General features: G+C 31.0%; 27 protein-coding genes, 1 long non-coding RNA gene, 1 other non-coding gene and 3 pseudogenes across 49 annotated transcripts in view; 19 read left to right on the top strand and 13 right to left on the bottom strand.

The window, feature by feature from the left end:
* Window positions 1-5433: 5433 nt before the first annotated feature.
* LOC114418248 (soluble inorganic pyrophosphatase 1) lies at window positions 5434-8909 on the bottom strand. The gene is made up of 9 exons (XM_028383496.1): window positions 8756-8909; window positions 8292-8415; window positions 8092-8120; window positions 7467-7532; window positions 6787-6894; window positions 6345-6410; window positions 6134-6254; window positions 5937-6018; window positions 5434-5686 (listed from the first exon to the last, which is right to left on the bottom strand). Exons 2-9 carry the CDS (start codon window positions 8413-8415, stop codon window positions 5644-5646), a joined length of 639 nt encoding a protein of 212 aa, XP_028239297.1. The 5' UTR covers window positions 8756-8909; the 3' UTR covers window positions 5434-5643.
* Window positions 8910-14731: 5822 nt separating this feature from the next.
* On the top strand, window positions 14732-20641 carry LOC114418249 (serine/threonine-protein kinase ATG1a-like). Of its 2 annotated transcripts, none has more exons than XM_028383497.1 (13): window positions 14732-15340; window positions 15720-15837; window positions 16173-16231; window positions 16791-16855; window positions 17239-17332; window positions 17424-17504; window positions 17652-17763; window positions 17940-17994; window positions 18098-18381; window positions 18463-18827; window positions 19494-19788; window positions 19876-19946; window positions 20103-20641. In XM_028383497.1, the coding sequence occupies exons 1-13, from the start codon at window positions 15092-15094 to the stop codon at window positions 20331-20333; spliced, it is 2079 nt and encodes a 692-aa protein (XP_028239298.1). In that variant the 5' UTR covers window positions 14732-15091; the 3' UTR covers window positions 20334-20641. The 2 variants fall into 2 exon arrangements, with proteins under 2 accessions (XP_028239298.1, XP_028239300.1); XM_028383499.1 differs by having other exon boundaries at window positions 14733-15340; window positions 18098-18297.
* Window positions 20642-21493: 852 nt separating this feature from the next.
* On the bottom strand, window positions 21494-32677 carry LOC114418250 (protein LHY-like). 8 transcript variants are annotated; one of them, XM_028383503.1, is made up of 9 exons: window positions 32412-32676; window positions 32169-32293; window positions 32033-32058; window positions 31597-31777; window positions 31384-31495; window positions 31144-31205; window positions 23761-23982; window positions 22241-23671; window positions 21494-22158 (listed from the first exon to the last, which is right to left on the bottom strand). In XM_028383503.1, exons 4-9 carry the CDS (start codon window positions 31633-31635, stop codon window positions 21772-21774), a joined length of 2253 nt encoding a protein of 750 aa, XP_028239304.1. In that variant the 5' UTR covers window positions 31636-31777; window positions 32033-32058; window positions 32169-32293; window positions 32412-32676; the 3' UTR covers window positions 21494-21771. The 8 variants fall into 8 exon arrangements, with proteins under 8 accessions (XP_028239304.1, XP_028239302.1, XP_028239306.1 ...); XM_028383501.1 differs by having other exon boundaries at window positions 31597-31803; XM_028383505.1 differs by lacking the exon at window positions 32169-32293.
* A 9694-nt stretch (window positions 32678-42371) lies between these two features.
* On the top strand, window positions 42372-46004 carry LOC114418251 (protein DMR6-LIKE OXYGENASE 2-like). The gene is made up of 4 exons (XM_028383508.1): window positions 42372-42622; window positions 42781-43028; window positions 43396-43717; window positions 45528-46004. The coding sequence occupies exons 1-4, from the start codon at window positions 42404-42406 to the stop codon at window positions 45774-45776; spliced, it is 1038 nt and encodes a 345-aa protein (XP_028239309.1). The 5' UTR covers window positions 42372-42403; the 3' UTR covers window positions 45777-46004.
* Window positions 46005-49641: 3637 nt separating this feature from the next.
* LOC114419332 (caffeic acid 3-O-methyltransferase-like) lies at window positions 49642-51762 on the top strand. Its single transcript, XM_028384989.1, has 2 exons — window positions 49642-49851; window positions 51517-51762. Exons 1-2 carry the CDS (start codon window positions 49642-49644, stop codon window positions 51760-51762), a joined length of 456 nt encoding a protein of 151 aa, XP_028240790.1.
* Window positions 51763-52910: 1148 nt separating this feature from the next.
* LOC114418254 lies at window positions 52911-55357 on the top strand (annotated as a pseudogene).
* A 2134-nt stretch (window positions 55358-57491) lies between these two features.
* On the top strand, window positions 57492-59801 carry LOC114418253 (caffeic acid 3-O-methyltransferase-like). Its single transcript, XM_028383509.1, has 4 exons — window positions 57492-57976; window positions 58497-58807; window positions 59170-59234; window positions 59372-59801. The coding sequence occupies exons 1-4, from the start codon at window positions 57585-57587 to the stop codon at window positions 59666-59668; spliced, it is 1065 nt and encodes a 354-aa protein (XP_028239310.1). The 5' UTR covers window positions 57492-57584; the 3' UTR covers window positions 59669-59801.
* A 3031-nt stretch (window positions 59802-62832) lies between these two features.
* On the top strand, window positions 62833-66825 carry LOC114418255 (anthranilate N-methyltransferase-like). The gene is made up of 4 exons (XM_028383510.1): window positions 62833-63393; window positions 64530-64840; window positions 64979-65043; window positions 66356-66825. The coding sequence occupies exons 1-4, from the start codon at window positions 62948-62950 to the stop codon at window positions 66650-66652; spliced, it is 1119 nt and encodes a 372-aa protein (XP_028239311.1). The 5' UTR covers window positions 62833-62947; the 3' UTR covers window positions 66653-66825.
* A 2038-nt stretch (window positions 66826-68863) lies between these two features.
* LOC114418256 (protein CURVATURE THYLAKOID 1B, chloroplastic-like) lies at window positions 68864-71138 on the bottom strand. Its single transcript, XM_028383512.1, has 6 exons — window positions 70701-71138; window positions 70401-70504; window positions 70217-70303; window positions 70028-70090; window positions 69410-69447; window positions 68864-69276 (listed from the first exon to the last, which is right to left on the bottom strand). The coding sequence occupies exons 1-6, from the start codon at window positions 70855-70857 to the stop codon at window positions 69219-69221; spliced, it is 507 nt and encodes a 168-aa protein (XP_028239313.1). The 5' UTR covers window positions 70858-71138; the 3' UTR covers window positions 68864-69218.
* Window positions 71139-82692: 11554 nt separating this feature from the next.
* On the bottom strand, window positions 82693-86086 carry LOC114418257 (transcription factor bHLH57-like). Its single transcript, XM_028383513.1, has 4 exons — window positions 85439-86086; window positions 84374-84982; window positions 83610-84041; window positions 82693-83275 (listed from the first exon to the last, which is right to left on the bottom strand). The coding sequence occupies exons 1-4, from the start codon at window positions 85469-85471 to the stop codon at window positions 83192-83194; spliced, it is 1158 nt and encodes a 385-aa protein (XP_028239314.1). The 5' UTR covers window positions 85472-86086; the 3' UTR covers window positions 82693-83191.
* A 7973-nt stretch (window positions 86087-94059) lies between these two features.
* On the bottom strand, window positions 94060-98698 carry LOC114418258 (metal tolerance protein 1-like). Of its 4 annotated transcripts, none has more exons than XM_028383514.1 (3): window positions 98546-98698; window positions 98403-98458; window positions 94060-95492 (listed from the first exon to the last, which is right to left on the bottom strand). In XM_028383514.1, exon 3 carries the CDS (start codon window positions 95490-95492, stop codon window positions 94266-94268), a length of 1227 nt encoding a protein of 408 aa, XP_028239315.1. In that variant the 5' UTR covers window positions 98403-98458; window positions 98546-98698; the 3' UTR covers window positions 94060-94265. The 4 variants fall into 4 exon arrangements, with proteins under 4 accessions (XP_028239315.1, XP_028239316.1, XP_028239317.1 ...); XM_028383515.1 differs by having other exon boundaries at window positions 98549-98679; XM_028383516.1 differs by having other exon boundaries at window positions 98586-98677.
* A 3917-nt stretch (window positions 98699-102615) lies between these two features.
* LOC114419181 (NDR1/HIN1-like protein 12) lies at window positions 102616-103825 on the bottom strand. The gene has a single exon (XM_028384827.1). It carries the CDS (start codon window positions 103713-103715, stop codon window positions 102951-102953), a length of 765 nt encoding a protein of 254 aa, XP_028240628.1. The 5' UTR covers window positions 103716-103825; the 3' UTR covers window positions 102616-102950.
* A 3706-nt stretch (window positions 103826-107531) lies between these two features.
* LOC114418259 (two-component response regulator-like PRR95) lies at window positions 107532-112207 on the bottom strand. Of its 5 annotated transcripts, none has more exons than XM_028383522.1 (9): window positions 112066-112207; window positions 111753-111966; window positions 111181-111342; window positions 110962-111092; window positions 110683-110829; window positions 110096-110309; window positions 109582-109999; window positions 108109-108877; window positions 107532-107967 (listed from the first exon to the last, which is right to left on the bottom strand). In XM_028383522.1, the coding sequence occupies exons 2-9, from the start codon at window positions 111913-111915 to the stop codon at window positions 107860-107862; spliced, it is 2112 nt and encodes a 703-aa protein (XP_028239323.1). In that variant the 5' UTR covers window positions 111916-111966; window positions 112066-112207; the 3' UTR covers window positions 107532-107859. The 5 variants fall into 5 exon arrangements, with proteins under 5 accessions (XP_028239323.1, XP_028239322.1, XP_028239319.1 ...); XM_028383521.1 differs by having other exon boundaries at window positions 109582-109975; window positions 110096-110366; XM_028383518.1 differs by having other exon boundaries at window positions 110096-110366.
* Window positions 112208-114184: 1977 nt separating this feature from the next.
* LOC114418261 (33 kDa ribonucleoprotein, chloroplastic-like) lies at window positions 114185-116813 on the bottom strand. Its single transcript, XM_028383523.1, has 4 exons — window positions 116356-116813; window positions 115084-115185; window positions 114687-114992; window positions 114185-114607 (listed from the first exon to the last, which is right to left on the bottom strand). The coding sequence occupies exons 1-4, from the start codon at window positions 116722-116724 to the stop codon at window positions 114551-114553; spliced, it is 834 nt and encodes a 277-aa protein (XP_028239324.1). The 5' UTR covers window positions 116725-116813; the 3' UTR covers window positions 114185-114550.
* Window positions 116814-117921: 1108 nt separating this feature from the next.
* On the bottom strand, window positions 117922-121517 carry LOC114418262 (pyruvate dehydrogenase E1 component subunit alpha-3, chloroplastic-like). Its single transcript, XM_028383525.1, has 3 exons — window positions 121073-121517; window positions 119529-120309; window positions 117922-118439 (listed from the first exon to the last, which is right to left on the bottom strand). The coding sequence occupies exons 1-3, from the start codon at window positions 121310-121312 to the stop codon at window positions 118162-118164; spliced, it is 1299 nt and encodes a 432-aa protein (XP_028239326.1). The 5' UTR covers window positions 121313-121517; the 3' UTR covers window positions 117922-118161.
* A 3760-nt stretch (window positions 121518-125277) lies between these two features.
* On the top strand, window positions 125278-125349 carry TRNAC-GCA. Its single transcript has one exon. It is a non-coding gene; the product is annotated as a tRNA-Cys (tRNA).
* Window positions 125350-126139: 790 nt separating this feature from the next.
* Window positions 126140-138003, bottom strand: LOC114418263 (vacuolar protein sorting-associated protein 8 homolog). The gene is made up of 19 exons (XM_028383526.1): window positions 136621-138003; window positions 134973-135284; window positions 134604-134843; window positions 134370-134487; window positions 134148-134305; window positions 133364-133997; window positions 132236-132300; window positions 131991-132092; window positions 131758-131900; window positions 131019-131074; window positions 130097-130761; window positions 129797-129987; window positions 129361-129667; window positions 128716-129003; window positions 128480-128589; window positions 127926-128256; window positions 126976-127392; window positions 126631-126871; window positions 126140-126553 (listed from the first exon to the last, which is right to left on the bottom strand). Exons 1-19 carry the CDS (start codon window positions 137950-137952, stop codon window positions 126528-126530), a joined length of 5736 nt encoding a protein of 1911 aa, XP_028239327.1. The 5' UTR covers window positions 137953-138003; the 3' UTR covers window positions 126140-126527.
* A 5165-nt stretch (window positions 138004-143168) lies between these two features.
* Window positions 143169-145535, top strand: LOC114419333 (annotated as a pseudogene).
* Window positions 145536-148314: 2779 nt separating this feature from the next.
* On the top strand, window positions 148315-152832 carry LOC114418264 (granule-bound starch synthase 1, chloroplastic/amyloplastic-like). 2 transcript variants are annotated; one of them, XM_028383527.1, is made up of 14 exons: window positions 148315-148443; window positions 148750-149118; window positions 149200-149280; window positions 149401-149499; window positions 149579-149668; window positions 150115-150178; window positions 150262-150362; window positions 150494-150603; window positions 150727-150982; window positions 151077-151253; window positions 151362-151553; window positions 151666-151752; window positions 151851-151979; window positions 152461-152832. In XM_028383527.1, the coding sequence occupies exons 2-14, from the start codon at window positions 148762-148764 to the stop codon at window positions 152575-152577; spliced, it is 1860 nt and encodes a 619-aa protein (XP_028239328.1). In that variant the 5' UTR covers window positions 148315-148443; window positions 148750-148761; the 3' UTR covers window positions 152578-152832. The 2 variants fall into 2 exon arrangements, with proteins under 2 accessions (XP_028239328.1, XP_028239329.1); XM_028383528.1 differs by having other exon boundaries at window positions 148319-148443; window positions 148753-149118.
* Window positions 152833-154876: 2044 nt separating this feature from the next.
* Window positions 154877-157078, bottom strand: LOC114417668 (RNA-binding protein 24-like). 2 transcript variants are annotated; one of them, XM_028382767.1, is made up of 6 exons: window positions 156682-157078; window positions 156426-156564; window positions 156010-156121; window positions 155872-155908; window positions 155329-155575; window positions 154877-155245 (listed from the first exon to the last, which is right to left on the bottom strand). In XM_028382767.1, the coding sequence occupies exons 1-6, from the start codon at window positions 156868-156870 to the stop codon at window positions 155109-155111; spliced, it is 861 nt and encodes a 286-aa protein (XP_028238568.1). In that variant the 5' UTR covers window positions 156871-157078; the 3' UTR covers window positions 154877-155108. The 2 variants fall into 2 exon arrangements, with proteins under 2 accessions (XP_028238568.1, XP_028238569.1); XM_028382768.1 differs by having other exon boundaries at window positions 154877-155242; window positions 156682-157075.
* Window positions 157079-158689: 1611 nt separating this feature from the next.
* LOC114417683 lies at window positions 158690-159555 on the top strand. Its single transcript, XR_003667878.1, has 2 exons — window positions 158690-158980; window positions 159064-159555. It is a non-coding gene; the product is annotated as an uncharacterized LOC114417683 (long non-coding RNA).
* A 9663-nt stretch (window positions 159556-169218) lies between these two features.
* LOC114418265 lies at window positions 169219-170413 on the top strand. The gene has a single exon (XM_028383529.1). The coding sequence runs from the start codon at window positions 169582-169584 to the stop codon at window positions 170173-170175; it is 594 nt and encodes a 197-aa protein (XP_028239330.1). The 5' UTR covers window positions 169219-169581; the 3' UTR covers window positions 170176-170413.
* A 6724-nt stretch (window positions 170414-177137) lies between these two features.
* Window positions 177138-179516, top strand: LOC114419475 (subtilisin-like protease SBT1.9). Its single transcript, XM_028385148.1, has one exon. It carries the CDS (start codon window positions 177142-177144, stop codon window positions 179401-179403), a length of 2262 nt encoding a protein of 753 aa, XP_028240949.1. The 5' UTR covers window positions 177138-177141; the 3' UTR covers window positions 179404-179516.
* Window positions 179517-188567: 9051 nt separating this feature from the next.
* LOC114418266 (endonuclease 2-like) lies at window positions 188568-192874 on the top strand. The gene is made up of 9 exons (XM_028383530.1): window positions 188568-188732; window positions 188979-189153; window positions 190926-191033; window positions 191146-191201; window positions 191311-191394; window positions 191696-191788; window positions 191883-191950; window positions 192333-192406; window positions 192483-192874. The coding sequence occupies exons 1-9, from the start codon at window positions 188613-188615 to the stop codon at window positions 192596-192598; spliced, it is 894 nt and encodes a 297-aa protein (XP_028239331.1). The 5' UTR covers window positions 188568-188612; the 3' UTR covers window positions 192599-192874.
* Window positions 192875-195216: 2342 nt separating this feature from the next.
* LOC114419351 (subtilisin-like protease SBT1.5) lies at window positions 195217-195780 on the top strand. Its single transcript, XM_028385009.1, has one exon. It carries the CDS (start codon window positions 195277-195279, stop codon window positions 195778-195780), a length of 504 nt encoding a protein of 167 aa, XP_028240810.1. The 5' UTR covers window positions 195217-195276.
* A 2454-nt stretch (window positions 195781-198234) lies between these two features.
* Window positions 198235-200587, bottom strand: LOC114418101 (subtilisin-like protease SBT1.9). The gene has a single exon (XM_028383269.1). The coding sequence runs from the start codon at window positions 200585-200587 to the stop codon at window positions 198302-198304; it is 2286 nt and encodes a 761-aa protein (XP_028239070.1). The 3' UTR covers window positions 198235-198301.
* A 26276-nt stretch (window positions 200588-226863) lies between these two features.
* Window positions 226864-229515, top strand: LOC114418267 (NAC domain-containing protein 43-like). Its single transcript, XM_028383531.1, has 3 exons — window positions 226864-227271; window positions 227791-228065; window positions 228365-229515. The coding sequence occupies exons 1-3, from the start codon at window positions 227088-227090 to the stop codon at window positions 229247-229249; spliced, it is 1344 nt and encodes a 447-aa protein (XP_028239332.1). The 5' UTR covers window positions 226864-227087; the 3' UTR covers window positions 229250-229515.
* An 11520-nt stretch (window positions 229516-241035) lies between these two features.
* Window positions 241036-242031, top strand: LOC114420325 (annotated as a pseudogene).
* A 21763-nt stretch (window positions 242032-263794) lies between these two features.
* LOC114418269 (RNA-binding protein 24-B-like) lies at window positions 263795-266937 on the top strand. The gene is made up of 6 exons (XM_028383532.1): window positions 263795-264751; window positions 264898-265030; window positions 265258-265378; window positions 265481-265517; window positions 265628-265877; window positions 265992-266937. The coding sequence occupies exons 1-6, from the start codon at window positions 264545-264547 to the stop codon at window positions 266132-266134; spliced, it is 891 nt and encodes a 296-aa protein (XP_028239333.1). The 5' UTR covers window positions 263795-264544; the 3' UTR covers window positions 266135-266937.
* A 4424-nt stretch (window positions 266938-271361) lies between these two features.
* Window positions 271362-274647, top strand: LOC114418270 (protein IQ-DOMAIN 14-like). The gene is made up of 5 exons (XM_028383533.1): window positions 271362-271914; window positions 272035-272325; window positions 272449-272694; window positions 272940-273080; window positions 273374-274647. The coding sequence occupies exons 1-5, from the start codon at window positions 271783-271785 to the stop codon at window positions 274202-274204; spliced, it is 1641 nt and encodes a 546-aa protein (XP_028239334.1). The 5' UTR covers window positions 271362-271782; the 3' UTR covers window positions 274205-274647.
* An 8182-nt stretch (window positions 274648-282829) lies between these two features.
* LOC114418271 (probable L-gulonolactone oxidase 4) lies at window positions 282830-286747 on the top strand. Of its 3 annotated transcripts, none has more exons than XM_028383535.1 (4): window positions 282830-283679; window positions 285262-285451; window positions 285677-285778; window positions 285864-286747. In XM_028383535.1, exons 1-4 carry the CDS (start codon window positions 282987-282989, stop codon window positions 286571-286573), a joined length of 1695 nt encoding a protein of 564 aa, XP_028239336.1. In that variant the 5' UTR covers window positions 282830-282986; the 3' UTR covers window positions 286574-286747. The 3 variants fall into 3 exon arrangements, with proteins under 3 accessions (XP_028239336.1, XP_028239335.1, XP_028239338.1); XM_028383534.1 differs by having other exon boundaries at window positions 282832-283679; window positions 285262-285517; window positions 285864-286743; XM_028383537.1 differs by lacking the exon at window positions 282830-283679 and adding an exon at window positions 284753-284987 and having other exon boundaries at window positions 285262-285517; window positions 285864-286746.
* Window positions 286748-288109: 1362 nt separating this feature from the next.
* LOC114418272 (CBL-interacting serine/threonine-protein kinase 9) overlaps window positions 288110-288358 on the bottom strand; it is a 7511-nt gene continuing 7262 nt past the window's right edge. For both annotated transcript variants that reach the window (XM_028383539.1, XM_028383538.1), the window contains exon 15: window positions 288110-288358. This exon is cut by the window's right edge and continues 16 nt beyond it. The gene's annotated coding sequence lies outside the window, so the exon portion shown is untranslated.

Genomic DNA, 288358 nt, shown 5'->3' on the forward strand with positions numbered 1-288358 from the left:
ATTATTAGCATTTTAATTAATTAAGTAATTAATTCTCCTTGTTATTTTGTTCTGTTTATTTTCTTTATTTAAAAATATTTTTTTGCTCCATGCAAAAGAAATTATTTCTAAATAAAGAAAATAAATAGAGTAAACTACAGGAGAATTAATAACTACTCAATAAATTTTGAGATGAAATTTATATGACAAATGAAGATCAAATATCAAAACCAAAAATTATATACTGTACATAACTTAGATTAATTTTTATGAAGTCTACCCCATTAAACTTTAAAGCCACCTAGGGAATGAATAAACCAAAGGAGATAGCGAAGAAGAGGAGGAACACGAGAAGAAAGAAATGGGATCCCTTGGTTCTGTTTTTATTGGATGTCATTGGGGATCTGAATCCAAATCCAAATGGAACGAAAGAGTGTATGAAGTACGTGTGAATGAATGTGTATGCTTTCCTTTTCTCTCTTCTGTTATGAATTTGGGATGTTATTTTTGTTTGGGGTTGAGGTGTGAGTTTGGGTTTCTGGGGTCATCTTGGTGGGTGGCCATGACTTCTGTTCTTTTCTTTTTTCTTTTTCTTTTTGGTTTTGTTAGTTTCAGTATAAAAAAGAAAAAGAAAAACATTTACTGTTGGTTTTAAATTGTCAGAAAGTTTAAAACAAGGGTTTGAAACTATAATAGTATTAACTTCAATTTAGATAACAATGATTTAATTGAAGCACATTTAAAAATTATAAGACCTAATTGAAACATTTAATAATTAGAAGGTCAAGTTAAACTTCAAAAATAAATTAAAGGATAAAACATTAATTTAACTTTAAATTTTACCTTCAAATCAAACCAATCTAACCTAAAAATAACTTTATAACATGAATTTCTAGATATTTAATTGTTCAATCAACTAACTAACTTGAGAGAGAGGAAAAAAAGAATAATATATGTCATTCTTTTCATTCATCGATCTAAACCTAGGATCAAATAGTATAGTTGTATCCAATTAATAATTTCATAACTCACTCGGCAATTCTTCTATAATTTATCGCAATATATTTATTTAATGTTATGTAATAAATTTCTGTCCTATCTTTTCTATTCATAAATTTCTGTCCTATGCATTCAAAAAATAAATTTCTGTCCTATCATAAACGCATTTTACTACTTAGATATCACTTGGAGGACAAAATTAAAATGTAATATACTCTTTTACATTATTTTTCAATTAAAATTAAATTTTCACATTGATGATGTATATACAACCAACCGTCTTAAAGCTTTGATAGGTGAGAGTGAGACCTAGATTGTAGAACAACTTTATCAAGACTGAAATAGTTCGGCATATTTTAAACATGGAAAAGTCTACAGCAGCCAACCATACAAAAGGGGAAAAATATTTAGAAAATCGAAAGAAATTAAGGATAATTTTTTTTATTTTTGGATTTAATATTTTTTGTTTAGTTCTTAAACAAAATTTTGGGTTTAATATTTTTTGTTTAGCTCTTCTTAAACAGTTTTAATCATTTTATCTGGTAACAACATTAATTAATAAGTAATGACATAACAATCCATGTTTATAATCTAATGACTAGTTATGTTATCAAGGAGTTTAATAAAATAGTTATATGTAATTTTTATAATATGAGTCGGTAATCTCTATCTAACCTGATGTCATCAATTAGTCTGAACAAATGAAATATTAAAAATATAATTTAATAAAAAATAAATTATATTTGACAATTGACTGAATTGTTAACAGAACAGCTGATACAATATTTACCGCATGTAAGGTATACGTAAAGACATTTTATTTTCTTGGTTAATATGTAAACTATCAAAGTAACAATACAGGGAATATGTGCTTAATCAAGGTTAATTATGTTTATGGAAACACGAATAAGGCCTCTGCCTTAATTAGGTCGTCCTAATTGAAATTTTCAATTTTTAATTATTTTTAGAAAAAAACCAATTTAAACTAGCAAAGTAAAAATATATATAAAAATATATGTTTAATTACCCATGAGTCACACACTATGCTACTTCACCATTGTCAAATTCATAAAATATTATAAAAAAAATTTATGTAAAAATAATATAGGATGATACATCTTATCCTCTTGGAATAAATACCACCTAAAGTCTCAATCAAGCATATTGACCCAGCTAGCATAATCTCAGGGTGTAGTTACACATGAATTTTACATGAAAACATTTGTTGGTAAGACTTTTTGATTGCATGTAGGAAGTATTGCTCAGATGCATGAGGTGTGTTGCTCAGATCTGATCTCAGATTCCAACACATACACATCCATCCACATCAATGACTAATTGACCATGCGCACAGTTTGTGGGGGAGATAATTGTGAAAAGTTGCCTGTTGTACAACGTGTGACCAAAATGAAAGGATAAGAAATTTGACTTTGCAAAAAAATTTACTTCTGGAACAAAAGGGGGTTATGTAAAGTATATTTTCATAGGAAACAATAAGTGGTGTTGGGTGATGAAACCTGAAAAATTGGGAGGGGATGTTAGGGGAAAGTGTTTATTATGTGAATATATATTTTTTTTAAATTTTATTTCAAAAATTGAATTTAGTATTATTGGAATAATCAACTTGTTGGTATATTATGTGAGTAGTGTTTTTGAAGATTGATTTGGTAATATATATGCTAATATGCTTAGGTGTATGGATGAAATTGAAAGCATGGAAGTTAGGTAAGGAAAGTGAGGCCACAAGGACATGGCAATGTATATGGACCGCCAACCACCTGATAATTTCAATCAGACTTTATTCCCATTTTATGTCATCAAATCTGAATGCCTGATTCACATGCACTTTGAAAATTAGATCACACACAACGTCACTCGCATTTAGTATTTTAGTACCTGCATTTTTCTTGATAAAATGTTTGTTTTAATATAATTAATGTTCGTATTAAATAAATAAATTATATTTTAGATTTATAATAAATAATTTAAAAAATTATGAAATTCAATTTAGAGGTTAATTTAAAAGAGCGTAAATTAAGTATATAGATACGGATAAAAGGATAATAGTTTGAGAAGGTTGAAAAAGAATATTTTTTTAAAGTAATTACGAATAGAATATTAAATATACCCTAAAAAAGAAAAATAATATTAAGAATGTACAATTGAAAATAGTTATATATATATTATATAATTTATAATATACGAATAAATTTATCTTTTACACCTAAAATTTTATACTTATTTTGTATCACTTTTTGTCTCTCTCTTTTTTGTATTATTTATCACATTGCCTATTATGGCTACCACTTTTTTGTCTCTTTATTTTCCTATGTATATACATTAGAAGAAGTGTAAACTTCTTTTTGGTTTTGAACCACTCTAACATGTGCCATGTGATCAATTGAATGTCTTTCCAATAGCCACCAAATTCATGTTCTCATTGACGCGAAGTTCTTTCTCGACTAGAAACCAAGAACCAAGGCAAAGTTTCTTTAATCAGCAGGAACCATATGGAGTATATATATATACATTGAACGGCATCTTCCAAAGTGTTAGTTCCCTGGTTTTTCTGATAAAGATAGTCTATGATTTTATCCCTGGTTTTTTCTTCATCCCTTTAAACGTTATTGTATATGAGATACGATCAAATGTATGTAACCTATCAACAAAAATAAAAATCAAATGTATGTATACACGCAATATAAGCCATAGTTTTGTTTTAAAAAAATGCCATTTACTATAATAAAAAATTAAATGTTAAAATTACTATCATTAACATAGTCTTTGTCTGATAAATTTAACATGTTATGAGTACATTACACTATGGTATAATGTACTAATATTTAATGTTGTGATAATATATATCAATTTCTTATATGAATATAACTGTTGATTATATAATGTATCATTCGATCTGTTAGTATAATCCACGATATCAATATTAATAGTTTATTTTTATTATAGACTAATTTAACTCAAAGTCATATTTTATTTTTGTAGTGTCAAGGGAAAATTTAATGCAAGTAGTGGGCGTAATATGAATTAATAAATATCAGAACAATACTACTCAAGAAAATTTCAAGGTAACTATTATTATTTTTTCCCACTTCTTTTTGTGAGAATATTTTCTAGGAAAATCATTTGCTAAGAAAAGGTAGACCCAAAACTAAGAGTTTAATAATTATGCATTGATAGTGTAAAGTAGTTATAATTATGCATTGTCAATCAATTGCACATCACCACTAATACGACTTTTAAAGTAGTTATAATAAAAGTCGACAAATTTATTATACAAAATAAATTGTGATTGAATGACACTTTTTATTTGATCTTGCACCATCAACTTTTTTTCTCTTATAAAAATATTCTTGGTAGAAATTAGTTTTTGTTTAGTGTCTTGACAAAATGTTGTCAAGATACTCAATGGGGTGAATCTTGACATAATTAACAAATTGGTGACAAAAAAAAACTAATAAAATGTAGGAAAAGTATTGGAGGTACAAAAACTCAAATGGAGGAGGCAATGAAGGATAAGATAGACCAATGCTTGTAAAAGAGAAAACGAGAAGATGTTTGAAAAAGATGAGGAGGTGGAGTTATGGGGGTGAGGGAGTGAGGATGTAGGGTGCTTGGAGGGAGGGAGGGTGTAAAGATGAGTAGCAAAGGAATTTGAAGAAAAAGAAGGACAGAAAAGAAAAGTGGGAGATAGAAAAAAGAAATAAGAGATGATATAGCTTAGATATCTTTCCCTCGTGGTTTTAAATAAATTCTTTATCTCGGGGCCTTAGCCCCTCTCTTGCACCCAAAAAAAAATGCTTGTTAATTTATCTAATTATTGATATTTTATCCCATATTTAGAGGTAGCAAAATGGCAGTTGCTTCCTGCACCTTTAAAACCTTGCAAAACACCCATCCCGAAATGTAATTTCCAAAATGTAAAATTACATTCCAGTTAGTCCTTTCGGAATGTAATTTTATATTTCAGATTAGTTGCAAGAAACAATTACAGAAGTGCATAAAGTAATTGCCTAGCAAAATGAGTAATTTGACCCAATTCGGACTTATAGCTCTATCAGGCCAGGAAAAAGGCCCACCTTTTTTTTTTGAGCCACAAAATATGTCCAAACCTTACTCCAACCCATATTTTTCAATTTAATTAATGTGACTAGACCAACTTAAATCTGGTCAAAACTCGAATGGGTCAAGCGAAAAAAAGGCCCGAATTCAAGCTTAAAATCGAGTGTCTAAATTCTGTTTTCGTATTGATTTGAAAGTTTACACAATAAAAGAAAAAATGTAATTTGTAAAATGAAGGCTATTAATATGGAAGTTTACACAATAAAAGAAAAATTGTAAAATCAAGATTTAGGCTAGAAATAGAACAGAAGTACCCCAAGAGTTTAGAATGAAGGTTACAACTGCGTGCAGAATCAAAATAAAACTAGATTAGCAAAGTATTAATTGAAAACTGAATTATATAAGAATAAATATCAATCATGAAGCATTACAGTTTATGGATTTTTCTTCACTTAGTAAAACAAACAACTGTTATATATTATCCAACTCAATACAAAATACAATATAATTAAAGTTTCATCAAAATGTATTCAAAAACCATCTAGAGTGCTGCAGCTTATTCTGATTTGTGGAGTATAGTATTCTTGTCTATCGCCTTAAGGTATGCAGAATATACTCCGCATAAAGATCCCTGCAACAAATCAGAGACAAGATATAACAGTGAGGTAAAATGATGCAGATTACAGGTGCGGTATTTATGTTACATAAATCAAGAAATCTGATAAGCATGGTAGAATAATTGATCTGCGAGATAGACAATATTTTGTTATTGGAATATTATCTTATTGGCCATAAAGTGTGTCTCTAGAAGCCAATTTCAACTAGAAACTAGAGTTAAAAAACAAATAAACTAGGTGTTCTATAGATAATTAGACACTGACATTGAGTACTGGATGGATTCAACGGCAGTGGATGCAGGTAGAAAATCATTAACTGCTACCTCCTTGTTCTCATTCTTCTTGTCTGATCAATATATTAAGAAATGCACTCAATTTTTTATTTTTTTTATGAAAATACTATGAAGTAATCTTAAAGAAACTCATGTATCAAGTTATTGGAATAAGATTTTTAAGGATACAATCTTCAAAGAAGCGGCGAATCTCCATGAGGCGATGAGGTGGAAGTTCTTTGAAGTCAGTATAGTGCTTATATTCTGGATCATCAGCACATACTGCAATAATTTTATCATCCTTCTCCCCCTGTGTCACAATTGAACAAGCTTGTTATTGTTTAAATGGTTGGAACAAAATTTCAATTTTTTTATCAGCTAAAGAGCCAAGAGAATATACCTGGTCAATCATAGGCATCAATCCAATGGCCCTGGCTCGCAGGAAACAACCAGGAAGAACTGGCTCCTACATTGTCAATAATTAAGTAAATTTACTAATGGATAACCTTGTTGATATATAGCTCAAACATACGCATCAAATTTATTACTAATCTAAAATGGTATTTGGGGTAATATGGCTAATGCAGCATTTGAGTTTATCTGGCAATTGGCACCATCTTTTGAATGGAGGTGGATAATTGAAAAATATGATAATTAAGAGGGTGATTAACTGAGGACTCAAAGTTGATGTATGCTCCTTCAATATAATCCAAACAAGTAAAAATTCATCAGAAGCTTTTAATTTAACTACTGATGAAGAGAGAACCATGGCAAATTTTGGTTTTATTATACATTAAGGCCTCTTGTATAATTTGGATGAGTTTAAAATGGTAAAAATTTACCTGCATGAGAACCAAGACATCAATTGGATCATTGTCTTCACACAGAGTTCTTGGGATGAAACCATAGTTATGAGGATAAACAACTGATGAGTACAAAACCCGATCAACCTGACCATTAATTAGAAGGTAAGAAGAATATAATGATAGACGAGTAATGGCATGCACAAGTCAGAATTGCGAAGGGTCAAGATTTGAGAATCCACAAGAATTGTAGAAAAAACATGATCACAAAATATCATCTTGAAGAGATTTCTTTGTAAAATCTTTTTCAGATTATAGCAGTATATACCTATAAAGCACACACACCTCTCTTGTTCAAAGTGTCGCCATGTCGGACACATTTCCGACAATCGACACACTCAAACATTTGTCCAACACTTCTCATTTGGTGTCTGATTCAAAAATTACTTTTTGTTGACTTGAATACTTAAACAGTCACCTTTACACAATACACTTGAAAAGATGAATACACCATCAATTTAAATATCTTGTTATATATTACTCATATTTCATTTAATTAGAATCTCTTTGTGTGTGTATGTGGTGTCCACATGTCCTACATTTTATACATTAGCCGTGTCGAAGTGTCCATGTCTGTGTCGTGTCCGGTGTCCGTGTCAAAGTTCGTGCTTCATAGGTAGATACTCCCATTTCAAAACGAAGAAGCAATTGGTTCATACCTTAATTAATCCAGTCTTTTTGTCAAGTTCGTATTTGACCTTGCTTCCCTTAGTGATCTCCACAACCTGCAAATAGCAACTGAGCAAGTAAGCATTGAACAAGCATAAATAACATACATAGTAGGAAATTTCTGGTCAAGAATGGAGTGACAGTTTTGCATGAATATTATTATTAGGAAAAGATAAACTAATGGAGATTTCAAAATGTAATACAGAAATGGAAAAATCTTTAAGAGTGTAAGGGTGTTAAGAGTTACAGGATTATACCCCTTATGGAGTTCAGAATCTATAGCAACCAGTGTTATTTTCACTTTGACAAGTAATGTGTGATTCACTTGGACTTATAATTCATGTCTACTTCGTGCTTTTTCTATTTAAAAACTTTGGCTTGTAGTTGATCTTTACACACTTAATTTTCCTAAAAACCAATAAAGGCTGCATCTATGTGTAACCACCGATCTAGTATTAATAATAGACCTGGATTAAATTAGAATCTAATTTTGACAGATACAATAGACCAGTGCATTGGTTACACCCTAGAGTTCTTCTAAAGTAAATATAGAAAACAATAGCATTATTGTAGAAAATGAAGCAACCAGTATTCTTTTCCAGAATCAGAACTTACACAATTGAAAATCATAGGCGCTCCAGGTCCTGCACATGAAACCTAAGAACATTAACAACTTTTTTTGTGGGGTAAGACCAAACTAGTCCTTGTTTTGGCATAAGCATATTTGGCCTAGCCACAAGGGGATATAGCAACATGATTTAAGTCATTCGATGTTAAAGTAAATGCCAATGAAGCAAAAAAGTGAACAAGAGTACCAATTTCAAGATCATGCCAAGGGTGAGCAGCAACTGATCTCCTAGACAAAGATGAAAGAATCCTTTCATTTAAACGGGGAACCGGACGGTTTTCGCAAGGTTCTTCATTATTCTCATCACTCATCTTCAAAGACAACACACAGCAAAGGCAAACCAAATGGTTTTATATAAGTTATGGTCCAACAGAACATGATCATCAACATTGTTAACAATTTCACTAAAAAAATTGTTCCATTTCACGATATGCCAAAAGTTTACCAAACATTAATAAGTGGCAATAGAGCCATAGAGACTAAATATTTGCACACTTTAATTTATTGCACATATGAATCCACCCCAAAAAGCAATCGCATGAAACTCAGAAAGGAAAATAATAACTTGATGCATGAAAACAATACTAAACATAATAACATTAACAAAAGAAAGGATATATTATAAGGATTGGAACAAAGCAAATAACAAACCTTGTACAACGGCAAAAGCAAACACTTTTTTCAACAAAAAATAAAAGCAAATACTTTGGAAGAAGGTAAAGAGATCCAAGGAAGAAGATGGTTTGTTATGAGTATATATATAGGTCAAGGGAAGAACAGGGTCAGTCAAGTCTTTACCTCAACTCGTGTTTGTACGGGAGAAAAGTATGCTTACCATTACACGTGCTCTTTGGAACTTTCAAAAGACAATTTCTAGCCAATAAAAAAAAAACATAACAAAATCAAAGCTATAATTAAAAAATAAATAAAAATTGGGAACATGTGAAAGTAGTTTCCTTTTTATTTGTTTCCAGCTACGTTTTTAAACAATGTCTGAAGAGAATTAATTAAAAAATGTTAAAAAATATTCTTTTTTGTTAAAAAATATAAAATTCATTTAATGTTTGATTTTTTAAGTAATTAAAAATATGATAAATGTTATATTTAGTTTCTAAGGGTATTAACTGGGGGGAGTAAAAAGCTTTTTATTAAAAAATACAATAGTTTTTATAAATGTAAGTATGGATTTTTTTTATTTCCATTAAGATTGAGATAATCTTGTTTAAGATACTATTAAATGTAAATTCTTTTTTTAATAAAAATTTAAACACTAATTTATTATGTTATAGGAGACTAACTTCTTTTAGTAGATTGAATTCAATCTGGTTGGTACATGTATGAATGTTTCAAATATTTTGATAATAATTACCCTTTTCAAAACTCCCTCATTTATTAGATAAAAACTGTACTCATTAAACATGAATCCAGTCTGTGTGCTTAACATATATAATCAATAATATTTATATTTTTGTTAACTGTTATCGATTGGAAAGAAATTTGATTTTAAATGCGTGTTTGTTTCGACATTGATAATCTACGTTCTTGTTCTATTTCACGTCAAAAAATAGGGAGAAGACGTAAAAGCAAGCCTGAACATTTTCATATTCTTGTTATTGTTATCGATTGGAAAGAAAATTGATTAATAATAGGATTAAAAAAAGGATAAAAACCATTTTAAATGTGTGTTTGTGTTGGCATTTGTCATGCGTTTCTTGTTCAATTTCACGTCAAAAAATAGGGGGGTGGGGGAGCTGCTTCCGCTGATCCCCATCCAAAGGTAACTAATGTATTACCAAAAATAGTTTCTAACAAGAGGCATGCGACTTTGTCAAATTTCGTGCAACGCGTTATTTCTACCAACAAGCAACATCTTCAGTTCTAGTTCATATAAAGTACAAAAAAATATTTTTGAACACATTTGAAATAGAAAGATTTGAGAGTGTATTTATAGTGTTTGTTTATTTAAAAAGAAAAAGTAAGATAAAAGTTATGTTTGATAACATATTTCAGCGGATGATTTTTAATTTTTTTTTCTAATTGAAAAAGTTTATTTGACTGTTTATTAAATAAGTTTTTTTAATAATTTATAATATGTTTTAAAATGTTACTTGAAGTATTATTTTTTAAAATATTAGTTTATATTTTTTATATTTTTACTTTTAATATATTTATTTAATTTCTTAGTTATTCTTTTAAATAAATCATTTTATTATTTTTTATTTTATACTTGTCAACTAATTTTATTAAATACTTATAATTTAATAAGTTAATTTAACTACTAACTTTTAACTAATATTAATTTTTTAATTTCCAATAAATTTTTCAGCTTCTAACTAATTTTTTCAACCTATCCAAAGAATAAAATAATTATATATGAAGCCAGCCATATATCACATACAGTAGCATTTTTTTTTTTATGTTTAAACATTGGAATTGATAAAGCATTACCTTTTTTCTTACCTTATATTAAACTTTTACCCTTAAAAATAGGTGCAAATTAACAATGAGACTCGGGTTAATCATGACTATTAACACACGTTGATTTAAAAAGTTACTATAAATATAACTGATTAATTTACATAAAGAATTTCATGATATAAATTAGGTAATCAATATGTTTAAGTAGATAGATAGAGAAGAAGGTATGAAGAAAGTCGTGTGATTTGAAGGAAATATTCCCTATACAATTTGTAAGACAGTGATAAGATAGGAGAATCTATGAACATAAAATATAATACTAACCGTAAGGCTTAAGTGAGATTAATTCATATTTACAAATATATTAATGTGATATATTTTATGATGTGAAAATCATCAATCGTCAGAACTTTGTAACTTGTGATCCCAATGCTATCATAATGTTTTAATATTCATTTTTTGTGCACATTTTATGCCCATTCATGTTCATGATCTGTCTCTAGTCATGTTAATAGGTTGTTGAGCTCAGAAAGCCAGGGAAACCCTCTCGTCCATGTTTCTTCACTTCACAAATTATTGTTTGCACGTTGTGACTAAAAATCACTTTTCATTGCTTCTGGGAGATACGTTACGTTGAACAAGCGGCACGCCAACTTTATTTAGTCCACTCACATGAAAATTTGAAACCAATCACATGGCCATAGAGAGAATGCAAGAATTGATTATATCACGTCCTCTTAACAATTTAAGTTTGTGTTTGTTTAACTTTAAAATTTATATATATTTGCAATTCATTGATTTCGTGTTGTTACATTTTGGTGCTATGAAATACACTAACTATAAATTAAACACACTAAGTTATATAGATAATGATTTATGTATCTTGAAGCACATAAAAGTCTCCATATATACAAATCCACTTCAAACATTAATTCTTTCATGGATCCTAGGAAGTGCGTGGGAACCAGAAGAACACAATGTAGTCGAATCAAGTTTCGACAGAAGGAGATTAGCTTGGGGGAATAGAAGCGATTACAAATAAATGAAGTTCCATTATCTGTTCTATTTTGTTTCATGCTATGTGAGAGGAATGGTGTTAAGTTGTTAAGGACAATTTAAAAATTCAATTCAAATCACGTGTCACTGTAAATGGCATGTCAAGTTTTGATTGGTGAGACAAGTAAGACATAAATAGGCGACAATTAATTTGAGTATGTTTTAACAAATCTAAATCTAAAATGTAAGATGAACTAAGTGTTATAAGAATCAACTCATAGTCTTATTACAAGAGATTCTCCTTTCATTTCCAAGCTCCAAGAAAATGCAAAATTAGAGCTCCAAAAAAGTGTTTTCGTGTCTTGGAGGCTACACAAATTTCTTGAGTGGCTAATTTTTATTTATTTTTACTTTCTTTCCCATTTATAACAGGGAATTTGCACCCTACTTTCATGGCATTGCATTCCAATGCTTTGACAATATTTGGTTAGAAAGCAAAATTTACATCAATATTCAGTTCATGGCATTGTGATTTGGTGTCATGATGTTGGGTGTTCAGAGAGTAATCCATCCTTAATTTCAAATCATTGATTTGATTTTCATTTTCATGATATTGGGTCATGTTTGTTTTCTTTTCTTTGGTAATAAGCTCACTTGAGCAACCAAAAACTTAACACATAAATTTTTAGCACGAAAAATCTAACTAATAATAAAAAGTAGTAAGAAAAGGAATAAAAAATGAAAAATTACATCACACAGACTATTTAAAATTAGAAATAAATTATCAAAATAATAGGGTTATATTGAAATATTTAGTAAAGTATAGTTCTCTTTGCCACATTATATAAAAATCGTTAAGCCATGTAACAATTTTCACTGTCATATGACTATTTATTTTTTATTTTTTGAAAATTGAATTAAGTCTCACGTGGTATGTCATTTGAGAATTGTTAGTCCACTTGGCACATTTTAAAATTGTCACAATCCATTTTTTTTATTAAGAAAAAATCTATAGGAGTATATGACAGAATGGGTCCTTTCAAGTGAAAGTTTCACTTAGATCCTCTCTAGTGAAAACTCCCACCATGAAAACTTCATGCCCCCCTTCCTTATTATTTAAATTCTCTTATTTTTAATCAAGGGTTGTACAAAAATGTCACACAAGAGAATCTAAACCTGAGTACCTTAACACAATCCATTGATGTTACCACTCGAATAGAAAATTTTTGCTTCTGAAACATTATTTATTTGAATATCTTTTTGAATACAAGGATTACAAGCTTGCCCAAGAAAGACGTTGTAAAAGAATTTTTTGAATGCAATATATGTCTTTTAAAGGATGACTTTATTATGTAAGTGTTTATCATGCACAATGTATGCCTTTCATCTTCATTTTTATTTTTATTTTTTATTTATGTCTATTTAATTATTCTATAACTAATATATTTTGTATTTAATATTTTATATAATTAACATGTCTATATAACTAATATTTTATATGTTTTTTTAAGTTTATTTATTTTAATTTTTGAAGAAGTTATCCATGTGATACCCTTTTTTTAATAAAAAAAATACTACATGATATGCCACATGAGATACAATCTTCTAAAAAAAAAAAAGTCATGTGACATTGAAAATCACCAAATAACATAACAATTTTGGTATAACATGATAAAAAAAAATAATCTCATTTTGATAAAATATTTCACATTACTCCCATTTTAGTAAATTATTTTGCACCATTGAACATACAAGTTGGTCTATCAAAGTTGTCCTAAATTTAAAAGGGCGTCAAATTATAAAACGTTGGCTCTGATGGCTGACCAATCAATCACCTGAAAATGTTATGGGAGTTTGGTGAAGCTGCTGCAATCTAAATCGGTTGACTCAGTGACTCTCTTTTTATTGACTTAACTGCAAAAACACTGGAAATAATAAAGTAAAAGACAGCATTGATGTTGTGCATATTTGTCTTGAGTGATAAGAATCCGAATGACTCAGCCCTCCATTTATTCGTTGAGCACAAGTCTCCATTGTGGCGTTTTGCAAATTGCCACTATTCAATAGTTTGCCTACACTTCCTACAATCACATAACTCACATTGGTTGGCCCTATATGCATTTGAACCAGTTTGTTCAAAATTTTCAATTAGTAAATCAAAAGTTAAATTATTAAACGTATAAACTATTCAAATATGAATAATACATTTATTAATTTTTATAATAAAAAAGTTTAAAAGTCACACGTAAGACGATTCCTGATTATTTGACGATATGAAAATTTTCATATTAATATTATCTTAAAATTTAACTCTTGTTTAAAATGTTTTCATTAAATAATAAAATTTCACATCATCCAAATTCATAAATTAGAATAACTATATAGCTTGTAAGAGTTTTACCCTCCTCATTCCTCGCATTCGATTTCGGTTAAATTTTCATTTATCCAGAAAAGAGTAACTACTCATGCAAATATTTTTCATCATAAAAAATTTCTTCATTCTCTTATTCCTCCTTTATCGGTTCATTTAAATTTCTTCATCTCTTCTATAATTTTTTTTCAATTTTTTCTTGATTTAAATTAATTTGTTTCTCTCTTCTCCAATTTCATAGGGATTATCTCCATTTTTTTTGGGAAAAATTATCCTTATCTCTTTTAATTATCATTATCTTTTATCGAATTTAATTTTTTTTATCTCTTACCCAATTTAGTTTTAATTATATTTAATACTCTCAATTATACTGATGATGTTTAGAAACATATTAGAACAAAAAAATATTTAAAATTTTAATTGTTGTGATTTATTATGTTGACAATTATTATATTTAGATATTAATATTTTTTTAAATCATCAAAGTCATTTATATATGAATATTTTTCATCTTTTATGCTAAATAATTATAATTATAAAACATACATATTAGATTTGATCTGTATAATGCATGAACTAAAATACCATTATATAATATAAAGATTAAGATATCTAATAAATTTTAGCTTTTAAAGTATACCTCTATTACTTAGAAGGATATCTAACAAAAATAAATGAAAAACGGATCCAATCTAAACTGAAACTAAGATTTGCTTTAAAAGGAAACAGAATACAAGATTAAATGGAAGCAAACTGATAACATTATTTTCCCACTTAATTAATTCAACACTTCAAAAAGCAAATTATTTATACAAACAGAATTTCAAAATTCTGGGATGTTTCCAAACAACAGCCCCCAACCCATTAATCTTGTGTTAGAAACAGAAATCAAATCAAATAAATAATTGGTTCAAGGAGGCAAGCAAAGGAATGCAAATTCCAAACCTGAAATCAATTCAAACAAACCATCTTTAACAACAGAAAATCCGAAAGGAAGAAATGGTTGTTTTTTTTGTTGGTGAGAGAGAGGGATAAATAAATAGAGAGAAAGCGTGGATTTTGGTTCGTCCACTCGCACACACTCACTCCACTCTCCGCAGCGTCTTTCCCCACACCCAAAGTTCAAAGTTGGAATCTTTCGAGCGAATTTAGACGTGGGTATGACTCCGTAGGTGTTGTTGTTGAACAAATAGTTTTGGGTGATGACGATGATGATGGAGTTGGGTGGACCCAGAGTGATCGGGGATTACATAGTGGGTCCTCGAATCGGGTCGGGTTCGTTCGCGGTGGTGTGGCGTGCAAGGAATCGAAGTTCGGGTTTGGAGTATGCGGTTAAGGAGATTGATAAGAGACACTTGAGTCCCAAAGTGAGGGAAAATCTTCTCAAAGAGATTTCTATCCTTAGCACCATCCATCACCCCAACATCATTCGACTCTTCGAGGCAATTCAGGTAAGTTTTGCTGGTAATTTAGTTTGTTAGTTAGTTAGGTGATGATTTTGTACAAGTGGAATTTCTGCTGGGAGAGATGCTCGCATTTAGTATGCCAAAAGGAGGATACTTGTGAGAAACTTTAAAAAAAGTATGATTTTGTGGTTGTTGTTGTTGTTTGAAAGGAGAATGAATGTGTCTTTGTTGTTGTGATTTAAGATCAATGACAACATTTACCTTGGTTTGGAGAGGTGTCATGTTTAATATCTGATAGTGTCTTAGATAGTATTGTCTCCAAAGGAGGATGCTTGTAGGAAACTAAAAAAAGGTAATGATTTTGTTGTTATTGTTCTTGTTTGAAAAAAAAAAATGAATGTGTACTTTTTTTTCGTGGTTTAAGACCAATGACAGGATTTACCTTGTTTTGGAGTATTGTGCTGGTGGGGACCTTGCTGCTTACATTCATCGCCATGGCAAAGTTTCTGAACCGGTTGCACACCATTTCATGAGGCAATTGGGTCAGTGGTTGCACTTAAATCATTTGTTGTTTTCTGTAGAGTTAACTGAATCCTGTATTTCACAACCTACGTCCTAATTTCCATCTTTCAGGGTGGACTAAATTGGTTGTTTAATAATCTTTTGTAACATGTGTTGCTATGGATTATTTCATGTTTACTGATTACATTAGGTTTTTTCAATTCTTTTGTATTTTGTGAATGGTTACTTAGGTAGTTTTGCTTGTTAAAACATGGTATTCTCTTTCCTCCTCTGCTGTGCTATGTGCTAAATTGCTTGTGCTAATTGGTATGCAATGTGTAAATTTCTATCATTTATAATGTGGGCATTCTTGTAGCTGCTGGGTTGCAGGTGCTTCAAGAAAAGAACCTCATCCATAGAGATTTAAAACCACAGGTATCTGAGTGTATTTTGTGAGGTTATAAAGTTTTCATGTTACTTATATGTTTGTCTTGGTGTATTTTAATTGATTGTTACTGTCAATGATTGCATTAGCTTGTTGGAAAACTCTCTTTTTTTCCCTTTACCTACAAGCTTTGCCTTATTTTTGCTTAAAATTATCAATTTATCATAGCTTCATGCCTGCATTGAAGTAAATAACTGGCACAGACAAACAGGTCATTGTATATAAGTACATGCAAGTAGAAGGCCTAATTTCAACACCTTTTTTTTTTCTTTTCATTTGGGGGGTTGATGTTTGCTTGTAAATTGCTTAGTTATTGGGATTACTGAAAGAATAAATTAGTTATAAAACTTCTATTTTGAAAAGTTTGGATAACCCTCAAAACTTGTGGAACCACTTGGTTTAGAAATGATGACGTCAGTATGTACTGTGTTATAAATTATAAATTGATATAGTTAACTCCTTTTGAGCCCATATAATTTTTTTGTTATTATTGCACACATATTAATTTGTTCATCATGTCCTTGATGTTTTTCCCCCTTAAACATGCAGAATTTACTGTTGGCAACTACTGCAGCTACACCAGTTATGAAAATAGGGGATTTTGGTTTTGCAAGGTAGGATGGTTTCTCAGGATGTTAAATAATGCAAGCATTGTCCCCCCTATATTGTTGTTATAAACTGGAGTGACTTGTTACTTGTTATTTTTCCTTTTTTGGTGATGTTATTTCTTGCTCATTGGGTAATACAGTTGATAGAAGTAATCATTAATAAATTGATTTACTTGACACTAGCTATCTTATAACAATGTCTTTGCTTGTAGATGCTTAATTTTTGGATCTATATAATATCTCCTTTTTTTGTTTTATATAAAAAATATTCAAATGGTCAGCTCATATTTGGTAAATTTTATCTTCAATCCGGTTGAAACAATGAGATAATAGAGAAAAAAAACAAAACTTATGTATTTCTTGCATTTCCCGATTTATTGTTGTACTAGGTCTCTTACACCCCAGGGATTGGCTGATACGCTATGTGGTTCACCCTATTACATGGCTCCAGAGATAATTGAAAATCAGAAGTATGATGCCAAGGTGACAAAAGATAGAACTGAGATCAAATTGTAATTACTGACACTGTTCCTGTTTTCTTTTGTAAAAGTATAAAGTTGCATTACGGTTGCAGGCTGATTTATGGAGTGTTGGGGCAATATTGTATCAACTAGTGATTGGGAGGCCACCATTTGATGGAAATAGTCAATTGCAGGTTTTAAAGAGTCTAAAGAAGTTTTTTTTTCTTTTTCTTTTATCCTTCTTTTTTCTGAAATAAGGAAGATGATAATTATGTATCTTTGATTTTTTTGGTAAATAGTTATGTATCTTTCTTTTCCCTTAACATCATTATTGGTTGCAGCTTTTTCAAAATATTTTGGCATCTACTGAACTGCACTTTCCACCAGATGCAATAAAAGTGCTACACTCTGATTGCTTGGATCTTTGCAGAAATCTTTTACGTCGAAACCCAGGTATTTATTTATTGCAACTTTATGTCACAGACATTTGCGCATGTTTATTCTGCTGTACTGCTTTGTGAATGTGTAAAGGGAATGAGTCTCAGGTTGAAATTATCATACATATATTTTTAATAACATTTAGAGCTCATGTAGAGAACTTCTCTAAAGTTAGACTGTAATATGCACAGATGAGAGATTAACATTCAAGGCATTCTTCAATCACAATTTCCTACGGGAACCCAGGTCATAATGTTTTTTCTTTTTTCTTTAGTTCTTGTATCCCTGTTGCATTTTCTTTCCATGCCATTGCTATTTTTAGTGAACTCTCGTAATTCATAATTTATAGGCCAACCATGAATATTGAGCAGTTTCAATTACACCAATCAGAAAGATTAACAAATCATCAATTAGGTGGCTCTACCTCCGAGAAGATTTCTGAATCACATTCTAAGTATAATCCAATGGTAGTCAGTTCAGCTGCTGATGAAACCATGCTGTTGCAAAGAAAGGATGGCAAGATTACAGCTGGTACTACGAATGCTAAAGGTAAAGGGTCAACTCCAACTATTGCAAGTGATAAGCTGGGGAAGGTTGTTGATGCTGGTGCTCATTTGTCAAACCAACCGCGAGGTTTAATTGTCTCTGGGTAGTGTGTAGCCTGTACTCAATTTTTGCACTGTTTCTCATCTGTTGTCCTGTTTTTCTATTCAGTTTCCCATTTAATGGAGTCCATCGAGAAAGATTATGTCTTTGTCAATTCCCATTTCACATCATTGGAGGCTTTCTCTGACTACTTTGAAGCATCTGTGCAAGATAGTTCCTCGCACAGGATTTCTCTGTTTCCTTCAAAGAGGACTAATATGGAGGTTAGAGATGCAAAACAAACAAAGGATCTGCCCTCTTCCTCCACTGAAGGATTAGAAAATTTAAAAAGCAATAAACTTGAGGCATGTGCAGCTTCCTGTGAATTTGCTGCCTTAAGGAAAGAACATCAAATTTCCCCACTGCACCCTTCAAACAGGTTACAGTTGTTGCATCAGTATGTGCAGATCATTGCTGAACTTTCACAAGAAAAGGTAACTTTGTGTTGTTCAGTAAACCTAAGGTCATTATGTTAAGATTTTAATTGATCAGTTTTTAAAATTTCAAATGAAAAAATAAATTATTACTGCTTACTTTGTTCCCATCTAACCGTAGGGTTTATGTTGCTTTTTCTTCCTGTTCTTTTCTCTGTCATATAGTTGTTATACTCTATGATCTTTTTTTTTTTCTGTTTTTTATTATTGTTATATTCTTTGTTCCCAACTGGATTCTTTTGTGTGCTGTCTGTGGCTAAAATATAGTGTGTGTATACTTCTTACTAGTATTCTACTGCTTCTGGATTCTTTTTCTATTGCAATTTTTGGATTATTATATAACGATTTTTCAACTTTCCATTTTCCAGAATTTTCCATTTATAGAAATAGATAGACTAGAAACGACATCTCTTATCTCAATGACACCAAAGATAGGGATATTAAACGAATGGAATTAGTATATGGATGTAATATAATGAAATAGAGCCACTTTTGGGTTCCCTTAATCGTCTCCATATTTTCTATCATCAAATGTCAATTTCAGGGAGTTGTGTCAAACCTCTTCCATGATAAAAAAAAATGTGACATACTTATGCCAGCAATATCTTTCTATCACTGTTTTCCTTTCTCATTTTGTAATTTAATTTTAATGTTTATTTTGTGCAGTATAACACAGGACTGTATCTAGAGTCTCTTGCAGTTGAGTTGGTGGTTTTGGCTATATGGAAACAGACTCTAGAAATTTGTAGCTCTTGGATGGCCTCAATTACAAAGAGTGAGTTGCCTGGAAGCAGTTCAGCTAATGAATCCATATCTGCCAGAGATATTAACTTGCCACAGTCTACAGAACAGAAAATAAATTTTAGTGATCCTTCATCTATCTCCCTGTGGGCCAAACACGAGTTTATTGATGCAGTTGATCGTGCTGAGAAACTATCATGTCATGTTCAAAATATGGATAGTAGGACTTCTTTTTGTTTCTGAACTTAACACTTTCATATTTTTTAAAGAATTTATCTTAACTATGTACTCCAAAAACCAATTGCAGAGGCAACTGAGATGCCAGATGCAATGGAAATTATATTCCAAAAAGCTCTCTTAATTGGGACAAGTGGTGCTGTAAGTAGTCCAATATTGTTCACTTTTAAATTTTCTAACCAACCTTCTGGTCTTCCTCAAGAGCATAGAGACATGAAAAGGCCATTATTGTAAACTAATCAGTACTTTGCCTGAGTGGGTTTTTTATTTTTTATTTTTTTTCTTCCATTTTTCTAGGTAGATGAATATATGGAGATCAGAGATAGGGCTGCTGCATCTTACTCCAAAGCGATGCTTCTACTTTCATTTATTGTGGCAGAAGCAGAGAACCTTCCACTGAACCCACCATTTTCACTTGTTGCCACTAATAAGGAGCGAATCTCACAATATATTCACAGCTTGCAGTCTCGTAAAGAATCTTCATCAGAGTCCTCTTCAAAGAAAGTGCTTACACTTTTATCAAAGTAAATTACTGGTTTTTATAGTTTGTCTTTTCATCACCACTTTTGGAATCGGTGAAGCAATTTGTTGCTGACATCAATGTTGACTTCCTGTGATGAGTGCAGACGAGAGACTACCTTTGACAGATACCATGTTGTATATAGATAGATAGATATAACCTATCATGGCCTTGTAAGGGGACTTTGCCTTTACTGCATGATTTCATGTATAGAATGTTAATTCTTTGACATGGAATTTGTAAATAGTGTATAGCTCATAGTCTTTTACAATTTTGAAACCACTATGATCAATGAATTGAAATTTCTTAGGGGAAAGATGTATTTAAAATTTTACTTCCTGCAGAAATTTTCCTGATTTTTCCTGTAAATCTGGTTTGCATGCAATAGGAATATTCAATTGTCTAGCTAATTATAAAAAATATTTCAAAAATATGAGGACGGCTGATTTCTATTAATGAAAATTCTTTCATTACTGTAATAAATCAATATAAATGTCTAGCTAATTTCTTTCAAATTTATGATGACTGCTACTTTTACTTTTTTGTAACGAAAATTGTCATAATTTCTGTATTGTAATGCAAATAATTAGTTAGAGCCTCTTTGTCATTGTTACATGCCACAACCTAACTATGTTTGGCTTCTTAACGTACAGAAAGTAAAAGGAAGAATTTTTTCCCTAGCCAAAAAGCATACCCAGTCGAAATACAAACAAACTTAATGCATGTTTGGATTAAAGTCTGAAGAATTCAAATACTCAACAAAATTTTCTCTCATTTTATGCATTGAAACATGCAATTTTACATTGGAATTCACAAACATATAGTAACTTTAAACCAAACATAGCCTTAGTAACCACAAGCAAATTAAATTTATTTTTCAATATCATTGATTTTCATTTAAAAATAGGATTTGATGTAAAACAATTGAATTGATAAAGATGGAAAATTAATATAAATCATCGTATAAAAGAAATTTAGGATTGAGAATTTATTAACATAACTTCACCAAGGAAGCAGACAAACTTCGAAGCCTAGTGAAAAAAGAAATCACTTCCGTCGCATTGTAATGCATCAACATTCAAGCATATCCTGTAGTCTGAAAAAAAAATTATTCAATCTGGGCAGAGTTTGTAAAAGAAAAAATAGTTCATATGTAAAACGTGGAAAGTGGCTGAATGAAGGATCATAAATTACTTAATGTATGTCTCAAACAATACTTAATGTTTCTTATCTAAGTCTATTTAGCGGAGTTTTTAACAGCATTAGCGTCATACAAAGATAGTAAAAGAGCGTACACAGTAATTTAATATGGTACACACATCTACACGACAAGTTTCGTGAGCTGCAGAATTAGAAATAAACAATATAGTTACACCGTTGTGGGGGGATTAAGAAATGACATGTAAAAACCAAAGGTTGCATTTATGTTACTGCATATATCAAACCTCAAGTCGAAGTCTCCCCTTCCAAACGTATTCTCTTACAACCTTGCTCTTCACCTTGATTGTTGCTCGCTCCAACCCTATTTTCCTTGGCCTCCATGGAACATCTTTTGTAGGGTTTAAAGCCTGTTCGACGAGTCTTAAGCTTTCCTTGTCCAAGCCCTATGGTTAACAGTCCCTCGTTATTTTCTACAAATGGCAGGTTTTTCTGCATTGCTTCATAATTAGAACTGCATTTCTTGCTGTCAGGATCTTCGTCTTTGTCATCTATGTTTTGCTTGTTATTATTGGCGTTGTCCATTTGCTGATTCTTATTCTTCAAAGCATGAGGAGGTGAAAAGCTTTGAGGCAACACCTCTCTGGAGAATAGAGCCTGAAAGGCCAGTCTCCCCTGAAAATAAGTAGGCATGAGAAGAGAAACAACACATGCAAGAATTGTATAAAAATTTCATTACAAGTAGTAACTGGGATACCTCTTCAGAGACCTCTTTCCAAGAATCAGTAAGATTGCTAACACTTCTACGACGATTACTAAACTCAATGGCTAATTGGTTAGCATCAGGTGTTTCAGGCTCTTCCTTCCCTTTCTCACCCTTCTCTAGTGCATCAGTTTCCACATCGCTGCTAGAGGCCGTGTGGGAACCACATGAGGAACGGTCAACCGGTTTTCTGCCCTTTGTTTTGTTGGAATCTAGGTGCTCGGGAATTGTTTTGTTCGTCTCATGATCAGTAGCCTTTGATGAAGTATTTAACTTGGCATCTCCACTCTCAGAATCTGATAAAATGGCAGCTGGTGACTTTGAAGCTGAATGTTGAGCTTGTTGAGCTTCCGAGTATTCTGGATCCAGCATCTGATCTTGAAGAGGAGGATTTTGTAGAGTAGTCTTTTCTTGCTCTGCCTTCAGTGCCGGTGCTTCACCCGTATTCATTGATGGAACTGCAGTCACTGATGCAGGAGAACAGGCAAAAGAAGTATGAAGAGGAGCACACAAAGGAAGCAATCCATGAGCTGCCCACCATGCAGTTGCAGCAGCTACAGTGGCAGCTGCAATAGCTGCAACGCTTGGAGGGGAACCAATTTGTCTATTTGTAAAACCTCCTTGGGAGCACCTAGGAGAATTTGCTGAAGTTTCTGGATTTGCATAGGGCCAAAATGTAGCAGCGAAACTTGCTGCAGCATGGGCTGCTGGGTTTTGCATCAAGGTAGAGATAATAAGATTTGAAAATGTTGAAGACATGTGAAAAAATGATTGGCAATCGTCTTGGTTGTGTTGTGTGAAGGGAGGATAAGGAAGAAATGACTGATGAACAGAAGATCGCACAGTGTTATTTTGACTTTCACTTGTGTTCGATGGAGCTGAATTGGTGAAAACATTTTGTTGTCCATTAACCCCTCCTATTGGCTGAAACATAGAGTCTCGAAACAACATATCTTGTGATGGATTTTGAGTATTTGTTCCAAGGTTCCCGTCAACAACGTGCACAGTAACATGTCTAGGGTAATTCTGATTGCCTTGCATCCCATCTATTGTTAATGCACAATCAAGACCATCTGTTTTCTCATTTTGGACCAATTTCATATGTAAAGCATCAGAATTCTCTAACGTGGAGTCTTTACTAGTGCCATTAGTCTGTTTTCTATCATTGATCTCCAACGTCCCATTTTCAAGTTCAATAGTGACAAAAGATTCAGTTTTTTCATCTCGTGGAATTACCTCTTTCACTGAAGGTGTAATCTCCTTGAAGGCACATGGATTTCCCAGTGGCACTGACATTGTTATTGAACTCTTGTTTGCTGAAGATACAGAGGAACAGGGTACCTCCTGGAGAAGAGTAAATACTGCTCCGCGGTTCTCATCCTTATTTTCTTTTACAGTTGTTATCCCTTCATCTAAATCATGTTTCTAATAAAATAAGGAACAATCTGAATTATTTCACTGAGAGAAACTTAAAGAGAAATTGTGAAGTGAAATATAAAAAAGAAATTATTAACCTCTGGAAGTGGTTCTTTTTCCAAGTTCAGTGCTTGGTTAACATGTGAAGATTCAACTAAATTGAGTTTTCCATCCTTTGCTCCACTATGTAATGATGCGCTACCAATCCTGGTCTTCCGAGGATAAGGATTGTTTGGTTTTCTTTTGGGCCGTGGAGGGGGAATGTCTATATCAAGAGCCTTTCCAATTGGAACACCCTTTACAAGGGCCTCTTTCTCCAGCTGGAAGTAAAAGTCCAAATGGTATTATTAGCAAGTGAAGTTTCACAAAAACCATTAAAAGCACTTACTGGAGTAGTAGAGCGTTTGTTCTAATGAAGAATTTCCAAAATACTTTTTCGAAAATAGAAATAGCTGTAACAGACATTTCAGTGTATTCAAGCAAGAAATCTCAAAAAAAAAACATCTAGAAATATTCTTCAATCAAGTTGGGGGAAAAATCAGTCGTGGATGTAATCAAGATGCATTTAGATTTGGTGGGCTGGAAATTGGTTGTCTTTTAAACAAAAAGATGTATATCAACATCACTGATTCGTAATAGACTCCAAAGATGTAGGAAGCTATTGGCATTACGAAAGCACAGTTCTACGAAACTACATTGATGGTAGCAGTTCCCAAAAATTTGCAGAAGTCACCACTGATTACTCTTGTTTCTGTGGTGATCCACTATCACTACAAGAGGTTAGCAACTTTATATGTGAAAGCAATGTTCTATCAAATTATGTTTAAGCCTTGGATTGGTTCTTTCGGCCATTCCTGTTCACAGAAATGTCTATAAGGCTTTTCAAGAACTTTCTCTGTTTGGAAGCAATTTATAGATTCCAGATTAGTGATAATAATCATTTATTTATTTTTAATTCTAAAAAATAACAAACTTTGATTGAGCCCAGTAGAGTGTAGCATTAGTAACAACTAACAAGACCTATTATCAGACCATTCAAATGCACATTCTTTGGCTTCAATTGCTCTTCCCTTTTCTAAATAGTAAATAAAAAATGTATGCCATTAATCTTTAAATGTTTTCACATTTTTTTTCCAGGAGGTAAATTCCTCTTTTTCAATTTCTCACTTCTGTACAAAAACAAGTTTTATTCAGGAAAGTTCCATATTGGTCGGAGATCATTATCCATAAGACAATAGCATTTCCTGTGAGCTCTATAATGGTCAAGTTAAACATGATGTAAAAGCTTGGTTTTGTTCATTCTTGGACCCCACAAGTAATCCCCAGTCAAATTAAGTAAGCATCTGGTTTTATTTCTTGGGTTTGAGCTTATCTGCAAGAAATTCTGCTAGGCTCTGTTTGACTTCCATGTAAGATTAGCTGTGAATAGTTGTATTTGTGGCAATAGGGATACTTTTGAAATGTTTAGCCAGGCCCCTACACTCAATAGCACGCATTTGGTGTTGAATGGGTAAACATTTTTGGTGCTAGTAGTCATAACTTTGATAAGAAGTTCGATTCTATGCGTGATAAATGAATCCTAGCACAGTTAAATAAAAAAAAAGGGGGGGCTGGTTTGACCAAGATAATCAAATTGATTACTTGGCCAAACCAGCCCCCCATCATTGAAACATGGAAATGAGTTTCCAAGGGAGAGAGGGAGAAAGATAGAGAATTTGCACGTTTACTGTCCATCTTTTAACTAATAGTTAGCACCTCTGTTTAACTTTCAGTTCTCAAAGTAGATAGACATTAAGCTCTTCTACAGATTAGCATGACCATGTTAATATTCCAATAAATTGGTTCACTTAACACATAAGATTGAGGTCACTAATATAAAGGTAGTTTGGTCTTTCTGTGTGGCAATGCATGCCAGCATCCTAGCGCTGGAATTCCAGCCACCCTTTTGGGATTGAAGGATCAACTTTCCTCTTCATAGATCAATAATCATAACTTACAACCTAACAACCCTAAAGTCCTCAAAAGTCAAAATCATTTAGGCCTTGAAGAATCCTTATTAATTTTGAAGGCAATAATTGTCCTAATCTATCTAGCTAACCTCCCATGATCCATCATTACAAATTCAACTCCAGTATCAACACACCATATGATAGATTGATAGTCATGTTCCAGTATCAAATAATTTACTGGGCCATGAAAACTCCCAAGTTCCCAAAATGGGTCCCTCTTGTTATGCCAGTTATGGTGAATCAAACAACCGTGTAACTTCCCTCAGCTAATTTAGCAAACATAATAAATTCACACCTCATTATTTTCAATTGTCAGAAAGTCAACTTGGAAGGGATATAAATAAAAAGCAACATTGTTGTTGTTGAAGTAATCAACTTTTGTGTTAAAAATTTCATATTATTTCCCCATAATAAATAACAAACATATAACATTTAATTAAAGGGATCATGTAAAATAGCCATCTTGACACCTAAGCATTCCTAGAACACAGACAGAAAGTTGGGAACACTTCAATTAAGTTGTTAGGATATAAGGAGAAGGAAGAGTTAGTTAATATAGTTAGACTACTAATGAGTTAGTTAGTTAGTTAGAGGGGTTTATTAGATATAAATAGAGGAAGAGGGATAGGAGAGAGGGGGATCTTATCATTTGTAGATTGAATATTAGCTCTTTGTGAAAAGAGAAATTCTTTGTGAAGGGGAAACCCTTGCAGGAAAGTTTTTTCTCATATTTTCTTTTATTTTCTTACTAGTCAATAAAATCTTTTATTTTCTTTCTCATTTCAATTCTTGGTTCCTAACATAAGTACATAGAAGGAAATATATTGCATTAATTCTTTGGAAATAAACACATTGAAAATTGTTTCAAAAACAAATGATAATTAAATTAGGGGGGGAGAAAAGCTTACCCAAAACAGAAATTTTATCTTCACAAATAGTACTTGTATCCAGTTAAAACAAAAAAAAAAATCACTGAAGGAAAACAATTACTAAATTATCAAGGGCATTGAAAAACTGGAACAGTAGTTTTTATGTATATGATGATGCAAAGCAAAACAATGCTAGATGATCCTTCTAAGCTCTACCACATATCCTCTATCACAATATTGAATCTGGTTCTTCCACCACGTAAAATGCCAGATAAATTCAATAAACTTCAATGCTCCTACGTACATTCTCGTTGTGTTTTCAACTCTTCATATAGAAATTGATTGTTCTCTCACCACCAAATAGTAGAAGCAGGTACCTTCAAATTATCATGCTTCTCATGAAACCTAATATTGCATTGAGACTGACCTGTCAATTTTCTCCCTGTGAAAGGCATAAGCATAATACAATGGGCTCCAGAAAAAGAAAACCACCACACACCACTATCTGCATTTGTAGAAAGAGAATATCTGAACCTCACATCTTCAGATTTGAATGACTCACTCAAACTTCATCAAACAAATATAGCTCTAGTCATCCCCCTCATAGTTGACAAAGTTTTATCTGTTACAATTGCTTTCTAAGCAGCAAAACTGTGATGTAATCAACAGTACTGAAAGTTAACAGAGGTGCTTACTATTAGTTCAAAGATGGACAATAAGCGCGTAAATGCTCTATCTTTCTCCTCTTCTTTGAGTCTTAAAGAAGAAGCAAATTTTAAAATCCTCTCCTCCTTTCTATTGATGTAACTTTTTTTTGGTCTATTCCCTTCTTTGAATCTTCTCCCTCACCTATTGAGTTTCCCTTCAACATTTTTACAAGATCATTTGGTCTCTGATGGGTTTTCTCCATTGCTAGAGTTGCCACTCATTATGATAGGCCTAATTCTTGTCTCACCTTTATATCATTGTCAGCAAACTCTGCCTTTTCAAATTGAGTCAAGTTCTCTTCCCATAGCTGATGAAGCCCCCGAGGAAGGTTATGTCGGCAACCAATCCTCAAGCAAACCTGACCATCTAACTGACTTCTTCAAGTGGTATGAGAGTCAGATCTCTGGTTCCACTACCTCTTTGCTCACACGAGTAATTCCTTTAGTATTATTTCTCACTCCACATCTTTCGGCTCTTGAGTCCTTGATTATGGTGCCACCAATCACATCACTATAATAAGTCTCTGTTATCTACTCTTTCAACATCTAATTGTTTACTCTAGTTAATAACTCTCAAACATAATCTCATGGATTCGGTATTGTCCGGCCCCTTCCCTCTCTCAATCAATGTCTTTTGTGTCCCCGATTCTTCGATTAATCTATCATTCATTAGTTGCATCGCTCATTCTATTGATTATGCCGTTTTCTTCAATAAAGATTTTGTTTTCTTGCAGGATTAGAGTTCGGACCAAACGTGAGTCACATGGACTTAACCAATTTCACATTTATGTGCATGCTAGTTTGGTTGCATATTCTCCTATTCTCATCCATGCTAAATTGGGCCATCCCAGTCTTGCAAGCAAAAACAAATGGTGTCAATTCTGTCCAAGTTACCAACCCTGTCTTGTGAGTCTCGTCAATTTAGAAAACATGTTCAAAGTTCTTTTCCAAATTATGCCATTTGTTGAGATGGGTTTCCTTTTGTTTTGGTTCACTCTCATGCATGGGGCATGTGTCATGTCATGCCTACTTTAGAGTCAAGATGTTTGTCACCTTTATAGAAGATTTGAGTTGTTTTGAATGGTAAATCGATCTGAGTGGTTTTCAATCTTTACATCATTTTATCAAGAAATAAAAAACAATTTGGTGCTCTCATTCCCACTCTACAGAATGATAATACCCATGAAATCTATCGCAACAATTCCAAAGCTTTATGGCTTCCCATGTAGAGGTGTTAAAGTTGGCTGCCCACCCTGGCAGGCCAAGGGTATGAAATACAAATCGAGCCGAATTTCTTATGGACTGCATTTTTTAGCCCGACCATCAGATTGAGCCAAATTGGCCCTTTTTTTGTCTAAATTTATATTTATATAAATATAAAAGGAAAAACTAAGAAAATATCAGGCAAAAATAGGCCCAGTCGTGTTTGGCCCAACAACTTTTAGGGCCTCAATTTTGAGAGCCTGGTTTAGCTTGGCCCACCGGACCATCGGGTGGGCCAATTTTGACAACTTTATTCCTATCCCATACACCACCAAATTTCATGTGCTTATACTCAAGAAAACAAGGTAGTTGAACATAAAAATAGACACCTTGTTCAAAAATCTCAAGCTCTTGATTCATGGGAATGCTCCTCATTGTTTTGGGGTGATGTTAGGCTCATTACTTGTTTGAATGAAATTGTTTGTCCTTAATAACCAAATACCTCACTCCATTTTATTCCTTGGTCAATCTCTCCTCTCTTTACTTCCTCATATCTTTAGGTCTACATATTTTATTAACAAGCTTACTCAAGGGATTGATAAACTCTCACCTCGCTTGTATAAGTGTCTTCCAAGGATGTACTCAGTCTCAAGGTTATTAATGTTAGTATGTTACTCCCGAATTATTCATCTTTAGTCTCAAATAATGTTACATTCTTTGAGTTTGTTTCTTTGTGTCTTCACCATCCACACCCAACTCGGTCTCCATGACTATACCACTACCTCCTCTAAAGTATGTCCCTATTACCTTTCCCCCTTCAAAGTCGTCATTTGCTCTAAAGACACTAGCAACTAGTGAAGGGAACGACTCTCCTCTGAAACGAATCATCATGTACCCTCCGACATTGCCTCAAGAACTTGATTTTCCCACAGCACTTCGTAAAGGTATATGCTCAACTTGTAATCTTTCTCCAAATTGTCACTTTAAGTTATCATTGTTTTTCTTTCTTGCATTACATGTGTCTTTCTTTGTTGTCTTCTGTTTTTATGCCTAAAACTTTAGGTGATGCCTTATCTTATCTTGGATGGCAACAAGCTATGATTGATGAAATGTGTGCCCTTCAAAGTAGTGGTACTTGGGACCTCGTTCTTCTTCCACTAGGCAAGTCTATTGTTGATCGTCGCTGTATTTTTACTGTGAAACTTGGCTTTGACAGTTAAGTTGCATGACTTGAGGCACGTCTAGTTGCCAAAGGCTATACACAAAAATCTTTATTTAGAAGAATGGTGGTCAACAAATCAAACTCTACACCACATGTTCATAGAAGCTTTGATGCTATGTCATGAATAAACTATTTTCAAAAGCTTATACGGACACATTAATGGTTTTATATTACATCTCTAACACACATAATATCAGAAAAAGAAATCTCATTAAACAAAGCACCAGAAACAAAGACAATTTTTCCCAACCTCACACAACACCCCAAATGGTGAGTTTCAACTTTTCCTTACATACACAACGTTGTTCAAACATCAAGATCCATTTCTTTTAAAATCTTACGTTAGGTGTTGCACCTCATTAGGCAAATTTTAAAACCCTCTCCTCCCCAATATGTCAAATGCATAGCATGTCCACACTAGCACCTTCCTTTTTTAACTCCAAATTGGCTCAACCAAAAAAAAAAAAACCCAACACACTACCTAACATATAGAACACCTATACTAGATCATTATGACAAATAAACCCCATTGTTGCTAGAACCCTCAGACTACCATTGCAAATTTTTGTATTATCAAAATCAGCAACAAAGGGAGAAAATGATTGCCCTGCCAAAGTGCTACTGCTTTTCACTGATACTATGCTAAAGATGACCCATTTGTGGATTAGGTATGAAGCTAGAGTTATAGAATATTACTTTGTTGGTGCAAGTTAAAGTATCCATCTGCTTAGGGTCTATTTGGGATTGCAAGATCAAGCCAAGTAGTTTGATCATGACTATTGTGGATTTCTTTGTTCAAATTAGTCCAAGCTCTACAGGAATTCTAGTGTCAATTTATTTATTAGTATGTCCATTTAGGGATGGGGGTTCTATTCAATTTGAGGGTAAGAATTGAGGCTGAAAAAAGGATAAGGAAAAATAAAACTTCCATTTTAAAGATTATACTCATCCTTTTAAAATAAAGGTATAATATCCACTATTTAAATAATGCTAATTTTATAAACCAATATCATTATCTCAATGCATTCTTCTTTCCATTTTTTACTGGTACGTTTATTGGATTTTCATTCCCTTTAATAATTACTTTAATTTAATTTTTGCAATCCCTTTTATAAAAAAAGCTCACAAGTCCCTTGACTCGTTTTCACAATTTTCTCAGCAAAATTATTTTGGGTTCTGATACTGAAGAAGCGCTATACTTTCCATGACATTTGAATATCACCATGGAAGTTGTTAATTTATACAGGATTTGTTTATATATTTTAAATTTGAAATATTGATATAGTTTGAAATCAACCAGATCAGATACAGAACTATTTTGTGCAGTTAGAAGGGAATTTTTATTCATCTAAGTGAATCAAACAAGATATGGAACTCATAAGTAAATCAACAAGTCTTTTAAAGCATAAGTTTAAAACAAAAGGAACAAAATTTTAAACATATAAACCAAGGTGAGAAGGTACCCATTGACCTTTGTAAAGAACTTTTGTGCGTGACTCCTGATTTGCACGGCAGTCTTTGTTCCTATATGCTCTGTACAGCAGAAGTGAAACACCAAGAAGGGGGCCAAGCCATGGAATAAAGAAAAAGACAGATCCAATCAAGAATAAATCAAATATGAAGATCCATTTTCTACTAGAATGTTACACCAATGTTTAGAAAGGAAGAACAAGAGAAGATCTTCAAGTAGAAATGATAAACACACTATCACCTTCTATGCGCTGCCATGCTCGCCCGTGTAGTTTCAAAGCTTCAAGAAACCTATTATGCTCCTCCTCTGTCCATCGTTCCCTTTGCTTAGTGATTGTATATGGTTTTCTCGTCTGCAAAAAGCCACTTAACTAATCATCAGACAACAGTACAAAACTTTACTAACTCCCTTTCACGAGAAACTTTCCCCATATACCACCACAATAAGTCTAACCTTAACAACCACTTCTTCGCCGGAGGAGTATGCGTCCATTACAGGACGTGAGCAGCTAGCGCTGCTTCAGATCTTCCCTGACAAGGAGTGGATACAGGGAACACCTCCTTTCATTATTTTTGGTGACACGAAAGCGAAACGCGGTAAATAGTAAAGCCGTTTTGGTGAAAGTGAGCAGAATCTGAACAAGGTATGGTGATGATGTTACTGCAAAAGAAACAAAGCGAGAACAATAGGAAGAGATCCGTCTCTGTTTTGTATAAGCTGGAATAAGCATTCCAATTCACATGTCACACATAAAACAGTACTACATAGAAGAAAAAGGAAAATAAAATTTCAACAAATTTCAAAAATCATCCGCGGGAGAAAGTGAGAGAGAGAGAGACGCTTCTCCTCCAAAGAATAAAAGAAAATTTTCCTTAATCAGAATCCTCACCAAAACGAACTCGAGAGCGCCAAAACCTTTCAAACGCGGAAAAGAGAGGGAAACTACAATTAGTACAGAAACAAGAAAAACCACATCACAACATCAACAACAACAACCATTTCTATCTTCACTTTCACAAATATACTTTACTAATCAGTGCAAATTTTGAATCCTCCTGTTTGGTTGCCGAGAAAAAAAAATAGTCACAAAGCAACTCAAAACCAGCGAAATTTCAACTCAACAGCGTCGCGCTGTGAGCACTGACAGCACCTGTTACATCCAAATCCAGATGAGGTAAATCCATTCGCAGTTCGGTTCAATTTTCTCGGAAACCAAACAGAACATATAAAATTAAAATAATAAATAAATAAAAAAGGAAAACGAATACCTCAGAACAAAACCATGACGTCGAAGAAGAACAACAACAACAGCCTCTCTCGAGAGCGATCATCACCGGACACTCGCCGGAGGACTCATTTTCCGGCAATGGCGAATCGCATCGATATTAGATCGGAAACCGAAAATGAAAACGAAAACAGAAAAATCGAGAAGTGAATCAATCAGAAGAAGAGAGGTTTTGCTGAAACGAAAACAAAAACAGAACCCGAAACTGCTACACACACTCGCCCGAAAGTGTTTAAGCGCGAGGAGCAATCTCAGCCACTACAATTTCGTGTGGATTTATTTTTTCTTTTTCTTTCGGAAATTAACGACTCGTTATTTTTTTTGAGACGGAGAAGCTTCGGCGTGTGAGATCGCGACAAGTGGCGCAATGTTACTGGCTGTTGGTGCTGATTCTTACCTTTGCACTTTTCCTATTTTTTTATCACTTTCTTTTTTTATTTGTTTTTTTTTTATGGCGCTTTAACTTTTAATCTTTTTTTTATCTCTCTCGAATCTCATCCACAAACTCCATGGCTGAGGTTTTAGGTCCGTAAAAGCGTCGCCAGCTTGTGATGGTGGGGCCCTCCGGTGACGTGGCGAGGTCGACCGCTTGCACCCGGTCACCCGGTTGCGCGAGGCGTGGGCCATTTGGGCCTAGTGGTGGCGATATCCGGCCAGCGTGGCCACTCACTTTTGGTCACCGCCACGTGGCAGCTCGTTGGGGCTTTATTGGTAGGTGTTCCATTCGTGCGTGCGGTGGACACGTGCACGTTTTTGGTGAGTGTCAGGTGCGAGCCTGTACGGTTCTAGCAGTGGTTTTGTTTTCTAGTTTGAAAATTTTTCTTATATTGGTTAATTATCCGTACATCATTATCATGTTTTGTTATTTTATGTATTTTAGGGTAAAATATGATTGGTTTTCATATAAAATTTAAAAAATATTTATTTTATTTTTATAAAAAAATTATATTAATTTAATCTCTTTAAAAATAAAATATATTTTTATTAGTCCTTAGTGATATTTTTGTTAAAAAAAAATATTTTAACATGGTTAACATACATAATTATTTTTATCTCTTTATCCTATCGAGCACACTCAAATAATATTAAAATTGATTATTGTTTTATTTAAAGTGACAGACAATCATTTAAGAAATGACAAAAATTTGGAATTTTTTAGATTTTTAATCATTGAAAATTGTTTAATTAATTTTGGAGCTTTTAACCATCAAAAATGATTTAATTTATTTATAATCAAATTAAAAGTATAAGTTTATTAGTTAGAGCTGATTATCATCTAATGGAGTAACCATTAATGAACAATAAAAATATGATTTATTTTTACAAAGATCAAATAATACAAAAAATCTTATGAGTACGATATTAATATTTTTCAAATTTTACAAGACTCCAAACATATTTTACCCTATATTTTATCTTAAGAAAAAAAAAATATTCAAAAGTGAAATTTTATTTTATTTTTTAAAAAAATCTGAAATTAATACAAATAAATTTTCAATAAATACATGTATTGTGTTTAGGGATGTTCACAGTACGGATTGATTTGGTTTTTAAACAAAAAATCATATGAAATAAATATAAAATAAAGATGTTATTCGGTTTAAATATAACATTAAATTTAAATCAAACCAAATCAAGTTTTTACGGTTTGATTCAATTCAATTTAGCGATTTTTTATTTTATTATCAAAATTTAAAATCTATCAAGCATAATTATTATGCTATATTATTTAAAAATAAATTTTATTTATTATTAAATTTTGTTTAACATAATTTAGTTAAAAATTATTATTTTTACTTTTATTTATCATTAATATAAAATGATATTATTAACTTTTTTTGTAACATATTTCATTTATATCTAATACTATTTTGACAATATTAATATATTCCTTTTTAACATATGAAGATAATAAATTATTTAATACTTATTATTAATTATCACACTAAAATCAATATAATTATAACATGCAACTTATTCAGTTTACTTCAATCTTTGATAACAAAATCTGAAAATTAAACCAAATTACAAAAAAATTATGTGATTTTTTAGATTTTTGGGTTTTGTAGTTTTTGATTTTGTTGGATTGATTTAATGGTTTAAGAATGATTTGGTTCAATTTTGAATACCCATAATCGTGTTTATATATTAGAAGCTGATGTAGAAAAATTAAAATTTTACTTTATTTTATTTTGGTTGAATAAAAAAAAGGATAAATAAATATAGTAGAATTTACATAAAAGGTATTTCTTCTCAAATAAGATAAAATGAAAAAGAGGAGAAAGCTTTCAAACAATCATTTCATATTTTTTTACCACATAGTCACAGTTGATTATATTAAAAATATATAACAGTTATTTAATATAATTATTTTTTGTTTACTTTTTCAATTAAATACAAAAATTATAACTTTGTTTCTCTTGGTTTTTGTCCCTTCGTTTAATGACTAAAGAATAATAGTGCGAAGGAATATTTCTTAACACAACATAAAATCACAAATAATAAATTGTCCTAAAAATTTGAATTAAAAAGCACGTACATGGTGAATACGTCACTAGTTTAAAAAATTATTTTTCACATTCATTGTCTATATCAGTTATCTAAAAATTGATGTAATGTATGAATATTTTTGTAATATTGATATTGACATTTTAGATTAATTGGTATTAACTAGGTTTAACACGATTAATAGATAGTTTGACTCTTTAACATCTCGTTAGGAATTCAATTCCTAATATGTACATGGAAAACATATTAATGAAAAAGGTAAAATTTACTTTAATATTTTTTTTATGTTTTAAAGGAATTAATGTTTCACTATTGATTTTGAATTCTTAATAAAAAAAATAGTTACTAAAAATAAACTTAAAAGAATACCTTGTATGAAAAAATTGATGTTGGAAGTTTTTTATTTTCTAAATTGGTTTCTCAATTTATCTTGAATGTGAATGTCTTATCATTTTTTTCAAAAAAAATCAAACTAAATTCTTTAGATTGGTTTTTATTTTAACTAATATAGAAAATATTTTTCTAAATAAGTTACCATTATAATTAGTCTAAAATGTTATAAAATTATCGTGTCATGCATTCCTGCTCTTAGTTCGCCATTGTTACTTTGTGTTTACTATCAATTAGTGTATTTGCTATTATTGATTACTTTCTCTCCATTCTTAATTATAAGAATCTTTCAATTAATTTATGTTTTTTAAGAAAAATAATTAATTTAATTAATTACATTAAATCTATCAATTAATTGTATTATCATTCCAAAAGAAAAAGTATAATTAAGTAAGAATATGTAGGGAAATAAATAACTTAAAAATTAAAAAAAAAATATAAAAAGGGATAAATAAATTTCTAAAAATGATCTTATAATTAAAGAGATAGGAAATATGAGAGTATTTACTCTTTGTTAATTTATGTTAGTGTATTTGTCATTATGAGTGTGTGTTGGTTACATTCTTTATTAATGTGTCTTACACTTCAAATAGATATGCATAATTAATTATTATTTTTTATAATATCAACCATATATAGATTATTTTTAGTATAGATAATTATCATAAAAGTAATAAATTTATCATATATAATAGTACGTGGTTAAACAATATTATGAAAAATCTTTATAATTCCATATATTCTTTATTCTTACTCTAATTTATCTTTCTCTCAATTCTTTTTAGTTCAATAAAATTCACATCTCTTTAAAATAAAAGTCCAAGTTATCTTCACTAAACGAAGTCAAAAAAAGATAAAAGAACCGTAAAGAGAAGGAAACCAACTTGAAAGAAAAGACAAAAAATTAAAGCATATGTACCATAAAAGAATTTAAGAAATGGGGAAAAAGGTTCAACTTCTCTTGTATACCACAAATAGATGGACGCTAGTTTAAATGATTCATTGAAAACACAAAAATAAAATTATATAAAATACATAAATGAACGTATCTTATAACCGAATAAAAGTGGCTATTCGCTAACAACGCAGTGGCATTCAGCAACAACAAAACAAAAGAGAAAGCAGAAACAAAAGGACTCATACTCAAAGTTATTAGTATCAACGGTGAAATAAAAATAGAAAGATATGTTATGGTAGTGGTTCATCTACGGTCTACAATCTTCACAGTATCATCGGTGAACACAATGCCAAAAGTAAAAGTGGAAAAGGTTTGGGTTCAAGAAAATAACTAACATATATGATTTAGTTAAGAATTAAAAAAAATTAGACTGGTCTATATTTTAAAAATAATGATTTTAATTTTCATATATTCACCAATTACAAAAAAAATTACAACAAAAATCATTACTTTTTAGGAGATTATTATGGGTATCTGACAGAAGATAATAAAAGTAAAATAGAATTATTACAAGTACAAATAAAACAAATAAGGTCATGTTAGCTAGACTTTATTAAACATAGTTAAACATACATGACATGAATCTGGCACGTTTTAGCATATGCTTGAAGTATTCATAATAGGTTAGTCAAAACATCTTTTTCATAACTTCTTTGTTTAGGTATGTCAAAATTTTTGCAACCAAAGTTTAGATGACAAAACAAATATATGCATACTTGTCATAAACTTTTTTTTTAAGGCCTAACTGCATAAAAGTATGATTTGACTTGCAAGCCTCTTAACCACGTGTATTTTAAGATAATTTAATGTCCAAATAATGATGAAAACATGTATGTTAGGTTTTATAAGAATTTCATCCAACTTGTTACATGGTATAAATATATTTTAAGGTCTAATTTAACAATCAAGATAATTTATTTTTAAACATGTTTTGCAAGAGACTTATAAAAAAGACATAAACTTATTTTTGAATAAACTTGTAATATTAAATTTGACTCTTTTATGTAGGTCAACATGATTAATATTTAAAAAAATAAATAAATGTGAGATTTTAGTGCATTATAGCATATTTAATATGATAATAATGCCAACAACAAATATTCATTTATATTTATTTAAATTGATCAACATGTTAGGTTTATATGAATTTTTGAATGATCTAAAGTTTTACCATTTTAACTAACTAGACTTCAATAAAAAAAAAGTCTTTATTTGTTTTATTTTATACTTGAACAAGATGTAGACTAGGTCATAAGTTCCTAGTTATAAGTAGCAAATTTTTGTCCCAAAGTTATATGACACAATTAGGAATTAAACTCGAAAATATTAGTTAAGTTCGAACAATCTCATATCAATTTATGTATGTGTTTGATAATACAAAATCATTCCTTTAAAAAGCACTAAGACTAATTTTAACAAAAAAATAATATAAAAATCTAAAGAGTGATTCTGACGACATTCTCTTAAACATTCTCTATGATTAATTGAAATTTATTAAAAATTAGTAGTTTTGGTAGATCCTAGTTCTAAATCAGGAAAGAGAATAATTAAATGAAACGTGCAACCAACCAAAATTAGTGATTCCTAATAGATTTCAAAAAATTATAAGAAGAGTGTTAGAAAGAAATTCTCACAAAAAGTGCATTTCTCAAATCTAAAATACATTTTTAACTCATTATTGGTATTTGCAGTAGCCACCAGCATTCGATGTCTTCGGCTTAAACCCTAAACCCAAAAAGTGGGGAGCCCAACTAATTATGTATCAACTTGGAATTTTCAATTATGAGATGAACCTATTTAGGATTTTGCTTGGTCCACCAAACACTTTTCTTGTGCACCTAACACAAGATGGGCAATTCCAATATTGTCATTTCATAAAACTGATACAGATTGTGAATTCGTAATAACCTTATGGATTGACAATCTGTATACCATATGAATTATCAATCCATAATAGCACGATGCTCTAACTAATTGAGTTAATAGGTTAATTATGTTATAAAATAATTAATGTCGTTGTATATAACACTAAAATTACTAATGTATATTTAATGCACATGTAAATTTACATAATAAATTTTGTGACAATTAATTTTGATCTAATAATTAATTTGTTTACATATATAAATTTTTATGAAACCTATGATTTTTATTTAAAATTTATATATGTAAAAAAATACATTATTAGATCAAAATTAATTACAATAAAACCAAAAAAATACAGTAGTAGATCTATGTTAATAATTTACTTTTTTACACACATAAATTTTTATTAAACCTAGGATTTATATTTACAATTTATATATGTAAACAAATTAACAATTAGATCAAAATTAATTGTCATAAATTTCTTATGTAAATTTACATGTGCATTAAATATACATTAAAAAATTTAGTGTTGTATATAACAACATTAATTATTTTATAATATAATTGATCTATTAACTCAATTGGTTAGAGTGTTATATTAATAACTTAAAAGTCACATGTTCAATTATTATGGATTTGCAATTCATATTAGCTTTACGGAAGGGTAATATTGGAATGTTCATCTTGTGCTGCTGGGTGCACAAAGCAAAACCCACCTATTTACCTAACAAATTTATTGGCCCGTTTTATAGATATATCCAACTCTGAATTCTGAAAAAAAAAAAAATAGCATTGTTGATCAACGGTGTAGTTGCAGGCCTTCTGGAAAGGCTGTTGTAGATCCAACGGAACACATGCCTTCAAGAACATGGCGGTTTTTTGTTTTTGTTTCTAAATTTCTTTAAGGCTTTCGCACTTTTCATGTCACAATGGGCAAATTCACCCTTTTGGTGTTTTTGACATGATTTTCAAAATATTTTTCTCAGATGTCACTTAGATTCTTAGAATTTTCTGTATTGAAATATAAAGTTGTCCAAATTCAAATTAAGAAAAAAGACACTGCATAACAAACATGATTCAGTACCAGAAAGTTAATGTGATTGGACACTTTTTATTTACTTTTTGGAAATTGTTTTAAAAGTATTTTTTTATCACAAGAATATTCTAAAATTATAGTCCATTCTAAATAATAAACATGAGTATTCACTTAATTTTTATAAGAAATTATAACACTTTTTCATTTTTTCTCTTTACAAAATAATTTTGTTTCACATGAAATCTCTTTTCTCTCACATATTTTGTTCATGTGTTTTTTCTCTCCTAATTTTTTTTTCTATTTATAATAAAAATTATCATCAACTACAATAAATAAATTTTCTTTAAAATTATAACAAAAATAAATTCTAATACATCCATTCAAATAGTGTCATCTAATAAAATATAATTTTTTAATTTATATTTAAACCACTCAAACCTTAATAATAAAAATTTAATTCTCAAATATACTTATTTTTTTGTTTTGGAATTCTATTGATGGTGGTGGGGCTTTGTTTACGAACGTGGTTCAGGCAAATTTGCGCTTGCAATGTTTAAGGAAATATCACCGTCGGAAATTTTCTCCGGCGGAGGCGAGCAGTGGTTGACGGCAGGAGTGTTGGGGGAGTGGGGGAGAAAGTTTGAGGAAGAATAATCTGATAATCAGGTTAATCTAACGACTCAAATAACAGTCACAAAATTTACTGGTCCACTGTAAATGCCCCTCGAATAATAAGTTGTTAATTATTCTCAAAATAAGTTATCTTGGGTTCCTTTTCTCAAAATAAGTTGTTAATTATTCTCAAAATAAGTTATCTTGGGTTCCTTTTCTCCCCATTTTAATTGAGAAGAAGCACTTTTTTGTATGGGTTCCACATAAATGCTTCTTTTCAATTTTACTAAAAAACCAAACAAAAAACAAGGTAAAAAATTAGATATTTTCTTTCCTTTTGAGAAATGAAATTCATTCACCTCCTTTCACCAATTCCAATTTCCAAACAAAGGCATAGAGTAATTATATAACAAAATTAATATTGTATTTTTATATATTTTAATATTTTGTGATAAATGTATCCATTAAAGTGCTAAATATATTTAATATTTTTTTTATAAAAAATATCAATTCTTTTTAATAAATAAAAAACATTATTAGAATTATTCCACAAACAATGCAAATTAAGAATATATACCGTGCCACTCCTCAAATACCCCTCCCATTTCCATTCCCAGCATGTACAGATGACAGAATTTTCAGCCATTTTTAATTAGTTTTTTTTTTATTTCAAAAACTTCAATTAAATTTTTTGAAGAAAGATTAAACGTTTTACTGTTAAATAGCCTCCGTCCAAAGATCAGAGCTCGCTTTTCTTCTTAACATATTTTATGTAAGATGTATTCATAAGTAACAATTTTTTTTTATATGAAAAATTGAGAATTATAAATTTAAGTTATACAATTAATTATATACGAATCATTAAGATCAAAATAATCACACGAATACTTTAAAAAATTATATACATTTTTTTAATCTTGACCACATATTCCTCATCTCTCTATATAATGTGGTTTGGTCATTCAATAATATTAAGTGGATATATAGAGATAGCATACACAAGAGAAATAATTTTTTCTCCCATCTTTGATTTGTTTTTTGGTACATACTCTTTAATTTGTTTATTGAGTTATTACATTTTAATGATGTATCATGAATTGTATTCTTTTTATATTATAATGTTTTTGTGGGGGTAAAAGAAATGTCATCTCTATAACATTATTCATGGTCTCTTAAATAATATTATCAAAATTTTACTAGTCCTCCCCTGCTCATTACAGGTATATTAAACGTAGAATGGTTAAACATTATAATATTTCTCATTAAAGAAAATAAAAAGTTGAATTAATTAGCTCCAAAGAAATGAAAAGGAAGAGGAGATTGTCATCTTGCCATTTATATCAGTTGTCGTGTCGTATATGCCTTCTGATACTTATGTTAGTTTAAAATAATTGTTGTTAATCGGGGCTGATAAAACTCCTAACATCCAAAAAAATGTAAACTATTCTTGAATCCGACAAAATGTAAACTTGTATTCTATAAAATTATTATAATTCACTTAAATATTTCGACTTCTAAAACAACGGTAGCCTGGCGCAGTTTTAATTAAATAATTTAAAATATGCAATTTTTTTTTAATTATTTGAAGCTTAGAACTTTTCTGGAATATATGGGTATAAAATGCTATGGAATTGGAATGGGTATAGAAATCTATGGAATTGAACTTGGTCGAATTGCAGAAAATCCTACATCGTTGCATCATATGTATAGTTACTTATTACCGACTGAGTTGATTAATTAGCCGTGTAATTGTTCCGATCTGAATTGTTCCATAAATTTTTATCAGACCAAGTTATTTTCTAGACCGGGTCAAGTTGATTGTTTTGAGGTATTCAGATTGTTTTGACCTATTTTCACCCTGCTTTGTGAGGCCATCTTTTCATTTTTTCCCCCCACTCATTTCAAACATAGCTTAAGGTATATGGAAGTAAAAGAAAATGAAAGTATATGACATTTATATAATAAGTGATATAATAACAAAAGAGGAAATATATATAAGAAGAATATGAAATAAGTATGAGATTAAAGCAAATGACTAAATGAGGATATATATATATATATATATATAATATGATAATTTTATGATTTCATTATGTTTTTTTTTTCACTTAATTTAAGGTGCCTATTTTTTAGTTCCTTAAATAAAAAAATATATTTTTAATTCCTTAATTTTTTTAAAATATTATTTTTAATCTGTCTAAATTTTTATTTAAAAACCAAAAATAAACCTCCAATTTAAAAAATTAAAAACATAATTAGCCTAACTAACTTTATAATATACTCCATTTTGCCGCTATAATTTAGATGTAGGATATGCCCTGCGATTCATTAGTGGACATGTCAGATACGGACTTGGGATTCGTACAAATTTTGAATATAAAACTTGTTTTTTTTTTATGAAATAAAACTTATGTTTTTAAAACATTACCATGTGTGTAGTGAAGATATTATATATTATTACATAATCAGTGGGGTATAGTGCTGAAGTCATGCATACTACGTAAGGCTGAAACACAATTGATTACCCCCCATGACCACAATATAAATTCAGGTACAAACCCCATCATGTTGTCATACACAGCATCATCATCCATAGCTAGCAATGGCCGCCACAAAACCATTGTTAACCGACCTAGCCTCCACCATTGATCGCGTTCCCTCTAACTTCATCAGGCCCATTGGTGACCGTCCAAAACTTCATCAACTTCACTCCTCCCTTGCTTCTATTCCCATCATCGACCTTCAAGGCCTTGGTGGCTCCAATCATTCCCAAATCATCCAAAACATTGCGCATGCTTGCCAAACTTATGGCTTCTTTCAAGTACATATCAAACTATATACACTGCATGCATGTATATAGTCATATATTGTTATAACTTATAATTTTATTACTTTGGTTTGATGAAATTTCATTATTATTGTTACCCTCAATTATACAAAAAGTAATATTTTTGCTTGTGGGTGGTTTAATTTTTCAAGATTGTGAACCATGGGATTCAGGAGGAGGTGGTGAGCAAGATGGTGAATGTGTCAAAAGAGTTCTTTGGTTTGCCGGAGAGTGAGAGGCTGAAGAATTTCTCTGATGACCCATCCAAGACAACAAGACTCTCCACCAGTTTCAATGTCAAGACTGAGAAAGTTTCCAACTGGAGAGACTTCTTGAGACTTCACTGCCATCCCCTTGAGGATTACATTCAGGAATGGCCTGGCAACCCTCCATCTTTCAGGTTAATTAAGTACTATTATATATATGTTTTATTTTTTGAGTTAATTTTTATAGACTACTACCATGACAAAAACTTATATACTATCAATTAATCAAAAAAATGATAGATATTATTTAGTATCAGCCGATTAATTAACTGACAGAAGGCTGTTTCAATTTAACTAATGTTTAAGAGTTTTTGAATTGAAATATGTAGACATACCGAGAGAAAGTTTTAGTACTGTCCATAATAATTATATTCATCTTGAACAAAAATGTCAAATTACATGATTTATGAAAAATTTAATGATTTTAAGGATAATTACTGTAAAAAATAGCTTATCATTATATTTAATTTAATTTGTGATGGATGTTATTAAATATTTCAGGGAAGATGTGGCGGAGTATAGTAGAAAGATGAGAGGGTTATCACTGAAATTGCTTGAGGCAATCTCAGAGAGTTTGGGTTTGGAAAGGGATTACATAGACAAAGCACTGGGGAAACATGGGCAGCACCTGGCCATAAACTACTACCCTCCATGTCCTGAGCCAGAGTTAACGTATGGTTTGCCAGCTCATGCTGACCCAAATGCAATTACTATTCTGCTCCAAAATGAGGTCCCAGGCTTGCAAGTCCTCTATGATGGCAAGTGGCTAACCGTCAATCCTGTCCCTAACACCTTCATTGTCAATATTGGTGACCAAATTCAGGTATTTTGTGCCCTCAACTTTGAAATATTAAATGTTAATTATGTCATCTAAGAGAGGAAAAAAATACAAAAAAAGGGTAACATTATATTTCATCTTTTTTCAAACTCTAGCTCCAACTATCTTATAAAAAAATAAATGCGTTTAAAAGTATAAGAAAATTAGTTGTATAAGTATTTAGAACCATTCTTCAACACATAATAGTTATAATTTATTTGTTTTCGTAATGTCAGAATCGTTGTAATGGAACTCACTAGCTGACATCTGTTTAGGCTTTACTAGTACTATTATAAATTATCTAGGTGTGTCTTTCTCTTTTTAGCATGCGATATTCAAATTAATTAATTACTATTACTAATTAGCAATTACTTCCACGTCTCTAACCTATTTTTTTGTAAAAGGAAGATAAACGTGACTCTCGATCCAGTTGGGATATTAATTGTTAATACTAATAGTCGGATAGATTAGGGAAATCCGTCAAATTACGGAGTAGTTTGTTTCTGAAATAAGGTGTATCGAATTTTTTGGTATATAAAAAGTTAATATATATCTCTTGCAGAGTCAAGAAAGACAACCAATCTCATTAAGAATTTAAGGTCAAATTAATCAGTTCCTCTAATAGGGTATATATATATATATACACTACGTTCAGAAATTTTTTAAAGTTAATGGGAACAATTGCCTCTAAAACCCCGTGTAGATTCGTCCCCGTTGAATAGCTTGAATAATTCTAAATCAGATCTTTAATGAGGAGTTTGATTAATGTAGAGTTGCCCAATAAGAAGACAAAAATAAGAAGTAGTATTCTATATTACTTTTTTAACAACCAAAAATATTTAATGAGATGTATTATATATTTATATATACTCCTTGACTAATATTTTATGTATATTTGTTAGCTAGACTTGTATCTTATCTCTCCAACCGCATCAGATCTTGTTAATTATTGATGAACACGATCTCATATATACCTTCATTAAGGCTACCACAGTATATTATTATTAAACACAAATTGAGTTATATGTACCATATATAGGGTGGGTAAGCGGGCCGGTTAATCTTGCGTAAGATTCATCCGTGTATGTCAGTGAACTGGATCAGTCCATTCCACATTCTTACACAGATTTAATATATTGGTTCATCTCCGTACTGTAGATCCTGCGGGTCAAATAAACTAGTCCTAAAGCCTAATTTTTTATTTATTTAAAAAAATGTAATTTGAAAATAAATATATATTTTTTTCTTAAAAAATAATCGATTACACTCAATTATATATATATTTTAAAAGGTCTTAATAAATCTCTAACAAATACTAAATTACAAAAGTTTTAACACAATCAAATAAATTTTTAACATAAATACAAAAAAATTTTGGATTGAATTTTTAAGATTTATTGAGTTTGAGTTGGACTTAACTGATAGTTGTGGATTTGTAAACCAATCCTTGGACTTGGACCAAACATGCATGTTCGCGAATTATGTGGGACAAGTCTAAAATTCTATATAGTCATGAATTTTTTTTAAAAATTGGTCTATAAATTACGCAGACAGTAAGTTCCACTGACCTGCATAAATCTAAGTCCATTTATCCACTCCTAACAATACACGACGCATGTTTATATGAATTATAAGAATCAGTAATTTATATTTTATGTGTAGAATTTATAATTGTATGTGGATGCTATACAAATACAAAATTAAAGTTACGAATGTGGCTAGAGTAACAATATTTTCATTTATTTATTTATTTCAAATTAGACATCTTGTGTAATTATATATTCTTATACTCGTTGTTGTGGGTTTGGAAAAATAGGTGATAAGCAACGATAGGTACAAGAGTGTGTTGCATCGAGCATTGGTGAATTGTGAGAAGGAGAGAATGTCCATTCCAACATTTTACTGTCCTTCACCAGATGCATTGATAAAACCAGCACCCAAACTCGTAGACAATGAACATCCTGCGCAGTACACAAACTTCACATACAGAGAATACTATGACAAGTTCTGGAACAGAGGGCTTTCAAAAGAAACCTGCGTCGACATGTTCAAGGCTCAAGACTAAATTTGCTCAACCATATTGCTGACAAAAATGCGCACACACTAGTTGAAGAACTTAGTTTATCTCATTTTGAATAAAACACCAATGAGCTTTAATTTTAATTTAGGTGATCAGGTCTTTAGAGTTTTTGAAATTTTTATGTAGATCTTTTTACACACAAATAAAAGAAATTATCATATGATTTGCGTGTATTGATTGTTATTGTTAATACACATGATAATTTTTAAATTACTCATGTTCTTGTTAAATTTTTCTTCAAAAGATCCTTTCTTCTGTTTCATGTATTTTTTGAATTATTCTATATTTTTTAAAACATTTCGAATGATAACTCTTATGGGGTTTCACGTTTGTTTGGAATCAAAAGCAGAAAAGAAAGGCGTGCACGAAATTAATTAATCAAGAGAAGTTAATGGATAAAACACATCTTCCAACAATATTGATGTGTTCATTGTGGATAGTTAACATGTTTGAATTGGACTACTAGTTTTAGATTAGGCTTCTATTGAAGGTTGACTCGATCTATTTTAAGTGGACGGCTGATACTATGTTAAAGTGCGCAGTCGAAAGGTTATTTTAAAAATCAATTCATAAGGGGATGACCTACTCAGTTATATAAACATTTATCATATTCGTTAACCACCTCAATGAGACTTTTAACATTAATTAATGTGTGATTAATTGTTCATGAGTACATATGTTAATGCTAGTATTAATTGTTGTTGACCAAGGATAGTCATTATACAAATTTGGCTTAAGCTCAATCCGTAAAACTACCTATAGGTTGCATGTGTTTATTTGAACGTGAAAAAAAATATTATTTAAATGTACATTTATTATAATATATCATGAGTGTGGGAATTCTTTGCTAACTTAAGCATTTTTTTTTAGTTCTAATGATATCATCACTTATCATGATATCATCATTATGTTTACATTTAAGAATACATGTTGGATTCCATCAAATAAATCCAAAATTAAACAAGTTGTTGTTGAGCTACTAGTAGCATATCAATATATCATTATTGTTAATGTGTCAATCATCACCAAAATTGTTAGCCATCTCGCGTTTCTAACATTTTCATTTGAAAATCAAAATTTGATAATCTATTGAATATTGATAAGTAACAGTTTAGCTTTAACAAAAGTGATTGGTATTACTGCCCTTACAGCTTACAGGCGTACATCATTCATCATCTAGACTTTTTCATACTACATTCACATGCCACAAATTATTTGTCACGAGTGGAAAAACATTGACTACGGTACATATATGTCTAAATTTTTTTATTCTTTTGAATTGGACATTATGTGTAGTTAATGTGGTTTTTTTTTTCTCTCACATCTTCTGTATATCGTGTAGTTGAAGCAGAACTACTAGAGCAGACCCAGGTGCAAAGATCTCGGCCAAGATTTCCCCTCACTATGATAGAGTGTGTTTGGCTGTGGAGAAGAAAGTACTGTTCATGAATAAATTTTTAAAAATAATCTTTGTTTCACACTTTTTTTTTAATTCAAATATTTCTTCTTTAATTCTCTTATTTCTTTTCTTTTCTACACAACTAAACACACTCTGTGTGCTTAATTTTATTAACCCTTCTATTCTCTCTATGGGTATTGGCCTTTATGATTTTTTTCCTCATTTTACTGTTATCTTATTTTATGTTTTGATGATTATTAATTGTTCAAACTTTTCACACACACACACATATATATATATATATATATATATATATATATATATATATATATTCTTTTTTTTAATGCTTTATTATAAATAAGTAATAAATAATCAGATTTTTACTTTATATCTTCAACTTACAATAATTTTTTGTTTTGCCTAACAAGACAGAAAAGGAGCCTATATTATTATTACAATTTTAGTCTTATTCATTATTATTTTTGTTATAGTTTGTTACGTATTTCTCTTAATACAATTTAATGAATTTCATATAATTGAACTATACCATTAACCATTTTTTTACTCATTTTTATTAGGAAATACCCAAGTCCCACATGGGCTGCCTCAATCTTTGGAGTGTAACTTATATATCTGTTGGACAACTTCATTTAATATCAATTGGTTTTAAGATGAAATCTAACATGATATGAGAGCAGGTTCTAACCCTGAGACCTCACCGACCTCATCTTTGCTTGAGTGCAGCTTATATATGATATAAAAATAATAATTTTTTTAAGAAATAAATTTCCCCCTGCCCGGCACAAGTTGTAATTAAATATGGGAATAGCCATTCTTGTAATACACAATCTTACCAATTACTCAATTATTAAAATTGTGATGCCATTATTTGCGTTGCCCTGAATCCTGATTGAATGATTCGTTTCTGCTTCAAATTATAATCAAAATTTATCTGTCGGCAATATTAATTTGAGTAATAAACAATCTTACCAATTACTTAATTCTTGAATGAATGATGATGATAATGTATTTTAAAAGTTGTGTTCCGCATGGTTGCATTATAATTGAGTGTCCGGTATGACAAGAAACGACTCTCTTTAACTGATTTTTTTTTTTTTTTATGTTAACCACTCTTTTATTAATTTGTGTCAAATACTGATAATTAAGTTGCTTGCTGGTTGCTGCTCTTTTAAAATATTTACACATGTATTTTGGTATATCATTCCTGCCCACCATGCCATTCAACATACAAATTAATATCACTGCTGAATAAGTTATTGCTTTGCTACTTTTGAATTAATTTAATGGAAAAAGCAGGTCAAACAATAGATGTTGATCCAAAAAGTAAGAAAGAAATGGAAGAATAAGAAGAAAACAGCTACACCTACGCCATGCAGCTAGTGAATCCAGCGTGCTATCCATGGCCATGTACTCAGCCATAGAGCTTGACATTTTTGACATCATAGAGCTTGGCTTGATGGTTTGAGATTACGTGTCCTATAATTGTGACGAATTTGTTGATCGATCATTTTGGTCAGTTTTAAACGGTTATAATCAAAATGCTATTAATAATACCAATTTCATCCTGTGAAGTATACAGATTAGTCAACTTCTTTCTGAACACAATTAAACTTACATGGGAGTTACGTTCGATCGTGTCAGACTAATTTTTGACATTAAATTAGAAAGTTTTAGTTGAAACTGCAACTCTTATTAAACAATTCTTATTTGTATTTTATGTACTTTTTTCTCACACATGCAATAAAATAACAAACAAGAATTATTATTTTCACGTGAACAAAGTAGCAATTAATTCATGTACGTACTTCTTCTACCACACAATTTGACAGGTTAAAAATGTAATTATGACCAACTATTTTATGTAAGTTTTTGATGGTCAAAATCACGGTTTGACCGGATCTTTGATAAAAATAGATCAATGCCGTAATATATTTTAAAAAAGGCCCATTTGGTAAAGAAAAAAAATTAAAAGTGATCGAACAGCCGTTCTGAGTGTGACACAATAGAGTTTTATGTACCTTTATTGCAAATTAAAAAATTCAACTACGTGTTATATGTGAAAACTGACATAGATAATAAATAGTCCATCTCTTGGACGATATAATGATTTTTCCTAACACGAGCTGCCATGTTTTCGTCTATTGCCTGGTTACATTGTAGGAGAGGATCCAAGTGCATCAGTCACATTTTAGATTATTATTAATACAGTGAAGTTTATTTTAAAATGTGACAATTAATATAAAATGCTTAATTTATAGGATAAAAACCATTGAACAATTGCTTACTGTTCTTACATAAAAAACTTTTCTCCATAAATTTATTTACATTTTAATGAGGACTATACTCCTGTATGTGTTAACTCTATCACGTAAGATCCTGAAAAGACTTGCTAAAACAAAAGCTTCTGTGTCCATAATTCCAAGGTACCACATGAAAGATGCAATTCTTGAAGGAGGTATTCCATTCAACCGGGACCATGGCAAACACGTATTCGAGTATTCCAACATGAACCCGAGCTTCAATCAGCTTTTCATGGCTGCAATGACCAACCGTGCGACTTTAATCATGAAGAAGATTGTTGAATGCTACATGGGATTTGAACACATCAATAGGCTGGTTGATGTTGGAGGAGGCCTTGGGGTCACTCTAAACAAATCACTTCAAAATACCCTCACATTAAGGGAATCAATTTTGACTTGCCTCATGTCATAGAACACGCCTCCCCCTATCCCGGTATGATATCTAGTTTATAGATCTACTAGTATATGTGTTCAACAATATATATCTTTTTTTTTTAATTACTATAATTTGGAACTTTGACTCTTGGATGGAAACTTGAGGTATCCCACAAGCTTTTTTTGGTTTTGATCTTTTGGACAATTATGAAATTCTTAATGCGGAGTTCAATCATATTTAAAACTTTTCCGTTTCTCCTAAAAAATATAATGTTAAAAAAAATATAATGGTTAAAATAAACAATATGATATAAAAAACATTAAAAATAAAAGATAAAATAAGTGTATCATCTATCAATATAAATAAATTAAAGTATAATGTCAAATAAATGAAATAAATGTTATAAATAATATAATTGTTGAAATAAACAGTGTTATATAAAAAAAAGCATCTGAGAAATAATAATAAACATAAAATATTTTTTTTGTCATCTATCATTATCAATACCTTATGTAGTAAAATGATAAAAAAAAAATCCTATCGTATGTATAAGAAAATGTAAAATAATAAAACCATATTTTTGAGTAGAAGAAGAAAAACTAAAAAATATAATAAAATCCTACCTTGAGGTAAAAGAGAAAAGGAGGAAATTTATACATATTTTAAGATAAAAAATATATAAAATTAAAAATTAATGATTTAAAAAAACGTTTTAAAGTTGCACGCATTTAAAAAACACGTTACATGTTACTAAAAAAATTCTTTATTAAACATTATTGGTCAAACAAGTTTTTTCGCGAGTAAAAAAATTAAGAACAACCAGATGAAATAACATCCCAAACATAATATATGAAACTATAAGTTTGTCTAACTATGTCAATGTGTTGTAACAAAATTTAATTTTCAAATCGGGTATTATTAATTGATTGCGGTGTCGAGCATGTGGGAGGAAATATGTTTGAAAGGGTGCCACAAGGAGATGCCATTTTGATGTCTGTGGGTATCAAGATCATCTTTGTGTTGAATTTATATTTTGTTTTTATTTTTAAATTTTTAAGATTTATATATGATGTCTGTGGGTATTAAGAACATCGTTGTTTTCAATATTTATTTTCTATTTTTTATTTTTATTTTCAAATTTTTAAGATTTATAAAATATATATCGAAAAGAAAATATTTTAAGGTTGGATAGTGTTTTCACTTCTTTATAAAAAAAACTGAAATCATTAATGCGTTGTTTTGACCTATTTTTTTAAAATATTTTCAGACCAAATATTTTTAAATTATAAGTAAATGTATTTTTATTCTTATTTTTTATTTTTCTTAAAAATAAAAACAAAAAAACGCTTAAATCAAGCTTACCTAAATCCCAAATTGTTCTTTCCTTTACTCTATGACGTACTTCGTGCATGGGTCTCATTAAATTTATTATTCCCCGTTGCTGAATTAATTAAATATGTCTATGGGTGGTCCGAGATTGATTTGTAGAGTGGGTGCTTCATGATTGGAGCGATGATGTGTGCTCCAAGGTGTTGAGAACTGTTACTATCATTTGCATTATTTTTATGACGTATATTTATGAAAAATCGTTTTAGAATGTGAAATAGTGACATTAATTCGTTCCTTAAGTTACTAACCCTAGCTATAGGTTCGTATGACGCCGCATTTGCAGTACCCCAGTCCTCCCCTCCAAACCCTCCTCACCAAGTCCTCGAATCCCTCCTCTCGCTCCACTTCTTCCTCCTTCCTTCCTCCACCGCTGTCGCCGCTTCCTCCGCCGTTGACGACCAATCCGAGTTCATCTACCTCTCCTGGCTGAGTTTGGGATCAGCCTGGAGGCAGGCGGGGCCGCCAACGTTGGGGAGGAAGAAGTAGAGAGGGTCCATGAAGAGGGCGAGGAGGCTCGTAACAAGGAACACCCGGTTCCAATAGGCCACGATGTCGCTGTCGGGGTCCAGGATTTGGTAATGCCATAGGATCTGGAAAGCGTGCTCCTCCTCTCTCGCTGTCGCTGCCTTCGGTCGAGACCGGAGTCGCCGGAACTGACCAAAAATATTGACACGAAGGTGCGTGTCATGATTGATAGGGGAATAGCTGCTGAGCTGTGTACTTTGATTAATTATTTAGCTCTTATGGGTCTTAAATAAATTGGCAAACTACTTCTTCACTCCAACTGTCCCTAGTTTTTAATCTTCATTAAGAGTAGGTAACCGTTTCTTATCAGAATTTTTTAGTAGACGAAGCTGTATATTATTCCATAAATTAAAGAAGATGAAATTTGTACACCAGGTGCTACCAGCAGGTTTAATTGATAAGGGAATAAGAATTAATCTCTCGATGTAATTCATTTAAGGGATCCCCATTTCTCGATAAGTGTTTTTTCATACTTATGAACCTAAATGAAACTTTGACAAGAGATAAAATTATCTGTGAGCTAACTATGTCATACTACATGTTAGTCTCCTTAATTTAGTTTGTTAAGATGCATCAAATGTTGATGTTAACATAGTCGATCCTGGGACGTCTCCATATATGATCAGGTGGGAATGCTCGTTAATTTCCTGAGAGTTAATGGACATCAAGTCTTTGACTGTAAGCTTTAGAAAGCACCTGTTGAAAATCCACATAACTCTTCCTTTGTACACCAAATGATTGTCACTGAACCAAATAGACCAGATAATGTTGAAAAGGTCTGAAATGGCCACTCCATCTGCATGTAGTACAAAAGGTCTTAATCAGTTGCTTCCCTTTCCCTATAATAATCACTCAACAACACCGTTTCATGAGAAAGTAGCAAAGTTGCTTGTGGTTTCATCTTCCCTTTCATGACATTTCGGATAAGAAAGCACCTGCAATGTGGGGATCATGTTGAATGTTAAATACTAATATTAATTATATATACATAAACAATTGAGCCAATTTTGTGGAGCTCTAAGGCAAATTAAACATACAAATATCACATCTGATTTGGTTAATGACTTTGCTCCCTTTGGGTTAAATGGAAAAATCATGTCAAATAATAGATGATCCAAAAAGTAAGCAAGAAATGGAAGAAGAAAGCTTCACCTACGCCATGCAGCTGGTGAACTCCAACGTGCTATCCATGGCCATGTACTCAGCCATAGAGCTTGGCATATTTGACATCATAGCCAAAGCAGGTGAAGCTGCCAAACTATCTGCAAAGGACATTGCAGCTCAGCTTCCGTGCAAGAATTCAGAGGCAGCCACAATGCTGGATATATCGTATCCTAAGGCTCCTAGCATGTCACTCCATCATTGACTGCACAGTTGTTGCTGATCAGCATGCTCTTCCTATACATTTGCAGAGGCTCTATGGCATGAACGCTGTGGCCAAATACTTTGCTTCCATTGATGATGGTGCTGGCTCACTAGGCCCTTTTATGATGTTGGCTCAAGACAAGGCTGCACTTCAAACTTGGTCAGTTTTTCCCTTCTTGTACTCTACTCTATTGTCAGGAGAGTGAGAAATTATCTATGATATGAGACTATTACATGTCTATAGTTCTGTTGAATTTGCATACATATAACACATACTAGAGGTTTATTTACTCTTCCCTTTAAATTAAAAAACTTGACTACGTGTCACCTGAAGAGTGACGAAGACAATAAACAAGTAGGCTGTGGCACATATGGTGATCTCAAACCATACAATACTTTTTCCTTGACTCGGATTATGTGCCTGTTTTCATCTATAGTCTAGTCACATTGTAGGAAAGGATTCGAGTGTCCTATGTCTAGTCACATATTAGACTATTATTGTAGCTAGTCAAGTTATTTTAATATGAAAACGTTAATGCTTAATTTATAGGATATAGGATAAATATCATTGAACTATTTCTTAATTTGATTACTCAAAAACTTTTCTCCATAAATTTATTTACAGTTCAATGAAGTAAAGAGTCAACTGTTAACTTAATTAACTATAACACATAATTAAGATCCTGTTCAAGACTTGCTAATTAATTAAAAAGAAAGTTTTTGTGTCCATAATTCTGAGGTACCAACTGAAAGATGCAATTCTGGAAGGAGCTAGGTAGTCCATTCAACAGGATCCATGGCAAACAAGTGTTTGAGGATTTTCACATGAACTCAAGCTTCAATCAGCTTTTCATGGCAGCAATGACCAACCGTGCGACTTTAATTACGAAAAAGATTGTTGAATCCTACAAGGGGTTTGAGAACATCAATAAGCTGGTGGACGTTGGTGGTGGCGTTGGGGCCACTCTTAACATAATAACTTCAAAATACCCTCACATTAAGGGTATCAATTTTGACTTGCCTCATGTCATAGAACACTCCTCTCCCTATCCTGGTATGATCTCTAGTTTATAGATATAGTTTTGGAGGATTTTTTATGAATGCTGCAAAAGATAATACCCCCAAAAAAAGAGGTCAATGGCCCATAATTCAATAATTTTTTTTTTATGAATTCCTTAACCATTAGCCATCAAAACCTTTACTTTATTAGTTTGGAGAAAATTTAGATACAGTTTTTTAAATAGTTCAGAAATTACTATCTAATGATAAGAATTAGAGTTCTACTTTCGTAATTCTAAGAGTCTGCTTTAAATGTAAGCAAGTTAATGAAGAGAAGCTCTAATTTTAATTAGAGAATCATGCAACCAGTGAAACTACATCTATGCGTTATAACTAAATTTAATTTTAATTCCAAATCATGTATTATTATTAATTGATTGCAGGTGTGGAGCATGTGGGAGGAGATATATATGTTTGAAAGTGTGCCCCAAGGAGATGCCATTTTGATGATGGTGAGTGTTTTTTTTTTCATATAGACAAATGTTAGTTATTAGTTTGTTAATTTTTGTTAGTAAATTTAAACATTCCTTTAACAAATAATGTATCTGTGTCACTAATTTATTTACTTTAATAAACATTGCTGAGTTAATTAAATATGCCTATGGTGTTCCGAGCTTTGTAGTGTGTGCTTCATGATTGGAGTGATGAATGGTGCTTGAAGGTGTTGAAGAACTGCTATGTTGCAATTCCTAACGATGGAAAGGTGATTGTGGAGGAAGTTCTTCCATTTGAACCCTTAACAACAGGTGCAGTAAAGAGTATTTCCCAATTTGATGTACTGATGATGACAACAAACCCAGGAGCCAGGAGGGAAAGAGAGAAGTGAAGGGGAATTCATGGCATTAGCAAAAGGAGTTGGATTCATCAGTGGCATTAGATACACATGCTTTGTCTGTGATTTATGGGTTATGGAGTTCTTCAAGTAGATAATATATGCCCCATGAGCAACTGATGATGGAATAAGATAATGTTACAAATTACAATGTCTACTCTTTCCACAATGGGTAGACAAGTTTACAAGATTGTTGCAATTAATAAAATAAGCATACGGATATTGCTCGGTTCCTTTAGCCTATTATTTTTATACTATGTATGTGAAAAGATTTTAGAAATAAAATATTTTTTGAGTCAATAGATAATAATGAATGAAACACTACAACAACAATGACCACAAAATCCTTCCCCATTAAATTCATCCGAAGTGGTTTAATACAGTCCGGTGATTTTAAAAGAATAAATCATATAAGGCTAAATTACTCCTTTTATCTCTCTTTTTAATCTATTTAGTCTCTTTATATTATTGAAAAGTTTAAAGTAATTTTTTAATCTTTAGAATCGAGTTAATGTTGTCCTTTTTGTCTAATTGACACTAACCTCGGATAGAGAATTATAAGTGAACCATGAGTATAATTTAACCTAAAACAATTTATTTTTTAGCATCGCCCAATTTAATTAGTTATTCAAGCAATCGACTTTATACCAACAACAACGAAATGAACAAGTAGCTAACAAGTAATTAGCACTAGTAATTATTTTGTAAAGATGGATATTAGGAGTTATGATCATAACTAAATTAATCTATGCTGACAAGTAAAATAAATAAATAAAAATATTCTCATGAAAAACAAAAGAAAATATTTTATTTATTTAAATAAATAAATAAATGAATATTTTAGGAATTAATTTTATTATTTATTATTTATTTTACTTTATAATATTTCATTTCCTATCATAAGTTTCATTAGCTTAAAAGTCTAAAATCAACCAATCTTATTCTCATTCGTAACCTCCTAAAACACGGCATTGACCAAACTGCAATACCACGCCACCAATTAAGCACAAAAACCCAAGGATGACTATTTAGAATGACTATTGAGTAAGGATGACCAAACCATCTTGAACCGTAATCACCAAGAATCAACGGTTAAAGCATCAAAAGGTATCGGCCAAACCAAATAATTCCTCCGCAATAATGCATCACGATAAGATTTTAGAATGACTATTGTAATGAGCAAAGATAACCAATGCGTCTAGAACTGATGAAATCATCATGAAACAACGTTAATGCATCAAAGGCATCGGTAAAACCAATTAATTTGATTCCTCCCTAAACGAAGTAAAAGTTATAACTAATTGTAGTCAAAGTGGTGATAATTAAATATATATATTTATAATATTGTTGAGTAAATTCAAATTAATACTAGTATAAAAGAATAGTATTACAGATAAAAAATTATTCATACGTCAACTTCGTCTTTATTTCTTTTAAACAATATTTTTGAATAAAAAGATTGAACAGATAAAAAATAAAAATAAAACATCTTTTGAAATCGATTTTTTATCATTGATGTTAACTTGATTTTGACTGATTTTAGCCCTTCTTGACTAGTTCTTTGGTAAGCTAGGATTTGTCTGGACAAGTCACCTTCCTTGTTTTGTTTATGAATTAACAATACCATATTTCGGTTTGATTTTGACAACTATGGTCATATGCCTTTTCTCGACATTTCACATAATTCATGGTTAGAATTTGAAGTGATCAAGCGAAGAATGCGCTTATTGTCTTATTGAGGAATGTATATCGGACAACTTATTATATCACTTATGATGGAAATTGCTGAGGCTCTTTTTAACATTACCAAGACTACCCTGATATGATCAAGTCACTTGAAGATGAAATTTACAAATACTATTGAATTTTATTTATCATAAGATTCTTAACTAAATATGGGAATAGCTGTTGTTGTAATAAAAAAATATACTAGCAACTAATCAAATATTAAATGTGAAATCAGTGGCACTAACTGCTTTGCACAAAATCCAGATTGAATTATCTGTTTCTGCGCCTGTCGTCAATATTAAATTTGAATGACAAACCTGATGATGCCGAATTACACTGTTCAGACATAATCCTGTATTTTCTTTTCCCCTAAGGACGTTCAAGAAGCATGCCACTTTCCTTTTTTTGTTGGCTAGCTAGTGAATTAGTTTGAAGTTCCACCTTCCCCATAAAACGATATATCCAATATGGTTTGAAACATGCCACATTTCAGATAAACCGATAAAGCAACTGCAATTCATGTTAAATATGAATAATATATAAGATAAACGATAGCAACATTCTGTTAGAAATTTGTTAGAAATTACTAAGTTTGATGAGTCTCATTCATTATTTAATGATTTTATCTTCAAAGTTTTAAATATATCTAATTTTAAAAAGAAAATGTCACGAACATTCCTCTTATGTATATATATATATATATGCACATAAACACTTGTGCCAATTCTGTGGAGCTCTAACGCAAACATACACATATCAGTGATACAAAAGACAAGTAAGAATAATTAAGTAAGAAGAAATGGAAGAAGAAAAAAGCTTCACCTATGCAATGCAGCTGGTGAACTCTAGCGTGCTATCCATGGCCATGCACTCAGCCATAGAGCTTGGCATTTTTGACATCATAGCCAAAGCAGGTGAAGGTGCCAAATTATCTGCCAAGGACATTGCAGCCAAGCTTCCATGCAAGAATTCAGAAGGAGCCACAATGTTGGATCGTATCCTAAGGCTCTTAGTATGTCACTCCATCATTGACTGCACAGTGGTTGCTGATCAACAACATGGTCCTCCTCCACATCTGCAACGGTTCTATGCCATGAACCCTGTGGCCAAATACTTTGCTTCCATTGATGGTGCTGGCTCACTAGGCCCTTTGATGGTCTTGACTCAGGACAAGGCCCTCCTTCATAGTTGGTGAGTTTTTCTCTTGTTTTTGTCACTACTATCTAAAGTCGGGAGAAATAATTGCATGGTTTAGGATTTTTACATGTCCATGTCCTCGATGAATCTGCACATAATACATAATCGTGTTTTATTTACTCTTTCTTATAAATTGAAAAACTCGACCGTGCCATGTGAAAATTAATTGGCTAGGACACTTGACATGTAATGGTTTTAGACTATATAATAATTTATATAATTATATAGTCTGAAACCATTAGAGAGGATCACAGTCACAGTACTTCTAGTCACATTTTAGATTATTATTAATTATAATCAAATTCTTTAAAATATGTGTCAATTAATTAATAATGCTTAATTTCTAGGATACTGGATCAAAGTTATTGAACTATTTCTTAATTTGTTGACATATAAATTAAAACAAATTAAAACTTTTCTCCATGAATTTTTTTGGAATTCAATGAAGAGTTGTGTTATATATATCGTACGTATAAGATGCTAAACCGAAAGTTTGTGTGTCCCTAATTCCAAGGTACCAATTGAAAGATGCAATTCTAGAAGGAGGTATTCCTTTCAACAGGGTTCATGGAAAACACGTGTTTGAATATTCCGACATGAACTCGAGCTTCAATCAGCTTTTCATGGCAGCTATGACAAACCGTGCAACTTTAATAATGAAGAAGATTGTTGAATCCTACAAGGGGTTTGAGCACCTCAATAGCCTGGTGGACGTTGGAGGTGGCCTTGGTGTCACACTTAACATAGTCACTTCTAAATACCCTCACATTAAGGGTATCAATTTTGACTTGCCACATGTCATAGAACATGCCTCTACCTATCCTGGTATCGTCTCTAGTTTATAGTCTAGTTCTAGATGTTGTTTCATGGTGCAAAAGAAAACGAAATGACCCAAAACCGAGCTCAATGGCCCCATAATCCAATGAAAATTTTCTGTTTATAAATTCCCTAACCATTATTAGCCATCAAAACCTATATTAGTTAATTAAGATCAAAGAATCCTTAAATATTTTCAATAGAGCTCTCTAATTTGAATTGAAGTTTACTTCCATAATTCTAAAAGTCTGCATTAAATTTCAACAAACTCAAATTCTAATTGAACAATAATATTAAAAAAAAATATTTAAGAAACTCCATCCATTGTAACAAAATTAATTTTCAAATCATGTAATGGTAATTGATTGCAGGTGTTGAGCATGTGGGAGGAGATATGTTTGAAAGTGTGCCACAAGGAGATGCCATTTTGATGATGGTGGGTATTAAGTGTTTTGCAAGTCTAAACTGTCCTTTACATTAATATTTCATGTTCATGCATGCATGAGTCTCATTAATTTATTTCCATCAATAAACTTTGCTTAATTAATCAAATATGGCTATGGTAATTTGTAGTGTGTACTTCATGATTGGAGTGATGAATGGTGCTTGAAGGTATTAAAGAATTGTTATGCTTCTATTCCTAGTGATGGAAAGGTGATTGTTGTGGATGGAATTCTTCCATTTGAACCAAAGACAACAGGTGCATCAAAGAGCATTTCCCAATTTGATGTACTGATGATGACTACAAACCCAGGAGGGAAGGAGCGAAGTGAAGAGGAATTCATGGCATTGGCAAAAGGAGCTGGATACAGTGGCATTAGATTCACATGCTTTGTCTCTGACTTATGGGTTATGGAGTTCTTCAAGTAAATGTTGTATGTCACACATGCTGCTGCAGATGGAATAAAATAAAATTAGAAATTGCAATATCTAGTCTTCACACAATGAGTAGACAAGATTTTTGGAATTAATAAAATGAGCAGACGGATTTTCGGTTCTTTTATGCCATTAATTTACTAGAAATGATTATAAGACTGAAATTACAATTTTAATTAAAAATAATATTAAAAGCTGTATTTAAATTTTATCCTTTCAACCAGCATGTTTACGGTCAATCTACTTGTAATTAATTTTCTCTTATAAAAAAATGTTCATAATATTTGTCGGAGTTTTTTTATCTATGAGAATCTAAAATAATATCAAGAGTTTATAATAAATCATACACTTTTATTTAATCAATAATTGAGCTGGTCAGATTCTCTTGACATATTTGTGGGAGTTTAGTCTATATTTATTAAATTATATATGTTTAATATTTTCTTTTTTGTGAAACTTATATATAACCTGTTCCAAAAGTTCATAAATCACTTATTTCATTAATATTATATATATCATCACAAAGAATATTTAGAGGTTATTATAATTGGTCAACAATGTATGACAGTTTAATATTATTAATGAAATATAAGTGATGTCACCAGTTATCATTATTTTTTTGTACTGCAGTGATGCCACGAGTTATTAATACTTTGTAGTTATACTTATATATATATAATTGATCATGAAGACACATTTTCCCGGTTAAAATTAAATTTAATATTTTGCTATTAACGCGCGAGTTCTGCCAAAACTTAATTCTGGATTTCTGGGCATAGTTTAATCTCCACGAGCTTAATTTCGGATGCATTGTTCCTAGGCAGTAAGTTACTTTATTGTTTAGCGAAATAATTGTACCGTAGCTACTTGATGATTTTCTTCGAATACTCAGATAGAGTGTGCATGAGAGAGATTCTGGATGTATTTATACCGTGTGTCTGGTTACTTATCTTCACTCAAAATTGATCCACGGCTAGCTTCTGCTTCTTTAAACATTGTTTGATATGAGAACTTGTACCTATATTCTAAATTTTGAGAGTTTAATTTTAATATACTCTTAAGTATACCTAAAGATTTTTATCTCATTAATTAATGAATTATAAATCACTTTAAATATAATTTTTTAAAGATTATATGTATAATTAAAAGAGAATGTATAGTAAAAGATAAAACTGCTTTTTGTGTAAAATTATTTTCCCAAGTGTATATATATACCCTACAAGCAGACACACACTTCATGTACTTAAAAAAATTTGAATCTGTGTTTTTCTTTTCTTTTCTATTCAACTCAGTTCTTTATTTTTCACCTAAATAATAGGAAAGTTATACTTACTGAATGATAAATGAATATTAAAAATAAGATAAAACATCAAAAAGTATAATTTAGCTTATATAAGAAAAGCTATTGATCATTTCACACAAAAATGAACATATAAAGGAATACTTATTGAAAACTACTAAATTCGCCAAATACACGACAAAGACAATTTTAAATTAATTCATTGAGTTTTCTTAAAAAACAAAAAAATCTGTTTTCAAGCGTATACTAAATTGGAAATCAATAGGATTATGAATAAAAGATTATATCCAAGTCCAAAAGAAGGTTCCTCTGTATACTTTCATATTGTTAAACTGAGCGTATAGTCCACATTAATTAGTATCATCATCGTGGCTAATATTATAAATAAGATATACTGATAGCAAAGTCCAAATGTGATTTGTACAGGTATATAAGTAAAAGATTCAAAAAGATCACACAGACATCGTTGGCTTTGGTCTTACCTCAAATATGGTGTGCCGCTTGGATGTTTAGTAGACTAATAATGTTTTGGTTAGGGGAGGGTGAGACTGAGATATTGTCATGCCTTGGTGCTTCCATTTACTTTAATTTGATTCTTTTTATACTAGAGAGACCTATCAAGTCTTGCTATGTGCTAATTGTATTGAGTCTAGAGTTGTGCTCATTTCTAGCATTTACACCTTTAATGATTTTTGCTTATTCATTTTTTCTTTTTTTTTTAAAAAAAAAACTATTGGGTGTTGTTAAACAAGGCCAAAGGAGATTAAAAAAGAAAAAGAAAGAAAATATACAATGAGACAAATATAAAGTACTTCATAACGCTAGTGTGTGTCCAAAATAAATTGACCTTTAATAAGGAACAAGTCATCCAAATTGCCAATAAAAAAAACAAGTCATCCAAATTGCAGCTACGAGCTACACCAGAAGCCAGAGATTACATATAAAATAACGTTTAAATATATCTAGGCAAAAAATATTATTTTTTTATTTTTTTTATGGTACAAACCACCTACCCTCCTCAACATGTTTGTACTTATAGAGAGTTATGAACTGTAATCCACGTCAACAGTCAACATATGCGTTTGGAAGTGGCACCCAGCAATTCTTAAGGGCACAAAGGCCTCACATTAAAGGCAGACCTCTCAAATATCAAGTTTGTAACATTGAACATTTATATATATATATATATATATATATATAACTTGATAACCATCTAAAGAGTGATCCAACAACCACAACAACCATTACTAAAATAGTCTCTCATGTCATTTTAAAACTTTAAACATAACTAAATTGTAAATGTAGCCCCACTTGTTGATGTAACATCTCCAACTGTCAACACATGGGTTTGTATGTGGTACACAGCAACTCTTAAGGGCACACGTACGATCAAGATCTTTGGCCGATATTTTTAACTGCATGAATCTCGGCCATTAATTAATATTTTTATTTAAATAAAATATTGATAGAAGAGTTTAAATTAAAAAGAGAATGTATATATGGTTAAAAATCAAACTGCATCCCGGCCGTTACATTTATTTTTTCAAATGTAGAGGATCAAAATTCATGACACATATTATTTGGTAGGACAATAATATTTGAATACTCCTTAATTAATTTTTAACACTCGTCAACACATTTTATTTCTTTTAATTTTTTTTCTTATGACACTATACCATCATATTATATCGAATAAAAGTATAAAAGTTAAACATCATATAAATAAAAAAAATATCCATAAAATAGAAACTTAAAATTTTAGGTTAAAATATGTTAAATTTTCTTATTTGATTAATCTCCCAATATGCTTACTCCCCTCACTTTATTCTTCTATATATCTATATATACCCCTAATAACAGACACACACTTCATCGCTTACTAAAAGCAGCTAGCTAGCTTCAATTAACACAACATTTTCTAACTCCTCTCTCTTTATATATAGCTGCTTTGTTTGGTACATTCATTTCATATCATGGCTCCATCATTGGAAACCAGTAACGGTGAAGCCATGCACCTTAAACAGGTTGAAGAAGAGCAAGATGGTATACTTTTCGCCATGAACATGATGTCTACCATGGTGTATCCGTTTGTGGTTCGGACCGCGGTTGAGTTAGGGATCTTTGACATCATAGCGAAAGCCGGTGAAGGTGCGAAGCTATCAGCAGAGGAGATTATAGAGCAACTTGGCACAAAGAACCCTGAAGCTCCCACGATGTTGGACCGGCTTCTCAGGTTATTGGCTAGTCACTCCATGCTATCTTCCTCTCTTGATGCTGAAGATCTCCAACATGGCCAAAACTCTCCTAAGAGGCTCTATAGTCTTACCTATGCTTCCAAGTATTTTGTCACTGATGCTGATGGTGTCTCGTTCGGAGCTACCTTGAACTTACTTCTTGACAAGGTCTTCTTGGAAAGCTGGTCAGTTTATAATTCTATCAATATCTATTTTCTGACTCACTGCAAAATCTTTCATTCACATCATTATTAATATGTGTTTTAAGATGATTATGTAAAAATTAATAAATTTATTCTACGTAATAATTTATAATTAAATAACAATTCTTTACACTTTCTGTAACTCTGTGAGCATACTTACTATTTATTCTTCTTATTAACTCGCCAATTGTGTGAATATATCACCCTTTCCAGATACACATTTAAAGCAAACAGGATGTAGATGCATAGTCAACATCAACTCATTATTGTAATAGCCATCATTTTTTGGGGGTGAATATAGCCATGATTTCCATGGACAGAATTGATATCTACCAACAAATAATTACTATATGTGAAATAATATTTAATGTACAACAAATTATAAACAAGTTGTACAAGAGAGATAAAATTAAAATGTAATAAATGATGAGTGAAGAGATAGATACTAAAAATAGTGTAGTATAAATTATTATATGAAATTATTATTATTATTATTATTATTATTATTATTATTATTATTATTATTATTATTATTATTATTATATATATATATATATATCACATCTTATAGTTAAGTTTTAATTTATTATATAAAACATATTATAGTCTAGTTTATGAAAATGATTTCTTTTAATTTATTAAATAGTTATTTAAATTATTTATCTAGTCGTTCCCTAACTATTTAAAACAAGAGTGATGTCTGTAGTTATAATAGATTACTACTTCGGTCAATCACAGCTGTTGGGTAGAAAATTAGGAGTATTTACGAAATTTGCCTTCTCTTTTTATGTTTTTATTTAATATTGTTATTTAAAATTTTCACAAAATTCTGAGTACCTTTATTTAAATAAAGAAATTAGGTTTCTTTCAGTATCATAGTTTATATTTTATTATTATAGGAAATAGGCAAGAAGTCATCCATTTTGTTTTCGATAGACGCGCGTACGACTTAAAAACTCTTGTCTTCTACTTCTAGTCTACGACAAACATATCATATCATTCGGAAAAAAATGTTAGTGGAGGTAGAATTTTTAAAGGTGGCGTCTGGAATGTGATGCACATGTTTGTTTTTTCTTTTTTTCTTTTTATGATAATGAATTATTTGCGTTGAATAATAGGACTGAACTGAAAGGAGCCATCTTGGAAGGGGGTGTAGCATTCAACAGGGTTCATGGCATGCACTCATTTGAGTACCCAGCAGTTGATCCTAGGTTCAATGATGTTTTCAACAAAGCTATGTTCAACCTTACTACTATAGTCATGAAGAGGGTTCTTGAGTTTTACGAAGGGTTTAAGAACATTAATAGGCTTGTGGATGTTGGTGGTGGTCTTGGGATCAATCTCAATCTAATCACTTCTAAATATCCACATGTTCAAGGTGTTAATTTTGACTTGCCACATGTCATAGAGCATGCTCCTACATACCCCGGTATAATAATCTCATCGATCGCCATTTAATTAATTTGTTGCATATACTAATCGAAACAAATTAAGATAGACATGAAAGGCTGTACCTTTTTTTTAATATATAGTATGCATTGAATTGTGAATTGTTTCTATGTTGCAGGTATCGAACATGTTGGAGGAGATATGTTTGAGAGTGTTCCCAACGGAGACGCCATTTTTATGAAGGTGAGTTCAAGATTTATTGGAATTATCCATCAATTTTTTTTTTCTTATTAAACATTCAATTCCCGTTATTTTAGCTTCAAGAAATTTCAATCTCTAGTAACTTTTAATTGTTTGAAAAATATATCTCGGTATAAATTTTCAATTTTTTCCCACCTTCACTTTGGTATTTTTAGATAAAATTACTTTGGTACTAGGAATTGATTTAAGTGACATGTTGAATTGCATATATTTTGTCAAAAAATAAACTACATGTACCTACCAACAAACTGATAAAATAAATAAATAAAAATTTAAATAGGATTATCATATCTAAAAAATATATTATTTTTAATTTATTATCTAAAATTCATTTTTGTTGTTTACCTACCTATTTAACATTATTTTATGATATTTTAGTATAATATCTCTTGGTCTTATCCGTGATGACATAACAAATAAAATATTATATCATTTAACACAATCCCTTAACACATATTTAAAATAAAGTAATATTATTATTTATTATTTAATTTATTTTAAAAAAATCAATTATTATATTCTATTAACTAATAAAATATAAAAAAAAACCCACCATGGTTCAATAGATACTGTTGTTTCTGCTTCTCTTTCCATTTCTCTCCCTGTCCATCACGTGAGCTGTGGCAAAGAGAGTGAGGAAGAAGGAGAAGGAGACAAGTATGTCACATCTAATTGCTTCACATATCATTACTTAATAAAATAACACTAACAAAACTGTGTTATACTAAAACTTAAAAAAATGTCATGCACCAAGCCTTAATTATGTACGTCTCGTGATTCGGTGAAAGAGGCTTTATTGGGAGTTTATTTTTTAAATTTGCCAAAAATCTGAGCAACACTCAATATTTTGTAATTATTTCTTTTTTTAGCACGCTTTGTGCTTAAATTAAAGTTATATTCTTCGTGAATAAAAATGTTTTTGCTTAAAAAATATGCAGTGTTGAATTTAATTTAAAATCCATGTGCATAAAAAAAAATTATCTCCTAAATTTTCTTCCTGATGGCTGAGCATATCCCGACAGGAAGTAAACTAAATTATAACCAAGTTTACCCTAACATATAATATAGGGTATAGAGTAAATAAATTCAAGCAGCCTTTGGGAATAAAATATTTACTGTCGAATTTTATACTTTCAATCAAGTGAAAAGTTTTATAGTAAGTTTGACTATTAAGGAAGTAATTATAAAATAAAATAAATTTACTATTCATTAATTTGTGATATATTGCACGGCAACGTCAAAATTCTTATACATCTTTAATTATGTGACGGCTTTTCTATACCAATTTTTTCAGTGGATACTTCACGATTGGAGTGATGAACAATGCTTGAAGTTGTTGAAGAATTGTCATAAAGCTATTCCTAGTGATGGAAAAGTGATTGTTGTGGACTTAATTCTTCCCATTTTGCCCGAGAGCACAGTTACTGCTAAGAGTGGTTTCCAAGCTGACCTCTTAATGATGACTCAAAACTCAGGAGGAAAAGAGAGAACCCAACATGAATTCATGGAATTGGCATTAAGTTCTGGATTCAGTGGCATCAAAATCGTTTGCAGTGTCTCTGGCTTCTGGGTTATGGAATTTTATAAGTAAACACACTTATCGAGTGTTGCTCAAATTGTTCTTCTATTATCCTTGCTTGTTGCTTGAAAAAATAGTATCATGCTCGAACATTATTTACCAATTATCTAAGGACATATGTTCAATCTTTGTTGTTGTTATTTATATATATATATATATATATATAAAAGATATTAGCCAATAAAGATCTTACCTCGTATTGTGAAGGTTTTCCCATAGTTTATGTTTGGGCTTTTATATTTATTTATCAATAACGACAAAAAATAATAATGGTAGGATCAAAATCTTTCTGGTAGAAAAAAAATGGTATTTTTCCTTCATTTTTAAAAATTTCATCTTACACGTGTATTAATGTTAAAACTAAAAAAAAAATCATTCATAGTTTAAAAACTCGATTTCATTATTAGACCGACCATGTATCTAGTCTAAGATGATCCGATCAATTTGGGGTAAAATTGGTAAAACCGACAATCTGAGCTGATTTTTAAAATTCATTTCACGTAAAAAAATAAAAAAAAAACTCCAAAACACTCCAAAAAACTCAAAACTTGTATAATTGTGTTATTAACTTATTATTTGTGAACTTGTGTTATCAACTTTAATACTTTAATTGTTATTTTAGATTTTAGAGTATAAATAAACTTTTCTTAATCATAATTATAAAACTATATATAAGAGATACTCCCTTCGAACCTAATTATAAGCAACAAAAAAAAATTAATTTTGAACCTAAATATAAATAAATACTAACTAACTTTTATCTCATTTAACGATAATATTCTTATCATATCCTTCATTTAATAAAATCTTGTTTCCAATGAATCATTTTTTTTTATTTTACAAGCACTATGAAGGATATGTTAGAAATATTTTTTGAATTAAATGTTATTAACTAAATTCTTTAATTTATGTGTCTAATAGTTAAATATGTTTATATATATAATTTTAAATTTTTTAATATATATCAGATTAAATTGAATCAATTACTGACGTAATTTGATAACTTTGTGTGTAAGTAACACTCTTCCTAGTCAACTTTGTGTGTAAGTAACACTCTTCCTAGTCAGACATATAGATTGCCACCCAGTTTTTTTATACGGTGATTGCGACCTTTATTTGATGGAATCGTATGGAAGAAAATATTGTGGCTCAAAGGATGAAAACTATCTTCTATTGACTTTGTCAATGCTTTGCAAGATGGTAATTTGGAAATTTTTCAATTATTCGTAACGATTTCTTTCATGAAATTTTTTAATGGAATTTAGTGACATCTCAACCTATGAAATCATTGGGGTGGTTCATGGTTGTCGACCACTCAGCCTTAAAAAAATAGAATAAAATTGGACAAAACGGAATTAGTTCCATAATCCCAACCAAACCAATGCAAGAAGTAGACTAGATTTCACCATATTGATTTTTTTGGAATTGAATAATTCCAATGAAAGTCAGTTCTATGATTCATTAAGACATTAACCAAGCAAAAGATAACTCAAGATGCATGTATAAGGAGTGTTGATTCCTCTAATTATGGAAAACAAATATTTCCCCAGTTCCTCAAAGTCAAAAGTTTCTGCTTACTGGGCAACTACCATTGAACTTGTTCTCCGCCACCCCAAGGTTGGGAACGGAATATAAAGGGCTGAAACTGGGGAAGGTTCATTCTAGAATAAGTTAACTAGCCCACTCCTTAAATAATACAAAATTAAGAACACCACCTTACAAATTGTGTATTTTTTGTGTGGAGATGTATGCTCTACAAAGGGGAAAGCATACAAAAGTTGAGATGCATAAGTTAACTTGGATTCATTTTATTTCCCTACCATACACAAGTCACCTCTTTGAGTTATATTTTTTTATCCATATAAATTTAGGGAGAGAAGATGGTGTTTCAGTCCAAGTCTCCAAGATAGAAAAAGTGTTTGGGCTGAAAACACATTTCTAAAGGTACTTACATTTACCTTATCCAAAAAAACGAGTGAAGATTCAAACCTTAGATACAAAATACGAATCCATGTTTTGCTGCACTCGACAAACATCTTGAGGTTTCTCTGAAATATATTATTCCTACACACTTCCTACAATACTTTTTTCTAATACATCTCTTCTCTCAGTCTCTCTTCATTACATTACCTGTTTTATCTCACCCACCTCTCTTATCTCATCCTATAATTGTAGAAATAGTTGTAGGAATAAAATTTATAAATCTCTTTGCATACTTTAACATCAAATAAAATGGAAATATTTTATCAAAGTTCTCTGAAAGCATCCTGCATGCAGATAGATAACAAATATGTTCATGAAATATTCTTTCAAAGTCATTGAATTCAGCTCAATGAACTCAATTGCTTTTTCTTATCCTTGTAGTCAACCACTACATATAATTGAGGAAATGAGATTGTCTTAAAAGTGGATCAAGATATATAAAAAGATACAATTTTTTCAGAACATATTACATTACTTGGGATAAAGTATGGTCAGAAGCTTATGGCGACAAAATGAAGCATGATGACATCTTCAATAGGAAGCAGCAAGATATGACTATTTCGTGTCAACAACATCTCAGCATTTCCTAACACTTTCAGTTGCTCCCGAGTATTTCATTGTATGTTTCTTTTACTTTCCGTACCAAAGCTTCCCTGGTATTCAATTAATCATGTTTAATGACAACTTCTTTTCATGGGAAAATTAATTGTTGAAAATCATTAATCATCAAGTTAACGATACATTGTACCAAATTATAGTAAATTATTGAAGAATAATTGTGCTCACCTGTCGGGTTTGAAAACTATGTTCTTGTATACAAACCACTGCAAAGAAACAAGTAGAAGATGAATGATAGGTTTTCATGTAGATAAAATCCAGTACTACAAGAAATTTTTTAAAACCATTCTTATGAATGTGTAATTATTAAAACCCCTAAGTTTTCTTGGCTATTCTGTATTTGTTGAATAGTGCCTCATCCTGGTTAATGGAGTTGAAGTGCATTGATTCATTTGTTAAACCAGTTAGACACAATCATCCAACAAAGTTAAAAATTATTATAAAAAATAATAAGATAGTAGAAACTAAGGGGTAGAAAAATGTAGCAAGAAACTAGAGTAAGTTCGGATTAACTTATAAAATTTTCAATTGAGATGAGTATTTGATTCCCAACCTAAAAAAGGTACTTACGAAAACATTAGATGAAAGAGCTAGTAAAAAGTTGAGGTACAAAAATTCATCTAAACTTATGCATGAAGTTCGATTCATTTCACTTCCTTGCTTCATTTATTGTTCTCTTGTAAGTACTTGTTGAGAAACTAATCCAAATTGGTTCTAGATTCCTTGCCGATTGTTATGAGCATAAATGGTGTAATCAATGCCAGCAATTAAGTATACTTCACTTACCCCAGTGTATCCAATGCCTACAATCTCAAGAATCCCAGGAATCAAAGGAAGCCTATCAATTGCCTGTTCAAAGTGATACAGTAACTGCTTAGGACTATCTCAAGCATATGATCATAAAGAATTGCCAGTTGTAACTAGCAGGCAATAATGATCAAAGAATTCTCAAAAATAAACATTTAAATAACCTACTGAGATCAATCCAACTGAGCCCCACAATGCAACCACCCCAACCAAGGCAAGTGAACTCACTGCATACTTATCATCAACTTTGTCCCACTATGCAACCAAAATCAAGTAATTCAAGTCAGAAAAACAAAAAAGTCTCAAATTCAAACTCAAGAGATGCCCATCAAAAGAATTAAGAGACTCTTACAGTTTCTTGAAGAGTCTTGACAATCTCTGGCACCTCAGTTGGGGTAGCTTCAGCTGGTGCCTCTCCTGTGGCCATTGCCATAACTTTTCGAGCAACCTTGCGACCTGAAAAGCAACAATTGTTAAGATAAGTTCAGATATCATCTTAGGATGTCTTTGAGCTTAACCAAAAAACCAACTGATGAAGTAGGAGTTGTTCTGCGGTTATGTACACTATTTTGGTCAGATCGCTAGTCAATGTGGGACTTAAGCCATGTGTTTGGTGAAAGGATAACTTTGAAGTGTTTTGTGAGTGACTTACAATAAGCAGTGGTCTTCCATGAACGGTTCTGAGAGTGCAAAGGGGGAGGGGGGAGGCTCACACATTGAGGGGAAGCAGCTGGTGACTGTCTTGGAGCCTTGCCATCAAGAAGGGTGGAAGAAGAGGATATAGTGAGAGCAGAAGAGGTTGAGGCCATTGCAATGTTTGCTAGTGAACCCTTTTTGCAGGCTATAATTTTAACTGTCCTATGAAAGACTCTTCTTGAGTCCACCAGGGACAGAATGTGGTTCAAGTTCCTTTCCTTTTTTTTGGTGTCAAAATGTATGTGGCTTAAGTTATTGATATGTTTCTTCTGTTTCTAAATTTTTTTGGTTGTGTTAATTTCATTAGTGCTTGATAATTTGGAAATGAGTGTGGAGATGCCGTTCCCAGGGTTGGAGATGCAGCAGAACCACTCGTTTCTTTTCTTCTGGATAGTGTGTGCTGACATGGCTGCAAGATAGGACTTTTATGGTATTTCAAAGGATAGGAGGTTCCTGGTTGGGCTTTTTGAACCCAAAGCTTTCCTTAAAATGCTTATGGGTTTTTTGTTTTTTGCAAGGGCCTAACCATAGGAAAATAATACAACTAATTTCAATAGTTGATTGAGACCAACTTCTTGAAACTGCTTTCAAAAAAAATTGGGTTTATCTTTCAACCAGAAGATAAACAGGATAAAACATCTGACAAGCAGTAAAATAACAATAAATTTGATGTTGTTAGAGGAAGCTTTAGAGTAACTATAAAAAATGTTAAGTCCCCGGTCAGAATAATGATAATTCGTACAACAATAGCAATCAACCAATTTTAAAATTGAGAAGCACTTAAAATCAGCTAGGGTAGTTTACATAGGTAAAAAGTACCATGGAACCTAGCTTGAATTTGGTTGGCATGGCTGGATGCAATATATATACAATTAATTTGATAAATATATTTGGTACGGTTCAAATTATAACAATTTTAAATTATTTGTTATCATTTTGCTATTTTAATGTTTGTGAATCTAATTTTTGTCTTTTTATTTTTTTACCCCTCATGTGTAACGATTCCGTTTGTAATTTTATCAACAAAATTATATTTTCGATATTGAACCTCCTCCCTCCCAAAATTCCCCCACTCCTTGCTCCCCATCCAGTATCCTCCCACACACACACAAAATAACAAACAACAATGGTTGAGGGGGAAGTGAGTGGGGACTGGGAAGTTTGAGGGGAAGTGGAGGGGGTGTAGGGATTTGAGGAGTGGACAAAAGAAGGATTTCACAAGTGTTGGTAGTGCCAATAGCACTATTGGTAGTGTAAATAGTAGCTTTTGTTAGGTGATACCTTAACATATCTTATGATTTGGACTGAAATGATTGACGTAACGAGTCGTTTCAGTACGTCATCTAATAAGCCCATGCATCATAACAAAATCTTGATGCCTTCGATGGCCTTCTTCACATATTTTTTTAATACAAAATTTGTAATTATTTATTGAAATTTATAGAGACTTGCAAAATCATGTCTCGCATCCTGTCTGATAAATTTCATACATGATGTCATACGTTTTAATAAAATTTAGTTAACGATAAAGAAACGTATTGGTGAAAATGTGTTTCTAAAATATTAATGAATTATGTTGTTTTTAATTTAACAATTACTTTTATTACTAAATTATAATACTAAATTATAAGATGTTGTTAATAATAAATTCCTTTATACAAAATAAATAATATTATTTCATAAATTATAATTTAATATTAGTAACAAAATATTTTAATATTTGTTTTAAAATTTTAGTTTTTCAAAATTAAAGTATTTTGTATTATTTATTTCATTTACAAAACAAATCAAATTCAACAACATTAATAAAAAATTATCTAAATTTTAAATATATTAAATATATTAAATAATGCAATATTAAAAAAATATATTAAATATATTAAATAAAACAACATTTAAAAAATATATAAAATATTTTAAATAAAACAATGTTAAAAAATATATAACATATTAAATAAAAAAAATATAAAAAAATATTAAATAAAAATAATAACAAGTAAAATTAAAATTATTTATTTAATAATTAAATAAATAAATTATTTACAGTGTTTTTTTTTAAATTCAAAGCAAAACAAAAGAAAATACAAGTAAAAAAAATCCTAAAACAAAAACATTTACTCATAAAAAAAAATTACAACTTCAATGTTAAATATAATAAAAATTAAGTTTACCACTTCAAAGTCCTAAAATTAAAAAAAAAGGATATATATGATTTTGAAGTTGTAAATAAATAAAAAATTAAACTGAAATTGTAAAAAATTTATGATTTCAGTACAAAAAATAATAAGTCATAACACATATTATGACTTTTATCGACTTATCTATTTTTTATGATAATTTAAAATTGACCATGAAAAAACACCTAAAAAATTTGAGCCCTTTTGATTAAAAAGCCCATAGCAACTCATCAATATTTCACTCATTTGGATAAATATGTTGTAGCTAAAACATTTTTTCTTTAGTAAGCAAATCTGCACTCACAAAGCACTAGCAAAGACGAATACAACAACTTCACCTAGTGAAAGAGACTAATATTGACACTAAATAATTCAAATGGTTGAAAGGTGAGAGTCACATTGCTCTTTTTACTAAAATGTATATGCAAATATAGGACCACTACTTCCCCCTCCCCCACCCCTCACTCATGAGTCCCCATTGTACAATTATGTTTTTGTCTTTGGTTTAACTTCATCCCAATCCAACACTCATCATGTCATGTGGTTCCATGCAGGGCATCTTTTTCTGGTATGGGTAGTGTGTGCAAAACAGAAAACAGAATTACCCAATCTAGTATGGCATCACATTCTTGCTTCCCCCAAACAAAAACTCACCCCTCTAGTCTCTACCAACTGTATTATGAGCTCATCACTCTCATGAGTCATCACCCATTTCATCAGTCACGCTTGCTTACCCTTCCTCACACGGCTCAACACAATATTTTTCAGCACATTACAACCCACCATATCGGACAATACTCATGCATGTTCATCATTTTGCACCAACTAGCTAGACACGTGCATGTTCAATTGAAACTATAAGATTGACCTAGTAACTAGAAAAGAGTGAAGGAAGAAGAAAAAAGGTAATCCTCCAACTAACATTTATAACAAAAACTAACAAACTAACATTTATTTTTTTTTTAAAAAAAAACTAAACACGTGTTCGATTGTTCATTTGTGTGCCAACCTAAAAAACAGTTCAAGTATGGTAAGTGGTAACTCTATTTGTAGCTAGAGATGGGATTGTTGTATATTAAGAACCTTTTTAGTATTGATTTGATTTGTGTGTAACGCAAATAGCTAGTCCATGTTTTCACATCAAACAAAAGGTGAAACTCAAATTACGGCTTTCGATATAAGTTAATTAAGAGCGTGCTTTTGAAGATTTTAATGCACATTTTTTAATTTAATATACAAAATGAAGAAAGGAAGAAGGAATAATATGTTACGTCGAAATAAGAGTTTTTTTTTTTTTTGTTCTTCAAACTGACATTTAGATTTTTAAATTATGTAATATATTTTTCTCAATAAAATATATTTCTAAATGCTAAAATAAATGCGAAAGCTATTTTTAGGTTATTTTTTAAAGAAGCTAACTAAAATATCATAATTTTTTAAAATTAATTTTTCATTTGAACTTTCTTCGAAAAAGCACACAAACTAAAGCCTATAATCTACCTTTAACTTGCTTAGCCGACTTTTGGTCTAAGGCTCAAAGCATGCGTCGCCGGAAGATGGTAGTGAACTCAAACCCATGCTGAAAATATATATCTCCAACTTTCCTTAAAAATTGCGATTAGAAATAAGGTATAACCGTTAATTATTAATTAGTGTGGCATAAATAGCAATTACTTCTTTATCTTAAATTCTTTTCTCATTGTATACTATTTTACATTGTATTAGTTCACCCCAGCAAAAAAAAAATATCGTATTAATTAGTTCACTCTCCTTATCATATCCACATGAAAGATTCACAAAGAAATTTTTTAATTTAACTAGCAATAAAAAAAAATTAATGGGTCAATTACTTGGGTGAGGTTTTATAGTTTCATGCTTGGAATGGCACACAAATTAAGTTGAGAGGTTAATTAGCTTAGGTTCCTGAAAACCATATAGTCTGAGTAGTCTCGGAGAGAAGATCTCTGCCTCTCTGTCACTGATCTGCATGCCTCACGATTCGAATCTCTGCCATTTCTCCCCCACACTCACACGTCCTAACTCCTAAGTCCTAATCACCCAAAAGGCCAAAACCGATGGTCAAAGACACACATCACATACAAAAGAAAACAAGAAAACAAATGCCCTATTAGGTGATTAGTGCGCCATTCAACTTTTTTCAAAAATTATGATATTAATATAAAATAGTTCCATAAAAAATAATAAATAATTTTTATCAGAGATCGTAACAGATATTTTTTTCTTAACATAATTTTTTAAAGTATTTTTATTTTGTATATATATATATTATATATATTAGCTTCTGTTCTAATCACACCTCAGAACCTAGCTAGCTCATTTCTAACTTCAAATAAGTGGAAAGTGGAAGCTCTTAACTTTTCACCATGATGCTGTAAAGTTTATTGAAGAGGCCAAGGTCAGAATCAGAAAGGTTCTCTTTGGAATTTGAAGCTCCTAAGACAATTAACCCAGCTAGATCTGGCTGTTGTTTCTGTTGCTCGTGCTATATGGCACGAACACTGTTTACCCGAATTACCAATTATGCATATCCCATCTTCTTAACTTTGGAACTTATTAGCATTTTGGGGCAGATGCCTTCGTGTTTGTTTCTGCAGGCTTCTCTCTTATCACTATGTGTGTATATATCATATTGCTGCCAAAAATAAGGGCACGCACTACCAAACCCACTAAAAATATGATACAAGTCAAAATTTCCAAGACACCAAAAATTAGAACAAGACCCCAGATTAAACCATTTTTAAAAAAATTTCAACTATGGAGAAATTAACATACTAGACTACAAAATTTATCAATATTTTTTAAAATTTTAATTAATCATTTAGTCCTTATAGTTTCATAATTTGTATATTTTAATCTTTATAGTTTTAAATTGGTTTTTTTAATCCATATAGTTTATATTTTAATTTTCTTTTACTTCTCGTAGTTTGAAAGTGGTTTTTTTAGTCCTTATAGTTTATTTTAATTCTCTTTTAGTCCTTATAGTTTGAAAGTGGTCTTTTTAGTCCTCATACTTTATATTTTAATTCTCTTTTAGTCTTTACCATCAAAATAAGAGTAATATTATCAATTACAATTAACTACAAAAACATTAGTAAGTAATTTATAACTAATTTATCGCAAGATAATTTGTAATAAAAAAATAGTGGATAATTTATAATTAATTTGTAGCTAATTATTTTTATATCTTTTTGTAGTAATCACTAAAAGGTAATTAAAATACAAATTATAAAGACTAGAAAGACCACAGTTAAACTATAAGGATTAAAAGATAATTAAAATGTAAACTATATGACCTAAAAAAATCATTTTTAAACTATAGGGACTAAAAAGTACGAATTGTGAAACTATAAAAATCTAATGAGTAATTTAACCTTTTTATAATTATAAAAACTTTAAAAAATATTTAAGAAAGGGCTAGAATCATAGTCCTTTGAGTGAATGACATGCTCCTTTATCACTAAACCATATGATATCATTTAAATATTTGATATAAAATATAATATTAATATAAGTTTTATTCGAAAATAATTCAAAAATTCAAACTTTATTTTTTTTTAATTTATTATATTTTTTAATTTTATATATTATCTTTTTAAATATAATATATAAAATTAAATTCTACTTTTGCATAAATTAAAATATGTATACCTATATAAGCTTTATTTTTATTTCATATATCATATGTTTATAATCTTACGTATTTTTATCACATTATTCAAAATTTATTTTATATAATAAATATATAATATAAATTTTATCTTTAATATGTATTTTATTATCTTTTAAAATATTTATATATATGATTTAATGATAATATTTTTTTTACCTATATTCAGATATTCTTGTTATTTATTATAATAGTATTTTTTATATTTATATTTAAATTTATTTAATCAGATACATAATTTTCTTAAAGAATTAAATTATATAGTAAAGATACATAACTAAATAAAAGAACAATATTTTATATTTTTTAAAATATTTATGTATGTGATTTATTGACATTATTTTTTTTATCTATATTACAATAAAAAACATGAATATCTTAATATAGATAAAAAATATTGTCACTAAATCACATGTATTATTTTAAAAGACAAATATAATATATAAATTAAAAATAAAATTACACATTCTAATTTATGTGAAAATAGAATTTAATTTTATATATTATATTTTAAAATATAATATATAAGATTATAAAAATATAATACATTAAAAAAAGAATAAAATTTGAATTTTGAACAATTTTTGTATAAAAGTTATATTAATACTATATTTTGCATAAATATTCAAATGAATACTTGTGTGTAGTGATAAAAGAATGTGTTTCACGTTTAAAATTTAGCAATCAACATATAAACTTAATTTTGAGACTTGGATAGTATATTTTGAAATATAAGAAAACTCAAATATTGAATTAAAAATTAGAGGGTCCGACTTAGGGAAATAGAAAAAATAATTAAGGGGATGAATTTTGTAACTAAGCCTGATGTTTTAAATTTTATAATTGTAAAAAAATCCATTGAGGTTTATTTCAATTCTTTAAAATTCAATATTAAACATAAAAAAATATAAAGTGTAAGTGGAGTGGATAAAAAAGTAATCCTATATATGAGTCATTTAATTAAAAGATGACAAGATCTTAAATAATAAGTCATATTATTAGTTACATATTGCCCATAAGGTGAAAATTACAAGTCCGAGTGTTTATAATCTATTGGTCTAGTTAAGGAAGATATCAGTACCCTTTAGTATAGCATTTTTTGGGTACATAGTACCCTTTTATTTGTTTTAATCGGTTACTTAATTCATTATGCTATTTATGAAATAATTTGTTAATGGGCCAAAATTAGTTTGGATTTGATATTTAAGAGAATGTCGATATTTCAAAATGTTGTGTAGCGTATAATCATTCTTTAAAAAAGTGTAATTTTATAAATAATGATAAAAACAACGTTAACATCATCATTTTTCTTTTTGTCTAGAAAGAAAATAGAATTGGATTTTATGCATTTATGTAATGCACTGTCCCATCCCCATCACCTGTGAAGGACGTAGTCTTATAGCATGCATTATGCATAGTCACGTAACCCGTGGGACGGGCTATGCTAAGCAGCAAAGCATAATAATAGTGGCGTAGCGTAGGTCAATGATTTGCAGATTCTGGTTCTGATCAAATGGTCGTAGTGCGGTCCCCCGAATGGAAAACTCATTGCCCTTGCTTCTGATTTTGATCCTAGCCATTAGCAATAGGTGTGTTAGCGTTATCATAGGTAAAAACCAATACCTACAATGAGTTTCAGCCAGGTTATGCAAGCCACATAATTAAGTAAAATCCACCTTCATTTATATGTGAAATGATACTAAGAATAGTACTTCATTAAACTGCTGATGCTATTTCTATTTGTCTTCCTTTTTTATCCTAGCTTTTAATCACCAATCGTCTCAATATTATATATAAACAATTGTTTCTTCGTTAGATAAAAGTTAGATTTGAGCAGTCCTAGTGCTTAACTATTTTTTGTTAAAAAGAACTTTGAAAAAAGGGAAGAATACCTTTTTCAATTCTATAAGATTTTGGTATTCAACAACCAAAAATGATTTAGAGCATGTTTGAAAATAAAATATTTTAGAAAAGTAATAACTATTTGAAAGAATAAGTCAGTGAATAGTATATTTGTTGCGGTGGTTAGGATAAATATTGATGAAATTAGTGTTTTAATTGATTTAATCTTTTGTATAAAAGGAAAAAAAAAAAAAGAAGGAAATATAACTTCTCTATTCTACGGTTTAGGTATGCCACAACCAAGAACCGGCTAGAACATGTTTCAAAACAAATTACTATTTCACAAAATAAAATTATTTTTAAAAAAAAATTAAAAAATTATAATTTTATTTAAACTAAGTTAATTTAACTAAATGTGTTGTTAAAAATAAATGTCTATTAAAATAAATCAAAGTTGTTTATTAAACTGTTAATAGTTCACGACAATTATTGAATATATGTTTGATTGGTAGTTTGCAAATTAGTTAAATTTCAAAAGTATCTTAATAATTATTTTTCGCAAACTGAAACTTTATTAGACTAAATTTTAATCTCAAATATTTTTGACAACAACGTGATATTAAATTATTTTTCTCCTCAAATTAAGTTTAAAACACTTCCCCGATAAGTAAATATATTAGGAATCCTATGAGTTGAAGATATTTTTATTTTCTTATTAAATTGTTTAATAAAAGAATACGTTATGAAAAAATGTGCTCTTCTTTTTTATATCCTTAGAATAGGATTTACATTAATCATACTAATGATAGAATGAAAATACAAGACTAAGCGGGAAGTTCGAAGAATGTCTCATCTTTTCCAATAAAACAGTCGCTTAGTCCAAGAACTTCTGACAAGTCTTCCTTCTGGGTTCATTAATGTCAAGGTTGGTGTTGTTGCCCCGAGGACATGGTGTTACCATGCAAAGCTTAGATATTAGTATAAATTGAAAATTTATTCTTTACACTAAAATTATATAAAAAAATAGTTGGAAAAAGTTTATATCATCGTGAAAAAAAATATAAATAATACGAATAGAATTCATCATTTCATTTTTTTAATCAAAAAAAATAATATATATATATATATATATATATATATATTGATACGGAGTATTTTTTAGTTTTATTGATATGATTAGTTTTTGTAAAAAAAATATGATTAATCATTTAAGTAATTTTTTTCTTTTAATTATATTTTTTAACAGCGGAGAATGAGATATCTGAAGGAAAATCATGTATTACCCGTAATTTTGGGTAAGGGAGGATTATGCTATACTCATGTTCATTCTAGACATTAGTAAATTGTAACCTTCATGTAAGATCAGTGGAGGGAACTACTATCCACTTGTAATAGATGAAATGATTTATTTGTAACTCTTTGATAGTTTAGTTTTACTCACACTAGCGACATACTAGTATTCATGATCTCATATTTGTGAACGACAATGCAGCTGGATGACGTTTAAATTTAATTAGGGAAACTAGTTCATAAAAAAATATTATATCCTTTTTACAGATCTCATTATAATTTTTTAATACTTTATACTAAAAAAAACATTAAATAAAAAGTAAATGCATTTTTTTTTTACAAAAACACTTGTATAATTTCCATAGTAATAGAAGTGTCAATACTATAGTGTACTAAGCTTTGATGCAGCCACCCTTATTAGGGACTGTCTTTTGGTAAATTCAATTTTAAAGTTTAGATATAAATTAGCATATGCCTACAATTCTCAAGGACGACTCCAAATTTAGATGCATCATCCTTTAGTCGAAGAATTCTATGTACTATCATTTTACAATCTATCTCAAAGCTCACATTCTACATTCCTATTCCTATGATCCATAAAAAAAGTAAATATATTTATTGTTTTAGAAACATCAAAAAATTAATTTTTACTATACAAAGTAAGATTATTAAAATAAAAATATTAAAAGAAGATTTATTTAAAATTAATTGTCAATGTTGACTTTCCCTTCATGTCAAGCAAGATCACACACAAAGAAATGATTGGGAAGTACCTCAATTTTATTCATCAAACCCGTGACTTGGTGGCAAATTCCATCATTAGCATGTTTGCTTAACGTTTGGGGAGCTCTCATCTATAGTGAATTTAAATCACTAGCTAGTAATTAGATGTAACAAAATATCCCAATTATGATTCTGAAAATGCACCAGCTAAGAAATTTTTTGTCTTTGTATGTACGTGGCATGACTTTGTGAACTCTAACATGCAATCTGAGATAAGGAGTGCTGGATTATGAAAAAATAGAAGCAAAGTTAGTAATGATGAGTGATGAATCAAGAGAGTAGGGAAAGTTAGTGGCCTGAGAAGGCATGATGGGGCTCTAAATTAATTGGGACAGAGAGAAGGTTGTAGGCCTTGGAGACACAAAGGAAAAAGAAAAAATAGAAGGAAGAGAAAAAAGCTAAGCAGGAAGGCATCAACAATGGGAAAAGAGGTACACCACACTAGGCATCAGCAACTCGAGGGCCAAAAATGAATAGGACTAAGGCTGGGGCTGGGCCTGAAAAGGAGAGGCTGGTTTTGTCCTTCTGACACATTTGCACATGGGGATGGCTGCTACTTTTGTTCCTCTCTCTGTAATTGTGAGAAAGACAAATGCATTCATTATACAATTTTATTTTTCTGGGAGAGAAATTTTTTTACTATAATTTTATACTTTAATTGATTTAATCGATAAAGATCCACCTCATAATATTCACAAATTTTAATTTTTTTAGGTGAAGCCTTTCTTAGCGATAACATGTAAATGATTATGAATATTTTTTTTTTCTTATTGACTGAGACAATTCTGTTATAAATATAATTTGACTGAATAAAAAATTGAACTTTCATTTATGACGTCCTAAGAAATTAACCCCTATTCACTCTTGAAGTGACAATTTTTTAATCCACTCCAATGTTTAATTTTTAAAAAATGTTCGAGGAGAGACAAACATATTATACAGCTTTTACTTTTGGGAGAGACAAATATTTGATATAACTTTACTATTGGGAGAGACAAATATATTGTATTATAATGATAATTTTATTATCCCTCAGGCAGGGTGGTGGTGCTGTGTGGGGCTATGGGATTGAGACTGCCCCTTCATCATTATGTTGACTTCCCCCGTTAGCCTTGATACAGCTTCTCGTCAAACACCTTTCACCATAGGGAATTTTCCACCACGTCACACTCCTCTTTTGCCCTTTTTCTCCTTGGCTTTGGAATGATGCTAGCTAATGAGCAAAAATGCATGAACCATTTGCTTGCAAGCAAAACAAGTCCATTTTCAAATCTGACAGTGGTGTCAAGGAGTGTCTCACCCGATATGGCTCATTGCCCTTACTTCAATTCTCAATTTCACTAATCTGGATTCCAAGTGGGCAAAGATAATACAAAGACGTAATGCCATTGTTGGGAAACAATCAAAGTTGTAGTAATTGTTGAATAGCACAATAAGTTTTTTTTTTATTTTTATAAAAGACAAAAATACATTGTGATTCTGTTTAATAGCACATGGATTGTGCCACATTATTATTATGTCAATTAACCAATCATTAATTAGAACAAGGGTTTGTGAACATTTTGTTTTTGAGTAGGCGGGGAAGGAGTTTACAAATACGACAATCAATAAGTTTGAATTAGAGAAATTAAAGATTTGAGAACATCATTGTACATAAACCTTTATATACAGATTAGAGACATGTCATTATCAGCTATGTCTCAATCATAGGCAGCATAAATATGATATTATTTCAATACAACTCCTAGTGTACATTCTGTCTTTTCAAGGGGAATATCGTGATAGCATTCACATTATAACCTCCCCATTCCTATCAGAACAAATACACAATTTTTTTTTACTGTAACTCTCATCTGCATTTCTATATATAACACATAATATAAAAGTCCCTGGCCAGTTTTGTATGTGCTTACAAAGTAATGCTTTCTTTTCCTTAAGAAATGTAAACTGAAACCATTATAAATCTAAGATGAGAACTAAATGAAATATTACACTCACATATAAAATTATACAAAATACTCTCTTAGGTTGCAATCTGGTTATATATATTTCCTTGAATACCGTTGCTACTTTATTTGTTTTTGATTATTTATTTATTTTGTTAGATAGTGGCAAATTGGATCATGCTGCCATAAACTCGAGGAGGCCGAAAAGAACCCATCAGAAAGTGAGCATATACATTATGAAACATCTTTTATAGTATACGGCCATCACGCAAAGTCAATATAAAAAGAGAAGCATCATTCCCCTCCCTAGTAAATCGTAATGATGAAAACTCCAAAATTTTCAAAGTGGGGCCCTCCTTCTTCTAATGGGCCCTACCCTCTATTATCCCCCACCACCATACCACAATCCAAATTCTCAATGCACCAAAAAAACAAATTAACAAGCAATTCACCATAATATCATACAACAAAACTTGCATTTTAATCTATAACACAAGAGAAAACCATTTGAGCAGCAAATAATATATCACCACATGCCTTATCCTCCTTCAGTAGTACCATCATCATATATTATCTCTAAGTTACCAACTAACATTATACATTTCATATTGTTATGTAGACAAGAAATGGGTGCACTGTGTTCCCCGTTTCCCTATCTTCCTTGCAATGATTCGTCCTTTATTCTTCTGCTACCACCCCCTAAGATTGGAGCTAGTGGTCTCTAGCTACCATTAATGAAGCTGAATATTTGATGAACTGCTTCTGCAATGTCACTTGCTGAACATAGCTTACAATCTTCTTCAATCTACATTGTAACCACACACCACGCCAAAGTCCATTATTTGTCACCAAAAATTATAAAATAAAATTAAAAAAGGAGAAAAAGTGTAAATTGTGGTACGGCACAAAGAATATACTAATGTTAAATGAATAGTAATTTACCAAAGGTCCAAAAGGAAATTCCCTCTATAATTATAATTATAATGATAGACAATGTTGGAAATAGGGAAGGCAGGTTTTTGCTTAGATTGCAAGTCAGAAAAGAATAGTACACTGACTTGATTCCACTTTGTAGAGTTGACCATATTTTTTAAAAATAAAAATACTTTGAGGTGAAAACTCAAAAGACATAGTAATACCTTGAGATTGAGGGAGTAAAGGACAGAAGTCTCTGAGGAGGTGATGTTGAGGTGCAGAATGGTTAGCCTAAGGTCCTCCAAAGCAACAATGACCTTTAACAATTGTCCTGGCCTCCTTTGGCACTCAATTTTCAAGTTCACATGGGTTTGAATCAAGGTCACTTTTATGTCTGCTGCCTCTGACTTGTTTTCTGCCTTCACTTCATCCCCACAGTTCACTTCATCACTAGTTGATGACCTCATTCCATAGCCATGTGGTGATGATAATGACGATGGTGGTGGGGGCTTACACAACATGGTGGAAGAAGAAGAAGAACCACCACCACCCTCTTCATTCTTTCTCATCCTTTTTTGTGCCTCAAGGGACTGAAGCAACTGCTCCAACTCCTTCACAAAATCTATTGCTCCCCCAATTATTGAGGCTTGGTCACCCTATACCCCATGAACAAGAATTCAATACATCAATATCAATAAAAAGGATAAAAAAACAAAAACATAATTTTTGAGCACCCGACACTGAAAAAGATTGGATTTTTAGCACGGATAAAGCAAGAGAAGGGACTTTGAGAAGGAGAAAACTTTGTTACATGCACTTTCTTGGATATTTTTGGTACTGTTTATGCAAATTACCCAAGTAAAATTTTAATTCCAAAATGGTAAACAACATCAAAAGTACTTAAAAAAATTGTCCTTTGAGAAAATGGGGTTCAGAATTGGACTTCATATATATTTAAAAAAAAAATGATTGCATATAATGCACATACCCTTTGAATATATGAAGGTGGCATGAGGGATCTAAGGACACTGAGGTGGTCATTCATTTGGCGTCGCCGGTTGCGTTCAACAGCAATGTGGGTCATGCGTTGGTTCTCCACATCTTCCTTGTTCTTGCTTGGCCTTGTTCTCTTTCTCTTTCTCCTTTCCCTTGTTGCTGCTGGCTGAGATTTGGGGCATGTTTGTGAAACTTTCTGTGGTTCCTGGTTGCACTCATAGTTCACTTTCTCAAAACATGAAATTGAAAGTGGGTGTTGGAGTTCATTGCTTTCTGACTTCACTGGTGACTGCATCTCCAACATGTCATGTGTCACACAACTCTCTAGCTCCAATGCTGCTTGCACTTGTGCTTCCATTCTTGGAATGTAGGCTATTCCCTCCCATGGCTTCTTCATGTGCTGCAGCCTCAGAAGTGTTTGAAAGTTTGGCTCTTTCAAAGGGAAAAACTGTGGGGATTCCACACTCTGAAGCATCTGAAGGAACGGCATGTTGTCCTCTAAGCTAGATATCAGAAACTGCTCTTCCTCTTCTAGTCTCAGGCTTTCTTCATCCACCAGAACTTGGTCCAAACAATTCACTTCCAAAGGGTCTCCAAAGAACTGCAAGAGAAAGAATATATCACAAGGAATTAGAAATAATGGTAAGAGGATGAGAAGAGAGAGTGAGGTATTGGTTGTACTTCACTTTCATACACCCCAACTTTAATTCAAAAGAAGGAATATATGGTTCCATTAATGGGGTTGAGGTTGGGTCAGAATGGAGAAAAAAGGGCAAGACTATGCAGGAAAAGTGAGCAATAAAAAAGGAACGAAAGTGGAATGTCAACAAGGGGGGCAGATACATGTATTTTTTCAGGAAAGTAGAAGCACAATGCATTTAATGCAAGCGTTTTGAGGAGTAAATGCAGTACTTTTCTTGGTTCTAGAAATGGGGTTGGAGGAAAAGGAAAAGGAAGAAGAAAGAAAAAGCGGTGGATGGGAAAGTAAGGAAAAGAAAGTAGAAAGTAGTATCATTAGTAATAACAAAGTTATATAATAGTAAGTAACACTACATACACAGGAATTGAGGGGTCCTTGGAGCCTTTCCATGATGAAAGCTGAGCAGTAGTGATCAAAGTAGTAGTAGTAGTGTTAATTAAATGCTGCTACCTTAGGGAGTGTATGAGGGTGACCAACATTCCGTATGGTAGTGATAGCTAACAAAAGAATGGTAATAAATGTAATCCCTATGGAGAAGCAGAGCGAGACCCCATATGAGAAACAAACACCCCCGCAATATATTATTCCTTTGTGTTTTCTGATATGATATGGCTTTGATACCCTCTTTCTTATATAAAACTATATAGAAGAATAATAATAAATGATGTGCTTGGAACCAGTCTCAGGTCACAAAACAGTAGTAGTAGGAGTAGGAGGGGAGAGTGGTATGATATATATCCAAAGAGAGAGTAAAGAGGTAAGAAATGAAAGGTGGAAAGTTCTCAACTGGGGTTACAAGAGATATGCTAGAGATTGATATGTATTTGAAACAGTAGTGGGAAGAGTTGGTGAGTGTGTGAAGAGAGAGAGAGAGAGAGTGAGGGAGTTAGACTTAGTTGTCTGGTTTACAAGGTCCCAAGCATTATTGGCGGTGGCAGTTTTGTCCAACAGCGGGGACAGACAGTTGTGGGACTCTCCCCCATCTCTCTCTTCTCTCTCATGCGAGAGAAAAAGTACGGTAAAGCCAGGAAGGGTTTTATTAAAAAAAAAAATGGAAAGGAAGTAGCTCTGGCCTCTGGAAAGGGCTTCTGTGGATTGTGTGGTCTGCATGATGATGATGGAACATGTCCAATTTCCTATTCAGGCTAACATTAGTTACACATAAGAACAAAATCACATTACATACGTAATATTTATTCTAATATTTTGTTATCCAAGTTAGTGTTAAATAAATAATACCTTTTTCATTTCAAATAATTGTTGCTAACGTCTGAATCAACTTTCGAATTTTTGTTAGAACTTAGAAGTACTGTTTAATGTCTAACTTTTGTCTCAAATAAAATTGCTTTAGAAGAAAAAGATTGTGAGAAATAAAAAAAAAATATTGTTTTAATTTCATACAGATCGAGAAAAATTAGAAATTGACTAAAGAAAATAATAAATATAAAAAATAATTTTATTGTTAATATTACATTAAAAATTAAAATAAAATTTGTTAGTGGCAAAAATTAACTAAATTGGAAAAAAAATTGTTATACAACAATTCTCATTAATTATTATGAGATGTATGCTAACATTGTTATCCAAGTTATTAAAAGGGCTGGACAATCAACATTACCTTGGTGTAATTGAAATTAGATCACATCTGCTAAAAATAATAGTTAGATTTTCAATAAAAATTAGTTATTGAGGGATATATTTCACACCTAAAATATAATAATAAAAAAAGTGAAAGAATATGGAGACATACACAGCATATAGGTGACCATAATAATAAGTTGGGACCACTTAAATTATTGCACAAATCTAAATTATAAGTACTTTTATAAGTTTAATGATCTTACATTAATAATATAAAATATTTTTACAAGATCATCTAATCATAATTCATTTGTTAATATATTTTTAAAGTAATTATTATATAAAATAATAATTTAACATAAAAAATCATATAAATAAAATTTATGATATATGTTAGATTATAAATAAATAATGATATAAAAATTTTTATACTCTCAATTTATAACCTTTTTCTCATTTTTTATTCAATTGTAACTATTCAATTAGGCCCAAGAGAACAAGAGATCTTCCTAAAAAGAACTATTCATCAAGAAGAATTTTAGTTGTTCAAAAGGGAATCTGACAATGTTTGGAACAAATGAAAAATGGGAAACAAAAAGCACGGATAAAAAGTAATCCTTTTAACGCTTTGTTTATTTTTCATTTTTCAAAATCATAAATATCTTCTACTAAAGATAATTTTATTTAAATCATATAAAATTATTATTAACCATCCTTCCAACCTTTCTTACACAATCAGGAAGAAAGACAATGTAAAAGAAAAACTTGTGAGACTCATTACTTTTTGGATCCTGTCAATTTGGACGGAGACCGATTGAAACTTTTTTGTACTATTTAAAACATCAATTTACCTTTATTTTACACACCTCTATATTTATTTAAGAATTTTTATGTCATTGTAGATGCAAACTTTTTTTTTACACAAACAAAGAAAAGAATTTATAACTCTTTCTTTTTATTTTATTTCCAATCAAACAATCTAAAAATCATTTCAATCTTCCGTTCTTTTTTCTTGCTTTTTATTCACTTTCTTTCCTATACTTTCTTTTTGGAACCAGACAAAGGCTTAACTGCTTAAGCACAACCATAAAAGTATAAAAGTTAACTCCGAATTCTTAATCATTTATGTTAAATAATATGCTATTATTTTTTGTATATTAGTTCTTGAAGCCCATCGAGATTTCAATTATTTATGCATTGAGATTTCAATAATTTACGTAACAGTTTTCAGAGCATAACTTTATCCAGAGGACATGGCTTCTTTACCCCGTAGTAGTTCAAGTAGTCAATTTATACTGCGCATGGAGAGCTACCGTGCAAGTACGAAGGTAAAGCCTCTTTCTTGTTCATTAATTGTGCGACATGATAATACTGTCACTAACCTATATTCGGTTTTGATGCACATTACGATTTCTGTTACTCGAACCAGATTGATTTATAAACCCTCTAGTTAAAACTTAAAAATATAATTATGTTGATAATTAACTAAGTTTACACGAGTTTCTTTATCGTTGTTTATCTCGTTCATTTTTTGAAGATAAAAATAAAATCACGGATAACTTGAGTTGTTTATAGACATTACCTTTTTTAGTTAAGAAAATAACTGTTTTTTTATCCGTGTGATGTAACTTAAAAAATTACAATTTTTTTATTTAATATTTGTCATTATGATATATATATATATATATATATATATATATATATATATATATATATAATTTATCTAACAATTATAAAGTTATCACGTGAAATTTTTTTAATTTTTATCATTTCATTTATGTCATCTATAAATTTTTTGAGTTTTACTTTTACGTATTTTAAATATTTCAATTTTCAAATTTTATTTTTTAACTAACCTTGAATTGTTTTATAATAAGAAAAAAATAAACAGGGAATTTAAATGTCATATGTAAAGCATTAAAAGAAAATAGAATTTACAAATAAGAGAAAAATAGTAATTAATGAATATAACATGAATACTTTTTTTATTTTCTTCCTATTAAGGAGTTATATAATATATTTTTTTCTGATTTACTCTATTAAAATTAGTTCACTATTAGTTTCTCTTTTTAAATAAAAAATAATGAAAAATTAAAATGAAAATTTGAAAGGTTAGAAATATGAATAGTTAAAAACTAAATTTGCATTAAAATACAATTGACAAATCATTTGAAATATAGTTATATTTTAAAAAGTGAGTAAAACATTATTTTAGCCTGAAAATGAAGGAGTCGATGAAATTAATCTCTGAAAATTAATAGAAATGATCAAAGGGATCACCAAAAGTTTAATTTACCAATAAAAGTGTTCTTTGTGTTTTTTTAATAAAAAAGTGGTCTTTGTGTTAATAGACATGAGTTGATAGTAAAAATGCTCACAAAAAAATTAAGTATTTGTTTTAGGGTATGATTAATCAGTATTTTTAAGATATTGGTTAAAGAATTAAAGTAAATATTTATTATATAAATCATAAGATAATATAATTTTTTTTATAAATAAATTTTTTTTATCTCTTAATTAAAATATCTTTTTTAAGTTTTTAAAGCACTTGTTAACAATTCTCTATAAGAATTGTATTTGACAAATTAATCCTTTGATTTTACCCTTTCATTCTTTATGATTTCCTCCCTTGCCATTTCTCTCACTTATTACGTATATATCCTTTTTTTAATCTTTTATCACATCCTTCTTCTGGCTTTGTCTTTTCTTTGTTATCTCATTTTATTATCTAAGTTTCTCTTATTGGTTTGACATGACTAGTCATCCCCATAACTATATATATAAGAGAAATAAAGTTAAATCCTAAAAATCAATTGAGATGAAGTGAAATTATATTATATATATATAAAAGTTACATCCTAGAAATGGAGACATGTGAAACTTTTTAACAGTACTCTTCCAAATGCTTGCTAAAATAGATGATACATACAAAGAGACATACTATACTGACCCTAAGAGGCTAATACCAAATTAAATTTCATCTTAAAACCTTTAAATAAAGTTTCCTAACAAATACTCCATATAAGATGTGCCTAAAAAATTAAGGCAAGTGTAACTTTGTAACACAGAGAGCCATAGGGCCTGGCCCGCGGCAGCTTTTGCCCTGAAATCTGAAAAAACTCTCATCATCTTCATTTCTATTGCATACAGCATACAGTTTCTAGTGAGCATTTTTGTATTTGGCTGCGTCTCAAGTCTAGAATAAGAGAGTTGGTTAAAAATCACTTTTCACAATTCACAAACGCGCCTACCGTCCTTGTTGTCTCATTTACATGTCAGGCCCTGCACCTGTTGTGTTTTTTGGTTCAAATAAATTGTTGTCAAAATTTGGACTGGGGCCCATGCCAGCAGCCAGGCTTTTTAGTTTAGCATTCAGCATGTCTTGATGTAGTTTTTGTGTGAACTTGTTTTAATGGAATCCCACTGTGTGGCCAGACTTCTAAGAATGTATTTGATTTTTCTTTATCATAAATTTCTAAACATGTGAATAGAAAAATAACAATTACTTATTTCTTCAAAAATGAACATCAAATTCTTTTTAAACGAAAAAAATGAACACATACTTTAGTCCAAGATTCAGTTACAAGTTGTTCTGGTGATAGTTAAGTTATCCTTGTGCCACTTTTCTTCCATTAATCATTAACATATTATAACAAAACAAGTGTTTTCATTCGTTTAATAAATGAGTTAGAATATGATATGAAAATGTAGTGTATTCTGTTATATGGGTGACGCCCAGTAAAACAGAGGAATGCTTTAGATAAATCTCAAAATAATGAAATTTCATTTCAATAATAGAATAAAATAGATTGTTTGATTTTGTTTTATCTACGCCAACCAATTAATCACTAATAATTGGCATTGGGAAACATGTAGGACTACCTTATCATTTACATATGATGCAAATCCTGCACTTATAATCACAACGTGGTTAAGTTTTCCCAGGTCCAACTTGAAACTTTACACTCTTGATAAGATAGAAAAAGTGTGGAGGGTAGCACAGTAGATTTTGGATAACCTGGTATTAACCACGTATATGTCAAGTGAGGGAAATGGCACAGACCAATAGTAGGCCTCAAAGGATACACACATTATCTTGGTGTCTTGTGATTGTGAAGGCAATATCAAGATCCTGCCCAAAATCTCCAACTCAGTTTGCGTAGAGAGGCCAAATAAAGACAAAGCATGTGCATGGAAAATCCAATGTATATCACGTTTCTTACTTGGATTGCTATCATGATGTCAAGCCAAGCCACTCACGCGGTTCACTGTTCCACAAGGTAGTATTCTGTTTCTGTCGTATAAGGCGATTTTCAGTTTCTTGTATTTCCCTCTCTTTAGGTAATACCCTCCTAGTCGTAGGCATTATCAGGATGCATAATTTGTCCAGATTTTACAAATTCAACATTTCCTCATATATTCTAATTTCAGTGTGACTATTACACACCCAAAAAATGTTGACAGTATCAAAATAAAATTGTTTTTAGTTTTACATTGCTTATAAATCGAAACTAAGGTAGGTAGTTTATAAACAACTTTTTAATGACCTTAAACTATCGTTAAAGCGGATAATATATTAGATGTAGTGACCTTAAATGATATAATGGACTTCAGATAATATACCATACGTATTACGTGTTTAGTCCATGTAAAGTGAGTAAATTTTGATTTTAGTTTTTTTTTTGTTAAAAAAGAAAGTTTTTTAGTTTTCATCTCTAAAATATGTGAAATTATTTTTTTCTTATGATTACGTGACACTTAATTATTTGCGTGTTTTAATAAAAACTCAAAATAGTCATCCTAGATGGTATACTAATATTTTCAGTATCATGTCAACATATGATACCTCTAAAAATATTTCTAAATCTTAGAATAAATATTTCTTATCTATCTTAAAATGAACAGGGAAAAAAATAGTAATTATAAATTTTGGAGGGACGGAAATCAAAGAAAAAAGTTTTAAGAAGTCAAATTTTGTTCATTTTAAACAAGTGATTTCAAATTTTGAGAAATGAAAAAAAAATACTTAGGAACTAAAATCAAAATTCACTTATTAGGGACTAAAATAGCCTTACTTATTTTCATTTTTTTATTTTATTTGATTAAAATCAACATGTATTATAATAATTACTTTAAAAATTATTCTAATTAGTTGATTTTTTTTTTACCGATTCCAATTAGATGATACTATAGAAATCTTTGTAAATAGGGTATTTTGATTACTTTGATAGAAGGAAAAAAAATTAAGTAGAACCACCATAATTAAAATTTGACTCTTTGGTGGAATCTTAAGATATTTTGTGAGAATCAAATTTTTTATTTGACAAAGGTTAGAATTTTGTTGGAAAGGACAATCAAGCTCATGACCTTTCTCTCTCTCATTTCTTTTTTTATCATCAAAATAGTCTTATAACTCTTAAGGAAATCAAACTTAAGTCTTCTCTCACAAACATAACATATGTTACCAATTCATCTATATCTATTGAATATCAGTCTTAGTAGAATCGGCAAAATGATCGATCTAAGCCAAATCGATTCATCGGGTCAAGAATGAAAGATGGATTTGACTGAGCCAATCCATATTTTATACGAGCTTCATTTTTTGAAGTTCAACTAGACCTGTTGACCCATATTGACTCATCTTTTTTTTTTTTTTTTTGTCTAAATTTATATAAATTCAAAAAAAAAGAAAAAATTAAAAAATTATTCGGCCAAAATAAGTCCGATTAAATTCAAGCCTATATTTCTTAAGTCTAACTTAACCTGATTTTATTTGGATTAATATTTTCTTAATTCGACTTAATGTGATCCGACAAGCTAACGGAGCAACCGATTGACCTCATCTATTTTATCAACTCTAAGCCTTAGTATATTATTCACTTTAAATGAGTAAAATCCTTATACATCATATTCCACTCGATCGATGCCAGAATCTTATCCTTTCTACACTGTATGAAGCAAATTGGATAACATCTGGGTCTTCATCTTCCTTGAACACAACTTGATGTTCCATAATCAACCCATAAGCGGAGTAACTGATTGTCCCTATCTTTTAGGGAATAAATTAGCATTTTAATTTCCTACAAATGTAAAGTAAATACTATTATATATATGGGTGTGAAAACTAAAATTGCTTTATTATATTCTTTTAGTATTTCAAATTGAAACATCCAAAATCGTAATAAAATACTTACCTGTGTAGTTTTAAGTGAATCTTCACATGTTTAATTCACATTGACAAATTAGTTCTGAGTCTAAATTTAATTTTGAGTTAAATCAACCATAGATAACATTTTAATCGAATAAAAAATATTGTGGGTTAGAATTATTCAAATAATAAATAACTTTTTTAAAAATAATTTTACAAAATACTCCTTCAAACACATTAAATTATTAATTGAGGGTATACTGTAGATGCCTTCGCTCTTGGGGCAGGAACAGTTTGGGGATGTTTTCCTTTGTCTGAACCCATAAGGACTCAATGTCCCGCACATGTGACTACTCTTAGAATTACTCGTACATTTGTAGTCATCTCACTTATGGCATTTTTTTTATCGATAAAAATTAAAGATGAACTCACTCACTTTACGCAATCAATTAAGCTACACCCACTAAACCTCACTCACGGCATCTTATTACAGGTATAAATATAATATCTTGCATAGTAATTACACCCTTTCGAGTTTCAATAACAATCATAGTAATTAGTAAGTATTCTCCAACTCTAGAACCGTGCAAAACTTACAATTCGTCTCTAGTCAGTACTACTCTCATTCAGAGTTTGAAAACTATTTTAACTCTTACACTGTCCAACGTTGACTTCAGAATCTTGTCGTTGTTCACCAAGGACACCACGGAAGGTGGAGAATGGGGACAGATTATGTAACTTGGTGATTCGTCAAAATAGAGTGTATTTGTTGGAATAGAACCTATGATCAATACAGAAAAATTTCTTAGTGGTGGGAGATTTAAGGTAATATACATGAGATCATAGGTTTAAACCTCGGTATGACCATTAAACACACACAAAAAAATACAAAAAAATTTCTTTTCACATTTTGTCTTTGGTAACGTGTACAATCGGATAGCCAAACAAAGTCATGTTAAAAGAGTTTCGATCACCAATAGTTATAGCATCAACAAATTCAATTGATAGTACAGTAAAACAGACAGCTGAAAACCTTTACAATCTTGTGCTTGTGAAGCGCAAAACTTGTCGGTAATACACTCCAAAACACAATACAGTTGCTCATCTGGTTCGGAAGGGACCCTTTTGTATTTAACATCATTGATGCATTAAGGTGACCAAGGCAAACTTGTATTAGATTGTACCAAAAGAAGTTTTAAACGAATTAATAAAATTCCTATAAATCTGAAAGAAAAAAAAAAGCTGACTAGCAGTGAAGTATTTGACAATAATATCACAGATAATAAAAATTTGGCATGTAAATATTCAATGCTCATATCTGCACTCTTAAACTTCTAGATAGAAGAATATAAGAACATCGACAAATTTGAGTTCCAGAACAATTCCTCAAGTCCAACTAAATCCTTCCCCTCTAATCTTTACTACCAGAAAATAGTCAATTAAAGAAGAAAAATTCTAACGCTCTATCTGTATGGTGACATGGCTGATGTTATAAACCCTTTTGATATAGTCTATAACCTTGTCCAGCACCAAGTCTGCATCTGCTTCACGTCTGATCTTAACATGACATGCAAGCAAAACCTTTCCCACTGTAATGGCCCATATATGCAGTTCATGAACGGCCACTACATCTTCCATATCCAACAGCCCCCTTTCAAGCTTAGTAGCATCTATCTCACGAGGTGTGCTCTCCATCAGGACTTCCAAAATGTTTCGCAGCATGTTGATGGTTGTCCCCATAACAATTACTGAAAAGATTAGAGTGCAGATTAAATCAACAATTTGCCAACGAGGGTTATACCATATGACTGCTCCCCCAATCATTACCCCAATACTTTGGATAGAGTCCCCAAGAACATGGAGATAAGCCCCCTGTACATTTATGTTCCATTGCTTCTTCTTCTTAGTTCCACCTTTTGACTCACCAAGAAGCAGTTCAGTAACCTCTTTGTGAGCATGATGGTGCAAGTGATCTTCATCAGTATGATGGTGAGCATCTTTTGGATGGTTTTCATCATGATGGTGTGTGTGATGGTGCTGATCTTTGGTATGCTTTGCATCACAATGGGTAGACATTGTAAATCCATGACTGTGGCCATGACCATCATGTCCGTGTCCGTGACTGTGACCAGCATGTCTGTGGCCATGATCATGACCCAATAACAATGCCATGACGATATTAACCACAAGACCAAATGCAGAAACTAAAAACATTAAAAAACCATCCACATTTTTAGGACCAGCAATGATTCTATCAATGGCTTCATATACCAGAATCCCAGCAAGCAACCATATCATTTGAATAGAAACCAAAGCACCAAGAATCTCTATTCGGAAAAATCCATATGACTGGCGAGGTGTAGCTTCCCATCCAGCAGCCCATAATGAAAATAAGGAGATGGCAAAGGATGCAACATCTGAAAGCAAATGAGCTGCATCAGTCAATATAGCAAGACTGTTAGCTTTGATGCCACCAACCACTTCAACAGTCATGAAAATAACACAAAGGACCACTGCCATGAAAAGCTTTCGCATAGAAGTTGATCTTTCTTCAGAATCCTTAGAGATGGATCCAGCATCTGCAAACCCACACGGTGCTTCCCCACAAATCTTCCTTCCACCATCAGGAAAATCACCACTGATCTCAATAACTTGTGTATGCTGAGAGCTTTGTGCTTCCATCTACAATATATACAAAAATGTAACATTTCTTGAGTTAGAGAAAAACCATAAACTCTTCCTAGCATTAAACAGAAACAAGAATTATATCAGCCATCAATAACTTTTTACAGCATATCTGGGACAATTTGATCCCACAGGACACTGCTCCAGAAGTAGAACAAGTAATTAAAAGAAATCAGGCCAAAAAGTAAGGTTTGATATGAGCAGATGTATTATCCAATTGTACATCTAAGCCCTATATTAGTTGCAATGGTGTTATAAATCAAGTGGAGCTCTCAATGACATTCGTTAATATTTGGCTAACATGGTTCTTTAAATCAATAGCCCATATCTATGTGTCTGTGCTTAGCCTTAATTAATAGGCAACAATTTGAGTAATCTCATGAAAATCAAAGTCAAATAAAACCCTTTTTGTATGAAAGAATAGTATGTAATTTTTTTCAGTTAAAAGAGTTAGATACAATCTCATACAGGCTGAGCCGAATGAGTAACATTGTAGCACAACTATTACTAGACTAACAGATGATAATTGAAAGCAGTAGCAAAATAAGTAGACCTCAAGCAATAGTGCTTAAACAATTGAGTTATGCTATATCCTCCCAACACATCCTTCTACAAACCCACCTAATACTACCTTATAAATAAAGTACTAAATGAAAAATAAAAATATTTAATATTTTGGAAACATAAAAGCATTTAATATCTTCTTGATTAGAATGATTGTTAGGTTTTCACCAAATAAAAGGATTGTTTGGTTTTCACCAAAAAAAAAAAGGATTGTTAGGTTTTCACCCAAAAAAAAAGGACTGTTAGGAAGGGTACATACGAGGATTTAGAAATATTCAAAACAATATATATGTCAAATCACTTCACAGCAGGGAAAAGTGGAAAACATTATTCACAAGACAGAAAAGAAACAATAAGAAACCGAAGGACAACATTGCAATCTACATATATAAATATTCCTTTGGACTATGAATAGAACAAAAAAAAACAAAGATATATTCTTTTTGCATTTGAAAGATACTTGTGTCTCTATGCTCAACTACAGGCAATAGAACCTAAACATCAAAACCATGGTTCAAAGTAAATTGATAAGAACCTCGGGAGAACTACACCACAAAAAGTTAGTTGTTGGTGTTAGAGAGACCTAGACCTTATAAACCCCACACTAAAACCCCATACTTCAAATGGGGGTTTTGGATGCCAAACACAAGAATGGAATTGCATATAGAAGCCACGGAGAAGACATTAGAAATGGAGAATGGAGGCACAGGAAGAGAGTGTGAGGCCTAGGATCTACAGGTCAGGAAGATAGAGAAAGTTCAATGAGATACTGGGGATTCTGTTATGCTGCAACAGTCAGGTTTCAGATCTGCCTAAAATCAGTTGGGAGGAGGCAAAGAAGGATTGAATGAAGGGGATGCTTCAAGAAAAAACAACAGAGACAGCACAGAACCATTATTCAGATGAACAGTGGAGAAGATTGGAAATTCTGATTTTCTCAGGTGATGAAGCTTAAGAACAAAGGAAGTCCTTCTAAACCTGAGGTGAGAAAATGAGTATAATGAAATTCCTACTAAAGAAAGATACATTAGGAATTGATCAGAACATAACTAATAATCCATCAAATCCGAAAGCCTAGGAAAGCCTGGTTGAAACAACAATCCCAGCTAAAATACTTATAAAAGTAACAGCTTTATGATGTAACGATCCATTGATTAATGCATTGATATGCATCAGAAAATTAACCAATCACTGGGCTGTTGATGCCTGACAATAATTACAACAATATGATTAACTAATGAATTTACACAACTAATATATATTATATATATAGAGAGAGAGTTTCTTTATAATTCCATAACTGAAACACGATAATCTCACTATGAATGACTAATTTAAATGAACTAACACGTAAAACGGATTTAAAACCCAGGTCTGAAGAATTCATTTACAAAACAAATAATTAAATGCAAACAACTTGTAACTTGCAAGTAAAGAGCAGAATTATACTAATGTTTTCCAAAACAAAGAAACTCAGAAAGAAAAAAAACTTCAAATGAGATGAGCTTTACTTCAAGCAGATATCAGTGATATTTTAATAATTGACAGGCCCTAACCAAGGTTCACATTCACACTCCAAGTAAGGATTGGACAAATAGTTTCACAAATGAAGGAAAATGCATACGCATCAGTCACAAACATGAGTTCCTTTTCAACGAATTATTCAATATTCAAAAAAATATGGAACAAAGACACAAAGTAACCACAAGTTCAACAAGGTCAACTAATCACCACTATACTCCAAAATTGAAATTAAAATATAACATGAACCTACACGGAGACCTCCTTGCACAATATAAAGAATATTAACAAGTTTTAGAGAAAAAAAAGAAAACAACCTAACAACTTGACTTCTTAGAATCCTAGAAGCACAAAAATAAAAATAAAAAAAATTGCAAAATAATCAAGTCAGCTGCAGAGAGCAAGACTATTATTAAGTGGAGAATGTCATAAGTCAACACAAGAACAGTGAACTCAGCCGCCAGGAGCTGAATATAGCTATATAAACATAAACTAGTCTTTTGCCCGTGCGACGCCCGGGCCAAAAAAATATGAAGCATTCAATTGATTAGGTGACTGAATCTCCTGCACACACATCATGTTCTGACACAGAATAGAACCTTCTAGGAACCTAACAAACAAAAAAATTGCAAAAGCAAAACAACAACGAGGGTTCACCTAAACCAGATTAAAAACTAATACCAAAAGATTATGAAACAATAATTTCACACCAAAGAAAGGAACGATCCAGCAATCGACACAGCCTCAAAATCATAAACAGGGTGAAACGAGAAAAACGTGTTTGCTGGTTATCTAGCCGCGAAAAATGCTAGTATGACTCACTTGGTTTTTTGAGGCTGCGCCGTGCTTTCTTCCGTCGTGAGAATCGAAACGCGATTCTGTGAAAAAAAAGGGTATAAGAAAGAAGATAAAGGAGATAAGAAAAAGGTAGAAGAGAATAAATAATAATAATGGGATGGACGCACTGCTACTCCAATGGGCGTGATCGTTCTGGATCTCTCTCACCTTCTTCCTTCTGCTTTGTTTAAAGAAGGTTGCTACTAGTTGCCAGCCAAAATTTTCACAAATCAATTTCCATTTTCAATCATTTCGTAATAAAAAAATGTTTCGTGTTCAGATATTATGCTACAATAGAGGAAACATATGGATATTATATTGCAGGCTCATGACGTAATTAAAAATATTGATGAAATGTTTAAAATAAATGCATATTGGTGCTATATTAGTATTAGTTTTTGAGTTTTAAAGAATAAAATACAATATCTTTTTTCCTAAAAAATATATCTTTTTTTTTCCTTCTCATATTGTTCCAATTTAGTTTTTCTTAATTTAGAAATAATTTACTTTTAGTCGTCAAGATTTTTATATTATAATTATTAAAAAATGCGCTTTGATTTGAGGAGAAAATTTGAGTATTTCTAATTGAAAAGAAAAAAAATAAAAATATATATTTAAAGAACTAAAATCGAATTTGACTTTTCTTTTGTGATACTGAGACACATATTTTTATCCATCTTTAAATTTTACAAAGCAGCTGAATTATTCTAATTAAACCGATAAATTCCAAAATGAGCCATGTCTTGTGTTAAATATTCACAAAAATAATAAATTTATGGCTTATAACAGTTGTGTAGTTAATTAAAAAGTGATGGTACATGTGGAAGATATCCACATACACGAAGACCATTCTCTGTAATTTTTTTAAAAAATAATTGTGTTTTTAGTTATTAGAAGGCATATGTACTTTTTATACTCTGTTCATGACAAAATTTTATTGAAAGTGCAAGAAAATATCAATTGACACATTGATCGTTTTTTTAGGAGTTTGATACTTTTATTGTTAAGAAAAATTAAATATGAGATTTATTGAAAATTTATTTTATTTTATTTATAAGATTAATATAATATTTATTTAAAAAAGTTATGGCTCATTTTTTTTTGTTTATTTTATAATTCCCGGATTTCAGAATAGTTTGACTTGGCCAAATATAAAAAATTTCCAGAAGTAAATGCTCATAATAAGCGGAGAGTTTTGCACAAACTCTATATATCGACATGTGCCTACCATAAAAAAATTGTTATATATATATTTTTTAAAATTTAACAGTGTTTGAAAGGTTAAAAATAAAATCACTATCTTTTTTTTTTTCATGACGTCTCTCTCACGTGTTTGTTATGACTTTAATTTTATTTATTTATAGTATTTTCTCCCTTTTATGCTCAAGTTGATGACTCATTCCCACTTAAAATTTTGTTTAAAGTTTACTCCTTAATTTTTATTTACCATTTATTGAAAATTTTATTTACACATGCCTTGCATCAAAGTAATCGTGTATTTCTTATCTGATGAATATGATAAGATATGATACCAAATCAAAAGAATATGATAAGCTCAATCCTATCTAATGTTTGATGCATACCACATAATTAATCACATAGTGTATTTCTTGTCTAAAAATATTAAGCTAAAGGTGAATATTGAAATATTAAATTGAAAAAACGGATTAGATAAATGCGAATAAATATTAAGCTTTTTTTTATTGGAGTAAAAATGGATAAAAATATAAAATTGAAAACAAAATAAATTATTTATCATTTGGTTAATAGAAAATAATTATAAAAAATCACATAGACTCAATAAAAAATATCCTTTTAGTTGAGAAAAATAGAGAAAAAAGAATAAATAAAAATATAATTATACTTATTTATTCACCTATTAACCATTATATTATGAAGGATATAAAAATAATTTAACCCATTTTTTCTAATAATTATACAAGAAGAAAAAAATATTTTTTTCTTGTTTTTATTTTATTTACTTTTTTCTTGTTTAGACAATTATTGTTATGATTTTATTGAATTTTCATGGTATTTATTCATATTTCTTAATTAAGAATGAGAAAAAAAATTATCATGTTGTAAGTAAAGTTTTGGATGAACCTGATCTAACTTCAAACTAAAGAAAATGACTAATTCTTTTAAGTATTAATATTTATTTAAGAAATTTACATCTTATATATAATATGTATTTTTTTTCATATATATGAACTTTAGGATTGAATCATTCACCAGGAGCAAAATTATATATTAACTATATCCTGCGATGTTGGGTGTTGTAAGCAAATTTAATTTCAAAATATTTTTTTTTTCAAAAAAAAATATATTAACTTGACTAGTAATTGAGTAAAATTAATTATAAATATTATTAGTAATCTTAGTAAGTTAGTCACGCAATTTTTTCCTAATTTATATAATTTACAAAATAAATTTTTTAGCATACACTCCTCTATTAGAGAGTAATTTTGTTCTGAATGAAATTAATTTTATGTCTTATTTCAAATGATATATGTAATTCAATGTGTAATTAAATAAATTGAGTATATGTTCAAATAGTATAAAGAGATTATTTTATATTATTATCTAATTATAAATTATTATATATGATAAATTTATTGATTTATCATAATTTTTTATATCATTAATTAATTATAACTTATGATAAATATGTTTTTTAAAAATAATTATTTAAAAAAATGCTTAACATCGATACTATTATATAGATAACATGCTAAATGAAGAATCCAAAAAAAGAAAAAGAAAAGAGAGAGAGAGAGAGAGAGAGAGAGAGAGAGAGAGAGAGAAAGGATTGAGTAGTTGCTTCAAAGCCAATATTGTTGAGAATAGAGGGAGTGAGTATATATATGGAGGTAAAAGAAGCCATTGAAAATTATAAGGAAGATTCAAGCCTTTATTAAAGGTCTGACTTGTTTTTATTGTGGGAAAGATGGTCACAAGAAGTAAGAGTGTGAATTATTAAAGAGGGATTAGAAGGTTAGAACAATCCATCATCAAATAAAACCCAGGAAAATGGAAGAATAAATTAACCACTATACGACTGTGGCCTTAAACGAAGAGAAAGAATTTTTTTATTGGTGATGAAAAATATCTAAATAGTTGATTCTAGAGCTTTATTTAACGTGAGACCTTTTGAAAGATTCTTCTCATCATATTAAAGAGTTGACTTTGAAAGGATGAAAACGGGTAACCATGTCACAAACTAATTTTATGCAATGGTTTCTTATAAGTTTTGGACCAGTTCCTACCAATTTAGAGATGAACTGAATTTTTTAAGTTAATGGACCAATCGTTAGATCGGAAGAATCCAGTTCAATTTTCAAGACAATGCTTGCTGTTGGATGTCAGTTACAAAACATTAATGTAAAAAATATTTTAACCATTCAAATCATAAATAATAATTTTTAATCATATTTAAGAAACCGTTAACATTTACAATTAAACTCGTTAATTAAAAATCAATTATGTAAAGATTATTTTATAAAAATACAATAGTATGGCCAAAGAAATTTCAAAAATCAATGACATATAAATAACTTTAAAGTGAATGAGAAAGTATAAATTGCTACAAGCTATGAATAAAAAATATATATTATTACAAGATATTAAACACATAACTAGCCAAGAAAATCAAACCATTTCTTCCGAAACTCGGCTTTCTTAGTGTTGTGATCAATAATACCTTGATAAAAGACTTACCCATGTCATCTTCTTTTCTTTTCTTAGTGAACAAGTTAAATTTTAATCTCTTTCCTTTTCAACAAGTAAAGACATGAAGAGCTTCTAAATTGATAAGTAGTATATATGTTCGTCTGATCTGGCTTTACAAAAGCAAAGCACTTTATGTGAGATAGAGACAAGAGACAAGTAGCTACTGGCTAGCTAGTGCTTTCTTTGCTGCATGAACTCCCCACGCGTCCAAACCTTGATTCCCCTGTGCCACAAACAGGGATCCGGATCCCTTCCAGCCATATATAAATCACGCAGTGAAATTATTAGAATCGTTTAATAAAGATATAATAGTTCGTAAATTATTTTAATAAACTTAACTTTAAAACAATCTTTAAAATATTAACTATTTGATTAAATCAGACTATTTACATCTACCATTGTGTAAATATGTAAATGCAGGTAATTCATCATTTCCGGCCCACAAACATATCCAACAACAATGGCAAAATCCAAATTAGTATGCACACATTCATAATATTCATAATTCTTGTTTAATTTCTCTCTCTCTCTCTCTATCCATAACATGACATTGTACGCAATGTGACTCAAAATACTTCAAATAGTCAAATCTCTACTTTTCTTTTACATATTACATGTCACTCAAACACAAAATACGAAGTTCCCAAAATACAAAATCCAACTTTCTATATGTAATTGCTGGTTTAATTTTTGACAAAAATATTAAAATGTAATAGGAATAATTAAGATCACTAAGATACATCCATGCATGTATGCACACATTGTACTTTATTAATCAGATACAAGCCTATTGTAAGACAATTATCATGTATTAACATCACAAACTGGAGCACCAAGAAGAGGAACCTGACCCACAAAACCTTTCCTCAAACCCATCAAAACATCACACTTGACATACAATCCATAATGTGCAGAGTTTATGTCACCAGCTCTCCACCTCAACCTTCCAAACAACACAAGTTTCACGCCCACCACCCCATAATTCTCGTCCATGGCCAGTCCATTGCTGACGTCCTCCGACACCGGCACCGGCACGCCTCCGATCTCCGGGGACAGCGACACGGCGCTGTGCTTCTCTATGAAGAGCGGCGGAAGCATGACATGCGGCGTAACGGGCTGGTTGCGGTAGGACACGTAGGCGGAGAGCCTGTCAAAGGAAATTGAGACGCGCCTGTTAGGGTTTCTTATGACCATGTTGAACTGCATGGCGATTGACATGAGTGGCGGCGAGGTGGCGTTGAGGCCGTAGACGGCGGCGCTGGCCACCGTGAAGCGCGGCTTGGTAGGGTGGTAGGCCAGCCAGAGAACGAGGAGTATGATGCCGAGTAGGAGGAGGAAAACGGTGATGCAAATGCAGTGTTCACGTTTGGGGGCATTGGGTTTGAAGCGAGAAGCTGCGCCTTTGTCCATGTTGTGGACTTGGTGTTGGTGGTGGGGAACTTTGCCAGGGAAGCGGTAATGTGTGTATTGTGTAGGGTTAGGGTTAGGGTTAGGGTTAGGGTTAGGGCGAGGGATGTGATTAGGGTTATGGTTATGGTCTTCTTGATGTTGTATCTGCATTTCTGCCATGGGAGGACTCGTTGATCTCTAGTTAAAGAAGTTGTGTTGTGTGTGTATGAATAATGATATGACTCTGTAGTGACAGCAAGAAATGGTGGGGGTTGTGGATATAGAGAACAAGAGAAAAAAGTTAAAGGAAATCTATATGAGATGGAATAAAAGGGGAAACTTGGAATCCAAGTATAAGGGCGAGTTTTTCTTTTAGTTTTATTAGATCAATGGCTGATCATTGATCACCTCACTACTGTACTCTACATGTGTTTTACTTTTTTTTTCCTGTTTTATGCCTTGCTTTGTCTTTATCCAAGCTTTTTTTTTTTTCCTTTATATGCTTTTACTAACGTAATGTGAATAAGCAACCCGTAAACTAACAATGTTAGATGACTGAATACATGGTAGAGAGACTCTCACTCTCTCTCTCTCTCTTTCATTGAGAGAATAAGAGAAAAATCTCTTTTCCATGCCAAACAAACATACAGTACGTGGGTGGTGGTTTATAAAACAGTTGCATTTGCATGCATGAAAATAACAACAAAAACATATATAAATCAACTTAAATGCGGATGGATGACGTAAGGAGGATTTGCATGCATCAGCATCAGTTGCATTTGCATTCACTTCTTTGCCTGCTTCAATTCGTTCCCTTGGACCCGAAATTGAAGACACCTCAACAAAGAAAACTAATAAAATGTTACTACCATTTAAAAGTGAGAAGTTTTTAATGTCATGTTGAAACTAGAAAGGACAAGAAAAGGGACAAAGGATGTGTTTTTTTTTTTTTTGCTGGGTTTTTGTGATTTTTTTTATGTGGGTGTTGGGTTTGTGGTGATTTGTGATTTTTTTTTGAACTTGTGATTATCTTGCTTCTTCAAGTTCTTCATGTGTTAATCCCTCCTCTTTCTGTTAGATATCTAAACTAGGAAAATTGATTTATTAATTGTTAACCAGCATTAGTTGTAGTTATACAAGCACTGATTGTATAAGAACTCCACTCCATTTACTCCAATGGTGAACTTAGTTAAATAACATTGTTTAACTTTAATAAGTCAATTAGCAATTAACTACATTAAAGATGCTTATGTCTTAAGGTTTTAGATTTAATGTGATATTTCATTAATGTAATGATGCGTCTTACCTCTTGATGGGAGATCTCCTTGATGTTTTAGGCTCCCCACGATGGGCAAACATCTCCTTTGTATATTTTTTGTCACTCCAATGAAACACACATCCACGAAATAAATTAAATAAATAAAACTAATAAAATGTTTGATATTTAAAGAATGATAAATTTTTAACATATGACATTTATCTAATTAGAGAAACAAAAATGAAAAATAAATGAGATAAATAAATGCAGGAAAAAATATTTGGACATCCAAGTGTAGCCACTTACAAAGAGATAGTTAAATATGAGAAATAAGTGATTAATATATAATGTGATGAGAGAAATAAACAAAAAAAATAAAAAGGTGTTAATAAAGTTTTTTAGTATTCAAAAACCTAGGCTCTTTAAATTCAGCTAGGGATGTGCAAAAATTGAGTCAGCCAAAAAAAAAAGAAAAAGAATCGTTTATGAATCACTGTTCGATTTTAAATTTAAAAATTCAATATGTTTTGGAAAATCAGTTTGGAATGGAATTTATTTTAAAAATTGATTTTAAAATAAATTAATTTTGAACTAGTCTTAAACTAATTTTAATAATCGAATTAGTTTCAGGTTTCTGAACTACATTTTATTAAAAAAAGAAAAACTTATTCGGGTTTTAACCGAATCGATTAGAAAGCTATTTTTCCTTCACACCCTTAATTTCAACCCGTTGGTAAAACCAAATTAATCACCAGTCCCCATTTATGTTTCCTTTCGTCTCTTTTCAATAAAAACATAACACCTTAACATAAAACAACAAAATATTGATATTTAAAGAAAATCTTTTTAAAGATGTGTCATTGTTTATTGGAGCGACAAGAAAAGAGACAGCATAAAATAATTTGTCTCCTTTATATGTCCGTTTGGTTTTCTCTCAATTGTATGTCCTAAGAAAAAAAATTCCAAACTCGCTATTTAAAAGATTTTTTTAATAGTTATATTTTTTTAATTGTAAGGAACAAGACATGCCTCGAAAATAATTGATTTCAGTTTCTTGTGGACCTTACATCTACTTGGTAATTGGAGCGCTAAGCCGTTAACTGTTTTAAGGGTATCACGTGCTTCATTAGGGCCATTAATTTGAGCTTTTAAAAAAATTAAAAAGTACGTTTTAAAAAATTATAAAAATTATTTTCTCTGTTTTTCTCAGTAGCCAAAAAAATTGTGAGAAAAATACTACAAATTTGATTATAAAATTATTTTTATTTTCACTTAAATAAATGTCAATCAGTTTTCAAGTATTCTATTAGTTGTTGGTCATCAATAAATATTTTAAATCTATCTGTTTTTACTAGGAAATAAAATGTCTAAAATACATCAAGTAAAATTATTTGACAATACTCCTATAAAAAGAAATACGCAAAGATAATCATGTTATTTACCCCAAAATTACAGTCCATTTTATTATGAGTAGTGCTATAACAATCGAATTTATATATTTCTTTTACTAGGTTTTCCCGTATAGTTTAGGTGTGAAAGTTGTAATTTAGCTCAATCTCAAGCAACTCATTTTAAAAAATACCTGTTTAAGTCATACCCCATTAAAATCTTCACGGGTAAGCATTTCTCCCTGTTTTTGCCATTTGATCCCTACATGGAGTCAAATCAAACCTGATAAAACTCGTGGAGCCAAGCCAAAAAGTTCACTGCTTGTTCATGTAAGTTCTTGATGGAAAATTAGAAATTCTTTTTTCTTTCCTTTTCTATTCTTCAAAGAACCTTATAATGTGAAACAGTAGTGGTGAGTGTTGATTATGCCTTATTTTATTCACAAAAATAAGCAAAATCTTACAAGTGAAGATAGTGACAGCTCAGAATGAGCCCGAAGAGAGAAGATGCCAAGGATGAACAACCAGAAATAGCCGAAGGTGACGTGGCTCGATTTGAGATTAAACGTTAAATTTGAAATTTAATCTCAATATATAAAAGAATTGTAATAAATCAATAATGTAAACAAGTTAATAATAAATTAATTTTCAAACTTTACAATTTAATATTAAATTTATATTTAAAAAATATAACTTATTTTTAAATTCATCCTTAAATATTATAAATTTAATGACAGAGTTAAAGGTATCACACTTTTGAGACAAATCTCCAAATTAAAATATCAATTCTGCTTGCAACGCAAAGATGTGTTGATTACTGCTAACGTGTCTTCACTTCAATCCTGCACTTGTTAATTCAAATCCTTTTTGGAGTTTGGATTATGCGTCTTCAAGTCCCACATCATCCTATACCAAGTGTGTCCCACAAGTGCACATTATTGATGCTTTCTCTGTGGAAGTTCATGCGCTGGTTTCATCAAGGACCACTCTTCAATATGAATGAGTGCTTTCAATCATTATGTCCATCAACATTCAGCATTCCATTTAATCTGCGTCGCAATCTCTCCATTAGAGACGAAGAAATAGCTTGAAAGTGAGACGAGAAGAAAACTGTAGAGCGTGAGCATGCAAGGGGAACCATAACAGTGTTATAGGCATAATTTTTTTTATTTGGATACTATATCACCTTCCAAATAACATGGGGACTTCAGGGGCCGTTAGCTTCTTACAGGTATGCAATCTTACTTTTGGACACTTATTGCTATGTATCGAGGAAACAGAAAATTAGTATAGGTAACAATTGCGAATTTAAATAGATGGGACAAATACGTGGCGAGTTTAAAACAATGCTAAAATGCCGAATGCAAAGAAAGATCACTCAATTGCAAAACCAGAGGTTCTAGAGGGGATTTTTTACAGACCCATATTAGTATTCAACCAAGAAAACATATACACAGGTAAAATCCAAACCAAACCCACTAAATAATTGCAATCCTAAATTTGTAAGTGGCAGTCCAAATATAAATCTCCCTACTGGCCTACTCTTCTTTTGCCTAATGGATAAACAGATTCCAACAACACATACACAGACACCACCCTACAGCTAATCCTTGTTGACACAATCAGTGTTACAGTCAGCTGTAATTTAATACTACACGAAACCTAAAAAGAACAAAGTTCACGAATCACCACCAGCCTCAGCGACAGGATGATCATGTTGACGTACAAACTGCCCCTTCACCCGAGGCCGCTGCTCTGCCAGTCTTTTCCGGCTTTGATATCGAACCTATACAAGAAATTAGAGTGCTTGTTAATAATATCTTCAGTGAAACATGCTATAGGAGTTTCCAAGCCAACTGCAATCATAGATATAAATTCACCATAAATAATCTTAAAGTAGCCTTTTACTTAGTGCTGGTTATAATACCTTTTTCTCGAAGCATCTCTCTTTCCGCTTCAGTCGAAACTTCACTAGCACTGCTTCTCTTTGACTGGAGCGATGAGGATCTGTCACTCTAAATCCATCATAATTATGACAACCACTATCACTGAAACCATCTGGGGCGTTCTTGGATACTATAGCTGAAGTAGTAATTCCATCATTTCCACTGTCCATGCTTCCATATGCACTACTATTAACATGATTTGCAGCATCATGGCATAAACTATTACCAGCACTCTGATCAGCAACAGGAGAATCATGCCTTGCGTGATCTGAATCAGTATTATCCTTTACATTTTGATTAAGACAAGTAGAATCATTGGAGCAGTCATGTAGTTGATCTGAGTTGTGGCTTTCAGGATTAGACTGGGTGGAGGTACTTGTGGGAAAGGGAGAACTCTCATTCTGGCAGACAGGTTTTGGACTCGACATAGGGTGAATACCAGATTGTGCATAGAACAAAGAAGTGAAAACATTACCATGTCCCTCAGACTTAAGGTCGGAGATAACCCCAGAAACAGGTAAGAGTCCACATTGACTGTTTGATAATTTTGGTGTAACTTGTCCATACTGACAAATGACTGTACCGATCATATTCTCCAGGTTCTGATTTGAGCCACCATACTGACAATTTCCAGAAGTAATTCCAGATAATTTATGGGATTCATGAGAATCCCAACTGAGGTTGTTTACTTCAGGAAATGTAATCGATGGTGTTGAAAAATGAGGCTGCAACAATTTACTATTACTATACCTGCATATAGAAATTGTCATCCATTGTCAGAAAATTTGTGTAATCACAATGCATGTTGATTTTTTGAATGAGTCAATACTCAATAGGAAAAAAAAAATACTTTAGAATGAAATACTGGATATTGATTTCTCATTATCGAAGGATGAAAGGTTAAACATGGCCTTTATTTTTGGGTGGTGGGGGAGGGGGAACCATAAGAGTGCAGAGATTTAATGTTTGATTAAAAAAGGGGCCAAACCTCAATAGTTTTTACATAGAGATGATTTGATCTATAAACTTAAAAGGAAACAATCCCAATTGATTATTAACAAAGCCTCTTTGAAGAATTTCTCTTATTGATGATAACTGTGCACAAAAACACCCACATATCTGTGGTCTTCAATCTTTTAGATTTTAGAAGCATAACTATATTTACCATCATTTGGATCCTTCCATAGATTATAGGCTCTCAAAATTATGTTTCCGTCTAAATCACCATTTACTCAGCTTTCACCAATACTAATCCTACATATAGAACAGCATAAACAAGACTGAGGAAAGACATGAAAGTACAGGTTAAAATTAAAATAATAAAATTCCATGAAGAACTTCCTTCTGCTGATTAAAATTTGTTTCTTTGATGGTCAGAGGAAATATTGTATGGCATCTGGTTTTGTTAGATATCATTTTAAGAACTAAAGAAGTCAAGAAAACACTGAACTCACCAAGAAAAGGCAGAAGTATTTGAATGGTTCAATCTTTGAGATTCCTCAGTTGCTTCACTTGCTTGATTACCTGAGCTGCCAGGAAAATCACTTCTTAAGGAAAGTTCCAATTGCGTTTCACAATCAAACTTGGTTGTATTACCACCATTGAGACTACAGTTTTCATCAAGGTGCTTTGGAAGATTTCCAACTGTGGCAATCAAGTCAATAGCTCCTTTAGAAGGTTTCACCCGCTCAGCACTGCATCCTTGCATCATACTAACATGAGAATTGTCTCCGTCTAACTCAGATTTTAAGATTTCATCCTCGTTTTCAGTTTCAGGTTCAGCAACACCACAGTCTTGTTCTGGCCTTAACTCTGTTAATTCAGAAGTTTTGTCGCACCTTGCAGCATCTGATACAATTGTAACTGATTTATCTGCATTAAATGTTTTTAATAGACGACACAACAGTCCGTACATTAAAACAACATAAAAACAAATTCTAATCAAAGTGTAAAATAAAATTCGCATACCTTCTGTTTCATCATTATGCTCAGCTGATTCCCTTTCAAATTGGGCAAACTTTTCGTGCTTCACCATATCAATTTTGTTCAGTTTAGAACTTTTCAGCGGGGGCACATCCTGCATATTTTCCACATATGTACTCTTGGCTTCAAAAATAGGGGATGTACAAGTGCTCTGCACAAGAGTTTGCATAACTTGGCAATGTACATACTGGGGCACATCCTGCATATTTTCCACGCATGTACTCTCAGCTTCGAAAATTGGTGATGTACAAGTGCTCTGCACAAGAGTTTGCAAGCTTGTAGTTTCTATGTGAAATTTCATGAAGCAAAACTAATCTAGAAAGAATATTTTCCTCCAGCTAAGTAGCTTTGTGATTGCATTGTGCAATAGATTTTAGGTTCCATGTCTTTATTTGTTACTCAAGCCAAGCACTGAGTGAAAAATGTCGATAGAATTTCAGAAATAAAATTGACCAAATTAAAAGTCAATCACTTCACCCTCAACACACCGAAGTCTAAGAAAATTCAAAATTGACATATCCAAGAATCATGTCACAAGACAAATTTGGCAAAATTGAGGCAGAGAAACTTACTTGAGCCTCACTTAATCTCTCGCTGCATTCGTTGTTTTTCTTTGAGGAAGCCACAGAACCACTAGATTTATTGCTTGCAGAATTGTCTTCTGAGGCAGTTTTAAGTTTTTTCGGTGAAAAGGTTGTATTTTGAGTAGGAGTGCTAATCTGAATAAATATTATACAGCAGAGAGGATAGAAAGAATAAGTAAATATACGCTAAAATAGCAAGCCAAGATAAAAGAAGAAAAAAAAATACAAAAAATTATCTCTTTAAACAGGACTGAAAATATGACATACAGCGTGCCTTCTCCATACATGTTGCCACAAGTTCCTAAGCTCATTCTTCCGAATGGGTTTTATAAGAAAATCAACTGCCCCTTTTAACATGCATTTCAATGCCATGCTAACCGAATCATGAGAAGACATCACTGCACACCCATGAGAATAGACATGAGTTCATTAGCCATTTCGATCTAACATCGAGACTAAGAATACAAATACATAATGTCAACATACTTATGACTGGAATGTTTTTACAAATGTCATGCTCCATGATCAAAGAAAGAAGTGCAAATCCAGATATTGCTGGTAGCTCCACTTCTGTTAATATGAGATCTAGCTCAGGTGCCTTCTTCTTCAACGTTTCCCATGCCTTTAATCCATCTGGAACCGCAATAACTACATCGAGTAAAAAGAATACCATTAAGTAATAAACCATGAAAACAATAATGTCAATCTGAAATTGGATCATCCATAATATTTTGCATTATCAGATCCAAAAAATAAAAAATCTTTGTATGGTATTCCATTCTATGATACCAAATTACTACATATGATGCAAAACTGAAGAGGATCATTTTGGTGATGACCAAATCCAACAAGTGGAAAATTAAACAGAAGCCTCCTTAGAATGATGATGATGCTACCGCAATTATACACGTAAAGTAATTCCAGAGACCAGAATCAAAACGGCAGAACACAAATTAAATTTTCGCAACTAATTAAGTAATACAATGCCACAGGAAAAACGACATAAACAGAGAAATCATAAAAAAAATAAAAACTCTAGAATTAAAAAGAAGAAAAACCTGTGTAACTGCATTTGCGAAGAAGCGCGGCGATGATTTGGCGCGTGGAATGATCAGCTTCTACAAGCAGCACTCTGAGCACCATCCGCGGCAGAAACCTCTCCCATCGAACCACCTCCGCATTGCTATTCTCCGTCGTCATGGCGCCGTTCAACTCATCCATTCTCGAACAGCAACAGCATGCTTCGTTCCGCAACCACAAAGAATAATAACCCTAATCGATCACAAGGAACCAAACGAAGAAGAAAACAGAGTAAATAAAATTGACTTCATCCTCAATATATATAATAAAAAAATTGAAACCGCCCTTTACTTGCTTGCTTCTTTGTCGAGCTTACGATTCTGATTCACTATCGCTGGCAACCAGCTTTCGCCCACAACCGCGAAAATCGTCGAAAATATCTTCCCACCAAAATCTCCTCACTAGATCATCGCTACTCTCGTCATGACGTGGCACCATTTCAACCATCCGTTATTATTTTAATATTTGCACATGGGGTCCACCCAATGGACATGTGGCGACGCTACGTCTTCTCTCCCGGCCGATATTTTTCTGCACAGTCATATCCGGTTTTTATTTTATAATACTTTGATCTCGTGGTGTACAGCCTAACACGTGGAGCATCCCAAATTTAATTCAGTTTTTTTTCTTGTTCCTTTCTTCATTTTCACATTCTCTTTTTGCTACATTAATTATATTTAGGTTTAATTATTTTAAACAATTTAATTTATTCTCTAAATTATTTTAAATGACTTAATTTAATTTTTAAAAGATTCAATTTTATCCTCAAATTTTTAAAATAAATTAATTTAATCTTAAAAAAATTTAAAAATTTAATTTGATTCTCAAATTCTTAAAATTGAGTCAATTTATTTTTAAAATTTTTAAAACTTAAGAACAAATTGAATTATTTAAAATAATTTGTAGATTAAATTGATTTGTTTTTTTTCTTTTTCTAATTTTAAGATTAAATTGAATCTCTTAAAAATTTAAAGACTAAATTAATTTATTTATAAAAATTTGATGAATTTTTTTAATTTAAATACCAAATTCAACTATTTAAAATAAGGTACGAATCAAATTAATAATTAAGCTTATATTTAAGTTGCACGTTGTTTAGTTTAATTGGAACTGGGCAGTGTTCTCTCCCTCGGAAAAGAAAAAAAAGAACTAGGCAGTTCCTGCATATGCATGGCCAGGGAGAGAAAAGGAGGAAAAGGAAAAAAGAGAAGGGAAAATAGTAAAGCGGAAAAAGATTAAAAAAACAAACAGTAGCTCATACAGTATATAGATTGATGACATGTGTATAGACAAGACATAGATTAGTATATTTTTTTGTTAATAGAAATAAATATTATAATTTCACATAATAAATATTTATTTTATATAACTAAAATTTATATATTTTTAAATATGTAAATTATATTATAAATAATTTAGTAATATTTTTTTATTTGCAATAATTTAAACATATAAATTATATTTTAAATTTATAGTAAATAATTTATATTATGTATTTATTATATAATATTATTTTTAGCTATTCATAATTTACTATAAAAAAGTTATTAAAAGTGATAGATATTAACAAATGCATTCTAAGGATGTATTTAGTTTAGAAGAGAGAAATGAAAGAGAAAATTTTAAATTAAAATAATGTGTAAAAGATGTGAATTTTATAGAATAAATATAAAATTTCTTTTGTATATTATTTTTCTCCTTCAAAATAAATACACCAAAAAGATATAAAGTTCACTTAGTGTGAAGGGAAAAAAAGGAGAAATACATCAAAAAGATATAAAGTTGACTTAGTGTGAAGGGAAAAAAAGGAGAGAGAGAAGTCTTGTGAGCTCCTAATAAAATTTAACAAATTAGCAATTAATATTTATCATAAAATTCTTTATTGAATAATATCCTATGCTTGTGATAATGTCATCCTTATAGAACCAAGTTTAACCTGTTTATCGTGTGTTGCTGTCATCAGCAATGTAAAATGAGAAAGTATAAAGGAAAACGTCTTCAATGGTCTAGCTAGAAAGCACAGTTTTTCCTACTTCCACGCCAATGTTAGAAAAGCAAAGCTGCTATTATATCCAACTCGAACTACTGTTACAGGGCTATTCACAGCATGTTTGGATATGCTTCTAGAAATATATTTTATGTGATTTTTCACGTCTCACAGGAAACTACTTATAGCGTGTTTGGATCCGAGTTGAGGAGCCACATTTTAATGTAAATCACATAAAATGTTTTTTTTTTAAAAAAAAAACACGCAGAAGCATTATGCTTGAGAGTTGAGACGCCAATCCAAACAGACTATTAATTATAGTTTGTGTTTTTTAGCCATTGGACGAGATAAACTGTCTTGCAAACGCATTTCTCAACAAAATCACACATGCCATTGTGATGACCTATATAAGGCATCTGTTACTTAGTGTAATAGCTTTACTCTGCATAAGGTTATTCACTTTCCCATTTTCACAATTCTCTGCAACAGTTGTAGCAATGGTAGTAGTATTCATGCCATGGTTAAATTCAAAACTCAAACTGACTCAACTACAATACGTTGATATCACTCACTGCAACTTGAAATACAAGAGAAGTAAAATAGAATGAATCCATATTTTTACTGAACTGCCGAAATGTCAGGCTCACCTCTTCTTTGATATAGCATTTTCTAGTTCAGGAAGAAGTCCCACAAATATGCCTCAGCTATACACACTAGAGAAGTCTTCAGTCATGTAAAAAACCAAAATTGCTGCCATCATTATGCAGACACTAAAGCTCCAGTTAAGGCTCAGTCCTCACTCCTCTCTACACCCTCTTTAACGATTAGTGTACGTCCATAATATTCCTGCAAGAAAGACCAAACTAATTAAAAAAAACAGTAACAAATGAAACAAAATCATAAAGTGGTTGGAAGCAGATTTTACTGTTCCATTGAGAGACATTGCTGCATCACGTTCTGCCTCTGATTGAAAGGAGAGAAAGGCATAGACTCGGCTGTTCCCTTGTTTAAAATCATGCAACACTCTTGCACTAACCACATTTCCAAATCTGCTAAAGAGATCTCTCAACTGTTCAGGTCTAACAGTCTTGGCAAGATTGCCAACATACAGCTTATGAGGTGATTCATAGTATGAAATTCTCTTGGTGGAAGAGTTCATTTTATTAAAACTCCTCCTTTTAGAATTCATCTCAATTGAAAATCTAACCCGCAATTCGCGCCCACCAACATCCTTCAGTCAAAAACAAAAAAAATTTGAATCAAACACCTAGGGCATGATGAATCTAATATAAGCAAGGGAGAGACAGCTTCACACTACTAACTGATCCATCCAATGCAGCAACTGCATTTCTTGCTGAATATATAGATCCCAGTGTCACATAACCACACCCCTTACTTTCATTAGTCTCAGCATCCCGGCAAACCTGAAGTAAAGCAAGTACAACACAATAAAGACAAGACCAAATGATGATTCAGAATTCAGATTATAATGATTAGAAACTTTACTTTATCACACAATTTTCAAATTGGACAAGCAAAATTTGATAATGAAAATCTTGTAACCTATGATATGAGCACGGACGCTTCTTCCCAATGTTGGACACATTTACACTTGTCAGACATTACTAATTAGGTGTTTAATGATTAAATTATATTTTGCCAACTAGACTCTTGGAGTAACACCTCTAAAGGACTATGACACTTGAGTCTGAGCCTCTGTGAAGATGGAAACACACTAATATAATTGAATAAATAAGAGAAACCAAAAGAATAACTAAATGGAAGAAGCTGTGAAAGTGCGAACCTTGCATTATCAACAATGAAAAGGAAAAATAAAATTATTCATAATTGAATGAAAAACACCACCTTAGTTCATGTTTTGAAAATGTTGTAAAAGAAAATTTAAAAACAGGAATAAAAGTAACATTTTAGGATTATTTCAGAAAAATACATAAACTAAAATTTGAAACAAAAACATAAGACTTTTTTATTTTGCTAAATTGGGCGAGCTAACGTATTATATATATATATATATATATAATCGCAAAAGAAATTGATATTAAAAATCCTCAAAATGAGAAATGTTAATAGTACTTTATCTGAAACTCTCTTTACAAGATTTTGCTTATGATGGGCTATAATTAATTGAAAATTATAATTTTTGATAGATTTTATTTTTCATTGAATGATTTTCTCTCTGGATTTATTTATATTAAATAAGAAACAAATTTAGCAAAATTAATAATATTCAATAAATTCTAAAAAAATCATAAAGAAAGTCTTTCGAGAGAGAGTATTATAACGTTTCCATCGGATGCTTGCAAAGCAACTGGGTATTGGAAGCAATATTGCTACCAAAGCAACTGCCACGCTACGGGTTGCTTCCTCGACACAATTGCTAGGTAAAGCAACATTAGTTTACATTATTAAATTAATAAAAAAATAACACATATAATTATTTAAAGTTGCTTGTCACTCATAAAAAGTTATTTTGCGATAAAAACATTATTGGTGGAGATTTATTATTTAAAGTTGTTTGTATTGAGAAAAATAAGAGTAAATGAGGTGGAAATTAAAAAAGAAGGGAAGTGAACCTCGACAGATAGAATGGTTCCATAGGGCCTGAACATATCAAGCAAGTATGTTGCGTCACATCTTCGGGGCAGGTTGCACACGTACACTTCACACGCTTTTCCAAGCCTCTTGTCTCGTTCTTCTTCGTCCTCCAAAACGTCATCGTTTCGAGGGTGGACATATTCTTCTCTGTAAAGCCGTTCTTCAACCACCTCCTCCTTAGTTTTCCTCATAGGAGAGAAAGAAGAAGAAGAAGAAGGTTCTAGAAATGTGCGCGAACGCTTTGGATACGCGAACTGCAAAACGAATCGTTTCACTTGAGGATTGCACAGTTTCGGGGTGAGCACGGAAGAAGAAGAAGAAGAGGGTGTAACAACGAAGGGTGGCATTTTCTTTTTTTGTTTTACCCACCCAAAACTAAAAGGAAAGGATGAGAATTAGAGAAGCGGAGGATAAGTTTAAGGCACCCGTAACGTTAAGCAGTTCACTATCTCCCCATTTATTATTACTATTATATATCAGTATTTGTAAAATATAAATAAAATATGGAAAATGCAAATTAAAAATTATTTTGGAAATTTATTTTAATTGACAGAAATATGTTTTGGTGATAAATTATAAGTATTTTGTTATATGTATTGTTGAATGGAAAAATAAATAAATATTTGTTTAATTTGGTATGAAAGTTTATGAAATATGATTTATTTACAATTAAATTAGTACCAATTAGATATTTTTTAAACATTACATGTATTTTAAAAAAAATTAACTTTAACTTTTAAGATAAGAGTTAATAAAAGTATGAATAGCAACATTTTGTACGTAAATCTTATATATTAACTTAGAAGTACTATTCAATAAATAATAAATAGGAAAAATAAGAAAACGAATTTTGTCACTAGTTTTAACTTATTTGATTAGTTTTTAACAATTCTTTGTACTTCATCAAATTTTGAAGTGGTTCTAACAAATGACTAAACCAATTCATCTATGAATTATTTTCCCCTTTCTTAAAGTCTCATAAAAATCTTACAAAAATAATTTTGGGTGATAATCAGTTAGACCTATAATGGCATATTTGTAGTGATATTAACACATTTTTTAACACCAATTATTAATGATGCGTTTTTTTTTTGAATTACTATAGTGTGTTTGGTTTTTCTAACTGAAAAGTCAAACCTAATCAAAATTTATGTTTCAATTATTCAAATACTATCAAACAAAAGTTGATGAGAACTGATGCAAAACAAATCTATTTAACTATCATTGTTGAGATCAGTAAAAACAAAAAAACTAACATTGTTGAGTAGTACTAGTACCCCAAAAGTAACTTTAATTATTGCAAAAAAGAAAAACCCTAAGTTTCATTGCCGTGTTTTAGCAAAGGCCAAAAGCATAGAACACTGAACAGTGCAACTTGCTACTTAATACATGTTTGGTTCTCATTCATTTATAAGAAAAATTCTTATTTTTTCAAAAAGACCCACAACATTTTAATTATAAGCTATTTTAAATACATAAACAAGAAAAAACATCAAGTGTTGCAGTGTAGTGTGTAGATAGACCAAGACGAGTTCACGAATAAATTGATAGAAAACAAGAACAAAGAGGAACGACTAAAATTTTATTATACAGCGTTGGTAGAGGCTACAATCTAATTCTGGAGATTGTCATTCTTGCCACTAGTTCCACAAACAATGATAAATATAAGACACGTAAAACCAAATTACCAACCTAAAGAACAAATCCTGTTTATATTAGACATTGTGTAACATTTGATCACTAAATAAGCCATATGAAAAGAACACTCGTACAATACTGAAAGATTAGACATGAGCTGTGCCTTCAGTGAATTTTGGATCCTCACATCTATACCTGCCATCTGGTCCGATTCCAAAGCCTTTTGGATCAGCAAAGACATTCTCCAGAAGCTGACTGCGGGGTGGAAGAGGGCTGCTGTCTGCAAACTCAACGGCGTCCTCGAGGATCTCGTCGATTTTCTTCTCTATGGCCTTCAATTCTTGCTCATTGGCTAAATTGTTCTCAATAAGGTATTGCTTCAATGCAGTGATGGGGTCCCTACCAGCATAGTGTTCCTTCTCAGCTGCCAAAGCAGAAACAGATTAACGATTCAATAGTTATTAACACTAGTCATACATAAGTAGAAAACATGGTTATTTATTTAGGAGCACAGCTTAAAAGGGTACCATGCTAGAACAACTAAGAAACTGAAACCTTCACATTTCAGTGTAATTTGAATAACATAAAGGCATAAAAATGGCCAGTAAAAACAACTGAAACCAAACTAACAGAATAAACGATCACTACTCTTCAGCCAACACTGAAATATGGAGTTGGATTACAATACAAAAGTTCAAACTATCCAGACTGGAGTCTTACTTTTATATCCCAGGTAACTGCAAACCCTTGCAACAAGGTTGATTGATTTGTTTTTTTAGTTTCATTTTTTTTTTCTTTTTATAAAATACTACTTAGAGAAGAAAAGCCTGATAACAATAAAGGAAACAAAATCTTGTGTGCTCAGTACCATCAATGAACCAGTGCTAGAGATGAAATATACTGTGCGAGTATATCGAATGAGTTGGTTATCCATTTTTTGGCTAAATGGCAAACCAATCAAATCTTAATTTACATAGCTTGGGGTAGAATATATAAATGCTTATACGAATTGGTTCAGCATTCACATAAATCTTCTCCTTTAAATGAAGACCATATTTATAATTTTATGTATACTCTCAGCCAGGTTAATAACAGCAGTAATCTTCGTTTCAACTCCACTTACAATTGGCTTTTAAAACTTTTTTTTAATGAAGATATGTAGCTAAGGAATCAAAATGTATTGTAGTCAAGCCTAAACATTTTTTGAAAAACTATTCCAAATTTGAGGATAATAACTAAAGTTCAAGAAATTGTTTGTTTAGGCCATTGAACTCTTCACCAATTAAGCATAATACTTTTACACTGTTAAAAGGTTTAGAATGCAACCGCAAGTTCAACTCCATCAATTAATATTGCTAATCTAAGACTAAGTTAAGGAAAAAAATATTTAGTAAATGGATTATGCACAGTGCAACTGAAGATAAATACGACCAGAAATGCAAAGAAACATCAGCACATGTACTTCAAAATTAAGAACATAGGGAGAGAATATATTATCTAAATAGATGCTCACCAGGGTCACGAAGCTCATCGGGATCAGCCAATGAATGCCCTCTAAATCTATAGGTCTCACATTCCACTAGAGTTGGTCCATCTCCTCTTCTAGCCCTTTCAACTGCCTCCTTTGCCACCTCTCTGACCTTCAAAATATCCATCCCATCTACATGAACCCCTGGCATTCCAAATGCCGGCCCTTTCTTCCATATCTGAGGATCTGAAGTTGCCCTGAGATGCGACATCCCAATAGCCCACAAATTATTCTCCACCACAAACACAATTGGCAATTTCCACAGAGCTGCCATGTTCAGGCATTCATAGAACTGCCCATTATTACAAGTCCCATCTCCAAAAAATGCCAACGTCACATGATCACAATCTGCCTGCTTCAACACCTCTCTTCTGTACTTGCTCGAAAATGCAGCCCCGGTGGCCACCGGAATTCCTTCACCAATGAAGGCAAATCCACCAAGCAAGTTGTGCTCTTTTGAGAACATATGCATTGAACCACCTTGACCTCGGCAGCACCCTGTCGCCTTCCCAAACAGTTCACTCATCACTTGCCGAGATGGGACCCCCTTACTCAATGCATGAACATGATCTCTGTAGGTGCTCACTACAGAATCTTCCTTCTTCAGAAGCTTGATGAACCCAGTTGACACAGCCTCTTGGCCATTGTACAAGTGAACAAAACCAAACATTTTGCCCCTATAATACATCTCAGCGCACTTGTCCTCAAAAAACCTCCCTAATATCATGTCTTCATAGAGCTCCAACCCTTCCTCTTTTGTGACAAGCTGCATTCATAAATCCAGACAAAAAAAAAAAAATCTCAAAACACTTATACCCAAACAAAAAATTCCAAACTTACATATATTATCAGTAGCAAAACACCACTATTTTTAATAATCTGAACTTCTGAACCCAATTGGGCAAATAACACACAAAACTAAACCCATATAAAATAAGACAACTTAAATACGGTGCTTTTGGTGTTGTTTTCCAATCAGAAATGGAATTTCACATCGCTAATTTGTGCAATAAAATTTTCCATTAAAGGTGAGAATAGATTACCAATGCAAAACTCCAATTCTGATTGAAAAACAGCACCGAAAACACTTACAGAACATCTAAGTTTTGTCCTATAAATATACATCATCATAGTGTGAAGTAACTAGACATCTGAAAGAGAATAAACAGTAACCCAAATAATAAATAAATAAAAGCATCGACATTTGAATCATTCATCTCTCATAAATCCAATCGGGTCCAATTCCAATGAGCTTAATTGAGTGAAATTTTAATTTTTTAACCCAATTGAACTGTTAAGTAACTACACATCTGAAAGAGAATAAACATCAACCCAAATAACAAATTAATAAAAAAGCATCCACATTTGAATCACGCAGCTCGAAAATCCAAATGTGTCCACCTCAAATGAGCTGAATTGAGTGGAAAAAATTAACTTTTTGAACCAAACCCATTTGAGAGAATCTATATCCATCCACAGAAAGCAGAGATTTTTCAAGCAAAAACGAAGAGACAAGGACAAAGGGTCACCAGATTGGAGGTTCGTTCGAGAAGAACAGCAGCAGCAGGGGAAGAAGAAGCACGAGGGTGAGCATGAGGCCTAGCGAGAGCATTGAAGCGAAGAAGCTTGCGAGTGGATCCAAGGAAGGAGGAAGAAGGGTTGGGTTTGGAGTGATCGAAGGAGAAAGAGAGAGGCTTGTCATTGGATCTGGGGGTGGTGGAAGTGAGAGGGAGAGGAGAAGGTGAAAACTTGGTTGCAGTGAAAGACATTTTGGTCTCGCTGCAACAAAGAGCCAAAATCAATGTTTATAGTGTTGTTATTATGTGATGAATTGAAGGGAAGTTGAACCAAAGAAGTGGGTGTTATTATATAGAAGAGAAGTGGCAGAAAGAAGGTGAGTGAAGGGGGCGGAAGAAACGAGGGACTGAGACTTGGAGATAACCGTCTTAGGCGTGTTGGGTTGAGGGGCTTTTGCTTTTGCCTATGTAATGTAATGTTTTCTATGACTATAAACAAACAATAATATTTTATTTATTACGTATTAGAATAAATTATTCATCAATTTTACTAACTAATAACAATTACAATTAGTTATCAGTCGAATGTTAGAATATTGATATGATAAAATAATTTATTAAATTCTTATAATTTAAATTTAAGTTGTAGATATATAAATTCAAGTTATAAATAATTTAATAATTTAATAGATAATAGAGTTTGTTATCTCTTTAATATAACATATTTTATAAGAAAGTAAAATAATTAATTTGAATCATATAATCATATATGAACTATTAAGATTTAATATTAAAAAATCATATAACTTTCTAAAAAACTCACTTTACATTAAATATTGATTGATCGTCCATATTATTATATTATTCAATTTTATTTCTTTCATTGGAATAAAATATCTCTCTCATATGAAATATATATACATATATATATATATATATATAGTTATAAAAATTATATAAAAGTATTTGGACGACACTTGCAATTCAACATGAATAAAATTGAAGTCATTTTATCTTTCTATACAGATAATCCTTTCCAATTTTATTCACAATGTTTAAACCTTAAACTTTACTTAAAAGATTTGAACATAATTTTACTTAAATCAATGATATATTAATTAATTGAATCAAAATATAAATATTTTAACAAATGCAAAATTTTTTACACCAACATTGTAAATTGTCATATATGTTGAAATATTTACTTTTATGATATTTACTTTAACATAATATAAAAATTTCAATTTCTTAATTGTTATTTAAGATTATTAGAGAACAAAACTGCTTAAAAAATTTAGAGAGTTTAAAAAATTGTTAAACCATATTACTTGTATAAAAACTTAAAGTGAAATTAAACTCATTGAAATTGATATTTAAAAAAAAAAAACTCATTGAAATTCATGTCACGGAAAGTTTGAAACAACGGCTATTTTGATGTCATTGTAATGTAGTATAATTACAAAATCTAAAACGTATACGAAATCACTTTTCTTCTTTAAAAAAAACAATGAAATCTTTTATTATTCTTTCTGACTTGGGGAGCAAAGGGAAAAAAGAGAGAGTACAACTGTTTTTTTTTTTTTATATATATATATATAATTTTGTATATAGCTAATAAAATTGGTGTTTTAATGCAATACTGCAGTATTCTTATGATTTCTTTTTTCTCAGATAGGAAAGGTTTCGGATGCTTGTGCATAAATACTCGTTATTACTATTACATCACATCTCCAAATAATTTAATTGGAGCAAATATAAAGCAAGTGATGATGATATGTGATTGGTTGCTTCATATTTGGACAGCATTTTCCTCTATATGACATTTAATCTAAATTAAGACATGTGTTTATAGTTATATTGCAGCATATTTGGTTTTGTTAGAACCATTTTTATTTTGGATAATTCAGGGGCTGCTGTGAATGATATCATTGTTGATGAATTTAAGGATTGATGCTTGACTATGAGAGAGAATGTTGAAAATTGAACTGAATACTTACAAGAAGTTCATGGCAGTGGAATGGAATGATCATGTGAATCTCATTACCTGCCGAACTGGCACTGCATATCCAAGTCCTTTTCACCTCGCAAATACGTGTCCCTTCTTCTTCAGTTCTAATCCTCAACTTATCTATACCTAGCTTTCTTTTTTCTAGTATATATACAAGGATTGCATATTGCTAAAATTAATTTTATTTGTAATAACAAAAAATGCTTATTATTATTAAAATAAAGAAAATGCTATTATATTTTAATTTATTGTTTATCTATTTATTCTATAGTACCAATTTCAGAATAGGTTAAGAAATTTACAACAAGTATCCTCGATTCATAAATGGGAACGGAGTATTTTATAGGAATGAGCTAACTATCAATTTCAGAACAAAATTTTGTTAAGAAAGTTTTTAGATATTTGAACTATATTAGTAAAGACTAAACCAATTATTTGGTACTAACAAGGTCATTTGTAAATAATTGAGTTCCTTAAATATGTTGTTAAATGTTTGATTTTTGATCTTGATTGTGTATATAAAAAAGTTTTTTTTCTTGACAAAAGAAAATTTTATAAGGAAAAATAAAATCTATTTTGGTGATATTTATGTGATAAACACCAAAAAACTTTGTTATTATTACTCATACATTCTACCATTAAAGTTACAAAGAAAAACTAAAAGATAAACATTCATATTTTTCGCTCATTGATGATAATAGGTAAAAATGAATATATTTATATAATCTTAAATGATATCAATCAGTGAATAATAATCATTTAAGTATCAACATGATGTTATTTTAACATCAATAAAATAAAAGTTATAATTTATAAATATCTAACTTCATCCTATATAATCTTTGAATTGCTTAATCATCTTCTTTTGGGTCTCTCTGAGCCATCCCATCATTACTTCACGAAAAGACTTAGACTCCAAGGTTGGAGATATACATACTGAAAAAAAAACGAAACTCATTTGATATTCATTTTATGATTTAAAAGTTAGTGTAACCAAATCATTTTTTTATAAAAAATATTAGGCAGAAATTGATCCGAAGTGAAATTTCAGAGGATTAAAAACCAATAATTATAGTCTAAAAGAATTTTAAGTAAAAAAGTTATCATGCATCGTACATATTATACAATTTATACTTATGGTAATCATAATTTAGTAAAATGTCTTAATTAATTATCAAAGGGGTCAATACTTCAGTGGTAGAGCATTTAACTGCAGATAAAAAAATCACCAGTTTGAACCCGGTTGGGTCCTTCTTTTTCATAAACTTTTATCATATTTTGGACTCATTGATTGAATATATAAACTCCATCTTTTCCAGTTAGATCCATTGGCTCTAAGCTTTTCAGAATATAGGGTATTTGAGCTAACCACATTTGCGAATTATAAATTGTCCACTATTTGCCCCCATAATATCCTACAATTTTTGTGAGGAAAAAAAATATATACATCTCGGTGCTTACAAGAAAGTATAACGCACAACTTAGTATTTGAGGACATTTTTTGCATGTAAAACTCCGGCTGCCCAACCTTATTTTATTATCTTAAAAAAGAACAACTCCATTATGACAAAATTTATTTAAAGATTAAATTCTAACTTTTACTATTTGAGGGAGCAGCAAGTTTATTATACATCCATGGTTCCTCTCTTCCTTAATTTCCTCAGTCCTCACTGTACAATTAATATCTCTCTCTTATGCATAACTCAAACATGCAAAGAGGAGATGAACTTGGGTCTCTCTTGTTAGATATATGGGTCACTTTCCCGTGCATGATAATATTTGGCTTTCCCGCCTTGAATTGATTAACCTTTTTACTACAAACAGAGTAATATAAAGAGTCAAATCCACAAAGTAACTATACTAGTAATAATTAATTAATACAGCACAATTAAACAAGCAACTATCACCCATCAAGCCACAATAACTTCTACTATGGGAACAGCAATAGCAGGCTGTTATATAACTGCAATGACAAAAATAGGAAAGGGGGAGAAAAATGAAATAGACAAGTGAGTCCAAGGAAAACCATACTAACGTTTTGTTGTACCCAACAAAAGGTTCCACGGCAAACCCTTCAACAGGCAAGTCCTATTATTTTCTAAGACTAGATATTCCCATATTTTATTTAGAAGCCATTAGTATGATTTCCCTTGGACTCACTTTTCTTATTAACTATATGTTATTAAATGTCTCAAACAATTAAGAAATGGGGTCCATAGCTCAGTGGTAGAGCATTTGACTGCAGATCAAGAGGTCACCGGTTCGAACCCGGTTGGGCCCTTTGATTTTCTAAATCTTTTCACATTTTGGAATCAATAACTGAATGCATGAACTCCATCTTTTCCCATTTGATTCAATGGCTCTTTTTTCTTTTTTCTTTTTTAACTGTAATGGCTCTAAGCTTTTCAGAACATATACAGAGAATATTTGAGCTAACCAAGTTTTCGAATTATAAAATATATCCTACAATTTTTGTGAGAAAAAAAATCTAATTGATTACAAGAAAATATTACGCACAACTTCCGCATTTGAGGACATTTTTTGCATGTAAAACTCTGGCTGCCCAACTTTTTTTATTTAATTTTTTTATCATATTTTGCAATAAAAGGGTAAAATATAAACGAAAAATACCGATTCCTCAAAATATTACGGTTTTTCTGTTTATTTTCCGTACCTTCATTTTTTCCCCTTACATCCAATGGCTTAACGCTTTTGGCTTTTGGGATATACACAATACTTGAGTTGGACACAAATTCCAACTACAAGTTGCCCATAATTTTGCCCCATTATATCCTACAATTTTTGTGAAAAATATATATGTCAGTGCTTACAAGATATTATTACGCACAACTTAAGCATTTTAGGACTTTTTTTTTAAAGTAAATCCTAGGCTGAATAATCATCAACCTATGGTACATTCACCCCAAACTATTAAAAGTACATGGTTCGGGAAAGAAAAGGAATGGCTTTTTTTTATAAACGAAAAAAAAAGTCAAAGATGCGGGATAGAAAAGGAAAGGAAAAGAGAGAGAAAAAAAAAAGGCCAAGGTTTGCTCATCGCATGATTCGAATATCTTGAACTCGCTAAAATGGTTTTTTCTATTGTACACGCACAGAACTTAGTGTATAACATACATATACAACAGTCAGTAAAATGTACATGAAGTATAATAAAATACAAAAGAATAACAATTGGTTGAGCTACAGCAAATCTGGTAGCTACACAGCCTACACTGAAGAACTAATGGGGGAAGATATCTATTGTTAATCTGTACATTTGTTAGTGTCTCGTCTCTCTCGCCTACACAGTTCTCTTGTTATTGGAGATATACGGTTGGTCTTGTAATTGAGAAGGGATGGAGGAGAGGTCACGGGTTTGAATCTCCCCAACTAACATTTCTAACAAAACTAACATTTGCCTATAAAAAAAAAGTCCTCGTGTTCTTAAAAAACAGTAAGTCACCGCTTATTGGTCTTCTCCTTGCCTGCAAACAAGTTTGCCTTGTGTCAGAATTAAGCATTACTATAGAGAAGCATAATTTTCTTAAATAAGATTACTCACCAAATATGCTTGATTTTAAAGGAAATCGAATTGATGAACCCTTAACTCTCAGCTCCCGATTTTGCTTGTTTCTACTTTGTTTCTCAATAGCACTGGAACTATTGCTACTTTCGCCAGTCAGAAAGTTTGCCACTTTACTTACCTTTTCATGGTACACAGCAGGTGGGGCAAGCTTCAATGGAGGCAAGTTTTCTATTTGCATAAATCTCCGATTCTTCTGCAAGCTGCTCAAGATCTCGAACTGCAGAAGCAAGATTTAATATAAATGTCTTGAAAGCATGGGGGTATTGGGGCCTTGATGAGAATTAAATAGAAGAGATGATATAGAGGTTTGTTTATATTTACCCGTGATATCTGTTGTTGTCCATACATATTATCTGATAAATCACTGTCATGAGGATGAATGGAACTTCCATGGGGGTATTGAGGCCTTGATGAGAATTTATTGACCAAGCCATTTGCTGCAATGATTGATTTGTTTCTAGACTGCTGGGATTTCTGGTTGGGCATGCATACAGGGCATACAGGGCATCCAGATGAAGATGTTTTGCTCGATCCCTCAATTTCCGAAACTTCACATTGGAGATGAATTGCATGGCCACAGTTGAAAATCCGAATTCCAGAGCTAACAGAGTTCTTTGTAAGAGGGCAATTACAAACACAGCACACGAGACTCCTGGGAGCGTATCCATGGGAGGCCCCTTTTTTGAGTAAACTCATAGTATAAAAAGAATCATCCTCTATTAATGATTTGGCAGCATCCTAAGTGCAGAAGTAGCAATAGAAGAGAATCAAGACAAAACATAAAATCCCTTTAGGATGAAAAAAAATTCAAATTATCTGTTACTGTCTTGGAAGAAGAGACAGTAATTTGTCCAATAATATTTTATATTTTATATTCCATACCAAAGGAAGTTATATTTATGTGTCTAGTTAAGAAAGTTCATTTTGTTCTTTGAAATGCCACAAGTTTACAAATATCTAGAGAAATAACAATGCAGCAAAGAAAAATTAAGGAATTATCATGGTGAATGAGATAAATAAAATGCACAAAGCAAGTTAGTGGCATTCTTCAAACCCATGCAAGATAAAAACTCATGTACCGGTCCAAGGTTAGAACAATACTTTGATTCCTAAAGAATTGCTAACAAATACAACAAGAATATAGAGTAAGAACTTAGCTTGAATGCATCTTGTCACGTTTTTTAAAGCAGTTTTTTAAAGTACGACGATTAATACACTTAGTAAAGCTTGATCAGAGAATCAAATTAAAAATATAAACGAGTTAACCTTACCAGAATTCTTCTTTCAAAGCCATATGTTCCCAGCATTCCCAATATTGTAAGTTTAAAATCACCAAATTCTTGACTACCATTATCAGACAGGAGTTTAGACATGATAGTTGGAAGGTGAACAAAACCGATCATTCCCTCAACAATCTCTTTAATGAACTGGGATAGCAATTTTTTCAAGATATGACCAGTCCAGGACTTTGAAATTTTCCAACTGCTTTTATGGGTGTCTTTGTCCTGTTGTGAATCTGCTGATCCAGCTAGCATTCCAAAATAACTCTTACTTTCATATGCTCTCTCTTCAACATTTGAATCCATCAATGGATCACAAAACCTGAATAACAATCAAAGGAAATAGGGTAGTTACCATAGCAAGCTCCCAAATGTCAGGAACAAAAATTTAGGAAAGCTTGTTCTTCAGACATTTATTTAGTTCATTTGATTATTACAGAGTCATAGTATTATTGTTTTACATGAAAAAACACAGCTATACTTTCTCAAAAATGAAAAAATAAAACACATGAAAGGATGGAAATGTAAATTGATATTAAACTCACGAGTCAAGTAATTTAAACCAATGTGCCTCTGACTCCTCAGGATTTAGACGAGGGGTGTTCCGCTGACACAGACCAATACAGGCACGCAATAAATTGTGGATGTCACTTACCTATTGGATTAGTAACCATTAAAAGTATTAGGTCACCTAGTAAATACAAACATACAAGCACACCAATCAAAGCATAGTTGCATCTTTGGAGGTTCATTAAAATGTTTCGGGAACAGATAAACAAACCTCCTTTGTTTTCAAAACACTGTTGAATACTTCCATATGTGAAGAACCAACTCTGCGATGGTTTAAAACTACAGCTTCCACAGCGGTATCAAGCTCAACAAATTTATCATATAGATCAGAAAGTGTAAGTGAAAGAGCACTACCAACATCACCAACCCTTTCTAATAAGAACGCAGATGCATCTATAATGCCATATTCTTGGCACAGGCGTAAACAATGTTCAACTCGATAGCTATCAAACATTTCCAGAAACTTGAGAACTGAACCACCTTCATACTTGCATAATAACTGCAATATTAAAACATGACAGAAAAAAAAACTAAGTTCCTGCTACAATTACAGCAACATATTCCCTCAATAAAAAACAATTTAGACAAACTTGAAATGATAAAGATGGCTAAATAAATAAATGAGAAATGATGTCTGTATCTCCAGCCCCATTCCTCAAGAGACATTAAGTTTTAAAGAGATAGAAAGCAGTAACCACTAACCACACAATTTGGTGCATGAGACATCCCAAAAAGAACAAAGAACACATAGCAACACTATGCCTTAATAGTTAGTTCTAGATGGCAAAAACAACAACTTAAAAAAATCAAATTATTCTTTCTTTGTCCTTACAAAGGCATTGGTACAAAAACTCACCTCAAGGTAAAGCTCAATAAGATCATCAGGAACTCGAATAGGATTTTCACGCATGTACTTGGGGAAATTAGATATATTCTCTAAGTAATCTCTGACTCCTTGTGGGTGATCCTTAACCTGCCTTCCATTAAGGGGATCCATAGTACCATCTTTTCTCAAATTAGACAGGTCTAGGGTGCCAAATAAATGAAGCTCAATGAGTGTCTTTAAATAAAGGAAAAGACTTCTTGGATGACAGTGAAGATCAGTTATGATACGGGAACTTTCATTGCTAAAATGACTGATAACCATATGGAATGCGCCCTCCCTACAAGCAATCAAATAGAGTAAATGTAAATTAATATTATTGGTTAAATATATTGAAATATAGAAATCATAAATGCTGAATAACCTTCCAAAAGAATCCAACTTGAGTAAAGATAATAAGGAGGATTACCTGCTTAGTTCAACCAACTCAGGAATTCGAAATATGACTGCTGACCGAAAAGCTGCATGATCATTGTCAGTCAACTGTGAGAATGCTCTGTTAATAAAGGAGAAAGCATGAACAGGCTCATCTGCATCTTTCATATAACTATCCAATGCCGCCACATATTCATGTCTGATACTATGAATCAATCCGCAAACCTAAAACCAAACAAAAGAGCTGGTAAGATTACTCAATTAGACAAAAAGTCAATATTTGGTACCACTATGCTTCTGAAGACACTATCACCAAAAATGGTCAATGTACTACCTGATGATATTTTGCTCTCTCGCATAGATCTAGCACAAATGATGCATCCCAGTCTGATTCAGGAAGTATTTCCAAAAGTGCAAGCACTTGCTTCTCTCTATTTTTTGGAGATGATCCTTGAACAGAAACATTAGTTGAAAACTGACTATCTGATGTCAAATATTCCAATATTTGACAAAGCACACCCTTTGAAATCTTAGCCCTTTGGAGAGCAACATAATATGCAATGAACTCAAACAAATAACCTATGTCCTTGGAAGGACAATCTTTTATCAACCCATCATCACCACTACTAGAGGTTTTATCTGTGGGAACAATATTCATATCAATTATTTGAATGAGAGCATCAACTGTGTTCTGAACCAAAGCATTTTGAGTTTTGTTAACATTATCATTTTCCTTTTTTGCTTCCGCTATAGGTTTATTGGCTGAATCTGGTGAAGATGAGCTGGCATTTGAAATTCCATCTTCCATGAAAGCACATCTGAGGACATCTAATGTAGCTTCAGTGTCTAACTTTAAGAGAAGATAAAGATTCAGGTGTGGTCGTCTGTACACAAAGTCTGAAACTGTCTGTGATTTCGCAGTACAGGAGTCCTTTAACAAAAACTCTACAAGTTCTCTTCTAAGAGATGGTAAACGTGTGGGAGGAATACTTCCACGGCCTACAATTTTATGCAACAGAATAACAGATGAATCATCATTTATGTAGTATTATTGGAATATTTTTAAAGCAGAAAACAAATATAAATAAATAAAGAGATTAAAGGGAGTTATAAGGTTGGCTTGGTGGTTGAAGGGAGAAGGGAGGAGGAAGAGGTCGTGGGTTCAAATCCCTCCCACTAACAAATTAATATCTAACATTGGTCTTTCAAAAAAAAAAAAAAATATAGAGATATTAAAGATCAGGGGAAAATATTACCTGGTGGAAAGGGAAGACCTGTAAAGCAGTACTTGAGATAAACCAGCATTCGATACCTGTTAAAAGAAGAGACAAGGAGAAAAATACATATTTAGACACTTTTAATGAACTTAGAAAAAACTAACAATTTTCACTTTGAAGAAATTTAATGAATAAACTGTTTGCTGTCCGTTTTCTTGTACACATTAGAGAGAGCCATTGAGTAATTGTAATCAATTCAATTTTCTAATTAAAATAAATGTCTAAAAATTGTTTATGAAGGCTTCAAGAAAGATCAGAACTGGAGCCAAATAAGGTCAATGGACATAAAGGTTGCATGTAGCTATAAAGTTCATTTGCATTAAAATAAATTTTCAATATGATCTTTCTTTTGTAATTGTAGGCTACCAATGAATTAGAAATAGTCCTCTCCTTTTTTACCTTCCCGTGGGAAGTTGGAATGGGGGGTAATGTTTGAACTAGGAATGTTTTACAGAGATTCCCATCATTATTTAGGTTACTAGCACTGCCACCACCTCAGTTTTTTTTCTAACTATACTCATAGTTACACTGCTCATATTGGCATTCTCTGGTGACTTGGCATATTTTTTTTAACTAAGGAGAATACAAACAAAATCCACAAATTTCACAAAAATCCGCATATTGGCATTCTCCAGTGACTTGGCATTCACAAATAATACAATGGATACAGAGAAAGCAAAATAGGTATACCAGAATAATAAGGAGAACGACAACATACCCAAGCGCAGTAGCACTTTCCTTTTGGCTATTTTGTAAGACAGCAAACAACTCCTCCAGAGGTGCCCTAAAATCATCTAATCCTTTATTGAAGACATACACCAGGGCACTATATAGTCCATGCTCCCGGCATAATCTGACAACCTAAAGAAAGTACCAAAGTAACCATTTGACAGTTGTGCCAATAAAAAAATTCATGGCAAGGAAAAATGTTTCAAAAGATCTAACAAGAACCTGATTAAAATCCAAGGATGATATATCCATGTGAAGTACACATTGCTCAACCCGCTGTAACCACCCTTTGGTGCTATAATACTCTACCAGTTCTTGCATAATCTAGACAAAAATGTGACAAAACATAAAAAGGAAAAAAGATATTGTAAGAACTAACAGTTGAGAATATACATTTAAAAGTAAAAAAGTTAATATTGATAACGTAGTATTCAACTATGCCAAAAAAGCCTGACATGGTCCAATACCTCGGGAGGTAGAGATCCAAGCATGTCCTTCAAAATATAGGGCTCCAGAAGCTCCAAAAATGTTTCTGGAAAAAATTACAAATTATTGGCACTGGTATCCATCTGAAGTTGGAAAAGACTAGATTAATAATGTAAGAGCATCTACACAAACTATTCATCTTTCCTGGTGCAAATAAACTTAATAAATTGATTGTGAAAAATAGCTTTAGTCAGCATCTTTTTAACTAGCGCAGCCATGAACCAGTGAAAAGTAAGAGAATTAAACTATTGGTGACAATGTAATCATTCCAAATGAATCTTCAATCTTCAATTGGTTTTCTTTCCATGATTATTTTTAGGTCTTTGTTTGCTACTGAATGTTTGGCACCTGGGAAGTAAAGTGCCAATAAGAGCATAATCTCAATGTTGAAAAGAAGAGAATGCATTAGCTAAGATCACAAATAAATGCATCAAAGAGAGAAAAGGAGTAACACAGATTGAGCCATTGAGGAATAGATGGTAGAATAGAATCGCGCCTAAAAGATGGTTCAGCCAGGTAAGAAGAAGATTAATAGAAGCCCCATAAGAAAGTTAATCATAAATGGTAGAAGAAAACCAAGAAAAAAACTCTTAAGTGAAACCATTAAAAAGGAATTAGATCTAAATATCCACTTTGAGGACCTGGTCTTCAACAAAACTATTTTTTGCCAACCGATAACAATGAATATATTACTGAGACAAAATTAATTAGCTCATAATAGATTACAATATTCTTTGCATTGCCAGAGGAAGATGATACAGGGCAATGAAGATTTTTGGTTTTTATGTTTTTGAATTCAGAGCATTTGTTTCAATCATGGAGAGAGAGAGAGAGAACAACCAAATATATCATAAGATGTTATGATTACTCTTTTGTTTGGTGAGTACAGAATGAGCTTCTACCAACATTAAATTACAAAGTGGATTAGTTTTTTTCACTGCATCCCCTTCTTTAGAGCTATTCGATGTCAATTTAAAAAATCATTGAGTTATTAGACTAAAATAAGTTGTTAACCAAAAGAAATAATTGAAGCTGGGTGCTGAAAAGGATCAAAACAAGAACTGAAATGAAAAGAGATACTACCGCACAACACCAAGACAATGGGTTACCTCTCTGTTGAACATCCACGAACTTGTTGAAAATTTCATCAAAAAGAATGTCTGTCCGTTTGATATGACAGCAAAATTCAACGGCAACTCCACCAACACGGGCATATTGCTCCTTTATCTCAGAATGCACTGAATTGCTTCTACTATTTGAATCATTGGATTGGTCCAGTTTTCCAATTTGATTGCAGAATGCCACTGAAATATAGGAGAACACTTCATCAACATATGATGTAAGCAACTCCATCAAGAAGGGCATTATGGCTTCATGTACAGCATCCAAGGTTCTAGGAAGGTCAACAACTCCATGAGCATGGCCATCATAAAGAGTCATTCCCATGTTCAAGGCACCCATCCAGTCACCTGCTTTCCGCAAAACAGAAATACGCTCTTTCCAAGGGAGAAGACGAGAAACAAGAAGATGTGTTGGGCCCAGTATATAAATAGAAGCTCCTCTTACAGCAACAGAGTTATGATAAGCTTTCTCAGGATTTCCAAATATATTGATGAAGTGAGTATGATAAGAGACTAGATCATCTCCTCCAATACCATCTACAGAAAAACTTGTTTGGTGAATCACAGTTCCATCCTTGGAAAATAAATACAGTTGTCCACTTGAAGTGAGAACTACCAGCATCTGAGCAAGTAAAATAAATAAATTTAACTAACCTTATAGCTAAGAAGCAAAGAGATACAATAGGGAGTGTAAAAGGAAACAACAGCACACAAACAAAAAGAAGTGCCCAAACTTCTAGCTAATATAGGTAGACAGAAGATGATATAATACCTGATCATCCAACCATGCTAGACCTAAAGCCGCACCGTCAAGAGACCATCTTCCATATACTTTTAATTCTGATTTGACCAACTTTGCAACCAAAACCTTCCGTTCCCAAGCAATTGCAAGCAATGAAACTCTTTCAACAGCTTCTGCAGACATATTTTCTACAAGAGAGCAAGAAATATTTAGAAAGAAGTCAACATCAATTATAACAAAATGAATCCGTACCAGTAGAACTACATATTTGTGTCATGTATTTCCATGCAGTATATGGCATGGAACCCTCCCGAACTCCATCTGGCCTAGAGAGCTGAGCATAAACTTGCAACGTAGGGCTCAGCCGTACCTATGACAAAGATTTAGTATCTTGATAAACAATGCAGAAGAAGTCTAAACACAGATGAAGGAAAAATTACAGCACAAAAGGTACATTGAACCAGCACAGACATCAGATTTTCATACCACCAAAGCAGTTTGATGGGTGACAAATACAACCACACCTTCTTCAACCAAAGAAGGGGCTTCATTGAAGAGTTTCCAACCTGCATCTCCGCCAACAACACCTCCCATCATGCTGCTTATACTGCTGGCTGGGGCTGAGGTGTTTCCCTGGGTATAAGGCGAAGCACTTCCACTGAAGTCATCAAAAAGGAGTGGTGAAGCTGAAAGCACCAAGCCCGTACTTTGCCCATCAAGAAGACACTACAAAATTAACACAAGTTCAACAAAGAAGAAAAATGCGAGATAATCGAATATTAAAATAACTCATGTCCCCTTTATAGCGCAATGCTAGACTCAACCCATTGCACATTAACGAAAAATATTATATACCTGAGTTTTGATGGAGAATCTACTAAACAAAGGAACCACTGAGATGATGTGGAAGAGAACCAGACCCTTACAATCACCAGTAACTGCTTTAAATTGACGAGTATTCTGAGGATCCTGTCCTAGAAACAATGTATGTACTACTGGTGCTGTATGTTCACCACTAATAACTTTTGCCACTACCCCTTTCTGTACATCCCACAGGGTAAGATGGCCATCACCATAACCAGCTAAAAGAAGGTCTCCTTGTTGATTGAAAGACATGGATGTCACTGGAGCATGCAACCGATCACCTTGTATAGCAAGCATCATCATCTAACAAGTAAACAGCATATATTGATAAATGAAGTAACAGCTGATACCAAAACTCAATCAAATAAATGCTTGAAATTATAAAGCATCAACATTACCGATTTGTGTGCATTGGCAAATGGTCATTCAAAGAGCATCTTAATGCTACACCACCAATAGTGTATGCATGCGTGTTGGGGAGGCATGGTTTGTTTATTTATTTATTTGTGAGATAGTTTTATTCTCTCATTTTAATTCTTAATTTTATCATAAATAAAAACAAAAAACTTGTGCATTGCCATATTTTGTTTCTCATTCATTTTGTCAAGCAACTCGGATATTTCAGTCCAATCTGATAGAATCTGCTTTAACATGAAATATAATAGAAAGACTTTGGAAGTTAAAAGATAGCATTAAACATACATTATGGCTGGAAAGCCGACTTAATTGTGGCCACACCTAGCTTGCCTTAATTGTGGCCTCTTTGGTCTGCCTTCATTGTCGCCTCCAGCACCTTCATAGTACTAGGTGTGAGGGGGTATGTTCCTACATCACCTAATGATATGACCTAAGTGGTGCTTAAGGCTCAGTCAGTCCTCACCTTACAAGTCAATTTTGTGGAGTTGAATTAAGCCTACGCCTAAATTTAAGAAAATATCAAAGTCTACCCTATTCATTGTTGGGTCACCAACATGGTCCACACTCCAGGCCCATAGCCCTAAGCATGAGGGGTGTGTTGGAAAGTCACCTTAATTGCAGCCTCTTTCGTCTGCCTTCATTGCAGCCTCCAGCACCTTCATTGTACTAGGCAGTGTTATCAATTGCGGATGGCAGGAAATGGTGGAAAGTCAATAATCCACTATACCATATAATAGATAGTGTTGTGGGCAAACAGCAGAAGTCACATAGCCGTTCAAATGTATGATATATATCGATTATATACGTACAAAAAATTAAGTTACATGCAAATAAAATAAAATGCATAAAATTGGCATAATATTAACTCAAAAGCTTAATTGGCTTGAGACTTGCCAGAGATGACAAGAGGATGCAGGACACATGCTGCAATAGCAGATGGAGTCAAGATTGCAAATCCGAAGAATTCCACAATGCAAAAGCACTATAGCGGCTATTTACCAACAATGGTACTAGGTGCCTAGGTGTGATGGGGTGTATTTAGTCTCACCAGTTCTGTGAGGTTAAATTAAGCCCTAAGCCCAAATTCTAATAGTTACATTAATTTTTATTACTTTCGATATCAAACTAGGCATATATTTGCAGCCAAAGATGTAAATTTCCATAACTCATTGAACTTTGAACTTGAGCTAGATCAAAAAGTTTGATTGAATCAGGCACCAACCTTTCCATCAGAGTTGTCAGCATGGTGAATGGAATATTTACTGGGAAACACAACAATGAGCCCTTTTGACATTCCTACTGCAATGTAATTAGCATGAACTGCCAAGGCTCGGGCGGAACCTTGCTCACGCCTGAATGTTTGGGACGAAATTGCCCTCGTGAACGCATTACCAGCATCAACATCAAAGTATCCCAATGTCGTGGACCCTCTCCGAACGCCCTCAAGCCTCATTGGCTGGGCAGCAGCACCCTCTTCCAAATGCAAACCAGTTGAAGCACGCTTCTTCTCCAGTTCCTCGGCCAATTCAAGTGGCTTCATCGAAGACTCCCGTTTCTTCTCAGCTCTCTTAGCAGCCCTTCTGTTTTCCAATTCCTCAAGCCTCTCTTCCACTAGCTCAGCAACATCACCTAAGGAACTACCCTCATCATCACCACCAACACTCACCTCATTCTTAACATCTTCCATAGAACTAATATCATTACTCACTACTACTTCTTCTTCTGTTTCCACAGCTACACCCGTAGCAGTGATTCTCTCATCATCGCCTTTTCCATCAAACCCACGATCATCATCGTCATCAAACGGTGCAGAACTCATATCCTTCTCATGATCACGGTCAACCTCATCTAAATCCCTCTTTTCCTCACTCACGATAGAAGAATCATTATCATTATCATCATCATCATCAGCATTATTATTATTATTATCAGTGTGCACCTGAATGTCATCACTGCCAGCCTTCAAATCAGTGACAATTTCCGCATCACTCTCAAAACGTTCACCAATAGCAGAAGCACTTTCACTAGACGGAGTCTCGATTTTCGGCGGCACTGGATCGAATTTCTCGCTAGGCTCGCCCAACTCGCCTTTGGAAGAAACATCGACGGTGGCAGCGATCGAACTCGATTCGACAATATTCGCAGCCGCGGATTTCCTACGGGAGATGATCGCCGCCGCGTGCGGCGTAGGAACGGATCGAGACGCCGCCGCCGCCGCGGCGAGCGCCGCGCCGGGCTTGGCATTGGACCTGACGCCGTGCAGGAGAGAGGAGAACGGGCGCGAAACGCGTGCGCGGTCGGAGAATTCAGCGGGTTTGACCCGAGAAAACGAATCGGGTGCGGGTTGGAGTGGTTTTTGTTGGAGTGTGGGGTTTTGAGGGCGGGAATTGTTGGAGAGTGAGTGAGAGGGAGAAGAAGGAGGGGAGGGTGAGGAAGAGGAAGTGTCACAGTCGTTGAGAATATCATCGATGGTGCGGGGAGGAGCGCCGTCGTCGGCGTCGGAGGAGGAGGTAGAGGTCGGAGAGTGAAGGAATGAACGGAGGTCGAGCTCCATGGTGTGTGCTCCACGGTGGTAACGTACCAACTCTCAGTTCCTTTATTATTTTCACATATACAATTTTAAGAAAAACAAATCTTATATAGTTTTAGGTCTTGAATAATTTTAAAAAAAAATAGTTTTATTTAAAAATTTAAAAATAATAATAATAAGTTAATAACTACTTCTATTTTTTTTTTTACGGACTACTTCTATTGTTGTTGTTTGAAATTTTGGAAACTTGTTCTGAAATAATATTTTAAAAACTAAAACATCAAAATAATTTTATGTTTTTCATATATGTTTTCTTTGTTTTTCTGAATTTTTTCTGAATTCACAAGTTAATCATACAATATATGTAAATGTTACTTTTTTTCCGGCATTTCACAGCCGTGATTCTTTCAAAATTTTAGTTGTGTCAACTATTCGATTTTAGACTTGATTGTATATTTTTTATTCTCAAAGTTTCACAAAACTGGTGAACATTTTCTTTTGGTGATAAGGGAAAATGAAACTAAGAGCCCATCAAAGGGGTAAACTTACAACCTATAGCATCAGGCGCAACATGCATGGCTAACAGAGGGATAACATCAACAATGGTAAAGAAAGAAGTCGTTCCATGGCCCAAATTGTCAAGGATCGAAATCAGCACAACTATTTGCTTCCCTATGCACATGGATAATTGAGGTTCTCTATCTAGTCTTGGTTATTCAACATCTCAATTAACTCCTGGATCATAAGCTTCTAACTCTAAGATCTTATAACCCCAGTCCGGATCTTATGGACAACAACCATAGAATCCATTTCGAAAATGACAGTGTGCAGATTTAAGGTTTTCGCTAGTTTGTTACCTAGTTTCAAACCCCAAAGTTCTGCCTAGAAAGAATTGCACATACCTATATTGGAGTGGAAGCACCAAATGACTCTTCCATGCATATCTTTGATTAGCCCACCTCAGGCGGCCTTACTAGAAGAAGCTTTGTATGAACTATTTTACACAAAGTTATGAAATTCGGTTATTATTGACGTGGTTGATGTAATGGATCACTAATCTAACTGATAGATCATTAATTGATTCGGATTAACTTGTTATATGTTAAAAAAATCAAAATTATATATGTATTTATTATATTAAGTATATGATTAATATTATTTGATTAAGAAAAATTCATTCATATTCTAAAATAAAAAATAACAATTGAAGTATTAAAGTTGATAATACAAGTGTACAAATAATAATTTAATAACACAAATACACAAGTTCGGGTTTTTTTTAGTATTTTTTTTACGTGAATCGAGTTTTTAAAATTGATCTGAGTCGTTGGGTTTATCTCAAACCGACTAAGTCTAACCGGGTCATCCCAGACTAAATACATAACCGGTTCAATAACCAAATTGATTCGATTATGTTATCAGGTTCTAATTGGACCGGTTTGATCGAATTTTTAAACTATGATTTTATGGTTTAGGATTCTAAGAGAAGGTTTGTTTGTCAAGGTCTGTTTTGATAAATTTGACTTCAGCAAGCACATGCTGCATTAAGCCAGAGGCCAAGGTTGTTTGGTTTGAAAAAGCCAATTTGTTTCTATCTATCCATAGATGATAAATTTTAAGGCCAAAAAAACTTGGCCATGATCCTTTGGAGGAGGTGATTTCCTTGGTATTCAAGTTCCAAGAGATATCCATTCATGTAAGCAATACTAAAGAATTTTGCTCAAACATTTGGTGGGATGAAATTGGACGTACCAAAGCCGCAGAATATCGTCACAGTCCCGGATGGTGTGCATGGTAGATTTAGAACCCCAATTACATCTAGGACAACTATCACCATTCGTCATATGACCTCGTTTTCTCTGCTCATTTGTAAGATGATGATCGTGCATGAGTTTCCACATGAATAAGCACACTCTTTGTCTCCAAATAAATTTTTTGCCTAAATGTATTTTTTTCTTATAATTTAATTTTTATTTATTTTTTGTCCCTTATAAGTTTATTTTTTAATTTTATTTTTTGTAAATTTATGTTTTTTTTTATTTTCATCCTTATAAGATAATTTATTTATTTTTAGTTCTTATAAATTTGTAATTTTGTAATTTTGGTCCATGTAAACCCAGATTTATGAAGACTATACATAAAAAATTATAATTTTACGATAATCAAATTTAAAAAAAATAAAAACTTATATAAACTAAAAATAAACAAAATATCTTATAGGGACTAAAATCAAAAAAATGTCAACTTACAAGAATGAAAGGTAAAAAAAAAAATTTATAGTAAACAAAAATAAAAAATCACTAACTTACTGTGATAAGAAACATTTTTAAGTGACTAACTTCTCATTTGTGTGGGATGACCTTTTTCATTTTTTCCTTCTCCCTTAACCATCCAACAAATCTTGTATCTTTGACTTTATTTTAATACAATTTTATTTTTCTAAATAAAATAAAAATTAATAAAAAAGGATTTTAACGTGAAATACTATCATTAAAAGACCAACCCATCTTTTTTCCTTTCTTTCTTTTCTTATGTTAAGGTTTTGTAGAAAAAGGTCATCCCGCACAAATCTCCATTGTAAGAGCTTGGTAGAACAATAATTCACACATTTGGGTAATCATTTCTTCAACGGCAAGAACCATGAAGGCCAGAGTTAAATGTCGAAAGTTTCTTTTGCATTGTATTCAAGATTGCACATTGTAAGGAGGAGGTAACAATGTTGTTGGGGACATTAATGCTCTATTGTTGTCTTCTTGGTCGAAAGGAAATCTCGGGCATTATTTTTATGGTTATGGATAAGTGAGTCTAATGAGATCATGATGAGATAACTGTGTATAATTATTATCCCGTATTATTAGCTTGTGATCATATAAATCAATTTATTTAATTTAAATGTAATCTTATAAGTTTTATTTGGAGAATCAATATGTATAGTTTAATCTTATGAGATTTTAGTGTAACTCTCTTATATATATTTATGTCCTAGTAAAGCATAAAATACAAAACAAAATTATGCTGTCATAGAATCATTTAGAATCATATAAAGACAATTGGATGGGAAACTAAACATGTATTTGTTCAATGTTGGAGAAAAAACAATGCAGCCTTTTGAATGGTTTGATGTTAAGGTAAAATTGAAGAATTTGTCGAGGAAGCTTGATGAGGCAAAGAGCCAGAGGATGGAGAAGTGTTGGAAGGTTGTTGTAATTGCATCATAGAGGATTACCATTGTCTTTTTTATTGTGATTTAAAAAATTATTGGCTAATTTATCATTGTAATTTTTCTGAATGTAGAAGAAAATTGCCTTAATTTGTGAAACTTTTAATAATAATAAATGACTAAAAATTACCTTCTTTACACTAAAAATTTATAATTAAACTTTTTATATTCTTTTAATTTGTGAAACTTTTAATAATAATAAATGACTAAAAATTACCTTTTTTACACTAAAAAATTATAATTAAACTTTTTATATTCTTTTATTGAAAACTCCTCACATTATATTTTATTTCTATGGATAAAAAAATCAATAATAATAAAAGAATAAATAACTTTAAATATATTATAAATTTCTTATTAAGATCAACTAAGAATATAAATATTTTTGTAAAAAGTTTGGGGGACCATGACCCCTATGCCTCAACAAGTTTCGCCAAAATCCCACATTAACTTTAAATACTGGTTTTTTTCCTCTAACTTTTATCAATAATTATTGGTCATGAACTATTAATATTTTTTCCTAAATTAAATTCATATTTGTTCATATATGTAGAAGTTCAACCCAGAAAACATGGAACAAAAGCGGATGATTAATAAAATTAAAATCTAATTAAAAGCTTAGAAAAATAGTTTGATCACTTAATTGTCTTATAAGTTCATCAACAATTTGTAGTGTGGATTTTGTTCAATTAATTGATTCATAATGCTAAGGTTGATCACTTTTTACCAGGAATCAAAACAACAAGACAATCTATTTAATAGAATAAACCATGAATTCAAATAAAATTAAGAATTAAGGTTTTGTAAGGTAAAATTACACTATAATCCTATCTATGAAATTTAGTCAGCCATGAATAAGAAGCATAAATTGACAAGAAAATACACGAGAGAAAAAAGGGATGAAAAATCCTTCATAGCTAATAATAGTCTCATTCAGTTCTGTTGATTAAAGAGTCCAAAGATTACCCTAAAGTCTTTTTGTTTTTTGCACCTATTGAGGATGCAAATATGCACACAGGGGCATTGAACGAAGATGCTCGAGTTTTATTTTTTTAGATTTTAAAGCGAAGCCAAAGTTGAGTGATTTTTGCCAATTGTTGGATGGATACCCATTATAGGTATTAGTCGAATACCCATTATACTCCAATAATACCTTTTGGAACACCGAAGTACATTCTATGATAGATTCCAACATTCAAATCTGTCAAATACACAAACACCATAATTCCGTTATTTCATAAGGTTTAATCCTAAGAGACAATAGGTATTGAGTCCAAGGTCGAGTACCTAGTACCATTTATAGTAACAAGTACTAGACCTAGTTGAGTATCGTCATCACCCATGGTATCAGGTATCCCATTTGGCCGAATACCTAACACCCATTGTGGTATCAACAATGGCAGACCCACGTGTATCCCAAGGTGGGCAGGTGCACCCATTGAATAAAGAAAGAGACTTATGGCTTCTATGTTGGTGATGATGATTGGTGAGCTTTATTTGTTTCTCTTTCTTTATTATTATTTTTATCTAACCAAAGTAAATTTTTGTCTTTTTCTATCATTTCATTCCTTCTCCCACACGTTTCTTGTTTCTCTTTCATTACTTTAAATTATTTGTCTTTTTCACTTCTACTTTTCACGTTTTCTAGTGGGTTGTTCCGCTTTTACTTTAAACTCTCCCACATGTTTGCATAGAGGAGTTAGAAAAATAGAAAGCTCATGAGCTGATGAGGGTTATATGAGGCTGCAACTCTACAAGTCTACAAGAACAAGGAAAATCACAACAACTCAACAAGCAAAGAAAGATTTAGGTACAAAATTACCAATAACTGTTATAACTTATAAACATGTCTCTCATGGTTATGTGTTTTTTCACAAATCTTTTTCTTTTTTTCCCCTTAAGTTTGATATATAAATAATATAATTATATATTAATTATGTTTGATGAATTTATAGATTTTTAATTTTTATGGATATTTTAAATTTAGAATTATTAATTTCTTTTAAATTGTAAATAGATCATGAATAGATTTTTGAAGAGGAAATTACCATTAAATGAGCAACAATCTTCATCAAAATCTTATGAATCAAGTATCCAACAACAACAAATTGAAATTAATTTGGAAGACTTTCCATTAGATCCAGGAAAACGAATTAAAATTTTAGCATATCATCCTAATGATCGAGATAAGATACGAAGAACATATTTACAAAGAGGACCATGCCAACCTACTCAACATAATTTTTCCCAAAGAAAAATTGGAAAGTCTTTAAGAAGATTTTGTCCTTCTTGGTTTAATGAATTTGGCAACTGGTTGGAGTATAGCATAGAAAAAGATGTTGCATTTTGCTTGTGTTGTTATCTTTTTAGGCATGATTTTGGAAAGCAATCAGGTGGTGATACATTTGTGATAGAGGGATTCACAAATTGGAATAAGAAAGAAAGACTTTCATCTCATGTTGGAGGTCCTAATAGTGCTCATAACATTGCTTGGAGGAAGTGTCAAGATTTAATGAATCAAAATCAACATATTGAAGTTGTTATATCTAAGCAATCTGAACAAGTTCGTGACTTGTATCGAAGGCGTTTGACAGCGTCAATTGATTGTATTTGTTTTCTATTAAAGCAAGGATTAGCTTTCTGTGGTCATGATGAATCAACCAATTCTGCTAACCAAGGTAATTTCCTGGAACTTCTTAGATTTCCTGCTGAACACAATGAATCAATAAATCATGATGTCTTGGAAAATGCTCCTAAAAATCATCAATTAATTGCTCCAAAAATCCAAAAAGATATTGTCAATGCTATTGCATTAGAAACCACTAATGCTATTATTAATGATCTTAGAGATGAATTATTTGCTATCATTGTTGATGAAGCACGTGACATATCAAACAAGGAGCAAATGGCTATTGCTTTGCGTTATGTTAACAAAAAGGGAAGTATTGTTGAGCGTTTTTTTGGTATGGTTCATGTTAAAGATATTACAGCTTTATCATTGAAAATGGCAATTGATGAATTATTTTGTAAACATGGGCTTAATATATCAAGGATTCGTGGACAAGGTTATGACAGTGCTAGCAACATGCAAGGGGAATTTTCTGGTCTCAAAAGTTTGATCTTAAAGGAGAATTCATCTGCTTTTTATGTACATTGTTTTGTTCATCAATTACAACTCACATTAGTTGCTGTTGCAAAAAATCACATTCAAGTTGCCTCTCTTTTTAATTTGGTGTCCACTTTATTAAATGTTGTTGGGGGATCTTGCAAACGACATGACATGCTTCGTGAAAAACAAATAAATTATGTTAGAAAGGCATTGGGAAAAGGAGAAATTCCTAGTGGACAAGGTTTGAATCAAGAAACTAGTCTTAAACGAGCTGTTGATACTCGTTGGGGTTCACATTATGCAACTTTGATCAATTTGATATTGATTTATTCTTCTATAGTTGATGTTCTTGAAATTATAAAAGAAGATGGATCAAATGCAGATCAAAGAGCTGAAGCAAATGGTCTTTTACATTTGCTAAAAGATTTTGATTTTGCATTCACATTGCATTTGATGAAAAATGTCTTGGGTATTCCAAATGAATTGTCACAGGCATTGCAAAGGAAAGATCAAGACATCATCAATGCTATGAACTTGGTTAACATCACAAAGCTATGATTGCAAACTATGAGGGATAATGGATTGGAGTCTTTACTGTAGGAAGTAAATTCATTTTGTAATAAGCATTTCATTAACATTCCTAATATGGAAGACATATTTTTTTTTAAGGGGAGATCACGATGTAGAGGTAAAGCTCAAGCTATCACAACTGAGCATTATTATCGTGTTGAATTATTTTATACTGTTGTGGACAAACAACTTCAGGAACTTAATGATCATTTTACAGAGACAAATACTCAGTTGCTTCTTTGCATAGATTGTTTGAATCCAACCAATTTATTCTCTACTTTTGATAAGGCAAGGCTAATTGAATTTGCAAAGTTTTATCCATCTGAATTCTCTGCAATTAATTTAGTGATGCTTGATAATCAACTTGAGACTTATATCATTGATATGCGTAGCAATGTAGAATTTTCATCTTTGAAAGGAATCAAAAATCTTTCGGAGAAGTTAGTTGAAACTGGAAGACATATTGTTTATCCATTAGTTTACCTTCTTTTGAAGTTAGCAATGATTTTGCCTGTTGCCACATCAACTATGGAAAGAGTCTTTTCTGCCATGAAAATTGTGAAAAATAGGTTGTGTAATCGGTAGAGAGATGCATGGATGAGTGATTGTCTAGTGACTTATATTGAGAAAGATGTGTTCAAAAAGATTGGCAATGAACTGATCATTCAACGATTTCAAAACATGAAATCACGTAGAGGACAATTATAAGGTATGTAATTTATTTGAATAAATACATTAAAATTTTATGATTTTGATACTTATGTCTTTATCTTGATATGCATAATGATAATTATTATTAATTTATATTATTTGAAAAGTAAATTGCCCCCATTGACTCAGGGTCTTAGATTCGCCACTGGGTATCAACCACCCAGTCAAGTCGGGTACCTGACATCCCTACTAAGTATTCGATCTGATTAGATGTCTGAGAAACCTCATCCAATCTTTGACAACTTGTTTAAAAGAGATTACTTGGATTACATAAAGAGATCTTGGGAAGAGACCCATAGGTCTAAGACCCATCAAGGTATGTATAAATAATTGTGTGAATATTAAAATAAAGACACAATTGATTCTTATTTATCACTTTCAACTTGAGATTCAACTTAAATATTGTAGTAACTTTCATAAATACTCCACCGTCCTAGTTGGTCAAGTATTATTTGGGAGAGTAAAAAAGAATATCCATAGGACATTAACAAGAAAGAAAGTTGTTTGTCTATTACAAATAGAAAAATGAATTGCCAAACAATTTTTACCAACTATTGGATGGACTTATATCTGCATGTGATTCAACCTTTTACGATTCATGTTAAATCTTATCATAATCTCTTCACGGAAAGTAAAATTTTTGTTTAAGCATTATAGACACTAAGATAACACCAATCACATTATGAAATCCAAGATATGACCTAAATAAAAAAAAGTCAAAATACTTTAAAATTTTAAATTTAAAGCTTCTCAACAAGGTATTGGGTGTACTAGATCTGTTATGTCTGTCTCAAATCTTCTTCATACTTACTCATTTTTCCTATATTAAAACCCCCAAAAATATTAGTGTAACCATGATATTTTTTATTTAACAATCTCAAAAACATGAATCACATAAGAGCACATACACTTAAGTTATATTTTTCTCAACAATTTATCATGGGACATCTCTATTAGAAGCATTTTTCTTCCTATGCTGGTACGTGGCTTATGCGAATAAAATTGCCATAAAAGTAAAACAAAAATAAAGTTGTGAGTAATACTGAAAATTCTCAGAAATTGTTATTATAATTTTTCTCTAAAAAGAGTTAATTTTTTTAAATTTTTATTTTTAAAAGTCAAATTTAATTATTTTTCATATATATATATATATATATATATATTACTAAACATATATACCTTTAAATTAGATCTGAGTTCCCAGTAGTTAGAAAAAACACACGTTCGCATAGTCGGTCGATTATAACCATTTGATGAAGATGAGACGATTGATATATTATTCCAGTAAATTTAACATTAAAAATATAAATTGTTTGATTTTCGTTTGACCATCCAAATTTATGAAGCGTGAATGTATGGAATCCATTTCTCCATTAAATGAGCAGCCTGTGCTATGTTTCCTTTTCGTACATTATGGGTCACCATCACAACAACTTCGTGTCTGCGGTTTAACAAGTGTAAATTGTCCATTTGCATGTCAGTATAAGGGAAACTTAGTGAATTAAGGTTGATCCAACTGCTAAGCTAAATTATTAGTATACTTATATTATAACTAGTATTTTAATATGTGTAATGCACAAATATAAATATTTATTTTATGACTAAAAGTTCCAAGAGATTAATTTTTTTAAAATATATAAATTATATTATAGTTAAAATTTATAATAAACAAATATTTTTAAACATATAATTTATATTTTAGATTTCTGATAAATATTTTATCATGTCATTTATAATTATTGATATTTTTATCAAAAATATTAAAATTTAATTGAAATTAAAAATATTAAAAATGATAAATTGAACCAGAGTGTTATGAAATGATTTTGGACCGTTCATGATCTACTGTCTATTATAACTGGTCAATAATTTTTAATACTTATTTAATATTTTTAACATTTTATATCAGCACCTCAAATATCTATATCTATCAATGCTAAATCACTGGTCGACTAAGACCAATATATACATTTCCCACTTGAGCGTTGGCACTTAGCAAGTTCTTTAAACACGTTTTTGTTTTGGGTATATAGCCATAATAACTTGCCTATTTTTTGTTTCTACTTTTTTGCCACCACACTTTTCCCCTTTTTCACAACTTCCCTCCAAGCTTAGCTTTACCCCTTCACAACCGTAAAAAAAAAAAAAAAAGTTGAATCACTTTACATCCTCCAAAAAAAATCAAATCACAAAATGGTCCTTTTCCATTTTCCTATTTATTTAAATAAAAAAAGTAGTCAATTTGGAACAGAAACAAGATCACCCATTAAGTGTTAACTTACCCATCAGTATTGAATAGTTTGAGTAATATAATATTGATAAGTAGAGTATTATCTTGAATCTTTATTGTTCTCATTCTTTACACACGAACCATAAATCAGAAAATGACAATGAACACGATGGAGTCATTGATTTAACCCCTAAAATCATTCAAGAAAAAAAAAGCCTTCCTCTAAACTTTTTTTATAATTATTTTTGTAAAAAAAATGATTTTAATTATCAAAGTTAAAGAATCCCCCGAAAAAAATCTTTATATATTTTAAGGCTTTAGTACTCACGAGGGCATATTCCAATTATTCTGTCATCAAAAACAAAAAAATATCCCAATTATTCAGAGGTAGCAACATGGCCCCACAAAACTTCAATGATCTCAAAGTGCTGTAGGCCTCAAATAACGTTTGAGGTGTCTAAGCGATGCAATATACAAGGATCGTTCTATGGTTGCCACGTGTACGGTACCAAACTACAAATGTTGGAGTCTTCTGTGCATTTGTTTTGAAGCAATTCATTCAATAATATAATGATGATTCTTCATGTTAAATCTTTGCCCTTCTGATTAACCTTGCAACTTGGTTCTACCACCTCTCTCTCCCAAACTCTCTTTGTTGTGCTGCTTCAGCGTCTGGTTAGTTAGTTCCACTCCCAAACTTCAACTATTTTTTCTTATTTTCTTTCCTTTTCTTAGTGTGGTCCTGATTTAATGTGCCATTTTGTTAAGTGTCAATTGTTCTTAACAAATTAAGACAGTTTCATGAGTAACATGGTATCTTAATTCTTATGCTACCATTCATGAACATATATGTACTAGTTAAGAACTTTGAACTCATAGCACTAAGTACAAATGTGTTGCTACAAAATAATTTCAATCGAGTAAAGTAACTAAGAAACCTTAATGTTGGTCTAATTCTGAAGGAATCTTTGTTGTTCACAGCAGGTATCAAAGATGGCGACATTGACTGCTTCAAGTAACTTAGTCTCTAGAAATTCTCATGTCCACCATGGACCAACAACTGCTTCATATGAGTCTAAAGCAGTAGCAATGGGACTTAGATCTCTGAAGCAGACAAATACTCATAATGGACTAAGAATTTTGAACCCGGTGGATGAGCTACTTAACAGAACCCCAATTAAAACCAATGCAGTGCAAGCTATGAGGAAGGGACCTCAAGGCAAGAATGCCAGGCCTAAAGGCATGATCACATGTGGCATGACTTTCATAATTATAGGAACCGAGGTGGCTCCATGGTGCAAAACTGGTGGGTTGGGAGATGTTCTTGGAGGTCTACCACCGGCATTGGCAGTAAGCTTACTGTTATTGTTTATTAATTGACATATTGGTGTTCAGTGAGTGCAAGACTCTCTCTAATCAGTCCTTCTCTAGGGTTTCGGGCATCGAGTAATGACTATTGTGCCGCGCTATGACCAGTACAAAGATGCATGGGATACAAGTGTTGTAATTGAGGTATATTCTTGACTATATATAAGAAGTCGTGTTTTTAATTTTATCTTGGTAGAAGAGGTTTTCGCCTAATTGTGTTGTTCTATAGTTAAATGCATTGTGTTCTGCTGCTTACTATTACAGCTGAAAGTAGGAGATAGAACAGAAAAGGTTCGCTTCTTCCATTGTTATAAGAGGGGAGTTGATCGTGTCTTTGTGGATCACCCTTGGTTTCTTGAAAAGGTTGGAATATTCCTTATTTTTTCTACTATATACTCTCTGCTTTGCTTTCAGATACTGATTAGTGTGACTGAACTTCAAGGTATGGGGGAAAACTGGACAAAAACTTTATGGACCAACTACTGGAAATGATTACGAAGACAACCAACTGCGTTTTAGCCTCTTTTGCCAGGTTCTATACTGGTATCCTTTTGATTGCAAGAGTTCTGTTCACAAATATTGCAGTTTTTATAATACATTTGTTAGAAAACTATTTCTTTCCTACCAGAAAAGAATAAAAAAAAACTACTATTTTGCCTGAGATATATGTTTCAACTTGGGAGGAGGGGGCATGGGATTTAACAGTTGTACTAGCTACATAAATTAGTAGACATAATATCATTTCCATGGCGGTATGACACATTTTAATTGATATAAGAATACATGTAGTTTGTCACTGGAAATACTCTCTTTGCAGCATATTTGTTAGTAGTAATAGGCAGTTCTGAGTGCAAGAAGGCTACTTGCATTTGAGTTATATGATGGATATTGTAATATGTGCTCTTTATAATTACTCATATCCATCTAATGTCTACTCTTCCCTTTCCTTATTTTTTTTCTCTTTGAATTAATGTCCAGGCTGCTTTGGAAGCCCCAAGGGTTCTGAGTCTTAATTCCAGTAAATATTTCTCTGGACCATATGGTATGGACTAAGGTCATAAATGAAGTTTTTCAAAGGCAACATCAGATCTTTCAGGCATGATGTTTTAATTTTTTTGTATGCAGGTGAAGATGTCATTTTCGTCGCCAATGATTGGCACACTGCCCTTATCCCCTGCTACTTGAAAAGTATGTACCAGTCAAGGGGCATCTATACGAATGCCCGGGTAGGTCTAAATCTCACTGGCTTGTTATTCTGTAGTGATATTATGTAGATATTTAGTTATTTACCTAATTTAACATTCATGGTCAACTCACAAGCTCTTCAAATTTTCTTTCTGGTTGCTGTCAATACCAGGTTGTTTTTTGTATCCACAACATTGCTTACCAAGGAAGATTTGCATTCGCCGACTTCTCACTTCTAAATCTCCCAGACCAATTTAAGAGCTCCTTTGACTTTATTGATGGGTATGTTGCTCATTAGTTATGAATTGTAACCATCAGATTCAAATAGTCAAATACATATTTCACCCAAAAAAATTCAGATACAAATACACATTTTAATTATTTTATATTGTTCTAATCTTGCAGGCATGTTAAACCAGTGGTTGGAAGGAAAATCAATTGGTTGAAAGCTGGACTTATAGAATCATGGTTTGTGATAACCGTTAGTCCAAACTATGCTAAAGAACTGGTGTCAGGTCCAGACAAAGGAGTGGAATTGGACAACATCCTTCGCAAAATTGATGATGATGGTCGTTTGGTTGGAATTGTGAATGGCATGGATGTTCAGGAGTGGAATCCAACCACTGACAAATATATAGCTGTCAAATATGATGTTTCAACAGTAAGAAGTTTTTTTTTTTCTTTCTTAAGAGTTAAAAGTATCTCTAAATTGTGTTCATAAGGAAAATACCTAAATAACAAATTCCCCTACTTAGGTATTGGAAGCAAAGGCTCTTCTGAAAGAAGCCCTCCAAGCAGAAGTTGGATTGCCAGTCGACAGAAATATTCCTCTCATTGGTTTCATTGGTAGGCTTGAAGAGCAAAAAGGTTCTGATATTCTTGCAGAAGCCATTCCCCAATTTATCAAGCAGAATGTTCAGTTGGTAGCCCTAGTAAGTATAAAATGAAAAAAAGAAAGAAGTACTCACAATTTCTCAACCCTTCTCACACAAAAAAAGGATTAAGTAATCTCATTTAAAGATGATATTCTATTGTCTCAGGGAACAGGAAAAAAACAAATGGAAAAGCAGCTTGAGGAACTTGAAATATCATACCCTGATAAGGCCAGAGGAGTGGCAAAATTCAATGTTCCCCTAGCCCACATGATAATTGCTGGAGCTGATTTTATATTGGTTCCTAGCAGATTTGAGCCTTGTGGTCTCATTCAGTTACAAGCTATGCGCTATGGATCTGTATAATTCTTGCTTTGACAATCCTTCATATCTAGTGTTCTTTTCCGCAATAAGATTTCCTCTAATCATTGGCCTTACATTTTTCTTCAACTTCTATTTTTCACGGTGCTAGGTACCAATTGTTGCCTCAACAGGTGGATTAGTTGACACTGTCAAAGAAGGCTTCACTGGATTTCAGATGGGTGCCTTCAATGTTGAAGTAATATCCTCCATCAGTTCAGAATCTTCAAGTGTCCTTAGTAGCTGAAGTTCTAAGCACTAATCATTATTATCTTATTTTTCAATATTTTGCTCTAGTGTGATGCTGTGGATCCGGCTGATGTGGATGCTATATCAAAGACTGTCAAAAGGGCCCTTGCAGTCTATGGAACTCCAGCTTTTACAGAAATTATCAAGAACTGCATGGCTCAAGATCTTTCATGGAAGGTGAGTAAAGGAAGAACCTGAGTAATACACCATAAGCTGTGATGAGATTTAAATATATTTTTTGAATTTAATTTCTATGCACTGATTATCAGTGTCAATCAATAAGAAATCATGATAAATATGACTTTTAAGGTAGTTTTGTTAAAAGACTTTAATGGCCACACACAGGTAATGCAAAATAGTTTTAATATTGTCATTTGATCACATTATCATTAGTAAGACTTTTAAGATAGCTATTATAAAAGTCAACAAATTATCATTCATGGTGATAAGTGATTAGATGAGAGTGCAAAATTATTTCACATTGCAGTGCATAACTTTTTTTTTCTTTATAAAATCAATAAACTTATCATATATAAAAACTCTTTACGCTCTCAACAGACAATTTTCTCATGGTTTTTCCCCACAACTATTTCAAGCTACCAATCCAAACCATATTTATCTCTTTAATCTTAGTAACTGAATTTTGTTTTGGAAATAGGGGCCTGCTAAGGAGTGGGAGGAAGTGCTGCTAAGCTTGGGAGTTCCTGGCAGTGAACCTGGAAGTGATGGAGAAGAAATTGCTCCACAGGCAAAGGAAAATGTGGCAACACCATAATAATAAGAACAAAGATGTGAGGGAAGCCTCTCCTAGTCTGAGTCTCGTGAAGTTCTCCCAGCCCCTTGCTTGTTATTAATATTATGTTTTATATCCTTCTTCCAAATTTTTGTTTTCTTCTAAATAGATTATAGAAATGTACATGGACACGGAAATTACACTATTCGAATCAGTGTAATGAGTGCAGGTCTTTCAAGATTAGCATAAATTAAAGCGTTTCTTAATAGTCTAGATATGACACAGGTTCCCAGGCTATATTTGGCTCCAAAAGGTGGGTTTTTTTTTTTATATAATTTTATTTTGATCCTGTCCATGTCTCGAATCTAAGACTATTAACTTGGGTTATATCAAAATTCGTATGAGTTATATCAAAATTAATTGTCACAAAATTTATTATTTAAATTTATATGTGTATTAAATATACATTAGAAAGTTTAGTGTTATGTATAATAATCTTATTTATTTTATAACTAATATTTTTGAAAAAAAAATTAAAAAAAAACTTCCGTATGAGACTTATTGATCAATTGATCTGTATCTTTTTACAAAAGGACAAAATGAAAAATTTGTGAAATTGCTGGATGTACCGGTAATTCTGCTTGGTGCGCGTAGCAATGCCGATTAACATGGTGTTGCATTAAGTAAACCCATTAGTCCAGGTTGAGGGCAGACAAAAAATATCATGGTCAGTTATTTAAAAAGTTCAATAATGTTTGTTTCCAAAGGCACGTTTCACTGAGGATGAAAAGAACGTCTTCCTAAAAAAAAAAAGAACTCACTTTTACATTGAATTGAAATTTTTACATCAACTTTTACTATAAACTTATTTAGTACTATTTTTTTTAAAAGATATAAAATAATTTATTTTACTCAATTTTAATAAAAAAATTATTTTACAAAATCTAGATGATTGAATATTTAGAATCTAATTGTTCATTTAAACAATTTTTTTGCTTTAGCCTTATAGTTGCATATTTTAGTTTTTGCACTTACTTTTTAAGGTAAAAAAAATAGACTGAGTTCGTCCCTATGAAATATAGGGCTTGTGTTTAAATTTTTTAATTCAAATTAAATGTCGACTTTTCAGCCTACCCTAATCATGGTTTAATGTGGGCTAAGTCCACTAAAATCCATTAAAACCCCACAAAACAAGGCTTGTGCTTCATTTTTAGGTCCAAATTAAATTTGGATTTTCTTGGCTTATTCCATTATAGTTTGCAACTTGTATCGGGCTAACCTGAATTAGATTGGATAGTCCGTTTTGTAATCTATACTTTTTAATGCCTCTCTAATGTATCAAGTACCCACTATAAGTACTAAACGGACAATCGTTGTCTCTAAATTAAAGCCACCATGATACAATTCTCAATAAAAATTAGTTTAAGAAACATTTGAAAGAACTTATAAGGATTTATCAAAGAGACTTATGATTTTTTTTATAATTTTTTCTTAAAATTTATTTCAATCCATTTCACAGAAAAGTTTGTTGCATGATCTCTTTTTAGTTTATTTTAAGGCAGTATTTAGAAAACTTTTATAAAAAGTATTTAGAGTTATAAAAATGAATTATAATTTCTATTTTTCTTTCATCTCAAGTTCAATTTTTCAATCCAAGTGAATTGAACATTGTTTTAGGAAGATATCAAGATACTAACAAATATTTTCAAGATATTAATAAATCAACTTTTTTTTTTAACTGAAGTATTATTAACAAATGTTACTCGGTATCACGTCTTCACCAATTGTGGCATAAATCCATCAAGTATATGATCCCACAACGGATTTAAGTTTTCTGTATTGGAATGGCTATGAACTAAACTTGCCAGCAATTGGAAGGTATAAACTATCCCTATATTAGAAAAGAAAAGGCTTGATTGTTTTATAAAGCCGATTCCATTGTGTAGGATTGATTTATTTGTAACGAGGTATCGACATAATTACTTTTATTAGTTTATATTTTTATAACTATTATTATTTTAAAACAGTTTTATAGTTATATTATGTACGTAAAAGCAAAGAGACTTTATTTCAAAACCTCATCACATGACATTCATTCACCGCATTAGTAAATTGACGGATTGAGCAGTCCCAGCTCAATGTATTTGTTTTTTGGTATACAACGATAGATGATGAGATTTTTAACATAAGATCTTTTTGTAAATTATTCAAATCTCCCACCATGAACTAACCTTAGCAGTGTTGTCAAAAAAAAAAAACTAATCTTAGTAGTTATTCAGTAAGTTCCTTCAAAATAACTAGTCAATCCAGGGTTAGTAAAATTAGCCTGTAAGGAAGAGTATAAGGCTGCAATATTTAGAGCATGAATTAAGGATTGGTTTTGGTTGATGAGTGACATGAGCTTTATGTATTGTATATCATGTACCCATTCCTTGAATGAAGGGTTCCGTGTTGAGTTATTGGAGTACTTCTCAGCCTCTTATAGGAATCACTACTTAATATGCTTCTTAAATAATCAATGTCATCCCCTCTTGGTTCTTACCCTTTTTCATCACCTTTCAACATATTTAGCTTTACAAGGCATCATGGGTTTGTCTATGTAGAGATTCAGCAGAAGAATTTTGTTCAGAAGTTGTTCCAGCGGTTTGTGAAGTTCCTACACTTGTTCTTATTGCCTCTGCTGTTGTTGTAGTTGCTGTTGTTGTAACTGCTACATTATTTTACCCTTTAATGCACTCTTGTTTGAGTTGGATAGTCAAATAGATTATATCAATAAAATGAATTAACTTTTACCTGCACTAATATTTGGCATTGGCATTGAAGAAGGAAGTGCAAGGATACCAGCTGAACCATAGTGCCTAGGGAGAATTGGAAACTGCATCATTTGTGGATATTGTACTCCAAAACCATGAGAATGGCTATTGTATGAATATTGGGCACTGAAAGGGTAAATGTTATGAACCAATCCCACTTGGCCAGATGCCCCATTGGACGGGTAGTAAGTTGAGATTTGTTGACCTCCAAATACCCCATAGCAGCTCTGCAAAATTGCCCACACAAAAGTATGCCAAAGTTAATGAAGAACATGCACAATGCAGATATAATTATGAGTTTAATTTTTATGTACTGTTACTTTTCACTGTAAAAAGAATTATATCATTGATCAATAAAAAATCATTATATGACTTTTAAGTAGTTTAAAGTTTACAAATTTATCATATATTATCTTTATAATTGAATAACAATGTAAAAATTTGTTACATTTTCTGTATATGCGCTATCTATTCTATATTTATTGCGTGATTATTTTTAAGTACTTATTAGACAAAAACCTACCAGGGGGTATATTGTGCCTTGTGAATATCCAGTGTATCTGCGGCAAAGAAGCAGAATTAGAGAATGTGGGAATAAGGGAGAAAATTGACATGCAAAATAGAAAAATGACCAAAACTACACATGGTGTGTTCATGTTACCCAAAACTTGAATTGGGAAATGTGTATTGCCCACTGTTTTGATGGACAAATGTAGAGGAAGTGCCATGATAAGCAGGTGAGGCCAACACACCAGGTGCTGCTCTAGACCGTCCTGCACCCACAGTGTGAAGTTGCTTCTCAATTTTATTTTATTTTTTAAAAAAACTTATGCCATCTATCATAAACTTATGCCATGTATCATAAACATTTGTTTAATATTTAATTGATGACTAAATAGTAAAGGTGGCATGTAACTTCTTGCTTAGTATGAGATAAATAGATATAGATTAGAAGGGAAAAAACTCAAACTTTTTCCAGAGAAATAGAATACAGAAAAAACAAGTTGAAATTTTAAAAATAAAATGAAAAGAAAGAGGACAGTGTAATAAGATAAAGGAAAATGGACGGATTGAAACCATGTTGATGTTGTGGAGCCCGTGTCCGATTCTTGTTTGCACCAATAGATGCAATATTACAGTTTGCCCTCCTTCCATCAATTATTGGAGAGGGGTTCTGACATGCTTTCATTGCTGCCTCTGGATCCTTGAATGTGACCTAGGATAACAAACAAAACCAAAGACTCAATGTTTAAGACTACATGCCAAATGAAATGAACAAGCAAATATGCCAATGTAGAAGAGACATGAGAATCATAAAGGGGGGGCGGCTTACAAAACCATAACCCTTGGATTTCAGAGTGTTCTTGTCTGTGATCACAACAGCCTCTAAGATCTCTCCAAACTGCTCAAAATACCTCCTCATTGTGTCCCTCTGAGTCTCCCAAGCCAACCCTCCAACAAAGATTTTGGTAGAATTTATATCAATATTATATTGCCTTGAATTGATGTTATCACCCACCATCTGAAATTGCTTTGTGGAGATATTATTTGTTTTACATACAAAAGGAAGAAAAAAGAAATAAATAGAGATACATACAATCTCAAAATTTCAAACAACCAAAAGCAAAATTGGATTACAAAAGAAAATTATGTGAGAAAAAAGAATGTTCTTTTGGAAGATTACATGATCAAATCATCAATGAAAAGTTGAAAACATTCATGCACTTGTGGTTGTGTTCATGGTATATAATATCATTACTTTTAAGGGTGGAAAGGAAGAGAATGAAGGAAAAAGAAAAACAAATTCTCATAACAAAATACAGAAGAATCATTGAAACACAAGTTATATAAAATATGGAATACAATATTAGAAATAACAAGACCAACCTTTTTTACTATATCACCCCTTTCTCTGTGCTATTTCATACATAATAATGTGTCATTTTAGGAGCATAGAACTTCTGCTTGGTCGTATTCAACCTTCCTTATGTGCACCTTAATGTTGCTTGCTCTGTTTGGGATATTTGTGGGGCTTATCACTTATGGACATGATACGATAACTTTCACATGAAAGCTTTTTCTATAAATAAACAATACTCCTTTATTTATTAATGCTTCTGTGTTTCTCTGCTTTTCTCTCAATGTAATTATCTTCCTCTTTTTGTGTGTATAGCTGCTGCAATTCAACTTTATTAACCAAAAAAGGATAATTAAAAGGGAAGCTAAAATTAAATTTTAGATTCCAATTTGGACACTTTATTTATTTTTATTTGTTAATACATCAATCAAACTCTTCAAATATCCCAAAACAACCCTCCCTCCACTTTTCATTATTCACCATCTATTTCTTTATCAAAATTGCTTAACTGTAAGAATTTGTTTTGCTTAACAACCCCCTTTTAATTCAATTTTTAACTTATAGAAGACAAATAACCTGTTGTTTCCTACCTTTTTATGACAAATTTAGGGAAAGGGGGGCGATGCCCCCTCTATAGCTTGTTGAGTACGAGCTCAAACTTGTGAGACTTATTTTACTCAACCCAATCAATGTATTGGGTTAACAACTTGTTTCATACTCAATTTTAGTAAGAAATTTTTTGTTAGTTTGATCACTTCTCAAATAACTTCTCTAATTGTCATATAAGTTGGAAATGTGGGAAAATTGAATTTAGCTTACATTTTTCTGTAGTTGATGAATCCTCCCATCTATTGAACATTCTTAGTTGGTAATCCATGTTTTATTAAATTTTTACATAAAAACACATCAAAAGCAATTAACTGTTGCTTCTTTGATTCCCATTTGAAGAGTGTGGATGAGAATTCAAACACTTTGTTAATATGGCAAAAAGGTTGGATGCTTTATATTGAAGAAAAAAAAGGTTCTTAATAAAACTAACTTGTAAAAAACTACTAGTATACATCATTTCTATATTACTTTTAAGATAATAAAACTAATAAAGAAACATTTTTCAATATCCTCTTTCTTAAATCATAACGCTCTACTTTCCTAACTTTGGATTCTTATAGCTACCACAAACATGTTTTTTGAAGATGCTAAATATTTTATTAACAAGCAAGCTGTAACACAAGATGTGAATCCACAGTAAGCCAGCTTACCACAAACATGTTAAACAAGCAAATCTCATAAAGAATTCCATTTTCACTTCATGTAGCATTTTAAGTTAACTCTATCTGTTTTGTTCGAGGTATGAAAACCAGGAAGAAGAAAAAAAGGTTTACTAAAGAGATAAATGGATAAACACACCATCCTAGGCTTGAAAAAAAAAAAAAAACTTTTGGCGTTGAAAGGAAAAACCATAGGCAGAGAAAGAAGAAAACAAGTGGCAAGCGAGGTATGCGGCGTAAAAAAATGGTCAAAGTGGATGGAGGAAGGAAACAGTATTTGACTATTTGTGATTAGATTTTCTTCAGTTTAATGTATTTACTATTTACCTTTAAATTGAAGCATTACCAATTAACTGTCACAGTCATGCAACCTAATCATGAACCTACTTTCCTTATTTGAAAAATTCTAGGATGGACCAAATGACTAGGTTGTCCACCGGTGCACCGAAAATTATCAGCTGTTGGATTTGAATTTAAGAAACATGGACCGTCTAGATCAAACCAAGGTAAGTCTCGTACGGAATTTTGTGTGAATAGTGTCTCGTGAGTTTGCTTTTCATGGAATTGACATTTTTATCTCACATCATAGATCTAACTTTTCCGGCGACACCGTGGCTTCGCCGTCGTGTCGCGTATGATCCAAACCAATAGTTGCCTTTGCGATTGACAACGCCATCGCCAAACTCTTCGTCGACAGAGCAACAAAGGCCTTCGTGCAGTTTTGTTTACTATGCATGTAGAAGGAGCTTCTAGATCGGATCCAGAAGCATACGTTTCCTGGGTGTTCATTTTGTGTTTGTGTGCTTCGGTTGTTGGTGAAGAAAGGAGAAGGGGAAAGAGGGGATGCTAAAGACTAATGCGTCGTTTATTTTATCAATTGCTGCTGTGTAAATTACTTTTTGCATCAGAGTTGGTTTCTTAATCTATTGGAATTTGAGATTAATGAGAGCGGTGGAGTTTTCTTCATGTTGCTGAATCAGATGGAGTTGTAATTTGTAAAGGCACAAAGATCTCAACTTGATTCATGTAGGGTACAATGGTTTTTCTCTATGAAATGAGTTTTTTTTTTTTTCTTGATTCAGTAAACCAGAATAAAATTTTGAGAAACATTCATTCGATTGTTTAAGATTTTTCTGAGATCTTGATTCATTTGATTCCAAAGCTATTTAGTTGTCAATGAAAGGCTAGAGATGTTGCCTTCTAAGAACTGGTAGTAGTGACGCTTTTCGCCGGAAGGCCGCCGCGGAAGAATGGGTGTCGCGTGCCGCCGTCGCATCAAGTGGCGAGCTTCTCGTCGGAACTCGTGTAGTGACAACGTCGTTGGAGCCTAAAATATTTCTTATATTAAATGGGAGTATAATAGATATTATAAAAATTATAATAAAATAATAATAATTTTTTTATATTAATTTTAGGTACTGTTCGTGAAATCCATACTAGGGTAGAATCCGCCGTTTCGAAAGTAGATATAAGTCCCCTTTACCGTACCAAACACAACACAGAAATCTCTTATATTTTGATTGGGAGTATTATTGTCATTTTACATCTAATTTATTCTTTTAAAATTATAACAAATGACACTGTTCATTAGAAAATTTATGGTTCATCGATGAACAACCTAAGGAATTTGTCCACCCTAAAAGCTTCTCCTTATTTAAGGTAAAATCAAGGTTGGACTTTGCATGATGTTGTCCAAATAACTATTTTTCTCTTCTTCCCCTCCCTCCCTAAATTAATAGGTGATGGAAAAAAAATTAAATATTTTATTTTTTGAAATGTTTCTTTTTATTTCACTTAGAATGATTTTATTCGTGTAACACATATTTTGTTTGATTAAGTTTTGTTGCTATTCTTATTGAAATTTTAAATTAATAGTGTAAATATTTTTTATATAATTGGATAATTATGTATGATAAAATAATTGATTTTTGTAGTACTTACTTTAAAAATCATGCATAGATGTGGGACTGATTAACATTAATTATTACAATAATGATAAATGTACTAACGAATGGATTGTTTAACAATTAACATCCCATTTCCATCACTGATATGCCTACAATTTAATTAAGCTAACAATTTATTTAACAACTTGCTATATACCTACAATAAATAAACCAACAAGTGAATGAAGTAAATAAGCAATGTTTTTAAAGTCAAATAAATAATGTTAATTATTACTACTGATACACGAGCATATTATCATTATTATGCAATTAATGAAAGTAATAAACACATATATAATGCAATAAACGATAACACTCCTGAAAAAATCAATGATAATACTAAAAAGTGAAAAAATAAAGAAAGCAAAATGCTAATTTCATAATTTTTTATTAATAGATTAAAGAATTATATTATAATTGGTTTCATTTAATTCGTTGTTACTAACATATTTGTGTCATTTTAAATAAATCATATATGCTTGGAAATTGATTTTATTTAGTTTTGGGCTAGTTTTGCATTTGTGGACAAAAGATTGTAGGCCTAACACTACAGTAAAATAGGCTCTTGCTATTTACACTCCATACCGCTCTTTTTACCTCTCAATTACTCACTTATTATGCCATTTTTCTTAAAGAAATACACTCCTTTTGCTTTTCAGAAATGTCTTTCTAGAATTACATATACCTATTTCATAAAGATATTTCTTGAACTATGATGATTCATAGTTTCGAAAATATACTTTTAAAATAGGTATATATTTTTTAATAAAATATCACTTAAAAATTAAGATAATTGACGAGAAATAAAAAAATGAAAAATATTTATTTTATATTCATATTTGTTAGTCTTATTTTTATTCTATCATTAGTATTTTTTAAACCTTATATAAAATCTTATTTTTCATCTTATCTTTATTATTCTTTTAACCCTAATTTTTAAACTATTGTTACTATATATTCATCATATAATATTGTGTTTTCATCATTATTATATAATATTTTGTGTTTTCCTTCATGTGACACTGCATTTCAAGGTACTTTTTTCACTAAATTCATATACTATACATCTTAATTACAAAGCAAAATTTTTGACAATAATTTCTTTTCTTTAAGTGCGTTCATTCATTTTTTAATCCAAGTCTACATCAACAATTTAGTGTCACATGAAATTAGTGATGAACGTACCTTGAAACATATTGTCACATAAAAAAAATATAAAATATTGTATAATAATCATGAAAACACAATATAATATAATAAATATATGGTGAAGATAGTTTAAAATTAGGATTTAAAGAATAATAAAGATAAGATGAAAATAAGATTTTTAGATAGGATTCAAAGAACATAATGATAAGATGAAAAAAAGGGGTTATTGAATTAAGATTTCAAAGGATTTTAAAAGAATTTTTTATTATAATAAAGTCTTGTAGTATTCAATTAAGATTTTTAAATGGTATAAATAAGTCTTGTGGTATTCCATCAAAATTTTTAAATAGTATAAATAAGTATTGTGATATTTAATGAAGACTTTTAAGATTTTTTTAAGAAAGACAACAAAATCTGGTGGTATTCAATTAGAATTTTTTATAACTTATAAAAAATCTTTTGGTATTAAAAAATATACAAATTTTAATGGATTATTTTTTAAGAAAAAATTTAATGAATTTTATCATATTTTTTAATATAAAACATCTATAAAATAATCTTACTAAAACCCTTGAGATTTTTCTAGACTTTTTTCTTTCTTTTTTCTATTAGTTATTAGACTTTTTTTTCTTTTCTTTCATCACACATACATTTTGTTTTGCGTCATATATATTTTTCCTATTCTTTTGAAATAAAAAAAAAACCTAATATACTTCTCTCCTCTACACTTTTCCCTTGTTTTCTAAATTAAATTAATATTTGTTTTATGTGCTAAGATTAATCATATTTTTTTATACCGATTATGTCCATTACTTCCTCAATGTAATATTTTCATCCCTTTGGATATATAGATAACTTTTTGAGAGGTGGCCATATAATTTGAAGTTTTAAACATCCATAAATTATACTCTTCTTGTTTTTTCGACAAACATAAATTATATACTCCTACACTGTGTCAGTACTACTGTCTATATTTTTAGTTATTTTTCACTCACATTGTATTAATAACTTATTTCTTACCCAGTATTATCTTTATCTAAGTCTTGATATTCAAAAGGTGTTCCCATGATTTTAAATAGGGGTGTACAAGAGCCTAAAATTAAAATAGAAATAACTTTATGTAGAGATTGGACCGAGCCTAACGCATCACAAAAGGAAAAAAAAAAAAAAACAAGGTATTGTTATTGATAGTATCACTTTTGCTGTTAACATTATTCTTTTTAACTATATTCCCAAATAATCCCTTAGACGGAAACTTAATGAAAATGTGTTTTTTTTTTTACATAAATGGGGTGAAAAAAATAAAACATGATGAAAACATGATTTTGTTGTATAAAGAAACAATAAAATTATATTTTCATTATTACTAGGGTGAAAAAAAAACAACAAAAATACCATTCCGTTGTATAATATTAAAAAAATCATATTTTATGTTTTTTTCACCCTTGTGCGCGAAAAGAAATTAAGATTTTGTTGTTTTTTTTTTTTTCATTTTTTACTGTTGTACACCCTCCCCTTTCACTTTTCTTTTTCCTCCCCCTCCGTTTCCGTTCCTCTTCCCCATAGACCACTCAAAACAACCCACCCTATCTCCTTTCTCTGTGCGCAACCTTCGAGCTTTGTCCTCGACCTTCCTCGTCATCACGCATGTACAGAGGGCCTTGGAGGTTGAGGTCGCATGTGGATCTAGGTGATGGTGTTTGGATCATTTGGGTCGCAATGGTGCTTGTGGAGGCATGCCGGCAGCGGCGCTGCTTTAGACTCGACGACAAGGTGAGGCAAAGCAGTGAGACTTGGATCTGGATGGGGCGGGGTGGCATGGGGAAGTTACAAGGGAAGGGGAGGGATGAGGATTTGGTGAGGGGGCAAAAGAGGGATTTCACCGAGCTTGGTAGTGGTAGTGCCAATAGCACTATTGGAGTAGGAATAGTAGTTTCAAAAAAAGGGGAAGGCATAACTGACCCAGATTCAACATTATATGAATAAAAAAAAATGAATGATCCTCGGGATTGAATAGAGGCTGCTCAAACTCTGCTTAGCTACGTTTTTCTGCTCCTCTGTGATTGGATTCCTTTATATACAACAATGAGGTGTTGTTTATTTTTTGAAATATTTTGTGATTTCTTTATTCACTGAAAATTTTTCAACCCTTAACACAATTATGTTGCTGGTATTTATAGCCTGTTGGGTTGCATGAAGTGTGCTTGGTTTGACTGGTACTAAAAGCACACTGGTTTTCATCGTATAATTTGATGTGAATTTGTTTTAGCTGACTGAATGAGAGATCAGGTACAATTACAATTTTACAAGCACTGATTCAGGGAGAGAAAGAAGGAAATCAGTGTAATTTGCAAGCAAAATTGGTAAATTGATGAGGGAGTATGGCTTGCTTTGTTACAACAGGCGAGAGAGGAAAAAAAAAAGTATTTTGGGCCTGTTTTATTTTAGTTTTCGAAAACCATTTTATGTTTTCAAAGAGAAAAAGGAATAAAACTTGTTTTGTAAATGTAATCATTGCTAATCTAAGGAGAGGAGTATGTAATTATATAATTTTTAAATATTCATCTTCGTTGAGTTTCTGATTTTTTTTATAATGATCACACACATATGATCTCATACATATTATTTCAAATCTTCCATTACTAAGTCGATCCTAATGATTCTGAGTTTCTGGAAGGTCCTCCTAGTGATAATTATAAAAGATTCCAGTTGTACCGCGAAATTGAAGAGTAGCTTTTTATTTTGTGTAGATTAATGTTACACATTGACATTATTTATCTTAAATTTGTATATAAATTGTATGCATTCTATTTATTTTACATTTCAATTATCTGTATATTATTGTTTTCCTAAAGGTTTTGCATTTCATTTGTTATTCTGGTTCTGCACGTGTGCTTGATTTTCAATTCTTTGGCCTCAAATGAAGGTTCAACGTGAATTATTCATTACTCTTATAACATTGTTGTTCGACGGGCAAATAAACACACCCTACATAATCACCCATGCTGTAACTGGAACCGCGAAATCACAATCTAATATTCCACAAATTAAATACTGGTTTCTAATAGCACATTAAAAAAAAAATTGTATCTTTGAGTTTTTAAGAGAAAAGAAACAGGAAAAAAAAAGAAGGATATTAAACAGTGAACTGTCTTTCACATTGGCAACAATTAATTAGAAGTTAGAACCGTTATATGATGAATAAAGTGCATGTGAGATAATAATTTTGTGCTTTCATTGACAACTTCGAAATTTAAGTTCCTTTCAATTCTTCATCATTTTAATGCCGTTAATGACCATCATTTATTATATAAAATAAAATGTACGTGATGTAATAATTCTAGTGAACCTTAGATTAGAAAGGCATCATGTGTTTTATATAATCCCACGCTTTGAATGTTGGACCACAAAAACTATTCTTAAAAATTAGACAAATACTAATAAATATTCGTAGGATACTAGTTAAAAAATTTAAAATAAAAATATTTTTATTAGAAGATAAAAAATTATGTTATTCATGATTTTTTTTATTTTTTATGATTTTCACGTTAAATATTTTCCCGTTTCTTTAACCGGTTAGCCGAACCTTATAAGTTATAATTAATTACACCTTTTAACATAAAGTGTGTTGAAGTTGTGGTATTTCTATAAACCTTTCAAACACTTATCGTCATTTGTTGAAAAGTTAGTCCAAAGTTGTGAACTAAATCAAATGATCGACCTCAATTCTGTAGCCCTATATAGAGCTAGTTAAAGAATATAAAGGAATTCCACATGATACCAAGTGTGGTGTCGTTTTAATCTAGCAGACTTCATCATTATAAGCCAAGTTTCAATTTGTAATCAAGTATCACCGAAAGTTGTAGGGCTGTCACAATGTAGATGGGGGGAAAAGGAAATTAATTGGAAAGGGAAGTTCCTGTAGAGTATGGCTGCAAGTTCCCGTTTCAAATTACCCACTTGAGCTAAAATGTACACAGACCATTATTAATTAATTTAAGTAGAAAATAGTAAGTGTTAGATCATTATAATATTCAAAATAAACATAAACTATCTTTGATAGTTATTTTGATCATATATAGAAAGTACATAGTTGTAATTTTTTTAGTCAGAGCTCAGAATTATTTATCCAACGCATAGTATGATATGTCAATTGATCAGTTTTCTTTTACTGTATGTTTAGTAGTAAGGTTTTAATTTAAGAGAATTATATATATATATATATATATATATATATATAAACATAAGATTATTAGAACAGTAAACCATGGTAAATTATCATTTAAATTCTCTATTTTTTTAAAAAAATTATCAAATTTAACAATATATTAAAAATGAAAAATTTATTTCCATTTTTTCTTTATCATTTAACTCATAAACATCAATTTTTAAAAAGTGGTAGACATTATATTTGAGATGCAAGAGTATCTATTGGCTTGGAGGAATTCAATGAATCCAAAAAAGTAAGTTAAACCTATATATGAAATGCAATAAATTTTCAAGGATAAGTTCTTCTATAAAACTAGAACGAACAGTAAAGATATACAGTATAAAAGAAGACTTTGTTTCAAGAAAGTAATGATATTGAAAGAGAGTTATAATTAAAACATTGATTAAAATTTAGTCCTGTTCAGATGTCTCTGCATGCCTTTTGAGAAAATGATTAGAAAAAATAGTTGATTGAAATTTAATAATTAAGAACTCTAGTTCAAGATGTAATTTTTGCTTTAGTTTTCTAAGACGATAATCAGTTCAAAAACACAAATTTTCTTATGACTTAATTATACTTTTGATTTTGATTTCTTATGATTGCGATATTAAAGGAACTAATAAAAGCATAATAAAATTATATTTGCATATGTGTCGGTCAAATAGGTTAATTGTCACGTTATTAATTAATGCATCATTATTTAATATCATGTCCATAAGATTGATTAAATATTTAATAAAAGATTAATATAATAACTAAAATTGTACAAGTTTAATATCTTAAAAGTCTCAATTTATACAATTAGAATCTAAAAGACCAAAAACACAAAATTACTTAATGGTTTGCTCTCCCTTTAAACAGTCACCTTGGAGAGAAAGGCAAACAAGTTTTGCACAAGGAGAAAGTAATGGTAACAATTGGATATACTATTTTTTTTTTTAATTAAAGGCCAATTTTTTTCTTCATCTTTTTCGTTTATTTTATTTTATTTTCTTTTTCCTTCTCCTCACTTTGTCTCTTTGTCCTTTTGTCCCCATCCCCCACCACCACCACGTCAGAGACATCAAAGGAATCCAACAATGGCAACCTGAGTTTGGTCGCCAAGGATTCTGATTTTGACTCGCCGGAAGAATCGACTTTGTTAACCTTTCACTATCACCTTGATATCAACCGGGATCCCTTATCCTATCACGTATCTATATATGGTCCTACCCATCATATCCTTCACCAATTAAGCTTCCTCCTGCTCCTGCCAAATCACCACCAGATTAACCATTTCATTTCTTAAATGTTCAAATCTATTTTAATATACATATACTATGTTTGTTAAACTGAAATGGGGTTTAGTTCTTTAAATTAGATCTAGGACTACATAATTTGGATTTTTTAAAAATCCTAACCTAACTGATCATTCATTTCGTTATCGTTCATAAAATAGATCAGTGAGAACCAAACAACCAAGTCACTTTATACAAATGGTTCAATTAACTAACCATTTTATAAAATAGATTGGTTCAATGTTTCTCTCAAAATAATTCGATTTAATTTGATTTTTTTGAATCCATTCATGAGTTTTTTCTTACCCTCCTACTTAGATCATAAACTTGGGTAGTGTGAATAAAGAAAATAGCAATTAAGAAAAGAAATTTCACTAAACATAAGCAACACGATTATTTGACAAAAAATGTTCATAAACAAAACCTAGATACTTTACGCATATGACATGATAAAAAAATTACATGACATGATAAAAAATCCATTTTATTATTCAATCCGTTACACCACTCAATTATCTTTTTTAGTCCGTCGGTGAAAAATGGGTCCCCTTTTTTCTAAAGCAAAGGTAAAATGGATAACAACCCCATGAATGAAAATGAATCACCATTGATTACATTTTAAATATTTATCAACTTTTACACCACCCACTCATCTTTTTATGGCAGACGGTCAAACGTGGGTCCCTTTTCTAAAGCAAACGTAAGCTGAATAATATTGATATGAACCACCGTGCGAATGAGAAGGAATGCACCATTGACCATATATAATTACGATTTCTTCTTATAAAAAGTAATATATTATACCATTTTGATTCTAACTTTTATTGCAAATATTACTTTGAGTCGAGTTTGATGTTTATGATAAAAATTTATTGCAAAAGTGTCGTGTAGGCGTCGAAGTCCATCCGTTATATATCTTTATGTGATATTTTATTTCTTACTCATGAAAAATCAATAAAAGGAAAAATGACAAGAAATTATCACCGGTTATGTGTAAGAATTTTTTATATTTTCACTAATATTTCAGTAAATTTAGCATATTTTTCCCTACAGAAATGTAGTTTTCTTTATCCTTATGGAATTCAAAAGATAATTTTGTTGAAAACAGTCACTAATTCAATTAAGAGATTTTAACATGACAAATGACTTGAATACTTGATATATATATATATATATATATATATATATATATATATATAAGGAGAGACGAAGCTTGGAAATAAAATCCACGTTGAAAACTAAAAGGAAATAACCAATTAGAGACAGAGTCATCTCTTTTTAAGATTGATCCATGATATCTCTCTTATATCTTATAAACTGCTGTGTGTTATTGTTAATATTAATTAGTATTTCATGTTTTACATGAGTATTTTTTTAAAATTAAATTAAATGAAGAAATGTTTGAAAAATAATGTTTAATATTACAAAACTAACATGCATATCTTATAAACTGTTGTATGTGTTGTTCCATTTTTTCCCATGACTTGGAGAATAAATATTTAAACTATGATAATCATTAATTGTTTAGGCGTAGAGGTTACTGTTGCCGTGTGAAATTTATTATGAGGTTCTGTACTTCATTAATGCCTTTATTTTTAAAACTTTAGTTAAGGCGTTAGTTGAGTTTTTAAAATATGCATGGAAACCGTGTTTTAAAAAAAAACCATTACCACACCTAAAAATTAGGTATTAATTAATTAATCTTAGAAATCTTCCATCAATAAATTGCATGTTATCTTTGCTTAGGTACATTACTATTTTCAATATTACATATATATTTTGTTAATAACTTATTATTGTATTTTTTATTTTATATTTTTACTTTTCTTTAATTGTTTTACAGTAAAATCGATCCATTTTTATATTTAGCATACAATCCTCACAATCCAATTCCTAAGAGAGACATTACCTAATTTTTTTTAAAACAATCATATTGGAATGAGAGAAATGTTATAGATAATAAAATTTATCCTCTAAGTATTTAATATGAAACAATCTCAAACCATAATTGATTCACATATTTCATGTTAAACATGAAGCACTTTGTTATTATTTTTGTTTTCAAATTGATACATTGTGAAATTGATGAATGATCCCCGAATCGTTGACCTTATAGCACAATTTGTTGCATAATTGATCCATCACTTGGTGTACAAAGAAGGATCATGCTATATCTCAGTCATTAGTTCCTTGCTAATAATCCAAGTAAAGTAGGACCACCCACACTAATAATAGTCACCAAGCAACGCACACCCGATTCCGGATCCCATAGAAGAAAAGGATTTCATGTCCTTTTGTGTCGGTTAGTCATTCTCATTCATCCATCCTTCCTTCCCAACCATGAACAAGAAACCCTCAAGAAACCTCCTCACCCCCAAAACCAAACCCTTTTTATTAACCTTAACCACGAAGTAAAACACAAACACAACCTCCATGTGCACCTTAACCACAACAAACACAATTCGTGTCTTATTACTTATTTTCCTCTAAATCTAACCCAACTCAACCCGTGCTCATCCCTAATTATGGGAAACTGCGTGTTCAAAGGTTTACACCACGGCGTTTCTGAAAACATGATGGTGAAAGTGGTTACCTCAAACGGAGGCATCATGGAACTCTTCTCTCCCATAACCGTGGAGTGCATAACCAACGAGTTCCCCGGCCACGGCATCTTCCGAAGCCGCCGCGACATGTTCTCCGAACCGCTCCCTAAAAACGAAGATCTCCGCGGCGGAGAAGTCTACTACCTCCTCCCTCTAAACCCTTCTTCTTCTCGCAAGAGCTTGACGAGACAATTCTCCGACGCCGAGGCCACCTTAACACCGTACCGAATGTCAACGTGCGAGAAAAATAACAACAACAACAACGTGTACTCGGAACCACCCGAGGTGATTCCGAGATACAATAGTAGTGGGGTGTGGAAGGTGAAGTTGGTGATAAGCCCCGAGAAGCTGTCGGAGATTTTGTCGCAGGAGTCAAGGACGGAGGCCTTGATAGAGAGCGTGAGGACGGTGGCGAAGTGCGGTAACGGCGTGCCGTCGTCGGTGGCGAACTCCGATCAGTGGAGTGTGGCAAGCAGTTGGAAAGGTTCTATGTCGGAGAAGATGGGTTTACAATAGCTAGCTATATGTTAATTAATTGATTTTTTTCCTACTTTTTTGACTTTTTTTTTGCTAGTGTTTAACGACCCTGATTATTATTTTCTTCATTTGTTTGTCTACTTGTTAAATATTTTATTTTAGGTATTGTACGTTTGTGTATATATTTGCATGTGATGAAGTGAGATATTGTTTATTACTTTATGTTATATCATTTTAAAAATAAGGGCAAATTACTTTCATATTTTTTTAGGTTTAAGGGATTTGTATATGATATGTTTCTCTTGTGTTGACGTTATAATTTTATATACAAGGTTTGTGTTAATATTAATGATATATGTTTTATATTGTAACATAAATTGAGAAAAGTATGTGTATGTTGAACTTTATATATATATTGTTAGTATAAAGATATTTCTACTATTAACCTGTTAGAAATTAATCTATATATGAATTTTAAAATAGTATTACATACTTTTAAACTGTTAGTGTGTATTTAGATTAAATTTAAATAGAAAAAGGAAATTACGAAGAAAATTTTCATTAAATTTTAGGTGACAAAACTGTATTGTAATCTAAAATAATGTACTAGATCTTTCTCTAATTTTGTTTAGTTTTTCGTTAAGCCATGAAGGGTAATATATATGCAAAGAAATTGTGGATATTGTAATGAATTAAATTTTAGTATAAATTTCATAGAAATATTTTTACATTATTAACTAATTAAAAATTATTATAGATATAATTTATAAAGTAGTTATTATAAAAATCAATAATTTTTAATTATATGGCAATTTCTGTTTGAGGGATAATTAAAATATTTATAAATTTAATTTAAAACATTTTAAAAAGTAATAAACTTTTACTAGAAAAGTAATATTTATTATACTTTGATTTTTTTTAGTATTAAAAAATTAGGAGGAAGAGATGACACTCAAATTCATTCAAAGGTATAGGAATACTTATATTTATCTCTCACAAAAATACACGTAGAAGTTAATGTGAAACTCCATCTTGTTTCTCTGGACCAACCTCTTGAGTTAATAAATATTTTTATTTTCAACGAACATTTACTACATTTAGATGCTTGAAATTAGTTTGAAGACCTAAACATATTAGGGGAAAGATTAAGGTGAAAAAACAGTGAATCTTAATTGTGCAATTAAAATAATCAATTAGTTGAAATTAAACTTAATTAAAATAACAATAACTATTCTTATATAAATTATAATTATCTGTTTCTATTTTCAATATTTCAAAGATATATATTAGTATATAATAAATTTAAATTTATTAGATTCTTAAAAGCTATAATTTATTAATATATTCCTTTTAAATGATAAGTTAGAGTATTAGAAATGCATTTTTCTTTTGAAAAAATCATTTTACTTTTGATATTGTTGGCATTCTATAATTATTTTTTTCATTGAGTATGCTTTTTATTTAAATTTTTACAACACTTTTTATAATAATTAAGGAGAGACAAGTATGAAATAAATTAGATAAAATAATAAAACTTAATTGTAATTTTTGTCTTGGTTGTTTAGGTATCATAATTTTAAAACTTTGGTCTCCGGGATTCAATTATGCAAATTGGACCAACAGATATCACAATAATGTAATTTTAGTTTTTTTTCAAAACTTTTGTATTATTTGATACATATATTGACATGTTTTAATTACACTTTTATCCTTCATAATTATAATACTAGAAAGATTGTGTAATAAAATTATATCAATATATGTATTAGATAACATGTTATCAATACATTATCATTTAGTGTCACTTCATTAAATTTTATTAAGTACGTATTTAATTTTATATTACATTCTCTAAAATCACTATATATTGTCAAGCTAATGTGATTTTGGGTACATATTAACATGCTTGATTTTATGTTAAAATATTAATTCTGGGTCTAAATTATGAGGTGAAACAATTTTATGTAACTTTTGAGTAGGATAAAAAAAAAATATAAGTTTTGATACTACCTTACTTTTTGAATAAAAAACATTCAAACAAAAATCACATATTTTCAAAATCAACTTTATAGAATGGATTTCATTATATATTAATTAATTTTATCAATATTCATAAAACACAGTAAATATTTAATTATGAAGGGATGATAGAGAGACCAAATTAATTTTCACAATTTCAATACTTAAAAACTTAATTCACACAATTAAAATCACTAAAACCACACACCATTGTTATAAGGGATAAAAAATGTAATTAAGTTAAATAATAATAAAGAACAAGAAAAATTCTGTAAAGTAAGAATAATATTATTAATTCTTTTTCATTTAGGTATGAACACAAATACTATTTGATCATCTAGCTGATTTTAGCATCTTTAAATTAATCTTTATTATGATACTTCTTTTTCTTATAATATCCATGCATTTTAATTTGCTTCATGAGATTTCACGAATGTATATACAAAAATGAATAGCAAATAACCAATATTGGCGTGGGGTTTGGGAAAATGTTTATATGTTCATGTCTTTCTATGTGATTTGCTTCGACGAATAGAAGGTTAAAGATTCCTCACTGTTTATCAAATTGGACCGATTAGGAATCACGTGAATTAGTTGAATTCTCAAAAGAAGCATTGTAAAAGGTGTCGATGTCAATATGCACAGTTCATCCAAGGTCTTAGTATAAGGGAGAATATGCAAGTGGCTTTGCAAGATGGGAAGTTATCCACTTATCCTAATGTCAGGTACCACCCATCGCAAGCGTCAGTGAAATTTTCTTATTCTTTTTGAGAAATAAACTTATTAAAAAAAATATAAGGTGTGATTGGATTAATTTTAAGAAAATAAAAGAAAAAAGAAAAAAAAGACGAATGTATGTTAAGAAAAAATGAAATGCATAAAGAAGCCCCGATGTTGAATACATCAAGTCCATGTCCTTTTCAGGTTGTCTGGGCTCATGCAAGTGAAAAACATGGCCCATTCATTTACTTGATCCAGACCGATTATTTATGGGCCAAAATTTTAAAGACTAAGCATTATTTATGTAATTGCACAATTTTGTAATCATATGATCATCATATTATATAGAAATGACAAAACTTACATACAATTTCATAGATTTTGTTTTTATTATTCTCCAATCGAAATTGAATTTCACTTAGGTAATCCACTAAATAAAGATTTGCATTGAAAGATAATACAAGCCAACAAAGTAATACTTCAATTTTGACTAAAAAAATGCTACTATAAACAACACCTATGGAATTGAAACAAATGTCTCCTAAGTTTCAAAGAAAAATTTCCTAAGGCTTGGAAATGTGCATTATTTGATTATAAACAATATACATATAAATACAACAAGAACGTACAAGGAATTATAAGAAATTTTTTAATAGGAGTAACCTAATCCCATAGTCAATTTAAATAGAATATACTAATAACAAGCTTTAGCTGATCAAAAGATATAATTCGAATCAAAGACTTTCTCTCTTAATATCCCTTAGCATCATCTCAAATATTTAATTTGTTTTAGTTCTCATGTTTGAAATTGTCCTCTGCTAGAAATTTTAACTTAGAAATAATATATTCATACAATAACAAATGCTAATATAAAGTTATAAAATAAGCAACAAATTACAATAATAGTTTGTATTCCAGAAAAGATTTCCTTGTAGAGAAGGTGGCCTAGTTCATAGCACTCAAAAGTGAAGTGCATTGTTTAATCAACTCGCTGCCTTAGCTTGTTAAGCTGAGGGCCTTTTATCCTTGCTTGGAGCATGTATTTTCTGTGATATTCATGGGTCGAGGTGTTATGATGCATCAAAATGTTTTACCATATTCCGTGATTCTTGGGATATATGTCCATGCCATGCCAGTAGTTTTATGACAGTTTTAAACTTTTGGAGTTGGACTTAAATTTGATAAGACTGAAATAAGTTGGGACCCGAGCCGAAGAAGTTGAGCAAAAGGATTGGATAACAATCCAACCCAAAGGTACAATTCAAAAAGAAAAAACAAATTAAAAGAGAGGTGATGAGTAGAATGAATTGCGAATTAATGCAGTTGTGATTTCAGTAATGTGAAAGAGAGATTCTTCCAATCTTTAATAATTAAATATATTATAGATTTTAAGACTTTTGTGAATTTGGCTGAGACATGTATATGTGGATAAAAAATAAGGATTAAAGGATAAAAGATTTCCAACATTTGTATCTCTAAACATGAAATGTTATATAGTGGTAGATGAGGAAAATACACTTAAGTTGGTACCGTGGGTCATTGGCCTCGTGATAAGGTCCAAAATATCTTCCGAACATCTCCCCTTACTCAAATTTTAATATTAATTATCTTTGCTTATTAACCAAAATGAATTGTTCATTATCGAGGTTGCTTACTTCGTTTAGGGAAACCCCGTTGCAGTAATGTGTAAACTGATTTCTTCGATCAGCTGTTCATAGAGATGGAAAGAAAGAAGAGAAGCGTCCAAAGAAATACGCACATGCAACTTGCAAGTGGTGCCTCATGGGACATTATTTGAAGTCCTATCTGTATCTATATAGTTACTATAGTGAGCTATGATCCTCTAAAGAAATAGTGAGCTATGATGATGACATCAATTTTATATCTTCTTAATCTGGATTTATCATATTCAATTTAAGAAAATATTTATAGAATCTAATTTCTTTATATTTTTAGTGTAAAAAAATTATATTATCAATTCACTAGAAATTATCATTGATATGATTTTGAAAATAATTATTATAAAAATAAAAATAAATTATCATATATAATAGTAGTTTGTAATTAAATACGAATTTAAATTTTCTTTACACGCTCATTAAATAAACTCACCCATGTTTATATCAACATCATTTGATCATTATTAAACTAGAAACAGACAAAAGAATCCGAGTAATTCCTTTGGCTTAACGCGAACTGTTACTGTTTTGATTACCTTATAAAATATAAACGTACGAACTTATTCATTATAAAAATAAATATGAAACACTTTATACACATAATAATTAATATAAATTTTTATTTATATATAGAGAGCTAACTCAATTTTTAAAAGTTTGGATGTGAGTTTCTTTCACTCAAAACTAGACAAGCTTTATAGTTTCTAGTTTTCGCATCGTCTTACAGATAAGTAATAATAATAATAATATAAAAAACCCTCATGCCTGTCGTTTCGAAGGTGCAACAGGTTCAAAAACCATTAGTTTCAATGACTTTTCACTTATTCAGTATGTGTGAAAAGTGAGGAGATAAAGGCAATAATACATGGGACTCATGCAAAATAATTTCACTACTGCATTATTGTCGGGAAGAAAACTTGGAAGAGAAGAACAAAATAACCATTTGTCAATTTTGTTTTATATAAACATAAAAAAATGTCATCTAATTAATATGATTATATTTTTCTTTTAATTTTTTTATCTATATATATAACCTAAAATTTATTTATTTATTTTCAGTTTTCCTACTTCATTTTATATTATTTCTTTTCCTCTACTTCTCCCATGCAAGCATAATGTTACGGCTTAATTTGAGAAAAAGAAGAGAGATAACATTCAAACCCCAGTGATCTCCCCATGCGGTTACAGTCGCACAATATATCTCGCTCTGTGTTGAATTGAAAAGGATGTGTAATTAAGGGTCTCCACGCGTGAAGTAAATGAAGTAGAACATATGCACAAATGCTCTTAGTAATTTTAGGGCAGATTCCTGCCTTAATTTGTGGTGACCGTGACTAAAATGGGAATGTCCTAGATACAAAGTTAGCATGCTTCTTCTATTGAATTATATATACACTGGGTCAATCAAGAACATTAATCATGGTACATAGCATCACCGTAGCACATGGACTTTAAATGAAGATAGATACATGTAACCATTTCATTAATTAATTCATGTCGTTAACACTCAACGAAAAATAGAACTAAATTAAAGAAAATTTGTTGATGTGAGGAATGAGTATGAAACGTATTAAGGGGGATGGTAGATTAATGATGATATTGACATACAGGTGCGGATATGTGCCTGATAGTTTAATGCACAAGTAAGACCGTACCAAATCAAAGTGCAACTTGAGCCTTTCGCTGTCTAGTTTCTAAACTACTATCAAGCTGGATTGAAAAAATATGAATATAGACAAACTTGTACAACCTGGTCATTAAATTAAACTACTGTAAATGTACCAAATGTAGGTTTTCATATTAAGAGTTCAATATATTTATATAAAACATTTTTACATTAATCTAAATAAGATTTAATTATTTTATCAGGTTATTTTATTCATTAACATGCTGTGACGATAAAAAATTTCTTGTTAGATGTTTAGAAAAATATTTTACATGCAAAATTGCAAATCAAACCTTTTTCAAATTCATCGCGGGAAAGGAATCGATATTTCTGTGGACACTATATACACGGTATGGCCATTAATTGGACATGGACCAAACAAGCAATAACGTCAAAATTTGTAGTTGTCGATGAATGAATCTTGCAGACAAAGGTGTCCAAAATCATCCAAAGCACGGGCATATGTAGCTACTTGATCTCATTGAGGGGGGGGGGAGACTAGGGTCCCGTAGAAGATACCTTTGGGGATATATAGATAACTTTTTGAGAGGTCTGGATATAATTTGAAGTTTTAAACATCCATAAAAAATTATACTCTTCTTGTTTTTTTTGACAAACATAAATTATACTCCAACACTATATCAATACTAGTGTCTTGATATTCAAAAGGTGTTCCCATGATTTTAAATAGTGATCTACCATCGCAATCGCAATTATGATAATAATATCAAAGTATTTTGATTTTCCGTAATCGTACAACAATCGCAAAAATGACTATATTACATTTTTTTTCATAATATAAAAGTTTTCTAAATGATCAACCACAAGTCAATTTATGAGAGCTAGTTAACGAATATCACAGCCTGTATATATTCCCTATTTAAACATCACATTTGTTCTATACACATTCACCTTAATCCAATGATGGCTACCCATATTTGTCTCTCTCTTTGCTTCTTCTACATCACAACCTATCACCTTGCAATTTCCACGTTGGCTCAGTCTGACAACTATATCATCCACATGGACATATCAGCCATGCCCAAAGCATTCTCCTCCCAACACACTTGGTATCTCTCCACTCTCTCTTCAGCATTGGACAATTCCAAAGCCACCAGCGATAATCTTAACTCTGTTATTAACTCTAAGCTGATTTACACCTACACCAATGTCATCAACGGTTTCAGTGCAAACCTGTCACCTAAAGAGCTTGAAGCTCTCAAAACCTCCCCGGGTTACGTTTCTAGCATGCGAGATTTACGCGCCAAGCGTGACACAACACACTCACCACACTTCCTTGGCCTCAACCCCAATGTAGGGGCGTGGCCAGTGTCTCAATTTGGCAAAGATGTCATTGTTGGTTTCGTTGACACTGGAATTTCGCCTGAAAGTGAAAGCTTCAACGATGAGGGATTGACTAAAATTCCTTCTCGATGGAAAGGCCAATGTGAAAGCACTATCAAATGCAACAACAAACTCATTGGAGCAAAGTTCTTCAACAAAGGGTTGCTGGCAAAGCACCCCAACACCACCAATAATGTTTCTTCAACGCGTGACACTGAAGGTCACGGGACTCACACATCAAGCACTGCAGCTGGGAGTGTTGTTGAAGGTGCATCATACTTTGGCTATGCTTCTGGATCTGCCACAGGAGTTGCTTCACGTGCTAGAGTGGCCATGTACAAGGCATTGTGGGAACAAGGAGATTATGCATCTGATATAATAGCTGCAATTGATAGTGCAATATCAGATGGGGTTGATGTTCTTTCCTTGTCATTTGGCTTTGATGATGTACCTTTGTATGAGGACCCTGTTGCTATAGCCACGTTTGCAGCAATGGAGAGAGGCATTTTTGTGTCCACGTCTGCAGGGAACGAAGGGCCATTCCTTGCAGTGCTTCATAATGGAATACCATGGGTCATAACTGTGGCTGCTGGCACTTTGGACCGTGAATTTCAGGGTACTCTCACGCTTGGAAATGGAGTCCAAGTAACTGGCATGTCTCTCTATCATGGAAACTTCTCTTCCAGCAATGTTCCTATTGTTTTCATGGGCTTGTGCAACAAAATGAAGGAACTGGCCAAGGCGAAAAACAAGATTGTGGTGTGTGAAGACAAGAATGGAACTATCATTGATGCTCAAGTGGCTAAGCTGTATGATGTTGTCGCGGCTGTGTTCATTTCAAACAGCTCCGAGAGTTCTTTTTTCTTTGAAAATAGTTTTGCATCTATTATTGTTTCCCCAATAAATGGGGAAACTGTCAAAGGTTATATTAAGAGTACTAACTCTGGTGCTAAAGGAACCATGTCTTTTAAGAGGACAGTTTTGGGCACTAGACCAGCTCCGAGTGTGGATGATTACAGTTCTAGAGGGCCTTCAAGTAGCTGTCCATTTGTGTTGAAACCAGACATCACTGCTCCTGGTACATCAATCTTAGCTGCATGGCCACAAAATGTTCCAGTGGAAGTGTTTGGGTCCCATAATATTTTCAGCAACTTCAATTTGTTAAGTGGCACATCAATGGCATGCCCTCATGTTGCTGGTGTTGCAGCATTGTTGAGAGGAGCACACCCTGAATGGAGTGTTGCAGCCATTAGGTCAGCAATTATGACAACATCGGACATGTTTGACAACACCATGGGACTCATCAAAGACATTGGTGATGGTTACAAACAAGCCTCTCCTTTAGCCTTGGGAGCTGGTCATGTCAACCCTAATAGAGGCCTAGACCCTGGACTGGTGTATGATGTGAGAGTTCAAGATTATGTTAATCTCCTCTGCGCACTTGGCTACACCCAAAAGAACATCACCATCATCACGGGAACCTCTTCAAATGATTGTTCCAAACCCTCTTTGGACCTCAACTACCCTTCTTTTATTGCTTTCTTCAATAGCAACGGTTCAAGTGCGGCACAAGAATTTCAAAGAACGGTGACCAATGTTGGGGAGGGGAAAACAATCTATGATGCCAGCGTTACACCCGTCAAAGGGTACCACTTGAGCGTTATTCCCAAAAAGTTGGTGTTCAAGGAGAAGAACGAGAAGCTGAGTTACAAGTTGACAATTGAAGGTCCAACAAAGAAGAAAGTGGAGAATGTCGCTTTTGGATATCTCACTTGGACGGACGTGAAACATGTGGTTAGGAGCCCCATTGTGGTCACCACCCTCAAATTGGATTTCTAGATCAATATGTATAGTGACGGAGACATATATCATATATGGTTTCATATGAATCAAGTTAAAAATGCACATCAACTAAACAAATCTTCTATATGGAACATAATAATAATTTCTCACCAGACTAACATAGGTTTCGATGATTCCGGAAATAACGTTGATTCTTTATGCTCCAATTATTTTTTTTATTATATATATATATATATATATATATATATATATATATATATATTTATTTATTTTTTCTTTTTATCACGCCAGTTATTATATTTACTTTTTTTTCTTCTTCCAATCCGATATATACATACCATTAGAAGATGTGAAAAATCGCCTATGTTTAATATATGAAAATAATTCTAATTGTTTATGGCATCTCTATTTTATACTTATCTGAACCTCCTGTTGTTTAATACTATTAATTAACACTCATCGTATTTATCATTTTTTTGTTCTATTTTGTCTGTATCCGTTTGTTCACTTGAGATGTGTGCTTTTTTAAAAACATAAAATAAAATAAATAATCACACATACAAAATTTAGACCTTGTTTCAGTGTGTGGAAGTATTTCTATTTTGTTTTACGTTACAAAAACAAACTGTATACTTTTTTATGTATTAAAATTTTACTTTTGCCTCCCTTGAAAGATGCTTATGTTATACTTTTATCTCCTCTTATTTTAAAATATACACTTTCTTTTTCTTCATGGAAAGATGAATATGTGTTATACAATTGTTTATTTTCTTTAAAACTAATTTTGAACATTTATATATTATGAATTTGGTGTTTCAATTTCTTAGATTAAATTTCAAAGCTAATCATAATAAAGATATTTATAACTTCATCCTACCTTCTAAAAATATTAAAATTAATAATGAGATATTTAAAATTAGGTTCAATTAATTAAGTTTTTCGCCCGTATAATTTAGCACGTTTTCCTTTCTTGTGCTTACAATTTAATTTCTTTTTCAAATTTGTCTCCGTAAATTCAAAACCTTTCATTTTTTGTCTTTGCTATGAAATTAAACTTCGTTAAGAAAAGGTTAAATTGTTGATGTTAACATGTGACACGTAACAAAAAAGTGTCATTCCATTGCTACATTAGAGGGACTAAGAATAAAAAATAAAGAAATTTAAAGGATTAAAAATAAAAAACAAAGAAATTTAAAGGATTAAATTTTTTTTACATAAACTAACTAAAAAAAGTGATCTATGTGTAAGTCAAATAAAAAATCAAGCTTTAAATATAATGTTTAATTTTAATTAAAAATTAAAGCAAATTACTGCAATATCCGCCATGATTTCCTTTAATTACACATAATTCTACTCTTGTTGATTTTCCTATACTAATAACACTTTAAATTTGAAAACATTATCCTAACTTTCCTTTATATGTCTGAAAACATTATATTGATACTTCCTTAAACTCTGATAAACGTATTTAGAGATCTAAAATAAATTTTAAAATGAGATCATTTTTAGTCTAATAATTTTTTTAAACTAAAAATAATATTTTTATTAAATATTTCTATTTTTGTTGAAAATTTATTTTTCAAACTTTTAAGGATGCAAAGTTATTTATATTTTTAGAATTTCAAAAAATTATACAAAAATAATACTAGAATTGAATTATAAAAATTACAATCATATTTCAAAAAAAGAAAAAGAGCATAAATGATTCAAATGATTTAGTCAAATGGTTAGAAGAATTATTAAAATAACATGTGTAATACCTTATATGTGAATAAGAACAAGAACAACAAAGCCAAATCACAAATAAAAAACAAAACAAGAAATACTGAGAAAAAAAATCAATAAACGTACTTAATCAAATGAAAATAAAGAAATGAATAATATTCACGATCAAAGAGCCACAAAGAATATAAATGAGAATGATATTTCAATTAATTTGGGAGAGAATAGAGATTAACTTTTGGATTACTTTCCATAATTAGAGAAAATAAAAAAAGAGATTTTAGATTAATTTTAATAAAAATTGATATATTCAAATTGAGAGACATTTGATATAGGCAATTAAGAGACAAACTAATTAATCAAAATCAGCAAGTAATTAATTTTAAGTTAAAATTAAACAATAAATCTTACCAAATATTAAAATTATATTTCTTCTGTATTATTTTATAAATATTATAAGAAAAAAATGAATCTTATAATTAATATATTACTTTATCCTTAGGTCGTCCTGCTTAAACTTTATATATACTATCACTTCTTATAAGGAAAACAAAAGTGATGGTTATATAGAAGCAGAAAATACTTGTATAATTACACGAAATTTTAAGAGATATTAGTGTAATATACTCTAAAAATTAATATAAAATCCCTTCTATTTTCTTAGAGCAGTTTAGTAGTTTAAAATGACCTGGTTCGATTATTTAAATACCCTAGTTTTTATTGGTCAACAAATAAATGAAAGCATATTATACCAAAGAAAGGTAGCAGGCTACCAGCACTCCAGCAGTACCATAAGTGAACACAGAGTATAGATAAACCAAAAAACATCATATAAGCTCCCCGTTGTGAAGTAAATGGTTATTATTTATAAGTATGTAAAGCTACATAAATAAACCTTAACCACGTGTTCACATGAAATTCTTACCCTTTAAACCCTACCAACCAGCCTATCAACAGTATACTTATGAATCAATGATCGGAACACCAACATTTGGCCTATTATCTACCCAGAAATAAATGCCAATAATTCCAACAGAGACAAAACCAGATGAAGGTCCACCACTATATCATTTTGCATGCACGTGCTGGACCTTAAGACCCAGAAGAAGTTTGGAAGTAATAAAGATCACCAGTTATTATGAACAAAGACATGCCGCTGGTGCTGCGCTCCGCTGTGAGAGGGAATAGAGGAAATTATCTATGTAACCCGACATCCATGCCCAAGCCGTGAAAATGATATGCTGCAATGCAGCAGTTCATTTCTATCAAAGGGAACCTCTTTAAAAATACATAAATTTCTCTGATTCCTAGCACACCACAAGATTGAGCCTCACAGTATCCTCTGTTGGATCTAGAACATTAATCTAGCACAAATCAAGCAATGGAAACTTAAATCACACACATAAACTCACCAAGAAAAGTGGAGAAGATGAGCAAGAAAGATATGGAAGAAAAATAGAATAACGGAATTACATATATTGTGAAAACTGAAATTACACAATATTTATCTCATAGCAAACTCTCTTATTGTGAAATTACAATTATTCCCTTACTTATATCAGTATAGACAGAATTATCCTTTTCTCTAATACTCTCCTTTAATTCTGTATCTATCACTTAAACTCAACATTACAATAACAGTAAAAAAAAAATAACAAATCACAGATATGGTGCTATAACACTTATTCTGGTGCTACAACACCCTTATAGCACTTAACAGAGATCTTCACTCCACTTCAATCACTCCCAATCTGCTCCTTAACTCTTTGAACTGATCATTCTTCAAAGGTTTGGTGAATATGTCTGCTACTTGCACAGTAGTTGGACAATACTCAACACTTAGCTTGCCTTTTGTCACTTGCTCTATAAGGAAATGAAATTGTGTTTTGATGTGTTTGCTCCTCCCATGAGCAACTGGGTGTTTAGCTAGATTGATGGAAAATTTGTTGTCCACCATCAGTGTAATAGCACCCTTTTCCTTCATCTTCAATTCACTAAAAATATTGTCAAGCCACTGAGCTTGACACACTGCTATAGCAGCTGTAATGTATTCTGCCTCACATGAGGAGAGAGCTAGCTACCACTTGTTCCTTCTTTGAGCTCCACGAGATTGGAGCATCACCATAGAAGAACACATAAGCTGTTGTGTTCTTCCTATCACTCTTATCTCCACACCAATCAGAATCACTATATCCCAGAACATTACATTTTTTGGCAGCAAAATTATTGGGAAACATAATATCATAATCAAGAGTACCTTTCACATACCTCATTATTCTCTTGGCAGCACGGAAGTGAGAAAGTTTAGGATTCTCCATATATCTACTAATCAAGCCAACAACATACAATAAGTCAGGTCTAGTACAACAAAGGTACCTCAGTGAGCCCACCATTTGTCTATACAATGTTACATCTACTTCTTCTTCATTAGGATCTTTCACCAAGTTCACACCAGTGGCAATGGGTGTGTCTGTAGAATTGCAATCAACCATTCTGATCTTCTTAGTACATCTCTTGCATACCTCCCTTGATGCATAATCACTCCCTCATCAATTCTCTTGAATTCAATTCCAAGAAAATAAGAAATAAGGTTCAAATCAGTCATTTCGAACTCTCTCATCATCTCTTCTTTAAAGTTAGCAATCTCAGTCTCATTATTTCTTGTCACAAGCAAGTCATCTATATACAAGCACACTATAGTCAAGTTAGTAGTATTGCTGCCCTTTATATAAACACCATGCTCAGTTGTGCATTTGAGGAATCCAAGCTTCATTAGAAAGCCATCAATGCGCCTGTTCCAGGCTCTAGGCGTCTGCTTTAAGCCATACAAAGCCTTGTTCAATCTGTACACCTTCTCTTCACTTCCTTTTATTTCAAACCCAGGTGGTTGACTCATATAAACCTCCTCCTCTAGAGGACCATTCAAGAAGGCTGATTTCACATCCATATGGTGCATATGCCACCCTTTTTGACTTGCTATAGCAGTAATAATTCTCACTGTCTCCATTCTTGCAACAAGTGCAAACACCTCATTAAAATCAGTGCCAGCCTTTTGCAAGAATCCCTTTGCCACTAGCCTGGCCTTATACTTGGAAATCTCTTCTTTCGGATTCTTTTTTACCTTATAAACCCACTTTACTACAATAGGTTTTTTCTTAGCAGGTAGAGGCACAAGTTGCCATGTATTATTCTTTTCAATAGCTTTTAGCTATTCTTTCATAGCATCAATCCACTTTGTGTCATTCATTGCTTTCTCCAAGCTCACTGATTCAGATTCAGCAAATAGAGCTAAGTGTACTAGCTCACCTTCCTCCCCTATTGCTGAATCATGTATCAATTCATAATCCTGTAACCTGCTAGAGACTTGTCTAGCTCTCTGTGATTTCCTTACTCTTCCTTGGTCACTATCATCAATTACTACAGCAAAAGAATCACTTGGCTCATCAATAAGAGCTTCAATTACAACTTTTGTAGGCTTCTCTACCATCTCTTTATCCCAATTCCAGTCCTTGGATTCATCAACTACCATGTCTCTACTCACGAGCACTTCTTTGGTTACTGGATTAAACAATTTGTAACCACCAATGGCATGATAACCCAGTAGTATCATTATCTCACTTTTGCTATCTAACTTTTTTCTCAACTGATCAGGAACATGTTTATAACAAATAGAGCCAAAAATTTTAAAATGACTAACCACTGGTTTGCATCCAGACCATGCTTCTTCAGGTGTGATTTTATTGAGCCTTTTTGTTGGGCTTCGGTTTAGCACATACACTGCAGTGGAGACAGCCTCTACCCAAAGAAATTTTGGTAGCTTCTTTCCATTAAGCTTGCATCTGACCATATTCATCACTGTTTGATTTCATCTTTCTGCTGCACCGTTATGTTGGGGAGTGTAGGGAGGTGTCACATCATGCCCAATACCTTCTAGTTCATAGAATTCATCAAATTCATTGCTAGTATACTCTCCTCCTCCATCAGTGACTATAGTTTTTATCAAGAAACCAGTTTGTCTCTCAACCATTCTCTTGAACTTCTTGAATACTCCTAGCACTTCACTCTTTCTCTTCAAGATATACACTCACATCTTCCTAGTAAAATTATCTAGGAATGATACAAAGTATCTACTCTCACCAAGAGATTCACACTGCGTTGGGCCACACACATCAGAGTATATCACTTCAAGCTTTTCTTTTGCCTTAGTTTCAACAAATTTCTTAAAAGGTTCTCTATGCTGTTTAGACTCAGCACAATTTTTACATAATTCTTTTGGTACATTTATCAATGGCAGCCCCCTAACCATGTTGTGAGTATTCAAGTCATGCAAGTCTCTAAAATTCAAGTGACCATATCTATGATGCCACACCCAATCATCTTCACTCACTACTGCAGCTAGGCATTTATGGCAAAGTGCTTCAAGATTGGCTCTAAATGTCCTATTTCTAGACATAGAAACATCAAATATCAAACTATTTTTGTCACATGAATCAAACAGTTTAAGTTTTTTATCTTCCATAATCACCTTATGGCCTTTCTCCACTAATTGTCCTAGACTGAGCAAATTGCTCTCCAGTCCAGGTACATAAAATACACATGACATGCAGTACTGTGTACCATTCGGCATCTTGATTCCAACTCCTTCTGCTAGCATAGCTCTACCATCAGCAAACTTGATTCTATTTTTCTTGCTTGAATCAAAGTTGACAAACCATTCTTTATGACCAGTCATATATGTAGAACATCCTATGCCAAGATACCATTCATCAATGGAGCATGTTTCATCTGCAGTAGTCACCATGAGCATCACTAGCTCATTTTCCTCATCATCACCTTTGGCAAGATTTGCCTCATCACCTTGGGAATCCTTCTTCGCATAACACTCATATGCAAAGTGTCCCCACCTATCACAGTTATAACATTGGATGTTTTGTTTATCAAAACTTTTTCTACCACCTCTTCCTCTACCATTGCTACCACCTCGATAGTAGCCTCTGCCCCTGCCTCTCTATGACTGATCAGGTTTCTTTTCAACATTATTTTGGCATCTTCCACTACTAGAAACATAGCCATTTCTTCCTCTATTGTTCCTACCACGGCCTCTTCCTCTAAAACCATTTCTTCCTCTGTTACCGTCACCATAATTCTTGTTACTAGATTGAGCCAATAAGACTTGTTCAACAATTTTCTAGCTTCTAGTGAACTTTGCAATTCTTCTAAACTCATTTCACTTACTTCCTTGGATTCCTCAATTGCACATAATATATAATCATATTTTTCCAGCAGAGATTGAGTAATTTTCTCACAAATTTTTCCATCAGTTAGAATCTCACCTTGTGTAGCCATCTGATTGGTGACTACCTTTACTCGTGCAAAGAAGTCAGCAATCTTCTCATTCTCTTCCATCGTCATCAAGTCAAACTGTCGCTGCAACACTTGAAGTTTCACCTTCTTGATTCGATCTCCACCAGCATAATATTTCTCAAGTTTATCCCAGGCCTACTTCGCTGAAGTCGCCTTCGAAATCAGATTGAAATTCGCATCATCTACACTCTGATGTAGGAAGAATATTGCGTTCGCATCCTTCTTCTTACTATCCTTGTATGCATTCCTCATCGCCTCAGTAGCGTGTTCTGCTGGTTCCGCTGCTACGCCATTCTTCACGACCTCCATCATGTCTTGAAATTCAAACAACGCCTTCATTTGAATATGCCACCGCTCCCAATTTTTTCCGTCGAGAACCAGCAATTGCACAGGGACGTTTCCTCCATTCGTGCTCAACTCCATTTTCACTCAATTCGTGTTCAATTCACTAAATCGATGAAGAACACTCACTCACACTCGTGTTTTCCAAATTGCAAATTGAAACCTCATCGATTTCACTCGTGTTTCCCGATCCCAGGCTCGATTAGGCTCTGGATACCAAAATGTTGGATCTAGAACATTAATCTAGAACAAATCAAGCAATGGAAACTTGAATCACACACACAAACTCACCAAGAAAAATGGAGAAGATGAGGAAAAACAGAATAACGGAATTGCATATATTGTGAAAACTAAAATTACACAGTATTTGAAAAGGAGAGATTAAAAGAGAAAAAAATTGAGAAAATATCCAAAATATCAGGAAATCTCAAGAAGATATGATTAAAAGCAAAACAAATCCAAAAAATATCAAAAAAAATATCATTGAGGAAGATTTTTAACATTAGGCCAAGTCCACTCCAACAACTATACAAAAAAAGAGTCAAGCCAAGGAGGAGAAATAAGACCACATAACCCCCCTTTAGTAAGGGTTTCATTTACTCCCTTCCTTTCTTTCACCCCTCTTATCCCATTAGTTCTTATACCTCATTCATTATAAAGCCCTCAATGGCCATGAGTGACTAAACCCCTAGTTAGGGCCTGTCAGGCCTAAAAGCCAAGCGATGTATGATGTACTCATTATTTATCTTTTTTGCTTTTATCTTGCATTATTCATCTTTTATATTCTGTTAGGGGTTAGACGCTCGGGAGATGATAACTTCTAAATAAGATTTAAATAAGGTATGCATGCATTGGTTTTAGGGGTTAGACGTTTGGAAGAGGGTAACTTCTAATAGAACAAAAAGAAAGGATTTCATAAAAAAATCATTGTTAGGAATAGAGTGATAATTTTATGTTCATGTATTCTTGCAAACATCTAGAATTCATACTTCATACATTTTATTTGTTGAGTCTTTGCAAAGGAATTTGGAAGATAGATAAATAAGATAGACTTGTCATCGTGAGAAATCAGGGGCAACTAAATGAACAAATGTGGGTAGAATAGAATCATCTAAATTAATAAAGAAAAATCATAAACTCATACATTCTAGGTAAATAAGGCAGGTCAGGTCTCAACATTATCACGTTCTTGATTTTATTTCTTTTATCTTCTTTTCTTATCTTTATCTTAATTTTTTATTTTTCTTATCTTTTACTTTTATTTTCTTATTTTTTTATCTTCTATCTTTGTCATCTTTTAATTTAAATATTTTATTTTCATTTTTAAATCTTTATCTTATCTATTATATTTTCTTATCTTTATTTTAAATTCTTTATCTATTGCTTTTAACTTGAGTTTATACATTAATCTAAGTACAAATAAAGTTCTTAATTTAAGTACAAATAAAATTCTTATGAATTTGACACTCGGACTTTTGAATACTTATAACAAATTTGATATATTTGCCAACGAATTAATACTCACCTTGTCACCATTCCAGCGAGATTATATTATTATAATACCACGCCTCTCATGCAAGGGAGCAGTACAAATGGTTTTAAAATATCACATGTCAAACAGTACAAGTCGACTTCAAGAGCAGATATATTATTATCCACACATCTAACGAACGTGCGCTAAAACGGAGATAGATCAAGTTAACGTGTTGTGAAAAAAAAAATCTTTATTTTTATCTCTCTCTTAGTGGACTGCAGGCACATCTATATATAATAAGCCATCATGTGCATGATTTGTTAATTAATGTAGAGAACCAACCATGGGTCAATACTCAATTCATCATCAGCTTGTGGCCATAGTCTCATTATTTATCCTTTTGCTTCCAAATATCCATGGGTGGGGAGACGATGGGCATGTCATTGTTTGCAAGATTGCACAGGTGCGTATAGCTAGTTACCTTAATCTAGTTTTTTTCTGTCCTTTTTTCAGTTATCCTCTCGCTGTTTTTTAAAAATCACATAATTTTAAATTGAATCACAAAATTAAATATTAATACAAATTAAATAGCCAGCATCGGACCTGCTAAAAAAAACAACAGCAGAAAATCCAATTTTCTAGCTATCTTATTTGATTTTCAACATGCATGTGCCGAGTGTCACTTACGTACCCTCTTTCTTAACTGCAGGCTCGCCTCAGTGAAGCAGCTGCAGAGGCTGTGAAGAAACTGCTGCCAATATCCGCAGGAAATGATTTGTCCACAAAGTGTTCTTGGGCAGATCATGTTCATCATATCTATCCTTGGGCCTCTGCTTTGCACTACGCAAATACCCCAGAGGCCCTCTGCAGTTACAAAAACAGCAGTAAGTTCCAATTATTAATTAGTGAATTGTAATTGCTTTCACTATATTGCTTTGTGGAGTCATTTTAGGCCTTAAATTAAATATGTAACATATAACAATAAATATCTAAAACTGTGCTACTATTACTATGATTGAAAAACGTCAATTTACTACGTACCTGACACGCTGTTGGACAATAATACACAACAAATATATGAAGTACACGACTCTTTTAATTGCACGTTACAATGTGATGCTTAGCCTTGACGTGGACCCACAGTTACCTTATTTTATACTATAAGCCAAACATGTTTGCGTGTAAGACATCTTCATATTAATGGTAAAGATGAGAATATACAAGCTATAAATTATTTTAAAAAACCATGTGACTTTAGTCTTAGCTACTTTTCATTTGTTAATTTTCTTTTTATTTGTTTGAGATATGAAATTATACTATCAACCAAACATGCTTGCGTGCAAGACATCTTCATATGAATGGTAAAGATGAAAATATAAAAGTTATATATTATTTTAAAAAACCATGTGACTTTAGTCTTGCTACTTTTTCATTTGTTAATTTTTTTTTTGTTTGAGATATGAGATATTATCGAGGGAAATAAAGCAATTTTTAATTAAATATTTTATAAAAAAAATTGTTTGTCAATTTATGCATATGGACGTCACATTTTATTTCCATTAAGTTTTGGATGAAAGGCGAGGGTCTTAATTTTAGCAATTGGAAACTATGTGAATTAAATAGCAGCTAGATCAAAATAACTTGAAACACACATAAGTATGAAAAAAAATAAAAATCCAATTAAGCTTACAATTAAAACTCTCAATTCGGAAAAACTATAAGTTTTATTTTTATTAGGTTAAATTATTGATTTGGTCCCTATAATTTCACGATTCTTACCTTGATCCCTGTAATTTGAAAGTGGTTTTTTTAGTTCATATAATTTACATTTTAATTATCTTTTAATTCCTATAGTTTTGAAAGCGGTTTTTTTAATCTTTATAATTTGTATTTTAATTTTCTTTTAGTTCCTATAGTTTGAAAGTAATTTTTTAGTCCCTATATTTTATATTTTAATTCTCTTTTAGTTCTTACCATCAAAATATGAGTAATATTATCAATTACAATGAACTTCAAAAATATTAATAAGTAATTTGTAACTAATTTATCGTAAGATAATTTGTAATAAAAAAATAATTGATAATTTATAATTAATTTATAGCTAATTATTTTTATATTTTTTTTGTAATAAGGACTAAAAAATAATTAAAATATAAATTATAAAGACTAAAAATATCACTTTCAAACTATAAGGATTAAAAGAGAATTAAAATACAAATTATAAAGACTAAAAAGAACACTTTCAAATTATAGTGACTAAAAAAATAAGAATCATAAAATTATAAGGCAAAATGAGTAATTTAACTTATTATTATTATTTTGTTGCGATGGAAAACCTATAATTAAGTAGCATTCTCATTATCCTTTAGAAGATATAAAAACTTTAATTAGTGTGCCATTTGAGATTTTTCCCCTTATTTGGATCTTACAACACTTATTCAGTAAAATGTAGCCTGGCTCGTGGTATTTGTACAAACCATAAAATCCATTGAACAATAATATTTGTAAATAATTTGTAATAACTTATAAGAATTCAGTTCTTCTTACCATATCTCAACTAATTAACTTTTATGTTTATTAACATTTGGCTAATTAGTTGAATGATATCTGATAACATATTGTGGTGTGGTACTAACTTCTTTGTCTGAACATTCAGGGGATTGTGTAGATTACAAAAAAGGAATTAAGGGGCGATGTGTTGTGGCTGCGATTAACAATTACACAACGCAGCTCCTTGAATATGGCAGTGACACTAAATCTAGATGTAAGTCCTTGTTTCAAACTACTAATTTCTGTGATACCCCATGCATATTTTTTTGCGGACTAACATAAATTCTTCTTTGGTAATGGTAACATGCATAACGATGATATATCAGATAACCTCACGCAATCTCTATTCTTCCTTTCACATTTTATGGGGGACATCCATCAGGTATATGCATTTATACGAGCGCCAAAGCTGGATCATCTGAATTTTCATTCTGGTTAACCATCATATATATATATGTAATGGTTTTCTGTACAATATTCTTAATATGCAGCCTCTACATTGTGGCTTTCTCTCAGACAATGGAGGCAATGCAATTACTGTTCGCTGGTACAAAAGGAAGCAAAATCTCCACCATGTAAGAGATCAATTTTTCTTCATGGATTCATAGATCGGCATGTTAGATGAAGATCAGACGATGGTTTAAAAATCTCGAATATGAGCATTTTAAAATCTGATTTATTGAGATAAAAATATGAGTCCTTATAAATTATTAACTGGACGAGGGCTTGCATTAAAACTTTCCAAAGTCTTGGAGTTAAACTGCTATTTTGCATACGGTACTTCTGGTACCTTCAATTACATATATAATAGTTTTTTTGTTGATAAAAAAAAAAAGACAACATGGTATGTTTAATTTTACCTTCATATACATACAGATTTGGGATAGTACCATACTTCTGACAGAAGTCGACAAATTTTATGACTCTGACATGGACGAGTTCATCGATGCACTTCAACAGAATATTACGGTATTGTATTTTTTTTAATCATCTACCTAATTAAGGATTTGGCTTGTGAAGTTTGATGTTATCTTCTACTTTTTTTTTTTATCTAAATAAACAGAAAGTATGGGCCGATCAAGTAGAAGAATGGGAGAATTGCGGTGATAAGGACCTTCCATGCCCAGCTACGTATGTCCCATTATCATTAATAATATATCATTTATCCAAATACAAATTATTTCTATAATGTTTCAAATGGGAATATAATTTTAATTTGTTTTGCGAGTTTTAAGTTAGTTATCTTTCAATTTTCTTGGTAAGATTTTTATTATAAATATAATACATAAATTCTCATAATAGTATTAAAATAATCCTTTAACGTATCAAAATATAATATCCTTCTCTGATGTTGAAAATAGTGACATCCATCATATCCCATGCGTAAAAATGAGTTCTTTATTTAAATCCCAAAAACCTATAACTAGAAAAATAAAAGAACCAGCTTCTTTAGTTGTCTCCGATTATTATTCAAAGCATACATATATACTTAACTTGGGTAATTTTTTTATAGATACGCATCTGAAAGTACCATAGATGCCTGTAAATGGGCGTATAAAGATGCCACGGAAGGATCCGTACTAAATGGTAAGCTTTAAGAGCTCTGATAGCTAAGACAATTTATTTAACATTTTCTCACTATACTTTGAAAAATACTCTGCAGATGATTACTTCCTGTCACGTTTGCCAATAGTCAATATGCGGTTAGCTCAAGCAGGAGTTCGATTGGCTGCAATTCTTAATCGTGTTTTTGAGAAAAAGTTGGCAATGTCCATCTAGTTTATTGGAAGAGAATGAGTCGACAATTTGTTTAATTAATAAAAAATAACAAAGTGCCGACTAATTTGTAAGCTTAATTAATATCTAGGCTTTGTGATTTGAGTAAAATGTCGATGTAAGCGAATAAAGAAAATAAAGTCAGAGAGTGAAGTCAGTAGTATGCTAAGCGATGAGGTGTTAGAATAATTTGCAAGGCTAACAGATTAGAGATCATGCTTTCAAGTTTCAATGTACCAAATAAAAGAAAATAGTGTTCCTGCGTTGATTTCTCGTGCATGGGCAAAATTTTCAACCATCGATCTATTAATGCTTTCTCTATAAATTATCCGCACAACTAGAAAAACATGTTTTAACATGGTTGGATTTAAGTTGATTTTCGAATAATTCATGTAAAAAAATAAGCTGATATTTTTGAAATTAAATTTAAATTTTATAAGACGATTTAAGTGTTCAAAGATAATTTTTGAAAAATCGTCTTTAAAAATCATTCTATTTAATTTACACCTTCATTTTTCTTAATTTGTGCATGCTCTTTCAGCCTCTCATGGCACAACTCTCACACCCCGCCCACCCCATGTGCCCCACCACAGCCTCTGTCCACTTCCACTCTCGGCAACAAACAAAAAAACCTAATTTTATTTTCTCTTCTTGTTAACTCGTTGGCAAGTGCACCAAATTGTCACAAGTAGTAAAATATTCGGAAGTCCGAATGTCGAATCCAGAGGAACTTTGTTTGTACTTAGATTAATGCAAATTCAATTTTTCAAGCGAAAGATAATAAATTTAGAATAACAGATAAAGAAAGATAGAAGATAAGATAAAGAAAGGATAAAAGATGTAAAGATAAAATTAAAAGATAAACAAAAAGATAAAAGAATTAAAGATAAAATTAGAAGATAAAAAAGATAAAAGATTTAGATAAAAAAAAGATAAATTCAAGATAAGATAGTGTTAGGAACTGACTTGCCTTGTCTCCCTAAGATGCATGAGTTTATGATTTTTTCTTTACCAATTCAAGTGATTCTATCCTACTCACATCTATTCATTTACTTGCCCCTGATGCCTCACGATTACAAGTCTATTTTACCTATCTATCTCTCAAATGCCTTTTGCAAAGACTCAATAGATAAAATGCATGAAGTTCTAAGTCTAGATGTTTGCTTTAACGCATGGGCACGATGCAATCGCTCTATGCCTAGCAACGATTTTATCATGATATCTTTTCTTCTTGTTATATTAGAAGTTATCCTCTCCTGAGCGTCTAACCCCTAAAAGTAATGCATGCATATATTCTTTAAATCTTATTTAGAAGTTACCCACTAACCCCTAACAGAATATAAAGATGAGTATGCAAGATAAAAACATAAAAGAAAATAGGAAAGAAAAACATGGTATTGCATTGATAAATAGTTAATAGTACATCATACATCACATTGACTTCTAGGCCTGTCAGGCCCTCATGGCCATTGAAGGCTTTACAATGAGAAGAGGGTATGAAAGAAAGGGAGTGAATGAAACCCCTAGGAGAGAGGATTCTGTTGTGGTGTTTCTCTCCCTGAACTGACTCTCTATTTCTCTATTTATAACTGCTGAAGTGGACTTTGAGCCTTTGTAGGCGCGCTTAGCGCAACACTTCACGCTTAGCGTGTGTAGATCGCGGGCTTAGCGCGTGTGTTGCAGGCTTAACGCGTGTATTTCCTGGCCCGTTTAGCGCATGACACGCACTAAGCGTACTTATTGGATTGAGCTTACTTCAGATTTTCTTTTTTTTCTTCAATTTTTCTGACCTTTTTACTTGTTACACGTCCAAATTTTATATCTGCAGTCAAAATTCAACAAAATGAGACTTGGGTTAGGCTAGAAGAAAACTCACATCTCATTTACTCGAAAATGATGAAGCCTGGCTGCTGTATGTTGAAGTTCATATGAAACTATATGGAAAATGAAAATCCACAACAACAATAATAAAAATTTATTATAAGTCTGAATGGGCTGCCAGTTCTCGTCTCTCATGCTCAACAACATAGATGCCTATTATTCATGTTATGTCTTGGTCCAAGATACTACAAAATTTCAAATTAGTAATAATAATTAATATTTAATAAAAAAAGTTAAATTAGAATTTTTGACGTGTAAACAATGCTCAACAACATTTACATATATAAAACCAGACCCAAGAAATAATCTTTAGTATAATTTTTAAAATAATTATTATTCTACTTAATAAATTTATCATATATATTAATTTGTGATTGAATAACAATATAAAATACTCTTTACACGCAAATAATACATATCTTATTTTTCCATAAATAAATAAGGGATGAGCTGCATAATTAAGGTAATTACCGGTATTATTATACATAATTTATTTTTTAGTATATATCATCAAATTTTTTTTTTTTATTAACAAAAATATATAAATATATTAATTTTGGGTAAATTGAGTTTTTAATTTTTGAACTTTTATCAATTTTCATTTTTTGTCCCTAACTTTTATCAATTGATAGTGCAATATCCGATGGTGTTGGTCAAATGCTGCCGCGGGAGTGTTCATATCAAGCACCAATGACACATCGTTTTTCTTAAGGAATGGTTCTGCAGGCATCATTATTAACCCCGGAAATGGAGAAATTGTCAAAGCATACATCAAGAGTAAATCTGATGCAAAAGCAAGCATGTCTTATAAGACAACAGCGTTAGGTTCTAAACCAGCATCGAGAGCAGATAGTTACAGTTCCAAAGGGCCTTCAAGTAGTTGTCCATATGTGTTGAAACCAGACATCACTGTTCCTGGTACATCAATCTTAGCTGCATGGCCGCCAAATCTTCCAGTGGCACAATTTGGGTCCCAAAACCTTTCTAGTAACTTCAATTTTGCAAGTGGAACATCCATGGCATGCCCTCATGGGGCAGGTGTGGCGCACCCTGATTGGAGCCCTGTAGCTATTAGGTCAGCCATTATGACAACATCGGATGTATTCGACAATACTAAGGAACTCGTCAAGGACATTGCTACCGATTACAAACCAGCCTCTCCTTTAGCTTTGGGAGCTGGTCATGTAAACCCCAACAAAGCCCTTGACCCTGGGCTTGTTTACGATGTGGGAGTTCAAGATTGTGTCAATCTTCTCTGTGCAATGAACTCCACTCAACAGAACATCTCAATCATCACTAGATAGTCTACTAATAATTGTTCTAATCCTTCCTTGGATCTCAACTTCCCTTCTTTCATTGGTTTCCTCAGTGGCAATGGTTCTTCTAATGAATCAAGGGTAAATTTGGAATTTTAGAGAACGGTGACCAATGTTGAAGAGGGAGAAATAATCTATACTGATAGTGTTACACCCATTCAAGGATTTAATGTCACTGTTATCCCAAGCAAGTTGGTGTTCAAGGAGAAGAATGAGAAGCTAATTAGTGACAAGTTAAGGATAGAAGGTGCTAAGATCGAGGTTTTCGGGTAACTCACTTGGATGGACGTGAGCATGTGGTGAGGATCCGTATTGTGGTCACCAATCCACCACCCCAACTTCATTTTCTTGATCAATTACGTGATGAAAAACACTTTCGAAATCTATAAAGTGGAAAATGTATCTTAGGAAAGAAAAATATTTGTGATATATAAATAAGCATTTCTCTTTTGACTTGGTATAGATTAGAAAGATGAACGCCAGTAATACTTTTCTTTTAATATATATTTATGTTTGTATATATCTTAGATTAATTAGATACATACAACTACTAGTTAAATCAACTTAATATAAGTATTATATCAATGGATCACTAATGAAATCAATAAAGTTAAATCGTATGAATCGTATTGAATAAATAAAATACATTATATATATATATATATATATATATATATATATATATATATATATATATATATATATATATATATCAGCATGATACAAAGAAAACGAGGAGGAATAAGTGAAATAGAAAAATAAATGTTATTTTTTCTAACATTTAAGTTTAATATTTTCTTTAAGTATCTGTATAAGGAATCTTTTGTATTTATATTTTTTTTCTAGTTTTCTATTTATACTTAGTCTCCACTTGATCTGTGATGTTTTATATTCGAAACTTGTGTTTTAGAAATATAAGTAGACTATGATATTTGTTTTCTGAAAGGCAAAGATATATAATATATATATATATATATATATATATATATATATATATATATATATATATATATATATATATATATATATATTAATATAGTTACTATACAAGGTGTACAGGTAAGGAGGTACAAGCCAAAAAACTAACATATACTAAAACACCTCCTAAAGAGATCAAGACAGTAAGTGTGTGCCTAAATCAATTGCAACTCAAAAAGATCCCAAATCTAAAGATCTAGATACAAAAGAGGGTTAAAGACCATGAGGAGAAAAATAAACCAGTGCTTTATTTCTTCTTATATAAGAACCATTGCCATGATATCTTCTTTAATAAGGATAACAATTCCCCAGCAACAAAAGAATCTTATAAAAAAGCAATTCTATTACACCAATTCCAAAGACTCCAACACATCACATGCCACAAGAAAATTTTCCTCCTTTGATTCCTTCTACCTCTATTTAGAGATGCAAACTGCAGGTAAAAACGACGAATGTGTTGTGGAATAGTAGTGGACACTCTTGTCCATTTGAAAACCTCGTGCCAAATCTGAAATGATAAGTTACAATGCAAGAAAAGATAATTTGCACTTTCCCATTACAAAAGTAGCAAGACACATGATAATTTGGAATGCCAATACCCCTTTTCTGAAGTTGTTCACAAGTAGACAACCTATCCAACAAAAGCCTCCAAGAGAAGATTAAGACCTGAGAAGGGACCTCGCTCTTCCAAAAGAAGAGGGGAATCAACGAGGAGGACAACAAATTATTGCTTGAGTTATAGCAAGACAGCAGATACTCGTAGGCTGAAGAAGCTGTAAAAACCTTACCTGGCTCCAAATTCCAGGACCAAGAATCACGTACGCTGGGTTGAATAACCACACCACCAGTATCCCGAATCAGATTACCCAAGAGGTTCTCCTCCTAAACAAAGAGGGATGATAAACCAGTATTTGTGTGATATTTGATATGAATTTTAGCTTTGTTTTTGCATGTTTTTGACTTAATTTACTGACAAATCTCATGGAAATCTTTGAAGTGTGATGCAAACAGGGCAAAAGTTGAACAAGGTGGATATTCTACGAAAATCAGCTTAAAAAGGATAAAAAAAGAGAGCTTTGATGAAGAACACGACGGAGCATGGTCATGGTCATTCCAGCACACTCATGGTCATTCCAAAACAACCATGTTCTGATTTTCAAGTAAGGAACAACGTCAGATTCTTCGAGAACCGTCGTGCTCCTCAGAGCATGGTAGTGTTCATCCAAAACACCTTTAGGTTCTCCAAATTTCATAAAAGGACCATCAATGTCACTATTTTTTGAGAACGGCCGTGTTCCCTTCCATGCCAGAATTTTGTGTGTTTTAATTATAAATAAAAAAGGAAGAGGAGGAGGTTGGATTTTTTTTTCTTGGTGTAAGAAATTTCTCTAAGTGGAGGAGTCACAATGTGAAAGCTCGATCTTTTGGATTAGGAAGAACACGAGAAAGATTCTGGGGGCTTTTGATATAAAAAGTTTTAATATATCTTTTAACATACATTTTTCACTTGATACATATGGAAAGTTTTTCTTCATCCCAATATTGATCTAGAAATTGGCATTGGTGGTGTGGTTATCACAATAGGACTCCTCACCACATGCTTCATGTCTGTCCAAGTAAGATGCCCAAAACCCTCAATCCTTGGACCTTCTATCCTTAACTTGTAACTTAGCCTCTCGCTCTTCTTCTTGAACGCCAACTTACCTGGAATGACGCTGACATTAAACCCTTTAATGAATGTAACACTAGCAGTATATGTTGTTCGTCCCTCCCCAACATTGGTCACCGTTCTCTGAAACTCCCAATTATTTACCCTTGATTCATGATTAGAAGAAGCGTTGCCACTGTAGAAAGCAATGAAAGAAGGGTAGTTGAGATCCAAGGAAGGATTGGAGCAATTATTGGAAGAGGATCTTGTGATGATCGTGATGTTCTGTTGAGTGAAGTTCAATGCACAGAGAAGATTGACATAATCCTGAACTTGAACATCGTAAACAAGTCCAGGGTCAAGGGCTTTGTTGGGGTTTACATGACCAGATCCCATGGCTAAAGGAGAGGCTGGTCTGTAATCAGTCGCAATGTCCTTGATGTGTTCCTTAGTATTGTCGAATTGATCCGATGTTGTCATAATGGCAGACCTAATTGCTGCAGGGCTCCAATCAGGATGTGCTCCTCTTAACAGTGCTGCCACACCTGCCACGTGAGGGCATGCCATTGATGTGCCAGTTAAAAAATTGAAGTTACTGTAAAGTTTTTGGGACCCAAACAATGCCAGTGGAACATTTGGAGGATATGCAGCTAAGATTGATGTACCAGGAGCAGTGATGTCTGGTTTCAACACAAATGGACAACTACTTGAAGGCCCTCGAGAACTATAATAATCCACACTCGGTGCTGGTTTAATACCTAAAGCTGTTACCTTAAAAGACACGCTTGCTTTTGCACCAGAGTTAGTACTGTTGATGTAAGCTTTGACAGTTTCTCTATTTCCCGGGTTAATAATGATGGCTGCAGAACCATTCTCTCGGAAAAACGACGTATCAGTGCTACTTGATATGAACGCTGCTCCGGCAACATTTGACAATCCAACAGCATGCACTAGATCTAAAAGGGTTCCTTTCTTATCTTCACACACCACAATCTTGCCACACGAACCGGCAAGATTTTTCAAATTGTCACACAAATCGAGAAAAACAATAGGAACTTGGTGTGTGGAGAAGTTTCCTAGGTAGAGTGACAAGCCCGATATGTTGACTCCATTGCCAAGAGCAAGAGTCCCTTGAAATTCACGATCCAAAGTGCCAGCAGCCACATTTATGACCCATGGTATTCCATTATGAAGGGTTCCACGTTCAGGACCAGCATTTCCTGCTGACGTGGACACAAAAATGCCTCTCTCCATGGCTGCAAATGTTGCTATAGCAACAGGGTCATTGTACAAGAGTACATCACCAAAGCCAATAGATAAGGAAAGGACATCAACCCCATCAGATATTGCACTATCAATTGCGGCTATTAGATCAGATGAGAAAAGTTGACCTTGCCACACGGCCTTGTACACGGCTATTCTCGCCATTGAAGCTACTCCTTTCGCTGTTCCATCGGCGTAGCCAAAGAATGATGCATTCTCAACTTGGCTCCCAGCTGCAGTGCTTGATGTGTGGGTCCCGTGACCTTCTGTGTCTCGAGTTGAGTTCTCAACTGTTGCGGGATAATGGTATTTGGCAACTAACCCTTTGTTAAAGAACTGAGCTCCGATGAGTTTCTTGTTGCATTTGATGCTACTTTCACATTGGCCTTTCCAACGTGAAGGAATTTGAGTCATCCCCTCATCTTTGAAGCTTTCACTTTCTGGCCAAACTCCACTGTCCACAAATCCAACAATGACATCTTCACCAAATTTCGAAGCGGGCCATGCCCCTTTATTGGGATTGAGGCCAAGGAATTGGGGTGAGTGTGTGGTGTCAAGCTTGGCTTGCAGATCTGGTGTGGAAGAAATGTAACCCGGGGAGGTTTTGAGGGCTTCAAGTTCCTTAGGTGACAAATTTGCACTAAAACCATTCATGACGTTGGCGTAGGTATAAATCAGCTTAGAAGAAGCGGTGTTGAGAATATTGTCATTGTTGGTAACATGAGTATTTTCTAATGCAGAAGAAAGAGTGGACAGATACCAATTGTGTTTGCTGGAGAATGGTTTTGGCATCGATGATGTGTCCATGTGGATGATATAATTTTCAGATTGAGCCAATATTCTGGAGACGAGTTGAAGGAATGTGATGTAAGAGAAGTAGAAACAGACACGAATTGTGTTAGTCATGGTTGATGGGTATTTTGAATGTGGATGGCTAATTGGCTATCGTACTCCAATATGTAACAGGGTAAATAACAAATTGTTCCAAATTTTACTTTAATTTTAAAAAAGGTAAAAATAAGTATCTGGAATATCATTTTCACGTTCGAATTCCTTTTTAAGTGAAAAGGAAAATGGAAAATACTTAAAATAATTATAACCCGGAAATAATTAAGAATAATTTATACATTTATATATGGAGAAATTATAATATCTAGAAAATTAAAATAAATAACTTATATAAACAATTATGCATTGATGATTCTCTTGTGATCAATTAAAAATAAAATATTAAATGCCAAAATCTTGAGTTATCATTTTTTACAATATTATAAGTTACAGATATAGAATATATTTAAAAGATAACTAAAATAAATTGACACTCATGTTAATTTTAATTTATTCTGAAACATTTAATTAAATACTATAATGGCAAGTTTTCTTTACATAACATAATAATATACACATTAATAATATACACATTCTTCATGCATAAATAATTTTGAAACTGTATTTAGAATCTTAATATTTGTATATGAGGTATTGATAATAATTAGAAATTAATTAAACATAAATTTAATGCCAAAATGATCAGTTCCTCTTTTTAGGTGAATGCAGAATATTACTTGGTCGGGAATTATGGATCGGACTATATATTTTCTTAGGTTATGATGAGTGAGTAGTACAATAAAAAATTTATTTGATTATTTCATAAATCAGTTTTTTTTAATAATTTTTTAGTAGTTTTTAGTATTTATTAAAATACTAGTTGAAGTAACCAATTTTTAATTTTTTTTTATATATTTTATTTTATTATTATACTTAATATATTTATAAAAAAAAATTAGATATCCCTTTTAAATAAATTATCATATATAAAAATTGTTTTGATATGGTAAGAATATTTTCATTTAACAATAAAATCTCTGGAACATAATTTTTGCATTAATATTTTTAGCTAAATAAGAAAATGAAAAATAATTACAACTAATTTTATAGAGAGAATGGAAATATTTACAAATTTATATTTTAACTTCTATATTTTCAATGTAAGACATTTATATCATTTAACGTGTGGTAAACTGTATTTATAGTTTATACTTTATTTATTCTAAGACTAGTATTAAATAATTCAATAAAATAAAAAATAAGATCCTACACCAAATAAATATACCAAAATTGTGAGTATGCTCTATATCATAAAAATAGTTTTCTTCAATAATAATAATAATAATAAATATTTATAAATTTATCTATTAAAATTTTATCTTATCTTTCTAAGACATTTATATCATTTAATGAGTAGTCAACTGAATTTACATTATACTTTTCATTTGATCTGATACTTAAATTAAATTATGTATTAATTAAAAAATAAGATCTCACACAAAATTAATTCCAAAATTATGTGTATTCTTTATTTTATATATATATATATATATATATATATATATATATATATATATATAGTGTAATAAAATATATTCATAAAATAAATATTTTACAAAATACAATGGTTGAAATAAATAGTGTAATATGATTATAATAAAAAAAATGTATTACCTATCATCATCAATATCTTATATAATAAAATAATATAAATAAGAAAAGCCAATCTTAAATAAAAAAAGGAAAGAAAAAAGAGGTAAAAATTAGTTAAACCCTACCTTATGAGTGAAATAATAAATATAAAAAAATTAAAAATTTAAAGTTAGAAGTTAAAGTTTTACAAAATACTACTTGAAGTAGTATTTAAATAATAAAGACCATTAAAAAATTATTTACTAAATAGTTAAATAAGTTTTTCAACTAATAAAAAATAAAGGATAAATAGTCACTTTTATCCCTCAATATGTAATTTACTGACACATGTACCCTTAAAAAATGAAAATACAAAATTTAGTCTCCGAAAGTGTAAAAAGTGCGATAAATATATTTTGTCGTTAACTTTCGTCCGTCACCATTAATAAAGTCGCCTATGTGACACACAAGGATAAATTTATCACCGAAATGATAACCAACGTGGATTGTAGTATAAGGACATATTTGTCATAATATATTTTTTTTATTTTTCATCTTTTTACTTCACTGACAAATGTATCCATGAAAGATGACAATACAAAATCTAGTCTTTGAAAATATAAAAGTACGACAAATATATTTAAATGTTAATAATAGATTGTAACTAATTATTATTATTATTATTATTATCATTATTATTATGTGTTTATAATTTAACGCTCATATTTGCTTAGTACTTATATAATATATTTTTTAAATTTCCTTTTAATATATATATTTTTATTATTTTGATTTCCTTGTCAAACCTTGATCTTTAAAGTTATTTTTTTTATCTTATATCTTATAATTTTATCAAATTTCTACTATATTTCTCATTTTTAATCTTTAAAATTATTCTATATCCCAATTTCAACTTAAGTAACCTTGTATTTAGATTGAAAATAATATGTTGAGAGTTTTGATTAGAAAAAATACAATCGGCTCTCAGACCAAATTTATTTATTTTAGAAAAAAAAATTAATCAACTAATTTTTTTTTTAAAAAAAAGTCTCACAAAATTTAAACTAGATAAAGTTAAAGTAGAATCTAAAAAAAAAGTCTCACAAAATTTAATCAATTGAGTTATCATTTAAAAAAAATAAAAGTCTTTTATTTCTTGAATTTTTTTGTTTCTTCAATTAACTATTAATCTTTATTAAGTGTTCTTCCATAATATGTCAAATGGAATATAAGGTCGTTGCAGTCTCTAAATCAGCGAGAGATATAACTCTACGTTCCGCAAGTAATAAACCTCTGTACTATTTTTTTTTTTAAGTTAACCTCTGTATTAGTTTGAGCATTATTGTATTTTTTATTTAAATTTAGTTGGATTCTTTATTTGTTAGTAACTGTTTCTCATTTTATTCCTATTATGTATAATAAGTGTTGTCTCGAGTGAAAACACATAAGATTTATCCACGAAATTCTTTCATATTTGAGGTATATATATACATTTTATTGATTAAAAAAAAAGACTTATAATTTTACTTTAGTTCTATCTAGTTCAAATTTTCTAAGACTTTTTTTTTAAAAAAAAGTTAATTATATTTTTTAAAAAAATAAATAATTAAATTTAGTCATGCGGCTCATTATGTTTTTTCTACTCGAAACACTTGACATATTAATTTCAATCTAAATATTAGATAAAGTTTAATAGAAATTGGGATATAGAATAATTTTAAAAATTAAAAGTGAGAAATTTAATAAAATTATAAAATATAAGATAAAGTTTTTTTAACAGTAAAAATTAAGCTTTGATGAGGAAATCAAAATAATGTATATATATATATTAAAAGACAATTCAAAAATATATTGCATAAGTATTAAACGAATAACAGTAAATTACAAACACATAATAATAATAATAATAATAATAATAATAATAATAATAATAATAATAATATTACAATCTATTATTAACATCCGGATATATTTTGTCATATTTTTTATACTTTTAGGGACTAAATTTTGTATTTCCATCTTTCAGGGACGCATTAGTTAGTGGAGTCGGAAGACGAAAAGTCAAAAAAATATTATGACAAATATGTTCCTATGCTGACAATCCACATTGACAATTATTTCAGTGACAAATTTGTCCTTTTGTGTCACCTAGGTGACTTTATTAACAGTGAGAGACAAAAGTTAACGACATGATATATTTGTCGCACTTTTTACACTTTCAGGAATTAAATTTTATATTTTTATCTTTCATGGACGCATTTGCCAACGAATTACACATTGAGAGACAAAAGTAACTATTTATCCAAAAATAAAACATAACTAAAATATCAATGTTAAACATTTACATCGTTAAAATTTTTATTATTATTTAAGATTTTCATTAAAAAAAATATATATTACCTTTGTCCCTTGTACAAGTTTTTTTTAAAAGAAATTTTGGTGTCCTTTATGTAAGACTTATTTTGCTTTAATTAATTTACTCTTGTCTAACTTTTAAAAAAATTATGAAACGAAGTTTTTTGAAACATAAGAAAAAGTAGTCACTCACAACCCATTGTTTCTTTGATGAATTCAAGTCGACTGAGATATTTTTTAATTAAAGTTTTTCTTTGATGAACTAAAGGAACCATGTCTTTTAAGAGGACAGTTTTGTGTCCCAAGTAGTTGTCCATTTGTGTTGAAACCAGACATCACTGCTCCTGGTACATCAATTTTAGCTGCATGGCCACAAAATGTTCCAGTGGAAGTGTTTGGGTCCCATAAAATTTTCAGCAACTTCAATTTGTTAAGTGGCACATCAATGGCATGCCCTCATGTTGCTGGTGTTGCAGCATTGTTGAGAGGAGCCCACCCTGAATGGAGTGTTGCAGCCATTTGGTCAGCAATTATGACAACATCGGACATGTTTGACAACACCATGGGACTCATCAAAGACATTGGTGATGGTCACAAACAAACCTCTCCTTTAGCCTTGAGAGCTGGTCATGTTAACCCTAATAGAGCCCTTGACCCTGGACTTGTTTACGATGTAGGAGTTCAAGATTATGTCAATCTTCTCTGTGCTTTGAACTTCACTCAAAAAAACATCACAACCATCACTAGATCCTCTTCGTATAATTGTTCCAGACTTTCCCTGGATCTCAACTACCCTTCTTTCATTGCTCTCTTCACTGGCAACGGTTCTTCTATCAATTCAAGGGTAACGCTAATTGGGAGTTTCAGAGAACGGTGACCAATGTTGGGGAGGGATGAACAACATATACTGCTAGTGTTACATTCATTAAAGCGTCATTCCAAGCAAATTGCTCTTCAAGCAGAAGAAGGAGAAGCTGAGTTACGAGTTAAGGATAGAAGGTCCTAAGATCGAAGGTTTCGGGTATCTCTCCTGGACGGACGTGAAGCATGTGGTGAGGAGCCCTATTGTGGTCACCAATCAGTCACCGTCAAATTCAACTTTCGTATAGATCAATTTTGTGATCGAGAAATGCTTTCCATATGTTTGAAGTGAAAAAAATATATTAATAGAGGAAATCTTAGATAAATGTTCATCATTTCTCATAATAATAACAATTTTTCTTTGGAATTTTTTTTAACTAATGTTAACTGTTAAGTACAAAAATAGTGCATGTATTTTATACGAAGACAGTAAAATATATTTTTCCCTGTTTATCTTGTCTGGTTGTGATTTATACTTTTTGCTATATCTTCTAGAATTTTTCTTATTACTGATTACCAGTGAATTTCCTATACTTGGGTTTATAATACCTTAGTAGATAATTCATTTTCTTGCTGATTTTTCTAGACAAATACAACAATTTCTGCTGCAAAAATTTTCACATAAAAAGTGGTGTGTCTAGAAATGAAGTTTTACTAAAAAAATCTCCAAGAAATTTCACAGATAATTTATTTGCAAGTAATTTTTCGGTGAATATTAAGTTTGCGAATAATTTTCTTGTAGAATTTAAATTCGCAAGTAATTTTCCTTCAGAATTTAAATTTTTATTTAATTTTCATGAATTTAAAATCCACAGTTATTCTTCTTGTGAATTTAAAATTTGTAAGTATACTTTTCTTGCAAAACTTAAAATTTTAGGAAAATCATTAACTTTTAGCATTTTTTTTTATTAATAATATGTGCTCTGAACATAAACTTGTTTTTGTTTATTCTCAAAACAATAACTGACTCTTGGAAACTTAAATATTAATATTGTTTTAAAATTGTTGTAGCATGTTCACTCTAGGAAAGAAATATGCATAGTGGTTTGCTTGATATATAATCTTGGACCGTGCTGGGCCTGTGGACCGTCCCTTGACGGAGTTGAAGGATGGGTGAATGCAAGTCAAGGCTTGCGTTGAGCTGGTGATGCAACTGGGCTATATACACCAGTATTAATAGAATGAGATAATTGTTATATGTAGTACCCTTTTCTAGTAGTACACTCTCCTTTAAATATTTTCCTTTGAAATATCCAGAAAAATGCTCTCCCCCTGAGTTCTTTGCCACGACCTCATTGAAGATCCCCCCAAAAAATTTCACCCTAACTCCACAAATCCAAATCTGAAACTCCATCAACACCGCAAAAGTCATAGCCCTTCTCAACCTACCCACTGATCCTTCTTGTCTCTCATTCACCTCCCCCACAAGCCAAACTTTTGTCTAAAACAATAATGCCCCTTTACAATACTAGGCGATGTTAGCTCAAAACAATGTTTCATACTCCCTTCACTCCCACCCTCACTCGGACGATGCCAAAATGGCCTCACTCGGACCCATTAGGGTTTCAACATTTGATCATAGGGAATAGAAGGTTTTCAACTTCAAAATGTGTGGTCTTGATGATTTGGTCGATACCATGTTTACATGACATTATTGATAGATTTATGGGACAAAGGGGAGTGTACTTCTGGGGTATTGTTGGAAAAAAATATAAGGGAGTGCATTAGAAAAAAGGGAAGTGTAAATAGTACTTTCTGTGAAATGAGCACACTCGAATGGGAATAAGTAACAGCATAACTGATGGGCAACACTCAACACACACGTTTTACCTTTTTTATTATTAGCGTTACCTTTCTCAACAAATATTTATAATGCAAAGATAGAGAAAATGCAAAGATATATATATTCTTCAGGCTATTTCCTTCCAAAGAAAATTATATCATGCCGATTAGCGTGAACTTGAAAGCATCCATCAATTTCCATCTTGATTGAGAGCTTTAGGTGTGTAGCTCATGAATAGGTATATAAATGGCCCAGCTAGCTGGACCTCTGTCTTATAATTTCGTGAGAAAAGGACACAAATAAATATGTAATGCCATCTTGAATATTATAATCTTCATTGCATGCATGTGATCACTAAAATCTAGCTCAGGTTAGACGAAAAGCATGTGATAGACATAAGACATCGCAATGACGAGCATTTATATTATATTTTCTTCTTGAAAGCTGAGGGATAATAAAGAAAACCAGATGTTACTTGCTGTTTATATAAAGAGAAACAAAAGCAACGATTGGCATATTTTAATTCTGCAATGCTTTTATAAAGTATCCAGCAGACAAATCAAAGCTGCAAGTTATGGAAACTCGATCTTTAAGTAGATTTGGAGGTTAAAACAATCTATTTAATTGCTGATTCCAAATTATTATATAGCATAAAATAACTTGCCTTCTTATTTATTCCGATTGATTAAATTAATCTTGTGATAAACTTGGGACCAATTTAGTTATTTCGCATATCATATGTATGCCTATGGATTATTGAAAAGTTCTTGATTGCACAGGAACCAATCATATTTGAGAACTATTTTCATGCATGCATTATTATTACCCTATCTCTTTCAATCTGTGTGCGTAATGCGTTGGACATAGTAGATCTGGATTTTGTTTCCTTAAATAAAATATTGGGTTCAAGTTTTATAATAAAAAAATGTAAATAATAAGAGAAAAAATCTTAAGAATGATTAGTCAGATTTTCTGACAAATAATAATGATCAACAAAATTTGTAAATAATCCGCACCAAAATCATGATGAAAAAAGGAATCAAATTGTATCATCTTGCTTTCATTTTTACTTTTTTTTTAAATAACAAGAACATTTTAAATGAAGCTCAAAGTTATTAATGAATACAATATTATCAACTAAAATGATATGTAATTTTGTTTAATTTTTCCTTCTTCTTTTTCAATAAATGAGGTTGACAAACCGTGAGGTGATCGTTCCTAAAACATGTCCCCCGGGGAGATTTATACCAATGAATCATGAGCAACTACATAAGAAAACTTGACAACACACTTTATCCCAAAACCTTAAGGTTCAGATTTATGAATTTTCTCCTCACTTATATGGTGCTCAACTTTTTTATTTCCACTTAATGTGAGACTTCACCTCACACTTATGCTCCAACACTTGGCGAGTCTATAAAATGGATTATCCACCTATAAAAAATTTAAGAAAAAAGATTTGTTTTTGAAAAAACAACAAATTCTAGCATAATTTTTTCTGGAAATTTGAAACAATAATTGAATGCCAAACTCAGAAGACTGAAGTGAGTTTCTTTTTTATTTTTTTCTTTTTTACAAATTCCAGCATAATAAGTAAGTGAGGAACAAAAGTGGGTTTTTTTTTAGGTATTTAGACAAACTTGCAAGCTAACTCGGTCCACCATGGATTTTACCTCATGGGTCATGTTAGTTTTTTGTGATTACTATAAAAGACTTATTTTTTAACCCAAACCCATGGTGAGTTAAGTTGGCCCATGAGTTTTAATCCAATTTGGCAGCAGCCACGATGATGCCTCCCACCATGAACAACACACTAGTGATGTCATGCGAAAGTTTGGGTCATCAAAAGAGGTCATGATCTTCACCAGTATGGGGTGTTGAGAAGTCTCCATTGAGATGATGGAAGAGGGTGCACAGAATGGTCGGAATGTGTGATAGACATTTTGGAAGCTATTAGAAGGAGAGAGAAAACTCCTTGACGGGGGATGAAGGGAAAAAAAAACTTTATTTTTTAATTTATAAAGGTTAATAACCACCAAAATCTTTTCAGTTGTTGTACATTGCTAGTTTTCAATTTAATTTGTAGCGGTTTTAAAGAATATAGATGTAACAGCGTTAGGTGACTTTAAACAACAAGGACTAGAAGGGTTAAAAAAATTCAACTATAAAGACTAAAATAAAATATTTAAATTATATATAAGAACTAAAAAGAAAAGTTGTTGCAACTACATGGATTAAAAGGTAATTAAGTCTAGAATAAATTGATTTAAGTTGTGCTTGAACATTCCTTTATGATGCCTTATGAGATTTGAAATAGGTCTCCAAGTAGTAAAGCACATTCTTTGCTGCGACAAGCACGAAACTAGGGGGAAAGGGAAAATGTAAAACCTCACCTAGCATCTGGTGGGATATCACTGCCAATAGAGGCTTTAACCTTTGAAATTTTGAGTGATTCCGAATAAAGAATGACTGTCTCACAACTATTGTGGTCTATGATTGTGGTTTGTTACACGAAAATAATTAGAAAAACAGAAACACATTAGTTTTATGTCTAATATCAATGCATCAAATTGTTATACTGCATCCAAAACATAGAATTTTAAGTAAACACGCGTTCATTCGAACACTACGTCAAACGATATTATCAATCTTCGTTGAATATTAGTTTCCTGACTCTCGAATTATTATATAAATTAATTGATAAAATTAGGAATAGACATCTAGACTTTTCGTCGGTGAGTAATTAATTTCCCCAACACCATGTTTTTATCATGATCCTACAAAGTTAGGTTCTCTCTTTTTCTGTGTTTAACTTATGACATAATTCAAAGTTTTGACGCATTTTAAAGAAGTAAGAAAAAGGAAAAGGAAAAAGTTGGGTTTAACCGCAAAAGAGGCATACAAAATAATGAGTTATCTTATTAATTAATTGCTTTACATTGTCCAGCTGATCTCTCATGCATGCATGGAAAACCTTTTTTTTGTTTTGTACGTATTTATTTAATTTGTAATAATACAGCGGCCTCTTGCATGAAGGGACAGCTTGGTGAATCATGAATTAATTTGTCCTGTATATGTTTCCTGGGACACTCCATATATATATATATATATATATATATATATATATATATATATATATATATATATATATATATATATATATATATATCGATTTGAAATGTAATAATCTTAAACTGAAGAGAGGGGGTCGATCACCTCCCTTATAATGTTATTATACATGACAACATAATTAATTGTTGCTTTCATTCAATTATTGAAGATTGCCTTATGTTCGCAGTTCTAATGAAGCAGATTTAGGTACAAATAGACAATTTAAATTTACAATAATAAATGAAAGTGTAAACAACTCCAAATAATTGGTTTAGTAATACATAAGCTTGAGATATGTCGATAAAAGCATGATTCCATATGCTTAACTTTACTCTCTTTTTTTTTATAATTAAGCAACTATGTCAACTACTTATGTTCCTATTATAAAAATATATCTGTGAATCCATTCGGAGTGTAGATTATTACTGCCTTTAATAGAGATCGAGCTACGAAAAAGCAAAGAGAACTCTAAGATATCTATAACTTGAATTTAAATATATTTATAATTTGAATTTAAATTATAATAAATTATAACTAATTATTTTATCATATCAATTAGTCCAAAACATTTAATAATAATAATAATAATAATACTTTTTCTCTCAAAAATGAAAATTTAGGAAAGTGTTTTATAAATATATGTATAAAAATAACAAACATATTTCATTTAGTTTCTATATGCTCACTATAACTAAGTTATTTCGGTTTTTTACCAGCGATTTTAATAATAATAATAATAATATGATTTTTAATTTGTGTTTCTTAACTTCATTATTTGTTTGCACATGTTTTTATAACCTAGTTAATATCACGTGATCTGGCAATTGTCTACCAGTCTGTTTGGTATAATGGTGGGGTACTATGCTGCGGGAGATTGATGACAACAGGAAAATTTCTTGTTCCCTCAGCAAATCTTGTTCCTGGGAAGAGTTGCGAGCTGGATAAAATTGTCGTAGATATCAAATATAGATTGAAATTACTTTTTCATCTTTTCCATCTCTATCCAATTCATGTATAAGAAAATAATAATGTCCTTCTACAAATTAAAGTTTTGTTCTAACGTGTTACATTTTAATGAATTTAATTTTCCAATTCATGAATAATTTATGAAAAAGAGCATGGAAATGAGGGAAAAACAGAAGATTTAGGGTGGGAAAATAATTTAAATAATGGGGACGTATTCAAATGAGTAGAGAAATAGTAGAAAAAAAATTCAAAAAATAAAAATAAAAACTTAAGTAGATGAATAGGAAAATTGATGAAAGAAATGATTGCAAATGAGTTGAAAAGAAAAAAGAATTCAAATTAATGAAAAAATCATAATATTTATGTTTTAGACATAAATATTACAATATTATTTATTTTTATATTATAATATATTGTTTTATTATTGTATAATCTATATTGCTTTTCTAGGAGGATGTTATCATATATAATTAGTATAATATAATAGATAAATAATATTTTTTTATCGGCAATATATAAATAATATGATGTGTCTTATATATGATGTATTATTAATATTAAGAATATATAATATATGATGTGATTGTTTTAGGAGAAAAAATTGAATAAAAAAATGAAGGAAGAATCCTCAATTGTATAAATATATTTACACACTGACTAAATAAAGATTATTGATTTGAGTCCATGCCAAATAGATGTTATCTCTTGATCTTGTTGTCGTTTATCACATCTTCTAATGAAGATTCACAGCTTGACAAAAATGTATTTAGCTTTTTTTCTTTCATTTATCCTGTATGATTCTGTTTCATTCCAATTTTACGGGAAAAAATTTTATATTTATATATAAATTATAATTATATGCTGTTAATCCGTAGTGATCCAAAACTAATATATCTTTACGCGATATATGAAGCGCTTCCTCATTAATTACTTTCTATAATGAAACAGAAAAGTAAATCACTGAATTTTTTTTATTGGTGAGTAAATGGGGTAGCTCACGTGTGTGTGTGTGTAAATAAGGCCTAATATTCCAAAGAAGATAAAAAAAAATCCTTTGAGGTAAAGAAACACTCAGGCTGAAAAATCGAAATAGGAGGAGGTTTTTCATTTTTGTTTTTTGTCGGGAAGGAGGAGGATTTTCATATCTTACAAATTAGTAATAACTCATATGGAGGATTATTATATAGTCATAAAATTAGACATAATTATATGTTCAAAACTGCAAAAACCTGACTTTAGAAAGATGGGGAGTTGAGAACCTGACTTTATGACTTAAAGCCACTAATTAGGTTTAGTAAAAAAAATCATAATATATGCTTTTAATATTTATATAAAATCAAAATTTCAAATTTTAGGTTTAAAGTTTATTTTAGAGAAAAAATTTTAAAATATAGTCACTAATTAAAAAATGATCAGTTTAAAATTTAAAAAATTTACTGATTTATTTTATATATGTATACCATGTGAAAAATATTGTTAGAACTTCTTACATTTTTTTATCTAAAGAAATTTTCGTCCTGCAAAAAGTAATTAAATCCCAAAATATTATGTTAATTTTAAAGAAAAACTCCTCCAAGTTTATGAGTAATTCTAGCATATGAACTTAGAAGCAATTTAATCACAACTAACAAATAAGTAAAAAAAAAAAATGCCAGTAAGTTCTATTTTAATGTTATTTTAAATATTGATTAGTTGTCTCTAATCTCTTCGATATCAAAAATAAAAAAAAATTACACTAACTAATTAATAAAGTTAGTTAATATCATTTAAAATAAATTTTTTAAACTTTGATATAAGAATATAAAAAATTACTAAAAATAAATTTCCAATTAAATGGAGAATGTTAAAGAAATGATTTCATTAAATAAGTTTAAATTAATTAAAATTTACTTATATTTTGAAGCAATCCATATTATTTTTACTTATAGTTAAAATCAGACGTAGTTTCTAACAAACATATACTCACCAGTCACTTAAAAAAAGCATATACTCACAAGAATTACTCGAAATTTATTAAACTGTGTCACCCAATTACTGAGGCCTGGTACCGGCCATTTGGGAGAGAATTATATTGCACTGAAAAGAGTTTTATTTAATGCATAACACATCGTAATTTTCCACGTGACAGATTGAAAATTGAGACACATATTTGTGCTTATAATTTTGGTTGCCCCCACCCTTCTAACAGTCAAATTGTTACGAATGGAATCACAAGCTAAATCATTCAGATGTGGGATTGACAAAAACCATATTAAAGGAAAATTGTTACTAATCATACAGATGTGATCTGTCGCAGTACTAGTGCATTATTGAGAAGGCATCTAACTATTAATTGGCTTTCATATGGTTCCCAATTCCGATCCCATAGACCCATACTATGACCAACTTACATTTATTTATGAAATATACTATATTAAGTACATTGATAGCAGATTCTGTATTCATTTTGCTTAACATATCTTCTAATAGATATATAAATTACAGTAGTTATTTTAAATTTTTTAATGAAATTTTCTTATAAAAAATAATATTTTTTAAAGTTATTTTTTTAAAAAAATGTGTTTTTGAAAGTTTTTCTTCAATGAGAATATATTTAAAAATATTTCTTAACTTCTTATATTTTTCAAATTATTTTTTATATTTATCTCTAAATTAAATTTCAATAATTTTAATAAAAATTATCAACAGTTACAAATATTGAATCCTTTTTTATCTTTAAAAAGACTTTGTGCCACAATATCAATTATTTATCAATAATAAAAAAATATAATTTATATGTAAAAAAGTATTTGTTTATTACAAATTTTTATTAAAATATAATTTTTATGTGTGAGTGTGAACTAAAAATAAAATCATTTGATAAAACTAGCAGCTATTAAATTACCTAAGAAAATGAAAAACAATAGAGAAAGAAATAATTACATAATTTACTAAGATTTGAGAATTTATAACTAAATTTTACAGTAATTATAAATTTTCATATTTAAATTTATTTCAAATCATTTATCATTTAGGATAACAATTTTTTAGTTCTATTTTCATTTATAATTTTTAAAAATTGAAATGCAAAATGCAAATGAATTTATATTATTTTTGAAAAAAAATTATATAAAAATGAATTTTGATAATTATGTGTTCAATCCTTCTTACCAGATTAGTAATATAGTGCTTTTCGACTAAGAGTGACAACACGGGTTGAACCCATCTAGTTAATCTGGTAGAAAATGGTGAGGTTAGTTAAGTAATTCAATTCATCATCTTGCTCTAACCCCGTCAACCTATCGGGTTGAAGGTGAGGTAGGATTGGTTGATGATACCACTCTCGGGTTACTACCAAAAACAAATAATTTCCCCATATAATTTGCCACATAGGGATAGCATGCATAAGTCATTCTCTCTCAAGGTTCAAATTCAACTGAGCTTTGATCTTAATTAATTGTTTTAAATTGCAAAATTGTTGAATAATAACAGTAAACAAAAAAACAGAACTCAGTGGAAAAAATCATCAATCCAATGATTAAAATATTGTAACAGAATCATCACAGCCTCAAAGAGGATTTTGAATTCGTGCCAACACAAATTCCATTAAATTGGCATCTGACATGCATTCATGAAAATTAAAAACACAATCACATTTCCTAATTAACACGAATTTAGACACAATTACGCATTGACTTATGTGATCAATCAATTAAATAATCTCACAATTTGATTAATCGATCTTAATCTAACCCTAATTCAATTCTCAAAGCCTATCATGAATTCAATTTTAGAAACTGAAAGAAAAGAAAGAGAACATGAATTCACGAGCTAAATCTGTCATATTGTCATGCCTACCCCTCAATCTTCTTATGTAAATATGACTTTAATCTATGTTTTCTTTTTATATCCATCTTTAATTTTCATATTTCTAAATCTTCTTCTATCATTTTTTTTATTTCATCTAATGTTTACATTCTTTATTAATGTGCTTGTCTTTTATTCAAACCCTAGTTTCATGAGGGAATGTTCTCTCTCTCCCTCTCTCGTTATTTCTATCTTGCAATATTTTCAAACACCATCCTTGTTTGTCTCTTGTAGGAGGTGTGTGGGAGTAATGTTTGAAGGCTCAGGAAATTAACAATAACATTATTTGAAGAGCACATGAACCTTCTATTTTCTGGTTATATACACGGGCTACATGCGGGGAACCTATCTCTGCACTTTATTTTTGTTTGATTTAATAGAAACATCAATACCTTCCTACAAGTTAGTTTATCTTCTTATCTATTTTTTGTTCCACATTTTTTGTCATCACGAACCTTCAAATTGGGTTATACTTAATCATCTTTGTTAAAGCTTTAATTTCTTTCAAAGCATAGATTGAAGATTTAACAGAGATTACTACATATTTTCCAAGAGAAAGGTTTATAATAACAAAATTGTGGAACATGAAAATCAAGCTAACTTGGAGAAAAGACTTGACATTGCTATATATATATGTCAAATTTCTCATATTTGGACCATATGATGAAGTAAAATTGTTTTGCATTTTTCTATATGTATTTCCTCTTCTTAATTTTTAGTTTTTGAATCGGTATATTGTATATTGTATGAATATATTTTACCAAAAATAAAGTGCTTTATATGGATAGAATGAGTTGTATTGTTTTCTTTTATAAAAATAAAGACTTTCTACATTAGTTGTTATCATAACTAATATAAAAATTATTTTTTTACTTTAATTGTGGTTAGAACTTAGGTAAGGAGAACTTTCTATATTAATTATAATCATAATTGATATAAAAAGTAAATACTTCTTACATATTAATTCTAAAAATTGATGTTAAAATTGACCCAATAACATTAATTTTTGAAAAATTAATATTAATGAACTCATTATTTATAAATATGTTATTGTGTTTTTATTAACAGTGATTTTATCAAAAATTAATGTAAAAGAGACAATATTAAAATTATTTTTTTTTAGTAGTGTGTCGAAATTTTTTCATAATTATTCTAAAAAATATCTATTTTTCATGTTGACTAATTTTACATCCCACTAAATTAATTTAAAACGTTGAAAATAACCTGTGTTTTTGAAACAGTTATTTTTGCTAAACATGTTTATTTTACTTAAACAAACTTTTTAATTAGTGAAATAAGCTTTTTAGTTAACATTACCGAATACACTTTATATTGACATCTCACCTTGAGTACGACCTTCCCAACCATACAACAAGCACCAATATGAAATGTTGCTTCCCATGCAAAAATAGCTAGGTAACCTAGCTACCACCCCTTCCACTACTTTTTTAACTATAGATTTCTGAAATCACTATAAACACCATATCTGAGTTTTGAATTAAGTCCGTTTGTTTTTGCAGAAAAATCATATGAGATTTGGAATCTTTTTAATGATAAATACATATTTTTTTAAATACTTAATAAAGCATGAATTAATAAGCATTTTAAAGATTCTTTTATTCTTGACTTTGTTCAAAAAAACAACTTTTCTTTTTTTAAAATGAAGATATTTTCGCCTGGTTAGATTGAATAAAAATGTTGTTTTCTTTTAACCCGTGAGTATAATATTTCTAGAAGGAATATTTTTCACTAAATAAAGGAAACTGTTTTCTTTTGAAAAATATCTAAAATCATTTTAACTTTCACAAAGAAAAAGATTTTTCATACAGTAAGCAACAGAAAATAGTTACTAATTTAGACAGATATTATTAACTGGAATTATAGTGAATTGTAAATAAGGTAGCTTTTGGTAATATTTTTTAGATGTAAGCGTTTAATTCGTTTCAGTGAAGATTATTCAACTCTAGATAGATAGGTGCAATATATGATAAATATGTGGAAGAAACTCTAACAAACTCACTATATATCGTTCACTCTCTCTCATTCTTTCCCTGTCATTTGGGCACTGTGTCACATTACTAACTACCCTAACAGCAAAGGTTTCAATTTTTCAATTGGAGTAATAATTTTTTTCTAGTCGAAAGTGCAATTAGTGCTGGCGGCAGAGTTGTATATTCTTCTACCAAATGATATTAGAAATAGCCACTTAGGATCACACATATCAGCACTGTAACAACTTGTGGTTGCTGTTTTTGTCGTCTAGTTTGGACTTCTAGGTTGTCGGAGATCAATGATGTTTCCTTTTCTAATTAACGAGGAAAGGTTAAATTATAGTTTGACAACTTTCCCATAAATTGATTTCAATCTTTGTAAAATTCAAGGAGGACCGGAGTTGTTCGTTTCATTTCCACACTACCTAATAAAATGGTGCACCATATTCTTATTTTGTTTCTTGCACCTATTAATTGTACAAAAGTAAACGAAAAAAAAAAACTACTTTAAATTATGGAAAACTGAATTTATATGTCAAAATGAGATAAGAAAACATATATACGTATGTTTTATTTTATTTTTTTACAAAAATGTTAGTATTTTTGCACGGAAGGACTAGCTAGTAGCTACCTCTTAAAATCATTGTTTATATTACCAGCAAATGCAGAGAAATAGTATATATATTCTAGGTTCTGTGAATATTGGTGATATGTCATATTGTTTTTATGCTGCTGGTTGTAGTGGTTGAAATTAATATCTTCTTTTTAGTGTAATCATGTTGAATGATTAATGATTACACAAGTTCAACCCAAATACTAGTTGGAATCATGTTTCTCTAATGTAATTTGACAAACTAATTGCGCGGTTAGGAAACCCATTGGAGGGATGAAACAAAAAAGATAAGGATACATAATTTTTTTCAATAATGATAGTATCTCGTAACTTATTGTATTCATTATCGTGAATTCTTTAAAAACTGTATCATTTAAAGTGATGAATGCATTTTAAAAAGTGAATTGCAAAATTATATTAATTAAAAAATTAATGATTGTGATTGTTATCAAATATAAATATCTATATAATAAATCTATAAATTGTTAAAAGTTATTCAATTAATTTTTTAATCAGCAGTTATAACTTTGAAGTTTTTTTTTTATAAGACCAGACTCTTCATTTTATCCTCTAACAAAATGCACTCTTGATAATTTAAACGTACTAAGTGTCGATCTTCATGTTGTTTGCCTGACCTCCTATGTAACAACTAACAAATAAAATAACCAGTATTAGGCCATATATAAAAAATAATTGATGCCATAAAGGAAAGCAAATATATATGAAAATTTAAAAAGATATGGACATCAAATATCATGACCAATATAAGTGCCGGTTAGTAACTAAAAGTGGTTGCTCCATCGTCTATCAGAAAAAAAAACTAATGATTAGGGTCAGAGAATTTAGAGCAGTATGAAAATGATTAGTGCTGTGACCTGTGGAATTTTCCTAACTAAATACATTTCTTTCACAATTGATGACGTTACAAAGAAAGTGAACTACAACTAATGCATATAATGTGTCTTTGTATGACCGTATCCAGGCATAACAAAACCATTTAAAGTTCAAGATACGCAATTACTTGGGGAATAAACATCGTGCTTTATAATTCTTGTTGTTATGTCACTATGTCAAGGCACTCTGCTATCACGCCATTGTATTTTAATTTATCGCAATAATCAGTCTTAAATGTTTTCGAAAATAAGATATTGTTTTATGATATAAATTTTTTGCACTAAAGTCGAATAATGTCTCTTTCTTTGTAAGCTTTCTTGTTATTGGGCACATGTATGCGTTTACAAGGAGAAAATGGTTAAATAGGTTTACGTACAAGGTGATATTCCTCGATTCAAACAAAAAAAGTTTGTCCCACCAAATAAAGAGTATTTTTATAATTGTTTTCTTAAGTATGTCTAAAATTGTAAATATGATTAGATAAGCCTTAAAAAAATACAAAAGAAGAAAATCACTGTACAGATCGAATGACAATGGTATATATTAGTAAGTGTAACCCTATTCTCTGTTGATATATAAACCAAATGTAAACATCATTCCCTTAGCTTTCAAATTGTTTTGACCACAGTAAAATTCAGAGATCGATTCTAGAGTTAATTTGACTGTCATTGGTGCAATTAGTATTAGTGTGTGTGCAATTAGTATCTAATCCAAAATTTGGAGGGTTTAAATATATTTTTAGTTTTTTAGAATTGAGTTTTTATTTTTTATTTTTAGTACTTTAAATTTAAAGTTATTTTTATTAATCCTTGAAATTCACAAGATATTATTTTTAATCATTCTGCACAAGACAAGTCAAACATAAAATAAGAAAATCATAATTTGTAATAACTTTTGTTACCAAAATTTAATTTTCTATTTTACATTTAAAGTACATTTTTTGTGGTTAAAAACTGTCATAATTAAGTTAGTAAAAAATTAAAAACTTATTAATAGCTATAAAAATTATTTTAATTTTTTATTCAATTGATTTTGATAATTTCAAATCACCAACAAATTGTACTCTAAAATATAAAATAAAAAAAATCAAATTATGACAACAAAAAATATCAAAAATTGTGAATCAAAAATTGATAATTTCTATTTGATAATTTTCTATTTGACTCACTTTACATAAAGACAAAAAAAGAACATTTTGTGAAGTTTATAAACTAAAAAAGATAATTTCAAATTCGAAGGAATAAAAAATTGACTCACACATAAGGAACTACAAAATATAATTAAGTCATTTTGAGCATGTCATTTATCTAAATTTGGATCCATCTCAATCAAAACCTGATATATTCAAAGATAAAACTCAACCAATATTGGTTTTCTAATGTAACATATCAATTTTAACATTATGTATAGTTACATTGTAAAATAAAAGAATAAAGCTTAAATTTAGATATTATATATATATATATATATATATATATATATATATATATATATATATATATAACATATAATTATAAATATAATATCACAATTAAAAGTATTATTTATTAAATCAAAAGTTTTTTCTACTCATGACATTTGTCAAGACCTAAGAAGGATATAATCACATGCTTATGAAGTGGATAGGTCACTAGAATGTGATTGAATGACTCTTAAATTGATTAACTTGACCTTTTTTGTATAAATAAAACTTGCTTTCTGATTTATCCTTCCCAAGCCAAACTAATTCTTGTTTGGAAATAAAAGTTTTGTTAGATGCAAGACTTTTCCTTCTAATGTTCTTGGATAAAATGATAATCTAATATAGACTTAAATATTTTTTTATACCTAATAAATATTCAATTTTGAATTTGATTTTTAACAAATTTTTGTTTTGTAATTAGTCTCTAATAAAAAAATAATTTTATTTTTTGTCATCAACACTTATTTGTAGCCCTTAATAAATAAGCAAATTTTATATTTGATCCATGATAGATATTTCTCATTTGTTATTAATCCAAACTAAAATAAAATTTGCTAAATTATTAGGAAACAAACACAATTTTTTTAATTTATCAGAGACTAAAACAAAATATCAAGGATAAAAAATAAAAATATTATTTTATCAGGGACTCAATGCAAAACAAAAATTTATTAGGAAACAAACACAAAAATCAAATATTTATTAAGAATAAAAAGCATATCTAAACTTCTAATATATAACTTCCAAGTTAAAAAAATTAAATACTTCTTCATAAGCTAGTTTAAAAATCAAAGCTTTTGTTCTTCATAAATTTTGTTTTAGTAACTTGTTTGATGCAAACTAGGCAGCTTCCTCTGAACCTTAAAACTATTTCGTAAAAACCTTTGAATAAATTATTTATACTTTTGTAAAACAAGTTTTTTCAAAAAATAAAATGAATATGCAATAAGTATAAGTAAATGAATAAAGAATGATACAACACAAAAATTAGACTAGTTCATTCCAATCTAAGTTATGTTTAGTACCTAAACCTTTAGGTTTTCACCACACTCGTTGTATTCTTTCTTCTAATGTCTCCACAAGCTCTTACACTCAGTATCCTAAACTTCTCCAAGTTCCACTTTGCATCCATTGTTAGGCTAATCCACGATCCAATATTCTAAACCTCTCAAGCCTTTGCAAGCTCTTCACCTAGTATTTTCTAAGCCTTTATAGGTTCTTCCCAAGTATTATTTCTAAAAGTTTCCCCAGGTTTCACACCTAAATAGCAAACACTGTTACTTGACTCACACAACATTTGTTATGTTCACACAAACTTTAGAAGCAGAAATCCTCTTATTACTCTTTTGAGTTCTTCCCTCTATCCTAAAGGGACGGACAAACTAATTAACATTTCAGGATACGCTTTATTGCGTTTCCTCTAATGAAGGTGTTTGCATAGATATACTCTTTCGAATTGGTTTTTGGCTTTAACCTATAGTGTTTTGGATAAAGAAGATTCTTTTGATAAGGGATATTTTTTAGCTAACATTTTTTTATCTTCTACTCTCTATTTGGCACTCCTCCTTACACTTTGCTTATTCGGATTTGCTTCCTTATATAAGCCTTGGAGCTAGTCTTTTATAGTTGTTGGAAGTAGGATTCAAATGTTGTATGAGTTATCCAAGTTGAGATAGTTGGTCGTTAGCTTTTGTCTTCTTCTCCAAGTCTTCTATAGCTTGAATGTCTTCTGAAGTTGATTGTCTTCTCTACTCTTCCATTGTCAACAACTTGAACATTTCAAATTTAAATATATCTGTTGGTGGTGCTTGTTATGTGGTCTTAGTGGTTCCTCATGACTTAAGATTTGTCATAGGATGTTTTCTAAAAATTATTTTGCAACATGTCTATTGGAGATGTTTATAATTACTATAGTGCTTCAATCTTTTGGTTGCTTGTTCTATTAAGGACTTGTTGATGTTTTCGAGTTCCCTTCTTGTGAATTTCTTCAAGTTTTATAGAGAAATTCCTACTTTAAAACCATTGTTTTAGTCCAATAGTGCATGAATTTTGACTTGAGACCTTTGGTGTGTGTTTTTGAATAGTGTAGACTATTTTGTCTTCATTCAACTGTTTTGCAACGTATCTTTTGATGATCCACTAGTCATATGTAGCTTATGGCGTCTAGTCTTTGACTAAAACTACCCCCAAAAACATGCTTCTAGTCATATACAACCTTTGATATTAGGGCTTTGACTTAGAAAGCATGAATGTCTTTCCAACTTCTAATATCTCTTTATTTGGTACTTCTATTTCTGATTATATATGGAGAATCTATGTTTGGAAAACTTCATCCATAGGTTGACACTTCATACCTTTCTTCATCCTTTTGAACTAAGTCTTACATTTTAAAGCATATCTCAAGGCAATCATTAGTAGCTAAATTTAGATAACTTATGATTTATTTCTTGAATGGTTGTCACCATTAAAATTGTTTATGGACGAATTTTGTCTCAATAACTTATTTAGTGAGAGATGGTCAAAGCGCATCTCAAGTTACATTAAATAATTGTCTTCAACTAATTGTCTTTCATATTCTTAAATTTCTCATAACACACGAGAAATTTGTCCATAGTATTCACCTTCCTCTTAACAAGAGAGTTGTAAAATGAGGTTCTTAGCGAGAGTCCATCTTTAATGAGATAGAACTTGACCTTAAGGAAAAGTGATGAATATACTGTATATTATCTCAGTACTTTGTTTGTCAAAAAGTTAATTGATTTTTACGAACATCGTGTGTTTTTATTCAATGTGTTACAAATTTCAAACAATTAACAAAATTTCTATACTTATTATTATTAAAATTAATATTAATTACAATATTACGTCTCGTGCGTCGAGAGGATCCATACAATGCAAGTACCAGTATTTAAAAACAAGTTAAACTAAAGAACGATAGCCTTCACTAATTCCACGTAGCGAAATTATGATCAATCTAATTGTTAAGTTAGAGTTACTCAAGCCAACGCTAAGTAGTACTGTCATTCTTGACATGAGTAATGCTAAATGTAACTTTGACTAAAATATAGTCGAATATAATGTAGTGATAGTTTTGGAAAAAAGTATTGTAAGATTATTTTTTTTAATAATTAACGAAAGCACCATTTTAATTTCATATTATTTCACAGGACTACTTAATTAAATATTCAAATATTGATTAACTGTTATCAAGCAGTCTTAAAATAAAGGATTTTACCAGAGAGGATTGGAATTAGGTTTCAAGCACACCCTTAGGGAGGGAAATCAATGTGCTGACTTCATTGCTAAGTTAGGCCCTAGTTCTGGAGTGCTGTTCGTGGATTTGTACATTCCGCCTTCTGACATGAGTCGTTTGCTAATGGTGGATGTCATGGGGTTGCCCTTTTTGAGAGTGTAAATTTTTCTTTTTATTTTTTCTTACTTCTTTGTTCTTTGTTAGCGTACACTACCAAAAAAAAAAAAAAGCAATCTAAAATACCTTCTGAAGAATAACCGGATTTATTGTCTACCCAATTCATCTGTTAATACTCGCGAAGTAATCACAATGACGCAGACCATTTGCTATTAGTTAATTACTAGTATTTAATTTTTTATCAGCAAGATAACATATACCCCCATGATTAGTTACTTTTTTATTAATGCCCTGAGACTTTGTGCTTAAATTAATCAACAGTGAAGAGTGCCAAATAAGGTACTGCTCAAAAGGTTCAGTTTTAAAAAGAGAAAAGGAAGCATTATTAGTTGAACCAAATTGCATATGTGTATATATATATATATATATATATATATGGTCGTCATCTGTAGCTCATTTTCACTCTGTTATTATGACCAAAAACGATCGTAACATTTAAAATACAATTAATTGACCCATCTTCTAATCAGTTTATAGCATACGCGAAAGCAGGTGGTCAAGGGAAGACAACAGCAACTGGCGATTGGCCGTTTACGGGTGATCAAGAAGAAAGGAGGGTGGCTGCATGCTGACGCAACACGGTCAAGTAACGGTGGTGATTTGTTTTTGCGTTTTTGTGGTATAATATTGCGACAGTGATGCTCACGATGGTAATATGTAACAATGATAGAGGTTGTAAGTTATAATTCATGTACGTTACATACAGTAAAACATAATTCAACTAACTGCTTGTAAGAAATGATAGTTTAATCACTCCACGTTATTCCATGTTAAATTAAAACGATGGATGACCAGAGTTTTTTGTCAGATTTATGTTTTTTTTTTTTACAGAATCAGATTTATGTGGTTAATCTAGATATAAAGCTTATTTGAGTTTTAGACAAGGTTTAGGGAAGAAAAATAATTATATATTATGTATGGTTGTATACATAGTTTGTTTGTTTTTTAAATCATACATTATTTTCATAGCAGTTAATTCTGCTCCAATCCTATAATATTATATGGGTGATTTCCGAGTTCGGACTATAACTCATGGTGATTAGTTAAACTTTTTTAAACCGTGAAATTCATTTAAAAAATTAAAAATTGATCGAACTAATCAAAAAATGAAACAGAAAAGATTATTATGAAATAAAATAAGATGACAGAAAGGGATTATTTATTCAAAACTACATCAACCAAACACATATATTTAACTTACTTTGGAGAAACAATATTTATATTTTTTATTAACTTTCTAATAGATCTTTAGAATAGTGAGTATTTCTTTAAAACCAATACCAAGTGTACCTAACTTGTTAGATGAGAGAATATCATAACTTTAAGGTCCCATATGTACGTTAAGATTTCATATTACCTCAGTCAGACCCATAATATTTTTACCTCTTTTAAGGTCTAATATATGTCATGATATTTTCACTCGATCTGTTGGCCTTAAGTAGATGGTAGATTTTACTCACTGTAGTACTCAACACAACACTCAAGGGTTTACCTATGGCACCTTAGTGATCAGCTTACAGGGAGCTCTCTCTCAGTACCCCAACTATATCAACACAAGAAGTCTACGATCGAGAAATCCAATCCAAAATACTAGTATATTGGATGGAATAGGTAATAATTATGATCACTTAAGTACTACTATATTGAGGTTTCAAAACTCTATATCCATGCACTAGATCATTAATTCATACTAAAGAACTGCGCAATATTTTCCTTTCCCTGTTACTAAATATTCTTAATGTCTAAAAATCTTATAAAAAAAGTCTTCTAAATCGTGTTATTGATATTACAGTACGAACTAATAAGTGAAACCTTAAGTAATAAGAATGAGTTAGCGAGTTGAGAGATCTATGTAATGTTAAGGATGTAGAAGTACTCTATTGGCAGTGAACTAGATTAGGTGCATTCGCATTAATTTTCCACACATTCATTCAGTCACTATGTTGGCAATCATCGATTAAAATTGGATGGTGTGGATCTCAAATACATATTTTAAGTATAATTTATATATCAAGATTAAATATGAGTATTCGATCTTTATCTGACGGCTCTGGATTGCTAATTAACCATGTGAATATGCGTAGAAGAAAGACTAAAAATTTGGATCCTTGGGAGAGGTTCTCAATTATTCTCGTAGGCAAAAGTACATGAATACATGGGGTAAGGATGAATTGAAATATAGAATATCATCTAAGTTTTTTTTAAAAAATTAACCAAGTAATTAATGCATCATTTTATTTTTAAATTATGAAACAAAATAATATAAACTTCTTGCTTTATCACAAGTCCAATTTGATTTTTTTTTATTTCTTCACGCGAATTCTTATACATTCTTTCGAGAAGCTTGATAAACTTTTATATATATATATATATATATATATATATATATATATATATATATATATATATATATATATATATATATATATATATATATATATATATATATATATATTAGTTAAGACTTGGACAGATATTTGAAATTAAGATGAAGAGAGTGGTAAGCTAGACTAAAAAGCTTCAATGCTCTGCTCCGATAAATAAAATTCACATATGGCAATCAAGACAAGGATTACATGTTTCCGACATTAATTTCTGTGTGACAACTACTAAGAGACGGGGAGAAAATAACCAAGAAATCATGAAAGCAAGAAGCTGCAGGGTGGGCAAGAGAGACAAAGTATGATGTATGTGTATGAAACACAACATGACAATGCCAAAAAACAAAAACGAAATAAAACCCCAATTTTTTACATAAGCAACTTTTTTCCAACTTGCATGTTACCATGCATCACATTTTTCTTGTTTTCATTTTTCCCGGGTCCTACACTAGACATTCTTTTTTGTATTTTAATTTATTTATTTTATTTTTCTTGTTGCGGTGGTTGCCCAAGCCAAACATGAAAGAGAAAGGGATAAAAGTTAAGATAAAGAGAGAGAGCTGTAATCTCTAGAGAGAAAAGAGAGAGTAATAATAGCTAGGTGAATTTTTTGCCATGGTCCATGGTTGTTTCAGAGGTGCTTTTCCATGGAGATTTTAAGGTCAGAGGTCGTAGTTGTGGATGTGGGCGTGCGCCCTTACTCTTCTTAAGTTGCCCACAACGTCCAACCTTGTGGGGCCCCAAAGTGATACCCGCATACACGTGGCCCCCACCCACATTTTTTTCCTCAACATTTAAACTCTCTTCCTCCATCTTTCTTGGTAGGTGGCACTTCTCGGAGCATAGTAAAACTAACCCCACATTTTTCATTTTCATTATATAAATTATAAACCATATACCCAAGTTATTGGTGTCTGGTGTCTCTTCAACCTTTAAAACAAACAAATTCATTTTCTTTTTTTTAATAAATTAATTCCATGCTGTGTATCCTTTGGTCCTTTCTGTCCCATAGCACATATATATAGTCTCCCTTTACATACTCATTCCAGTACACACATCACCACCTCATCATCTATCTTTCTTTCTTTCTTTCATATCCTCTTCCTTGTAGTGTACCCATTTTGAATGTGTTCTCTCTCTCTCTCTTTTTCTTTGGGTCCCTGGTGAATATCTAGAACCACTCTCTATCTAGTTTCTCTCTTCTTGCTAGCTAGCTATCTATCATCGATCACTCTCTTGGTTTAACCACCTGAATGCCGGAAAACATGAGCATATCAGTGAATGGACAATCTCAAGTCCCTCCTGGCTTCAGGTTTCATCCAACTGAAGAGGAGCTTCTTCAGTACTACTTGAGGAAGAAGGTCTCCTATGAGAAGATTGACCTTGACGTGATTCGTGACGTTGATCTCAACAAGCTCGAGCCATGGGACATACAAGGTGTGATAGATATTCAGTTATTCACCACTCTTTCGTGCATATTGAGTGTTTGGTTCCACATCCTAGATGTGTTTCTGGATGTTTACTGCGAAGTTAATAGCTATAGTTTTCACGTCTCAAACATGATTTTTTACTTCTCAACGAGTTTTCAAACATTCAGGCAGTGTGTCATACAAAGCAATTCATGTCTCTTTGACGAACAGCTTAATCTCTAGACTCTAGGGATGGTTGTTTTCATGATATATGTGTTGGTTCATGTCACACTCACTCGTCAACACAGTATGTGTATATAGCTAGCTACCTTTTTATTTTTGGTGTTTATTGCTGGCTAGCTAGTTAGTCTTTTGGTGCTTTTCATTTTCCACTCACTTTTTCTAGCTTCTTTGTTTTGCATCTCACATGGGGGGTAATAATATATGTTGGAATATTCAAATATTGCATCATGAGTCATGCTGCATGAAATGAATCACGGCATCATTTTGAGGGGTTTCTTTTTTCTTTCTATCTTTCTTTTTGCAGAGAAATGCAAAATAGGAACCACTCCGCAGAATGATTGGTACTTCTTCAGCCACAAAGACAAGAAGTACCCCACAGGAACGCGCACCAATCGCGCCACTGCTGCAGGGTTCTGGAAGGCCACTGGCCGTGACAAAGTCATATACAGCAACGGCAAGAGGATTGGAATGAGAAAGACTCTGGTTTTCTACAAAGGAAGAGCCCCACATGGCCAGAAATCCGATTGGATCATGCATGAATACAGACTAGACGACAACAACACCGCTGACACCAATATTGTAAGCAACTCAAACACAAACGACTAGTTAGTTAGTTAGTTACAATCTCTAGCTAATTTAATTAACCAGTTATTGAAGGTTTTAAAAAATGATCTGTAATTACAATTTCGATTATAACATTAAAGTTTTCAGAGTGTATGTAACACTATACAATGCTACCACAATTATGAACTCATCGGTCATATTTGTCTGCAATTTATTGTAATGTCTAAAACTGCTAAGAAACTGTGATCATAATTTAAAACCTGTATGACAAATGCATGTGCTTAATTAAAATTTCCTTTGTGATGGAAACTTAGGTGTCCAATGTGATGGGGGATGCTGCTCAGGAAGAAGGGTGGGTGGTGTGTAGGATATTCAAGAAGAAGAACCATCTGAAAACCCTAGACAGCCCCTTGGCTTCAGGGGAAGATAGAAGGAGCCACTTGTTCGACTCGTGCGACGAGGGAGCTTTGGAGCAAATACTTGAGCAAATGGGAAGGAGTTGCAAGGAAGAGAGCAGCTATGAAGGCAACTACAGAAACTATGGAAGGTTTACAAGGCCTTATGAGACAACAGGGTTGAACAATGGCGGCGGATACAATGATAGGTTCATGAAGCTCCCGAGCCTCGAGAGCCCGAAATCTGCGAGCATGGAGAGCCACCACAACACCAACAACAACAATAACATGAATAGTAATAATAATAATAATGGTGATAACAACGAGAACAACAATAATAATGGGTACCATCCCATGATTCCAGTAGAGATGGGCACAGACAACGAAGGGTCATTCACAACGCACCAGGTGAGTGGTGGTGACCCCAACAACAACAACAACAACATGGTTCATCCATTGGAGGTAGGATCAGGTGGTGGAGGCCTCACCAACTGGGCTGCGCTGGACCGTCTAGTTGCATCTCAACTCAATGGCCAAACCGATGCCTCTAGGCAACTCGCGTGTGCATTCAACGACCCCACCATGTATTGCACCAGTGACCATCATGATCTTCATCAAATCCCCACCCTCCGATCCTCATCAACGTCCGCGGCGCACACTAGACCTTCCCCTGCACCAGCATTCATCAACCCCACCACACAGGACTTCACCAGCGAGATTGACCTTTGGAACTTCACCCGATCCACGTCCTCACTGTTGGCATCCTCCGAACCACTGTGCCACGTGTCCAACACGTCAGTGTAGCAAGATCAATAAAATAATAATATAAAAAAAAAAAATTATCCCCACCTTCACCTTCACCTTCCCCTTCCCTACTTCTCCCTTTTCCTCCATGTTCGATTGTTAAATATAGAAATAATTATTAGCCCCTTGATCATATATCATGTTTAATTTTAGTTCTTCTTCTCTCAAGTCTCATAGGATTATTATTACAGACTGTTAAATGTGATGATTCTCCTAGCATACATTTTTACTTAATTCGACTCTTGTTGGCAATATTTCATTGACAATTGTCTCTTTGTAAATCTTTCTTTTCTTAAATATGTTCACAAGTTTTCGCTCAAATTTGTGAATTAATTAATTAACCTAATTAATGTATGTTATGATTGAATGGAATTAATTGGAATATATGTTAGATGGATATAAAGAGGAAAAGGGTGGAAAGAAATGAAGTTATTAGATGGGATGACATTGTCAACCATGGGTCTTTGCTTAATCACGATGTCTACCATTATTTTTCTTTATTTTTTATTTTAATTTTTGGAGCGTGGGGGGTTCGTGGTGCATGTCTAGAGGGATATTGAAATTTGAAAACTCATGTTCATGTTCAAGTGTGACTGATATTTTTAATCTTATTATTATTATTATTATTTTACCCCATTATTCTAACTGCAATTATAAGGACCTTACTTTATATCATCTAGTAAGATCATGATGATGATCGATTAGTAAGGGTCATGTTTCAAATAATAATAATCTGCTCCTCTCGTCTTTGTGTCACGTGGTTTGTCGGTTTGTTAGAGGAAGGTGCAGAGGCCATGGTTGGGCTTGTCCTATTGCACCAACACACTCTCTCTAATTACCAAAAGGAAATGTGCCTCAAGACATTATGGGCTCCTCTCAAATATACATGCATGAGTACAAACAAACGCAATACTTTCACATCCCAACGAGCTAGAAAGAGAGAGAGAAAGAGAGAACGACGTCTAATAAAGCCTCCGCATAGCTTTAAGCAAGTCAAACTAGAATCTCAAAGGGCTCATAATTACGTAAGCTTTGCATATTGATCTCGTCACTAATCCTAGCTAGGGTTAAAGGGTAAAAAAGAAAGTGACCACCACAAATATATGAAATGAAATACTATCACATGCTAGTTCACCAGCTTGTGTTGCCTTTTTGTTTTTATTATTCTTTTCAAAATTGTACTTCAATTCGATCCATGCAGAAAAATGCCCCCGAAACAAAAATTGTACCAAAATGCTTCCTCTTCCACTGTATGGCACACTACGGCACCTAACATATCTTAATTTCCTTTTCTCTTTTAAATTTCCTTCTTAGGGAGAGGGCTCAATTTTCAAATTATTAAACGTAAGATATAGGTAAGGAGCCCGTTTGGATTTTGGTCCACTCACTTTCTTTTTCTCTTTCTCTCTTTCACACTTTTACATTCTTGTCGGCTCTGCCTAAAATTATCGTGCCAGACTAATTAGGGAAAAGGAAAATAGAGTTTACATTTTAATTTATTTATGTTGTTGGTGAATCTTCTAAGATCATTATTTTGCGGCTCATATTTGCGTTCTTAATTAACGTATAAAGTTGTCTTTTCCTTGCTTTGCTTATCGGCTTGCGAAGCCACATGAACATCCCTCTAGATGGATTATGATATATAAACACTAAAATTAACAAACAACCATAGTATCTGTTTTTCGAACTTCTTTCTTTAATTAATCAGATATATTCGTCTTCTGTGGGGAATATTGTGGGTTGGAAAGTTCATTTGGTACATGCAAGGTTAATTATAGAGTCAAATAATCCTATAACACCCCCCCTCCCGAATGGATATCATTTTCTAATTATTTATCAAAGGCTTGGCGGCATGTTTGATAAAACAATGTATTTTTACAATCAAACTTACGAAAATGACATGTTTAAGATAAGATTTTACCATATATGGTATTTTATACTTTGACAACTCAATACTGCATTCATGCACCCCAATTTTATAAGATTTAAAATCCATGATACGTAATAAAAAAAAACACTTAATCCAAGGCTAATTAAAAATCAAGAACCAAAATAAAATAAAATATCATTTCCATGAGATGCTAAGAAAATAAAAATGGAAAAATATTTAATTGATTTGTCTTTTTAATATTGTAATCTTTTAACAAATTCTTTTTAATAAAATAATTTTGGGATGTGAGATCGAGAGAGATCAACTATTAGTATATAGGATAAAATATTCCCTTTTTATTTGTTTTGTCCAAATCAATTTCCTGATAATTTTACGTGTTAAAGAACAAATTTGTATGTATCACAAAATCGGGTCTACAAAATTGACAAGTATGTATCACAAAAAAAAACAAGTAAAAGCAAGAGTTTACCCAATCCGAACACAGGACTATAATATAGGATTTGAAGAAGTATATATGTGCAGTAGAACAGGAAAAAAAACATAAAAATGTATTATTTGAAGTGTTTTGGGATTCAAATAAAGTGCCCTTTAAAAAGCTCTGAATAAGTTTTTTTTTTTAAGATAAGGAAGCTCTCCAAATAAGTTAAAAACATCCCAGGGCCATCTTAAATAAAAGCTCCTTGTTTTAATAATTTCTTCATAAAAAATTAGTCACTTATTTTTGTCAAGAGCTTTTAGACAAATATGTTTGGCCCAGTTTTTTTAAGAAAAAAAAATAGACTAAACACTACCTAAATATCCAGATTCAAATAATTTACAATTCACGTATGCTTTATTCCTTAATAGAAAGTTAAAATGATTTTAAACTACTTTTTTATTCTATAACGTTTATATTTTTTATCATACTAAAATAGTACAAATTGTTAGATATAGTTAACTTCCACAGGTTAATAGGCATTTATATGTTTGTTGGTATTAATGCTTATTAACCCTTTTGCTTTCACTTGGACACTCTGTTCTCTTGTAATGTTTTTTTTTTCGGGTATCTCTAGTACCAGTTCAATGAACGTGTTTCGCTGATTTAAGAAACGGACCAGCAAGGTGGTGGTGGTGGTGAGAAATTCATGATATTTTTGTGCCTTAAGTATCTTTATCCTTAATAAATATTTAATTTTTATGTTTATTTTTTTAAGAAATTTTTATTTTATGTTAAATCTTTAACAAAACAATAATTTTATATTTTATTCTTAAAACTTATTTCTAATTCTTGATAAATTAACAAATTTTATATTTATTTTTTTATAATTTTTTTTATAAGTGAAGGCTAAAACAAAATTTATTAATTTATTAAGAAATAAATATGAAATTCAGTAATTTATTATAGACTAAAACAAAATATTAAACATCTAAAATAAAAAATATTGTTTTATTAAAAATTCAACGTAAAATAAAAATTCATTAAAAAGAAAATATAAAAATATTTATTAAGGATAAAATCATGTCTAAGTCAATTTTTATAAACAGCAAACACGACTCACCATGATATAAACCCAAATATTTTTTATCAACTTCAAGCTTATAATAATTACTATACGCGTTATAGCAGAGTAAACAGAGATGAAAACAACAGGGTCCATGCGTGTTATATCTATTGATTTATTTGGTGAAGTCACTTAACGACGAAGACGAAGTCGTTTCAACTTGAAAACTTCCGAAGAATAATGAGAAGGGTATAAGGAATTAATTTCCGGAATTGAAGGCCATGCCACCAACCACACTAGAAGGGGCTTTACGTTCGTTTATTCGTCGAATTCTTTGATAACAACCCAATCATCATCCCAGCTACCCCTAATCTCTGTCCCCCTATACCATACAAGATTACAAGTCTCTAACTTCTGATGATTGCTTATTGCTTTTATAAAATTAAAACAAAATAATATACTTTTTAATGTCATTAAATAAGATAATGTTTACTTTAAATCTATAAGAAAATTATCTCATTTTGACTTTTTATGTATAATAAAAATGTGTCATGTGTGGTCCTTGTTTTCATGAATGAGAGATTAAAAGTGATATTTATTATATAAAAAAAAACAAATACAACATCAGCCACTAAAATGAGACAATTTATTTTTTAGGAATTAAAAACAAATATTATCCTATTTACAGGATTAAAAAATATATAATGAGAGAATAAGTTTAAACGATATCATGCATTTTAAGTCTTCATCGACAAATATTACAATTTTTAGGGAAAAATGTTCAAGAGTTCTAAATAATTTCATCAGGTCATTTTATAAGAAATAAATGAATACATAACTTTTGTCTTAATTATAAAAACATAGACTCACTTTTAGATTATTAATTCTGAATGTTAATTCACTTTTATACTCTTAATTTATTTATTGTAAAATTTATTAATAAGATGTACACTCATATTTTTATTAGTCTATTACAATATAAGTTGCATTGACTGGTGAAAAAGAAATTATTCATTTATTATGTGTAGTGTTATTAAATATTTCTATTATTTAAACCATTTAATTCTATGATAATTTTGGAATAAAAATTAAATTTCTAACATTATTAATTAAAGCTAACTAACTTACCTATTTTTGTTGATCCTATGAATTAGTTATTTATTTTTTTATATAAAGGACTGAAAGGCGAATCATAATTTAAATATTCCTTGCAATTAATAGAAAAAATATATATTGCTATCACTCTTGTTATAAAAGCTTTATGAGATTATTCCCTCTTTAGCATTTCAATATGACAAGTATACTTTCTCTTAGTATCTCATTTTAAAGAATACACACACATCAGATCATTTTTTAGTCATATAATTTTTTCTCTCTTATAAGTCTCTTAGTACAAATGTCCCCGTAACTTTTAAAGAAAATGAGAATTTTACATAAATAATTATTTAAATAATTCTTTTTTTTAATGTGCTACAAGTAAATTATATAAGCAAATTTGACATTAAATTAAACCCAAAACCATCTATTAAAAGTGTAACTTTTAAAGAAAATGAGAATTTTACATTAAGAATTCTTTAAATAATTATGTGTTTTATTTTAATGCGTCACGAATTAACTACATAAATAAATATGACGTGAAATTCAATCTAAAATCTTAAGTTCTAGTTTTTAAATTTTAGTTTTAGTTTTTTTTCATTTTTAATTTCAAAATAAATTTATTTTAAAAAATATTATCTTATTAAAATTATTGTAAGAATATTTCACGTGGTGATAAAGGTAATGACAATAACAATTATAATAATTATGATGATGATAATAATATTATTGATAGATAATAGTGGTAATAATAATGATAATGTTAATAATGACACAAAATTTTTTTTTAGAAAGTAAAACTCAAATCTATTAAAATTTGGTGTCACATAACCTATTTTCACCCTACTCATGTTACACATGTAATAGGACTAATAGGACTGTCCTGAATTTGAATATTGTTTTTACATGTCTCAAATTTGATTTATATTTATGAAACAGGTCAAGAATGTATAAGTTTGGAAAATTACGATGTCAGTATACGTACATATTGTGTCGTTGGGATCTTATTTTATAAATCTATCGAAATCCTTTTCGATCTTCATTTTCTCTCCAACTGCAAAAGGAGAAAAAGAAAAAACATGCTTCCCCTGTTTCGTGTTCTCTGGTTCCCCCTTTATCTATTCTAAATTCTGTGACTCATTATTGAAAATCAGGTGGGCTGATTGAAACTTTAACACTTCTTTTATCAACCTCTTTGAACATATATACTTAGTCAACTCTCTTCATAATTAATAAATTAAAAATAACACCCAATTTGTTTTCTGAGAGAAAAAAAAATAATTACTCAACCACATTTGGGATTTTCAATCAAATTAAAGAAGACATAGGATTTGAAGTTTTGGAGTGAGTTAAAATCAAAACTGTGCAGTTTTTGAGTAAAAAATGACAAAAAAGAAAGTTGCTGTCAAAATAAAATATACTGCTCTATTAATAAAATATGATATTTAAGTAAATAAAAAGTAATAAAATCAAATAAATAAATAGATAGAGTCTTTTTTTTGTTACAAAATAGAGAGAGTAGTATACCTTAAAATATATATATATATATATATATATATATATATATATATAGATATAGATAGATAGATAGATACAAAATTTATCCGTAAGTTGTTTTTCAAAGTGAAACTTGCGCGTAAAAACAGCTGTTATCGGCAACCAAAGATTTTGATGTCATTCTAATTATTTAGGCTCAGCTTTCCTAAGAAAATATGTTGCTAGAAGTAGTATTTTCCAATGTCTACTGTAAAAGAATCATGGTTTTTCTGGTTCCGCAACAACTAATTAATCAGCCAATTTTACATCCAGGATATGAAAGTAAAAGTAAGACGTAACTAGTATAAAACAAATTAAACAATCAAAGATTAATTCCACAAGTAGAAAATCTCAATTTTAAACGAATGGCTAGATGGAGAATCTATTGGTAAATCATATAATTGAAAGATGCCACAAAAGATCGTATTCTTGTAATCATGATAATCTTAGCAACTTTTAAACTTGTTCTTGATAAACATGCCGACTTAGGGGTAACCTTGAATATCCGCGTTTGATATTGGAATTGATCAGTGCACAGAAAATAAAACTTTATGCTTTGAGACCATAGATATCAAGACAGATATTCAAGTTTTTCTTATTCATCTTTTATCTCACCAAATAAACTACCAAACACAAAGTCTTAGTGATTGGAAAACGTCATGAATAAAAATGTGATAGGAAAGTAACATAGAGAACCAGAAAACAAGTCGTGCTGTAAGAGAAAAAGTATAAGTTTTACACATAATATGATTAGTTAGAAAGAATGGACGAGGAGAACAAATAGAAATACAAGAATGTGCTTAGAAAATGGAACACTACAGTGAATGAAAGGGAAAACTTAACGGCATGGTATAAGTATGGCTAGCTAGTGCGAAGTGCAAGCTAAAGGAGATAATCACATTGTGCAAGAAAATAAGGTTACTTTTCTTTTCATTTTGCATCATTGTTATCTGGACTCAACATTTGCTTAATGATGCTCTTGAATTTGTGTGGTACTTACAAGAATTCCATTCGCAATTAGATCACACACGTATCAATATTTGAGATCGTATAGAAGATTTTCTTTTCCCGTCTACTCATACATCGACATGTATAAATTTTAACATTACCATAATTATGACAGTCCAATGCCATTTAAACGTGGCATCTTTTCACATCCATAAAAAGTAAAAATCGAATGAGCATCGATTGTTATTATTTTTGGGTGAGATTTGGCATCAATTCATGATCCCAATTCGTTGTCAACTGATTGAATTGGCATCAACTAGTTTTGTCTATACTTAATACGCCGCTCCGAACTATTAATAATTAGCACTCTAATTGGAAAATTGAAAATCTAAGGAAGATAAAATTGATAAATGTACCCTTAAACATCATCATATTACAAAATTGACTGTAATCGAGGTTTTTACATGTACCAATTCATATATCATAAATTTGAATTAAGAGTAATTTTTATGAGTTTTTTTTTTTGCAGTAAAAAAATGAGTTTTTTATTTTTATAAAAGAATATATGTTTTATTAATTGAACATTTATTTTTATTATTCTTCTCAAATATTTTTTAATTTTAAGTTTGATTTTAATTTGGTTTATATTTTAAATCATGATATACCGTATTGAACTGAAAATATTCTTATTTTATAAGACAGGAGAGATGAAAGTTATTTTTTCCCACCTTCATTATCTTTAATCATTAAATTAAAAAATCATTCTTAGAAACTAATTAAATGTTATATTTTAAAAATGTTTATTCTATTCTTTAAATTGGATTAAAATTGTTAAATTTTAAAAATGTCAAAAATTAAATTTGGAATTTTTTTTTTGAAAGATCAAAATTAAAAAATTATAAAAGTATAGAGTTCAAAATTGAATTTAAGTCATATATATAATAAGGATTATGTGGTTGAAATCTTTAGCGTAAGTGGTACCAACATAATTGGGATGACTTGTGTTATTGGTGGGAGGTTTCACATACCTTGGTTTAAAAAAAATTTATTTATTTAATTTATTTAATGTAATGAATAAGTTTTATTATCAATAATAAAAACACCTACTATTTTTATTTTTTTATTTATAGATTTTATTTAATTTAAAATTACTTGCGCTCCGCATTCAAAGTTTGCAAATATATAACCTAAATGATAAATAATTTTAGACGTATGTGGTTTGCAAAGAAGGAGTATGCAATTAATGAATAAACTAAGGATGAGGATGATAATTTGTTCTATAGTGCGAGATGTCGGAAAGGATTCTGCCATTTAAAATCCTAATCCTAATGTGTCATGATTTATTTTCCCGTAAAAGTGAGTACATGTAAAAATATCAACTTATCCTTAAGTATTGAGTATTTTATTTTATTTTGTAAGAAAAAGTATTTTATTTTATTTTTCGTATTTTATTTTATTTTTCATATATAAATTTTAACTTGATTCAAAATTTAAATCTTCATATACTTTGTTAAATTAAAGATAACGTTTTCTAAATAAACTAAATCTTATTATAATTTTAATTTTGATTTAAATTTAAAATTTTGACACATCATATCTATAAGAACAAGTTTTGAATTTAATAATTTATTACTATAGTAACTTATACTTGCACGACTATTAAGTTTAAAATTTTATATATTTTTATAATTTTCTAGTGTATTCCTCTATTTTAATTTTTACAAAATACTAATTATAATTTTGTTCTCTCTTTTTTTGTCAATTTATGCTTTTAGTCCCTCTAAAAACTTTGACCAGTTTTAGTTCTTCATAAAAAAAAAAAATTGTCTCTGTTTTTAGTCCTCAACTATTAACTTAGATCATTAAGTTATGGCATGCCATTCACATTAACATCCAAATGACTTGCAATGTGAATTATTGGTCTAATGTGACAGCCATGTGACAAAATATTATTTTTTTTAAAAAAAAAAATTCTGGCGGTTCCACAACCATTAGAAAATGTAAATTATGAAATTAGTCTCGTATTTTACCATGATTTATGTTTTTTGTCCCTAAAAAAATTGAATGATCTTAGTCTCAAAAAATTTGTTTGTGTTTTTAGTCTCTTTCGCTAACTTAATCAGTTAAACTTAATAATTAATTGATTATTATTTTCACATAAATTCTATTATTATTCTGCACTAATTCTAGTTTTGCCTCAAATATTATTTTAACTTATAATTTTTTAATTATATATAACTCAAAAGGTTATCACTATACTTTTGCTACATCTTTATCGTTATGCTTTGATAATTCAAGATATTCTGGATCCTCTTATCAAAAGCCAAGTAACTTATCATTTCTGTCCATCCTTCACGTGTAACATTTTTTTGGGCCAGGGTTTTGCAATTTTGTTTTCTCCGGCTACCAAAAAAAAAAAAAAATACTTTAACTCAAATTGATTTGAACTCCTAAGGCTGCTTGAGAAGTCTAATTAATTCATCATGTTGTAACTTTCAAAACAATCTTATGATAATTATTTTTATTATCATTATTATTTTAGTGTATTAAATAAAATATAGATAATTATGTTATTTTATTATTACAATTAGGAAAAGAATGAAAAGATAAATAGCCCGGTTACTTTTAATATGAAAAATAGTCTTAGTTTCATTCTTAACAAAATATAAAATCCCCAAGTTTTTGTTGCAATGCATAATTATTTTGAATCTATTCTTAAGTTCAACTTGATTTGCTAAAAAGCCTGCTTCTTGACAGTATAATCATAGTCGTTTCATCATCCATTTTTTATTAAAGAAAAAATCATGGAACAACATGAATGAAGTGAAGATAGATAAAACAAAAACTTAACTTTTTTTGCTCGATAAAACATGAGACAATTTGTTTGTTCTAAGTACAAAATTTTTAAAAAAATATATCCTTCTTATTTCTCATTTAATTGTTATTTTTTTTCTTTTTTATCCTCCTCCCACCAAATCACCAAAATCAAGCGCTACTACCTACACCACTACACTCATTATAACCATAATTATTGTCATCAATACCATACCATAATCGTCGTTATCATTATCACCATTATCACATTAAGATAATTAATATTTAAGAAAAAGTATTACAATAAATGTTGCATTATTTTGCATGTGTGATTTATTGTCTACCAAATAATACATAATAATAAAAAGTTATCTTGTAATTTATAAGTGTTTGTCCTTTTTCTTGTTTTGTAAACAGACCTAAAGGTTATAGTCCAAAAGACATGTTGAGTTAACTTATTGAATACACATTTAACTCTTTTAAGTGAGAAAAATGTACTTTAATAAGAGCAATAATAATTATTTATTACAAAATCAGCTGTTGAAATTATAATTAGTTTTGAACTTTTTAAATGTCAATTTAATTTTATCTCAATTAATTTTCAGTCATGAATTTCTTAATCAACTGTTGTAAGTGCATCCTTTATCCTCTAAAGTACAACTCCTCATTTCAGAGGAGTCAAATCCACTAAATATATATCCAGACTCTTATAGATCGCAATAGAAAGTCGAAAGCATCCATTGTATATCATGCTACCAACATGGAAGTTTTAGAATATTCCAACTTTTTTTCTACTTTTTTTTAGAGCAATTGGATCGGAGTCGAAAGTTAGCTCATGTCATATAGTGGTGATTAACACGCACCCAAAAACTCTACATATAAAAGATTTTCCCAATTCCAAAATTAGGTTTATTAATTCTCTTACCTAGAGTGTTTGTTTAAAATCTTTTTCACTTGAACACCAAAATACCTTTACAAATACACATTTATGCATTTCTACCGCTAGTGACACTACAAAGCAACAAACACATGAGAGGAGATCCATCTAACTCTCTCTCTCCGTAATGACTCTAAACCTGAGCTTGTATATATAATTAGTATAATATTTTTATATCAATAATTAAATTAATCTTCTCTTAAAATTTTCAATTTTTTCTTTTTGTATTCTATTATTCGTAAACGCCTGTATAATGTATTGAATATTTGTTAATTTTGTAAAGTAAATTTCTTGCTCTAATTTAGTCAAATCTATAAGATAATTAATATATACCGTTAATTTCAACGAATACAAAAAAAAAAGCAATAACTTTTGTTTAAAAAAAAGATAAAATATAGTCCCTTACCTTATTTTTTTTCTAAATTGGTCCTCTAAGTTTTTTAATTTAAATTCTAAAATAATCTCCTTACTTAATTAACTTATCACAAATTAGTGCTTCAAAATATTGATAATTTTTTTTTCAAACACGATCTTGAACCTTTTTTAATTTATTCAAGACGTGAAACTTGTAATATTCACAAACATGAAAGCCAAAAGAATCAACTAATGTTTGAAATAAAAAAAAAAGGTCATAAACGTAGTTAAAATTGTATGAAAAATGAGTCTTGAAAATAATAAGAAAAGAATGTGAAATTGAATTTTTAGGTTTTCAGTTGCTCATGAGACTTATTTTTCATGTATTTTTTATCTTATATGTGCCTTTTTTATTCAAACATTACTTGATTTTTATAGTTTTCATGTAAAAGAATCTAATAGGACAAATTTTACGTCCTGTATCAATAAAAAAATGTTCAAAATTATGCTAAAAATGAAAAAACAAATAATTTTTTTAAAAGGATTAACTTGTCATGAATTAAATAAGGGGGTCATTTTAGAACTTTTAAGATTTAGGAGACCAAGTTAGGGGACCAAAGGTGTGTGGAAAAGGGTTCCAGTCGACTGATAGGGTCGAAGGGGTACACAATATCATAGTGTTGAGTACACAATATTTCTCTCTTATTTCAAATACTTTAGTTACCATATAATGGATCCAACCATCGATTTAGATGAAGTTTTAGATCGAATGATAGATGAGGAATTGGAAGATAATACCGATGAAGAAATCATTAGGTTGATACTTAAGATCCAACAACAACTACATGGCAACACCACTGGGTGTAGCCAAAGAAGAATAGTGGTACATCATAATCATGAAGAAGGTCACGATCGATTGTTCAATGACTATTTTTCAAAAAATCATGTGTACACAGAGATTCAATTCCAGAAAAGGTTTCGTATGTGAAGACATATGTTTCTTTGAATTGTAAACGCACTCAACAACCATGATGAATACTTCCAAATGAGGGTCGATGCACTACGTCAAAAAGGCTTATCTCCATTGTAGAAGTGCACAACTGCTATTCATATATTGGCTTATGGATCACCTGCTGACAGTGTGAATGAATACGCTTGAATTGGTGAAACAACTGCAGTGGAATGCTTGAAGCGATTTATATCAAGCATCTACACCATATTTGGGAATGAGTACTTGAGGAGACCAAATAATGAAGACAATGAACGCCTACTACAAATGGGAGCGACACGTGGATTTCCAGGTATGTTAGGTTTCATTGATTGTATGCACTGGAAATGGAAAAATTGTCCAGATGCTTGGAAAGGTCAATTTTGTCGAGGTGATCATCGCAATCCAACAATCATTCTTGAAGCCGTGACATCACAAGACTTATGGATTTGGCATGGATTTTTTGGAACCGCCGGTTCAAATAATGACATTACTGTGTTAAATGGATCTAATGTGTTTGATGAAGTTTTGTCAGGACGTGCTCCCACAGTGCAGTTCACAGTGAATAGAACCTAATATAATATAGGATACTATTTAACGGATGACATTTATCCAGACTTTGCCACGTTTGTGAAGACCATCTCAATGCCACAAGGAGAAAAACGAAAATTATTTGCACAATGACAAGAATCGGCAAGAAAGGATGTAGAACGAGCATTTAGAGTGCTCCAATCTTGATTCGCAATTATACGTGGTCTGACACGTTTTTGGGATGCTGGTAAAATGAAAAATATTATCTATGCATGCATCATATTGCATAACATGATTGTTGAGGATGAATGTGACACATATCAAAATAATATTGATTATAATAGTGTAGGTAATAACACTTCAACATTTGAAGTATCTTTAGGTGCTCACCCTAGTATCAGATCAACATACCTCTAGAGGAGAGCATAATTTCATGACAAACAAAAACACCGCCAACTTCAAGCAAATTTAGTTGAGCATATTTAAGAATATTTCGGAAATGAAAATAACAATTAATTTAATGTAATATTTTTTTATTTTTCATCATTATGTTTTTTATTTCAATGTCATTGTATTTAATTATCTATTATTATGTAAAAATGTACTTTTTTTATTGTTACACATTTCCTTTGAATGTTATGTAATTTTTTTATTTTTAATTTATATTTAATATTTTCTTCATTTATTCATATTTATTATTTGTATACATGAAAACTGAAAAAATGAATTAATTATTTTATTGGAATAATAATTAGATTATAATAAAATAATTTAAATGTTTGGATTTCTTGCAGTTTCTTACTATTTCTTGCATTTGAGTAAAATTCTATATGAGTTTCTTATGAGTGACATAGCACTACGGGGACCACAAAAAGTGTTGTAAGGACCATAAAAACATGATTAAGAAACCCATATAAGAAACTTGGGTTGGAGATGCTCTAAGCACCAAGAGATTGAGTAGGAAGATCATTCGTCGTGGAGTCAACCAATGGGATTGAAAGAGTACATAGTCCCAGAGGATCAAGTCCGTAAGTACGAAAAGACCAAGTAAGAAGAGCAGTCATCGTGGAGTCAATCGATGGAATTGAAGAGATACATAATCCCATAGTCACAAGTTCATATATACAAATAGATTAAGTAAGAAGATTGGTCGTATTGGAGTCCATCAATGGGGTCAAAGAGATACAAGAACCAAAAATAAATTAAGGAATCATTTGTATATTTTAGAAAGAAAAAAAAAGCAATAACTAAGCTAGGAAAAGAAAAAGGAAATGAGTGATAATTAGTATTGTATGGGTATATTGTTAACACTAGCATACTCTTACTAGAAGCGTGTGGTATTTTATGGATAGATGTGTACCAAACACCCAATCCTCTTTTTTGAATTATTGACAATTTGTGATGAAATAATTCGTTTTTTTTTTCTCCTTCCTTAAGTTTATAATACAATTGATCACCTTTATCGCACTGGACTATTCATCAGTCTACTTTATCGATAAAGCCATATATCAAATTTTTATAAAATACAAGTTTTTCGGCCTTATGATATCCATGCAGTATGATCAAGAAGGTTTTTTTTTCCGAAAAAAAAACTCGAATAATCTGTCTCTTCATAATCAACATATAATACCAATATAAATAATAAACAAATCAGAAAGGCAAAAATCGTACGTGTTAAAGATATGGATTCCATTCAAGCTCCCACTGAAGTTTTTCTTTTTCCAGGTTGGACATCCATATATCACATGAATAGGGAGATACAAATTCTCGTTTAAAGAGTCATTTCCAGGGTAAAAGTGAGGGAAAACACTTGAATTAAAAAAATACAATTTATACTTATTATGAAATAAAATATATTTAGTTGAATTAAGGGGACCTTTATTATATATTGTCTATTCTTTGGACAGTATTTTTCATACCTATTGCATGTCGCTTCTTCATATAATATGTACATATAGGCCGTTACAAGAAAGGTAGAGATCCATAGCTATCAACTAAAGGACGAAGCTTCTTAGGCTGATTCGCGTGTTAAATCGAACCGCACTCCTTTCAAATCAAAGCAGTTTTTTATTGTAAAGAATAATATGAATCCTGCTTTGTTTCTGTGTATCATCGATTGTGTTCATGAAATGAAATACAATATTTGAAAGCTAGATTCCTAACGTAACTCGTTTATTAGATTCTCGAAGCAAATTGAATAGCAATATTTCCATTTTTCAACAATGTTGCCACCAAGATTTCATCATAAAGCTAGACACCAAAACTGGGTTTTTTTTAGCTTTATTTTATATTTAGCTTTTCTCATATTAATCTCTCTCTTGATGTTAGGATTGATGGTTGGTATTTTGCCATCAACTTTTACTCGACAAAGTACCACCAGAAGGTCTATAAAAACCTACTTATCTATATATCATAGGACACGGTACTCAATGCAATCCATTGATTATCTGATGGGCTTTATTTAGAAAATTGCGTCCACAGCCAATTATTCAAGCTTTTTCAATTAATCAGACGCTTAGAAAGACGAAGAATCTAATCAACTTGTTCCAGTACCATCGTGACGTAAAAAAGTTTCCCCTTTTCAGTGAAAAAGGATGACGGAGAGAGTGGCAAGTGAATTTTACAATAATGACCAACTACAAAAGAATAAATAAAAATAAAAGAAACAAAATGTAACATACCTAATAAATTAGGAATTAATTAGGTTTTTAGTATTTAAATTTTTTAAATTTTGATTTTTAGTTCTAAATTTTTATTCACTGATCAAGGTTCTTTAATTTTTTTATTAAGATTTTTACTTCCTAAATATTTGTTTGACTAATTAATATTCCTAAAATTTTAGAATTTTTAGTTTTTATTTCTTAAATAAAAATTTAAATTTATTATTTTTATTTATTTAATAGATTTTTAAAAAAATTTAAGGACTAAAAATTTTAATGGAAAAAATTGTGAAATTTGACCAATTAAATAAAAGTTTAAGAAATAAAAATCTTAATGAAAAAAATTGAGAAACCTTCATCAGTTAAACACAAGTTTAATGATTGAAAATTGAATTTAAAAAAGATAGAAACTAAAAATTTAATTAACCCAATAAGTTATCCAGAATAGAAATTAAAATGAATGAATTTTCTTACCATCAATCATAAGAGAAAGAGACTTTACTTGAACTAAATTACAAAACATAAGTTGGTTTAGTTATGTTTTTTTGCCTTTGGCTCAAAGAATTAAAATTTACTCTCTTGCCTTTGCTACATGGATTATATTTTGTCCAGAGAAAACAAAATGAAGATGAAGAAAATCACTTCCTGTGTTCAAGATAATCTAAGGGTGGAATATTTGAATAGAATCTTCAGTTAATGGTTGGCACAAGCTAAACTCAAATGATATATCAACTCTAATTTTATTTTTTTACTTTTTTTATAATCATTGTTTTAATGTAATGATTTCATTACAAATTTTATAATATATATATATATATATATATATATATATATATATATATATAATTTTATAATTTTTCATATTTATTTTTCTAATATTTTGAAATTTTCATTTTCTACATTACAAATTTTAAAAAGAGAGTAGAAAATATATTGATAAAATATCTAGTTAATTTTCATTTACATCTTTACTTTTAAAAAAAAATTCATTACATAGAAGAGAAAAATCGTGACTTAAAAAGAATAAATTAGCATGTATCGATTGAATCAATAATTATTCATGATTTCATAATTGAATCAATTACATATGACTGGGATAGAGGTTAAGAATATAAACTTAGAGAATATAGTTGAAACTTTTATTATCTATTTATTATAATGTTAGGCTACATTTCTTATGTGATAAGATGTGGAAGATGTCTCATAGGTGAATCTTATGATTGTGTTATATGTTACTAATGAGCTTATACTAATAAGATCTCATACTTTATAATATATTGTATGGAAGTTGATATAGGATTAAAAGATTCTCAATCCTTACAATATGTTAGGTCTTATAGACCTACATTAGGCTTAATGGTATTGGCCAAGTGTATATTTATTTATATGTGTGGGTTTGATTTCTCTATATGTCATTTAAGAAAATATTATTTATATTTTTATTTATGAGATCTAACTTTTAAAATTTACTTTTTCTTCTTTATATAAGACTTAATCTATATTATTTCATGTATTAATTATTTTTAGATTAAAAATATCCTAATTAAACAAGATAAAAATTATACATTTAAAAAAATATTAATGACACTGATATTTAAAAAAGAAATATAAATATAGAATAAATTTATTATTATTAATTAAATTAATTATTTTTTAAATCTTAATAAATTAAATAATTAAATCTTATAAATAACAACAAAATGAATATAATATAACTTGTTCGGGATCATAATAAGACTGAATTGATCAATTCAACTCTCATTCTGACCATGTACCGGATTCACCTCCATAGATCTTGATCCTCAAAATAACCGTCACTTGACAATCAATTCCTAAAACCACGCAACCAGCCTTGTCAATCACGTACACCAAGTTTAGGCAATACACATGAAAGATACTCATTGTGATGTGCAATTAATTGCTAATATAGACATGAAAAAGTGATGAGGAAAAATCGTTTAATATGTTAATTACCTTTTCCTCTATAAATATCCCATAGCAACCCTCAATAGGTATACACAATTTATACATATAATATACTGTTATTCTACCAAACACTAACTTAACATCAAAATCTCTAAAAATATACCCTCCTCCAACACGTGAAACAGATCTCCATCGACAAGAACTAGATTGAAGTCCAAGAAGACCCTCCTCATAACATAAAATTCAATTAACCCTCCTCCCCTCAGGTCCATCTCTCTTTTTTTGTGAGGGGTCTAAATCATCATTTCATCTTTTTATCATCGTAGAGAAACCCATGCCCCATTACAATTACAACCATGACCCACATTAACGACGGAGAAGCCAAAAAAACTGAGTTGAGGGATTGGCCGACAAACTTTGGAATTAACAACTGGCTCTGGCTTGGTTAGGCCATAGGTCTCCCCTAAGAGTCACAGTCTTTGCGAGGCCATCATGCTCTCCAGGCACAAAATGGTTGTTGGCTATAACCTTTATTGCTTTCAAGTGTTTCTCTCAGTAGGAACCTGTACACTACAGTGCGTTTCGCTGTCAAGCAAAGAGATGGTTCTATTGGCAAAAGATGAACATAATTAACTAGCTAAAGTGACTTATTAGGGCACCAGGGATGAAATTAAGAGAGTTAATCACGGTAGGTGCAAGTGGGGTCACGGGGTAATGTACAGGCAAGGTGTAACATCTAAATCAAAATGGAAACACATTTCAATAATTCTAATTTAGATGAGTTGAAAGGGGTTTAGCTTTAGAAGCCCCCTTCATCTTTCTTTTTTGAAAAACATGCAAGGCCAAACGAATCAAATCCCAAAGTCATACTGATGAGATTAAAAGAAGGGAAAAGGCTAATGCCTTTCCTTGATTTTATTTTTTTAAAATTTTTTTGTCAAACCTTTTTTCAGTCCAAAAACGCTGGTTAACATATAACACTGATATTGAGACATTTATTCTCTTTTCACTAACTTCCAGGTAATAAGAGAACATGGGTACCTGTTCAAAGAAGGAGACAACTCTCTCCCCTACTTTAATCCTCCATGTGATTTGCTGGAGATTCCTTAATTGTTTCAATTTTTGCCATTCTGATTAGTACTGCTAACCGGGGCACCAATTAGCTAGATTGTTTTTTCTTTTTTATTCTAGGTTTTATATATGCATTCATATTAATTATCATCAGAAATTTTCTAGTGATTCCTTTGGCTTCCACAATCATTAATTAGAGGTTGCTGATTAGACATTGTTGTCACTTATGCATAGCCTTAAAAAGTATTGTAACATGAAAAAGGTAGATCCATCAGTTTTTTTTTTTTTAAATTTTATTTTTATCAGCACCCATCAGTGCCGTATCCTTTTTCCCCCTCTCTTTCTGAGTTCACCATCTTTTTCCTTCTTTCCTCTTTTCAATGATCATGGAGGATTCCCACGACAAAGTTTTCAATAAGAGAGATAGCAAAGAAGAGCGACCCGTTTACTTTGAACATTGATTGCCATTGTGCACAAAATCAATATCGACCTCACGCTTCTGGGCCATTGTGTCTCCGTCCAAGTTGTTAATAAATTCCAGCAATTTCGTTCTAAACCATTAGTTGCTCAATGAAAAATTATTTGAATAAAACAAATTTAATTACAAAAAAAATACAACGAGGGAGATAAAAAAAGAGAAAAGAAAAAAATATTAATTATTTTAAAAAAAAGGAACGTTGTGGAAAATGCTGTAAGAATTTTTGGTTAAATTTCATCAGAGTTTTTTTTACTGCTTCATCAAAGAGTTATATATAAAGTTATAAAAGAAATTCATCAAATGAAGAGTCATGGATCTCACTACATTTCATGAGTATTAAATATTAATAAATATAAATATATAATAAAACATTTTAATTAAGATAAATGCTAGTTTAAATATATTTAATTATATTGTCAACTAGTAATTAACAAAAAATATTTCAACTATTAATTAACTCTCAAAGTAACCATTACAAGAATTATCCATTTTAATTATATGACAATTTATGATTAGTTAACTATGTAAAAAAATTATACCCCATAACAAAAATTAAAAAGTTTATCAATTAAAAAAAATTAAAAATGTGTGTTAATTAAAAAAAATATTCGTTAGCGTTTTATTTTTTTTTTTCAAAATTGATATCCATGCTTATGATAACAAATGACTAAAAAGTCTAGGTCTTGGGTTTGAATGGCACATGAGTTGTACAATTTCAAAGGTAACAATGATTGACAATAGTCTGAATTTGATCTCATCATCCAGAAAATATTATAATTGGAAGGTTTAATCATAAAAGTTATATTATTCTCATAAAAACAGTTATATTATATTGGGTTAAATACAATTTTTAGTCATTGTAATTTGGCCTTTTAATTTTTTTTCCGTGTAATTTTTTTTTTATTTTTAGTCTTTAAAAATTATGTTTATTTTAGTTTCCGTCTTCATAACATTTTAGATGATACTTTTTTCAATATTTAAAATTTTATCTAAAGTGTTTCATGGAAAAAAAATAAAACAAATATAATTTGTGAGAAATAAAAAAAAATTTTATAAGGACAAACAAACATGAATTAAAAAAATTATTTGAACATATTATATTTACACACACTTTTTTTATAAAAGAAAAAATTAGTCTCATTACATTATACACTTAATATCTCACACTTCTCTCTCTCTCTCATGCCATTCATAGTCATAAAAATAATTGTAGGAAAAGTTGTGGGTATAAAATTTTACTAAAAAAGATCATTACCATATCCTTTTATGAAAGGGACGTTTTATGGCAAAGTAAAACGCACTACTTTTACTTTAAAATATTTATTATTTTAGAGAATGAAAAAAAAAATGTTTTATAATACCAATTTCAGATTACCTTTTGCCTTTTAAAAAAATACTAACTATTCTAGAAAATTAATTATGTTTGTACTTGTTTTTTTTTGTCTGCAAAAAAATATTTCATTTATGGTTGTATTTGTATTATTTATCATGTATAATTAATGAATAGTTGAAATGAGAACTTAAAGAGCATTAAGATAGCCTTTTGAATGTTTAGATAAATGATAATTTAGTTTATTGTAAATATAATTTATTATAATTATATTTATTTAATGAATTTTGAACCCTGAATCTTGTTATTATAAATTATATATGTCATAAACAACAAACAAAACGTAATGATTTTAGATTCGATCTTGGTCGTGGGACTCACCAATATTATGCACTTGTATGGCGCGCACGTCATCTGATCCTCAGGATTATGATAAATTAGTCATGCAATACCACATTAATTCATTTGAACCCTGCACGTTTTAGTAATTGAATATAATGTTACCTTCAAGCAAAAAACTTTTTGATTTAACAATTTGTTATTATTATATATACAAAAGGGCTACGCTACATAATGTCGATTGTTAAAGTGGTCGTGCATTAGCATGGTTACTTTAAATAAATAAATTTAAAATGGAAAAGATAGTGTTGCAAGATGTAATCAATAATACACCCTACTTGAATTTTTTTTGTCAGGAGTTGAGAAACGTATCCTACATAGCAGTGGCATAGCATTACCCTATATAAGAGTAGCCATTAAGGATTATGTTTTAGAATTTGCAACGAAAGTGTGTGAGTAACCACAAACCCCAGGTTGAAATGTAGCAAGCAGGCACAACATAATAACTCTGTCCACCAATTAATTCTGTCCATATATACGTGTACACGACCAAACAAAAAAACAATCATATATTTCATGAATTCAAATAATTAAAAACTTGAAACAAATTTAAATTGAGCTAGCTAAGTTGTAATCAAAGTGGGATTTAGAGAAAAGGATTGGATTAGAAGATTTCATATTTGATGTATTTTGTAATTTTCTGGAAAGGATGTATGTGTATGTCGAGTTCCCATGACGATAAGAACGTACGCACTCCGAAAGAAAGAAAGAAACAAAAAAAATAAAACAAGGAATATCAATACAAGTAGACGTAAATGCTTGATATTATATTAGCCATGCATTTGCCAAGCATGAGGTACAGGATATATCGATCAATCAATTTAATGACAGCACTGTTTGTTATTGCCTTCACGGGCATGGTGTCTCTTGGCGAAACAACATTTAGGGTTTTTTTTTTTTTTTTAAATTATCCATGCTAAATTTTAAGTAAATATTCATAAAGTAATAAGTCATATAATATTTCATGACTTTTGAGTTTAAAATCATAAATTATTTTATGATTTTTTTTTACTCAAGTTATAAAGAAATTTATTATTTTTTATTTTTTAAGACTTTAAAGTCATAAATTATTTAAGACTTTAAAATCATAAATAATTTTACTTACTTTAATGTTTTTATTTTTAGTTTTATTTAATATTTTATATATTATTTTATTTGATATTTTATATATTATTTTGTTTAATATTTTTTATATTTTTTTATATTAATTTTTTTTCTTAATTTAATTGTGTTATATTCCAACAAGTTCAACCGTAAAATCGTATATATAGTCAAGCTTAATTTTATTAGTGTTTCATTTATAGAAAATATATTAAATAAAAAAATATCGAAAATATTAAAAAATATAAAAAGATAATATATAAAATATTAAATAAAACTAAAAATAATATACAAAGTCATATATTTATATTTAAATTAATATTTTTTTAGTTTTATTTAATTTTTTTATTAAATATATTTTTTATAAATGAAATACTAATAAAATGAAGTTGGTGATATATGTATAACTTTAAAATCCAACTCGTTAAAATGTATTATAATTAGAAAAAAATATAAAAATATATTATAAAAAATATTAAATAAAACTAAAAAATAAAATATTAATTTAAATAAAATTATTTATGATTATGATTTAGACTTCAAAGTCATATAAAAAAATTCTTAAGAAGTCGTAATTTTTTTTATCATTTTAGTAGAAAAAAAAAAGAAATTTTTTTTTTAAATAATTTACTATAAACATAAAAGTCATAGAATATTTTATGATTTATTTCTTTTTAGGTATTTATTTAAAATTTATTCCATTTCATAATTTAGAAAAAAAATTCCTGATCATTTCGCCGTGTCTTTTTCTCTTGTTTGTGGGTCATTTTCCATCTACACGTATCTTTCCAATCACCACTGGAATTGGGTGTATATAGTTGTATATGTCTACTATTATATATATATATTTGGTAGAAAGAAGTGAAAAATGAAATGATTTAAAAAATGGTAGGGTTTAATATTGTATCATTCCTGGTCTATTTTCATAAATCATATTTCTTTTCGCATTTTTTTCTTTATTTTTCTTAATCAAACACTTTTACTTTTCACTTTATTTTTATTTTTTTATTTGTATTTATAATATTTTTCTTCTCTCTATCAAACACAATTATAATATTTTTTTCCCTATTATGTTATTAGTACACAGTAATCATGTTTAACCTAGATAAAATTATTATGGTAAGTAAAGTTTTTCATACAAATATGAATACAAAGGAGAGTTTGAAAGAATTTATGGAAAATTTATGTGAGTTTATAAAATATTAATTTTGTGATTTTCATAATTTTTTAAACTTATTTCAATATGCTTATTAGTATAGCACAATAAAATAAATTAATTTTAACTTTTTCTGATAATTTTTGTTATCAAATGTATAATATAAATTTTCAAGTGATAAAACCTTATTAAATGAGAACTTAATTAACTTATTTATTAAAAACATAAGGACAAAAATTAGGTGAAGGATTTGTCCAAAATTAAGGTATTTATCCAAATAAATCCAATAAACTAAAAAGAAAAAATTTAAATCATTAAAAAATTGTAAATTTAATAGGTTGACATATTTAAATAAATAAAAATTATATAATGATAATAATATTATTTTACGTATTATAATGTACTATAATATTTTTTTAGCAAAAACAGTATAAATTTATTACACACACACAAAGTTATCAGCATAAAAAACACGCACACACAAGTTAGTCAAATTCAAATCTTATAAAATCTAATATAATTCAATTCGTTTTACTACTCTTAAGTCTTAATTGACAAATAGTCTTTAATCTTTATCCTACATTTAGTCTAAATTAAAGTAATTCACTAATTTAATTCTGTTTAAATTAAGAATAAATTTGTTTATCACTATAATAATATTATTATTATTATTATTATATAACCATGGTTCATGTCCATCGTCCACTTTCAGGGTTTCGGTCACATTTTTTCCGTTGCTAATTTGGAAAGGATATTTTCTTGCTTCTACAATTGAAATGTCTTTATCTTTGTCTTTGAAAAAACAGATTTAAAAGAAAGCATATAACTAATCTGCCATTAATTTCAATTAATATTTATAATAATAACTTGGAGAATTATTCATGTAGTCCCAAGTCCTGTACGCGTATTAGTTAATAATTAATCGAACTGATGTCATGATGACATAATTATCCATTAATTGCCGTATAGATATTAAATGGTCTGCGGCTCTAACAGCTTATCTCATATTTATTTTTACTTTTTCATAGAAAATAAGAAAAATCTTCATCACATACATATGTTGAAAGAAGAATATTAATTATTACTTAGTACTAGTACTTGTTTTTATCCGATCATATAAGTTACTCGCCCCGTTTCGTTATAATTGTATTTTTATAATGTAATATTTATTATTTTTATTATATTTTTATAATATTAATGACGAGTAATAAAATTTATAAATAAATAAATTTTATAAAATTATTATTCTCTTTTATTTTTTTATTAATTTTTTTTATCTTTATAAAATAATCTGACAATTATTTTGAGACAAAAGAAGTATTTATTTTCAGTAAAGTATGTATTAATTATGTTCAGAATTAATTTTCAATAAATTCTTCTTTTTCTATTATACTTATTTTATATTCATAGGTCTTGATTTCAATATTCATTCAGCAATAAAAAATGGTATTGAATTCAAATTTTAAATTCAAAATTCAAAAGAAAATTAAAATTTTACTCAAGAAATTCAAATTCACCATTTTTAATGGAAATTTAAATTCGCCTAAACTAACATAATATTGCTATATTAATTATTATCTTTAGATTAAATAAAAAAATTAAAAGTATATAAAAATTTTAAAACTAAAACAGTAAAACAAATTACTACATTTAATATTAAAATTTACTACGAAAAACCAACAAATTAAAGAGCATTAATTAAAAATATACAGTAGGTTAGGTTGAAGAATAATAGAATACTTGGAATGAGAGATAAAGATGAGACCATAAAGATGTGTTTTTGTTTTTTTTGAGACTATAAAGATGTTACATGAGAAAATTAAGACAATAGGATTCATAATTTTGAGCTCTTAAGAAAAAGATTTGTAATTTTGATATGAGAAATATATGAACCGTGATAGTCTATTAAGTGTGAACTCATTAATTTTTATAATAGTATAAGTAATATAATTTTAAATTTTCTAAATATCTTATATAATGTATTTTTTTTGTTACATTATTATAATGTATATGTGTAGGCATGGGACAAGGTGTATCAAAATATTATACACGTATTCATCCTTTTAAACTTTCACGAGTAAATATTCTTCCTCAAATTTAGACGTAATTAAGCTTCTTTTTTTTATAAAAAAAAATTATACATATTTAAGAAATAACTCCTCTCTATCACCGACCAATATTTTTTAGATGTATTAACTAAATGAAAATTCAATTACCATCCTTATTATTTGATGTTTAATTTTGTCGTTTTTGAAAACAGCATATACAAATAAAATGTTGTTTAAGTTTAAGGAAAAATGATTACTTCTCTCTATTTTATTCTCTACATATTATTTGAGATTGACAAGAATATAATAAAACAAAAACATTTTTTAATCATTAATAAAACAAACATATAAATCAAATACATATAAATGTTTTTCTTCTAGTCTTGTTATATTATCTTGATAGTACACGAAAAATATCTAATTAGATATTAATTTGCACGTTGCCATTATTGTCGAAACTAGATCATATGGACTGTGAAATAAATTTTTATTTTCTATTTTTAATAAAAATAGAGTCGTTATCAAAATTATTATTATTAGGAAATATCCTAAAACATGGTATCGAGCCTAAAGTTAAATGTGCTAAACCAGTTTGCGGATTTGTTCAGAAAAAACACACTTGAGATGAGATTTTCATGATAATTAAAAAAGAAATTGATTTAAAATGGCAATGACTAAACCTCTTTATACTTTTTCTTATAAATATTCAATTTTAATTTAAGAATAATCAAACATCATATCTAATTATATCTCCAAAATGAAAAAACAACATAACGTCATACATATTACGCATTTAAAATAAAATAAAACAAAATAATTTCACATATTTTGGTTTTATATGGGAATATAATTTCAAAAATAATATTTTATAACAAGAGAATAAAATACTTAGTTATCTGTGTTTTTTTTTGTGCTGTAATAAGAAAGATGCTATTCTACAATGTGGCGATATTTTTTTATTTATTAATTTTCATTGACAAATAAAATTTAACAATTTATTTTATGCCAGCAATAATATAAGCAAATTAAACATACAAACAAATGAAACAAACGTAACATTAATGCTAAACTTTTATGTTTAGTAAAGATGAACACTGAATTATTTTCTACTAATTTTGATGAAAAATAAAACAGAAAATAAAAATGGTAATTTGTTTATATGCATATGTGTGTGTGTGTATAAATGGGTTTTTAAAAAATGTTGTCAACAAATAAAAAAAAGGTAATTTCATTGAATTTTATATTAAGCTAACAATTTATTGCTGCAATTTTTATTTTGGCTCGATCATATTAAGCTTAATTAAGTCCGCAAACTGTTAGTACAAATCAATTTGGACCAACACATGTCCTCTACAAGACACGCAGCAGAAGCCCATTTAATCAAATGACAAAAGGTAAATGCTAAATAAACTTTCCAAGTTACTTTCTACAACCCCCTTTTCGTTTTGATTTACCTTTATTCCAAACTCACCTTTTATCTTCTTCAACTCCCTTTATAGTTTTATTATATCAGTCATGGGCACACTCCCTCTTCTCACAGTCGTACCAGTCATATATGCACACGCCCTTTTATCAATATGGTTTTTAATAAATTTAATTAACAAGTGCTTTTTTAACACTCAAGTAAGAATCATCATTGAGAAACTCAAACATATAGTAAAAATCCAATAAAAAATAGCAATGAATTGCAAAATCAGCTTTCTCCCCACCTTAAATTTTTCCAGAATCTTGAACTGCAAAATTGGCCTTTTCTTTCCATGCATAGGTTTATCCATTGCTAAGAAACTTCCGACTGGCAAGCCTTCCCCCACGCACTCTTTCAAATTTTCAAGCCAAAATTGAAGAGGAGATGAATTAGAGATTTCCGATTAGGCTCTTGTATGAGAAGAGAAGAGAAACAACACATGTAAAGTGGGTAGATACTTTGAGAAACACTTTGTTTGTGTGTGTGACAAATATGATTAATGGAATTGAAGAAGATCAGGGTATTTTTGAAATAAAATTAAATAAAAAGAAAAACATGAGTGTAGAAAGTGAAGAGAGGAAGTTTATTTAGCAATAACGATGACAAAGTAAGAGAAAGATCTTGCTGAGCAGGCCGGATTTAGAAAGTGGGTAGATACATAATAATAAGGCTTTTGCTATATCCACTTCGTTGGTTTCTAAGTACACTTCCATTTAACTTTTTCTAACTTTTATTATCATATGTATGCTTTATACCCATAACATTAATACAAAATCATTATTTTGGAATGTAATTTCCAGAAAAATGTTTTGTTTTTAACATTCTAGAAAGTAATTTTTGAAATAATGTTTTCTATTTTGGAAAATACCTTTTAGGAATGTTAAAAAATAAAATTGTACTCCAGAAAATATGTTTCAAAATATTGTTTTATGTTCTGAAATTTTAAGAAAAACATAAAAAAAATACAAGCAGAATACTAGGACCATTAAAAATTTCATTAAAGAAAAATTGTACAATAGTGAAGTAATTGAAATGGAGAAAAACATATAATAGGTATTAGTCCTTCAATCAGAATGACTTTAAGAGGCGTTCAGCTGCATCAACTTCAAGTTTGAAGGATGAAAAAAAAATCCCAATGTTGAAGCAAGAGATTGAGTGAGGTTGGAACAAAGGGTGACTAGAGCAAGAGATTGAAAGGGGTGAAGGGAGTGTGATGAAAGAGAAGGAAATTTGTTGTTACTATGAAAAAAGGGTGTGCAAGGGATAAAAGAAGGTTTGAATGGGGAAGGTTATTCAAATAATTTAATTTTAGAAAAATGGAAGGAGAGTGTACCTAGCAAAAATAAAGAGTGGACATAGCAATGCCGTAATAATAATCCCATGCAAATCTGCAGGTTCCAAAACAATACCCTGAACCCAGCTACCAAAAATGAAGAGACTAGAGAGCAACATCAAAGGAACCATGAAGTCACGGATACTCAACACTAGCCATGGTGCATTATGACTCAAGTTGCTAGTGGTGGCTTATTTAGGGAGGGAGGAACAAAAATTACCTTTTTTTTTTTTACAAAAACAAAACTAAAGCATTTCATTCAAGATAGATTGATAGATACAAAATAGAAAACTTTTAGCCTAGCATTATCTATTGCGCTCCTTGCAAGCAAGTGTGCAACAAAATTAACTTGCCTTGTTACAAATGGCCACAGTAAAGGAATGAACACCATCTACAGATCTCAGCCAAGGTTCATATCTTCCATATCTAGCTTTGAAGATTCTAGCAACTAGAGTATATGGGTTGTGACAAGCTTCCAATCTTGTTTCCCCAACAAAGCAAGATTGAAGTCATACATTCTTCACCAAGGAAGATAACCCTTCCACACACAGAATATAAAGGAACGGCGAAAGGGGATTGCTTTGCTGTAAACAACGGCCTAGAATAATGGTTTCTAACAGTTCATTGTTGATAAGAACATAATACTGAACTGTGCACACACATAGCATAACCCATTTGACCCACTTGGCATCAAATCCCATCTTCAACATAATTTCCTTTAAGAACCTCCAATCAACATGTTCATATGCTTTAGATATGTCAATCTTTAAAACAACTTCTCCATGCTTGCCTCTCTCTTTGCACTTCATATGGTGGATAATCTCGTTAGCAATCAGCACATTATCATAAATGGACCTTCCTTCAATAAACGCTGACTACTCTTAGGCTATGCATTTTGCAATAACCTTCCGGAGGCGATTCACAAGGAACTTTGAGAGGATTTTGTAAAGAACATTACACAACGGAATAGGTCGAAGATCCTTCATTCAATTAACCTTTCAAAAAGTATTTCTGAGTATTGAACATATTTTTGGAAAACAAACTTAGTTTTCCAATGTGTTTAGTTACCCTCAAAAATATGTTTACACGTTAAAATTTGTAAAAGTGTTAAGTCGTTGGCAAGTGTACCAAATCGTTATAAGTAGTAAAGTTCTCAGAAGTCCGAGTGTCGAATCCATAGGGACTTTGTTTGTACTTAGATCAATGCAACCCCAATTTAAAAGCAAGAGATAAGAATTTAAAATAAAAGATAAAGAAAGATAGAAGATAAGGTAAAGAAAAGATAAGATATTTAAAGATAAAATTAGAAGATAAAAGAAAAGATAAGATATTTAAAGATAAAATTCGAAGATAAAAGAAAAAGATAAAAGATTGAAAGATCAAAATAGAAGATAAAATATTTAAATTGCGATATGATAAAGATAACTACTCCTACAAAATTCAAATAAAGGAAGAATAAAGTCTAAATCTACTAAGCCTAATTACTTAGGCCTAATAAAATCCAACAGTAAAATAAGGAATAACTACTTCTAAGAAAAGCCAACAATAAAAATAGGGAATAAAATCTATATAATAAAATTGCTAAAACCTAACAAGTTTAATCAGCCTAGATATATGAATTCATGATTTGTCTGTTATCAATACCAGTGAACTAATTCTGCCCCACATCTATCTATCTACTTGCCCCTGATGCCTCACGATGACAAGCCTACCTTAATTACTTATCTTCCTTTGCGAAGACTCAATAACTAAGATGCATTAAGATTACATTCTAGATGTTTGCTAAAGCATGGACATTGGGGCATTAGGTCATGCTAACCCAATGATTTCTTTCTTTTATTGTTCTATTAAGCATTACCCTCTCCCGAGTGGCCTAACCCTTAAAACCGATTCACGCATTCATTCCTTATCCCTAATTAGGCTTTACCTTCTCCCGAGTGGCCTAAAGACTAACAGAAAATAAAGTCTGAGATGCAGAATAAATAAGAAAGAAAAGCAGATAAAAGAACCTGGAAGGAAAACCCTTTAAAAGATAATCCGATAATTTCTTCCTTTTAGTGTTCTATTAAGCGTTATCCTCTCCCGAGTGACCTAACCCTTAAAACAGATTCAAGTATTCATTCTTTACCCCTAATTAGGCTTTACCCTCTCCCGAGTGGACTAAACCCTAACAGAAAGTAAGTTCCTGAGATACAGGATGTAAAAAGAAAGAACGGTAAATAAATAAAAGAATCTGGAGGGAAATCCTTTTTTTATTGATAACTCTTGAAATGCTCCATACATCATTGACTTTTTAGGCCTGCCAGGCCCTAGCTAGGGGATTAGTCACTCATGGTCATGAGGGCTTTACAATGGGATGAAAGAAAGGGAGTAAATGAAACCCCTAGGAGAGGGGGTTCTGTGGTGGTATATCTCTGTCCTTTGGACTGACTCTCTATTTATAGCTGCTGAAGTGGACTTTGGGCCTTCGTAGGCGCGCTTAGCGCGTGTACTTCTTCGCCCGCTTAGCTTGTGACGCGCACTGAGCGCGCGTATTGGGTTGGACCTTCTTCAAATTTTCTTCTTTTCTCCAATTTGCTTGTTACACCTCCAATTTTTATATCTGCAATCAAATATTCAATTTAATTAATTTTCTACCTTTTAATCACAAATAACTGCTAAATAATTAATTTCAGGTCAATATTTAACTAATTTTTTATTATCAAAATACAGTTATTTAGCAGTTATAAAAAAAACAAGATTTAGGTTGTGTTTGCAAACTTACATTTCACCCAAATTTAAATTTACAAATTTTAATTTAACATATAAAGTCTACTTGAATGTGCTACAACCATTCAAATACAAACTCCAAATTAAGGGTGTTTTTTTTCCCTACATTTCAATTTTTTTTTTGTCAACCTCTCCTTTCAAACGGAAAGAATAATTCAAAATGTACAAATACATCTTAGATTATTCTTGTTGAAAGGTGTTAGACAGAAATTTTTGGGTACAAAAAGTTTTAGCCATAAAATAAACAAGAAACCATATAACTCCACACTTTCCCAAACACAAATACTATTTGGGAGTTACCCAGCTCACTAATTTTCTCTCCGAATAGTTCATAACATGATTCATTCTTAAAAACCACACCAAAGTTAGCTAGAGTCATATGTAGAGAGAAGTCAAAGAAATAAGAAATGAGAGACTAAAATTTACTGGGTGGATGTAAATAACAAGACAAAATCAAGTAATTAAAATGAATAACAACATATTTTATCTAAAAAGATGTTAAGAAAATAATAGTAGTAATATAAAGGATTATCACTCGTCATCATAAAGAATTTCTTATTGATTAGAATTTAGTTTGTGTCCAATGACCACTTGAAGATCTAACCTGACAATTTAATTACTCTCATGAAAACCATTATAGCCTAATGACTAAACAAGTAACCAGACAACGAACTACCCAAACAGTTACTATCGACAACCATTATACACGCTTCTTTCATAATTCGATAGCCACATGGCTCTATATACTTATAATCCACTGTCTTTAACTGGGTTTTCAGTGCCCTCCTTTCACTTTTACTCGTGTTGATTTTTAAAAGCCTCATTCGTGTCTGTTACTGTACATCAACAGTATTTTGTTTCGTGGCTCTCCACTGCTCTTTACGAAGTGAAATGAGGTCCTTTCAAGTTGGATTTATTTTGTTTGAGTGTATAGTTAAAAGACGTATTTACTCTTCTTTTTTTTTTAATCATATTATTCTGATTTGATATCAAATATTCCCAATGAGTATATTACAATCTACCAACGAGTATAGATCGTTGGTAACATGCTGTGAAAGAAAACATGAGATTTTTACATAATATATCCTTGAAAGATAAAATAGTTAATGAAATTTAAGTGAAATTAAATTCTAGACCAAAAAATATTAGCATGTAACTAACTAAAAAAATTAAAACTTGTAGAATATCTTAAAGTTCCGACTAAAAGTCCTAATAGTCCTAATTAGGGTGATAAAAAAAATATCAGTATATTACAATCTTAATAGACTTATATACTAAAATTCAAAAAATGAATATAACCTTAACATTTTCGCTCAATACTTTTTTTATTATTATTATCACTTGCTAGTTTGACAATCTACAATGCACCTACAAACTACAGCTTTAATAATACGATGCACTCAATATGCATGTTCTCTTGCGAGTTTCCCGAGGGGAAGAAAACACACAAAATGGTCAAAACAAAAATAATAAGTGGTGGTTCCATTAGAATCTAGGACACAGTTAGAGTAGGAAATTAGGACAATAACTGTATTGGTTGAAGCAGCATATGATGCTGCTAACATAAAAGTGAACTAGTACTCTATGTCTATGTCTATGCATGCACATGGTTCTGCAGTTGCTGGCTTGAGTCTAAGTGGAGGGTTCTTTTCTCCTCACTCCATCAACCACTCAATGTATTCTTAGACTTGCTCCCACCACGTGAACCAATGAAACCATTTCAGATCTGCTCTGTTCCTCCAACTTGATTTTCAAATATAGCCTTAACGAATTCAAGTACCCTCAATTTTTCTTCTTCTTCTTAGCATCTGCGTATCATGTCAGTTTTCTTAAATAACGTAGAAATAAGTATTAGCAAATATTGCTTCAGGTTTGATGCACGCCCAGCCAATGTCCAACCAAAACGCAATATGTTAGTGCGTGTGTGAATTTATGTTAAATCATTTAAATTAAACACTAATAGCAGTTAATATGATTTTAACTAGATACTTACGTATTTGGCCTTATGTTGATTTTGAGTCTAAAATTAATTGAGTTGAAGTAATTTTTATGTTATATAAAAAAATTATATGAAGTTTTCTATCAACTTAATTATTTTTAGTAATTTTTGGTGTTACAGACAAATAAAAAAAAATTGCCCTCAAAGTTACTTGAATATTGTCTTTTTTTATTTTGTTGCGAGATCATTAATAATTTATTGATAATTATCAAGATTTTTCAAAATAAAACTATTTAATCTATCTTATGATATAATAAGTTGCAAATAACACAATTTAAATTTGAAAAAACTTTTTTTAGTGGATGCAATAGTAACAAGAATAATTAATATTATTTTATAAGTCATACATTATTAGGAAAATAATTGAATGTGTTTAAAAACTCAATATGATAAAACTTGATAATTACATTCAACGTTTTGCATAGATTGTTAATCCATTTTCTCCGAATTTTGGATAAATTTTTGTTAAGAAGTGAAAATATCACTCGTTAATTGACTAATTATTAGTAATTTTTTGTCCTAAAAAAATAATTGACGATTATTTTATTTCAATAAATTTTTAAACAATTTTAATTGTATAAAATATTTATAAACACTTAATAAAAAAAATGGCATCTCTTTAAAAATGCAACTCTGAATGGTTGCCCAACTCGATCGTGTTTAAGGCCACCGACAAAATTGATTTGGAATTCAAAATCATGATAAAAAAGTAATAAATTTAATTAATAAATTTATTTTTATAATAAAGCATGATAATATAAATTTTACAAATTTTAACATCTAATATCAATTAATGCAATTAGATATGTTATAGTATATAATTTTATATTTATTTTTTAATTAATAAAGTAATGCTATTCGTACAATAAATTTTTATAATAACTCTACCCACTTACTTTTTTATTTTATTTTATCTCTCTCCATTATATAAAATATTTTATTTCACACTTTTTTTCCATATTTCTAAAAAGCTAAAAATTGTATAAAAAATTTATGACAAAAGGAATTAAAAAATAAATATTTTTATCAAAACATACAAAATTATATTATCCATAATTTTTTTATAAATATTTTCTATGATTTTCGTATACATATTTTTTCATTACTTCCTTAATCAATATCAAGACTCTATAGCAAAAAATCAAAATTTATTATTATATAGTATACAACATTGTTATAATTAATACAATATTTTTTAAACAATCTAGCAATTAGTAATACAATTACGCAAGTTAAAATTTAGTTTATTCGTTGTTCCTTGCTCGTTCTCTCGTCTCTGTCATAAATTTTGCAGACAGAAGACACAGTTGGCTTTTGCTTCCTCTCTTTTTCACTCCTCGTCTTCCCAGCTCTGAATTGTCGCACGCAAGTACAACGTTTCAGTAACACACAACACCCCTTTGAACGAACAACAACGCACTTCTCTTTCACAACACCATTCACAAAAATCCCTCATGTAATAATGATCCATTATTCTAGTAACTGTCCAAAAACCAGAAACAAAGGTGGTTCGGTTCCAAAACATTCCGTATACCCTATCCGGTAAAGTTGAAAAATTTAAGGCTCAAAGCACGTAACAGAACATTCAGATTCTGAGAAGAATGGGAGAACCTGAGACCACACCAATATTCCATGCCCCTTTCTCTCCCTCTCCTTTTTCTTTCCGTTGATCAAACTCAGTTAATAATGGAGTTCTTTGTGTAGCCTTTACCCCTTTAGACTCCACAGTCTCTCCCTCTTTATGGACACTATTTTATTACTTTATATTACAACATGATAGCTGTAAATAGTCTCATTGTTCTAATTTTCCCTTGCATTTCAGAAGAGAGGACCATGACCAACTTAAGGAACATAATTCATGTTCCTTTTCTCTATCTGATCAGAGAAATCAGAAATCAATTGGACAAATAACGTGTTTAGTTTCATGTTTCAAATGTGATTTTCAGAAACCAATAGTTATAGCTAAAAGAACATTGATGACAACACTTGCAGCAGAGAAATTACTAGTACTCAATTAACCATCCATCAAGCAAGACAAATTAGTACTAAAATACTAATTGATTGATCTCAGGTTTTTTGTGTGTTTGTTCACTTTGTTTTCGTGGCATCTTTTTTATTTAGTAGTACTATTTAATTTCTGAGATTCTAAGGTTAATTAGATTGGCCGTTGAATGCTGCACAACAATGTCATGGATTTGGAGGACAGGTTGGAGCCAATCAATTTGTGATTGTGAATGAAGATGAGATGAGGTCGAATAGAGACCAAAATGGCTTGACTCGATCCACCTCACCACAAACATATTATATTATTATTTTTTCTTGTGTTTGGTATAGATGTAGAAGAAGAAGAGTAAGTGGGTTACAACGAGAAAGGTTGGTCTTTTGGTTTTTGACATTTCATTAATTGGAGACAGCCTATGCACCCTACTTGTGTTGTGGGCACCCACTAGCAGCTTTTTTGTCTCCTTATTTTTATTATTATTATTATACTCTCTCTTCTTCTCCACACCCCAACAAGCAAGCAACTAAGTTTTCATTGGCATATAAATGTTTTTTCTTGTAAGAGAGTTTTTTTTTCGTTTCACTCCTTCGACAGTAAATGGTGTTTTTTCTGTCAAGTAGTGTTGTGGAATCTGAGGAGTTTGTTGCTGTTGTGCATGCAGAAAAGTAGCAATTATAGCCTTAGAAAAACAGAAGAAGAAAGAAAACAAAAACCATTCCTTAAAGTAAGAAGGAGTAGCACGAACAGAATCATGAGTGCACGAGTGTTTTCATTGATGGGTTTTTAGAAGAGCAAACACAGCTTCTTTTCCAGCCTTTATTAACCGTTTCTTTTTCCCCCACTCTCTCACACTCTCATATTTGTCTTTGGATTTTGTGTTTTGTTTTTTATTTTTATTTTTATTTTGTTTTGTATTTGGGATTTTTGGGGGTTGCTTACTTCTGTTGGGAAGTTCTAGTATTTGATAGAGTACCACTTCTTTAATGTCTCAACAAAGGCAAACCCAGATGGTGGGTGGTAACAACCCTGACCAATATAATGACACAACTTTCACCAAAATCTTTGTTGGAGGATTGGCTTGGGAGACTCAGAGGGACACAATGAGGAGGTATTTTGAGCAGTTTGGAGAGATCTTAGAGGCTGTTGTCATCACAGATAAGAACACTGGGAGATCCAAGGGTTATGGCTTTGTAAGTCCATTTTCCTTCTTCATCATTTTGTGTTTCTAACTCACATCTTTGCATAGTTTATACTATTTGCTTGTTTATCATTATTCCATTTATGGTTGTACTTGCATTATCTTAAAGAATGAGTCTGTGAATTGTTGTTTTCCAAGGTCACATTTAAGGATCCTGAGTCAGCCATGAGAGCATGTCAGAATCCATCTCCAGTTATTGATGGTAGGAGGGCTAACTGCAACCTTGCTTCTCTTGGTGCAAGCAAGAACCGACCACCAACTTTTCAGCATGGTCTCATTCCTTACATTCTCCTTTATCTAATTTGTTTTTTCTTTTTTATTACAATACTTTTTCCATTTTGATGAGTTTCTTTTAGTTATATTTCATTCTTAATAGATTTAACTCATCCTAGGCAAGAAGGTACCACCTTTAAGGGTTGGTTATTTAGTGAAAGTAAAACAAAAATGATTTTGTGTTGTAAGAGAAAAAAGGAATTGAAATGCAAACTCACATTGTAGGTGCAGGACGGTTCAGGCCTCCACCTGGACTAGTGGCATCACCACCTGCTTATCATGGTTCTTCATCTACATTTTTCCATCAACCCCCTAGGCAATACACATTTCCTTATTCAGCTTACAGGTAACATTAAAGTGTTATGAGGATATGGTCCTTTTTCTGTCATTTTTTTTTGCCTTCCCATTTTCTGTCCTTTTCTCTGATGTCCATTTTATCTACTGACAGATATTCTGGATATTCACAAGACACCTTGTATCCTACGGTAGGTGTTAATGTAATAAAGTCTTTACAAGCAACAACTACATTAATTATTTATTTTCCTTCATTCTTATTGTATAAACTATTTTTCTCTTGTGTGTAAAACTATTGCAGAGTTATTATAATGTCTATGGAGTTCAGCAGTTTTCACCTTACTACCCTTCTTCTGGAGCTTCTGGGGAAGTTGGGTTGATCCACAATATCTACCCCTTTTATGGTCAATATGCACAGAGTATTCAGGCTCCTGGTTTTGGGGTTCAGTACCCCCAAATGGCACAGTTTCCATTTTTGCCTCAGCATTATGGCTCCAGCACTGGGATATTGTCATATCCTTCTTCAGTGACAGTGCCAACTACTAGTGCAGGTGATAAGTCTAATGCAAGAAGTTATTACTATTTCTTGTTGGCATTGTTAGTTTTTGCTCTTGAGCTATCCTGTTATAAATGTGGCATTGATGGCTAAAATGTGACACTTTCAGTAACAGGAATTGCAACCACAACTACAACTACAACAACATCAGCAAGTGTGGCAGCAACAGTGGTTGGTACTACTTCACAAGCCTCTCAAGCAGCTTCTGAACAAACTTCCACATCTACAAGGTCACAGAACTTGCAAGGCTAATTAACCACATCAAAAGCTGAATTCAAAGTATAAGGAATTTGTTAGATAAAGCTTTGCGCCCCTAACCGACCTTAACCCCATTCTCATTTTTCATCATGACAAAACTCAAAAAGTCATCATCATCATACATGTTTGTTTTAGGAAATTAGGCTTTATTATTATTTAATTTTTTTAAAGTAGGTTGTAGAAGTAGGTGAAGATCATACTCATTCATGTATTCAGCATTGGGTAGAATCTAACTATTTGAGCTTTGGATTCTACCTTTTAGAGTAATTCAACCAAAGATTATTATGTCTTGGGTGATGGGAGCATCCAATGACATAGTCCTTTGTTTATAGTATTTCAGCAGATGGGGTTCAAAAGATCATTTTATATCTTTTGAACTTTCCATTGGCCAGTCAAATAGGAAGACAAAATTGAGCTTGGATGGCTCAATAGGCTAGCAAGCATTTTATTTTTTCTATTGTCATTCATGATTGATTTTTTTTTTGTTTTTGCAAAAGATAGGATTAGTCCAAAAGTAAAACATAACGTTTATTGTTTCTCTCTCTTTTTCACATATAATCATGTTTTTACCATTCATGTTTCGCTGTCACGTTACATTCTTTTTGTTATAGATAAAGATTATTCTTCTTTTGCATCAATTAAGTGTCTTTTACTCTCTGAACAACTGCAAACGTATATGGAATCCAATGGAGCTATCATATGTGGTGTCAATAGTTGTTGGTACCTTTCGAATGCTTTTTTAAGCATACTATTATTAATATGAGGATGGGGTGATTGGCATCACTTTTCTTGACCAATTTTGAATTTTAGTTAATGGATGAAATTTCTTCCAGCAATATATAGTGTGCCATGTTGCCAAATTTGCCTTTAGATGACTGAATTGATGCTTCAATCTATCACTTTTCTGGGTGAAGGCCACCACAGGATTCTATTGAATTTAATGCTTTTTTGTCTTAAGCTTTTTAGTCCTCAACTAATATTACTTTTATTTATTAAAAAATTACTTTCTCTGGTTTTTTTTATAAGAAACAAGTGTCAGGTAAAAAAAAATACTGAAACTTCTTATAAAAAATACCAGAGGAAGTAGAATCTTTTACTTATTTTCAAATCAAATTTTCTTATTATAAACAACCGAACACATGCATGGATCAACGGGTACGAATTTATTCTAACTTAACCAAAGCTCTTAATGATTATGTAGATTAATTGATAATCTCCTTGGTTGTCTATTTTCCATATTAATATTTATGGATTTCAGTCACTCAGTATTAATTTAGTTTAATTTTCTATAGGATTTAATAGAAATTTTAATTCGAAGTTTTACTTATTTTTTCTATCTACCTATTTAATTTTAGATAATTAAAGAGAGAAACTGAAGTTCAAATAAATCAAGGAAACGTGATCAAATGCATCATTTAAGGCCAAATGACAGTGGCAATAAAATAAACTAGATTCGAAGGTCAAAAGAACAACCGAAAAAACACACAAGAGTTGTAATTTTTTCAAACAAGAAGGCGCCAAGCCTTGTTTTTTTCCTCTATGTTGAGCATGTATCCCATATATAAAAGGATTTAACAAAAAAATGTCTTGGATATTTTCTTGGAGCTTTTGTGAATATGTGAAGAATACAGGGTGGAAGCTCATATTTCTTTTAAGTATTCGTGGAGTTTACATTCTTCTGTTATCTTTTTTCTGTTTTATTTTTTTTATATTCTCTTTCTAAATGAATTTCAATGTAGTTTTTTTTTTTGACAGAAATTTCAATGTAGTTTATGAATCTATAAATTGGATTATTCTTTATTGAAATTTGATTTCTTTCTCTCTATATTTATTGCTTCTTAAGACTTGATCATTTCTAGGAGAATTTTCTTAATCTACATAGTGAAAGGAGATTTGCTTCGCGGATCTGCCATGAGACATTAATCCTATAATCCTTTAGATCATGAATAGTCAGTGGACCATTCATATCATTAGGGATTTTCAGTCTTAATGTTGATTTCTTTTCAATTTCACCTAAGAAATTAAAGTTCTTAATTAGGAATATATACTTATTTCCCAATAGATTTAGGATTTAAATAGATTAATAAATCTGGTAGACAATGTAAACAAATTTATTTAATACCCACATTAGGAATCTTAAATGAAATTGAATGAAACTAAATTTATAACAACCTAAATTAATACTATATTTTAATTATTTTGGATCTTTTTCCTCCTAAAAATCAATTCATACCAACTTATGGGCATTCCTACATGCTACCGTTCCAAAATTTTCTTTTAAGAAAATAGTTTAAGTTTTAAGGATGAAAATGAAAGAAAGTATAGTGAGAATTAAATATTGTCTTTATTAAGAGTTTCAATTTTTTGTTAAAAGTAATAAGTAATTAACTTTACTTATCAATAGTACAAGTCGTGTTAAAGCATTATTTTTCTTCAAATATTCCTCTGTTTTAAGGTCGATAAAGCTGAGACTCCCTTTTTCTTTTTCTTTTTTTCCAAAAATCATTCTGAGGCCTTAAGCAATAGAAGAAGTAGTGTTGCCTTTAAGGCCCGATATTGCACTGGTAAGTTCAGTTAGCAAGGCCCAGTAACATTTCACATTGGACTTCACATGAAGGTTTCCAAACCGTTCATGGTGGGTAACTGTGAAGGGAACTGACACAGCAAGAAAGAATTTTTCACACCAGTAATACAAAAAAAAATTAAAAAATAATCAAATAATATAACCCAAAAATTATTTACACAAATGATATAAATCACTATTTAAACTAAGAAATCGATTCCCCCAACAAATTTCTCACTTTCGTTTTATTCTATTTTTCATTTTTACGTTGAAAAATCAATTCCTCATAAACCGATTTCAGAACTTGTTATTTTTTTATCATGCGAGATAAAGGATGCTTAATATAAATATTGTATCGCTTACGATAAAGAATACTTTCTATGACAAGATTTGACTAAGCACTGATTTTTTAAGTTATAACATTATATTTTATTACAAATAGTATTTAAATATATATATATATATATATATATATATATATATATATATTTAAATACTCAATATAAATATAAATGATATACAAATTATTATGAAGGTGAGAAATCTAATTCCACCCGTAACCAAGTTCAGAACGTGTTTTTTTTTTTATCTTTTGCTTATATCTTTTATGATGGAAGCATCTTCCTTCGTAGATAGGAAACTATTTTGTCCAGCCTTAAATGCTTGACAAGTAACTCCCCTCCCCCGAAAGCAATAGAATTTTGATTGTTCCTTGCTCTGCCTCACAAGATGCTTAAAGGACGGGCACCTCATAAAAAAACAAAGTAAGTAACTGCATGCTTACATACCACTGGAATCCCTTGCAGGTAGGAAAAACAATTTATACAGTGTTGTAATTGTTGTCTCTTTGAATTTCTTTAACATAAATTAATTTTATAATAAGTTAAAAAATAAAAATATTTTTAAAATTAATAAAATTGATTTAAATGAGACTTAATCACCAATGTTTTTTATTTGAAAGTTGCTTTATTTTAGTATTTAGATAATATAAATTCTTTTAACTTTTTTACAATATTATAATATATTATGATTAATTTCTGTTTGAAAAATTTAATAGATGATTTTTAATAAGTTTTCTTTTTCAATAACATTTTTCATTGATCAGATATGAATCCAAGATTTTTGTTGAAGAACTTACTTAAGTACAGATTCATTCCGATTAAAGTAATGTTGGTTCTAAATATTTATTAAAACTTTATTTTTAAATATAGTAAATTAATATTTTAAAACAAACGACTCTTGAATTGAGTACCATGATGTAGAGAATCTAGAACAGTTTGACCAGTCTTTGGGTGGGTGAGTACTTGGTGCAGTTGAACCATGAGGTAGAAGAGGACACCTTGAAGCTTAGTTGAGGATTAAGACAATAGTTTCATTGATATTTGTGTCATCTGGTTTTGCTGCAAAAGATGCAATTAATAATTTTTTTACCAAGTAAAGCCACATGATGCATGCTGCATGTTCCTAAGTATGAGAGTCCACCGTGGTCCTTCACTCAGATGATATGTCTCGACCTGCTCACAGCACGTGACACCATGAGAGTGTAGTTCAGTTTCCTTTCCCCCACTTCCACCTTATACTATAGTATTTTATTTTAAAAGATAATTTATCCCAAAAGGAAATAGTGACTTTTTCTGATTCCATTATAGAAAAAGCCACTTTTGGCTTCTCTCTTGGCCACCCTCAACTTGCTTTATATCCTTCCCTAAGTTCCCTTACATATAACATTGCATCAATTCTACTACTTTCAATTATTATTATTCATTAACATTAAAAGCTTAAGGTAGCTTCTGACACCGCCACTGTTGTCCATCCATGCCACAAAAATCCATAAGCTTTGCCCATTTAGATTATTAATATTCTATATATATGCTGCCCCTCTCACACAGGCTGTCTCTGACTGCCGCTTAAATAATTCAATTTGGGTACATACTTAATATATAAACCATGTGGAACTGAACATAATCTTGAAGATGATTTTTTGTTCACTATTTTATTTTATTCTATGGTACGAGCTTGGTCAAAACAATTTCATACGTTACCGGTTACTCCCTTATCCAGCCTAATATCAGAATTAAATGAACTGTCAGTCAATTTTTAGAATTTAAAATTTAGTTCTAACTCATAAATACGTTCATGAAATGCGAATTGTGTTTCAATTTCATACATTTCTTACATTGAGAACTAGATATTTTAAAGCCAAAGTTTTAGAATTACACATCTATAAGTAGTCTTATAATAGTCCGTTCATGATATGTGTTTCATCTCTGTCATATGTAAAAAATCTTGAGTTTACAACATTACAATTTCATAAATAAAATTAATATTTAATTCAGTGAGTTAAATATATTCATGACAGAACCAAAAGAAATGAATCATTATTTTTTTTTAAGGATTCACTTTCTACAGGAATCCAATACTTATTATATAAACACACTTTAAGATAATCTCTGATACTATTTCAACTAATGAAATGAGTCATTTTCTTATTTATGTACATTGAGAGATATGCACGTATGCACTCAACATAATCTTTTCTTATTTTATTTTATGGTACGTTTGGTCAAAAACAACGTCATACGTTACAAGATATCCAGCCTAATATGAAAATATAAAAAACAATTTCATATATATTACGTTACTAGATATGGAACCTAATATCGAAATTAAATGAACAGTTAGTGAATGCTGGTGTATCTAAGAGTGCGTTACGTTAAATTTTGCCAAAGGATTTTACATGAGGAGTGACTCAGATATTTCACTCACGACAGAGCCAGGAGGAGGAGGAGGAGGAGGACAAGTTCACTGTAGCATTGCTCAACTGTTTTGTTGTGTGTACTTGTGTTCAAATAACAACAAGAAAGACTGAACCAGAGCTCCATAACATAAGTTTCTTCTTGTTTTTCCTTGTGTCTATTTCCCCGAGACAAAGGAGGTTGAACTTGAAAGTTGAAACTCTCTTCTGTTCTGTTCTGTCTTTTAACACAAAAATTATGGTTATAATTTTTTCTGGTTCTTTCTGAGGGGCTGTTTTTAGCGGTTGAGGTTGAAGCTGTAAATGCCGCTGAGATAGATTTACATGGGGAAGAAGGGAAGTGGTAGTTCATGGTTAACTGCTGTCAAAAGGGCATTCAGATCTCCCACCAAAGACAGTGACAAAAGGAGTGGCAGAAGAAGAGAAGACTGTGATCAAGAAGAAGACGAAGAAAAGGTGTGTGTGTGTGTGTGTTTTCTATGTTTTCTTTCTTTGCAGATCAATTTAGTCTTGTTTTCTTAGATCATGAGAATTAATTAGAATGAGCACACACTCTTTGTTTTCTTAATTTTGTAGAAGAGGGAAAAGAGAAGATGGATTTTCAGGAAGACTCACATGAGTCATGAAGGAGGGAACAACAACAACAACACTCAACAAAAGTTGAAGCATGATGTGGCAGCAAGTGGTGGTGGTTCTAGGACAGACCAGGATCAGAAGCATGCAGTTGCGGTGGCGGTGGCCACCGCAGAAGCCGCCATGGCCACCGCTCAGGCGGCGGTGGAGGTGGCAAGGTTGTCCAAACCTGCTAGCCATGCCAGGGAGCATTATGCTGCTGTTGTGATCCAAACTGCTTTTAGAGGGTATCTTGTAAGTGCCCTGAACAGATCTGAATTATAAAAATGTTAAGTTCTTAAGTGAAAATGAGAAGCACCTACTAATGTTAATTAATATGAATGGATTTGTTTCGTTTTGTTATTTTTTTGCTTGAAGGCTAGAAGAGCACTTCGTGCACTAAAGGGTTTGGTGAAGTTGCAAGCTTTGGTTAGGGGTCACAATGTTAGGAAGCAGGCAAAGATGACCCTTAGGTGCATGCAGGCTTTGGTTAGAGTTCAAGCAAGGGTTCTTGACCAACGCATAAGGTCTTCACTTGAAGGTAGTAGAAAATCCACTTTCAGTGACACTGCTAGTGTTTGGGACTCGCGGTATCTTCAGGACATTTCAGATAGGAAATCAATAGTAAGTGTGAGAGCCTACTTGTTTAAACCAGCATTAGTGATCATTGATCAAATTTTGTGTACTTTTTCTTGCTTTAAGGATCAGCTGTTACCAGGAAAGGAAAAAAGTACTTTTTGTTTGCAAAAAAACAAAGGAACAGTCCTCATTCTCATATTCTTAATCAAGCAACAGTTGGGGAAAGGGGGGGGGGGGGGGGTGTTATTTTCTTTGTTGGTTTGAATTGTTTGTTGTGTTTGCTTTTGTAGTCAAGAGAGGGAAGCAGCATTACAGATGACTGGGATGAAAGGCATCACACAGTTGAAGAAGTGAAGGCCATGTTGATGCAGAGGAAGGAAGCTGCTGCAATGAAGAGGGACAAGACCTTATCCCAAGCCTTTTCCCAACAGGTTTTGATCCTCTTTAAGTGTTTTACTGATTTCCTGAAATTGAATTCATTTCCTTGACTTGGTTTTGTCAATTGATTTTGAAGTGTATTTTTATTGATTCTTGAAATGGAATTAATTTCCTTGACTTGGTGTGGTAATTGATTGTGAAATGTGAAGTGTATTTATTGATTCTTTGAAATTGAATTAATTTCCTTGACTTGGTTTGGTAATTGACTGAAGTGTGTTTAATTGATCTTTGAAATTGAATTAATTTCCTTGACTTGGTTTGGTTAATTGATTGTGATGCATAATAGATTTGGAGGAATGGTAGGACATCATCAATTGGAAATGAAGATGAGTTGGAAGAGAGACCAAAATGGCTAGATCGGTGGATGGCCACAAAGCCATGGGAGAATAGAGGAAGGGCTTCAACTGATCAAAGAGACCACATTAAGACTGTGGAAATTGACACATCTCAGCCTTATTCATATCTAGGAACCAATTACAGAAGATCACATCCAAATTATCAATATAACCCAAACCATCACCAACCACAAAGGCATTCCATTGCTTCCCCACTCCATAGATCTCACCAAAATGGATCCTCCCTTCACCAGTCCCCTGCCACCCCTTCTCCTGCCAAATCGAGGCCCATCCAAGTCCGGTCCGCGAGTCCACGTTGCATTAGAGACGACAGAAGCTACCACACCTCCCAAACACCAAGCTTGAGGTCTAATTACCACTACGCAGGAAATTTGTACCAAAATGGGAGGGTTGTTGGAACTGGAACTAGTAATGGTGGTGCTACTGCTACATTGCCTAATTACATGGCGGCAACCGAGTCTGCAAAGGCTCGAATTCGGTCACAAAGCGCGCCAAGGCAGAGGCCATCCACACCAGAGAGGGACAGGGTTGGATCAGCCAAGAAAAGGCTTTCTTTTCCAGCTCCTGACCCTTATGGTGTGGGAGTGAGTTATGGAAACTATGGACATAGTTTAAGGAGTCCAAGCTTCAAGAGTGTGAGTGGATCACACTTTGGGGGGTTAGAACAACAATCAAATTACTCTTCTTGCTGCACTGAGAGTATTGGTGGGGGTCAGGTTTCTCCTTCTTCAACAGGTGACCTAAGGAGGTGGTTGAGATGATTTGTTGCACACTTTAATGAGAAGAAACATGACCGGACCCATTAGGCCATGGCCATAATTCACTTCATATTTGATTTTTATTTGGGCTTTTTGTGATGTTAGAGTTAATTTTAGTTTAACCCTTTCTCACCCTCCCAAAAGAAAGTTATTTAATTACCCCCGGGCGACCTGAATCTGATGTTAGGAACCAGAGAAGCAAGCAAGTACTTTTTCTTGCTAGGAAACTCAGAACAATTTAATGTGTTCGTTTATCATTCGTTTTTCATACTTTTCTTAAGATGCCAAGATAAAAAGTGAGCCCTATGTGGTGGCCTACCTCACTTGGGATGTTGTGTTGATGTTGAAAGAATTGCCAAGACCATCTGAAATAGCTTTTAATGGACTGTCCTGTCACAATAACATGTAATTTTTCGTATTTTAGCGATTGCCTTTTGTTAGCAAAATGTACAACTTTTTTTTTTCCTTTCATTGATCAATTTTTAATCAAATGGATAAATTAAACATTGCTAGCAAGAGCAAATCATATAGTAATGGGTATATATATATATATAGTTCATAATTAGCAAATACTTAACTCTTGGTCATGTCATATTCTTTGACCTTTATAACCCCGCATGACTATAATTGATGTTTCTGTATATTACGTTACGTACTTGTGCAATGTGCAGTGGTACATGTCAATTCTGAAATGTGAAAGCGAAACAATTTTATTCGAACTCCTCTTTCCCGTACATTTTCAACATTTATCTACATTTTGAAACTATGGTTAAAATATGATTTCATTATAATTAGTGAAGATAATTAAGTATATGTAGACAATAGAACTTTCCTGCATGTGGAGGAGATCAACGCTAACAAATTGCTCAAGGATATCAACAAAGAATAATTTGCTCAGTTTTTTTTTACACTATTATTTGCTCTTGGCCATGCAACTTTTCCAGGTTGCTACTTGGCCTGCAGCATAAAAAGGATAAAAGTAGATACGCTTGGGCATTTATTGAGAAGAGATCATGAACTGTGGCTTATGTTCTGTAGTTTTAAACCACGGTATCTTTTTTTCCCAAACTCTTCTTCTGTATGTAGTGATAAACGTTTTGTTCTGTTTTGCAGAGACTTGTAAGAGCATCTCTAGCAGTTTATAATGGTAAGAATAATTGTTAGTTTGTTTTTGTTACATAAAGAAACGGTTTTAAACCATCAGAAAGTAATGTGAGACTTATTTTAGAAAAATATAAGATTTTTTTTTATAGTTATTTTAATTTTTTTAAAGAATTACTATAAGTTACTAAAAAATTTCAAACCACAGAAGTTTTAAAACAAGAGTTAACAACCACAGGGTTTTTTACTAGTGGATATGCTCTGAACAGCTTATTGCATTTTTACACAGGACTCCAGCTGGACAACCTTTTCTTCACTGAAACTCATAATCAGAGGTATCTTGGAATTATGAGCTGTTTGGGGTCCCATCCTACTGAACACTAGTGTTATTAGGTGCGTGCTAGAAGGAACTTATAGGCTATATCTAATATTGCACATTCTGTTGTCACACAAAATAAAAGTTTTGCATGAAACCAGTTCTTTTCTAAGCATGCAGAATTAATGTACATAAAAATTTATTTGCAAAAATACAACTCTCCATTAAGGTTATGTTTGAATTTTCTGTCGAGTACTACAAACTCAGTTTGAAAAGTAAAGTCAGTTTTATAAAAATAAAATTTAGACTACTTCTACAAACTCAGTTTGCAAATTTGAACTTAAGTTTATAAACTTAAATTCAAGCATGCATTTAATTATTCACTTTTTGGAGAACAAAGTGGGCTAACTAACAAGAGTAATTAAACTTTTTGTAGAGAAATCTATGTACTTCTTTGTAAGTGACTCGGTATTTCTCCAGCTTGTAATTTGGTTGACTTGTTTGGGTTTTTAATGAAGTTTTCGCCTATTTTTTTCATCTAAATTTTGCACCCAAATCAATTTGGTTGAGCCAATGATGGTTTGATTAGATATATTCGATTCAAGTAGTACTAATAACTTTGATGTACATAACTCAACTAAACAAATTAAGATAAACTAGTGGACTAAGAAGAAAGATTATAATTCTAAACATCATACTAATGATACACCAAATATGGACCAACAATCTTGAAGCTTTAGTATGGTCCATGTATAATAACTGGCCTATAGGCAGAGGATTAAGGCTAAGTGGGGCAGGCACATATTAATATAAGGGCCTATGTGTTATTTTGGAATAAATTATTAATTGCTTTTAATGAAATGACTATCTATTTTTACAGCTTAAAAAGATTTTTAATTTAAAGAAAAGTGATTTTTTAAAAGCAATTAAAACCAAGTCGTTACTTACTTACGTTGCTTATTTATTAATTTTGATAGTCTTGAACTAATTCAGAAGTGCCTCAGCGAATAATCTTCTCATTGAACCAGCCAAAGCAGTTTTTATACGAAATAAGATCTTTATATATTCTTCACTGCAAATACAATTGATTCCCAAAATTTACATTCTGACACTCTTTTTCGTATTATATAAATGGCAAAACCAAGAAAAATCATGCAAACAAGTAACAACTAGGCAATGCATAGTTGCATTTTATTAAACTGTCTCTGTAGCTTGTTAAGACAGTTTTTTTTTTTTTTTATCTTGTAGGATTTGTTCGGTTTTGGTATAGCTTATACCTTAACCTGTTATTAACATTCATCTTTTTTCGGCCGATATAAAAAAAACTACGCAATGCATAGTTGCATTTTTTTAATGGATCACGGTAATATGTTCGAGAAGGTGAGAAATATATGATTAACAATATTCCCTCTATCTTTAGTTATAAGACATAATTAACTAAATTATACTTACTAAGAAAATTAGTTAACTTAAGTATTAACATGACTATTTTTCAAATTTATCATTAAGAGAAAAAGTGACAATTCAAAGTAGTATTTAATTATAGATTAAAATAAATAATAATATTTTAGTCAAAAAATAATTAATGTACAAGAAAAATGAAATAAAATCTTGTAATAAGGGACAAAAAAATTATTAACTATCTCATATAAATAAGGACATAGGGAGTATAATAAAAAACAAATAGAAGTAGAAAAAAATGATGGCAAATTAAATATAAGAGGCCAAAAGTAGTTTGAAAAAAAAAACAGTTGAGTTGTATCACGCTCAACATTACTTAACCATTGACCAAGTGTGTCCGTTTCTTTGATTTATTCATTTATTTTTTATTCTTAAATTGCAATTTTAATTTTCTTACGTCAAAATTCATTTTGGTTCCCTTTTATTCATGAATTTGTTTCTCTTATTATTTGATTGTGCAAATTTTATTCATTTGTTAACTTGATATCAAATATGCAACAAAAATTTAGTGTGACACTTTTCTTACACTGCTACATTAATGTTTCCATTAAATATTAGAAGTCAAGTTTTTAAATCAATTAAAATTACACAATTAAATTAATAAGGAATCAAAATCAAACTTTTACAATACTAAAGAAAACAAAAAAATTCTGGGTCTGAGGCTCTGCTATATACCAACAAGGGTAAACATTTCTGGACCAACTGAAAGAGTTTTATGAACAACCAACTTAGGAAGCCCAAAAGCAATGCTTTTAAACCAAAAGTGGCACTTTCCTTATCTGGCTCAAGGGCTTTGTTATTCCCACCTCGCTGTATGATTTCACCCCGTATTTTGTTTTACATTTTTTTTTTAAAATATTCCTAACATAAATGTGTTTGCATTGAAAACAAAAATAATGGAAACACAATTCTTGTCCAACATAAATACATAATGGAAATGCATTTTGTTAAGTATTATGATAAACAAAAATGTATTTTCATTATATATTATAATGTTACACTTTGTTGACATAATGAAAAATACATTTCAGATTAAAATGCACTTTTAGATATTTATGATTTAGATTATATTTAGTTTGATCTTTTATATTTTTAAATGAGTCAAAAAGATTTTTAAAAATAATAATAATAATAATAATAATAATTACAACAACAACGCATAGCTTAAAGTATGAAATTTTAACTAAATACATAAGACTTGTTTAGGGTGGTTATAAGTTTTTTATTTTTGGTTTTCACATGTAATTTTCAAAACAAAACATTGTTTGATAAAGATAGAGTTCAAATAATTTTTAATTTAATTTTAAAATACTTTTACATTCATTTTTTAAACTAAAAAAAGATCTTAAAATTTGATTTTTAGTTTTAAAAGAACACAGTTACCCTACATTTGAAAATGACCCATTTTGTTATTGTTACCACTATTGTTGACACCACCAACATCACTATCATTTTCACCATCACTGACACTACAACCATCACAACCAATATCACCATTATCATTGTCAATCACAACTATCATCACCACCCGCCATTAACATTGGCATCACTGTTGTTATTACTGTCGTCATCATCTTCACCATCACACAAAAATATCATTAAACTAATTTTAATAGGATTGAAAACTTTTAAAAAAGTTTATTTTAAAACTAAAAATTAGAGAAAAAACCAAAAATAAATTTTAAAAACTGAAAAACTTGTTATTTTTATTTTTTTTAAATTACAACTAAAAATCACCTCAAATGAGACATAATTTTAGAAAAATCTTAATCTATTTATAAGTTAGATTAGGTTTCAAATGCGCTTACCATGAACTTGATCTACATCCCCCACTCTTAACACCAACATTTCATAGAATATATCCTTTTTATTTTGGGACTTTGCAACTTCAATTTTACTCCATCTAAATTCATATAAAAGCAAAAATAATTAATTTTACACTAATTAAGAAACTTGGTTAACATTATTTAATTTTATAAATCTCAAGTAAAAAATAAGGTTATTTCTAAAATGTCATTCGCTGAAACTTAATATCATGAATAAGAAATAATCATTGAAAATATAAAAATGAAATTAAATGAAAGATGTTTTAGAAATGATAATATTAAATAATGCAAAATTAGTTATATTTTTTTATATTTAAGTAACTCTTCTCTCTTTGCTCTCTTTTATAAGCAAAAAAAGTTTGTTTTTTGTTCTCAAATATAAGCAAAATTCAACTACTTTTGTCTTAGGTAGTGTTTGATTTGAAGAGATTAATTTATGTTAAAAGTGAATTCAACTGAATCGGGGGTGAAAGGGGTGGGGTCAGGATGTTTTGTGGGTGTGAGAGGGAGGGGCACAAGAGACCGGCTTTTCACTTGTTAATAGGGGTGAGAATAGGTCAGGTCAGGCCAGGCTTTAAAAGGCCTAAGCTTAGCCTACGATGAATTTTTGAGGCTTGAGCCTGACCTATAGCCTATCAAAGACTTTTATTTTGGCTCGGGCCTGACCTTTTTAAAAGTCTGACCTGACCTGATAGCCTTTTTAAAAGCCTTCTTCACATTAATATTCCTGGAATAGGAACGTAATAGGAAAGTTAAAGGAAAAGGAAAACCAATAAAAATAATGAGGAGTATAAAGGGGCACATGACTCACACCTAAATTATAATTAAAGTCTTACTTGATTATAGGAATGAAAGTTATAGAGCAATAATGCGTAATCAAAGTCTGCTAGTTTCAAAAAAATAATTAATTGTACCCAAAAAATAATATAAGTATATATTGGTACCCAATAAATAATATATATATATATATATAGGCCGACCTATTAGGCTTTTTAATAAGCCTAAGCCTGATTTATTTAATTTAATAGGTTTTTAAAAAAGCCTGAGTCTAATCTTTTAATTAAATAGGTCAGTTCAAGTTAAACTTTATGTAGGCCAGGTCATAGGCCCTTGTAGGTCGATCTGGCCTATTCTCACCCCTACTTGTCAATATTGATCCTCTCTACACCCCCGTGACTATCAAGTTGCCTACATAATTGATTATGATATTAGCATAATTGATTATGTATCCATTGTATTGTTTAAATTTAGTCGAGTTGGTTTTAGGTTGACAACATAATTAATTATGCTTAAAATATAGTTGATTAAGTAGTCATTAATTCTCAGACTTTGCTTTTTGGTGGTCTCAGATGAAGTTGCATAATTGATTATGCAATTTACATAGTTGACTAATAGCGTTTAATTAATTAAAAAGAAAAAAAATTGTTGTACCTTAATTGGATAAAATGGACATTTACTCCATCTTTATTTTATTTATTTTTTCCTTTTATTACTTACCTCCAAATTTAATTTAAATCTTTCATATCTTTTACACTTTTTTTCATCTCAATCAAACAACTTCACTTTACACTTACTTTTCACTCTCTTTAGTCTCTTTTTATTCCTCACACTTTTATTCCTTTTCTTCCCTCTTTATCAAACACACTCCTAATAAAATTATTTTCAAAATATCTTTCATTTAATAGGTGATTTGTGTTTAATATCAAATTCTAATTGAAGGTAATTAATTTAGAAAAAGAGTTTATTTTTTCAATTGAAAATGATATATAATTTAATAAAGTTAATTAATTTTTTTAATAATTGTGAAATCACTTATTTTTTCTTATAAAAGAAATAAAACTTAGGAGTACCTATTAGCTAAGTTGTAGGAAATAAATTGTCGTTTGATTTACTTTTCTAGATATCCCAACTACTATCAAAACTTGATGCATTCGTGCATGCACAAAGCTTGGGGACCATGAAGACATTACCTTGCGAGGCGGTAATATTAATAAATAATAAATTAATAATGCATGCCGTGCTGGGTACAAACACCATTAAATTTTAATTTAATGTGGTAGAAATTAAATAAATACCATTATCATTGATTGATATTTACTAGACATGTCATATTATATACAGTGCCTAACCTAAAGGAATATAGTGCGCATATATGAGAGAACAAGTCCACAAAGTGAATTGCATAATTAGAAAGAATTCATAATTGAATAAAATTACATTAGACGATGATCCTAGCCTACCTATTTTTGGTTCCCAAGCTTACCCATTTTTCTTATTGATTTCTTTTAATCTTAATTTTTTAAAAATATCATTTATTTATATCCACTACAAAAAAATGGTAATTTGTGACGGTCAAATATGTATTTTTTTTGCCACAAAATACATTTCTTACGTTTAGAAATACTCACCAGCAGGACTACAAGCTCTGAAAACCGATTCTAGCGGTTCTAATCTAAGTGCTGGATGGTAATTTTGCCAGAAAATAAAATAAAAAACATTTACTGGCGAAAAAACCTTCACAAAGTGTGTTATATAAGTTATAACTCTCTCTATCTTTAGCACTTTCTGTGGTTTACCACCCCCACAAAAGTGCGTTATTAACTTTTTTTTTATGCGTATTAACTTATTAATTTATTATTTCGTGATTGCTTGTAGTACATCAATATTCTACTGAGTCAGATTTTACATTTGCGTAGTACACCAATATTCTAGTGAGATCGACTGATAATATTAGATTAATGACAAATTAGCAAAGAAGACTTATATTTAATCGTGTTTACTCGATCACTACTTTATTAAGCAATTGTTTTCGATGCACAAGCTATAAGTCTTAGTATGCCACCCTATAATAAGAGTATTCGTTAACATATATCTGTAGGATGGTAGTTTGATTACGGATCCTTTGTGTTTGACATTTTTATATTAGTGAGAAAATTAAATAAACAAAGACAAAAGAAGCTACAAGTTGCTGTTGAGCATTAACACCAGACTTGGCAAGATTGTTGTGAAGGCTCTAATAGAGTTGACATTGCTCGTACGACTAGCAGTTTTCTTCAATCAATAAGCTGTCACAACTTGAAATTTCAGCATATATTATTAAAATAATAATGAAAGGGAAAAAAATGCAACTAAATGAAGACCAAGGAATGACCTGAACGGCAAATTCGATAAAAATAAAATATAAGAAATTCCTAGATCACATCTTCAAATTTGGTACACCAAAAAAAAAAAAAAAACAAACTCAAATTTCATAAGCAGCCATAGATGTGGCGATAAATCTTTCTTAAAATGAAAACTTCCCTCGCCTCGGCTTTTTCTTAAAAATCTTTCTTATTCTCCTCTATCTCCCATCTCACTATTCAGTATATCTTCCTCTCCCGGGTCTCTTATCTCGCTCTCTATCAATTTGTTGTAGGTTCTTGCTGGTGAGAATAATAGTTGTGACGGTTATAATAATAATAATACTTATTGCATGTGCAAGGAAAAATATTAATGAAAAAATACAAGATAAAAATACTGAATTTTTTAAATATCACACAAAATAACAAAAAAAATCCTCCCAGTGAGGGAAAGTAGGAATTTAATTTTGTTAAAATTAATTTTTTTTGTAACATAAAATAAATACAGTGAGTGTTTTCCGTAAAGAAAACTGTAATAAAAGGTTTAGATTTTTAATTAATATAAAACTGATATTTTATTAATTAATTTCTCCTCACTTTTACAATATACTAGACAGCATTTTTGCGAAAATTCAACTTTAACACTAAAAATTATATTTGTATAAAGTAATGTGCAACTACACCATGACACCGAAAAGCATATAATAATTATATTCATACATCCATTTCTATTTTTTTATATTAATTCTATTTCTTTTCATTACACTACTTACCGTATTTTTTTCTCTTTTGTTTTTTCTTTCTATCCTTCTCTTTCTCATGCTCTGTACCCTCGAGCCCTAAGATGAGGCTTACTTTCGAAATTGCTGTACTAAATGTCAACCTTGTTCTATACTTCTTATCCTTAATAAAAAAGAACGACTTCATACACTTGAAACCTAACATATAATTAGTTCAACCATATGGCATGTTTATGCTTGAAAAGGATGTCAAACAAAGCCTTCGAATCAACTACTCTTGTCTTTCTTTTACTCTCTGTGGTGTTCTCTACTCCTCCAGAGGATCCAATCAAGTGCACGACTTCAGAGAACACAACCTGTACTATCACAAACTCCTATGGTTCCTTCCCTGATCGAAGCATTTGCAAAGCTGCTCAAGTGTTATACCCCACCACTGAGCAAGAGCTTGTGTCTGTTGTTGCATCAGCAACCAGAAACAAAACCAAAATGAAAGTAGCTACCCGTTATTCCCATAGCATCCCCAAGCTGGTGTGCCCAGATGGCGAAAATGGGATGCTAATTAGCACCAAATATCTCAACAAAATTGTGAAGGTTGATGTAGAAGCAAATACAATGACTGTGGAGAGTGGTGTGACTCTGCAACAGTTTATCAATGAGGCTGCAAAGGTAGGGTTGGCCTTGCCATATGCACCATATTGGTGGGGTGTGACAATTGGAGGGCTAATGGGAACTGGTGCACATGGAAGCACTTTGCGGGGGAAGGGAAGTGCTGTCCATGATTATGTTGTGGGGCTTAGGATTGTTAGGCCTGCAGGTCATGAAGATGGTTATGCTAAGGTTGAGAGCCTCAATGAACGACATGAAGATCTTAATGCAACCAAAGTATCACTCGGTGTGTTGGGAGTTATTTCACAGGTACCATCTATCCTTAATTTTGTTTCCTACCAAAATATTTGGTCTTTGTTTGATTTGTTGTTTTCTCTTTTTATGTGCATAAACTATGTCAAATGTAATCAATTTTAAGCAAAAATATCCAAAATCGGAACCAGGCTGTGAAAATGAAGTCGTATGATCGTCCCGATAAAAAAAAAAAAACTTTAATGTTATGGCTACAATTGAGGTCACAAACCATTTTTTAAAACATTGATCCAAACTTGTAACCAAAGTTTTATCAAGAAGGGTGTGCTTAACATTCTTCTAATAAAATGATTCATGGACACTCATGTGCCAATCTACACCCAATAAGAGAAATAGATAAAAAAAAAAGTGACAAGTCTAATATAAATGTAAAAAAAAAAAATATTTTGACATCCAAATGCTAATAGACACCTAGTGAGAGAGAAAAAAAAAGAAAAAAAATATAAGTATAATAAGTAATATGATACGATAAGAAGAAAAAGATAAAAAAAAATATATTTGAGTGTCAAAATATCATCACTCTAGATGTAAAAAGTAAGATGATATTATAAAAAAAATAGATTAATCAAAAGTAAGGAGTCTTAGTCCTCTCCTCTACCTTCTCTAACACTTTTATTTGCCACTTATTTCTTTCAAACTTTTTAAAAAAATTCTTCAACATCTCTCTTCATTTATTCATCCTTTCTTTCCCTTTGCATTTTTTTTTGTTGCGAGGCAACATCACTGGAATGGATCTATTTTGAAATTCTGAAGTAATAAGATAAGAGAGAAAATTTTGAAATTTGAATTTAAAAATATAAAAAAAATAATTTTTTGTGTTTCTAAAAATCTAGCTCTCTCTCTCTAATTTAAAATATATCATTATTTATATATTTTTCTTTGATTTTTCCTCCCCTCCAAATATATCATAAGATGAAGTGTATAGAAGAGAGAAGTCAATTCATCAGTATCATAATGCTTACATGAAACTTTACGAAATCAGTTTTGAATAATAATAATTTATTAAAATTGATTTTGATTAAAATTAATTTTAAAGTAAAACAATATATATTTGATTATTTTTATTTTAATTAATAGCAAGTTAATAATATAACTCAACATAACATTTCTAATCCAACACAAAAATAAGTTGAAGTTATTTCAATTTTCAATCAATTCCAGAACACATGTATATTTTTTTGGAAGGTAAACAATATATATTATAAGGTACCGGTAGTACCGCGAACCTTGGTCATGCAATATTTTTACCAACAGACTAGCAAAATATCGAATAACCAAAGCTGGCACCTCAGCTCCCATTCAACAGTAAGTGTATACCTTGCTATATTATAATTCTTCAACACATATGACAAAAATATGTAAATATATATTTACTTAAAATTACATTAACTAGCTGATATTTTAATGTGATTTTAAATGACACAACTTGAAATCAATCACACCCAATTATGACATAATTTGTTATATTGTACCAAATGTGATTTTGGTGGAGAAAGAAAACTATGCAAGTAAAGTTTTTCATGATGTTTGTACACCACTATGCGCCTTATGATAATTGCTCATCTATATATGTTTCCAGATTACTCTAAAACTAGAACGCCTCTTCAAACGATCCATCACGTATGTGGCAAAAAATGATTCAGATTTGGGAGACCAAGTTGCTGCTTTTGGACATGCACATGAGTTTGCAGATATAATGTGGTACCCAAGTCAACGCAAGGTTGTCTACCGTGTTGATGATCGTGTTCCATTCAATACATCGGGCAATGGTCTCTATGACTTTATCCCTTTACGTCCCACTCCTTCAAATATATCGATTTTTAGGAGAACCACGGGTCTGCCCTAGCTTTACTCAATTAAAATTATAGACTTTATAGTGTATACATTCAATATTTCATTTTACATTTTGGTGCAAGCATGCACACGTAAAAAAGAAAAAGTAAACAACTTCCATGCTGCTAACATTTGTTTTGGTATTTTATGGGGGCTCACAGAGGATATTCAAGAATCCACAAATGATGCCATTGGAAAGTGCATAGATGCTAATGCCTCATCGAATGCCCTATTCACCGTAGCTTATGGACTTACTAACAATGGTACTAGCTAGCTATTCCAAAATATGATAGTAATTTTGTATACTAATTAAAACAGAAAAATTGAATTTAGTAAACTAAACTGCAGGTATAAGCTTCACTGGATACCCTGTAATTGGATTTCAGAACCACCTTCAGTCATCTGGGTCATGCTTGGATAGTCCTCAAGATGCATTGATCACAACATGTGGCTGGGATCCTAGAGTGGAGGGCTTGTTCTATTACAATACCGCATTTAGCATTAGGTTGTCTGTTGTAAAAAAATTTATTGAAGATGTGCAAAAGCTAGTTCAATTGGAGCCAAAGGGATTATGTATATTAGGGCTTTACAATGGAATTGTCATGCGCTATGTCACCGCTTCAAGTGCCTACTTGGGAAAGCAGGAGGATGCTTTAGAATTTGATTTCTTGTACTACCGTAGCAGAGACCCAATGACTCCCAGGCTTTATGAAGACATTCTTGAAGAGGTTGAACAACTTGGGATTTTTAAATATGGAGGACTACCTCATTGGGGTAAGAATAGGAACTTGGCATTTCAAGGAGTCATCAAAAAGTACAAAAACGCAAAGAAATTTTTGAAGGTTAAAAACAAGTATGATCCAAAAGGACTTTTCTCAAATACATGGACAGACCAAGTGCTTGGGCTAAAGGATGGAGTGACAATATTGAAGGATGGGTGTGCATTAGAAGGTTTGTGCATTTGTTCACAGGATAGTCATTGCAATCCAAGCAAAGGTTACTATTGCAGGCCAGGCAAGGTTTACAAGAAAGCAAGAGTTTGTACTCATTTGAAATAAGGCCAAATTTATCAGAAAGGACATTAATGCTATATCGTAAGTGATAATATTTATAAATAAAACTTACATCTTACAAATAATTTAGCAAATCGCATTAATTACATTTCTTATAAACTCTAGCCTATACTTATTTTTACCCTTATCTCGTTTTGACCAGTAATCATTTTAATTTTAATACTTTAATATTACCTCCGTTTTTATATATAATAAACAAATGAAAACATATTTTGTTATTAAATATAAAAAACATATGATTACTTTGATTGCTAATTTTCTTCTATATCATTATTTATGGTAAAGTCTATCAACATATAAGTCAAACTCATTGGGAAAAAGTTATTCCTTAAAAAAATTAATAGTGTCTTTAAATGCAACACCTTAAATCATTTAATTTATGTGTATTTTTAGAATAAAATTTAAGTTTATGATATTATTAATTAAAATTAAACAACTTAACTACTTTTATTAGTGTTAATAAATTAAGTATTTGTTTCTTATTTATAAGAATAGAGGTAATAGTTTATAGTTTTTCTTCATTGTGTTTTGATCGAATACTTTATTTAGAAATGTTATATCTATATTAAAACTTTAATAATAACTCTTGTCCTATACATAAGAAATGAGTTGTTTTTGGTTAATACTACTATAAATTCAAAATTTTATTTCAAAAATACCCTTAAGTTTAAATTTTGTAAGGGATAATCACATTTAATGTTGGTACTCATAATCCAATGAAAAAATACCTACCAAATAGAGTTAAAAAATAAATTAAGAGTATAAAAGAAATTTAACACCAAAGATCAAAGAAAAACACAATTCATTTCTTAGAAATAAAATCCAAAGTAATTTAAAATAAACTTTTAAGTAGATCAACAGCAAGTCAAATCAAGCTTTATAAAATATCAAATAAGGCTTTAAAAAGATTATAATAATGGATAACATATTAGGCTTAGACATTGATTTTTTTAAACAAACTAGATTTATCAAATATTCCATCTTCTTATTTTGTTCTCTTTTAAGTACTTTGTTCAAAGAGAAAAAAAATGAAAGTAAGAAGATGAATACAGAGGAAGGGAGAAATGCATGCAGAAGAAAATGCCAACACTGCTGCCGCTACTAATCCTATAACAATAAAACATTATAGATCACAAATGAAAGCTGAAGTTTATGAAGATAGTCTGTGACAGTTCAAAATAAAAGTAATACATGCAAGCTCATTTTTCTCAAGACCTTATAAGCGTACTCTATGAATCTATCTCTTTTCATTCATCAAACAAGTTTTCGAATTTTTTTTAATTTTAAAATACAAAACTGTTTTAAAACACAATAATCAAGCATAGCCTAAGTCTTTTTCAAAACATGAGCAAATTAAATATATTATTTATTTATGTTGAATTATATGACCAACCTCACCTGGATAAGATTTTCATTGTTGTTATTGAGTTACTGTTCAATTATATATGCGGAGGCTCGTTATGATATAATTTCTTCTAAGAACAAAAAAATAAATAAAAAACTCGATTGCACTCATTTCTGTTTGGGCAACAACCATTTTTTCAAAGTTATTATGAGCCATTGAATTAATTAAGGTCATGAAATATTATGAATAAAAGTTCAAGGAAATATACACTCTAAGTTTTGTACGATCTAGGTTTTGTTTTTACCCTATCAAACATTAGAGCAGACTCTCCCAACTCAACATGCTCCAGTTTTAGCTAAGCACGATATCTTCCATGAACAAAAAAAGTTCCTGATATCTTCCAACAAAAATACGTGCATGATATC

The sequence above is a fragment of the Glycine soja genome, chromosome 7 (assembly GCF_004193775.1).
Source record: "Glycine soja cultivar W05 chromosome 7, ASM419377v2, whole genome shotgun sequence".
NCBI classification, from domain to species: Eukaryota; Viridiplantae; Streptophyta; class Magnoliopsida; order Fabales; family Fabaceae; genus Glycine; species Glycine soja.

Bases quoted from the DNA above. Each gene is read 5' to 3' on its own strand.
- LOC114418255 (XM_028383510.1), top strand. From the start codon at position 62,948: ATGGCTCCATCATTGGAAACCAGTAACGGTGAAGCCATGCACCTTAAA. The intron at 64,841-64,978 runs GTATAATAATCT...TCTATGTTGCAG, and splicing joins GCATGCTCCTACATACCCCG to GTATCGAACATGTTGGAGGA. The intron at 65,044-66,355 runs GTGAGTTCAAGA...CAATTTTTTCAG, and splicing joins GAGACGCCATTTTTATGAAG to TGGATACTTCACGATTGGAG.
- LOC114418256 (XM_028383512.1), bottom strand. From the start codon at position 70,857: ATGGCCTCAACCTCTTCTGCTCTCACTATATCCTCTTCTTCCACCCTT. The intron at 70,304-70,400 runs GTAAGAGTCTCT...TTGGTTGCATAG, and splicing joins TCAAGACTCTTCAAGAAACT to TGGGACAAAGTTGATGATAA. The intron at 69,277-69,409 runs GTGAGCACAATT...ATTGAATACCAG, and splicing joins ATAGTTTTCAAACCCGACAG to GGAAGCTTTGGTACGGAAAG.
- LOC114418265 (XM_028383529.1), top strand. From the start codon at position 169,582: ATGGGAAACTGCGTGTTCAAAGGTTTACACCACGGCGTTTCTGAAAAC.
- LOC114417668 (XM_028382767.1), bottom strand. From the start codon at position 156,870: ATGGTGGGTGATAACATCAATTCAAGGCAATATAATATTGATATAAAT. The intron at 156,565-156,681 runs GTAAGCCGCCCC...TTGTTATCCTAG, and splicing joins AATCCAAGGGTTATGGTTTT to GTCACATTCAAGGATCCAGA. The intron at 155,246-155,328 runs GTAAAAGTTAAT...AAAATAATGTAG, and splicing joins AATGCCAAATATTAGTGCAG to CAGTTACAACAACAGCAACT.
- LOC114418251 (XM_028383508.1), top strand. From the start codon at position 42,404: ATGGCCGCCACAAAACCATTGTTAACCGACCTAGCCTCCACCATTGAT. The intron at 42,623-42,780 runs GTACATATCAAA...TAATTTTTCAAG, and splicing joins AAACTTATGGCTTCTTTCAA to ATTGTGAACCATGGGATTCA. The intron at 43,718-45,527 runs GTATTTTGTGCC...TTGGAAAAATAG, and splicing joins ATATTGGTGACCAAATTCAG to GTGATAAGCAACGATAGGTA.
- LOC114419351 (XM_028385009.1), top strand. From the start codon at position 195,277: ATGTCTTATAAGACAACAGCGTTAGGTTCTAAACCAGCATCGAGAGCA.
- LOC114419181 (XM_028384827.1), bottom strand. From the start codon at position 103,715: ATGGCAGAAATGCAGATACAACATCAAGAAGACCATAACCATAACCCT.
- LOC114418269 (XM_028383532.1), top strand. From the start codon at position 264,545: ATGTCTCAACAAAGGCAAACCCAGATGGTGGGTGGTAACAACCCTGAC. The intron at 265,518-265,627 runs GTAGGTGTTAAT...AAACTATTGCAG, and splicing joins AAGACACCTTGTATCCTACG to AGTTATTATAATGTCTATGG. The intron at 265,878-265,991 runs GTGATAAGTCTA...TGACACTTTCAG, and splicing joins AGTGCCAACTACTAGTGCAG to TAACAGGAATTGCAACCACA.
- LOC114418249 (XM_028383497.1), top strand. From the start codon at position 15,092: ATGACGATGATGATGGAGTTGGGTGGACCCAGAGTGATCGGGGATTAC. The intron at 17,333-17,423 runs GTGACAAAAGAT...TTACGGTTGCAG, and splicing joins ATCAGAAGTATGATGCCAAG to GCTGATTTATGGAGTGTTGG. The intron at 17,764-17,939 runs GTATTTATTTAT...TAATATGCACAG, and splicing joins TCTTTTACGTCGAAACCCAG to ATGAGAGATTAACATTCAAG.
- LOC114418264 (XM_028383527.1), top strand. From the start codon at position 148,762: ATGGCGACATTGACTGCTTCAAGTAACTTAGTCTCTAGAAATTCTCAT. The intron at 150,604-150,726 runs GTATGTTGCTCA...CTAATCTTGCAG, and splicing joins TCCTTTGACTTTATTGATGG to GCATGTTAAACCAGTGGTTG. The intron at 151,554-151,665 runs GTATAATTCTTG...TCACGGTGCTAG, and splicing joins AAGCTATGCGCTATGGATCT to GTACCAATTGTTGCCTCAAC.
- LOC114418101 (XM_028383269.1), bottom strand. From the start codon at position 200,587: ATGACTAACACAATTCGTGTCTGTTTCTACTTCTCTTACATCACATTC.
- LOC114418250 (XM_028383506.1), bottom strand. From the start codon at position 31,635: ATGGACGCATACTCCTCCGGCGAAGAAGTGGTTGTTAAG. The intron at 23,983-31,143 runs GTCAATGGGTAC...TTTTACTTCCAG, and splicing joins CACAAAAGTTCTTTACAAAG to CTGGAGAAAGAGGCCCTTGT. The intron at 23,672-23,760 runs GTTAATAATTTC...TTATTTTATTAG, and splicing joins AAAAAGAACCACTTCCAGAG to AAACATGATTTAGATGAAGG.
- LOC114418261 (XM_028383523.1), bottom strand. From the start codon at position 116,724: ATGCCACCCTTCGTTGTTACACCCTCTTCTTCTTCTTCTTCCGTGCTC. The intron at 115,186-116,355 runs GTTCACTTCCCT...GCTTTACTTCAG, and splicing joins GAACCATTCTATCTGTCGAG to GTTTGCCGGGATGCTGAGAC. The intron at 114,993-115,083 runs GTTAGTAGTGTG...TTTTGACTGAAG, and splicing joins TTGCTGCATTGGATGGATCA to GATGTTGGTGGGCGCGAATT.
- LOC114418259 (XM_028383518.1), bottom strand. From the start codon at position 111,915: ATGGATGAGTTGAACGGCGCCATGACGACGGAGAATAGCAATGCGGAG. The intron at 110,830-110,961 runs GTATGTCATATT...ATATTTATTCAG, and splicing joins ATGTATGGAGAAGGCACGCT to ATTAGCACTCCTACTCAAAA. The intron at 107,968-108,108 runs GTATTATAACCA...TTTCTTGTATAG, and splicing joins AGAGATGCTTCGAGAAAAAG to GTTCGATATCAAAGCCGGAA.
- LOC114419332 (XM_028384989.1), top strand. From the start codon at position 49,642: ATGAAAGATGCAATTCTTGAAGGAGGTATTCCATTCAACCGGGACCAT. The intron at 49,852-51,516 runs GTCACTCTAAAC...TCGTTCCTTAAG, and splicing joins ATGTTGGAGGAGGCCTTGGG to TTACTAACCCTAGCTATAGG.
- LOC114418267 (XM_028383531.1), top strand. From the start codon at position 227,088: ATGCCGGAAAACATGAGCATATCAGTGAATGGACAATCTCAAGTCCCT. The intron at 227,272-227,790 runs GTGTGATAGATA...TTCTTTTTGCAG, and splicing joins CGAGCCATGGGACATACAAG to AGAAATGCAAAATAGGAACC. The intron at 228,066-228,364 runs GTAAGCAACTCA...ATGGAAACTTAG, and splicing joins ACACCGCTGACACCAATATT to GTGTCCAATGTGATGGGGGA.
- LOC114418257 (XM_028383513.1), bottom strand. From the start codon at position 85,471: ATGGAAAGGCTCCAAGGACCCCTCAATTCCTGT. The intron at 84,042-84,373 runs GTATGTGCATTA...CATGGGGTATAG, and splicing joins CACCTTCATATATTCAAAGG to GGTGACCAAGCCTCAATAAT. The intron at 83,276-83,609 runs GTATTACTATGT...GTTACAATGTAG, and splicing joins TTTACTCCCTCAATCTCAAG to ATTGAAGAAGATTGTAAGCT.
- LOC114418263 (XM_028383526.1), bottom strand. From the start codon at position 137,952: ATGGAGCTCGACCTCCGTTCATTCCTTCACTCTCCGACCTCTACCTCC. The intron at 134,306-134,369 runs GTACGGATTCAT...GCTCTCTTGTAG, and splicing joins ACAAATATGTAGTTCTACTG to AAAATATGTCTGCAGAAGCT. The intron at 132,093-132,235 runs GTATTGGACCAT...ATTTTTGTCTAG, and splicing joins TTGGATCTCTACCTCCCGAG to ATTATGCAAGAACTGGTAGA.
- LOC114419475 (XM_028385148.1), top strand. From the start codon at position 177,142: ATGATGGCTACCCATATTTGTCTCTCTCTTTGCTTCTTCTACATCACA.
- LOC114418266 (XM_028383530.1), top strand. From the start codon at position 188,613: ATGGGTCAATACTCAATTCATCATCAGCTTGTGGCCATAGTCTCATTA. The intron at 188,733-188,978 runs GTGCGTATAGCT...TCTTAACTGCAG, and splicing joins TTGTTTGCAAGATTGCACAG to GCTCGCCTCAGTGAAGCAGC. The intron at 191,789-191,882 runs GTATTGTATTTT...CTAAATAAACAG, and splicing joins CACTTCAACAGAATATTACG to AAAGTATGGGCCGATCAAGT.
- LOC114418271 (XM_028383534.1), top strand. From the start codon at position 282,987: ATGGCATGTTTATGCTTGAAAAGGATGTCAAACAAAGCCTTCGAATCA. The intron at 283,680-285,261 runs GTACCATCTATC...ATATGTTTCCAG, and splicing joins TGTTGGGAGTTATTTCACAG to ATTACTCTAAAACTAGAACG. The intron at 285,779-285,863 runs GTACTAGCTAGC...ACTAAACTGCAG, and splicing joins TTATGGACTTACTAACAATG to GTATAAGCTTCACTGGATAC.
- LOC114418258 (XM_028383514.1), bottom strand. From the start codon at position 95,492: ATGGAAGCACAAAGCTCTCAGCATACACAAGTTATTGAGATCAGTGGT.
- LOC114418253 (XM_028383509.1), top strand. From the start codon at position 57,585: ATGGAAGAAGAAAAAAGCTTCACCTATGCAATGCAGCTGGTGAACTCT. The intron at 58,808-59,169 runs GTATCGTCTCTA...AATTGATTGCAG, and splicing joins ACATGCCTCTACCTATCCTG to GTGTTGAGCATGTGGGAGGA. The intron at 59,235-59,371 runs GTGGGTATTAAG...GGTAATTTGTAG, and splicing joins GAGATGCCATTTTGATGATG to TGTGTACTTCATGATTGGAG.
- LOC114418262 (XM_028383525.1), bottom strand. From the start codon at position 121,312: ATGTCTTTCACTGCAACCAAGTTTTCACCTTCTCCTCTCCCTCTCACT. The intron at 120,310-121,072 runs GTGACCCTTTGT...TTATGAATGCAG, and splicing joins TCGAACGAACCTCCAATCTG to CTTGTCACAAAAGAGGAAGG. The intron at 118,440-119,528 runs GTGAGCATCTAT...CTGCTTTGGCAG, and splicing joins CGATGAGCTTCGTGACCCTG to CTGAGAAGGAACACTATGCT.
- LOC114418248 (XM_028383496.1), bottom strand. From the start codon at position 8,415: ATGAGTGATGAGAATAATGAAGAACCTTGCGAAAACCGTCCGGTTCCC. The intron at 6,411-6,786 runs GTAAATTTTTAC...TTGACAATGTAG, and splicing joins ATGTCTTGGTTCTCATGCAG to GAGCCAGTTCTTCCTGGTTG. The intron at 5,687-5,936 runs GTCAGTGTCTAA...GATTTGTTGCAG, and splicing joins GAATCCATCCAGTACTCAAT to GGATCTTTATGCGGAGTATA.
- LOC114418270 (XM_028383533.1), top strand. From the start codon at position 271,783: ATGGGGAAGAAGGGAAGTGGTAGTTCATGGTTAACTGCTGTCAAAAGG. The intron at 271,915-272,034 runs GTGTGTGTGTGT...TTAATTTTGTAG, and splicing joins AAGAAGAAGACGAAGAAAAG to AAGAGGGAAAAGAGAAGATG. The intron at 273,081-273,373 runs GTTTTGATCCTC...GATGCATAATAG, and splicing joins CCCAAGCCTTTTCCCAACAG to ATTTGGAGGAATGGTAGGAC.